The following is a 288,358-nucleotide window of genomic DNA, read 5'->3' as shown; positions in this document are numbered from 1 at the left end:
AGGTTACCCAGATCTTTCAGGTAGGATCTAGGTTCTCATTCAGTCAGCTCTGCATGAGACCTTATGCTAACTTGGGAGACAGGACAGTGAATTAGTCCCTGACCTTAAGGAATTCAGGTAGGAAATATGTGCACTTCCTACAAGCCTACTAAAGACTATTCAATAGGCTCAAGATTAGATTAGTCTGGATCTTAACGCTAGGATCCCTTGGTAAAACAAGTGTTACCAGGAGTTGAACAGAGTATGTACAAAACTGCCCTTCCTGATTCTGGCTACATATGACTCAGTCCTGGGTTGTTTTCGAGATGAAGAAACCCCCTGGATGTTTCTGGCTACTCATGTGTATGACTCAGTATTGAGGTGGGCGTGGTACTTTGTCAAAGTGAAAGCCATCTCTTATTAGCGGTTAAGCTAGAAGAGCCAATGACTCAGTGGATCTTTAACCTATGACTCCACTTCTGCCACTATCCTCTTTCCAGCTGCAGATTGTTTCAAGACTGTCCAAGTTATATCTCATGAGGGTCAGGGGAAGGGCCAGTAGTTCTATCCCCAAGCTAACTACCATGTGGTCATGAGCACATAGCAGCTAAAGCCCATATTCTGCCTAGGTGAACCTGATCCTGGTACAGGGGGCTTCCTCTTCTGCATTTGTTCCTTCCTGATCTTAGGTGCAAAAGTACTAATCCTGCGATGAGCAGGATCCTAAGCTTGGAGACCACCTTGTAAGTTCAAAAGGTTTAGCGGTTGTGGTTCCGTTGGTTAGACCTGAATATCAACAAGGAAGCAAATAACCACTAATTAAAAGATGAGCCCAAGCAGTATCCCAACTTGCCAGAAAACATCTATTGTGACAGGAACAGCATAAAAATGAAATGAAATATAAAATTCCTACTCAGCAGATTCACAAAATGAGGCTATTCTGATAAGGCTTAAGGCTCAGCCTTCCAGCAGAGTATAATAATAGTTCTGTCACTTTTGTTTTTCTGTCACTGTATGCTTATGAGTATTTGGGGTTAAGCATTTCTTATGTCAGAAATAAATACTTGGACCATACTTGATTCGTTTTGTACAACGTATACTCTTTTACTTCTCCCTTTTGGGGAGACTAAAACCTAAGCTTAAAGATAATCATTCCTAGGACTCTGGGGTGGGAATGTAACCAAATATTGTGAGAAAGGGAAGCCTAACTCCACTGGTAAGTGTCCGGGCTCCCACAAATGTGCTGTGTTGTTTATATAAACACAAACATGTAAAGACTGTCCCTCCCTTAAGGAACTTGCATACTAATGGGGATTGGCCTCTCATAAAGGGGAATGCAGTAGGGAGGTGGGGATACATGTTACAGATGGTGACCAGTGGTTCCAGGAAAGACAAAGGACAAAAACTCACCAATTTGAGTCTATCAGGAGCAGAGAGTCCAACGTTTAGGTGCTGTGGGAATGACAGGATGACAGGAGCAACTTCAACATGGTTGGAGAACGTTGGCCTTGTGACCATGGAGGCCTGGTTCCAGGCAAGATGTCAAACACTCACCTATCAAAGAGGAGAGAGGGTGACTGCCCCAGGTGCCCCTTGACTCACTACGGGTTTATTATTTCTCAGACAGGAATGGTTGTGCCCCTCTAGCTTCAATTCTGTGTTCTAACATGAGTAAAAGCAGTCACCTCAACATGGCATACTAAAATTCGAGGTGTACTAACCTGCAGGTTTACAAGATTATATACCATTCCTGGGCAGCTCTAAGTGTTTGGCAGAGGGGAGAGAAGGTTAAGGACCTGCATTGTTTTCAAGATGGATTTTCAGAAGGGAAGAAGGAGATGTGAAGGAAGAAGGGAGCCAAAGAAAAGAATGAAATAGAGGGATCCTCAGCAAGGAAACACAACCCACTTGGGTAATCCTCCACGACTAGAAACTTGCACAGATTTAGAGCTGTCACCTTTAGTTAACTGATCATCTATCTGTTCAGAGGCATGAGGAGAACAGGACCCTGTGTTGGTCTGAAAAGATTGTCAGAGGAGGCATTAATAAGCTAGCTCATAACTGACACTGTGAAGCCCCCTAGTACAAGTGCCATGGGAAAGGAAAGGGAGAAAGGAGGGAGGAAAAGGAAGGGAGAAGGGGACAGCAGGGGGGGGGGGGGGGGAGATGGAATAACTTCAGTTGACTATTGTATGTACTCTGGCTTAAGAAAGTGATAAAACCTGGAATGCCCAGATAGTATCCTAATTTTCAGTTGTGTCTGACTCTTCATGGCCCCATTTGGGGTTTTCTTGATAAAGATACTGGAGTGGTTTGCCATTTCCTTCTCCAGCTCATTTTATACATAAGGAAACTGAGGCAAAAGGGTTAAGTACCAGGGTCACGCAGCTGGTAAGTATCTGAAGCCAGCTTTGAACTCAGGAAGATGATTCTTCCTGACTGCAGACCTGATACTCTATCCACTGCCCATCCTAATAGCTGACTTTTGTATAAATAGTTCATTAAGGTTGCAAAGTGCTTTTAAATGCCTCTTATCATTTCATGCTAATAACAATCCTGGAGGAGGTATTGCAGGTATTACTACCCCAATTTATAAGAAAAAAAAATCAGTTCAGAGAGCTTAAGTGACTTGCCTAGAGCTAATAAATGAGAGGTGAGATTCAAATCCAGTTCTCACCTAACTCCAATACTCTTTCCACAACACCAAGGGGCCTCACTTGCATGACCCATAATTGCCCCAACTAAGTGATGAATTACATTCTACAGCTGTATCTAGACGATACAAAATTGAAAAAAAAAAATTTACTTTTTTTTTAAAGCTCTTTTATAGTCTACAGGGGCACATCATATTTGTATGTTTTGTTTATTTTTATGGAGCTCTAACAACAAAGAACCCCTGCTGGGACCAAAGGGTTGGGACTGTGGGCTCCCTCCTTTCCCCAAGGGGCTCCTTTTCTCTGGACCCATGGATGAGGTTAGACTGGGTTGAGTCTTAGGCAAGACTGGCTTCTAATGAGAGGGCCTAGGCTCCCTTTTCTCACACTCATTGACTACTTAATTCCCCAACCCTGGGAAAATAATCACTCAAGGCTTAGATTTTGGACTGTGACTAGTCTAGCCAAAAAGAGAGGAGAAAGATTCCAAGAATACAATATGAATCAGGTATGGGACAGGAATTATTTCCTAGACAGAAAAGAAATTATTATAAAACACAAACAACTCACAGCATGTACTGACAATCTTAAAATAGGATTCAGTAGCAACTTGCAACTAGTTATATTTTCATTGGAGGTTGATACTTAAACCTCATCAAAGCATACAACAGTTTGGGGTATTGTTGAATAGCCATGTTGTTTTGTTGATCAGTCATTTTCAGTCATGTCCCACTCTTCTCAATACCATTTGAGGTTTTCTTGGCAAAGATGCTGGAGTGGTTTGCCATTTTCTTCTCTAGCTCATTTTACAGATGAGGAAACTCAGGCAAACAGGGTTAAGTAACTTGCCCAGGGTCACACAACTGGTACATGCCTGAGGCTGAACTTGAACTCGGAAAGATGAGTCTTCCTGACTCCAGACCTGGCACCTAGCTGCCCCTGCTGAATATGCATAGTAACACTTAACTTCAGTTCTTTACTGTCCAAACAACTCACAATTCATGTCTGCTTAAAAATGAGGCAGGCTTCGACCCATCCTCTTGTTGGTGGTCACAGCACTCTTGGGCTGGAGCAGTTGCTGGGGACTCCTCCCCTCCCCACAGTCCACTCTGACCCAAAGGAGCCATGGTCAGTAAACCTCTGGAACTCAGGGCTGCCTCCCGTCTTGATCATGGCCATTTTGGAATTGATATTTGTTCACCTAAGATCAGGAAATAAACACAGAAGTGGCAGGTCCAAACCCAAGATCAGCGAAAGGAGATAGCAGTCATTCCCTTTTAAATAAGCAGCTAAGGGAATTAGCTTTCCCTACTCAGTGACTAATGAGGGGACTGCCTCATCTTCTCAAAGCGCCATACCCTTTCAAGTATGAGCCAGAATACTTAGCCAGAAGCTGTCAGGAGATTCGAGGTTGGGGAGGGGCCCAAGTACTAAGCCATCGTGTTTCTGGAGTTGCCAGAAGTTTCCAGGGGATCTCCACATTCAATGGAAAGATCTTTAGAAGTCAATTTAAGGTCTGTCACATATGCAAGAGGTTAAAGCTATAGCTGATCTGATTCAAAATTTATGTTAGTTGTAGGGCAGCTCCATCTTAACGCCTCAGCTCAGAAGTTGCTGGGTTTGGGAATGAGGTTATTATAATCAATAAGCAACTTCGAAAATTTCATTGAAAGTGTTATATAAATTTTATTTCCTCACCCCTTCATAAAACAAAGATCCAAATCATCTTAATATCAACTTTCTTACTCCTACATGATCTCATTAATTCTTGAATTCATATAGAAATTGACATTATTTTCCTCGGTCACTATCTAATGGTTCAACATCAAAAAACAGTTATGGTTTTATTGGTAGAACTGACATTAAAGGGAAAAAGGCATTACTGTCTACCTTGCTTCTTTACCCTAAGGACCGCTGGACTTGCAGCTGAAGCCTTCCCTGGGTGTCATCTCTCCCTATTAGAATGTGAACTTCTTAAGAGCAGGGACTGTCTTGCTTCTCTATTTTGTGTCTCCGGTGTTTTACTCACAAGCACTTAATGCCTTTTGCCTCTCTCCCCCTTCCAAACTTCCCTGTTATTGTCTAGGGCACCACCATACTAGTTACACTGGCCGTCCTCAACTTCCCACTCACCACATACATCCAATCCATTGATAAACCTTGGCATTTGCTTTCACAAAATCTCTTAAATATGGCGCATTCTCTCCATTCATACAGCCACCACTCTAGTCTAAGCCTTAGATACAGAGTTATAGTGGGAGGGACATGAGGAAGATGCCGCTGATGTAGAAGGCTTGGTATAGAAATGGCCTGGAAAATAAGTGAAGAAATGTTCTTAGTGCATTAAAGAGACTGTTTAAGACTATTAAAAGTGTTCTTTTTAACAGAGATCTAGGACCAAGCAGCTTTGTGAGCTTGGTTGTCACTTGGTCTCTATCTGTAAAATTAGGGTGTTGGATCTTGAAGATCCTTTCTACTCCAATATTGACACTTGGTTCTGTGTTACTGTATGATGCAGGACATAGAAAGAGCTCACTCACAGTCCCTGGGCTACATTAGAGACCATTACTGTACTCCCCAAATCGTACAATGTTAGACCTTAGAGATCACCTACTAGTGATTTAGTCCAACCTTTTTTTTTAAAAGGGAGAGGGGAAAAAAAGGAGGATATTTCAACTAACAGAGAAGAAATGACGTTCCCAAAGTCACACAGGTAGTTGCAAAGTCAGGTTTGCAATTGAGATCCTCTGGAAACACTTACAGAGCTCTTTTCCTATTTTTTATTGTTCAGTTGGTTAGTCCTGTCTGACTCTACATGACTCCATGGACACTGTTGATGAGGTTTTCTTGATAAAGATACTGTATCAATTTGCCATCTCCTCCTGTGTGTCCTCCTTTTACTTTTGAGCAACTGAGGCAAAGAAGAGTGAAGTGACTTGCCCAAGATCACACAACCAAGGCTGTGGATAGCCACCAGGTCCCGGAGTCTTTCACAGTTTAGAGATTATCTAATATTCCAGTCCCTTGGCCGCATTTGTAAAGAACCTGTGGCCCAGAGTCTAGTGACACAGTAAGGAGAGTACTGGACCGGCTGTCAAGACGACCCCAATTCGAATCAGGCTTCAGCTACTTCCACTGAGATAGCACCAGTAAAACACTATATAATTATTAGCTGTAATTATTAGCCATTGCTGCTGGAGGGATTTGCCCGACTTTCCCGTTTCCCGGGTTCTAGCCTCAGGCTCCTTTTCTCCCCACACTCGCTGCCTCTCCCCTCTCCGGCCCTGGCCCTCAGCTCAGGCTGGCAGCTTTTTGGATCTCTGGTGCTGATTTCGTCGGCTCGGCTGTCCATGCCCAGGGCGGGCCACTCAGGAGCATCTGCTCTGCAGTTGTATGGTCTTCAAACGCGCGGTCAGAGCGGTGTGGGTGCATGCACACACACAGATACACACACGCACACGCACACAGACGCACACAGACACACGCGCACACGCACACACACAGACACGCACACAGACACACGCGCACACACGCAGACACGCAGACACACACACACAGACACACGCACACAGACGCACACAGACACACGCGCACACACACAGACACGCACACACAGACACACACACACACAGAGACACGCACACACACAGACACACACACAGACACACACAGACACACACAGACACGCACACACAGACACACGCACACACGCACACAGACACACTCGCACACGCGAGACTGCACTAGGTAGGAGGGGAAGGCACTACGCAGCCAAACGCATTTCCCAGGAGTGAGCTGGGGGTGGGGGAGGAGGGAGGGGAGGCTGGGGGGCGGCCGCTCGCTGCGGAGGGCGGGCCAACCCTGAGCAGCAGCAGCGGCGGCAGTGGCCCCGGCGCGGAGGCTTGGCACAGACCACCCCTGCCCCGCCGGGCCAGTTCCTCCCCTCCTCTTCTCCTCTACCCCCCGCAGAGCAGCAGGAGGCTCCCGGGCCGCTGAGGGCTTCGCAGGACCGACGGCGGCGGGCGCAGCTCCCTCCGCGTCTCTCCCTCTCCGCCGGGTCTCTGCCGCCTGGGAAGGCGGTCCCCCAACTGGTCAGCCGGCTCCCCGGGTAAGACGTGCCCCCCAGGGCCCCTTCTCTGCAGCCCGGGGTTCCCCCCTGGCGCTCCTGGGGCGCTGGGGGGGCCAGGGTTCCCAGTTGCAGCGCGGGAGCGCGGGCCATATCTGGTCAAAATATTCAGCTGTCACCCACTGGGACGGAGCCGCTCCTCTCTATAAATAGCCGGCGGTGCCTCCTCCTCCAGCTGCTGCCGCCTGGGGCCGAGAGAGGCAAGGAGCTGGCGGCTGGAGCCCGCAGACAGGCAGCGCCGTGCTGTGCCCACGCCTGGAGGGCAGTGCGCGCCCGCCCCCCGCCTGGCACCCCTCTCCTCACGTCCATGGGCTCCCTCCCCCAGCTTCCCCACTTCGTCTCCCGCCTAGCACCCTCCTAACCCCCACGCTCCCTTCCTCTGCACAGCATCCTGCTCCCCAGTTTCCCCACTCAGCCTCCCCCGCAGGACCCAGCTCTGAAATCCACGGACCTCCTCCTCTGCAGCCTAGCACCCCACTCGCGAAGTCCCCCGACTCCGGAAAGCTGGGCTCTGGGGTCTGGCTCCAGCACAGGTGTCCGAGGTACCAGCTGCGGGGGCCCGAGCTCTGCTTCCTGCAGCTCAGTAGTCCACCTTGTCTCGTGGTCCGCACTAGCCCCCATTCTCGAACTGGGAAGGAGGGAGTTGAGGAAGGAAACTGGGTAAACGCCTAATTGAAGGGGACTCCCTAAGTGTGTTTCATGGGGTAAGGGTCTGAGCCAGGCGGGGGAGGGGAGGACCCAGTGCATTTCGATACGGATCGGACCGAACAAGTTTCCAAAACAGAAGGGCAAAGCGAGAGGTTTAAGACGCACAAGGAGAATGAATCAGGGCATTTGCTAATGTCCGTTAATTAAGCGGCTCAAGCCCTCCGGGAGCAGCCCCCTGAGGTCCCATGTCAACTGTCTTGCCCTCGTCCTCTTCGCTTCTTTCCCAGAGAACCTAAGAGGGGCCCCACGCCTGCTTCTTTTCCCTTGGAAGAACCGATGACAACTGCTTCTCCTTCGCCTCTTTAATGAGGCAGCTGGGTGGGGGCGAATAAACATCTGCACCTGCCTATTGTCTTCATCAATCCCATCCCATGCCCTGAGCTCTCTGCTTAGCAAGCCTTGGGCTTCCCGTTATTTTTCTTTTAATACTGTGCTATTTAATCAAGTGCATAAGATCATAGATCCTCAAGCTGCAAGGGATATCTTGATATCTATGAAGATATCCATATGGCCACCTAGTCCAAACTCCTTTTACTGGGGGCGACACTGAGGCCCTGAGAGATTAAGTGAATTGTCCAAGTTTACTCAGTGAATATGCAAGGATCTTTTTTAGACCTCAGTACTTGCTTTGTGCAGAAAAAGATTACTGTCGAGCTAGCTGTTGGTATACATTACTTGGGGAAAGAACAGTTCCTTGACGGAAGGTGAACTTGCAATTGACAAGCAGAGTATTGGGGATATATTGATGTTAACAATATTGAATGGCTATATTCTGTAACTCTTTGGGGGTAAAAATTCAGAGCCTGAGGAGGAGGGCCTTGATTTTTGTTTATTAGAAGAGAAATATGGATGACTAGGTTAACTGAAAAATAGTTATTATTAGATTGACATGACTTGAAAAACTTCATATTTTTATGTTTCTGTCTGCACCTCTAAAACAAACAATGTCAGTTTCAGTGAAGATATTTGCACTTTGGGCCAGGTGAGAGTTTGTTTACTAGAGTGTAAAACCCAAAGTACATCTTTCTTACTAGGGAAGCTGTTTTGTGGCCCCCAAAGCTTCCCTGAAGTACGAGATTAAAATGCTGGAATTGATGGAATACAATCCAAAATTAGGAGGGTGAATGTGAATTGTTCACCAAATACAGGAAAGGTCATTTGATGGAAGTAATTTTAGGACAAAACTAAAGAAACATTATGGTAACTTATACAGTGGGCATGTTATTCATTATAGGATTTTCATTACTGAGAGTGAGAGATCAATGATAACTTGCTGAATGGAGATGTACAATTTTAGGATTTGCAACCCTAAGTTTTCAAAGTTAATGTCAGAAAGGCAGCTATGCCCTCATACAAAAACACTCTTCCATTTAAAGTCTGGCAAACTGGAACAGTGGTAGTAAAAAAGACAAACAGGGAAGTCAGGGTGGGAAGAAGATTGGGGATGAAGGCAGCAGAGAAGATGGTGAGTTTGATTTTTAAACAATTTGAGTTTAAGGTTCATACAAGTGGAAATATCCACCAGGCAATTGGAAATATGAGACCCGGGCTGGGAAACAGGGCTGGCCAGAGATGTAGAGTAGGAAGTCATCTGCAGAGAGGTGATAGTTGAAGCCATGAGAGTGAATGAGATCTAGAAGGCAGAAAACCAAATTCACAATACCATTTTTAGACTTTTTGTGATGGACATGTCCTCATCAAACTCCTATGTCTAATTAATTTGGCCTTCTTCTCTGAATATTTTAGTTAAAGAATTGTCAATAACACTTTGGTAACAGGAAGAAGCTCCAAACTCAATCTTATGCTCTATTAGAATCCAATAGGACGTGTTGGCTGTGTTGATGCAGGATACAAAATCATTTTATCCCCTTTTCAAGCTCATTTCTCTCATCCTTGTTGTCTACCTTTTGTATCTTGCCTGGAAAGTTATCTGATTTCTCTTAGTATTTATTTGCAAATAATGGTCACTTAATAAATGTTTGTTGAATTATTTATAACTTATGCTGTATCCTTCATCTGCATAAGATCCAGCAGGAGTCTGGGAAGAACAACTGGGCTAAGTATCATATGAGTTCATGTCTCCAACCTGCTCTGGCACTGGCCCACCTGGTCCCCAAAAGTTCTGCTGCTATTACTTCCAAGGTTCTAAGGATAAGCCTGGGGCTACCTGTCCTGCTCCTGGTACAGTTCAAGAACTCACACCTGAGTTCTTTACCCTAACAATCAGCCAATAGATTCAGTTAGTTCTTAGTAAAGGAATTTATTCAAATGACAGTGAGATAGTTACAAAGCATCCCCCCCCCCCCCCAAATCTCATTCACAAATATAAAGAATCTGTTGAGGGAGAGAGTGAGATTAAGGGAGAAGTGGATACGTACTTAAAGTACAGTAGTAGTGAGGTACAAATGAAGGGAACGCAAGTGGCCAAGGCAACTCACAACTCCAGAACTACACAATCTTGATACCTTTTCTTGCTCTGGAAAGTCATCTTGAAGTTCATTTGGGGGGAGGCATTTCTGATTGATTAATTAGCTCCTTAGTTTAGCTGCACTAGATCCTTGCAGAACGTGGTGTCTCAGCTGGATAGATCAACCCATAGCCAGGCTTGGTCAAACAGATAACTCTATTGCTGCTGGGCTAGACTTGGTGAAGCATCATAATTGAAGATGAGATCCCTCAGAACCCTCGCTCTGAGATGTGGTGAGAAGAGGTCTAGCCTCTTCTGTCTGACATGCCTTCGTGGTTCAAAGATGTGGTCTCTCAATGAGAGACTCCATACTTATTTATGATGCTTAGCCCAGTTACTCTTCCCTGACTCCTGTTGGATCTTGTGCAAATGAATAACTGAGGATGAAGGTACTGAAGTGGTCCCTACCTAGTGTACGTTTATATATAATTGAGATATTCAAGCCTCAGATCCTTTCTAAGATTTGGAATGTTTTATTTGCATATGAAAGGTTTTCCTTTACATTGTAATATATCTTTTCCAAACTTTCTGACTTTGGGCTTTCTAAGTTTTAGTGAGGAAGAAGATTACATGTATACACACATATATTTATATATGTACTGGGGATGAATATGAATATGTGTGTGTTGATGGAGAGGACTTTTCTCTGCACAAAGGTCTGGTATCTGGATCTTGAGTTTGTGAGGAGAGAGAAGTAAGCATATTTGTGTCTTTCAAATACACAGGAGATTTAACAGTAAAATAGATACCAATTTATTAACATATTAAGGAGACCCTTACCTGACTGTATGCTAATCTTTCTGTTATTTAATAGGACTCCTCCCACAGGAAAACAATTTGTAGTTGGATCAGGTTTTTTAATGGTCTACTCCTCAGCTGGAAACAAATTGTTTCTGGAGACTGCTTGGAAAGTAAAGGCATCAGAAAAACAAAAAAAGGATTATAGTCTTAGGGAAGCTTCCTGTCTAGACTAGAGACCAGGGGTTGACAACCTACAGCATATATGTACCGCTAATCATTTTTTATGTGTTAGATGATTAGACTTAAAACATTATCCTTCCCCCCATTATAAAACAAACTTGAAAATATAAATCTTTAGAGACAAAAAAAAAAAAAATGGAGGCATAATGGTGCCATAACAAGGGGTGGGGTTAGAATATACAAGTTACCTGGATATAGAAGTAAGACAAGTAGAAGGAGGCAGCTGGAAAGCTTCCTCCCTGCCACTTCCCAATATCTTTTGGGTCTGCTTGGGAAACCCAAGACTTAAAAGCATTCTCCTAGAGTGTGCCTGACCATGGTTCTGCTCACTGTTTCCCTTGAGTCATCTCAAGATGGCATCTTTAGGGGCGACTAGGTGGCAACCACAGCTCAAGTGTTAGCTTGAAGTCAGGAAGACCTGAGTTCCAATCTGGCCTCAAACATTTACTAGCTGTGTGACCCTTGGCAAGTCACTTAACCCTCTGCGTCAGTTTCCTGATATATAAAATGGACAGGATAATAGCAACCACCCTGCAAAGTTAAGGATCAAAGGAGCTAACAGCTGTAAAGCTCTTAGCACAGTGCTTTGTGCATAGGAAGTGTTACGTATAGATTAGCTATCATTACTATTAGATTTACAAAGAGCTGGGGTGGCAGATTTGGGAATAGAAATCGAGGGCTTCTGGCTCTGTGTTCAAAGCCGTTGCATGGTGTTGTTTGAGTTGTCTCATGCTGTTCTTTGCCTGTTTCATCAATATATGTACTCTGATCCAAGTCGATTGCAAACTTTTTGAGGACATCTTCTTCCACATCTTTGGTGACGCGGTGACTCGCAGGAGCTGGGGACATTAGCTGAAGCCCAATAAGTACTGTTTATGTCACTCATGCCATTAAATCCTCTATTTTCCAAACATACCAGCTTTGCCTCTAAAGTAAAAATTTGCCTAACAAAAAAATCAGATCACAAATCTTAAGTTAGCCCTAGTCTTCTCACTGGTGCCTTTTCCACAGTACCATAAGAACACTGACATAGGATCATAGATTTAGACCTAGAAGGATCTTTAAAAATATCATCTAACCCAACCCCCTCATTTTGTAGATAAGGAAGTTGAGGCTGAGAAAAATAGTGACCTGTTCAGAGCCAGGATCCAAATTCTGGTACTAGAGGTAGCTATGTGGCATGGTAGATAGAATATTGGGCCTTGAATCAGGAAGACCTGAGTTTAAATACTTCCTAGCTATATGACCCTGGGCAAGTCACTTAATCTCTGCCTCAACTATAAAATGGGGATCATAATAGCTCCTACCTTCCTGAGTTGCTGTGAAAATCAAATTAGATAGTATTTGTAAAACACTTAGCACAATGCCTGGCACGTAATGGGCACTTCCTTCCTCTGCCCTTAAGTCCCAAGATTTTTTCATGACACCACACTGCCTCACGAAGGGGATTAGAAATTTAGGTAAAGAAGAGAATATAAAACAGTCAAAAGTAAAGCAAGACATTTCTCCAAATATCTACTTGATCTCATTTTTTCACACAATCCCTGTTTTATATTGACACATCATTGTTCCAGCTTTCTCCTTGACTTCCTTCTGGCACGTCATAGGTAATCATTACTGTAGTTTCTGTTTTTGCATCCATTGTATCCTTTCTCTAGGTCATCAGACTGTAATTCTCAACCTTTGAGGAGATAAAAATAAGACTACACATAAATAAAGTTATAGACTCACTATGAGAGAAAATTATTTTAGCAACAGCAGCTAAAAACTTCAGAGACACGCTGTGATTGGCAGTAATAGAGGAAATACCCATACCAATTATTTAATAGATCTTTTAAAGAAGACAACCAGGAAAATAGGGTGGTCATCCTAGGATCTTACAGGTTGAAACCCTGTCATCCTACAATCATTGACTGACTGGTGTCCTTTTCTTACCTTACCTAAATGGGCTGTATATTCTATGTCATTTTCCTTTTCCAAGTAAAACAAATTTAATCACTTTTTAGGAAGACTTTCGTGACACCTCTTGAAATAACTGCACATGTCCTGGGGAATCTACAAAATGACTGAGTGTAGGGACCTAAGAGGAGACGGGTTCGAGGTAAACTATTTGCTGCTTCACAACAGTGAAAATGTTCATTCTCTCTCCAGCCTTTAACCTGCTCCTTTCAGTTTATGTACCCAGTCATTAAACCAGTTCCTACTTTTGTACATATTAAGTTATATGATCTTGAATTTTTTGAGGGCTGGGAAGATTATTACTGGGAGGATTATTATCTCACCAAGGGATAGGATCACAGCCAGAAAGGGAGGAAGAGATAGCGTAGATGCTGTGAAGAAAGGGTGAAGTTGACTCAGCAAGGCAAGAATCCATGCCTAAAATTTTGAGAGGTATCCTAGGGAAGAGAATATTAAGTGAAACTTGAGCATTTTTTGACTATATTACCAATTCCTTGAAGGCAGGGACAGTATCCCTCACAGTTCCTTACAGAAGACCTTACACACATTAAACAGTTGACTATTTGATATGGGTATCTGTATACACATACCCATATACACATGCATATATATGCAGATATATACATGCATATGTGATGAATAAATTAATTGTGGACTTTCTATTAAACTTTATTAAATGAATCAAAATTGGAGGAATTCTATTATTTCCATGTTCAGTTTGAGGTAGTGGAAGAATTAGGCTAAAGGAAGAATCTGTATGACGAAAAGAGAGATCTGGGAATTATGCCAATTATCAAAATTGTGGGTAGGCTAACAGATTTTTCCAGGAAAATTTTTCTCTTCTGGCTTCTCTATCACCCCAGGTATTCTTCAGAACTGGCCTTGGTTTAGGGGAACAGCTTGGGAAAAATATATTCATCTATTCCAGTGGCCCTGATTATTGGATTTGAAAATATTTTCTGTAGTTTACCCTAGCACTAAAACATTTTATGGATTTGGCATTTAAGGATATTTCTTGTTAAAAATAAATCTATGTGAGCTAATATGCAAATTGATGCAAAACCAGGAGCAAGCACCCTAGCTTCCTAGAGAATAGCCTACATATTTTACAGATTAAAATGAATGTGATTTCTCAGGCACAATGTGGAAGGAGAAGAGCTAGGACAGGTGCCCAGTGACAGTGGGAGGGATGAGGGGAGGATGCCATTAAAAGAAGCTGAGGAGTCAGAGTGGTAGAAATAGAGCCAAGAGGGAACCATGTGTCACCAGAGCCTAATCTGGGAAGGGATTGAAGGAGGAGAGGGATTGATGGTCACAAGCTCTGAGAAAGCAGGCTAGGAAATAGGTTTGAGGAGAGGGAGGAGTGGATTTCAGAGTTGAGAAGTAATTAAAAGAAGAACTGCTTGATATGAACTAGAGCATTCTGAATCCTATAGACAATAAGTAAGTGTAAATTGACTAATTAGGCTACAAATCAGCTTTCTGAGGTTCAGGATCAGATACTATGCTTCCCCCTTTGCTTTATGCTTTTAAAAATTCCTCACAGGGCCTGATAGTGCAGGACATAAAATATGCTTATAATAAACATTTGGTAACTAATGAAACTTATATTTTTCAGTGTGCCACAGTGCTTAAATACCATAGTTCACATTTTGCTACATTTATGGTTACAAAAGAACTTTCACACACATTGTCTCCACTGAACCTCACAATTAGATGCAGTAGGTAGCATTATTCCCATTTTGTAGATGATGAAAATGAGGGTGAAAAAGATTAAATGTCTTGTCCAGGGTTATACAGTGGGAGCGAGGACACTTGACTCAAGTTTTCTGACAAATCCATCGTCCTTCATATCACAAAGTGAAGCCTCTCATTTGTTGACACAATGTTCCAAAAAAAGGTGCAGTTTTAAGCTCTAATAGCTAATTAGCTATTAAGTTAATAAGTAAATAAATGGTCATTAATCAATAATCCACCAAAAGCTAATTAAAACTGCACTAAGACTTGGGACACTCTGTCCATTCCTTTGGATGGTTCAATGTTCATGATGTTGGTGACAATATAAGCTAAGTATAGAAAAAGTTGGGGAATGTTTTGTGTGTGTTGACATACTTTTTATGATCTAATTGTATGGTTGTTTTACTTTTATCTCTTGCTTTATTCTGATAAAAATCTAGATTTTGGATACATGAAAAGTTAGCTTTTGAGATTTATGATGAGGTCTTCTGGGAAGTAAATTTTGTAATTTGTAAAAATTTGTATTTAGAAACAAAATGCCAAGAGAGGCAACACCCATCTTTTTTCACTTTGCTGTTTGTTTAGCTGGTGGGTCACAGTCTTCTACAGTTTTTGTTTTGTTTTGTTCTTTGCCATTAACGTTAGTCATCTTTCCAAAAGTCCTTCCATAGGCTCTTAGTTATTTTTCTTCTTTTTTTTTCTGATGGGAAAAGCTTTAGTATCTGAGCAAATCAGTGACAATGCTTCCTGCCGTCTTTTCAATCTCATAGTAGCTATTCATTTTTTTAAAAAAATACATAAATGTTACTTTTTAATGTCAATTTTGGTCCATCTGATAGAAGTTTTGCTTCCTGTATATAATAATGAAAGATCAAAACCACTTATTGCTGGGGAGAACTGAGAAGAAATGGATCAAAACCAGGGACATTTGCTTTTTAAAAGAGGAGTCTTGTAAAGCTGGTGACATATTTTAAGCAGCCATTGATTATTAAGTTGCCTGTGTCCTTGGAAAGATGAATTCTTTGACCCCTCCCATTCTCTCTAAAAATACCTCGCTTTATCTGAGGCTTACACTTCTTTCTAGGGTGTGCCAATTTTGAGTATTAAAGTTGATTCCAATGTTCAGTGAAAATGCTGATATTTCAATCAACTTGAATGCTGTATTTCCTAATAACATGTAATTGAGGTTGAACTGGCTTCTCTTTCTTTGTCTTCTTTACTGGATCTTCTCTCAGATCACTCTCAAATCTACCTTTCTTGCCCCAGTCTCTCTGCTGATCTTCAATCTCACATATCCAGCTGCCTTTCGGATATCTAAAACTAGATATCCAGTAGACATCTGAAATTCAATATGTTCAAAATGGAACTCATTATCTTTCTCCTTAAACCCTCTCTGGCTCCTAGCTTCCCTATTACCGTAGAGGGCAACACCCTCAGGCTCACAACCTAGGAATCATCCTGGATTTCTCACCGTCTCTCACCTCACACAGCCAAGCTATTGCCAAGGCCTATTAAAAAAAAAGGTTTTCAAACTTATTTTAAATTGAAATACAAAATAAGAAAAAAAATTGCCATGTACACAGCAAAACCTGAGAGGATTCAATTTAAAGTAATGAATTTCCATTTCAAGAAAACCTATATAATAAATACTGTGTTTTGTTTTCAAAGCTGCCCAATTTTTCTCTGCTTCCTTGTAGGTTTTCTTTTGTTCTGTGCTGCACACTTTTAATTCTATTTTTCCCCTCCCCACCTCCAGAAGGCTACAATTAAGTATGGAGATACACATACACACATATGCACCTATGTACACATGGATGTCTATAAACATACCCGTGTAAACAATATAAGATGATACGTGCTTATTTCCACTTGTTATCTGCTTTTCTGAAGGTGGGCATCTTCCTTCATATGTCCAAGTCTTTCCATGTTTTTCTAAATCAACAAGCTCATCATTTCCTAATCACATTCTATCTGAGAGGTTGTCTATGAAAGTTTTTTTCCCCAGTTTTCTGCATTCTTTCTATTCTTGGTTGCATAGTTTTTATTTACACAAGAAAATTTTAATTGAAAATAATTTAAATTATTCATTTTATACTTCAATAATGGTCTCATCTTGTAATATGGTCTAAGGTCTGATACGACTAAATCTGGTTCCTTCATATCTTTTTCCCTGGTTTCTTTGAAGTTCCTGCGCCTCTGCTCTTCTAGATCAACCCTGTTATGCTTTCTAACTCAGTAAGATTTTTTTTAGTTATTAATTGGAATGGCATTGCATATATAGATTAGCTAGGTAATTTGTTGGGTTTTTTTTTATTATATTGGCTTTACCTAGCCATGAACAATAAATATTACTTCAATTATTTAGATCTGACTATTTGTATAAAAATTATTTTGTGTTTATATTCATATAGCTCTTGTGTCTGTTTTGGCAGGCACACTCCCAGGTTTTTTATACTGACTAGTTATTTTAACTAGTCTAAAACAATATGGAATAATATGGCTGACGCATAGTGTAGTTTCCCTATTTTTTTCTTTTGATTAAATCTATTTTAGTTTTAATTTTGTCTGAGATCATGATTACTACCCCTGCTTGTTTTCATAATAAATTCTACTCCTGAACTTTATTTTATGTTTGTGTGTCTCTCTCATTTTTAAAGCATTTCCTGAAAGCAACATATTGTTGAATTAAAATTTTTAATCTGCTATCAGTTTCCATTTTTTGGGTAAATTCATCCCATTCACATTCTAAGTTATAATAACTGTTGTATATTTCCCTTCTTCCTATTTTTCCTCATTATCCTTCTTATCCTATTCCTATCCCTCCTCACTCCTCTGCTTTACTTCCTCCTGCCACCTTGCCCTTCTATTCCTTAACCTACCCTCCTCCAAGAATCTTCTTATCTTCTTCCTCCACCCTATCCCCTTGTCCTCTTGTTTTTTTCTGAATTTAGAAGACTTTTATACTCTTCTAGATACAGGTGTTGTTTCCTTTTTTAAGCCATTCCTATTAAGCTACACACCCTCTATATCCCTCTTTATCCTGTTCCCTCACCCTCTTATTTCTTTATACATTTAGAAGATGCTTATACCCTTCTAAAAATGTATGTGCTATTCTCTCTTCAACCCAGATCTGATGTGAATAGGTTTCCAGCACTCTAAGTCCTCCTCCCCAATCTGATTCCTCTGTATCAGCTCTTCCTATCGTACCTCGTCTGTATGAGATAATTGCTCTTTTTATCTTTGCCTACACCATTTTACTTTTTAGAATCACGTCATACTCAGCTCTACCCCAGTCTTTCTTTTGCATTACCCAATTACCAATCTTTGGCATATGATTTAAATTTCCACATGTAAAAAGTAAATAATTTGTTCTTATTGAGTCCCTTGTAATTGGTCTTGGATGTTTACTTTACATTTCTCTTGAATCTTGTATATCCAATTTTGTATTAAGTTCTGAACTTTTAATGACAAAGTCCTGAAAGTGTGTCAATTAATTGAATATACTTTTTTTCTGTGCAGGATTATACATAACTTTCGTGGGTGTGGTATTTTTGGTCATAACCCCAGTTCTTTTGCTCTTCAGTATATAGTATTCTAAGACCTGCAGTCTTTTAGTGTAGCTGCTGCTGGGTCTTGTATAATTCTAAATGTTCTTGACGATATTTGGATTTTTTTCCTTGTTGCTCATAATATTTTCTCCTTAACCTAGAGGTTTCAGAATTTGGCTATGGTATTTCCGTAGGTTTTCATCCTGGGATTTCTTTCGGGTGGTGATTGGTGGATTTTCTTTTCCTATTTCTACTTTCCCCTCTTGTTCTAAAAGTTTGGGGCAATTTTCTTTCCCTTATTGTAATTGGTACTTCTTCCCCCGCCACCCAACACACACACATGTTGTTTTCTGTTTCTTCAGAGCTAGCCTGAAGATGTTTACACTCCACTCAGGTCAAACCTTAGTCCTGGGGTCTTTCTTTGGATCTCCTCCAGTTATAACAGGAGAGTCATTCTTCTGCCTCAACTCTTGAATTTTTGTTTTTGTTTTTGCTGCTCTACTTCCACAATGAGACTCTGTTTTATCTTGTTTATGGAGGAAATCTGGAGAGCTTGGAATTTTCTGACTTACTCCACCATCTTCCTGACAACATCTATTCATCTCACCTTTGCAACATCTCTTTGAATATACACCCCTTCTTTCCTCTGACACTGCCACCACTCCAGTGCAGGCCCTCTTCACCTCATATCTTTATCACTACAATAGGCAATTGCCTGACTCAAGTCTTTACCCACCAAATCATTCCATTCAGCCATTAAAATGATTCTTCCCAATCATGTCATCCTCCTACTCAATAAATTTCCTGTTACCCCCAGGAGCAAATACAAATGTTCTGCTTGGCAATCAATGACCTTTGTAACCTGTCCCCCTCCTACCTTTCCAGTCTTCTTATATCTTATTCCCTAATATATACTCTTCCATCCTGTGATATTGGCCTCCTGGCTGTCCTACAAGCGAGACATTCCATCTCAGCTCTGGGCATTCTCTCCGGCTGTCCTTCATGCATGGATTGCTCTCCCCCTTCTACTCCAACACCTGGCTTCCCTGGCTTCCTTTAAGGCCCAGTTAAAATCCCACTTTTCACATGAAATCTCAACTCCTCTTAATTGCTTTTCCTATTTTATTAATCCCTATTTCCAATTTAGCCTGTAAATGCCTTGCTTTGCATAGAATTTGTTTACAAGAAGTGTGCCTCATTAGATCACAAACTCCTTGAAGAGGAGGACTGTCTTTGGCCTCTTTTTGTATCCCCTGTGCTTTGCACAGTGCCTGGCACGGAGTAAGCACTTAATAAACGCTGAATTGAATGGAATTGCAATTACTAGGCAGTACAACTATTATTATCCCTATATTTATATGAGGAAGCTATTGTGAGGGGAAGTTAAATGATTTGCTCATACTTCATCTTCCAACTCTCCACCTTTTCATGGGTCATTCCTGATGCTTGGAATGCTCCCCCTCTTCTCCTCTCCTCCTGTCTTGTATCAAGTCATCTCAAATCCCAGTTTTTGCAGAAGATGATTCTCTGCTGGTTCCCTCCCTTCTACTCTGAATAAATCATCCATATACACAATTATTTGCATGTGGTTGCTTTTGTCTGAATGTAAGCTTCTTGAGGGCAGTCAAGTTATAAAAGGAGAACCAGAAAAAAGAGAAAAACCAGGAGAAAGAAAAAACAACAAAAAAAGAGAAAATAATATACTTTGATCTGTATTCAGACTCCATGGGTTTTTTTTCTGGATGTGGATGGCATTTTCCATCATCCATCTTTTGGAATTGTCTTAGATCATGGCACGGCAGAGAAGAGCTAAGTCTCTCCTAGCTGATCATTGTTACAATGTTGCTGTTACTGTATACAATGTTCTCCTGGTTCTATTCACTTCACTCATGTAAGTTCATGTAAGTTTCTCCAGGGTTTTTTTTAAAAATCCACCTGCTCATTTTATACTGTTCCATCATAATCCTATACCTCAATTTGTTGAGCCATTCCCCAATTGATGGGCATCCCCGCAATTTCTGATTCTTTGCCACCACAAAAAGAGCTACTATAAATATTTTTGTACACATGGGTCCCTTTCTCTTTTTTATGATCTTTTTGGAATACCTAATAATGGATCAAAAATTATGCACAGTTGTATAGCCCTTTGGCCATAGTTCCAAATTGCTTTCTAGAATGGTGGGATCAATTCACAACTCCATCAACGATGCATTAGAGTTCCAATTTTCCCACATCATCTGTAAGAGGGTTTCTGCTATGCCCTCTTTCAGCCTTGCAGTTGGATACAGTCACAATAACCAACCTGAAAATTGTTTTCTACTTCTAAAACCTTTTCCAGCCCTTCTTGTACTGCTCTAGTGATACCATCAGATCAGAGAATCTTAAATCTAGACCTTGAAGGATCTTCAGAGACCATCTAATCCAACTCCACATTTTATAGATGAAGACGCCGAGGCTCTGGTAAATTAAGTGGTTTTCCCATGGTCACTCAGGTGGTAACTAGAAGAGGCAAGAATTGAAGAGCAGGTCCTTTGATGACAGCAGATGCCTGAAACTCAAGGAGTGGGACAGCATGATGTATCAGAAAGGAGGCTGGATTTGGCAACAAATGACTAAGACACAAATCCTGGCTTCCATATTTATTAGCTGTGTGACTAGGGGCAAATCACTTCACATCTCTGAACCTCCATTTTTTTTTCCATTGGCAAAATGGGAATAATAATTTTTGTCCTGCCTGCTTCACAAAGTCATTATAAGGACAGGCTATGTATCTATGAGCTACACCAAGATGGTTCAGTATTGCTGATTTGGTTTTGCAGTATAAACCCATTGATAACAAAAATCCATTAAATAACTTGGACATTCTAAAGGTCAGATCACATTCCCCTCAATTAAAGTCATTTCTTGCAATGGAAGTCTGGCAAAGCAAAGTCTCTGGGTAGGAAATCTGATGCCTAGCACAAGCTTTTTAACAGTAGCAGTGATTCCTTATATTCCCATAGCATTTAACGGTTTTCAAATCAGTTATATATCCATTTCCTTACTTAATCTTCACGTAAACCCAGCAAAACAAGTAGGGCAGGCATTGTCAGCTCCATTTGATATATGAGCCTAGATTTAGAGACCTTAGAGATCATCTGGTCCAACACCCTCCTTATATAAATGAGCCCAGATCCCAGAGAAGGGAAGTAATTTGTCCAAGGATATACGGAGTAAAAGTGAATTCAAACCTGGATCCTTTAATCCAAATCCAGTGCCTTTTCTACTGCATCACCTGACATCCTAAAACAGAGAAAGATTACATGATTTGCTCACGGTTATAGAACCAGTAAGTCGTAGGACTAAACATAAACCTAGGTCTTTAGATTCCATATCCGAGGATCATTCCATTCTACCATGTCTTCCCTGACATTGGCAAAGGCTTCACAATTTGATTGTGTGCTTGTATGTATATGTACATATACATATGTAATGTGTGTATGCACGTGTATATGTGTGTGTGTCAAAAGCCTAGTGACACATGAACAAGTAAAAAAATAAAGGAAACTTTGATGTTACATGAACTCATCCTTGATGGGATATGGTTTTCATTATAAATGTCAGTTGTTATGCTATTTTATTCTTGAGGGGATCCTAAGGTGGTTGGATCAGCTTCTGTGTTACTCAACTTTTCTCTGTGATTTCTCTGCCTTTGTGACCCAGGAATGCTGCTCTAAGGAGGCTTCTGTGATATGTAGGGATAGTCAGAGGGATATTAGTGACTTTGTGTTGGTATTGGTTTTGTTTTCTGTTTCTTTGTACCAGTTTGGTTTTTTTGGGGGGGAGGGGTACCTGATTAGAAGGATACTTGTTACTCGTTTCCCTGTTCCTACTTTAAACACAAACCTCCGTTTCATCTATATCCCATTCTCTTCCCTCATCTTCTCTCCACTTCTCATTTTTCTTTCTTATCACTTCAGTCTCCTTTTCCAGGTTTCTCCTCTTCTCAGCTTTCACTCCCAGAAACTTGGCTTTTGTAACCATAGACAGCCAATGAAAGTGCTGTTTTCCCTCTGGTTGGCAGAATTACCAATCACATCACATCTGGTATGATATTTCATTCTAATGACATTGTCCATTCATTGCTTTGTAAACACTGGTGAGAAACTCTGATTACCCATTTTCATCAGTGTTCATGGGTTTTTTCTTTCCTACCAGTCACCCCTTCTCTTCTTTTGTACTTTTCCTTTCTCCCTTTTGTCTGTTCTCTTTTCCCTGTTTTCCCTTTTTGCCCTTTTTCTTTTTTCATTTCCTCCTGATTTTGGAATTATTTTGGATGTTTATAGTTACTAAAAGGCTCACTTGAGTATATATACATATATATATATGTATATATACATACATACATACATATATGTATATATATATATATACATACATACACACACACACACACACGGGTCAGTGAATACGATCAATTTTCCAAAGACATTATTTGCCTAATGTACACATAACTAAGAACCAACTCAGTTTAGTGGAAAACATTCTATATTTTGAGCCAGGTGACCCTTATTCTAGTCCTGTCTGTCACTAACTAGCCACATGACCTGCTTCTCTGGGAATCTTGGTTTCTTTATCCACAAAAAGGAGTTCAACTACATGACTTCAAAGATCCCTTTAAATGCCACCATTCTCTGAACTGTGATACCCTCATTACTGTGTCTGAATATGTAGTGCCCATCATTTCAGCAATACCGAATTGAAAGGCAGTCTGAATCTCACCAGGCTTCCTGGCTGGACTCAAAACCTTTCAGCTTAATAGGACCTGGCCGCACTTTCATTCCACTTAGCAGCATAGTCTTTTCACTTTGTTGTTGATGTCTCTGAAGTAAACTAATTTGAAGAGATTCTTCAATTTACTCTACTTGTTATCCTTACAAAAATCTTATAATCCTATCTGCCTTAGGTTCTGAATCATTTTAAATTCAATGTGTGACAGCTCAAAGAAACATACTTTGTAAATATCAGTGAGAATTTAAGAAACTGAGTTTTTGATCAATGAGTTGGGCTAGAACTGACTCAGTTAAGTGTCCGTGACCAACTCAGAACAGTTACTGTAATCTTATAAACAGGAGAACAGTTCTGTGTTATGAAATTTGGAGGAAGAGAAGGGCAGTTACAGTTCAGCTACTGTTGTAACTTTTTATTTCAAGGAAAAGGCAGGAAGATTGCCAGTACAGTAAATCCTTATTTAATCTAGAACAGCTTCTGATGAATGGAATGTTCTAGGTAATTGCTTATTTCTTCTTTAGAGTTTTCTCATATACCACTTAAGGGTAACCTATTTTCAAAGAACCTGGGATATTAAAAAAAGCATTCTGTTCAAATTAAATGAAACATAATTTAATCTTGGATGATTCACATGGCTAGTCATGATCTGATGCTTAGGACTGTTACAGTGAACATCAGTTATTATTGTTGACTACTATTTTAAAACCAAGTAAAAATTTCATTGTTTTTGGTCTTTGGTAGAAATTTCTGTGCCAATGGAATACATTTCAGATTTTTTTGGTAACTCTAAGCTTTGTGGAAGGAAGCAGACTATAAAAGTTTTGGATTGTAGCAGTTACAAAAGGAATAGTAGAAACTGAGGGCAAAAGCATACAAAGACATGTGTTGACACAGATACTCTCTGGATGGAGACAGGGCCTAAGCATCATGTTCTAAGTCCAGTACAAACTTGAGCCACAGGCCTGACCAAGGCTCCATCATTTTTTTCTTGGTCATTTACCCTGTACAGACTTTTAAAGTGATTTTCTCTTGCCCCATTCCCTGCCACATATGTAATTTCATTGCTTCCTTTGTGCGATCTCTTTGATTCCCTTTGCACATTATAGTCCACTGATGCTTTTTCATCCTGTGTGATTCTTGTCTGTATCCAGATTCAGTGTTAAGGATCTAACCAATGTCTCAATGACCTTCCTTGGGGACTTGTTCATTTCTTCTGGCAGTATATTAACTCGCTGGTTGTTAGATATAAGTTTCACATTTAGAGTATGAGTAATTGAATTAATGGTTATAGATGGTCTAAAACTGATTCTAAGCATTCTTTGCTGCTTTTTTTGCTGTCACTTTGGAAGACAAAAGGAGCCGCAGAGATGGAGGAATGTTTTGTATTTTCTATTTGTTTTATGTTTGTCAAGGCTAAAGAATTGATCAGCCTTTGACCAACCTGCTGATAGTGACCCTGTCTACAAAAAGTTAGGTTGGTCCTCAGACCACAGAATCAGCCTGCTACTGGGCAAAACAAGAACCCTTCCCAGAATCATAGAACCTGCCAAAGTTTGTGGTGTAACGCTGTTGCTGTTCAGTTGTTTCAGTCGTGTCCAACTTTTTGTGACCCCGTTTGGGGTTTTCTTGGCAAAGAGTAGTTTGGCATTTCCTTCTCTAGTTCATTTTACAGATGAGGAAACCGAGGTAAACATGGTTAAATGACTTGCCCATGGTCACCCATCCAGTAAGTGTCTGAGGCTAGAGTTGATGTGGGGGAGACAAATCTCTCTAACTCCACACCCAGTGCTCTTTCCACTATGCCACCTAGCTACCCTGTTTTGGTGTAATAGCCTTTAAGAACTCAGGGTTATTACTTTCATGCCATGATAGAGTACAAATGGAGATTCATGAACCATAAAATAATGGTTTCTATTTTATTCCAAAATTGCATTCTTTATTCCTTTGATTAGTTCAAAGCATGGTATCATCCACTGAATACCCTGGATTTATAGAACACATCATAGTGGATAGAGCGTCATTGGATTCCCTTAATTTCTCAGTGCCTCAGGTTCTCCCCAAGTCTATAAATTATAAAGCAGCTGATGAGGAGCATTGGTAGAGACCATTTCCTCACGGGGAGTTTCTTGCCCAAATGAAATAAGGAAATCATAGATCTGACCTCCAGACCCATCCGCAAAGTTTTTGTTCTAACGGGTCAGCATGTGAATATTTTGTAGTTCAAATTGGTTCTCAGTTTAGGCCGTGTAAGAAGACTTTTGTCAAAGCTCAGATCAGATAATAGAATATCCTTGCTACTATTCTTCTATTTTCTTAGCTTTTTTCTGCTAATGGTAATCTTTATAGTATCTAGCTTTTGAGCTAGAAAGGATCTTAGAAATCATTTAGTCCAAACTCTTCATTTAACAGATGAAAGAACAGAGGCCTAGCAAGTTTGACCTGCCAGGGAGCAGCAAGCAGTAAAGCTGGATTTAAATCCAGGTCATCCTACTCTAAATCCAGTGTTCCTTCCTCCACACCACACAACCATATCTTCATTGTCTATCTTTTCATGATGAGAGAATTAGATAATTTGAAGCTATAAAGTGATACCTTTGGCAGCAGCTTTTCTGATTCTGATACTTATTCTTTCCTTCAACCCATAAAATGGGATTTTTCTCTCTGTCCAAGAAAACAAACTCCATTGAAAATTTTTTTCCAACCTCACCATTTACCTCTGAATTTTCCAGTCCATCAACCTTTCTTCAGCTTTTATCATCCTTGACTTCTCTGTTGATTTTGATAGGACTGGTCTGTCCCCCTAGTGCATTCTCTCTTCTCTGCTGACTTTAGATGTAGCATTCTTTGGCTGTCTCTTACTCCTCTCAGTACTTGTTCTCTGTCTGCTTTCTGGATTCCTCATCTTCTTCCTGAACTCTTAATGTGTATTTCTCCAAAGGTAAGCCCTGGACCCTCTTCTCTCACCCTATGTTCTATCCCATGGCAAGCTTGTTCAATATTATGAATGACTTCAACTGCTGCCTCAACGTGGATAAATCCCAACCCTTTATCTAACCCCTCTCCTGAGCATTGATATTTCCAACTGTCTTTCCAGTACAACCTGGATTCCAATCAATATCTCATTCAATATGTCTTATTATCATGTCAATATGAATTTGTTTTCTCTTCCCACAACCCTATTCCTTCTTCTAAATTCATTATTTGCATTTAAGGAACCAAGTCTTCCATGCATGCATCTTTAAAGTTATCCTTTACTCTTCCCTGTTCTTTATTTCTTATACCTGATCAATTAACCAAGTCCTGCTTAATTCCTCTCCTGGTTATTGAGTCATTTCAGCAAAAGTGTTCTGGAATGATTTGCCATTTCCTTCTCCAGATCATTTTATAGATGAGGAAATTGAGGCAAACAGGGTTAAGTGACTTGCCCAGGGTCACACAGCTAGTAAGTGTCTGAGGCTGGATTTGAACTCAAGAAGATGAGTCTTTATAGTTCTAAGCCCAGAACTCTATCCATTGCACCACCTACAGCTCCCTATTTCCTACTGAGTAAAGTTCTAATACCTTTGATTGGTAGTTAAGGCTATTCCCATTATATCACCCTGCTACCCTTTTTAACCTTATGTCCTATCACTATTTTCATGTACTTTATGAAACTCTGTCCTGCAAATTCCTCTTGTGTCCTGCTACCTCTATCCATTTGTTCAGGCTGTGTTCTGCTCTTGGAATGCCCCTTCACTTGTTGTATAGCCACTGATCCTTTAAAGTCCAACTAAAATATTCTCCCATAAATTTTTCTCTGATCTTCTTGGTGGGTAATGACCTTCTTGTGGTCCTCACAGAGTATTGTTTTGTGCCTTTCTATTTTAGCAAATAATATTCTGACCTCATAGTGTATAATATTCTGATCTTAGAGTTAAAATTGGGACCTGGAAGAGATCATAAAATCCTAGATTTAAAACTGGAGGAGCTCTCAGTAGTTATCTAGTCCAACACCCTCAGTATATAGATGAGGGAACTGAAGTTCAAGTTTAAGTAATTTTTTAAGTTGCTGTTCATTTCAGTCATATCTAACTTTTTGTGATGCCATTTAGAGTTTTCTTGGCAAAGATACTGGAATGATTTGCCAATTCCTTCTCTGGCTCATTTTACAGATGAGGAAACTGAGGCAAACAGGGTTAAATGACTTGCCAAGGGGCACCTAGCTAAGAAGTGTCTGAGGTCAGATTTAAACTCAGGTCTTCCTAACTCCAGGCCCAGCAATCTATCCATTGAGCTACCTTAAATAATTTGCCTAAGGTTATCTAACTAATAAGTGATAGAGATGGGATTTGCACTCAGTGACTGAGTGCATGTTTTTTCCTTTGGGTATTATCCTCCTATTGGACTGAAAGCTCAAGAGGATAAAGACACACTTTTATCTGAACTTTGCATCTCCCCCAGTGCCTGGAATGGTGGACATACTAAATGTTGAATAACCCAGTGAACGAATGACTTCAAAAACTAGATGATTCATTTGTCTCCCATTGCTTCTTTGAATTCCTTTCATGTTTCTGGCTGCCTGATTTGTACTTGGAGCCAAACATCATGAATAGCATCAGCTTGTGTGTTTAAATGTGTGTGTTTATGACAGAGAAAACGTAAATCTTTTCTTTCCCGTAGACAGCAATCCTATTCCCCCATCCCCATCTTCTTTCAGGTCTTCTCTGTAATATGGAAAGCATTAGGTTCAAGTCATCATTTACATATGGACCTGTCAATTCTCCAGTAGAAACAGCATTAAGGCTTTCAGTGTCCTACCAGGGGAAGTTTCTAACAATTTGTTGCTTTGTCTCTTCCCCACTCCATGCACAAGAGACTCTGGGACTTTGAAGTGTGAAAGCATGTACCTTAGGGAGTCTGTCAGGCATTAAGTCCTATATTTGAATAAAATAAACCAGTCCTTATCAAGGACCTACTATGCTCCAAGCACCAGCTGTCCAGCAAGAAGAATACTCTGTGCTCTCAGTCTATAGAAGGCAGGGGCTCACCATCCAGAATATTGCTTGGTCTATTTCTGAATAGCCCCAGGTTCACACATCCCATCAAGGTTGTAGATATCTTTCCATAAGTATCCTCAAATGTGAGCTGCAGTTGAAGCTTATTTGTGTTGTTGCGGTGATGATGTTTTCCTCTCTCATGGCAGTAGCTGGGTTAGACTCTCCCAGATCTCTAGGCCCCCCAAACTCCTGGATTTTGACTGGACAGGACTTAGTTTCTCAATGGTACTTTTGTTGCTCTGAACGTTGAGACATAGGACTTTCAGTCATCCCTTCTTCTGCTGATCAGAGGAATGAATAAGGGATCCAGAGGACACAGATGTTCCTAGCTGATGAGGAGGCTAAAAGGGCAAACTAAAGGCCTTTACTTTTTGTAGTAGATAAAAGTGATGAAGGGAGGCATGGTGGTGGTCACAGAGCTGACCTCTGAGAGAAGAGGACCTAGAGTCAGGTCATGTCTCTGACATATATTGTGTGACTCTGGGCAAGTCACTTAACCTCTCAGTGTCCCAGGCAACTTTCCAAGACTATAAATTTGGGGGTTCCCCAGATCAATGAAATCACAGGGCCAGTCCCTCCTTTCCTCTCCCCCTCTAAAGATTAAACAGAGAGAATAGATTGCTTATGATTGAAGTGAAAAAACTTGTTCCCTCTTGTTAGGGAGCTATCTAGCTCTTTTCCCCTCTTATATCTCTGTACTCTAGTCAGATATATGTACAGTTATTCCTTCTACATCATGACTTTCCCCATCATGGTTTCCACATATCATGGATCAGCATAAAAATTTTAATGGGAATTTTTGGGAGTTTTGTAGAAGCCTCAGATGACACATGAAGGCCAGCAGACAACACAGAAAAGGTTTAGAAACTCAGAAATGCATAAAATATGTGTATCATATTGTATCATATCAGCTCAAATTTTACAATGCAGAGGTACCTCGATCTGGAAGGGATAACTGTTTTTGTCTCAGTCCTTGAATTTGAGTCTGCTTGCACTCTGAGGCCATAGATATAGAAGATAATAGGTTTGTCCTTATTCTTTCTTGGACTGTTGAAATAGCCCTCTAAGTCGTCATTGCACTTTCAGTTTCTCCCCTCTCCTACCCATTCTTTTCAACAGTGCCTTGACTCTGATTATACCACTACTCTAATCAAATATCTTCAATGTCTCCCCATTGTCCTCCTAATAAAGAGTATAAACCATAGTTTTGGCATCCAAGGCCCTCCATGATATGGCTTCAGTCTTTCAAGACTCATCTTCACATACTATCTATCTTACCCAAATTGGATTACTCTCTGTCCCCTGTACTTGTCTTTCCCCTCTCATCAGCCTGCGTTTGTTCATTCCTTGTGTACCTAAAATGGAATCTCTCTATTCCTTCCTTCAGAACACAATCAGGCTCTTTCCTTCATAAAACTTTTCTTCTAGTTGTAAAGGATCTCACCCTTTTCAGATTTTCTTTTTTTTTAACCTGACATAAAATGTATTTTCTTTTTTAACTTTTTCTTTTTCCCCAATTGCATGCAAAAACAATTTCTATTATTTTTTTTAATTTTGAGTTCCAAATTCTCTCCCTATCCCCCCCAACAACACACACTGATAAGGTAAGAAATTTGTTGGGTTATATACGTGCATTCATGCAAAACGTATTTTTATATTAGTCATGTTGTAAAAGAAAACATAGATCAAAAAAACTGCACAAAAAATAAAGTTTAAAATACTATACTTCAGTCTGCATTCAGACTTCATTAGTTCTTTCTCTGGAGGTGGATAGCATTTTTCATCAAGAGTCCTTTGGAATTGCCCTAGATCATTGTGTTGCCGAGAGCATCTAAGTCATTCATAGTTGATCATCATATGATACTGCTGTTACCATGTAAAATGTTCTCCTGGTTCTGCTCATTTCACTTTGCATCAGTTCCTGGAAGTCCAGGTTTTTCTGAGAATATTCTACTCATCATTTCTTATGGTACAATAGTATTCTATCACAGTCATAGACCACAACTTGTTTAGCCATTCCCCAACTGAGGGACATTTCCTCAATTTCCAATTCTTCTAAAAGAGCTGCTATAAATATTTTTGTACATATAGATTCTTTTTCCTTTTTTTATCTCTTTGGGCTCCAGACCTAGTAGTGGCATTGCTGGATCAAATGGTTTGCATGGTTTTGTAGCCCTTTAGGCATAGTTCCAAAATGCTCTCCAGAATGGTTGAATCAGTTCACAACTCTACCAACAGTGCAATTAATCTGTCAATTTTCCAACATCTCCTCCAACATTTGCCATTTTCTTTTTCTGTCATATTAGCCAATCTGATATGTGTGGTATATCAGAGTTGTTTTAATTTGCATTTCTGTAATTAATAGTGGTTTAGAGTATTTTTGAAAATATGGCTGTAGATAGCTTTGATTATTTCATCTGAAAACATCCTGTTCATATCCTTTGACCATTTATCAATTGGGGAATAACTTGCATTCTTATAAATTTGACTCTGTTCTCCATATATTTGAGAAATGAGACCTTTATCAGAGAAACTTGCTTCAAAATTTTTTCACAGTTATGATTACTGTGCATTTTTTCTCTGTCCAGTTCCATCCTCATAAGAGTTTTGTTTCTGATGACTGTCTCCTTCTATCAGCTCCCCACTTCTTTTATCCCCTTCCTTCCTACTTTCCTGTAGGGCAAGATAGATTTCTTTACCCAACGAAGTGTGTATGTTGTTCTCTCTTTGAGTCAATTCTGAAGAGAAAAAGGTTCAAGTTCAACCCCTCTCCCCCGCCACCTCCTCCATCTTCCCTTCCACTGCAAAAGCTCTTTCACATCTCTTTTATGCGAGATAATTTACCCCATTATACCTTTCCCTTTCACCTTCTCCCTGTGTATTCCTCTTTCTCATCCCTTAATTTTATTTTTTAGATACTCTTCCATCATATTCAACTCACACCCATGCCCTCTGTCTATGAATACTCCTAATTGCCCCAGTAATGAGAAAGTTTTTAGGAGTTACAACTATCATCTTCCCATGTGGAATGTAAACAATTTAACATTATTGAGTTCTTTATGATTTCTATTTTTTCTTTACCTTTTTGTGCTTTTATTGGGTTTTGTATTTGAAAGTCAAATTTTCTGTTCAGCTCTGGTCTTTTCATCAGGAATATTTGAAAGTCCTCTATTGAATTGAATATCCATTTTCCCCCTGAAGGGTGATTCTCAGTTTTCCTGGGTGAGTGATTCTTGGTTGTAATCCTAGCTCCTTTGCCCTTCAGAACATCATATTCTAAGCCCTCCAGTCCTTTAAAGTAGAAGCTGCTAAATCTTGTATTATCCTTACTGTATGACATTTGAATTGTTTTTTCTAGGCTGTTTACAATATTTTCTCCTTAACCTGGGAGTTCTGGAATTTGGCTATAATGTTCCTGGGAGTTTTTTATGTTGGGATCTCTTTTAGGAGGTGATCTGTGGATTCTAAATTGAAAGAATCCACCAATCATTTCCTGAAAGAGATCCCAACATGAAAACTTCTCTTCATATTTTCAATAATACTTTTTCTTGTTTGGTCCTTTATACTTATGCCACGTAGCATTAAAATTGTCAACTGTATGAAATTGGAAGTGGTAGTTAATATGAGGGAATTGGGACTTAAAAAAATCACAATAACGGAATAAGACTGAAAATGAAATCTACAAGAATCAATGTAAATGCTAATACTTGAATTTTAAAAACTCAAATATGTAAGTACCAGAAGGTTGTTGTGAGTCTTTTCAGTCATGTTCAACTCTTCATGATCCTATTTGGGGTTTTCTTGGCAAAGATATTGGAGTGGTTTGCTATTTCCCCCTCCAGGTCATTTTATAGATGAAGAAACTGAGGCAAACAGAGCTAAGTGACTTGCCCATGGTCACACAACTAGTAAGTGTCTGAGGCCACATTTGAACACAGGTCTTCCTGATTCCAAGCACTGCACTCTACTGAATTAGATTTTAGATTAAAAAAAATTTTCACTGTATATACTTAGGATCTATAATTTCTCTGGTGTAGGTATTCACTCTACTATAGTACATTATAATCTTTTCATGCTTTCTTCTCTTATACAAGGTTTATGATTTCATTGGTGTAGGGAACCCCATGGCTGAGAAAACTCCTTCTCCCAATGGAGACTATCTCCCTTTCCACAATTTAGAGTCTTAGAGAGCTGCCCAGTGCACTGAGAGGTTAAGTGATTGCCAAAGGTCCTTAACTAGCATGTATTGGAGGTGGTACTCTAATGAGATCAACTGTCCATCCACTTGCCAAAATGACTTTAATATGAACTCTTTTGACTCCCCTCTTCTCCTGGTTATTAGCACATGGATATCCTAGCTCTTACCTTTCACTTGGGATTATCCAGAATTGACAGCATTCTCTTGGAGAAATGGAAATGTTAATTTTCTCTAAAATGCTTCCTATCATCACCACCCTGCCTGTATTTCTCTCAGTCCAGCACAATAGGTTTTTCAATCAACTGTTCAAAGGTCTTGTCTGAGTAACCAACCTTTACTCTTTTCTTCTGCTGCTAGTACATAGGAAATCTGTATCTAATCTGAGCTCAAGGTTGGGCTCTGGAGCAGGAAGGGCTAACCAAGGCAACTCTGTGTTTCCTACTATGTAGGAAATACAACCCAGTCCCTTTGGATGAAATCTCCATAGAGAAGTATCTGATTTGTTCCTTAGGTTCCCTATGGCTAAACAAGAATAGTATTTACACTCCCTGTTTTATAGGGTTGTTGTGGGCACCAAGTTAAGTAATATATGCAAAGTGTTACATTAATGTCAGTTTTCTGATCTGCAAAATCTGATCTGATAATAGGGTTGTTGTGAGGATTAAATGAGATAGCGTATGTAAGGATGTTTTAAACTGTAAAACCCCTTATAAATATGACCTATAGTTAGTACAGTATATCAGTTACATTATCATGTAGTCATTTTGTCTTTTGGATTTGAAAGGTCTGTGGAGTGACCATGTTCTCCATACTATAGAGTCTGGTCAAGATGGAACCTGAGGCTAGGCAGCTCTGGGTAGCTGCAGATCTTGTGGCTTCATCTGGATCATCAAAGGGTGGCATAACAACTAGGATGATGATAATGATGATGATGATGGTGATAACTGGAAGTTATGTGGTGCCAACTATGTGTCAGACTCTGTACTGAGCATTTTACAAATATTTCATTGGAACATCACAACAACCATGGGAGGGAGGTGCTATCATTATCCCCATTTTACAGCTGAGGAAACTGAGACAGAGGTAAGGTGATTTGCCTAGGGCCACACAGCTAGCAAGTGACTGGGGACAGATTTGAATTCAAATCTTCCTAATTCCAGGTCCAATGCACTATCCATTATCCAGTTGAGTAGTTAATGGACTAGCTATGGCTTGCAATTTGGATTTGAATAATCCCCCCTAGGATTCAGAGAGTCCACAGTTCACAGGCTCAAGTCATTTATCAAGGAGTCCCTCTGAAGAGAGCAGCAAGGGGCCTGAGGTGCCAAGCAGCATAGCTGGGAGAGAAGCCAGGAATCAAGGGAACCTGGTGGGTAGCCATAGTAGAGTCAACGAAGCCAAGTGGGAGTAAACGGTATCACTGACAGAGCAGCCAGGGCAGAAACAGCCAACTAGTGATGGAAAAACAGAAAGTAAACTGCATACTGATGGCCCTGGCAAGAACAGATGCCTCTCCATAGGCCATGGAGGTCTGCTGCCCACACTTCTCCTCACTTCTTTAAGGGGTCAGTGGTCCATCCAATGTAAGATCTGAAAGTTTCCTTAAAAAGTACTTGATTTCTGCATCTGGCTTTTGGAGACTCAGATATGTGAGTCCTCAAATGAGTTAATGCTTCCTATCATCACCACCCTGCCTGTATTTCTCTCAGTCCAGCACAATAGGTTTTTCAGTCGACTGTACAAAGGTCTTGTTTGAGTAACCAACATTATCTCTTTTCTTCTGCCGCTTGTGCATAGGAAATTTGTATCTAATCTGAGCTCAAGGTTGGGCTCTGGAGCAGAAAAGGGGTACAAGAGAATAGGAAACATTCTTTGTCCTTAAGGCATTAACAATTTGGTGAAAGGGGCAAGATTTGCTCCTAGAAATCCTCTAGATGCTCATGCCAATAGGCAATGACTATTCCTGATGTTACAGAAGAAAAAAGAAAGTGGAGTTCAACATAGGTTTCCCTTCCCACAAAACCAGAGAAATTTGGAAAATAACTGGTGGTAAGTCAGTGTTTGTAGAACAGACTCTGCCTGGTAGATTCTACACTGTATAAGAACAGTAAATCACAAAAACCTAAAAGCCCTTTTTTTAAACAGATTTATATAACTTTAATTACCTCAGGCAAGGACAGCTATACATATGAACAAGAACATAAGGAAATACAATTTAAAAAATGAGTAAATGAAGGGATTATAAATGATTGTATATGTCTGTAAATTTGATTTTCAACCTTAACCCAAAATGTGAGTGTCTTGCTTTTATTTTGTTTTATATGATTCTGTTTTGTTGTATTTTGTTTCTTTCTTTCTTTCGTTTATTTGTTTGTTTGTTTATCCATTCATTGATTTATTTGAAATTGAGTCTCCTTGTCTTTCTCTGGATGAAAATGCAGTGACCACTTATGCGCCCCAGATCATTACTGACTGACATAGGAATTTTGTCCTTCCCTATTTCTTACCTAGGCTGGTGCTTGGCTTCCTAGGAAGTCTTATGGCCCCCTGCTCCCAGTGGTGTAGCTAGCTGATCTATGAGCTGCTGCTCAGAATTATCAAGCTGAAACAATCCACCAGCCTCAGTCTCTCCAGGGATTATAGGATGCAACATAATGCACCACTGGCTTTTTTTATGGATACATTTTGTTTTGATACTACAGACATAGCACCAAGGACACACTTAACTGCCTCACAAAGTACGTCCCCCAAAATAATTAAGGAGAAGTACCTCATGTAGTCATGATGGCGTCACTTTAAGCTTTCGCAGTTTATCGTTTGCAAACAGAAAGGAAAGAGGTGAGCTATAACTTTAATAATTTAGTACCAATACTGTCCATTGTTCTTGACATGAGCTTTATTGTCTTTTAGTGCCATCTTCATTTTACGTTTTTCTTGTCATCGGATCTTTATTTATTTTTGGCTCTACTTTATTCATTCTAAATTACTTCATACAAGTCTTTTGTGCTTCTCCGGCTTCTTTCTATTTGTACTTTCTTATAATCTGGAAAAAATAGGTCAGATAAAACATTACTCAGGGAGCTTACATTCTAGTTGGGAAAGGTAACACAAAAAAAGGAAGTCAGAACAGGGACAGGGTGGAGAGCAAGGTGGAAAAATGGTCCAGAGAATTAAGGACTGAGCCAGATTAGAAGTGAGTTTGGCTAGTGATTTTTCCTTCCATGAAAATTCTGGGGAAAGAATCATCAATCAGAAAAGGGGAGGAGGCCTTAAGAGTTGAAGACATTGATGTTTTGAAAGGGATGCTGGCGTGGAGATGGAAAAGTAGTCTAGGGAGTCCAGAGCTGAGCTTCATCAGAAGTTATTATGTATTCCATTATGTTTACATACCAGAGTTATCCATCCTCAGCTGGTGGCCACCTATTTTGTTTCAGGGTTTTTCTTACTTCAAAAAGTGCTTCAGTGAATATCTTGAGATATGGCCTTTCTTTCTGTTTTTGAACTCCTTGAGGTCTATGCCCAACAATGCGATCTATAACAGAGTCCATAACTGAGGTTATACACTACTTTTTAGCATAATTCCAAAAATGGTTGGACCAGTTCACAGCTTTACCAACAGTATGGTAATATGCCTATCTTCCCATAGCCTACCCAAAGTAGCCTGTTGCCTTATTTTACCATCTTTGCCAATTTTCTGGGGTGGGGGAACCTCAAAGATGTTTTAAATTGCACAAGTATTATTATTATCATTATTACTGATTCAGAGTAATAATGGCTATGGTGCTCAATAAGCTTTGAGTCTTCTTTTGAGAATTGTTTATTCATTTCTTTTGACCACTTGTCTCCTAGAGAATTGCTGTTGGTCGTATAGTTATGTTAATTCCTGGTAATATCTTATAACACAATATGCCTGATGAATCCAAGTCATTTCAATGCTAAGTTTGTGATCTTTTATTGTCTTTTCCAGTTTGATGGAAGGTAGGTCAAATCTCGATGGTTTTGTTACCTTTCAATGATTATTAGACATTGAACACCTCTCGTGATTGTTGTAGGTCCTTCTCCTTTTGAGCAGTGCCAGTTAGTAATCTTTGACCACTTATCTACAGTTAGATGACTCTTCTATAAAGTTGTATCGGTTCCTTACAAATTTAGTACTTTTATCAAAAATATTTGGCTCAAAGATTTTTGCCTTTGTTTCTTGCTTTCGTTATTAGTCTGTATTAATTGCCGATTTGATGGACAAAACTCTCTCCCACCCATGATGCTCACTTCTGGCTGTTGAAGCCAATGAAAATCACAGAGAAAAACGCCACAAAAAATATATCCAAATAATGAGATGAACTTAGTAATTTTTCCTGGAAAATATTGTTGCCTGGGATGCCCTCCATGAGGTGATTTTGACTCTGGTGCCAAATTGGAGAGATTAAAGACACAAAGGTAAAACAAAACCAAAAACAAAGCATCTTCCCTAAATGACAATTTTCTATTAGGGCATCTTGACATATGACCTTCTGTGTGTGCTCTGTGTTGTTGGGAAATGTTACAGCAAATATGCAAGGTAGTAGGACATGTTTAGCCTCCATGCTTTTTAAAAGGTATTTCCTCATATGAACTAGGAAAAAGAAATATAACTATGTCGCAAAACAGCTCTTAAAAAAAGAATTCTATTCTTTGCTCAGATAAAACACTTGAATGGTTTCAAAATCTGTTCTACTTACTTTCTTTTTTCTCTTAAAATTTTTTTTGGCTATCTTTTGTTTTGGCATCACCTTTGTTTGCGAATTTATTTCCCTCCTCTTCACAAAGACCCATCCTGTATAACAATAAAAACAGGAGAAAAATCAGTTTTGCTAAACTAACCATCACACCAAAGAGGGCTCTTCAAAAATAGATGGCATATGTAATGTTCCATGCCCACAGTCCTGTCTCTTTCACCCTCAGGTCTTCAGTACTCTTCCCTAGAGTATTGCAGTATCGCTCTCCCCACCCTCAATCTCTGCTCTTCTTCATCCTGCACACCAATAGTAGATTAATCTTTCCGAGGTGTTGCTCTGACCATTTCTTTCCTTAGCTCAGAAATCTTTTAGTCTTGGAGTAAAAGCATCTGAGCTCTAGACTCAGTATTTTTCACTCTCTAGCTGTGTGACTTGGAACAAATCATTCTGGAATAGTGATGCTACCCCATGCCATTTAGCCTTGGTACCTTAGCTAACTGAGAATGTGGCAAAATGAAAGGTGTTGACCTCATAACAATTGTAAAAAAAATATTCTGTACACATTAAAATGATAGGCAAAAGTATTATCATTTTATTAAATAATCTTAATTTTATTAAGATAATTTAATCAAGTTAAATGGTATGCAGAAAGTCAAAGCTAAATCTATAGGTTTAGAAGTGATTTGCAAAGAGAAGGCAACTGAAAATACTGAAATAGGTGGGAGAGCATGTGGAGAAGAGAGGAATACCAAGGACACAGCCTTGGAGGCCACTTTATAGGAGGGAGTGATTACAGAAGAAGAGACAGAAAAAAATAATCAAATATAGGAGAACTATGCAGGAAGTTCTCATGTCATGGAAGCTAAGAGATAAGAAAGTGTCAAAAAGACAGAGGTAGCCAATGGCGTCAAAGGTAGTTTCATTGAGGAAGATGAAGATTGAGAAGAGATCATTAGATTTGGTGATTGCAAAGTCTACTGGCTTTGATGGAGGTGCTCCAGATGAGTGGTGGATACAGGAGCCAGATTACAAGAGATGGAAGAAAATGAGTAGAAAGAAAAGGGAAACAAAAAAAAAAGAAAGAAAAAAAGCACACACACTACTCTTCCAGCACATTCACCAAAGGAAAGGAAAGAGAGAGAGGTGTGTCCACAATCTTTGTGGAAGATTTTTATGAGATTCAGGAAACCTGAGCCTATTTGTAGGAGAGGAAGCAAAGGTAGAGGCAGAGATGAAAAAGATGGGAAGATCGATGATGTAAGGCCCTGGAACAGGCTGGAGAGGATGGGGTGTGTTTTCCTAGTTTCCAATCCTGTGAGCCAAGTGTCTAAGTGCAACTTGAAATGGAGAGCTTTACAGTTTACCTTGAGAATTTATTGTTCCTCTTAGTTTGTTTTATTGACTATCCTGTTACTCCACAATATTGGAAGAAATTCTGGTGATTAAAAAGTAGCTCTTAAGTATGAAATAGGATTTATCATTAAAATGTCACTTTCAAGTGTGCAGAGTGAGGGTAAGTGTATATTAATTTACTAGCACGTGTTCAATGAAAGAAATCCTGGAAAATTTTTGGAATACCAAAGTATCAGCAGGTGGCTGGGTTTTCTCTTGGTATAAATAGAAGTGAGTGTAGAATGACTTGCACCTTATTTTATGATCCAGTTGTTGCCTTTCTGAGTCCCGGTTATAGAAAAGAAAAAGCAATGTTGCTTCATCCTGTTTACAAGGTGACAAAGGTGTTTCTCTGCTGTGATGAGCTCAGTCAGGCTTTTTAAATCCATCCATTTAAATTGCCAAAGCATTCTCATTGGTTTTATCACTCAACACAAGTTTATTTCAGCTTTCAATTAAGAAAATCTATACTGTGCTGGATTTAACAAGTCCTAGAAAAATGAAAAAACAGAGTGCTAGGGGAGATAAGGAGCAGCTAGGTAGCGCAGTGCCAGGTCTGAAGTCCTGAGTTCAGATTTGACCTCAGATACTTGCTGGGTGACCTTGAGCAAGTCACTTAACTTTGTTTACCTCAGTTTCTCCATCTGTAAAATGAGTTAGAGAAGGAAATGGCCAACCACTCCAGTATCTTTGCCAAGAAAAGCCCAAATGGGATCATGAAGAGTCAGAAACAACCAATCAACAATGGGAGTTAAGAGGAGGGAGCTGTGAAAATCAGGTAAAGCTTCATGAAAGAGGTGGCTCTGACATGAATTCAAAATATACCAAGTATCTTAGCTCATCGTTGTGGTTATTTGTATTTTTCTCCTCATCCCCTAGAATCTTTCACTAGTCATAGACTTATAGATTTAAAGCTGATGGGACCTGAGAGGCCATTGATTTTATTTATTTGTTTGTTTGTTTTATTGATGAGAAAACTGAAGAAGAGGAAGTTAATTCATTTCAAGTACGGCTTCCTTCAAGAGACCTTTCCCGATTTCCTCAGTTTTTAGTGCGCCGCTTCTCCTATCAATTTGTATACATCCTGTATTTAATTTACATTAAATGTAATTTTACATCTATCTAGAATATAAGTTCTTCTCTATCAGGACTATCTCATTTTTATATTTATGTCCGCAGTGCCTAGCATGGAGTAGGCATTTAATAAAATCCTGTTGATTAATACTGAAAGTTCATGAAGATAACCAATTACAGTCAAAGCCCTGTCAACTTTTTCACATTTCATAAATTGCTTGTGGACCTCCTGGACAAATTTGTTGTGGCAAACCTGCACAATAGTCAGTATTTACCCATTAGGTACAAGAACCTAGCATGTACATGAGGCATTGGCCCAGCTCTTCCAGAAAAGACCCTCCCTTATAACAATGAAAAGTAGGCAAAAGCATCCATTTAGAGTGACCACTTCTGATAAATAATTCCACAGTTGGTGGGCCCCCATTTTTATTTTTAGTTCTTTGCTACCATCATGACTGTTACTATGATCAAACCTTTGAACTTCCTTGGGTATTTGACTTCTATGAATGAGAATGATGAGTCAACGGGCACAGACAGTTTAGTCAGTTTTCTTGCTTAATTCTAAATTGAAATCCAGAATGTTCAGATCACTGTAAATATTCAACAACAATGGATTGGTGAGAGATATCCTTTCTTTCACAAGACTTGTTCTACTTAAGGAAACTCAACTAAATGGCAGCCAACATGCACACTGGGCCATATTTTCCCCATAGTATTTCAGTCAATCAACAAGAATTCGTTAAACACCTACCATGTGCTAGGCACTGTTACATAATAGGGTTAAAAAGAAAAAAAATAAAAGTCTCTCCTCTATGGTGTACCCCGCAGTACACCATAACATAGTATATAAGAACATAGTAACTGACACAGACCTTGTTCAATAGCTAAGGACCTACATAAGGAAATTAAATTAAGCCATTGAATGATATGATCTTATTAGAAAATAAATTAGAACCCGCATGAAAAATGTTAGCTAATATTTATAAAGCACTTGGAAATTTGCAAACCTCTTTACATATATTATCTCATTTGAATGCAGTGGTATATGTAAGTAGGGAAGAGATCAAGGGAATTGAGAGTTGAAGTCTCCTTTCTTGAGTAAACAGATCATGTCTGAATGAAAGACATGTATTTGCTGATAAACTGGACATTCTAGAGTAGGAGTGGGTAACCTGTAGCCTTGAAGCCACATGTGGTCCTCTAGGTCCAAGTTCCCCACCCCTGTAGACTCTGATTAGTCTTTGTGATGTGTGCAGTGCCAGAAAGACCAAGTAAAATCCATTTCCATTATCATGAATAACATGTGGCTATGCCTCTATCTTGCTGAGAGGAAATTATTCTGGCATGTTGTTCTGCCCTGATAGCAAGGTACTTTGGGCTAGTCAGGGTGAAAGAACTCATCAGAAGGCATTTTACTGTAGATGATGGGACTGGGCCCAAAATGTTTGACATTATAAAAGATGATCTGAACAGTGCCAGAGAACAAAGAGGCCTTGGAAGAAGCCATGGGGCACTCAGCAGCAGCTGCTGCCTATTCCAGCTTGACCCTGGTACCGAATAAGTTGGAATTTTATCACAACCCTCCTGCCATCCTGAAAAGTACATCATAATAGGTTCACTACTCTGTACTCCTACACACCCCATAGTTGGTGTGGTGCTTTCTAAAGGAAGTAAGTAGTATGTTTTAAGGGACTACTCACATCGATTATTTCTAACCAGGATGTATACATGCATGTGTGCAAAATTTATTGTCAGACTTAAAAAGGAGTTGGAGAACAAACTGGGCATGCAGTTGCTGCTTGTAATAATTTACTATCCACAAATGAGACAGCAGAGCAAGTAAATCAAGATACCAAACTGCTGATCAATATCTTTTATATGGAAGATAAATGCATTATCTTCCTTTGCCCAAATGTGCAGACATAGTTCTGTCCACTTAGCATTGAGAAATTGGTCTTTTGTGATTCAGTGAATGTGCCAAAGAAGCAGATGTCTTCTTTAGCTGACTGAGAAATGCTGATACATATTAAGGAGATATGGTAGGTTTTGACTTTGGAATGTGTGTAGCAATACATTGATTTTATCCCTCCCCAAGCCTACCCATCTACATCTCCTCATCAAAGTTCAAAGGGTATCCTCAAGAGCCAGATTAATTCTTCTCTAATGCTATTGACTTAAGCCCCCGTTTCAGTGAGTTCTTTCTTCTGTTCACCATCAGCGATTAGTGCCCCAGTTCCATCTCACCAATTAACATAAATTTGCTTTTACAAAGAGATATTTACTGGAAAGATGTAGCAAGAACAGAAACACAAATAATTTCCCTCAGTATTTGGGTACATACTCTCTCCTCTCTGCTACCTTGGTCCCTAGGGAGATTGGGCTCAACCTTAACACAGGTTCTACATAGCATTTACCCCACCATGTTTACTTCTAAGTACTGCATAACTGATTGAGATAGATGAATTCATCTCTACTATTGCTAGATTGGCCAGGACAGGTCGCTTGGTACTCTTCTCATCACCATTTGACTTCCAGCAAATTCCAAGATGGACTCTTCTCCAAGATTTCTGGAAACTCACTTTGCTGGCTTCTCAAACTCACAATGTCAAAGCTCACAAAGTCACAGCCATCACAGAATCACATCAGAGAAGTAATGGCAAGGCCATATTTTCTCAGCTTCATGCTGGCTCTTGGTGAGATAGGTCCCAAAGATGCTTCCCTTCCTCTGAAGGGTCGTAGCAGCTCATCCTCATCCTACAAGGCCAACCAGACTAGGAAGAGACAGAGTCAAAAGATTAGCCCTGGAAGGCTGAATGCACACCTGTTCAGTCTCCACTGCCCATCAGAAAGGCTACTTTTCACACATGGTTAGCAGACCAGAAGTACTTACAAAATGACTGCAAGTATTCCTAAGTCAACATGGGAATTGTATCACCCAAGTACTTTCTGCATGCTTATAAAGACTGGGCTTTTTGGCCAGTCCCACCTTACACATACATAATAATAATAGCTAATATTTATATAGCATTTAAAGATTTGCAAAGCATTTTACCTATAATCTCATCTGGAGGCAATATAATATTTCTAGTTTGTAAGAGCATGAAAATAAGGAAGAGATAAAGAAAGTTGATGAAGAACTAAGGCTTCTTTACTTGAGTCAGAAAGTCAAGTTTGGAGAAAAAACATTTTTACTGGTACATGAGCAATTCTGGACCCCGGGTAATCACTATTTGTATCTCTTTATGATAACATGGTGGCTCAGTCTATTCACATACAAGACAGGCTTATCCACAGAATTCATATTTCTTATCTGAAACACATGTACACAGCAGAGTTCCAATAACAATGATCAAAGCATGACTGCCATCCACCAAAGTTTGGATACAAGAGGAGTATGAGGAACAAGAGATATTAGCTTATAAAAGGATATGACTGAGCTACTACCTTTCAATAGAAATTCTCCCCAAATTAGAAATGGAAAAAAAATCCCAGAACAGGAAGGTCAAAAAGGAAAATTGAGCATCTTAGAGGTTACAGAGGGGGTGAGGTTTCTCCAAAAAAGCCCATGTCCACAAAGCTTAGTAACCAGTTATCTTTGATTCAGTGCCTTCAAGTTACTGGGAACCAATCATGAGCTGCCTCAATCATTCCACCAAGGTACAAGGGTTTATCTCTCTCAGCAAGGACTAGCATTTCCATGGGAGGTACCAATTTTTGTGTGAGTAAGGTGAGAGGAAGTGTGGGTCAAAATTCAAATTTATCAGCTCTCCTGAAAAACCCTCTTCCCTATTATGATTAAGAGATTAGACCTAGGAGAAAACCAAGGATATCCTTGATTTTAAACTAGTTAAATACTTCCATCAGAAGCGTCCAGATAGGTCATGTCCATTTCTCAAAAGAGAGAATGGTCAATAGCTTACAGGGTACACACAGGGTATGCACACAGAATTGATAGATTGTGGATGTACCTACAAGTAATTCTACCTCACAGGGAATGGGGATTGTTCTCTAGGTATATAACAGGGGATTCATCAGCAGAGAGAGGGCCGCTGGTGAATGTGCAACTCTTCCCTGGTCAGTCTGCAGAAACAAAGCACAGAGTTGAGCAAATTGAACACAAGATAGATTGGGAAACAGGTTTCCACGTGCTGTACAAAAGTGGTGACAATATCATGGAGAGTTCTGGTTTCCCGTTCTCTGAGACTCTCCTCCATGTACCTTTTGAGAGAGAAGGGTTTGAAGTGGACAGGTCATAATTGGCTTGATCAGATATAAGAAGCATATCTATATTCCCCTTTGGAAAATGGCATCTAGGGGTTGTCACTGTATGTCTATCTGAGGCCAGGGAAATGATCATCTTTGACGCTAGTGTCACCAAAGGGAATGTGACAATGAAGAAGGAATTGCCTGCAGATTTTGCTGCCTACTGCTTTTGTGATATGACCTGACCTAACCATTTTCTTTTTCCTGGGGCCCCTTGCAGCTGCAGCTGCAGCTGAGGCTTCAAGGCCTTGCACACTAGGGGACCCAGTTTCTAACTTAGATAGGCTCTACACCTGAGGGTGTAGAAACACCTGGGCTGAAACTACCCTTCTCCTGAAGAATGAGTGAGTCTGGGCTTCCTCTAGCTGTTAAAGGAACAGAAATAAAAGATACGATCACTGCCGGTAATAATAGTTATTATCATAGTAGCTAACGTTTATGTAGCACTTTAAAGTTTATTGGCATTTTATGTACGTTATCTCATTGGATCAAGGAGTTTATAGTCTAGTTGGAGAGATAAAGCACAAATTCATGAAGTGATGAGAATAATTGAGTGCTACACTGTATGGTCCTGACTTTAATAGAGGTATACAGAAAAGGCAGAGAGCCATGGGCTGAAGCAGTTGGAGAAAATGAAACTTGAACTAGGGCTTGAGTAAGGCAAAGAGCTTCGATAGTTGTAGAGGAGGACAAAGGGTCTTCTATTTGAGTTAACAACATCGACAAAGAGAGTGTGGAACAGTGGGGAGACCAATGTAACTAGAACAAAGGAGGTTTGTCAGTGTAGCTGGGAAAAGGCTAGCTTTATACGAGTAGTGTCTGAAACAGATGGAGCTCACCACCCTGGAATAATCATGGGTTAGAAAAGCAGACAACTCTCCAAACTCCTTAAGCCAAGGAGGCATAACTCTGCTGCTCAGTTTTGACAAAATTGATTAGGATTCTGATGAATTTTTCTCAGTTCTTGGACTCAGATTGACTAACTGGCTCCTAGGATGTTACTATGTTAAAGCCTTATACCTATATTCACCTACCCTTCTTAGTACTCTGAATGAAGGCCCTGGTTATATCACTTAACCCTGATAATCTCAGTTTCCTCATCTGTAAAATGAGTGGGAGAATGAATTGCCAGATTACTCCAGTATCTGTGACAAGAAAACCCCAAATGGAGACATGAAAAGTCAGACATAATTGAAAAACTGATTAAACATTTTAGAGACAAGCATTAATGATCTATTTTACCTTTCTTTTCTCTGTGGATGGGGCTCAGTTTCTCTACATGGAATATTTTTCTTCTACCCATTCTGTCCATACCAAGACAACTGAATGTTCATTTCATAACTAAACAGAAATAGTGAAAAACATATTAACATGGCTGCATTGGGAATATTCCATGACAATTTCATTCTGATTAAGGAAAATGTTCCTTATGGCAAATACTCCCTGGTTCCTCCTTTGCAGTTCCCTATGTGCGTACATGAACAGAATGACTTAAAATGACTCTCTTGTTAATTTGTCTAGCTTCTAAAATTTTTGCAATGTGACTTTCTGTTGATTAAAACAGCTTTGCTTAAATGAAAGGGCTCTGCCACTCTTTCCAAGAACCTTTCAAAACACAATGTTAAATCAAAGTCTTGCTTTATCTGTTCTAAACCTATTTTTCATTCTTACCATTAGCTTCAGTCCTGCTTTGACTTCACTTTTCTCCATTTCCAGTAACGACCCTGTATTTAGTCAACTCAGCTCGAAATCCCTTGTAGAGAGAATAATCTCCAATTTAATAATTCCTTGACCTTTCATGATGACAAACTCCAATTCTGGATTACTCCTACTATCTTCCTCTTCTGTTCCTAATCAAATGCTGATGAATGAAGATAAAGGAAATAACTGAATAGTGGACTGGGTTCATGACAAATTTTTGCTATCTAATCTTAGTAGGCAGCTAGGTGAGACAGTGGAAAGGGTATGGGACCTGAATTCTGTCTAGCCTCGGACACTTACTAGCAGTGTGACCCTAAGCAAGGCACTTAACCCTGTTTGCCTGAGTTTCCTCATCTGTAAAACGATCTGGAGAAGGAAATGGCAAACCACTCCAGTACCTTTGCTAAGAAAACACCAAATGGGGTCACAGAGTCAGATACAATGGAAACAACTGAATAACCACAATCTCCATGGATCCTTATTGTAACAAGGCAATCCATTTTTCTCCCATCATTAATTTTCTATTCTGCTCCTCACAGAGCCTGCTTCAAACCTTGTTTTCTCTCCTTAAGCCTCTCCCACACCTCTTCCCTCCCTAAGTTGCAGACCTTGCTTTAGACTTTAGTGAGACCCTTCATCATGAACTCTGGCTTCTCCCTGTTTCTTCATCTTAAAACTCTCTCACATCATTTCCCTCCTTTCCTCCAGTCTCTGATGAAACAATGACTTTTCTCCTCACCAAGGACAATGCCTCTGTGTGTACCCTTTATCTCAGTGGTTCTTAACCTGGATTCCATGGAAAATTTTCTTTAAAAGCATTTTGATAATTGTATTTTGGGGGGGTGTGTGGTGATGGTAATTATGGTTAAGTTAAAACATTATTCTGAGATGGGATCACGATATTGTCATTGATAACAACAATGTTAAGAACTACTTGATCTTGAGCTCACCTGTCTCCTCTAGCATACTGTCCCCTCAAATACCTCTCTATTTTCAATATTTCCAAATCTATTGGCTCCTTCTCTGCTGCCTACAAATGTGTCTAATTCCCTCTGCTCTTCTATCCCTTCAAGCAAAAGTTCTATATTCTATTTCCCTTTCTTAGCCAAAGGCCTACAAAAAGTCTATATCCACTGCCTCTACTTCCTTTCCCTTCATTGACTTTTTGTCCTTTGCAATCCAACTTCTGACCTCATTACCCAAAATGTATAAAAAATATTCTTTCCAGTTACCAAAGATGTCCCAGATGTAAGATATGATGGTTTTATTTTCAGTCCTAATCCTCTTGACCTTTTTGTACCATTTGACACTATTGACTGCCCTCTACTACCTATTTGCTTCTTTCTGAAGTTTTGTGGTGCTGTTCTCTCCTGATTCTTTATCTCTTTGGCTACTTCTTTTCAGTCTGTTTTGTTGTTTCATCATCTATTCAGAGGTTCCTGAAGTGGGCAATCCTGCCACCTGTGGGGGGAGGCGCTAGACCCATCCGGGAGGGTGGTTGTAGCCTCAGTTATACTTAATATAACTTTAGTTATAATTGGCGTTGAATAAAAATAAGGGGTGATAGAAGCATGAAGAAAGAAGAGATGATAAGAAAATTTTGAAAAACCGTTTGAACATATTTTATCTGTTGTATAACAGAGTTAAAGTTGTATTGATTACATTATTTTCCAAATAAACACACAAAATGCAGGTTATAACTGATCAGTGGTCAAGTCCACAGACAAGTCTTAACAAGTATTGACAGGTGAGTGTCTGGCACATTGTGGAGAAGTTCAGAATGCAGGGGCAGGAATACTTGTTGACAATACGATACTGTAGGATTACATGACACAATACCGTGTCATCAAAATTTAAATGCAGGAAAATAACCCCACAAATACACAGTAAATTATTAAATTTAAGGTGTGTCATTTAAAATATATTTTATATTTTTTGAAGTGATGCAAACTTTAAAAAACCATTAAAGGCTTAAAGAAAGTAGATCGGGGAGGCAGGGGGGCTCCGAATAATTTTTTTAACAGGGGGTGATAGGCCAAACAAGTTTGGGAACCTCTCATCTGTATCATCAGGTGCCTACTATGTGCCAGACCTCTGTGAGGCACCGGGAACACAAAGACAAATTCCTCGCTCTTAAGAAGCTTGTGGTCTCAATGGGGAAACTATCTGGACATTCCTCCAATCTGATGAAAATCCATTTTTTTTTTCCCCAAGGAAGTTTATATCACTATTCTTAGAATATGTTATTTTGTGGTACAAATCAAATACCTGGACTTTTCATAATATCATATCCTAAGCTTTTCTTTCACTCTCCTAATCACTGAGTTGCATTGCATGAGTCAGGCTTTTTCTCCTTGATTTTGTGATAGGTTTCCTCTTGAAAGATCCTGTGTATCCATTGAAACTTTGTGATTTGGCGACAAGATTTCCCAGAGAGTTAAACTTAGGGCTCCTTTCTAACAGAAACCTGTGAATTCTATTGGCCTTATTTTGTCCTCAGTACTTTTTTCAGTACTTCTGAGCAATATTTTTAACATATTTTCGTAAAATATACTGTGCTGGCTTTGCTTTATCATGCTCACATGGGAAGCCAATGGTTCCCAGATTCTTTTGCTGAATTCTGTTTTCAAGAGTTTTGGTTTGTTGAAACTAAAAGGTTCTTTCATTTTTGCTGTGCTCTGATGTTGTCCTAAAATTTCTTGTCCTTCCTTTGCATTTTTAATTTCCAAATATGCCAATTTATCTTGAGTGACCACTGCTGAAGTGAGATTTCCCACCATTTGTTTTAAATACTCAACTGCCTTATATTTCTTTTTGGATTCTTCTTTCCAGTAGAAAGTAAACTCCTTACCAGCATGGACTACCTTCTTTTTGTCTTTTTAGCCTCAAGGCCAAGGACAATGTCTAGCACATAGTAGGTACTTGACAGATGTCTTTGTGATTGAATAAATGCTCTACCTTCTATTTATTCTGATTCTTTTATGGAGCTGCTAAGTCACATTGGAGGTTCTTTCAGTTGATCTAATATAATTTGTAGTGTTCTGGTTGTCGTTACTAAAATATTGTCCTTCTCTTTGGGGTGTTTCTTCTCATTTTCTTTTATCACATAACATTTATTCATTGTTTCAAATCTTTTTCGTTATTCCTAATCTTTTTCATTCTCTCTGCTGGGTTTTTCTGTGAAGTTTTCCAGGTGGTGAATTCTTTCCTTTTTATTTTTTGTTGTATTTCTGCTATTTTTCTTTATTTGAGATATTTCTTACTGTTTTGAGATAACAAAGAGGAAATAGATTTAGACATGGCCCCTTACCTTACTTAGCCACTTTGCCAGAAGCAAAAAAAAAAAAAAAAAATCCTAATTTCTTTAACAATTCATTCTCAATTTTTTCCAGGAATTGGTGTCAACATCTGTGGTCAATATTTTATAGAATTTATCTCCTACCATTTTTGAAAAGCAAAGCATTTGCTCATCTTCAGTCCCATGGCAGTTGTTTATAACTGTTTATTAAAAAACTGCCAACAACTCAGGAATCATGTCCGTGAGACATTTCAGTACCCTCAGATGTAAATTCTCCAGGTCTATTGACTTGAGCTCCTTAGAGAAGGATATGGTTCTTGCCATTCTGAAGATCATTCTTAGTAAAGAAAACAGAAAAAAAAGAGCAATTGAAAAGTTTTGATATCTTGCTTACTGGAAGAAAGGATCCTTTGAGCAAGGAAGAATTTGTTGCAATTCTATGAGTGGTTGCTTTAGTCACGTCAGTAAGCTTCTATTGAACACCTATTAATTTCCAGGCACTATGCTAACCCTGGGGACACACAAAAAAATTATTATGTTCAAGAAACTCATAGTCTAATAGAGGAGACAATGTGCCAACAACTATGTACAAAGAAGATATGTACAGAATAAATTGGAGATAATTTACAGAAGGAAGACTCTGGCATTGAGAAAATGGGAAAAGCTTCTTATGGAAAGTGGGACCTGAAGAAATCCAGAAAACTAGGAGAAGATAGGGAGCAAGAGAATTCCAGGCATGGGTGCAGCTAGTTAGAAAGCGTGGAGTCAGGAGATGGAGGATCATGTGCAAGAAACAGAAAAGAGGCCAGCGTCACTGGACCACAAAGTGAGATAATGAGGTTCTGCCAGAGTGGTAGCAGTGTAAGAGAAGAAAAGGGGTGGTGTATATGAGATGTTATGAAGATAGAATCCACAGACCTTGGTAACAAATTGAATTTTGGGGTGGAATTGTGGGGGTTGTTAGAGAGAGTAAGGAGTCAAGGATAATGCCTGTATGACTGGGAAGGTGGTGATTCCTTCTGTGGTAAAAAGGAAATTAAGAAGAGGGCCAGGTTGAAGGGGTCATGTAGATCATGAGTTCAATTTTGCACATGATGAGTTTAAGACGTCTGTGGGATGTTAAGTTCAAGAAGTTCATTAGACAGCTGAAAATGAGAGTCCAGAGGTCAAAAGAAAGGTTAGTACTAGATAAATAGATATGAGAATAATCTGCACAGAAGTAGCTACTGAATCCATGGCAGCTGATGAGATCACCAAGTAAAATGGTACAGAGGGAGAAAAGAAGACCCAGGAAAGGAGAATGAAGTACCATTCAGCCAAGCCAGTGGCTAAAGGTTGCAGATACCCTTTGAAGAGCAAGCCTGGTTTGTCTCATAGAGATGCTAGGAAGCCAGTGGCAGAGTAAACTTCCTGGCCTAGATTGTATCAGCAAAGCTTGGTATAAAGCTAGAATAGACACTGAGCAACCTGCCTGGCCCAGTCCAGCAACAGTGAGGCCTGGCAAAGAGCCAGCACAGCCGCTGAATGACTTGCTTGACCTGACTGGCCTGTAGAGCTGACATACCACACTCTAGCAGGATCAAGCTCACTCAGTGGAACCACTTGTCCAGTGTGTCCTAAACCACTGTGTCCTAAAAACAGTCAGCCCCTTAAAGGTTTAGCTCAGCTGAACAAGAAGGATTTATAATAAATTTTGCCAAGACCTTTAGGGGAGAGGAATGACATGGAAACCCTGAAATCCCGAAGTTGTGAGTTGCCTTGGCTACATGTGTTTCTTATACAGGGGCCTCAGTACCCTTTTGCTTTAAATTCATGTCTACTCTTCCTCTCTCCTGGACTTCTACAGTGTTTGTGGGAGCATTTGCCCCTGATGTTTGGGGAAATGTTATGTAACTGTTGTCCTAGTTATACCAATTGGAAAAATGCCTTTGCTAAAAAGCTGAGTCTACTGGTTGATTAAGGGGAAGCACACTGGTAGGGGCTCATAAGCTAGTGTTGAACATGACAGCAATTCACAGGATTATCCCTAGAACCCTGTGAATGTTAACAGAAACCCTCTAGTGACCATATGAGTGAAGCAAATGAACTGAGCTAGGTGGCATGAAGATATAAAATACACACATATATACACATGCGTATCATATGTGATATACATATATATTTATTTTGATTTACTTTGGTTATTGTTCCCTATTTTGAGTATTTGTACCTAGACATCTTCCCCTTTCCTTCCTCTTTGAGATTATTTGTATTTGTGTTATCAGAGGTGATTCTTGAAAGTATCACAAAGTTGTTGTCCCATGTAGGATTTTAGATCATGGAATCCTATGTTTTATTTGAAGGCTTTGGAATCTGCTCTCTCCAAATCTAGGATATGTGTCATGCAGTCCAGAATGAAGAGCTATTAAGAAGATTTGGAAGGAACTGTGCATAATTCTTTCATCTTAAGTCCTGGTTCAAAAAAAATCAAATCTATTCTTTAAAACCATCAAAATGTCTATTTCTTTTTCTTTTCTTACTGTTGTTTTCCAAATTGTTGATATATTTTGTCTTGATGTACTAGATACCTTTCAACAAATGCCCAAATAAATCCTTTACCGAGTAGATTCCCACTAAAGCACAGTCAGATTTTCAGTTATTTAGTAAAAGGGTATATTCTTTAAATTCAGCAGTATGGCATTGTATGTGGCTAGAATTTGATCACCTTTCCATTTGGACTTTTTATATTGCTCTTTGGGTTTTGTTTTGTATACCACATCATTTACTCATCTTCTTATGTTTCTATTAATTATTAATATTTTTATTATGCAGTAATATTCCATTATAATCATGCTCCATAATATATTCAGCCTTTCCCTGATGGGTAGAGTATACACTTGGTTTCTAGTTTTTTTCATTATAGATAAGATAGCCACGAAAATATTTATGTATATGGATGTTTTCTTGCTGTCTGACACTGTATTTTTATCTAGCTCTTTACTTACTAAAACTCCCTTTCTCTTCTGAAATCCCTGCCTTTAACCAGAAACGTTGATGAAAATGCCGTATGTATATGGATATAACATTTTTCACATGAAACAAAATGTGGAGAAGAACTTGATGGGAGATGGAATTAAAACCTTCCTACTCACTTTGAATCATATTACTTAATCAATCAACTACTTTGGCATACCTGTCATCGCATGCACAATCTGCAAGATTTCATTTATTTTGAATTTTTATGACTAACATTAATATCCTGCCTATTATACCATGATTAATAATTATAAGAAGATTACCATCCTAGCCAAAATCTAATAACAATGATAAAATATCTGGATTTAGCTCTAGATTCTAGTTCTTTTGTTTTGTTTTGTTTTTATGTTAAGTCATTTAACCTCTTTGCTCTATCACTGTTGAGTCATTTCAGTCCAGCTCTCAGTGACAAATTGGCAAAGATACTGGAGTGATTTGCCATTTCCTTCTCCGGCTCATTTTACAGGGGAGGAAACTAAGGCAAATAAGGTTCAGTGACTTCCCCAGGATCCCACAGTTAGTAAATGCTGAGGGTAAATCTGAATTCAGGAAGATGAATCTGTAGGCTCGACACTCCCCATCTATTTTGCTGTCCCTTTGATCTATAAGACTCAGATCTATCTCCAAAATTGCTGCACTACCTACTTATACAAGAGTCATATGAAGAAGCTACTTTATAAATCTTTAAGTGCTGTACAAGTATGAGTTATTATTATACCTTGTATACCTAAGTATTCTGTGAAGTTGTCAAAAAGTGGCTTCCTCTGAAGGGTGTCTGTCTTCAATGGGAAGGGGAAGACCTCAGTAGGAAATTTCAGACAAGTAACAGTTTCCTGTCTATGAGGATCTGAGCATATATTGGTTTCCTCTGGTATCTGTTTTGGGGAATTCTTGCCCTGGTTCCTTCTTGGCTCTGCCAAATAAGGGAAGCAGTAAATGTACACCTATACTTCAGGGAACACCCAGTCACACATGGGACAGAACCCCTGAGGATGCCTCCAGCAGAGGAACATCCCAAGCAGGCAGAAAGAACACATAGGGAGAGAGGAGCCTCAGATGCCCCGAGATCTTTATGACTGTCACAGCCTACTTTTGTCAGGGCCCACTCTCTCACAATCGCCATCCTCTTCATCCTGTCACTGCAGAATGACACAGGCCAGTTTGGAGAATACTGGCAGCTTATCATCTACCTACACTTTCCTTATATAGACCATGACAGGAACAGCAGCCGAACATTACTTGCTTCTGTTCCTCATAGGATACCATACCTCTTTCTTTTTTTTTTTTTTTCTGACTGCTGATATCAGAAATTCTTTTTTCCAAATTTATTTTTATTTTGATTTGAAAAACAATAAAGAAAATTAATATTTCTGTATGTATAGTAGAAGAGAAAGAGAAGATTGTGCACAAAATTGCTTGTTCATCTTATAAAACACATAATAAAAGTTCAACCTGTAACTTCCAAAGATGTCTTGCTTCTCTGTAATTTTTGGCAGAAGTCTCTTTTTTAGGAATTCTTTTGGAGAACACCTTCTTTCTGACAGAACAGTTGCTTTACTTATTGTTCTTTCTCCCCTTCTCTCCCCTCCCCTCTCCTTTCTTCTTCTCTCCTCCTTTCCCCTCCCTTCCCATCCCCTCTCATTCTTCTCCCCTCCCCTCTTTTCTCCTCTCCTCCTCTCCCCTCTTTTCTCCTCTCCTCCTTTCCCCTCCTTTTCTCTCCTCTCCTCTTCTCTCCCTTCCCTTTTTTTCTCTTCCCTCCTCCTCTCCCTCCCCCTTTTCTCATTTGGAGCTTGGAGACTGTATGACCTCATGCCAAGTAAGCAAACCCAACACAGGGCCCAGGGAAAAGATTCCAGTATGTAACATCATTCCATTATCTTCAGGAACATTTGTGCATTTGGTGTTGTTTTTTTAAATTATGATTAAGAAATTTATCCCCTGCCAAAGGAGCTAGGTGGTTCAGTGGAAGGCTTAGAGGAGGAGGATCTAATTTCAGATCCTGACTCAGATCCTTACTAGCTGTGTGACTTGGGCAACTGAAGTCACACAAATTCCCCCAGTCTTAGTTTTTTCACATGTAAAGTAAGGGAGCTCCACTTTATGCTCTAAGGGCCCTTCTCATTCTAAGTCTCTGACCCCACTAAAGCCCTATCCTATTTCAATTTCTGTACAAATTAACTTCCACGTAATAGACACAGGGTTTGCTTAACTAAAAAAAATTAAAAATTAATTTAAATAGAAAAGTGTAAAAATTTAAATAAAATTTCAAATTAAAATTAAATAACATTTATAGAGGTTATTATATATTTATCTTTTCTACATCATGGGGTTGAGGGGGCCTGGCCCTCCCTTCTTACCTGAGAGAAAGTCTGAATTTTTTCTTTTTCTATTAAGAACTGTTTACAGTATCTTATTGTAAAATTTGGGTTGATATTTTACTATATGATAATATAGTGGATGCATTTCTGAGTCTAAACTGTTTCTGTGTCATCTGCTAACCTTTGCATGTAGTTTGTGGCATCTGCCAAACCCCCCCCAAATTCCCATTTACTTTCTTATGCTGACTCACAAGATAGCATGGGTAAAGTCACAGTGTGGAAGGGATCACTATATTATGCACACACACACACACACACATTTTGCAGTTTTAGTGAACTTTAAATTTTCTCACAGATCCATGGGTTTGTTGATATTCATTAAGAACCTCTTTGTTTTCTCTAGCAAAACGGTCTTATTTCATGGATTGAAATTCAGTACGCTGCAGCATCCTGTAGGCCATCCCCCTCCATCCCCTTACCTGTTACAGCCTTCCCCTCTAAGGTTACTTTCCATTTATTCTGCATGTATCTTGTACCTACCTCTTGATATATGTACAGTCTCCCTTATTAGAATGGGAGTTCCATTGGGACTGATCTTGTCTTTATATCCCTAGTGCATGTAAAATGCCTGGCACATAATAAGCCCTTAATAAATACTTATGGACTGACAGATCAAAGCTCCTGAGAAAGAATGATGAGGAAGGGGAGTTGCATACTCCAATGAATTGCCAGAGAAGTCAAGCATCCAGCTTGGAGGCAGAAAGATTCATCTTCACGAATTCAAATACTTACTAGCAGGATAACCCTGGGCAAGTCACTTAACCCTACTGGCCTCAGTCTCCTCATCTGTAAAATGATCTTGAGAAGGAAATGGTGAACCATTTCAGTATCTCTGCCAAGAAAACCCAAATGGAGTCACGAAGAATCAGATATAACTGAAATGACTAAACAATAACCTCCCTATTTCAGTCATTGATATTACTGACTTTTACTACATTTCTAATTTACTTTGGCAGTTCCTTGGACTTGAGATGGTCACACGTTAAACTTAAGTCATTGTGAGTTGTTTTCTCAAGAAGGTACAATCCAGAGTTCAATATTGTTTTTCCTAATGCAGCTCATAATGCTTCAATGGACATAAAAATATTATATCAATAATATATAAAATATTATATATACTTTATATAACTCTAAATAAATGTATAGTTTAGCATTGTAATAATGTGTTACGTATACTCCACAAGGACATCTAATGAATTCATAATTTACAACAATTTTGAAAGCGGTTGGGATGAAGTTTACCTTAGCCTTATCTATGAAGGAAGGATTTGCTAAGAGCTCAAAAGTGGAAACTAGATAGTATTGGAGTAGTATGTTTAATGTAGTTAGGAGATCAAACTGTTTTCAGGTTCCTACAAGCTGGTAGAAGTCTTTAAAAGTAGTACAGCAGAGAGAGTGTGGGATCTGCTGTTAGAAAAACTAGATTCAAATCCCCATCCTGGGTCACCCCCAGTCATCCTGATGAATATCTGGTCACTGGATTCACATGGCTCTGGAGGAGAAGTGAGGCTGGCGATCTTGCACAGCCCTCCCTCACTCAAAACAAAGTCAAGGGCAAGTCGTGTCATCATTTCTCTGATGGCATGGTCTTCTTCAACAATGAAGGACAAACACAACAACAAAATATTATTACCTGTGGGATATCAAACAAATTAATTTACTTCTCTGGGCCTCAGTTCCTCATCTATAAAGTGAAATTAATGGTCCTTTTCCAGTTCTAAATCTGTGATCCTATGAGTGCTTGGGTGGGCAGCTAGGTGATGCAACGGAGAGTGCTGGGTCTGGAGTCAGGAAGACCCTGTGTTCAGCTGTGACCTTCAACACTTACTAGTTGTCTAACCCTGGGCTAGTCGCTTAACCTTGTTTATGAGCTGGAGAAGGAAATGGCAAACCACTCCAGTATCTTGCCAAGAAAAAGCACAAAATCAGGCCGTGGAGAGTCAGACATGGCTGAACCACATAAGTATGCCCTTATAAACAATTGACAATTGTAAACTTATCTAGTCATTAGAGCAAATTCCCTAAGAAATTCTACAAGATAACTCTGCTAGTTCTAGTGACAGCATGAGTAATAAAACTCTGTCAGTCTTGGCTGTAGTGAGCTATCACTGATCAGTATACTTGTAAAAATATGTCCAGATGCTATTGAACGACCACAGCAAACATTTTCATTTCTAAAAGGATAACAACGTAGTCAGGGGAGCCGTTATCTCTTATTTATCCTTTTAAAGCTTGTATTGGCCTGACCTGGGAAATAGAAGCTTCTGGAGGGTAAAAGCTGTTTGTTTTTTGTCCTTGTATCCTAAGGTGCTTTGCATGTGATTTATTGTTGAATTAAATCTCATTGCCTTTTCATTATAGGTCATAATTCAGCACAGACCACAAGAAAGCTTACAAAATGTCGTACAGACGAGAACTAGAAAAATACCGGGATCTGGATGAAGATAAAATCCTAGGAGCGCTAACAGAAGAGGAGCTTAGGACGCTAGAAAATGAGTTGGAAGAATTAGACCCTGATGTGAGTAATCTGTTAATAAGTTAGTTTTGTGTTGTGTGTGTATGGCTTTTTTAAGCAAAACTGTCAGATCGAAGCAACTAAAACATTTGTTGTTGGGGAATGAGAAGAACATGTGTATTTTCCAGTTGTTTTCAACTATGAAAATTTCAGTTTTCTATAAATTTCAAAGATTTTGACTGGTAGTGTTTTTCTTTTTCACTCTTTAGTCAGTTAGCAACAAAGGTACACACAAAAAAGTCCTATATGCTGTATTTATATCTAAATCCACTTTATTTATAGCTATTAAATCTACTTTAAGATTTTGGAAATTCTGTGAACTTTTAATGATAAATCATTAGGATGACTGGCTTTATAGATATAACTAGGTGGGGCGATTGGGGCTTTGTGCTAGGCTACTAAAGTTGATGGTGTAGTGGAAAAATGCCAGACTTGCAGTCATGAAGACTCTGAGTTCAAATCTAACCTCAGACACTTCTAGCTGTATGACCCTGGGCAGATCACTTAACCCTGTGTGCCTCAGTTTCCCTCATCTTTAAAATGCTGGAGAAGGAAATGGCAAACCACTTCCAGTATCTTTGCCAAGAAAAACCCAAAAGGGGGCTTGAAGAGTGAGACAGGACTGAAAATAATGGAAGAACAATGCTAAAGTTTAAAATAAGCAAAGATGTCATATAATGTATTTGAAAGCTTGTGCGCTTTTACAATGATACCAGTACATGTTGACAGGATGTACACTCCCTCACTAACTTAGAATCAGTTGAGCGTAGCCTCTTGTTAGAAATAGTAATTCACCAAAATAGGAAACTAATAGATATTTTTCATTATTAACATCATCCATTTGTAGGGCAGCTGTAGCTAATTCCCTCTCCTGTTCAAGTGAATTTGTCTTAATTACTTCTTATGTGATTTTTAAGGTTGCTGCTGTGCTGTCCACTCCATGAAGGTTGTTTGCCCTGACGTTAAAATTTCAAGTTAGAGGATCTGAGAGGATCAAATGATTTTTTTTTCCTGGAGGGGAACTTAGAAATCATCTCATTTTAATTCCTTTGTATTACAGATGAGGAAACAAAGTCCTAGAGAGGCCAAATGACTTGCCAAACATGAAGCAGGGATGTACTAGTAAATGTTTAACAACTGACTCAGGGTGGAGAGTGGTCAGGGGACATATGACACACTTTTAAGTTTAATCTTGGCATTATTTGCATTATTGGCATTTTCTCCATCACTTTCTTAAGTCTAGAAATTAATAACAAAGTAAAAGCCCTGATTTTTAGCGTTTGTGGATTTGTGAGATAGAAATGCTTATTCTGAAATTTTAACAATCAGCTCTCATGAACTTGTTTGCACTGGCTCCATCACACCCTGGTTGGATAAGCAGCTGAGTCAGGATTCAAACCCAAGTTACAATCCAGTGCTCCTTCTACCATCCCATGCTTACAACAACAAAGCGCCAAGCTCAGTGATAATATATACTATTCAAAGTGAGTTTTGGAAAAAACCAAAATCTTTGGTAAAATTCAGTCCCTTTCTCACTGATCCTTAAGGCACCATCATTTAATCCAAGCCTGTTCAGATCACCAGCTTTCTTTCGGACTCACACTGCAACATTATTTTAGAGTCAGGCTCTTGAACTCAGGCCAGCTATGAATTCACATCCTGGCTTGGAAACTGGTCCTCTGCTTTCAATGTGATGGGGTTTTTGTTTTTTGTTTTTGCCCTAGCCAGAGGTATATTATTTCCTTGCTTAGCCTAATTAAATTAATTAAAGAGGTTGTTGTGGTTTGTCCTTGTTTGCCTCTGGACCAGCTACAGAATGTTCTGCTCACTGGTGGCGCTATCTGTCATCTCCCTACAAGTGGAGAGAGGAGTCCTGGGAGCCTCTCTGTAGGCTGAGACTCAGCTCTGTAGCACTCATTATGTCTAGATCTCTCTCTCTAGCTGGAAATACTCACCCTCAGCTACGAGTTTGTGTTTTAAATTTTAGACTTCCTCTAAATTCCTCCTCTCCCCATCTGTTCACTCTCTCACTCTCCGTGTCCCATCAGTTGTCAAGCCTTGTCGTTCCTCTGCCTTTGTGACATCTCTCCTTTATTCTATTACTGTTACCCAGTGCACCGGGAAGCCCATGGACTGAACACCAATGGGTCCCTGCCCAACCTTCACTCAGTGGCTGTTTTTGGACCCTCCTGGCTTAGAGTGAATGTCGATAGGAGCAGTTTCTCTTCCAAACAACAACCCTGAGGCTCCTGCCCCTCCCCGTGTTATCTGTTTATTTCTTTTCTATTAAAGGGGCTCTCCCTCTGACTACTTTTTAAAGAGGCCTATTCACTGAATGGGCATTACCTCACTAGAAGTGAGTACCTGAAAAGGCCTTTGCCAAAAAGGCCAGGGTCTCCCACTGCATCCTGGGCCATCTCCAGTCATCCTGATAAATATCTGGTCACTGGATCCAGATGACTCAGGAGGAGTAAGTTAGGCTGGTGACCTTGCACAGCACTCCTTCACTCAAAACAAAGTCAAGTGCAAGTCATGTCATCATTTCCCTGATGTCGTGGTCTTCTTTGAAAATGAAGGATGAACATAACAACCATCCTGGTACAGGCTCTTATGTCCTCATGCCTGGACTATGGCAATAGCCTGCTGGCTGATGTCTCTGTCTTTTCCTGTCCCAGTTCTTTCTCCATTAAGCTGTCAAAATTATCTCCTTAAGCACAGATCTAACCATCTTATACTTCTATTCAATAAATGCTAGTGACTCCTGTCACCTCCAAGATCAAATATCAAATCTTCTGTTTGACCTTTAAAGTTCCTTATAACATGGCCCCTTCCTGCTTTTTCAGTCTTCTTATATCTTATTCTCCTTCAAGTACTCTGTGCAGTTTTCCCTTCCATATCACAACTTTCCCCATCATGGTTTCAATATGTTACCAGCCTACATCATGAGATATGGAAGAAATAATTGTACATTAGCCTCCTTACTCTTCCTCACACCAGACACATCTGACTTTGTAAATTTTTGCTGTCTGTCCTCAATGCCTAGAGCTCTCACCATCCTCATCACCACCTCCTAGTTTTCCTGGCTTTTTTCAAGTCTCAAAGTCTCATCTTTTGCAAGAAACCATCCTCTGTGCCCCTTATTGCTACTGCCTTCCCTCTGAGATTATCTCCAGTTTATCCTGTGTATGTCTTGTTTGTCCTTGGTTATTTACATATTGTCCCCTTATTAGATTTGAACTTCTTAGGAGCAGAGACTGTTTTCTGCCTTTCTTTCTGGTGCTTTGCACAGTGCCTGGCATGTAGCAGCTGCTTAATAGATGCTTTTGACTGACTGATTGGCCTCTTCCACAAATAATGACTTAATTGATCATTTCATATTACCTTTTTAAAGGAATAGGTTAGCTAGGTGGTACAGTGGATAGCGTCTTGGACTTAGAATCAGGAAGACTCATCTTTCTGCGTTCAAATCTAGTCCAAGACACCTACTACCTGTGTGACCCAGAGCAAGTCACTTAATCCTGTTTGCCTCAGTTCTCCATCTGTAAAATGAGCTAGAGAAGGAAATGGCAAACCACTCCAGAGTCTTTGCCAAGAAAACCCCAAAATGGGGCCAAGAAGAGTCAGACATGATTGAACAACAGAAGGAACTATCTCTTTTTTTCAAATAAACTTAAAAAAAAATTTTTTAAAGAAAGCTCAACCAGATTTTTAAACAGATTTAACGTAGTTTCATCACATCCAAGTATGAATATTGTGACATAATTGGAAACCTATCAAAGTTGTTAGACACTGGTATAGGTTGAAGAATATTGCTCCCAAGAGATTGAAGACAGGAAATGAACCCACCTTTGAGATGGGAGTATGATTAAATGACTTCTTAATTTTAATTTAACCTTATAATTTTATCTTTGTCCAAGTCTGTCATTTAAGTACATTTAAGAGTGCTGGCCCTGGAGTCAGGAGGATCTGAGTTACAATCTGACCTCAGACACTTATTAGATGGGTGACTCTGAGCAAGTCACTTCACCCTGTTTGCCTCAGTTTTCTCATCTGTAAAATGAACTGGAAAAGAAAATGACAAACCACTCCAGTATCTTTGCTGGCAAAAAACCCAAACGGGATCATGGGGAGTTGGACATAATTGAAATGACTCAACCGCAAACCATAAACATATGGTGGCTTATCTTTGTTAGGTTTCTTCTCTTTAATATATTTTGCTTCTAAAGTTGACATGAGACTTATGGAATATTTGTGATGGTCCAGGAAGGAATAATTGGTCCCTGAGAGGAAACATACTAGTGTGTACAAGCATGTCTAGGTACATATATGTGTACCTACGTATGTGAAAATGTGGTAAAGATAGGTCCAGATTGGAAAAAGGGAGAGGCAGTATGGTAAAGTCAAACAAACAAGCAAACAAAAACCCTAGCAATACTGAAATCAGAAGACCTCCGTTCTAATTCCACTTGAAATGTAAATTCATTGTTTCGTTTTAGGTGAAAAACTCACTTCATCTCTCTAAACATCAGTTAATCAGTTAATTAGATTACTGCTAAAGCTCCATCTAGCTCTTATCTTTTATGATTCAATGCAGAATAAATAATTCCAGGATGAAAATAATAACTGTGATGGAATTGACAATGTTTAAGAACAGAGAAGAATCAAAGAAACGTAATCTACAAGTACAGTACTCTGAGACCTCCCTCTGAACTCCTCATTTTCAAGGGAGAAGCGAGGGGTAAGGTAATGTTTCAAACAGAGGGAGATAGAAGAATTGGCCTTAAGAAAATCAGGACAAACTTTCTCTGCAGTGCATCTTTGACTTTTACCTCTGAAACAGGAAGCACCAATATCAACATTTGGTCCAAGTGGAGTTTGCACATTTAAGTAGAATGGAGAAAATGTTGGGAGAAATGTTGGATAGTTGGGGACAAAAACAGGTCAGTAAAAGAGAAAAGGACTGGGATCAGGGGACCGTTGGGAATGTGACTCTTCTTTCCTAGGAACCAACAAAGGGCTATAGAAAAGGGAAAGTGGACCATTTTGTTATCTTTGGGAAGGGAGAGTTTGGACTTGCCTCCCATCTGCAGCAATTCTAGCTACCAAGGGTATATCCTATGCTCCTCTCAAGGCAAATGGTAGCAATGAGGATTTGAGGCTTAATAAAAATAGGAAATATAGGGGACATGCATTTACAGGCATTGGTTTGGAAAACCGTGTGTCTGCTGTGTGAGTATCATTTGTTGCGTAGGACAGCCATAGACGGAGACCAAGAATAGGCAGTTAGATACCTTGTGAGAAGCAGACAATGAGCCTGGGCAATTCTTCCCAAGTATTTGAAGCCCCAGTATCAAAAAAGGGAAATGAGGGAGCTACAATGAATTTGCTTCTTTTGTTTCGAAAACGATATTCCAAATGTTCTTGGTTAATAAAAGCTCAAGGAAAGTGGAGAGTTTGAAGTGGAAAGAAAAGCTGATTTGCTTCACAGCTAATCGGAAAGAATAAACAGGATTCTCACTAACTTCTTCTTTTCTATCAATTTGCAAGATGATAGAGGAGCTTATCTAGTCTGACCCAGCTCATTTTACAGAAGTGGAAGGAGACTGAGGCCAAGAGGATGAACAGCTGGCCCGGAATCAGCATGGCACAGTTAGTGACTGGCAGAGCTAATAGTGAGTAGTAATTAAGTCTCTAGGCTAGGCTTCTTTCTACCGCTTTACCATAACTGCAGTAACACCTACTATAGGTATAGAGAGCCACCAGTGAGGAGGTAGCCCTAGCTAGACCTAAGCATCACTGATCTCATCTCCTTCATATAAAATTTCTCATTGAAGGTGGGGGGAAAAGTTACATTAGTCAATCTGATAGTGAATTGACAAGCATTTATTAAGAGCTTACCATGTGCCAGGTACACAGCAAGGCAGCTAAGTGATTCAGTGGTTAGAGTGCTGGGCCCAGGCCCAATCAGAGAGACCTGAGTTCAAATCTGGTCTCAGACACTTACTAGCTATGTGACCCTGGATAAATCACTTAACTTCTGTTTGGTTTAACCCACTGGAGAAGATATGGCAGACTACTCTAGTATCTTTGCCAAAAAAACCCATGGACAGTATGGGGTCACAAAGAGTCAGATGCAACTGAATGACTAAGCTACACATAGTAGGCACTGTGCTAAGTTTGGGGATATAAATGCAAGGAAGAAGACAGCCCTTACTCTTGAGAAGTTTAAATTCTAATTGAGGAAGTAAACACATAAAAGGGGAGGTGAAAAGGAGAGGAGAAGGAAGTAAGAGGAAGAATCTATAAGGGGGGAATGGTGATTAAGGACACAGAATGAGGGATGGCTGGTCATGAAAATTCCAAGTACTCAATGGAGAATGAAGAGAAGGGTTCCCACCAGAGTAATATGAGGAATCATAGAAAACATGGTATTTCTGAGAAGTTGATACTTAAAACACTTTTTGGACCTGTTGGACAAGCCCTTCATCTTTACCATGCTCCTTCACTGTCTGAGTAAATCACTCGAGATTGCTGTCTTCTGGCAAGCCTGAGCTCAGCCTCCCGGCAATGGTCATCTTCTACTTCATTATGGTAATGGGAAACATCTCCCACTGAGCAACCAGGCCCCAAACCAGAAAGCCTCCCACCTCTTGAGCATACATCCATCATAGATTCTCAAATCTCCACCTCACTTGTACCCATTCTGGCCAATGTTAGAGCTGCCATCGTGCTGAGGCTGTGTCTTGCTCTTAGAGTCTGGTTCAAAGGTCTTCTCTTGTGCTTTAAAGTGGCAACAACCCCAAGTCTTCTGCTGCTAGGATCTGGCTCCACAGTCCCTACACATCCCCATTCCACACACAGTTCTGTTCTAGTTGCCTGCCTGCAGGCCAAATTTGTGGTATTTTGCTGGAAGGGTGACCCACTGTGGTTTTTGTTTAGATTTGAAATCACTCCTTGGTCTGGCACTCATCATTGCTGGGGTAGTCAAGGGATCTGGGCAGTACTGCTTGCCCCAGTGCTGCTTGCTATCTGGGCTGTTCTCCTCCGACAGCAACTCTGCACAAGTATTATTCTGCCAAAATTGTAAATGAAGAAAGTTACACTAAGTGATAGTGAGAGATATACCTAAGGTTGAAACTTGTAGTAAGTATTGGAGGCTGGTCTTGAACCAGGTTTTCTGATGGTTTTCTAAATCAGTTACACTGATAGTACGCTGGTACTATGCCAAATGATACTGCATTTTTTAATCGTGTCACTTTTTCTAAACCTGAAATCTTTTATTCTTCAGGAGAAGAGAAACTGAATGTTATGAAATTATAAAGAACAAGCTGGCATTCAGTTATTTATGTCCAAAGTGTTCATTTCACATGTATATTTTCATTAAATGGGACAAAATTCATGTTAAAAAAAGATTCCACTTGGGTGACAAATATTAGAGGAATTGCTGTATAGGTGAAAGTAACATACAGGATTTATGAGGTTTAGGAGATAGGTATTTTTTTTTTCATTTAGAGCCTATGTGAAAAAAATAGGCAAAAGTAAAAATGAAAAACATAATAATTGTAAAATGCAATTGGAAGAAATGGGTATGTACTGTACTTTCCTATTATTCATCTTTTTCCTTTGTAAAATCTATGCTATTAAGGACTATTAACAGTTTTCTAGTCTATAAGGCTTATTCTAAGCAGGAAACAATAATGAACTTTTCTACCTCTATCTAGAATAAAATTCCACTTTAGTGTGATGTTTTCCTATTCTGAAATTTTAAAATATATTTTGATTGATACATTTGTTTTTATGTCCCCTAAACATCCCTCATATCAATTCCCTTCACCTGAGAGCTTATCTCTTATGAAAAAGAATTACTTAAAAGGAAGAAAAAGGGCAAAAGAAGGGGTGGGGAAATCAGTAAAATTAATCAGACTTGGAAAAATTCTGATATTACATGCACAAGAATGAAGGAAGTATTTTCTTAGATCTCTTCTTTGAGGTTAAGCTTGTTCTTTATAATTTCACAACATAAAATTTTGATATGTGTTTTTTTTCCTCTTATATTGTTATAATCATCATGGTTCTTTTTACTTCACTTTGCATTAGTTCATATGTATCTTTCCATACTTCTCTGTATCTATCAGATTTGTCATTTTCTTACAGCACGGTAATATTCCATTGTATTCATACACCACAATTTGTTTGACCATGTCCCCAATTGATGGGCATCTACTTTGCTTCCAGTTCTTTGCTACCACAAAAAAGTGCTCCTAGAAATATTTTGGTGTCAATAGAGCTCCTCTTTCTGTCAGTGACTTCCTTGGGGTGTACGCTTACTGGTGACATCTCTGAGACAAACGGGTATCAACGCTTTATTTGCATGATTCCAAACTGCTCTCCAGAATGACTATACTAGTTCCAAGCTCCACTAACAATTTACAGTCCTTCCAACCCTGGCTATGCTTGCCTTATGTCATCTTCACCAATTTGAGACTATAATGTAAAACCTCAGGGTTATTTTGACAAGGATTTTTTCTTATTTTTAGTGATTTGAAATTTTCTTTCATATGACGATTAAAATGTGCAGTTCTCCTTTTCAGGGTTCTGTGAAGTAAAACACAAAATAATTGTGTATTTTTCAATGTGCTAACTCACTTTTGAGAGAACTGTTATCTTATAATCATACCAGCCGTACTTACCAAATTCTTATAGCGCCTTATTCCAGAATATCCAGATATAAATGATAGGATTGAATGAATTATCAAAGGACGTAGCCTCCTATTGTTTGCCAAAAAATTCTCTTTTCAGTATGATGTTCATAATACATTTAATGGTAGTGAAGATAAATCTGTACATTGTGACCAAGCAGGTAGAAATCGTTTGATCTTAAGTATGGAATTAACTTGAAAATGGCAGTTTGTGAAATCTTACCCTCTCTTAATTATCTTTTGAATGAACAGCAAAGCAAACATTAGGAAAAAGAATGTGACAGTGGCAAAAGGATACTTAATTCTTAATACAAGGAATTCATAATAGATTTCTTTTTCATATTGTTGATTTTTTTTTTATCAGATCTATTATTTCATTGGGGTAGCTAAGGAGTGCAGTGAGTAGAATGCTGGACCTGGAGTAAGGAAGCCTCATCTTTCTGAGTTCAAGTGTGACCTCAGACACTTACTAGCTGTGTGACCCTGGGCAAGTCACTTTACCCAGTTTGCCTCAGTTTCCTCATCTGTAAAATAAGCTGTATTTTTGTCAAGAAAACCCCAAATGGGGTCTCAAAGAGTCAGACATGACTGAAAACCAACATTGTCATAAGGAACTCCCAATGAAGAAATTCCCTCTACCAGTACAGATTGGTACCTGTTCTAGAAATCAATAATCTTAGAGCAGGGGTTCTTAACCTTAGGTCCATGGATCCCCAAGGAGTTCATGAATAGATTTCAGAGAGTCCATGAGCTTGAAAGGTAAACAAATTATATCTTTATTTTCACCAATGTTCAATGGATATTCAGTATTTAAGGATGGCGAAGATAGGTAGGTATACTATGTGGCAAGCACTATAATAAATATTTTACAAATATTATCTCATTTGATCTTCACAACAATCCTGAGAGGCAGGTGATATTATTATCCTCATTCTACAGCTGAGGAAACTGAGGCGAACAGAGATTTTTTTTTTAATTGACTTGCCCAAGGTCATATAACTAGCTAGGGCAGATTTGAACTCAGGTTTTCCTAACTCCAGGTATGGGAGCTCTATCTACTGTATCACCTAGCTGCCCTCTAAAGCATGGTACCGCATGTTAATTTTTTTTTAAGCTTTATGTAATGGGAAAAGATCTTTGGATCTAGGACTTTGTGACTGGGTCTTAAAGGATCATGTTCGTCTAAAAGTTGACCTCTGGCATCACTTTCCACCCTAACAGTTGGAATTCCTTTTTCAAGTTCACTTAAAGAATAAAATAGTAGATTGCCCATTTGTCACATATAGCTAACACTTTGCAATCTTGGAATGTGATTTATTTCGGTTATGCAAAAGTTTCTATTATATAAAAATATTACAAAGTAGTGCTTGGCATGGAGCCTGACATATTAAGCATGTAATAAATGCTTTTTGACTGGATAGCTATCATATGATAAATATAGTACTAGGATATATTTTCATCTTATTTTATTTTCAAATGAAGATCTCTCTTTTCTCCTGCCTCCCTCTCTTTCTCCCTCACTCATTAAGAAAGCCAGAAAAAGGGGAAACCCCTTTCCAAAATATATATGTTGCTGTTCAGTCATTTTTCAATTTTCAGTTATGTTCAACTCTTCATGACCCCTTTTGGAATTTCCTTGGCAAAGATATTGGAGTGGTTTGCCCTTTCCTCCTTTGACTCATTTTACAGATGAGGAAACTGAGGCCAACAGGCTTAAGTGACCTTCCAGAGTGTCTGAGGCTAAATTTGAACTCAGGTCTTTCTGAGTGCCAGGCTTGGCACACCAGCCACTGTGTCACCTAGCTGCCCTCTAAAATATATATAGTCAAGCATTTGTGCAAATTCTAAGTACGGGAAAAAATGTCTCTAACCATACTCTGAGTCCTTCACTAATCTTTCAAAAAGTATTCAATAAGTTTCATCATGAATCCTGTGGAACTGTGATTTGTCATTGTGTTAATCAGGTTCCCAAGCCTTTCAAGGTCTTTGTATTTACGATTTTCCTGTTATAGCATAAATTGGTCCCTGGCTCACTCGTTTCACTCCACATAGGTTCCCTGCATAGACTTCAGAGACCACACAAGTTTTTCCAGATTTCTTTGAACTCATCCCCTTAATTATCTCTTACAGTACAATAATAATCCATCACATTTATATATCATAGCTTTTTTACCATTGCCCAATTGAAAGGCACCTCCTTTGTTTCCAGTTCTTTGCCACCACAAAAAGGGGTGCTATATTTTTTGTAATGAGTCCCTTTTCCCCTTTTTTATTTCTTTCGGGATATAGATACCCTTTAGGGTATTTAAGGATGCCCAGCTATTACCTACCAAAGAAACAGAATGCCAAGGCATTTCTCTTGCCTTTGGGACCTGAAAAAAAAGTGAACTGTGTGTTTACGTTCTGGAGCAGAGGAGACTATGTGACTGAAATATCCAGTGGCACTGTCATGTCTCATTCTCCCTGAATGTTTACTTCATGCATTTCTGGCATCCTATTGGCTCATTTCAGAAGGACTTCCAGATCTAACAAAAGCTAAGAAAGAAAAAAACAATTCTGTTATACGAGATCAATCTGAAAGAAAATAGTTCAAGGAGTCCCTGCGTTATGAGCAAACTGTGTTGCAAAAAGTTGTTTTCCAGGCATTTGTTTGGAACTCAGTGCATTTTCCCATAGAAATAATGTTCTGCATTGGGCAGCTAGATGATGCCGTGGATAGAGCCCAGGGCCTGGAGTCATGAAGATCCAAGTTCAAATCTGGCCTCAGACACTTAACCAGCTCTGTGACCCTGGGCAAAGGAACCTCAGTTTGCCTCAGTTTCCTCATTTCTAAAATGAGAATAATAATAATAGCACTTGACTCACAGGATTTCTGTCAGTTCAGATGAGATAAGAACTGTAAAGCACTCAGCACAGTGCCAGGCACATGACAAGCACTATTATAAACGTTAGTTATTATTGTTTCTGTTGTTTTTAGGCGTGTTGTACTTTGATCCACTTCAAACAATAAGAGTGACGCCTTTCATTTACACTTTACATGTGAACCGTATGTAGTTCCCCTATTACTTTTCCATGTACTGTTTTATTTGATCTTCACTGCAACTCAGTGAGGTAGGCCAGAGTACTATTATTATTCACATTGGACAGAAGAACAATTCAGGCCCAGAGAGACGGTGATTGTCCTGGCATCACGTAGGTAGCAAATAGCACAGCTGGCATTCAAACATAGGTCCTCTCCCTCAACATGCATTAAAATGCAGAGCCTGCTATTCAAACCCAGTAATTAGACTTGTAAGTGCGGTGGGTTTTTTTTTCCTAGATTACATCTGGAACCACTCTCAAGTTTATTCTCGTTTTGCTGCAGGAGCTATGTATGAAAAAGAAAAAAAAAACTTAAAGCAATTCTTAAAAGCCCATTTTATTTCTCAAAATAATAATTAAATGCACTGGCCTTCCTGTTTAATGCGTGTGCCACGCCCCCCCCCCCCCCCAAATGTACACTTCAAATATTATGTCTATTATGATTTTAAGACATTGAAGTGAAGGAAATACAGTAGCAATTTTCTACTTTTTATAGAATCAGAGATTTAGAGCTAAAAGAGAGCTCGGAGATCATTTTGTCTAACCCTGCTCCTTTTGTGGATGAGAAGCTCAGGCCCAAGGTCACAGAGGGTATGGACGGAAGAGACAGCGTTGGAACCCAAGTTCCCTAGTTTCAAGGTTCATCACTCATTCCATTATCCCTCAGTTGAAAAGCAGAGTACTGTCTTACAGAACACAGAGAAGCAAAAGTTCAAGGGGAGTAAGTAGTTGAAATGGAAAGAAATATCTTATCTAAAAATAGGCATGTATCCTTAGAAAAAATGTGAGAATGTAAGTAGAGAACAACAAGTGCCCCCGTGACTGAAGGTCATAAGGAAAAAGTCACTAACTAGTTAAAGGAAGGCCACGGTCAAATCCCTGAATCAAGAAGGGAGGTTGCACAGTCTTAGAAGAAAAGCTTGCCATAAATTTGGTAATAAATCTATCCCTCACACTTCTGTTCTGATGGCGTATTTTCAAGGACCTAAGGTAGGATTATTTGGTCGCTTAAAAGAATTTGTGATTTTTTTAATGTGATTTTATCACCCTCTCCACTGACAGACAGGGAGAGAGGGAGAGATAGAGAGGAGACATGGAGGGAGGGAGAGAGACAGAGAGAGAGATGAAGATAGAGGGCGGGAGGGAGAGAGAGCAGCTCGAAATGGTTTCTTGTTTTACTGAAACCAGCTCCCCTAAAAAAATTAATCACTCCTGGGGCCAGCCTCCTGGTGTTTGACTCAGAGTGGTTAACAAATCCTTATTGATGGCCTGCCTGATTGATCAGCTATTGATGAAGCTGTCTGGTAACTAGACCCCACTGCTAGGCCCCAATTTGGGGGTAATTTGGGGGTAATTTGTGCTGAAGAGGTCAAGGGGCACCTTCGTGCCACATTGAGACACCAGGCTAGGGCATTAGTGGCAACAACAGGGTTACAATATCAAAATCATTGCATTTAGTACAGAAAGCATTTCCAGATCTGGGCACAATGAGACATAGATCTTTCGGACATGGCTTCACTAAACCTATTTGTTACATGGGTTTTGTTTTTCTCTTTTTGCCCTCTGGTAGAGGAGTGGAAGTGAGAGAAAATCAGTTTTTTTGTTCATTGAAAAACTTAAAAAGAAAAAAAAAAGCCTCCCCAGAAAGTATCATTTTTATCCCTATGAAAGTGCTGCTTTGACACCGTGGCATTCCTGACCGTGTCCTGACTGACTCTGCAACTGATGGTCGCTTAAAGTCTCAGGGCTTGAGTTTCTCCATCTAATAAGATGTGGGCAGTGATACAAAATCAAAAAATCCAGCCACAAAAATGGAGATTTTACTGACTAATGTAGTTATGACTATGGTCCACAAGCTGATGAGGCAAACAATGGTTAAGTGACTAGGAAGTATCTGAGGCTGGATTTGAACTCAGATGAACTCTAGACCCAGCATTCTATCCACAGTGCCATACCTTGCTGCCTCAACAGCTTCTCAGATAGGTGAAATAAATTAACATAGAGGGCACCTATGGCACTGCAAATGGTAACATCAGGTAACATCAACACTCCTAGATAAGGGAGAGTTAAGGTTAGGGAGGCGGGATGGTAGTAGGGACAATCATCTGAAGAAGATGGGAGAGGATGGGCTTAGTAGCATGGAAGAATTATCCTTTACAGGGAGAAGGGTCAAGTCTTTCACCAGAGATTGGATAAAAGAATAATGGAAGATACTGGTCAAGGGAGACTGGAAAGGAAGGAAAAAGCATTTATATTGGTGCCTACTATGTACCAATCAAGTGCTTTCACAACTATTATGTCATTGGATCCTTGGGACAACTCTGGGAAGTTGGTGCTATTATGACCTCCATTTTATAGTTGAGGAAATTGAGGCAAACAGAGGTTAAGTGACTTGCCCAAGGTCATGTAGTAACTGTACTCAGGTCTTCTTGACCCTAGACTCATCACTCTATGCATTATGCCACCTAATACTTGTGGTCAAATAAAACTTATGGTCAAAGAATCATAGATATAGAACTAAAAGGGACCTCAGAGACCACCTGGTCTGACCACCATGTTTTATAGATGAAGAAACTGGGACCTCTGGAAATGAGTTGACTTGTCCAAAATCACACAGCTAGTGACAGAGCTGGCAAGAAAGCCCACAGCAAGACATGTGACTTCTGTTGGAATCCACATGATCCCAACTCTATAATCAGAGCAACCAACCTTTTACAGCATCTCTATTTCCCTTTCAGTGAAGTTGATAATAAGGTATCCTTAGGACACCTTGGAGTCCCTACAAATCTTACCTCTACGGTTAAAAAAAAAAAAACAAATACTCTCCTCCAATGATGAAAGAGGAATTCTAGGAACACTTTCTGTTTTAAATTATTTGCATGAAGATTTTGAAAATATTTTTCTTTCAAAGAAAGAGGAAAAGGACCTACATATATAAAAACATAGCAGTCCTTTTCTTAGTGGCAAAACGCTGAAAACTAAGACAATGCCAACCTGTTGGGGAAATAGCTAACCAAATTATGGTATATGAATGAAATGGAATATTGTTGTGCCATAAGAAATGATGAAATGGCAATTTTAGAGGAATCAAGGAAGAATTCTACGACCAGAGTGAAGTGAGAACTAGAATGGCAACTTTTGCAATGACAAGATTATGAAGAAAAACAACTTTGAAAGACTTCAGAACACTGCTCAGTGCAGTAATAAGCCATGAGTCCAAAATCCTGAGCATTAAATACACTACACACTTCCTACTAGAGAACTGGGGGATTTGAAATGCAAAATCATACATCTTCAAGAACAGCCAATGGAGGAATTTGTTTTGTTGGACTGTGAATGTTTGTGACAAGGACTTTATTTTTCATTATTTTTGTTCTGCTTTTGTTTAATAAGGAGGTAGGAAGAGGGACAGATCATAAAAGCATGTAAAATTATTTTTAAGAAATTTTTAAATGAAAAATTTTTAGAAGAGAAAAAATAGAAAACATTTTTCTTCATTTTTCCTACTTTTCCTCTTTAAAGATGACAGTGAATTTAAATATGCTGCTTACCTCAAGTTATGTCCCCCATCCTGGTCCCCTGTATGAGTGGCATAATCATTCAATTACTGTGCATCAACTGCTTGGTTAGACTTCATTTCCTTTATTTTTAATAGGTAATATTGATATAATTGCTCTTTCTTTCTAATGTCCTTTTCCTTCTCCTTTTCCTCTAGAAGGATTTAGTGCATTGCTTTTTCTGTTAGAAGCAAAACGTTCTTTCCTTCTTCATCAGTCAGTCACAGGTCCCATGACAACTTTGAAAACAGTGCCAAACATAATACTGGTTAACCCATCAGAACACTGGAGCATCTTGTTGACTGTGGCTAGTGAAAAAGTAATGATTTGTTTGAAAAGTTTATAAGCCTCACAAATTGAGGACAAAGTTACCATCATTTCTGGTGACAATGAAAAGCTTAAAAAAACCTGAGCCTTGGCACCTTGACATCATAATAATAATGCTGTGCCATCTGTTTCAAAAATAGCATCCTGCGTGTAAAGGATCTATAATATTTAAAAGTCAGTTTAGAGATTGGTGATGGTGTACACATGCAATCCCTACTAGTGAATATCTTGAGTTCTGGAGCTCTGAACTAGGGCTAAAGCTGATTTCATGAATACACTAAGTCTGGCACCAATGTGGTAAACCCTGGAAGGGCTGATTAGGGAGGAGTAAAGTAGTCTGGGTCAGAAATGGCGGACATCAAACCTCCTGTGCCAATCAGCTGTAGCATTGGGCCTTTGAGGGCATGCTGCAATTGTAGATTAGGAGAGATCAAGAAAAAGGAGGGAAGGAAGGAAGGAAGGAAGGGAGGGAGGGAGGGAGGGAGGGAGGGAGGAAGGAAGGAAAAGGGAGGGAGGGAGGAAGGAAGGAAGAAAAAGAAAGAAAAAAGGAAAAGAAAGAAAAAAGTGTAATAACCCTAATTTTCTATTAATCTTCATTCTGTTTCTGGGCATCAGCTGCTCATTGTTATCAATAAATTCCCTATCTGGAGGTCAGTGTATTTATTCACTGACTTTATTAAGCAATACTTTCTTGTATAAAATGTAGAAAACCTTATTCAAAGAACCTAGAAAAAGTCCCCATTCACTCAAACCTTTAGTCAACAGTGCAAGTATAAAACAGTGCAAGTATAAAAGGAATGAAGGAATTATAAAAACGGTACAGCAGCAATCCTCTACAGAACCAGCTACTTTCTCACCATGTTTTGTTCTTTTAGATTTCCCTGAGAAGACTGAGATTGTAGTTTACATAATGTAGTCTGAACACACTGCTGTCAGGGGCGAAATGAAATATCAACCAACTTCTGCCACTCAGTTTTATAGGGCATAAACTCTGAAGCCTAATTATCACTTCTTAAATGACTAGTTGGTTAGCTATTTCTGGGCAGCCTGGTATTTTTCTGCACTGACAGTCCCCTTGTACTCTCTGGACTAGACCTCTAGGGTTCATTCAGTTTTGAAACCCCCATCCTATGGCCATGATGGGTAAGATCCCAATAGCCATCTCCCAGACCTGACCATCCTTCTTCCCGGCAATTTTCTTGCCATCTGCCCTGCTGCTATACCTCTCTTCCATCCCACCCAATCAGCTCTTGCTCTGGAAATAGTAATTAAATCAATACCATCATGGCTTCTGGAGAAGGCCTATTAATTGACTTTCCTATGGCTCCACTCATTACCTTAATAACTTCCTAGTATAAAGTCAAACGTCTTTGACTACCACTATCTTTTGTCTCTCTTTTAGAAGTAAGCTCCATGAGGGAAGGGACTTTTTCTTTTCTGTTTGTATTCCCAGGATTTAACACTGGGCTGACCCTTAGTAGGTACTGAATAAATGCATTTTCATTCATCCATTCCTAATGAAAGGTGCCAGACAAATGTAGACTAGGCAAATGTGGTCCTAATTTTTCACAAAAGAGAAGAAATTGGATTCTGCAAACTACAAAGGGGTAAATTTAATGTGGATTCTTGTAAAATGGATAATGAAGAATGTGTGGACAGTTAAATATATTCAAGATGGACTTACTAAGAAAAACTCATGTCAGACTAATCTCATTTCCTTTTTTGACAGGATCACAACACTACTGTATTGAGGGAATGCTGTGGGCTGAATACAGCTGAATTTAAGCAAGGCATTTGACTAACTCGTGGTTTTTTCGTGGACAAGATGGCCACATGTGGACTGTATGCTAGTGAGCTAGATTTGAAACTAGATGAAAGTTCCTAACACGTTATTCTGGATACAGAAATAACTTACTAAATATTTCTTGAATTAAGTTTAATTGAATTGAACTTTTGAATGAATTTTGGCTATTTATCCTGGAAAAGAAAACACTTGGAAGAAACATGATAGCAACCTTCAAATATCTGAAGAACTATATATGGGTTAAGAAGGGAAAGCAGGGACTCATAGGTAAAAGGATAAAAAAAAGGCTTAAATCAACATAAGGAAGAACTTCACTGCAACTAATCCTCAATTGATCCTCAAAGATATTGAGGTTCTTTGAGAGGATAGCAAGTTATTGTGTTCATCCTTCACTGCCAAAGACCATGCCATCAGAGAAATGATGACATGACTTGCACTTGCCTTTGTTTTGAGTGAGGGAGGGCCGTGCAGGTCACCAGCCTCACTTTCTCCTCCTGAGTCATCTAGGTCCAATGGACAGATGTAGATCAGGAAGACAGGAGATAACCCTGGATACAGCTTTTTAAGCTAAGATCTTTAACAGGTCTCAGTTTGAGTGATGAAATGCCCAATTAGGGATTAAGGCTAGGTAAGAAATGAGACAGAGAATGGTCTATTTTACCAGTCAAAAAAAATTAATCTGAGAGGTTAAGACCCTCAAGATTTCTGAGCAAAACAGAAGCAATTGCTATTTATGTTCCCTTTGAGCCAAGGAGGGCCCAAACAATGACCAAATGAGGCTTGGCCTGGGACCTGCGGGGTTTTAAATAGCAAATAGAGTTAGTGTTTATCTTCATTTTGTCCATGTTGTATGCCCCTAGTAGTAGTCGGCTCTTCAGGTCAAGGGCTGTATCATTTTTGTCTCTGTATTCCCAGTACCTAATACTGTGCTTGGAATATAAATGATAATTAATAAATATTTGCAGAATTGATTGAGATCTTTAATTCAATTTGAATTAATTCTATTCAATAAGTAGTTATAAGTGTCTCCTTACAGCCCTACTCTACTATGTCCTGGGAATATAAAGATTAAGTCAGTCCTTTCCCTCAAGGAGATTATTATAGTCTACTGAAGGCATTTGAAATATGGCCAACATAGAATTGATAAGACTTGGACTGGATGAGTAGGTGAAAGAGAGGAAAGATTTAAGGATGATTTTTAAGATTTTTGAACCTCCAAGAATGGGGATGGTGTCACCAAAAAAAAAAAAAAATAGAAGTCAGGAGGAACATCAGGTTCTTGAATGGTAGTCTTCTCTGGTAATATGTATGACCCTGGGCATGTCACTTGACCTCCACTTGCCTTGATTTCTCTATTTATGAAATTAGAATAATAATAGCACCTGTCTTTCGGGATGGTCATGAGGTTCAAATGAGGTAGCTGTGCTTGGCACACAGCAAGTGCTATTTAAATGTTAGTTATTATTGTGAAGAGTAAAAAAAGAATAATAACTTAGATCCATCCACCATGCACTTTCCCATTCTTTTTTAGATTACCTGAAATTTTAATTGGGGAGTGGCAGATCATGATGCACCATAGACATGAATACTCAGATAATCAACAGTTGATTCCTGGGTCTATAAATCAGTGTAAAACCTACCATAGAAACTCAGAGAATGGGAAGCTCAGTGCAGGCTAGAGCGACTGGATCACGTTGTGATTGCATCACAGACCAGATGAAATGGAGCTGGGCCTTGAAGGATGCCTAAGTTTTGATTAGGTGAAGGAGAGAGTCTAAAAATCATGAGCTGATGTAGCAATGGGCCTTGCAGGCAAGATAACGAGGCATCTTCATTTAGCCTTAGTGAAGACGCTGGGGATGAGCCATGTCTTTCCGGGACATTAAAAGCCATTTAAGACAGGTGCCATAATGGATAGAGGGCCTAATTTGGAATCAGAAAGACCTGAATTCAAAATCCTTACTAGATCTGTGGCCCTGGACAGGTCATTTAAACCTCTTTTTATCTCAGTTTCCTCATCTGTAACATGAAGATCATAACACCTACCTCAAAGGATAGTTGGGAGCATCATATGAGATTAACATATAAAATACTCTTCTGAAACATTATGTAAATGCTAATTATTAACATTATTATTGCTGTTATTTTTATTATTAGATTGCACACATTCTCCCAGGGATACCTACATTCTCTTCCAGAACTTTAGACAAAAAAAACCAAACCTGCTTCCCACATTCCCTAGCAGTGCTAGCCTTGTAAACCTAGAGATTTTGTATAATTTGTAATAGCTCATCCTGACAGGTGGCACCCAATAAATCACACTCAAATTTCCCTTTAAAAACAGGAGTGTTTATTGAGCACAAAGGACTGCAATAGGCACAGATTACTTTGGGGAAATTTTAGTTCAGAAACAAAAAGGGATGAGTGGGGCAGCAGGGAGCATGAGGTATTTGACTTTAACGAAATTCTAATTCATTTACTAATCTAATCTTGGGACATGCAATAGAAAATGGAGACTATAAGACGGTTATACTTTTTCACAGTTATAGTACCTTGGAAAGGGTTAGCATGAAAAGCCTTGGCTGCAGAAAGCCATAAAAATAAATAATTGTATAATATAGTCAGTCAGTACTAAGAAGGTTCCTAATCTCTTTGAAAAAAGGGATTGTTTTCATTCTTTGTATTGGTAACTCCAGGACCAAAAACAGTGCTTAGCATGTAGTAGTAGGAGGAGGAGAAGGAGGAGGAAGAGGAGGCACTGAATAATTGCTTGTTGATTGATCCTTAGAGATACAATGATCAGTCAATAACTATTTCTTTTTTCCTCTATAAACTTTTTACCCTTCTTAGTATTTTTTCCCAATTACATGGAAAGATAGTTTTCAACATTCATTTTTGTAAAATCTTGATTTCCAAATTTTTCTCCCTCCTCCCCCTTCCCCAAAACACCACGCTATCTGATATAGGTTTTACATGTACAATCATGTTAAACATAGTTCACATTAGACATGTTGTGAAAAAAGAATCAGAACAAAAGGGGAAAACTACAAGAAAGAAAAAAAGTGAAAATAGTATGTTTCAATCTGTATTCAGACGCTACAGTTCTTTCTCTGGACATGGATAGCATTTTCCATTATGAGTCTTTTGGAATTGTCTTGTATCGTATGGCTGAGCAGAGCTAGGTCTGCCATTAACTATTTCTTAAGCGTCTACTGTTGCCAACCACTGTGGATTGAGGATACTCCCCAAATAATAATAATAAGGCAAAAGACAGTCCTTGCCCTCAAGGAGCCCACAGCCTAATGGGGGAGACAGCACTCCAGTGATTACGTACAAACCAGCAATATGCGGGATAAACTGCTAATAATCAGTAGAAGCAAGGCACTAGAAGTAAGGGAGACTGAAAATGGCTTTCTGTAGAAGGTGAGATTTTAATTGGGTTTTGAAGGAAGCCATTCATTAAAGGTAGAGATGAAGAGGGAGAACATTCCAGGCATAGGGTACAGCCAACAAAAATGCTCAGAATCCGAGAAAGGGTGTCTTACTCCAGGAATAGCAAGGATGTCAGTGTATTGAATTGCAGAGTGTGTTGTGGGATTAAGATATATAAAACTGGAAAGATGGGAGAGAGGGGAAGGACAAATTATGAAAGAGCCATCCAAAGAAAGCCATAGCCCCACTCCTAATCTCTAGCTTTATACCTATCGCTCTTTCCGCTGTGTTCTGGACCAAAGCACTTTGGGTTCAGAAATAAAAGTCACACCTTCTATCATCTTGTGATATGACTGTAAGGAAAGCAGGAGGAAGAGGAAATACTATTCTTGCTCCTTTTGCCTCAACTCTTCCTACCATGGTTCACGTTTCCTGAGGCCATCTTACTCCTTTCTTTGGTTTCTGGCATCTTCTGGTGACTGGGGGTGCATTTGTACTTCTCCCACATTTTGCCCATCAGGAATTTAGGGGTGGTCTGCTGCTTGAAGGAACAAGGTCCAGTGGAAACTGAGAAATCCTGCTCAATTTTAATGGAAAGCAGTCCAGTCAACCAAGCAAGTCAACAATGTATTTATTAAACACTTTACTACATGTCAGGCCCTTGCTAAATCACATGGTTCCAAGGCCCATGTTCTAAGGTCTTTATTCTGGCTTTGTCACCTCACTAAGCAGCTAGAATAACACACTTAATTTATAACCAGACTATGTATTAAAGAGACAGACAAGGTAGGAGATTGTTATTACTGGTGCACTCCTTTTCTTTTTTTTCAGTTGCTTCAGTCATGTCTGACTCTTTGTGACCCTGTTTGGGGTTTTCTTGGCAAAGATATTGGAGTGGTTCACCATTTCCTTCTCCAACTCATTTAACAGATGAGGAAACTAAGGCAAACAGGGTTAAGTGATTTGCTCAGGGTCACGCAGCCAGTAAGTGTCTGAGGTAAAATTTGAACTCAGGTCTTCTTGACTTGAGGCTTAGTGCTCTATCTACTCTACCACCTAGCTACCCCCATATGCTCCTACTTCAGAGGAAGTCCCTAAGTGGAAATAAAACACGAGGTTTTCCTTTGGGGTAGACACAAGAGAAATTAATTGGCAAATCTGTAAAATAATTTTTAAAAATAAATAATAATATCTTACATTGACACAGTGTATTTTAAGGTTTACAAAGCAAATTTATTCAATGATCTTGTGTGGTGTTATATGATTATTATTATCCTCATTTTTACAAATAAGGAAACTGAGCCTTAGTATGGTAAAGGGATTTATTCAAGAACACACAACTATTAAGTGCTTAGGACCAGTTCTCAAGCAGGAGTTTCCTGACTTTCAGCTAAGACTGCTTAGTTAAATAGATCAAATTGAACATATTTTTTTCCTTAAATAAATGAGAATTTGGAAATCCAACCACGGTGTTTGATATATGTCACTGAAAAGCACCAATGATTGAGACCCTTGTTTATGGCAAAATACTTCGTATCAGAGAATTCGTGTGGATCCCTAAGTATTTTAAATATATACACAAATCATGCATATGTAAATCTATATATATAATATATATAAGTATTTTTAAGGCAAAAAATCTGACTTGATCCATACTTGGATAAAATTTCATGTTACTTTATGGATAATGATAATAATTGTACAATTGTTAGGTGTTTTATTACAATGTCTCCTATTAGCAAAACTCTTAATAGTATATTTACAAATCTATCCATTTTTCACTTTATTTAAGACAACGGGACTTCTTAACATCTGTGTAAAAAATTAGACTAATATTTTGACATTTCAAAATAAAAGTCCTAACTTTAGTTTTACTTAATTTTTTAAAAATGTATTTTAAACAATAAGTGGAAGCTTCAGGAAAAAGTCCTGTTGATTTCTGTTCTTCATTTCCAAGGCAGCATTAGAGCTGGAGAGGACCATAGAGATCATCTAGTTCAATTATTTCACTTGATACACAGTAAGACCAAGAACAAAGAGGTTAATTGACTTATCCAATGTCACTTGTTAGTGGCAAGCTGAGACCAACCCCAGATCTCCTGATTGATTTCCAGTCCTTCCCTAACCATTGCCGTATTGTTCTCATGAAGATTTGTGTGTGGGATCTGGGCAGCTGCTGAGATGTTTTGGCAGAAATACTCTCCGAGTCTCTGGAGAGAAGAAGCCCTACATTTTCCTGTCTCTTTCTTCTGGTCCCATTCGAAGGTCATAAAAGATTCATTGTTCCTCTTGCAATGGTCAAGAGACCATTTCCCATCCTTTATTTTTTCTCCTGTATCCAAAACAAAGAAAGATAAATGTTCGTAGATTTTATGTTGAAGAGATTCATCATAGAGGATTCCCTTTCCCAGGTAATAGCACTTCCTCCTATGTCTCCTTTATAGGAAATGAAAAAAGATATGGCTCTGATGGCAGTAAAGATTTCTGATGTATGAACTGTGGCTGGATTTAGAATCCTCAGAGAGAACTAGGTGCCTTAAAACTTACTAATTGTACAGTTTTGGGAAAATCTTTTACCCTCTCTCAGTCTTAGTCTCTTGATCTGTAAACTGGATATAATATGGCCTCAAGTACCAGAATGAGGATCATGATGGTAGTGAGTCAGGAAGTTGTTGAGTCACAATCATTTCAGTTGTGCCTGACTCTTTGTGATCATATTTTGGGGTTTTCTTGGCAAAGACACTAGAGTGATTTGCCATTTCCAATCACTTGAGTTCAAATTCAATCTCAGACACTTACTAGCTGCGTGAACCTGGGCAAGTCACTTAACCTCTGTAAATTGGGGATAAAGATAGCACTACCTCCCTCAGCTATTGTGAAGATCAAATGAGATATTAATTCTAAAGTACGTAACTTAGTGCCTGATACTTAATGTTATATAAATGCTAACTATTTTTATTATTATTGTGATAAATTCTATATGTGAAGTGCTTTGGCAACCTCAAAGTGCTATTTAAAATGTGGGTGAGGTACAGCTGTTGGTTGTTGACCAAAATGACGTCACTATGCTAGAGTCAAGTTTCAATAAGTCCAACTGTGACTGATCAGACCAATACCAATGTTCTACCGCAGGTCCGGCATAAACAGTCAGTGTGAACATTTGAGGTGGATACTCTAAATTTGCTCATTCTGTGTTTTCTTTGAGCTGTTTCAATCTGCTTTGCTCACAGAGCACACACAGCACTTTCTCTGATGTGGACACACCATGCTGAGTGGTCCTGTGCTAGTGTCTCCCATATCGCACAATCAATTCCAAAGTTCTTAAGTGAGACCTTGAGAGTGTTTTGTATCACTTCTTCTGGCTACCCTATGAACACTCACCCTGTGTGAGTTCTCCATAAAATAGTCTTTTTGGCAAGCGTACAAATGGGGTACAGATAGGTCCCAGAAATAATGATCTGGGGATGTCATAGATAAAATGCATACAAATGCACATATCCAATAAAGAAGTTCTTAAATCTGAGGTCTGTGAACTTTTTAAAAAAATTAATTATATTTCAATATAAAAAGTTTCCTATACAATTTTATATAGTTTATGAGTTTAAAAACATTCTTCTAAGAAGGAGTCCACAGGCTTCACCAGACTCCCAAGGGTTCCATGACACAAAAAAGGGAAGCCCTAATCTACAACTTTAGACTAGGACATTCTATTATCAGTACTTCCCACCTTAAAGTGGAACAAAGGTGTCCCTCACATATAGCCACATATAGCATGGGGTTGTTGTGTGACTCCAAAAGAGGAATAATAGATATCTCTCTGCCTTCTTCTCCCCCAACCTTTCTCCCAGGGAGACTTTACTTCCTGACAGGAGGAGAAGCAGGAAGCTGGGGTCCAAAGCCTGTCCACTCTGCTCTCCTCAGAGAGGAGGAGTACCAACTGGGCTAGAATTATATCTATCCATTCCCCTAAATATCATTAATCCAGATTATCAGATTCAAGCTAAACTTCATTAATTAGGAAAAAAAGATCTAGTCTTTATCTCCAAAGCTTGACCCTTTCCCTACTACACATCAAACACCAATTCAACAATGAAAACACCTAGTAAGTAGCAAAGAAACTCATTTGTCCAAGTCAATGGCAAAACGGAAATCAGAGAGAGTACATATAGAAGAATATTTACCAGACAATACAGAGTGAAGGAGCTTTCCCATTAGAAATGAGATAATTCAGCAAAACCAAGAGGGTCCCTGATCTTACCCAAGGGGAAAAACTCTGAAGCCTCTAGTATAGCAAGCTGGGGATAGGGACATAGTGGAGACTGCCAATCCTCTCATGTCAGCTTCTTCCCAGAGTCTTATTCTCCCTTCAGCAACCTGAAGTGAGGTGGACATCATCCACCTTCTCTCTCTAATCTGGAAGCCAAGAAGCACCTGAAACAACTGCACAGACCCCCGCTGCCAATAGTCAGGAGTGGGTCCACCAAGCTCTATGCAAATGTCAATTTGGGCAACAGATCATGGAATTATCTTTTTAGTTCACTATTGTTATTTTTAAGTAACAATTTTTAAAAAGTAATCTGTTCTTCTCACTACCTCCTCTTCCTTATTGAGTAAATTTTTAAAAAAATCAAGTCCCTTGCTACATATCTATATATCCTGAAAAACAAATTCCCCCATTAATGATGCCTAAGAAATTTCTTTTTCTGCATTTAGGAGTATTTTAAGTTCATCACCTCTCTATCAGAAGTTGAATGGTATATTTTATCTTCAGTTTTTGGACTTACGTATTAATTAGAGTTCCAAAGTCTTTCAGAATTATTTTTCTCTATAATTTTGTCATTGTACAGATTGTTTTCCCGGTTTTGCTCAGTTTGTTCTGCATCTGTTCATTGAACAGTCTCCCAGACCCCAATTTCCCTTTTGTGTTTCCTGACTGCTTGGTGAAGGGAGAGAGGAGGGATGGGAAGGGGCTAGCATTTCCAAGGGCTGCTTTTCAGGGAAAAGCCTAGAATAGGCTTCTCAGGGTAAATAGGTACATTTAAGCATATTTGATAATAGTATATGAAGCTTATCAAGAACTATGTTACACACAGAGACCCTGTGTTGTCCTGTAGGGATCTAAGTCAAAGATTAGGCACCAGAGTGCTTCCTGTTTTCCCAAGGAACAGTGGGAAAATCCAAGGGGATTGGAACTCAGGGAAAGAAATGTTGAAGTTTCTTCATTTTAGCATAAAACCGTATGGCTGAGAACCTCATGTCCCACAATGGTTTTTGCAAAAAATCATCAAACAAATTTTGTCCTAAAGGATCCATTGATTTGAAATAATTTCTGTAATGTGCACTTTGTGACTGTGTTGTAGATATGAATTTATTAATTAAGACACAGCTCATGAAAAATTTGTGGAAATTTGAGCAGGGGCTAGGTTGGAGTCTCATTTTTCAGGATCTGTAAAAAAAATTTGTTGTTGTTCTGTGGTGTCTGACTCCATTTAGGGTTTTCTTGGCAAAGATACTGGAGTGGCTTGCCTTTTTCTTCTCCAGGTCATTTTACAGATGAGAAAACTGAGGCAAAGAGGGTAAAGTGACTTGCCCAGGGTCACACAGCTAGGAAGTATCTGAGGCTAGATTTGAATTCACATGATGAGTCTTCCTGACTCTAGGCCCAGCACCCTATCCACTGCACCACCTAGCAGCCCATGAAAAGAACTCTGGCTAACCAAACTGACGACATCTGATCAGTATACAGTATAGCAGATTAGTCAGAGGACTTGGATTAAAATCTCAGCTCTTCGACTTTGTATTGCATTACTTTCAACAAGTCACTTTAGACCCAAGTTTCTTTCTCTATAAAATGAGAGAGTTAGACTAGACATTTTTCTGATGGCTTCCAGCTTTAAATTCTGGTTTTGAGTATAGGCAGGAGGATGGTGCTTGTTTGTAAGTATCCTCGAGCACTTCACAAGAATATATTTCTTGATAAATTATGCATATGCTAATTACAAATTCATTTATTAAAGGAGAGTTCTTAAATACCTTTGTTAGCCTCTTTCTCTTTACTTAATTACCAGAAAAGTAGAAAAAAATTGCATTTCTTTTTCAGCGTTTTACTGCATGTTTGAAATGTTTCTCCAGATCAGCTGGCCTCCTCCCCACCCAACATGAAGCAAATTAGTGGGTTTTAAAGACATATCGTATATTTACTATGCATGGTTACTACCAGAAATCAAGAGAAAATGGGTGTGGGAGATATTTTTCTCAGTTATCTTATTGGTTAGGAACTAGTCACATATTGCAACAGTTAGCAATTCAAGATAACATTTTAAACATTATATTTAGTTTAAGTATGATTGACTTATTGTAGTATATGATATTATAATAAGAAGCCTTTTTATCCTATATGACCTTGGTGATTTACATTAAATCAATTATGGGTTTATATTTATATATCATGTTTTAATATTTATAGTTTTCAAAATTTCTGTATAACCTTGGAAAAATCATTTAACTTCTCTGGGCATCTATAAAATCCTCATAATGAAGAGATTAGACTAGATCAGGGGTGGGCAAACTCTGACCTGTGGGCTGAATCTGACTTGCTACCTATTTTTGTACAGACCTTGATCTAAAACTGGTTCTTATATCTTTAAATGCAATAAAACTTTATTTAAAGAATATAAAAATTATTCTTAGTTCACAGTGTCATACAAAATAATCTGTGAGCAGGTCAGATTGGCCCATGGGCCATAGTTCACTGACCCTGGATTTGATGACCTCTGAGGAACAATCATATTCTAGATCTGTGATCCCTATTATCCATCATGTGGCCCTGGATACCTTGAAGGCAAACATTTTCCTGAAGAAGAATACCTTTTATAAAGGGGAACTGCTACCTCTACTTTGGGACCATTCTGGGTATTCGAAGTTTTTTCTTGTATCAAACCTGAAATTTGCCTCTAACATCTAAACAAAACAAATCTAATTCCTCTTTCTCATGACAGGCATTCAGATAGCTATCATGGCTTCTCCCAAGTGTTCTGGTTTGTAGTCTTGATATCCCCAATCTTTTCAGCCATCTTCATATGGCATGATCTCAAGGCTCTTCATCATTCTTCATAGTCTTCTGGATGTGCAGTCTTCTGTTAGAGACTTCCTTCCAAGTCAACAGCAAGCCACTAAACTCTAGAGCAGCGGTCACTAGGCTGAGGCCCTAGGGACAGATGACATTAGCCAATCCTTCCTCTTTACTTGCCCTCAAGGCAATGAATGGTAATTCTCAGGAACTCCTGAATAGGAAAAAGGAAACAGACCTTAGTCAGGAATCTGAAGTCTAGGAACCTTAGGCCACCAGGACAGGTGCATACTGATTACCACGGGCTTCTCATGTAAGTAGTCATGATCTGTTAGGAGGTGGAGTGCGGAATAAAGCTGGAAGGGAGAGGAACTCTCCTGCCTTACTACACTCCACAGTGGAAGTTCAAGGGAAAGGGAGAACTAAGCCGTTTCACATCTTGTTTTTTTATAAATCACAGTGAATGGTGTATATCTTCCAACATGACTCTGCTGGGCTCTTAGCTCTGAGTTACCAGTCTTGGAAGCAGCCCAAGTCAATGGGAATCAATTAAAGGAGCACCTTTTGTACCTCAGCAAGGAGTTTTCTAGGGCCCAATTACCTGTAATTTCAAATTGATTGGGAGTATTCATTAAATTGATCAGGAGGTTCTCATCCTCCCACGTTCACAAATGAAAGTTTTCGTCTAATACTTTGCAGTTCCATCTTTGGCTTTTCAACTTTTCAACACAACAATAGGAAGAAACTTAAAAATAGCCTGGGTTTGGGTAACAACAGCAACTGTGTCTCATCACATGCTCCAAGTGAGACCTGAATGTAAGTTAACCTATCTTACACTTAGGGAATTTCTTGGCACTCTTCCAAAATCCTTTTGAGTTTGACTTCCCTGTCTGCTTGTTATTCCCCTCAGAAACCTCTCAAACTCCAAGATTTTTTTGTTTAATCTGTAGTTTAAATCCATTTACAGATCATATCAAAGTTTAATGGCATAGGAAATAAATCCTTCATAATATTTTTATCATATGTTAGACTGTAGCTATCTGTCATGAGTATAAGCTCCATTTTGCTTAAAGTGAATACTCCCATAAATAAACCTGTTTTTTTCTTAGTCAAGCATCTGTAGCCTTTCACTGAAGGATAGATTTGAAAATAAAAACGTTGATTAACTCTATATCTCTTTCATCTTCTCTGAGTCCTACTGATTACTTGGAAATGTTTCTCTGAGCTGCTCCTTCCTATTTTTCCAACCGCCACGTAATTCAGGCCTTCATATCTTGTACATGGATTACTGAAAATAATGGTCCCTATGACTCCGGTTTGTTTTGGTATCCCTCCATGCAGTACACAGCTGCTGAGATAATCGTCTCTAAAATACCAATTTAATCAATCAGTTAACATCTACTCTTTGTCTAGGAGTGTGCCTGATGCTCCATAAAATCCCAGCCTCTCATTTTGTCTTCAAAGCTCTCCAGTTACCACCCTGCCCTGCCACTCACTTTAATACCATTTTCAGTTCCTTTTAATCTCTTAAACTTTGATCAAAATAATCTGCTGACTGTCCCCTATATATGACTTATACATTCTCATACTTTTGTCCATTTTCTTCTCCCTGGTCCTCCCAAGTCTATCCTACACGTTCTTCAAAACCTAATTCAAGATCATCTTCTCAGTATGTACTATATTAATTTCTACTTGCTGATATGTTGAATTGTAAATGGATTTAAACACTTATATTTCCTTAATGAGATGGCAAATTTCTTTCGGGAAGGGGTCATTTCTGCCATTTCTTTTGAAGTACTGTTCCTCCTTGCTCCTTTCTCGCCATTAGCTCATTAGTGCATTGGACAATCAGTAAATATCGTTGACCCCTTGACAGCGTTGACTGACTCTTGCCTCAGATATATTTTTCTGAAATTCTAGTTTTCATTGATGAAATCATCTGTATTAAGATGAGTTTCCTGGAAAACATAACTTTTTAGCTGTTAATCATTCTCTCCTCTCTCCTCTCCTCCCTATCCTTTTCCCTCTTCTCCTTCTCCCCTCCTCCTCTCTTTCCTCTCTCTCTTCTCTTTTTCCTCTCCCTCTCTTCTCTTTCCTCCTCTTCTCTCCTTCCTCTCTTCCTTTTTCTTTTCCCTCTCTCTTTTCTTCCCCTTTTTTCCTTTCTCATTCCCTTTTTCCTTCCCCATTCCCTTTTTTCCTTCCCCACTCTCTTTCCTCTCCCTTTCTTTTTATTCCTCCCTTCATTCTTTCTCTCCCTTCCTCTCTCTTTTTCTCCAATTTAGAATGCACTATTGCCAGCAGGACTGAGACAGAAGGATCAGACCACAAAACCACCTACAGGCCCATTTAAAAGAGATGACCTTCTGGATCACTTGGAAAAGCAAGCTAAAGAATTTAAGGACCGAGAAGATCTGGTCCCCTACACAGGAGAAAAAAGAGGTATCATCAAATATTTCTCCAAGTGGGCCATGGCCCTGCTGATTGAGTTCATAAGATAATTCTAGGTCCTATGTTTTGCCATCTCTTTTCAACATTTTGCTATGAGGTATGATTTTTATGCTGCAAAAGATGTTCTAAAGGCATAGGTCATGCTGTTATTTGACAGAACAGCATATTAATAATCAGTATTTATAGGAAGCTTTAAACCACAAAGCAGTTTTCATACATCATCTCATTTGGTCCTCATGGCAACCCTGCAAGTATTATTGTCCCCATTTTACAGATAAGGAAATTAAGACTAAAAGAGGGTTCTTTATGTGACTTGTTTGTGGTCATACGGCCAGTGAGTATGAGAGTTAGGATTGGAATCCAGGTCTTCCTGAGGTAGAATAATACAATGAAAGAACTCTAGCTCTGAAATAAGAACCCAGTAATCTGAGTTCAAGCTCTGCCATTGGACACATTGACTGTATGACCTATGGCAAGCCACTTAAGTTCTCTGGGTCTCACTTTCCTCACTTGTAAAAGGAGGGGATTGGGCTGGATGACCTTTGGGGTCCTTTCTAGTTCTACATGTATGATCCACCCCTATGCTGTGTTGATGTAACTCTACATGTTATGAAAAGGGACAATATCGGTTTTGTTGTAGAAACTTTCATATTGTAAAAGGGAGATTTGTTCTGCTTGGTACATGTCCTCACCAGACGTTTACTGACAATAGCTAGCATCCTTTATAGTCCTTGACAGATAATGATCCATTTTACATGGACTTTCTCATTTGATCTTCATGGTAAACCTTTGAGGAAACTATAACACTCCTCTCTTTTGTAATTGAGAAGGCCCTTGCTCGCAAAGGTTGTGACTTGCCCAAGGTCACGCTGCTATTTTGTAGTAGAGAGGGATCCAGACTCAAGTGGATCATCCCTTCTGCCATGTTTCCTCTCCTTTGTTGAGCATATGACATTAAATTTCATTCAACAAATGGTGTTACCATATATCATTCCTATATAGGTGAAGAGATCTCCCATGAAGGATTTCTAGGAGTGTCTCAGACTCCATTGATGTTCAGTCTTCGCTAGAAAACTAATGTTGGCCTAAGAGGAGTGGCAATTTTCTAATTGCTTTCTACTTATGTGTGTGTCTCTGAGGGAGTGGAGCTAGTGGTCTTGAGCCAGTGTTTGCATTCTCATGGGAGCCTCTAAGGGTGTCATAACTTATTTTTTACTTCTAGTCATAGAGGGATTCCTGGGGCATTGAGAACTTATATGACTTACCTTGGATGTGGCAGGAATTAAATCTGAGACATCATTACTTTAATGACAGCTTTCTCTCTACTAGGCGAAACCACTTTCAAGAAAGCAAATGATCAAAAAGTTTTTTTAACACAAACATTTCAGTGTTAGTGTTGAGTAAGTGATATGTGTGCTATAATAGATGGTTAAGTTGGGAATATTTGTACATTATATGTTATCCATCTTTTTGGTGCTCTCTTATTTCCATCGCAATCTTTCCTTGGACAATACACATTCCGGGAATGCTTTCTTTTCCCAATCACCCCAAAAAGTCCATTGTAGGATGATTTCTCTGATGAGTTATTATTACTGGAGTGCCCCAGGACTCCTCTGACCCTGGTGTTTGCCTTTTGTTGTTCGATCTTATGCTAGTCACGTAACCTTGGTCATGACAACAGAAAGAGCAGTAGGCAGTGACTTCCTGACAGTGTTCCCTAATGTTTGGAGCTTACAACAACCTGGTATTTATCAGAATGTCAAGTTTGCTTTGCTAAAATTGTCACAGAAAGGGGGAGAGTATTGTGAGATCATAGATCTAGGAAGCACCTCAGAGGCCAGCTAGTCCAACCTCATCACTTTGGAGAGGAGAAAACCGAGGCCCAAGCAAGAAAAATGACAAACACAATTTATTTGCCTCTCCATAGTCTTATTACCTCATGAGAAGAAATCCATCAGAGAACACTTAGAGGGGAGATAGAAAAGGGAGCAGAGGAAAGTGGAGAGATTAAATACCAAAGCTCTGGCTGCTCTGATTTGACCTTGGTATGTCCAATGCTCAGATACTGCTTTGACGGCAAGGAAATTCCCGGTATGGATTGTTTGCTACTGGGATTTATTCATGCTATGACAAGCAGTAGAAAATTGGCTACCCATATTGTTGGCACTTCTTGTCAGTATTCTCATGCTACCATGAATTCTAATCAAGAAGAATAAGTTATGTGTATGTTTGGACCCAAGCATGGCATAGGGGATGGTATGTGGGACTTGGAGTCCAGGAGGCTCAGATCAATCACAAACTCACTTCAAATACTTGATAGCTGGGGTACCCCGGACAAGTCACTTAAAATCTTTTATCTTGGATCCTTCTTTTAGAGTGAATAATATCTTCTAGAGGGGTAATTTAATACCTGTAGCGCTTGCCCCATGAGAATCACTGGGAGGATCAAATTGGATAATACATTTAGAGTGTTTCACAGACTTTAAAGTACACATAAATGGCAGTGATGGTGGTGATGATGACGACGTTTGCTTGTGTTAGGGGTCTCCCACTTCTCCCCTCCCCCACTATGAGGTACAGCTACATAAAACACAGCCAGTGCAATAATAGTAGTAATAACAGCTATTATCGTCATAGTAATAAGCATATTATTATGAGTAAGTGGTACTGGCCTACTAGGAGCCCTCTTCAGAGGAGAGGTTTCCAGGTAGAGAATAGACAGGAAGGAAAAGAAGCCTTGTAAAAAGCTCTGGATATGGAAGTAGAGGTGGCAGGGGTGGGGGGGACTGGATTCAGATCCAACCTTTGGTATTTACTACATGGATAACTCTGGACAAGTTACTTAACCTCAGTTTCCTTATCTGTATAACAAAGGGATTAGAGTAGATGCCCCCAAGGTCCCCTCCTGTTTTCAATCTATGACTTCATGAATTCCCAGACTGCTCCTCTCTCTCTGCCTTTCCCCGTTAGGACCTACCCAAACGCTTGTCTTGCTGCCAAACGATCACTTTACTTCGCAACCCCGCAGAATTATGGGGCCAGACTCAAGATCAAAGGCTCTAATATCAGCAATGTCAATTGCTCCCTGTGGCTTAAATATGAGAGCTGATTACAGACCCATTAAGGAGAAACGCTGGAGAGTTTCCTGGCACACGTCCTAGCTCCTTTCTGCCCTCCCATTTCTGTCATCCTGATTCTCCATTGTGCTCACAATGTGTGTGTCGAGTAAATAAAACTAGAATTTGTTTTGGATTTGTCCCGTAATTCATAAAAAACAAAAATATCCCCAAAACCAAAAACTGGGGTGTTATAAGATAACAAGCTGCTGAAAGAGTGTGGACCATTCTGCAGCATTCATTTATGTTACAAGGGAGAGCTGGTTTTTGTCAGTCTGACAGTGCCTAGCAGATATTTTCTTCTCAAATTATTTAAAAGAAGCAAAGACCCATGGCTTCCAACAATTATGAAATAATTTGTCTCTCTAACTCAGGGCAATTAGCTCAATTCTAGCAACTCAGAGAACGTCTTTTGCATGACAGCATGCTTATACTCAGGAAAGTAAAGGAAAATTGGAGACACACTGTCTAAAGCCTTTCCTTCATCATTCTGTCTCAAGAGACACTGATAGTGAAGGGCAGCCTCAGTTCTAGCTGTTGGTTTTGGATTGGCAGGAATACTTTATGAGCTAAATGGATATTACATGAACTAATGTTCACTTTATGCCCTGTGTTTTGAGGGGGTGACTGTTCTCATGCTGACTCGATTCAGAAGAGGGAAGAGTCACTAGGAGCTATTTTGTGGAAGATTTACTTCTTAAATGATGGATAGGTGGGTGGGGTGGTGGGACATTTCAGGCAAATGGAACAGCTTGAGAAAAATCACAATGGAGGAATGAGCCCAGTGTGGCTGTAAGGCAAGGAGGAAACTAACCTTTCTACTAGGATTAGTGTTGGAAATTAGGGAAGAGATAAGGTTGGAAAAACGTAAGGTTCTAAAATCTCCATTAAGGAAGGTAGGACTCTATCCAGAGGACAATAGAGAATAAGGCATATTATAATCATCTTAATTTTATATAGAATTTCATAGTTCCAAATTGCTTTTTGTCCCCCAACATTCCTCCATCTGTCTGACATTGTCTCTTCAGAGCAGTTATCACCTAAAAGATACCCAGACACCCATAGCAGTAGCTATGAAGATGCCGCTGGAAAATTCTTCCTCCTCCTCTAGATATTCAACTCACTCTGCTAGGTCCCCTTGTTTCTCTGTGCTCTAGATGAGCAACCACTTAGAGCCCTGCCTCCCTGTTCTTCATTTTGGTTGAGACTTAGTGACGCCACACCTACAGATAACGTAATTATGGTGCAGATCTGGTTTGGTTCCTTGTCCCTCTGTGCCAGCTAGATGGTTATAGTGTCTGACTAGATTGGACGTTACTGGTCTTTAAGTGTTCTTATACACAGATACCCACAGCGTCATCAGGATCACTAAAGCTATTTACAAGATGAAGGTGGGGAAGAGCGGAGAACCATAGAGAATTAACGATCTGTGATCATCACTGGGCGCTTCATGACTAGTGCTGCTTACCGCTAAACCCAGTCCCCTAGGTCAAGTGGGACATGCAGCGATCTCTGCCAAAGTCAAAGGGCTTTGTTCAAACAAACAAACTTCATTCACGTCGCAGAAGGCTGTGAATGCAAGATAGACATCCAGATATACTTGGGTCGATTTAAACTCTGAGTCATGCCCTTAAGGTTGTGTATTGCCCCTGCATTTTTTCAATGCCCCTTGAATTCTTTCCTTTCCCCTAAGAATCGATAAATTATAAGGTACTTGCCTATCTGGATGTTTTCTCTTATTCTTACAATCCACAGAGTTCACCTTGTTCAAATCCAGGTTCATTGCTTGTTTTAGCTTTAGAAGGAGGAAATGGAATTCCTGGGACTGGTAGGTAGACCCATGCAAAGTGGAGGTAGTGGGCTCCTGAATCCCAAGCCCCTCAGACCAATCAGCCCATTTTATGAACCTTCTGAAGTACCCAAAGGCATTCCACTAAATCAATAGTCCCTACGTGTTCAGTTGTGTATTGAGAAGGTTATTGCAGTGATCAGGTAGAGAGGTCGTGAGGCCTTTGAACTAGAATGGAAGCTGTTTGCTCAGAGAAGAGACAGATGCAACGGATGTTATGGCAATAAAAACAATAAGATTTGGCAACTAATCGGATATTTGGGGGAGAGTAAGGAGTTGAAAATGATACTATGAACTTTGGTGACTGGAAAGATTGTGGTATCATCAGCAATAATGGGGAAGTTTAGAAAAGGATGAGTTTTTTGGGGAAAAGATAGAGAAATATGTTCTCATCCATGCCTACTCATTCTCTGTGACTTACTAAGTCTCAACCAAAATGAAGAGCAGGGAGGCAGGGCTCTAAGTGATGGCTTATCTAGAACACAGAGAAACAAGGGGACCTGGCAGGGTAAGGTGAGTATCTGGAAGGGGGAGAAGAATTTTCCAGTGGCATCTTCTGCTCTGGGTGTCTGCATGTCTTTTAGGTGATAACTGCTTTGAAAAGAAGATGTCAGACTCAGAAGGAGGAATGTTGGGGGGAAAGGTAGATATAGTTGTGTTGGAGACAAGCTCCACGATGACTATTCTGGAGAGGGTGGAGCGCTACCCATGTTGTCACCCTCTGTTTGGTTGATCATATGCTCCCTGGGACATGCCTCTGATCTCACTTTGTGGACCACGACACTAGACCTAAACTGAAGCAGAAGCAGGCTTCAGCAAACCTAAACAGCAGGTTTTTTTCATCCCTAGGCTAGACTCAAAAACTTGCAACAGATATGACAGTGAAAGTTGTTATCTCATAAAATAACACCTCCTTCAATATATTCTATCCTTTTTTTAAATTTTATTTTTAAATTAATTTATTTATTTTTAGTTTTCCACATTCATTTCCACAAGATTTTGAGTTCCATCTCTCCCCTCCCTACCTCAAAACACCATGCATTCTGATTACCCCTTCCCCCAATCTTCCCTCCTTTCTATATCACACCTCTCCCCTCCCTTAACCCCATCTTCTCTCTTTTCTTGTAGAGCAAGATAGATTTCTATACCACCTTACCTATATTTCTTGTTTCCCAGGTGCATGCAAAAACAATTCTCCACATTCATTCCCTAAAATTTAAGTTCCAACTTCTCTCCCTTCCTTCCTCCCCACCCATCCCCACTGAGAAGGAAATCAATTCAATATAGGCTATAAATGTGTAGTTTTGCTAGACTTCCATAATAGTCATGTTGCGAAAGACTAACTATTTCCCTCCATCCTATCCTGCCCCCTATTTATTTTATTTTCTCTTTAAACCTTGTCCCTCCCCTAAAGTGTTTATTTCTAATTACTCCCTCCTTCCATTTGCCCTCCCTTCTATCGTCCCCCAACCCACTTATCCCCTTCTCTCCTACTTGCCTGTTAGTGTAAGATGGATTTTCATACCAAATTCAGTGTGCATGTTATTCCCTCCTTAAGCCAAATGTGATGAGAGTAAGCTTCACCTTTTCCCTCTCACCTCCACCCTTTCCCCTCCACTGAAAAAGTTTTTCCTTGTCTCTTATGAGAGATAATTTGCTCCATTCATTTCTTCCTTTCTCCTCCCAATATATTCCTCTCTCATCCCTTAATCTTATTTTTTAGATATCATTCTTTTCTATTCAACTCACCCTGTGCTCTCTGTGCCCTATATGTGTGCATGCATGCGTGTGTGTGTGTGTGTGTGTGTGCGCGTAATCCCTCCAACTACCCTAATACTGAGAAAAGTTTCAAGAGTTACAAATATTATCTTTCCATGTAGGAATGTAAACAGTTCAACTTTAGTAAGTCCCTTATGATTTCTCTTTGTTGTCTACCTTTTCATGCTTCTCTTCATTCTTGTGTTTGAAAGTCAAATTTTTTATTCAGCTCTGGTCTTTTCATCAAGAGTCCTTGAAAGTCCTCTATTTCATTGAATGAGCATTTATTCCCTATAAGTCTTATACTCAGTTTTGCTAGGTAGGTGATTCTTGGTTTTAATCCTAGTTCCTTTGACTTCTGGAATATCACATTCCAAGCCCTTTACTCCCTTAATGTGTTATCCTGATTGTATTTCCATAATCCTCAAATTGTTTCTTTCTGGCTGCTTGCAATATTTTCTCCTTGATCTGGGAACTCTGGGATTTGACTGCAATATTTTTAGGAGGTTTTCTTTTTGGATCTCTTTCAAGAGGTGATTGGTAGATTCTTTCAATATTTATTTTAACTTCCAGTTCTAGGATATCAGGGCAGTTTTCCTTGATAATTTCATGAAAGATGATGTCTGGGCTCTTTTTTTGATCATGGCTTTCAGGTAGTCCCATAATTTTTAAATTGTCTCTCCTGGATCTATTTTCTAGATCAGTTGTTTTTCCAATGAGATATTTCACATTGTCTTCTACTTTTTCATTCTTTTGGCTTTGTTTTGTAATTTCTTGGTTTCTCATAAAGTCATTAGCTGGCATCTACTGCATTTTAATTTTTAAAGAACTATTTTCTTCAGTGAACTTTTGAACCTCCTTTTCCATTTGGCTAATTCTGCTTTTTAAAGCATTCTTCTCCTCATTGAATTTTTGGACCTCTTTTGCCAATTGAGTTAGCCTATTTTTAAAGATGTTATTTTCTTCAGCATTTTTTGGGTCTCCTTTAGCAAGCTGTTGACTCACTTTTCATGATTTTCTTGCATCACTCCCATTTTTCTTCCCAATTTTCCTCTACCTCTCTTACCTGATTTTCAAAATCCATTTTGAGCACTGTCATGGCCTGAGATCCTTGCATATTTATTTTGGAGGTTTTGGATGCAGAAGCCTTGACTTTTATGTCTTCCTCTGGTGGAATGCTTTGTTCTTCCTCATCTGAAAGGATGGAAGAAAATACCTGTTCATTTTTTCCCTTTTATGGGCATTTTCCCAGCCAGTTACTTGACTTTTGAGTCCTTTGTCAAGAGGAGGGTATACTCTGGGGACCTGTAAGTTCTCAGTTCCTCTAAGGTGGCACAATCAAGGAAGAGGAGTTTACTCCTCTCCTGGCCTGTGCTCTGGTCTAAGAGTTACTGCAAGCTTTTCTTCTCAGAATCTGCAAGTAGAATTCCCTCTCCAGAGCCCCCACTAGTTCCACCATGGCAGTGTTCCTCCTCACCCAAGGGCTGCCACTCAGAACTGAGACTCAAATCAGTGGCTCAATTCTCCCAGGGTCTTTAGGCCGAGGGCTCCAAAAATGGACGCTGCTGCTGCCTCTGCCTGGGGCCAGGACTAGGGGAGGACCCTACTCCCTTTTCACCCAGGTGAAAGAGCTTTCTCACTGATCTTTGAAGCTGTTTCTCGAATTTATGGGGTGAGGGATCTGGGAACTATAGCTGCTGCCTGTGATTCCGCACTCTGAAACCTGCTCCAGTCCTGTCCCTGCCACGTTGTGCAGCCAAAGCCATGCTGCACTCCACTCTAAACCTGGTGTGATAAAATTTTCCTGTTGGCCCTCCAGGTTGCCTTGGGCTGGAAATCTCTTTCACTCTGTTGTTCTGTGGCTTCTGCTGCTCTAGAATTTGTTTAGAATTATTTTATACGTATTTTATGGGCTGTGGGGAGAGAGCTCCTACAGGTCTTTCTTCTACTCCACTATCTTGGCTCTGCCCCTCAATACATTCTATCCTTGTTCAAACTTCTTAAGATTTTGCTTGACTGATATAGAACTCATGACTTGGGAGAAGGGTCTCTTTTGTTTGTAAACACTATTCTAGACCCAGAGGTTTTTGAAGGTGTGTGCATTCTACAATGGTTTGTTTATGTGGTCAACAAAAACCCAGGGCATGTTCAGATCACCCAAAAATTAAAGTAGAGATGGATCTTATGGCCTCTCTTCTTTTGTAAAAAAAAAACTCTTTCTTCCTTTCTCTCTCTTTTTTTCTTCCTTCCTTTCTTTTTTCTTTCTTTCTTGTAATTAACAAAAATGGATTTTCTTTCCTTTCTAACTCATTTCCCTCATAGGGGTAAAAAGTTTTCCAAAAGTCCCCTCCAATATTTGTCATTTTCTCTCGTTGTGCCAACTTCACCACTTTTCTTCTGCCAATTTGTCTTCTACACAGCTAATGTCCTCATAGAGAGCTAAAAAACTGAAATACAGACACATCACAGAACGTTCCCTGTGGCAGGTATTTCTATGTCCTTAATACCTTTTAGTAACTAAATCCTAGAGGTGATTCCTTAGCAGCAGGTTCAGGATCCCTAGACCCAGACCCAGTCTTTGTCCAGTCACTGAGCAGATACACCCTAAAGTTCCTTCTCTCTGTAGAAACTTTAGGGTGATATCCAGGTTGAAAGCATGCATTGTAATCATGTCAATAAACTTTTTCCTAATAAGTAAATCAGAGTCCTCCCTTTGTCACCCTGTTATTTTTAAATGATGGTTGGGCAGCTGGATTATAATTGACATTATTTTTTACATTTACAGGGAAAGTGTGGGTCCCCAAGCAAAAGCCAATTGATCCTGTTCTGGAAAGTGTAACACTAGAACCAGAGTTAGAGGAGGCTCTGGCCAATGCCTCTGATGCAGAACTATGTGACATCGCAGGTAAGAGACATCTCCAAAGCATTTTTAAAAATTCCAGTACCTGCTTATATTTACTCATTTGCTAAAAGCTTCACAAAAGTTTCCCTCCTTATTTAAACTAGACTATATTCCGGAAGTTAGGAAGTTTGAATTTTGCTATGGAAGTCATGCCATGGTGGAATTTTGCTTTGGTTGTTAAGTTCTACTTAGAAAAGAAACCACTGTTTACTTCATCTTCATAAAAAATTAATCTGTTTAGGTAGAAATGATCTTTTAGTTTCACATATATCTTAAAGACATCTAATAATTGATTGAAAGCTCCTAGAAGATGGGCTGTCTTTAGTCTCTCTTTCTCTATTCCCAGCACTTAGAGGACAGCTAGGTGTCACATTGGATGGAGTGCTGGGCCTGGAATCAGAAAGATTTCCTCTTCCTGAGTTCAAATCTGGCCTCAGACACTTATTAGCTGTGTGACCCTTGGCAAGTCACTTAACCCTGTTTGCCTCAATTTCCTCATCTGTAAAATGAGCTGGAGAAAGAAATGGCAACCCTCTCCAGTATCTTGCCAAGAAAACCCCAAATGAGGTCATGAAGCATCAGACATGATTAATTGATACAACAACAGAGCCAGGGGAATCTATTACCTGTACTACCTACAGATAGGTAGCAGACTAGGGTAGGGACTCTGATGGCAAAGCAAGCCACTACATCACACTGTCTTCTACTGCTAGAGAATCTCAGTATCTCAGAATGCAATTCTAGGCACTTGGGTGACACAGACCACCACTGAATGAATGCTAGCTTTTAGTTTGTGAAATTCTCTAAGTTTCTGGTTTGAATTTGCAGGAATTGAATTGTTCCCCACTTTAACAGTTCTGTAAGTTTAAAATTACATAAAACAAGTTCAATTAGCCCAGGAAACATTTGTGTTTGTTGCACATGCTTTGGGGCTACTGTCCCAATTCTCACTCACATCGGCATATTGGATCCCCAGAAAAAGGTTACTACTTCTTCTCTCTAGGTTCTAGGGCACTTCGAGGAGTTGGGGAATTGTTTTTATAATACTTTAGTTTATAAGCTTCCCCAAGTGTGCTTTACCAGTTGGTGATTCAATGGTATCAACTAACTGCTAGCCAGACAATTTACTAAAGGTTATGGAGTAAGAACAGTTGGTGCAAATCCTCTCTCCTTCCTTTTTCTCCTCCCCCCCAAACTGGGGCACAGTCTCCTATATATATATACATACACATACACACACATATGTGTATATGTATGTATATATGTATATGTATGTATATATGTATATACATACACACATACAGAGAGAGACAGAGAATCCAAGGGAAAGCTGGCTCAAGCTTAGAGAACATATGACTACTTGTGTGACTCATCACACCCCTACCAGGGCAGGGGAACCTGTGGCCTCAAGGCCACATGTGGCCCTCTAGGTCCTCAAATGTGGTCCTTGGCCCAAGAGGCCGCAGGTTCCCCACCCCTGCAGCCATAGGTACAATTCTTCTTCTTTCCAGAGCTTTAGATTTTCTTTCCACATCTATGGCCCTTCTCGTTCATACTCCATTTTTCCATCCTACCTTTTCCTCTCCTCCATCTCTCTTCACCTTCCTGTAACTTAGGCCCCACCTGGTACATAAGAAATGGGAAGAGAGAAAAAAGGATGGAGTGACACATTGTTATGTGGAGATCTAGAAAATGATGAGTACAGCAGGTCAAAGATGTCCTGATAACTCTGTCTTATAATAATAATCCATAATATATAATAATATAATATAATAATAATATAGAATATCAGAGCTCGCTTTTCACATTCAATAACTGCCTAAGAGTGACAGTTATTATTACTAATGTAATGCTGGTTTGCAAAGCGCTCTACGTATACCACTCATCTGATCCTCACAACAATCCTGTGAGGTCACAGACATCATCATTATCGTTATAGATGAGGACCCTGAGATTGAGAAAGTTCTGACTTACCCAGGGACGCAGAGAGAGTATGAAACTGAGGCAGAATTTGAACTTGGGTCTTTCTGCCTCCAAATCCAATGCTCTATCAACTGCGTCATCTACTTTCTTCAGCAGTAGTAATACTATGGCACCTAACTGTGCAGGGATGATGGTAAATCATTAGTACAGCAATCTTTACTTTTTCCTAGCACCTTCCTGGCTAGTATCTGTTTTCTTCTTTTGTTTCTTTCCATGACAGCGTGTGACAAAAGGTCTCTTCCTGTAATTCTGTGGATGAATTAAACCCTATAGGTGTTAGTTTCATGGAAGCAGAGTCATGGGGATAATTGATTTTAAAATGTGAGTTGAATGCTAAAGTTGAGAAATCCAGTGAAGGGAGCATTTTGCCAGAACCCAGATACATTAGTTAGCGTGTTTTAAGCTAATACACACTACAAGCACAGGTCAACATTCTTTTAGACCTGTCTCTTAAAAACAAATGACCGCTGCTCTCCTCTCCAACTCCCATTGTTGGCCCCAGATTAATTTATCTGTTGAAAGTGTATTGGTCTTGGAATCAGATAAACTGTATTCAAATCTAAACTCTTGCACACATGAGCTCAGTTCTGTAATTCTGAGAAAGCTGCTTGAACTGAGTCTGTTTCCTCCTCAATTTAATGGGGAAAATAGGGCTTAAGAGACCTATCTTAGAGATATGTGAATGCGTGAAAAGTGCTTTGAAAACTGCCAAATATTATATAACTGTGAGCTAATAGCAATACCAGCAAATTTACTGCAGCTGTCTAGTTAATATTTATCAAATTTATTTTGCCAGTAAATGTAATCAAAAACATTCTTACAGAATGCTTTTTTAAAAAATACCTACTTGTATTATTTGAGATTTTCATTATTACTCACTTAATCCATCTTAAAAATAAAAACATTAAAATATCTTTTAGCCTACAGATTGGCCAAATTGGATGAGAGTCATCGCAAAAAGGACTCTCACAGGTATTTCACATAGAGAACGTTCTGCTAGGACAGGAGAAAAGTGCTGTTTGGGTCACATGTTGAGTTTCCACTGAAGAATTTTTCAGTTTGTCAGAAGCAGTGTAATCTAGGGACTGAAGAGCAGTCTACAAGTGATGAAGAATCATATTCAAGACCTGCTTCTGACATAGTAACTGTGGGCAAGTCACTTCACATGTTTTAGAAAACTTTCTAAGATTCTAAGTTTCAGAGAAGCCATTAATCTAAAATCAAAGGTCCTGTTTAAAAAAAAAAACTGTGTAATAGATTGACATAATGTGTGCCTATTAACTTAAACCAAAGCTTTTCTTTTATTCTCAGTGAATGTTCTGTTTCTTTCACTCTGTGACATTGTCCTTCATATTAGTACCCAGCCTGTGGTAGAGCCTTCCGAGCTTGTACTGGTCCAGTCAGTCAGTCAGACAAAGCCATGTCATGTTGGCCATCTTCGAATGTGAAGGACAACAACCAAACAGACAGCTCAGAAGAATTACAAAATAACTCTGCCATTAAAGGAACTTGGCAGATTCACAGACCAGAGCAGGAACTGAGTAGGGACTGGGAGTCTCTCTCGTTTTTTTGAAAACGCTTGGCTTCACTTTCGTTGATGTAGCTAATTTCAGGGTTAATAATAAAAGCTAACTACCTTGACTTGGGCATTATTGTACAGGCTGTTAAATAATTGAGGATTTTTCTAGCGTCTTCTCTCTGTGTATAAATGTAACTCACGGTACAGTTAATCTTGGGACATGGAAGTGGCACATTTTTACTACATATTAAACTTCAGTGTTAATAAAAATATATATCTGTCTCTCTAACAAGTGCTTAATTACTTGTCATTGTTACAGAATTATTTTGTACTCTTTCTGTCGTTAAAGGGTTTCAGTCTTTAGAAACGAACCTGAATTTTTTTTATTTTTGTGCTTTCTCATTAAATGTTACCGGGCATTATGTTTAATATTTCATTTGTTGTCCATGTGGGGAAAACCAGAGAATTGTCATCGATCAGTCACTCAACAACCATTTACCAAACATCATCTATGTCTGAAGCTATTTGGGGTGGTCTCTGTTCTTCCAGGATGACCTTCAGTTCCTACAGCTTACGCTCAAATTGGGAAGACAAAATAAACAAACAGAAAATGAATACGGAAAAACTGAGGGCTTAACGTGTGATATTGAATATAAGGATATTAAAAGCAGAGAGAAGGAGCGGGGAGGGACAGAGCGGAGGAGGGAAATGGAGAGGGAAAGAGAGAGAAATTGAGAGAAAGACAGGGAAGGAGGGGGGAAAGGGAGGAAGGGGGGGAGGGAAGGAGGGAAGGAGGGAGGCATAAACAAACAGAGAGACAGAAAGACAGAGAGAGAGAGAGAGAGAGAGAGAGAGAGGAAGAGGGAGAGAGGGTATGGAAGAGAGAGAGAGAAGGAGGGCAAGGAAAGGGAGGGAGGGAGGGAGGGACAGACAGACAGAGAACAATGTGGGCTGGGGAACAACTTAGAGAAGTCTTGAGGAAGATGTGAGCAGATTTTTCAAGGATGGGTAGCATTGTGTAGGTAAGTGGGAGGAGTTATTTGGGGAATGAGGACTGCATGAACAAGGACACAGAAGGGAAGATCACAGAATCTCAGCCTTGGAAGGGATCCCAAAGGCCTATACGCACCTTATGTCCTTCTCTGTCTGCTTTTAGCTTAGTGCTGTCCTTCCTAAAATGAAAGGTCCAGAACAGAATCTAATAGTCCAGATGGGGTTTGACTAGGGCACAATAGAGCAAGTCTGTGACCTCTCTAATTCTGGGCACTGTCTCTCTTAACATAGCTTAAATTGCATTGGTCTCTTTGGCTGCCAACTCAGGTCTCCCTGACTATAGGGCAGCTCGATGGGGTAGTGGATAAAGCACCAGGCCTAGAGTTAGAAAGAGCTGAGTTCAAATCTGACCATAGATACTTATTAGCTATGTAATCCTGGGTAAGTCATTTAACCTTGTGTGCCTCAGTTTCCTCTTTTGTAAAAAGGGCAAGAGAAAGAAATGGCAAACTTCCAGTATCTTTGCCAAAAAAACCCTCAAAAGGGATTGTGACGAGTCAGATGGGACTGAAACAACTCAATAACAACTTCGTGACTCCAAGCCTGGCGCTCTATCCACTTCACCGCCTAGTTGCCCTGATACAAGTTATATTAATTATCCACATATGTTATCCTCAAAGATCTACACTGTCCTGAGTTCCTAATGCCTCACCATCTATATGTAACACAAAGAGCATGGCACTTAGAGTGAGGAGAGACTTGGGTTCTAATCCTGCCTCTCTGACACTTACTAGTTTTGTGAGCATAGGCAAGTCACTCAACCTCTTTGAAACTCAGTTTCCCCAAATGTAAAATGTGGATAAAAATGTATTTGCCCAACAGGATTATTGTGAGTATCAAATGAGGCAACGTATATAAAGGGCCTGGCAAATAGAAGACATACTATAAATACCATTTGTTATCATTCTTTAAAGTGAAAGTCAAATAAGAAATGAGACTAAATACAGGGAGCCTAGTTTAGGCCGACTGGCAGCAGAGAGGTGTATGTTCAACAAGCAGGGTTGGTTCCTCCCTTTTTCAGCAGTTGGTGGTCATTATTCACAAGCCTCTGGGCTGACAGCTGGAAAACATAGGGTTGTGTCTTATCTCCCTGAGTTCTAAGCAGAACAAGGAACAGAGGAAACTATGTCAAAACAAAAACAGAGAAGAGAACAAGATGTTCTTTTTCAGAGCTCAAAAATAGCCCTTTTTGAGTTTTAGATGAAGACTTGCTGTTTTGTTTTAAATCAAGTGGGCGCAGTTCACTGGGGCTAATTCATCTTGGCCATTAGCTACAAAACAGTGAAGCAAAATTGCAGAGATGATTTCTGGGAAGCTGGTGAGGTTGAGTTGTTGTTACTATTGTTTTATTCAAAAGCCATCTATTTTCATTCCCAGCTTGAAGAAATGTATGTAATAGAATATATATAATATGTATTATTTATATGTTAATATATCAATTAAAATTAATTTAATTAAAATTAAAATATTAAATGATATTAATTATATGTGAATATATATGATAGAAAAAGAAAATTTATCTTTGATATAGTGCCTCAGTTACACTTACTATTATATGTTAGGAACTGGAAGGAACCTTCTAGTTCAATTCTTTTCCCTACTCTATCTCCCATTTTATAGATAAGAAAACTGCCTGAAAGAGGTTAGTTGACTTACCCAAGATCACAAAGATAATTTACAGGGGTGCCAGGAGTAGAACATAGGTCTCCTGATTCTCAGGCCAGTATGCTTTCCATTGCATAGTTATTTTTACAAGGTCAATATAAGTATTTGCTATTTTTTCTCAAATATGATTCTCTCTGAGTAATAGAGTGGTCCGTTATGCTCACAGTGCTTGTTTCATGGGGTTCCATTAGCTCCTGGCATCTATATCATCATGTCCACCGCAGTCCTAATCAATTGTCTGCACCTTCAAAGACCATGCCAACAAGCCCTTCCACCTAGTTTTGTTGTTATTCAGTTGTTTCAGTCATGTCTGACTCTTCCTGTCCCCATTTGGGGTTTTCTTGACAAAATTACTGGAGTGGTTTGCCATTTCCTTCTCTAGCTCGTTTTACAGAGGCAGGACCTGAAGCAAACTATTAATTGACTTGTCCAGTCACACAGCTAGTAAGGGTCTGAGGCCAGAGTTGACCTCAAGAAGAGTCTTCCTGACTCCAGACCACTGCACCATCTACCTGCCTCTGACATCCGCCACCAGACGGGAAAGGATTTGAGTACAAGCCCAGTAAAGGACCGTACCTATATTCTCTGAGGACTGGCTTAGGTAGGTGCAGATGGAGGGGCTCATAACAAGAAACTTGCTGACCAGGTGATAACAAATATTTTGGTCCCATCAGTTCAAGAAACAAATAAGTGAGTAAGCATTACTTATTCTTATATAGACATGTATGTGTATATGATGTTATATGTTTTATTTATGTTATCATATGTTCAATTAAATATAATATAGTATAATACTTACTACTGTGTGCCAGGCATTGTGCCAAATACCTTACAATCGCTATCTCAGTTGACTCTCACAACAACCCAATAGCACCTGTTATGACCCCTACTTTGCAGACAAGGAAACTGAGGCTGACAGAAGTGAAGTGACTTGCCTAGGGTCACACAAGTTAGTAAGTGTCTGAGGAGGGATTTGAACTGGGTTCTTCCTGACTCCAGGCCTAGAGCTCTCCCCACTGCACCATCAAGCTGTAAGTAAAATTTGATAGAAGCTTCATGTAGTTTTGATTTTCTTGGTATGTGAGTTGGCCCCAGTCAGTGTAACTGTTATCATTGGAGAGAACTGTCACCAAGTTATTTTCCTGTGTTCTCTGCCTCTCTCTCCCTATAGCTATTCTTGGCATGCACACTCTGATGAGCAACCAGCAGTACTACGAGGCTCTTGGAAGCAGCTCCATAGTAAATAAAGAAGGCCTGAACAGTAAGTATAATTTAAAAGTGTTTAGATCTATAGCATCTTGTTAAAAATAGTTTAGTAACTTGTTAGGGATAGGATATGAATAGCTTCATTAATTTTTTTACATTTAATTCTTATTTTTTCTCAATTACATGTAAGCAAAAATTCATTCATATTTTTAATGTGACTTCCATCACTGGTAAAACAAAGAAAATTATGGTACTTTCTACCTTATACATGAAGGTGTTATGACACATAAAGCAGCCAGAGGTTGAGCAAAAATCGTTCTCAGTCCTAGGCTTCCGAGGAGACTTGGGTCTGTTGTTTCTTGGTCTAACATAAGAATGTGGAAGTAACCAAGCAGTGGGGTATGAGTTGGAAAGTATGGAAGAAACCCACCTTTCCCTAGTGTTTCCCTGTAACAGCAGGAGAAAATGTTGGCTGTCTCTGGCTATGTCTTATTATTATCTGATTCCAGAGGCCAGATCTATAATCTTACCCTGACTGTTTATAGCTGTCTTGAGGTTGATATTCAGCCACCCATATTTATGAAGAAACACAAAAAAGCAGAGGCAGCTAAGGGCTCTGAGATGCAGGCGTAGGATTGCCTAGGCAGGCATGGGCTTTAGCTTCCATGTGCTTATGGTTGCATAGTTGGTGAGACAGAGAGAAAGATGAACTGACCTTCCCACACTCATAATGGGAATTTCCAGTTACATAATACTACCTGGAGTCCTAAAGAAAGCAAACCATGGGAGGAATCAAATCCCTGCCTTCCACTGGAAGTTGTTTTCTGGTTGTCTTCTCCTCACCACATGCACATGCCTTCCCTCTGTATATATTTTGTACTTACAAAGTTGTCTGAATGTTGGTCCCTTCGTTGGGAGTCTCAAGGATGAGACCAGGGTCTGTTTTTGCCTTTGCTTGTATTCCAGTGCTTAGCATAATGCCTAACATATTAAGCATTTAATAAATGACTTCCTAAAAATCCACTGAGCCATTAACATTTTTTGCTCAGTAGCAAAGAAATTGCTTTGCCATCCCTGAAGAGCCCAAGCTCTGAACTAGCACACAGTGCCAGATGGAAGCAGGCAGGGCAGCTCTGTGCATCCTCTCTTAAACCTACGGATCACGGAGTATCCATGTGTCTAGGAAAATGTAATCCCTCAGACCTTGGGAGCAACAACTCAAACAAAAAAGACTATGTAAAACAATACTTAAAAAAAGTCTGGGTCAAAGAATAGATTATGGAAAATAAATAAATAAAAATTACAAATAATTTTACTGAAGAAAATGACAACAATGTGGAAACATACCAAATCCATACTTAAGGTAAAATCTGCATCTCTAAACACTCTCATTGAAAAAGAGAATAAGAATGGATCGAATCAGTTGGGCAGGAAACTAAGAAATAACAGAACAAGTCAAAAATTACAGTGACAAAAATATGAATTCTGAAAATCATGAAGTGAATGGATCGAAAGCCTTTGGGTACTCTTAGTGGGGACGTACAGCAGGAATAAGAAGTCAGCCCAACCTCCAATCAAGGAACCTGAAGGCTGAAAGTCAACATCCTAGGAAGGTTAGAAACCAGAACGAGATCAGATAATTAAAGCCTGAAACCAGTAAGATTTTGACACCTGGAAGAGAAATATGGAACAGGTTGTATAAGACAGCAGAATTCAACAATATGTCATTTATAAGAAACACACTTGAAGTACAGAGTTACACAGAGTTAAAATAAGGGACCAGAGCAGAATTTATTATGACTCAGGAAATTTTAAAAAGTAGAGAGGGTAATCATGATCTCACACAAGGCAACTTCAAAGACATTTGTAGTTAAAAGAGACTAGCAAGGAAATAACATTATGTTTAAAAGTACCAATGAAAACTAAATCATATCTGTACTTAAAATATATGTGCATACCCTTTGACCCAGGGATGCCATCACTAGTCATCAAAGAAAGAGTCCATATGTACAGAAATGTGTATAGTGAGTTTTTTTGTTGTAGCAAAGAATTAGAAAGAAAGAGGCTTCCCAGCAATTGAGGCATGGCCAAGCAAGATAACAGTATATTAATAATAATAATAGCTAATATTTATATAGTGCCTTGTAAATGTTATTTCATTTGATCCTCACAACAATCCTGGTATTTCATTGTCATCATTTTATAGTGATGAAACTGAGGCAGACAGAGATTAAGAGATTTATTTGCCCAGGGTCTCACAGTCAAATAAATCTGTTAAGTCAAATTTAAACTGAAATCTTGCTGATGTCACATCCAGTGCTTGATCCACCGGGCCACCTAGCTGATGTATTAATGTGATGGACTCTTAATGACTGGTAAGAAATATGAGGTTTCAAAGAAACATGGGAAGATTTGTATGAATGTATGTAGACTGAAATGAGCTGAACCAGGAAGACAGCTTATGTCATCACCATCATAATGTAAAGGAAAACCGCTTTAATCAGGGAAGCCACCAATGAGACCATTGATGACAAAACATGTTTGCCACCTCTTGGCAGACTAAAGAAGCAGAAAGAAACATAAATTTAGAGATATGACCTAAGGGTTGATCTGTTTTGCTTAGCTAGAGTTATTAGCTACTAGGATTCATTCTGGAAGGCAGAGGGAGTTGATGGACAGTAAGACTAATGCAAAAAAAGAAAAAAATAAAAGCATCAGTGACAGGTTTTAAAATATATAGATGAGAACAAAAGGCAGTTCAACAGAGGAACAGAGACAAGTGAGACAATTGTGTTGATAGCAGATTAAACTTCAAACGTACTTAAAACACGACCTAAAAAAGTCTACAGTTTCATATACTTTTCTATATTCTGATCATTGAAATGTTTGTTGCCGCTTGTTATGTTTACAATCAAAAAGACCTTAAAAAGAATAACCCTTTAAACGGATATGATTTTCAGAAAAACTTTTTTTCCGTTTCCTTAAAATGACATTTCCCTTTTTTGTTGAATACAATAGGTGTTATTAAGCCAACACAATATAAGCCAGTTCCTGATGAAGAACCAAATTCAACAGATGTAGAGGATACCTTGGAACGAATAAAGAATAATGATCCCAAACTTGAAGAAGTCAACCTCAATAATATCCGGGTACTTATTTCTCCTCTTTATTTCAGGTGGGGATCGGGGAAGAGGAGTCATTTAAACATATGCCTTCCCAGAGGAAATGGTCAGGATGTCATGGACAGAACAACAAGAGCTTATTTCAACAGTCTTAGGGAGAAGTACCAATTGTTTGCTTAGTCAGCTCTCAATTTGTTCAAGAAGGTTTTACACCATAAACTCTGTATGAACAGAGGCTCTGCTGTGGATTAACATTAGATGCAGTGTATACCACTGACAAAGCTGGCTCTTGACCTGGAAACCCGCCATATTATTTAAAACATGAGAGCTGTATGAGATAAAAAATCAAGTACTATAGGTAGCACTTTCTTGCATTAGGAATTTCAAATGTTATGGGGGCTAACCTTTAAAACCAGTGCCAATTAATTTTTTAAAACCCTGTTATGTAAACTCATTCACCAGCTGTGGCTTAAAGTCATCACCGTTTATCTGACCTTGACCTTCATGGCTAGATCAGCTCTCATTCTACCTTATCTTGCAATTCTAGTGCAATGAAGCTGCATAAATTACAAAGACCCTGAGGAGAGCATTCAGAACCAGACATCATTATTTTGTCCTGGTGCTTATATTTATGGGAGGAAATGGATAAGGGTTGCCCAGGCTTGGTAAGACACAAATGGGTTGTGTCCTGCCTCATTAGAGGGATGGCTATGCCACCATCACTGAGATTATAGATCTCACTAGGATACTGGAACTTAAATTGAACTTTTGCCTTATTCCCCCTCCATGAGCCCCAGGTTTCTAGTTTTAGATGGAAAATGGGATCAAGGAGGAAGCCCTAGAGCTACAGTGAACCATGCATGCATGTAGTTCTGCCGTCATCTGCCTTGCTCCTCTTCGAACTGGCGGAGTTCATTCTGGGAGGATATCTGATACTACTCTTTTCTCCTCTCTTTTCTTTTCCCATTTGTGTGGTTACCTACAATGATAAACAACTAGATTGGAAATGTCAGGCTCTGTGATGGTCTGAATTCTTTTTTTGTTCATTGTACCTGGCCCCCAGTGAAGAATTAGAATTATATTCTTAGGCAAGAGAGAATTTAAAAAAATTTAGTCTTATCTAATGTCCTTGAAGTGTTAGCATTGTAATAGATGGGTGCTATGGGCATATCCACAAAGGATAATTGTATGAATCATGGAGCTGGAAATATGTAACCCCTTAATAAAACGATTTGTTCTGTAAAATTTGGACTCAGTCAAAAGACCACATCCTAGGATCTAAAAGGTCACACGTGGCCTCGAGGCCTCAGGTTCCCCACACCTATCTTAGACATTTACTAGATATGTGACCCTGGGCAAGTCACTTAACCTTGTTTGCCTCAGTTTCCTCAACTGTAAGATGAGCTGGAGAAGGAAATGGCAAACCACCCTAGTATCTTTGCCAGGAAAACCCTAATGGGATCATGAAGAGTCAGACACAAAAGAAATAACTGAATAACAACGTTTTTTTCCCAAAGGTTCTGGCCAGTTTTCCCTGTCTTTGGTAAGGCTGCCAGCATGTTGAAAGGAAGACCCTATTTATTTGGGAGGAAGAGAGTAGTGGTGGCGATTTCATAATATAATGTGCTAGTTGAGTATTCTCCAGAATATCTGTTTAACAGCCTCTGCTCTATCTGGGTTTCCAATATATCTCTTACTTTTCTCCCCACAGAACATTCCCATACCGACTCTAAAGGCATATGCAGAAGCACTGAAGGAAAATACACATGTGAAGAAATTCAGCATTGTAGGAACGAGAAGTAATGATCCTGTCGCATATGTAGGTACCATTAAGCTATTAACTAATGAACAGAAATCTTTAGGCTAATGGAGGTTATTCACTGCCTGGGATCAGTTTTACTGTTCATTTACCAGGCCTCAATTGACTTCAAGATGTTGACAAAGGGATTCCCATCCCTTCCCATCATTCTGGGGAGTAGGAAGGGAGCCTTTGGTCCAGGTTCAACTTGTGCTGGTGATATACATTGATTCCACCCTTAGGAAATGGAGATAGGACTGATGTCTTAAAATATCTATCATAATCAGTAACTAACTAATCTCTCAGAGCCACTAAGTGGCCCAGGGCCTTGGAGTCAGGAAGAAATGAGTTCAGATCTGACCTCAGATGCTTACTGGCTGTGGGACCCTGCACAAGCCACTTAATCTCTGTCTCCCTCAGTTTGTTCACCTGTGAAATGAGTGCCATGATCACACTTCCGTTTCAGGGTAGGTATGCAGATTAAATGAGAAAAACTGTTACAAATTGTAAAGTGCTATATAGATGCTAGCTAGCTTATGATCCTAGTAATATGGGAATCCACCCCCAAATAATTATGAGAGATAGACGCAGCAATCACTGTTTCCAGGGGAGGTGCATTGGAATTATAAAAGTAATTAACACAGAACACATACTTTGGTTGGAGGTCTTTTGACAGTTTATAGAGCCACTTGTTAATGAAACCGTAAAAGGGATTCTTGTTTTTGGTTCAGGTTGAACTACATGACCTTTGGGACCCCTTCTAGCTCTGACATCCAGTGATTCCGAATTGCTGGATAATAGAGTGAAAAGTGGGTTTGGGAATGTGAGCTCTCCAAACTGGGTGGCTGTGCTAACATGAACCATTGCCTATTTCCTCTTTTTGGGGTATAGGCTCAGCCTATAAAAAATACTAGAATTTTAGCGATGAAATACATTCTTTCTTTTTGAAAATATTTTTTTTTTTTTTAGTTTTCAACATTCGTTTTATAAGATTTTGAGTTCTAAATTTTTCTCTCCTCCTTTCCCTCCTCCCTCCCCAAGATGGCATGCAATCTGATATAGGCTATACATGTATAATCGTATTAAATATATTTCCACATTAATCATGTTGTGAAAGAAGAATCAGAACAAAAGGGAAAAACTATGAGAAAAAAAGAGAAAATAGTATGCTTCAATCTGCATTCAGAGTCCATCTGGATATGGATAGCATTTTCCATCACGAATGGAATAATCTTAGATCACTGTATTCCTGAGAAGAGCTAAATCTGTCAAAGTTGATGTGAGAAAATATTTTCACTTGTGGGTTGATCTTGCTTTTATTTGCTACTTTTCTTAAAGAAGCATAGCAAATAAATGTAACCAATCTTATGCTAGATTTTCAAAACGAGCACCCAATTCTGCCAGCACTGACACAGCTAGAGAGCTACTTGTCCTGCACAGGGCATGCCAATCTGGGGGGACCTGCCATTTCAAACAGTAGGAAATCATCGATTTGGACTTGTGTTTGTCAGTTTCTGCCAAGAGTTTCTTACCCAATGAAACTTTACTTATAGTTTACTTATTTTACTTAAATTAAGTTTACTTACAGTTTCTAATTATTTCATTTCCTTGAAACCAACTGATTATCATCTCAGTAACCAACAGGTCAGATCCCTCAGAATGCTCTAACTGTGACCTCGGTTTTTACTACTTCTAGTCAGCAGCTTTGCTTTCTCCTCTGGAAAGGAATGGAAAAGTCCAGTGGAAAAAAGGAGGAAACATGTCCCCCACTTTCATTTCTTCTCTATTAAGATAAATAAAATAATAAATATAATAAAATAAAATAAATTAAAATCAGTCAAGAAGTTAACAAACATTTATTAATACTGCATTCAGGCATTGTGCCAAGAGCTACGACCAAAAGGAAAAACACATAAAACAAGAATTTCCCTGCCTTCTTCCCAATATGTAGCAGAGGAAAATTATTCTGTGAAATTCATCTCAACTGGAATGTGGAAGGGATAAGGGCTAAGAAAAATAGACTCTGTTCCTCAGCACGTTTATGCTATCAAGTCCTACTATTTGCAACATGTGTTCTACTTTTTAGGATTCTTGAGAGAAGTTTCCAGATCTTTGCAAAGGTAACTGATGTGGCTTAGTGTACATCCTTTCTCTTTTCTGGTTAAAGGCACTAGCTGAAATGCTAAAGGTTAATCCTGTATTGAAGAGCCTTAATGTGGAATCAAACTTTATTTCTGGATCTGGTATCTTGTCCATGGTAGAAGCCCTTCAGCATAATACTTCATTGATGGAACTGAAAATTGACAACCAGGTAAGATGGGCATCAACTTTTCTCTTCAGAATTTTGGAACTAGTTGGGACTTTAGAAACCATTTTACAAATAAGGAAACTGAGACCCAGTAAGTTAAGTGACTTCCCACAATTCTATAGCTAGCGAGTTACTTAGAAGACAGGTTTCCCTTTTTGGGTTCTTCACTTTGCCAGTACTTTCCAGTGTTTCCCAATTCAGTCCAACTGTTCCCCTACCCTTCTGTGCCTTTTTTCGGTTTTGTTTTCCTGTGAGTTGCTGGCTGAAATATTAATTTCTGGTTATCTATATTTCTATCTATCCATCCATTCATTCATTATTTATTTACAAGTTTATATATTTAGGTTTGAACCAATGCTTTCATTGATATAGGGAACTTCTGGTATGGGAACTCTTTTCACCAATGCATATAGGGAACTCATTTGCAATTTAGAGCCTTTGAGAATTTGCCTATAGACAAGAAAAGATAAAATGACTCATCCATTGTTCCATAGCTAGTATGTATGAGAAGCACCCCCGAGTTCTTTGCTCCATACGTGGTCTTCTACCCCATGTGCTAGGCTGCCTCTCAGGTTATTTTCTTGACTGCTTTAATTCTAGGATAACATTTAATCCAACCTGTTTTGCTCTTGTCACTCTGTTTTTCCTTTACTTCTGTTTTTCACACTCCTTAAAAGGTATTAATTATACTTTGACTCTCAAATATGGCTCTTTCTTACTGTAAGCGATGTCTTTTTTAACTGTAAAGCTCTTAGCCCAGTGCCTGGTGCATCTTAGGTACTATATAAATATCCTTATTTTTGTTTTTATTCTTTGTGCTTGGGGAATTTTTTTTTCATCAATGCCAACAGGTCTTTTATCTTCATTATCCTTCAAAGAGGCATCCTATACAGTCTAATTCCTCTGCTATATCATTCCATCAGTCATTCTTCTGCCTCTAGCCTTCCCCTCTGTTCTGAGCTGTTCTTTCAGAGGCATGAGTAGGAGAACAGATGGAAGGAAGAAAGTATCAGAATTCACCAGCAGTTGTGGGAATGGGCATTGGGACTGTGCTAAACAAATGTCCCCAAAGGGGTGCCTGGAGAGAGTATTGAATCCACATGGTGTTAGGTGAAACTTGATATCCACTACAGAAGAAGGACTGAGTATAGCACATGGCGTTTATGTCTCTTCTAGCCAGCCAATCTATTTGTTAGAAATTCATACCAGTTTAGCATTGGTCTAGAAGCTCATGTCCCTTCTTTGTCTTTATGTTGGGCTCCAAGTCAAGTACCTTGATTGATGACCAATCACCTTATCTTCTTTTCTTTATTGTTCCATGATCCTTTGGGTCTCTTGAGTGGAATTATAGGCATATTGACCAAATAAGTTTTCCATTACATTGGAGAATAGTGAAAAGAACCTGGCAAGGAAAGCTTAATAGAGGAAATAAGTGTTAAAGTTTATTATGATTATTCCTGCCTTCCTGCCTCTTTCCTTCCTTCCCTCTCCCTCTCCCTCTCCCTCTCCCTCTCCCTCCCTCCCTCCCTCCCTCCCTCCCTCCCTCCCTCTCTCTCTCTCTCTCTCTCTCTCTCTCTCTCTCTCTCTCTCTCTCTCTCTCTCTCTCTCTCTCCCTCTCTCCCTCTCTCCCTCTCTCCCTCTCCCTCTCCCTCTCCCTCTCCCTCTCCCTCTGCCTCTGCCTCTGCCTCTCCCTCTCCCTCTCCCTTTCCCTCTCCCTCCTTCCTTTCCTTATTCTGAACATAGAAAACAGTTGGGGAGTCCTACCCTTACAAGTGGATGTTCTGTCCAGAGGAATGTAAATTTTGATCACTTATACTTCTCAAGATATCTTGGAGTTTGGGGGTCAGAATTTTTTTCTTCCTTCCTTATTTATTCTATCATTATTTTCCCAAAAACATTGGTTCAATTAACTCTTTTGTCTCATGTAGTTTTCATTTATGATTTCTTGAAGCATAGCTCTGGAAAATGAGACTTTGATAGAGCCCATTGGGATTCAAATGTAGCTACTTAACTGTGCCTTTAAACCTAAATCACTCTGGTTCTCCCTGATTGACCAATAATAAGTCTCAACACAAAGCCTCACTTATTGTTTGGGTTTTAATGGCTCAGAGTGAGGATAAACAGCAGTTATTTCTGTTCTGGCCAGAAACTGAGGGTCTTCCCCAGCCAGACTGAATCTTTTGTGAAGGCAAACTAGGCCCTCTCTTGCCTCAGTTTTTACCTAGCCTTTACTCACTGAAGGGATGTTGCCGCAGACAGACTGAGACCTTAGCTTACACAGGCTAAGGTCCCTCACTGCCTTTGGGGCCATCACCAGTTGTCCTGACGTGACTCTGGAGGAGTCACTCTCCAGTGACTCAGTGCAACGACTCTGGAGGAGAGAGTGAGGCTGATGACTTGGCACGGCCTGTGCCTCACTTAAATCCAATTCACTTGCAAGTCAAGATGTCACCCTGCTGATGTCACTGGGGACAAATAACAGCTTAGAAAACAAAGTGCCAATCAATGCAGAAAAAGCCTATGCTGCAAGTTCCTTAAATACACAGTCATTAAATTAATAATTCCATTAAACTTCCTCTAGTGACTGGTCATTCAGACTCGATCTACAGTGATGGGAGAATCACACTAGCTCCAAAGGCAGCGCATGATAATGTTTTCCTTCCATGGAGCTTAAACCTACATTTCTCCAACATCTGTCTATTGTTTTTAGTTAATTCCTCTTCCCAATGATACACTTTTAACTACTTGGAGAGAAATCTCGTACTCTCAGCTAGGTTTCTTTTACTCTAGGCAAAGCAGGCATAGTTTCTTCATCTTACTCTCAAAAATATGGACTGAAAGCCACTCAACGTTAGGGCTGCTCTTGTCTGGATGTGTATCTGCTTATCAATGTTCTTCCCCAAAGAGGTATTTCTAGTGAACCCTGGCACTCTAGATATGGTGTGAGCAGGGCGTAGTTACAGTGGGATTGTGGAAGCTCTCTTAATGTAGCACAAGATCACTTTCTTGACTTCCATGCCATAATTTTTTTTTTTTTCATTTTTAACACAGTTCATATCACATAAAACGATTCCAACTTTTGGTCAAGTGATACTTCTTTTAAGGCATTTGCAATATAGACCATAAATGAATTTTTTTTTTAACATTAACCAACTGAGACACAAATAATAACTATGCATGCTAACTTCACAAGAAGAATTAAAGGACCCTAACTTATTGTTGTTGGTCTAAAGTCCTAAGCCTAAGAGCTTAATTTTAGACTTAACTTCAGATGTTCCCCTACCAACATAATTTAATAAATAATTTAATAAAACAGGTATTAAACTTACAAACCTTTTGACTATAGGAAATTGCCACTAAGAGTAGGGACATTGCAGGGAAACAATATCTCTCCAACTTCATGTCAATTCCAGGTAGGAGTAGATTGTCCACTTGTATTCAGTCAGGCTTAAAGTCTGCCAGGTGTCAGTGGGGAAATTGAGTCAGGAGAATCCTACCTCAGCCTGTGCTGAACAGCCGCTCTCCCACCCTTCCCATGAGATCACCTTTTGCAGTTCATACCAGCATCTCACAGGTTTACTGGCATCATGGATTGGAGGCTCAGACCACCTTTCTTGCTATCCACACCTGGAGTTAGACTCAGAAGAACAGTCAGTTAATAGTCCCATAGAATCTTAAAATAGCAAGTTCCAATAACCAGGTTTCAGATATGACTGTAATTTTGCAATGGCTAAGGAACATCTTTTAGGCAAGTCTTAAGTGGCTTACATGCCTTTCTATACATGTTCTAGTTCCTGATTAAATGGCAATCATAAAATCAAATTTACCATTAAAACCTTAACTTTTCCATGCCAAATTTTACCCAAGGCTACTTTTCTCTGGGAAATTTAGACTGAAATTCTTTTCCCCAAACTAAAGATGTCTCTAGTCTCAGTAATTAATTCAGTCAATTGTTTTAATACTAATTGCTTTTACATCACTTTGTAATAGTCCAATTTTCTCCCCATCTCTCCCCTCCCCCCACCACCTAATACTTTGCATTCTGTTTACCCCTTCCCTCAATGTACCCTCCCTTCTATCACACCCCACCCTTCCCTTATCCCCATCTTCTCTCTTTTCTTGTAGGGCAAGATAAATTTATATACCCCAGTATCTGTGTTTCTTATTTCCCAGTTATATGCAATAATAATTCTCAACATTTGTTTCTAATACTTTGAATTCCAACTTCTCTCCCTCCCTCCCTCCCCATCCCCACTGAGAAGGCAAGCAATTCGATACAGACTAAATACGTATCATTTTGCAAAAGACTTCTGTAATCATCCTTTTGTGTAATACTATATATATTGCCATCTCTCCTACTCTATCCCCCCTTGTTTTTATATTCCCTCATTTGACCTTGTCCCTTCCCAAAAGTGTTTATTTCTAGTTACTCCCTTCCCCTATTTGCCCTCCCTGCTATCATTCCTCCCACCCCACTTGTTGCTCCTCCCCTACTTTCCTGCAGTGTAAGATATTTTCTTATCAAATTTAGTGACCGTGTTATTCCTTCCTTAAACCATATGTGGAGAGAGTAGTTTCACTTTTCCCCTCTCCCCTTCTCCCTTTTTTCCTCCATTTAACAAGATTTTTCTTATCTCTTTTATGAGTTATAGCCATTCTATTTCTTCCTTTCTCCTCCCAGTATTTTCCTCCTTCACCCCTTAATTTTTATTTATTTTTTTGCGGATATCATCTGTTCTGATTCAATACAACCTGTGCTCTCTCTCTCTATGTGTGTGTGTGTGTGTGTGTGTGTGTGTGTGTGTGTGTGTGTGTGTGTAATCCCTCCACCTACCCAAATACTGAGAAAAGTCTCAAGAATTATAAATATTTTCCTTCCATATCGGAATGTAAACAGTTCAGTTTTAGAGAGTCTTTCATGATTTCTCTTTTCTTTTTACCTTTTTATGCTCCTCTTGATTCTTGTGTTTGAAAGTCAGATTTTCTCTTCAGTTCTGGTCTTTTCATCATTAATGCTTGAAAGTCCTCTATATCATTGAATGGCCATTTATTCCTTTGAAGTATTATACTCAGCTGAGTAGGTGATTCTTGGTTTTAATCCTAGTTCCTTTGACTTCTGGAATATCCTATTCCAAGCCCTTTGATCCCTTAATGTTAAAGCTGCCAGATCCTGTGTTATCCTGATTATATTTCCACAGTACTCAAATTGTTTCTTTCTAGTTGCTTGCAGTATTTTTTTCCTTGATCTGGGAACTCTGAAATTTGGCCACAATATTCCTAGAAGGTTCTCTCTTCGGGTCTCTTTCAGGAGGTGATTGGTGGATTCTTTCAATATTTATTTTGCCCTCTGGTTCTAGAATATCAGGACAGTTTTCCTTGACAATTTCATGAAAGATGATGTCTAGGCTCCTTTTTTGATCATGGCTTTCAGGTGGTCCCATAATTTTTAAATTGTCTCTCCTGGATCTATTTTCCAGGTCAGTTGTTTTTCCAGTGAGATGTTTCACATTATCTTCTATTTTTTCAAACTTTTGATTTTGTTTTTTAACTGCTTGGTTTATCTCATAGTCGTTCATTTCCCTGAACTCAATTCTCTCTCTCAAAGAACTATTTTGTTCACTGAGCTTTTGAACCTTCTCCTCCATTTGGCTAATTCTGTTTTTTAAAGCCTCCTTCTCCTCATTGCCTTTTTGGACCTCTTTTTCCAACTGAGTTAGCCTCTTTTTAAAGGTGTTATTTTCCTCAGCATTTTTTTGGTTCTCCTTTAGCAAGCTGTTAACTCACTTTTCAAGCTCTTCTATTGCTTGAGCTCAATTTAAGTTCCCTTTGGAGGCCCTGGAGGCAGGGGCCTTGACTTCCTGTGACAGTATGCCTTGTTCTTCCTTATCCAAAAGCATGGGAGGAGACATCTGTTCATAGAAGTAACCTTCTATGGTCTTATTTTTTTTCCCTTTTTTGGGCATTTTCCCAGCCAGTTACTTGACTTCTGAATCCTTTGTCAAAAGGAGGGTCCTATTACTCCTTCTCTCCCCAGTCTCATGTTCAAGGCTGAGATTCCCTTCAGCTGCTCAGTTCCCCAGGGCTTTGGGTAGGGGCAGGGCTGTCACTCAGGGCTGAGGTTTTCATCAGCTGCTCCCTACTGCCAGAGGCTTTAAGCTGAGCTGCCTGGACTATGGACCCAGGTTGCTTCCCAGCCATCATAGCTGCCTGCAGTCTGCTGCCATGGCCTCTGTCATCACCTGGGGCTATTGCTGAAGGAACCCTGGTTCCTCTCACCCAGCTGGGAAAGCCCTCCCACACTGACCTTTGGAGCTTTCTTTGTTCTTTGTGGGTTGAGGTATCTGGCACCCTTCCTGCTGGGAACTCTGCCCCAGAGGTCTGTTCAGGTCCTGTTCCTCCCAGTGCCACATGGCCAGGGCTGGGCTCCGCTCTGCTCAGCGTCCCATGAGATAGACCTTTCCTGTCAGCCTTCTAGGTTACCTTTGGCTGGAAACCTATTTCACTCTGTTGATCTGTGGCTTCTGCTGCTCTAAAATGTGTTGAGAGTCATTTTTTACAGGTATTTTGTGGGCTTTAGGGGAAGCACTAGAGTATATGCGTCTTTCTACTCCGCCATCTTGGTTCCACCCTCTCCATGTTATAATTTTGACAAACTTAAGTTTGCGGTCTATTAAAATCCCATTTCCCCCCCCCCCCCCCCATAAATTGTTGCTTACCAAACTTCCTCCATTTTGTAGTTGTAAATTTAATTTATTTGGAACTTTGTGTAGTGCATTCATCCCCATTTGGCCCATTGTTCTGGGTTGTCAAGCTCATTTTGGATCCTGTTTGACATAAAACACATTGTTTATCTCTTCCAGATCCCTCATTTACAGGTTCATAATAGTACCACGAATGCTTTAATTCAAGTCATCGATAAAATTGTTGAACAGCACAGGGCCAAGGACAGATCACATGAGAGACTCTTTTCAGTGAAAATTCTTTGCTGCATACTTAGTGAATTCAGGGAGTTCTACCACTTCTCAGTTTACCTATTTGTACTCTATTGCACATCTCTCTATTTTGTTCATTAGGGTAGCATAAGAGATTTTGCTAAATGCTTGCTGAACTCTAAGTAAATTGTATTCAAAGAACTCTTGGCACAATAACCCTGTCAAAAATTGATAGGATTGATTCTTGGTAAAGCCAGGCTGATTCTTAATGATCACCACTTTCATTTCTTGATGCTCACAAGATATCCCTTTAATAATTTATTCTTAAATTTCGCCAGGAATCAAAGTCAAGGCTACTTGCTGATGTTTGAAAGCAAACTTTTATTTTTCTAAAATTTTCTTTACTTTTGCACATGATTCAATACAATAAACATTTATTGTGACTATTATGTGCAAGGTACCACATTGGTATCCTATGACTACAAAGACAAAAGAAAATAAAGTAGTTCCTAACATTCCACTAGTATTTGCACATACAGAGATACACAAATAAAGAACATTTTAGGATAGAATGAGTACTAACAACAGGATGAGAAGAAATCGATCAAGAAAGATTTCACAGAGGAGGCTGCCTCTGAACTGAGCTAAGAATCCTCAAGGGTCAAGATGTAGAGGGATTGAATTCCAGGCATGGTACATTGACTATTCAAAGGATTGGAGGTGGTTGGTGAAATGCTGAACTTGGGGATCAGTTAATAGACTAAGTTGGCTTGGAATGCTGAGTATGTGGAAGGGAGTCCTGCAAGAACAACAAGAAGTCTGAAGAGGAGGTAGGTAGAAGTAGGTAGTTAGCAGCCAGACTTTGTATGGAATTAAATGCTAGACTTGAAGAGTTGGTATTTTGTCCTAGGGGCAATAGGGAACCCTAGGAGATTTTTGAATGAAGAACAACAGGGTCAGATTTGTACCTAAAGAATATTATTTTGAAAACATTGTGAATGATGCATTAGAGAGGCACAGTCTGGAAGTGGGGAGACCAATTAGGAAGCTATTAATAGTACAGAGGAGAGGTGATGAAAGCCTTTCACTAAGATTTTGGTCATGCAAGAGGCCAAAGAGAAAAGAATGGTATGCATGTAAACCAAGGTGCAGAGATAGACAAGACCTGTCAACTGATTGGCTATGGGATGCCAGGGAGAAAGGAGAGTCAAGGACAACTTCAAGGTTTTGAACATGGATAGCTGAAAAGGTCAGTAATGCCTTCAACATAAATAGGAAACTTTGTTGGAGGAAGGAGTTCAGGACAGGGAGAAGAGGAAGTAAGATTGGTTCCATTTTGGAAATGGTGAGTTCGTGATGCTTATAGGACATCTAGAGACAATAAGTAGTTGGAATTTAGGACATAGAGTTCATGAGCAAATTTAGGGCTGTCATCTGCTGGGAGTCATCTGCTGATAAGGAATCCATGGGAGATAGTGAGGTCACTGAAAGAATTTATAGAGACTAGAGGCAAGGACCTTGGGGGGACATCCATGCTCAAGGGCCTTGGGAGATACCCATGCTCAAGGGACAACAGGTGACTGAGGTTAGAAGCAGATGACTTAGTAAACAAAACTAAGAAGGATCAGAAAAGTAGGAAAAGAATCAGGAGGAGGTAGTGTGAGAGAAGCTAAAGGAGGAGAAAATTTCTAGAAGGAGGCGCAATGGTTGAGGACAACATCAAACTCTACAGAGGGGTAACATAGGATGTTTACCAAGAAAAGACTATCCCAAACAGCAGTCCTATTCCTTCTTTCAGCTTACTCTCTTTTGCATTTTGCTTAAAAAACACTTTTTGTTGTTCTTAGCATTCATTACTGGCTTTTGTTGTTCAGTCTTTCAGTTGTGTGCAACTGTTTGAGAACCTATGGACCAGAGCAAGCCAAACTCTTTTATCCTTTGCTATCCTAGAAGTCTGTCCAAATTCTTGTTCCTTGTTTCCATGACACTGTCCATCCATCTCATTCTCTGCTGTCCCCTTTTCCTTTTGCCTTCAATCATTCCCAGCATCAGGGTCTTTCCTGATGAGTCCCATTTTCTCATCATGTAGCCAAAGATCACTGACTTAACTCACTCTTATTTTTAGCACTCTGACAGTCCTACAGGACAATTTGATGCATTTGTATTCATATTCCATTATCTGGTCTTGTGTTCACCTCCTATAAAAGTGTTTAAAAAAACAAAACTTCCACTTTGCAAAGTGAAAAGAATGAGTACATTGAGACCCCAGTCAATTCTGAGGGGTGACATACTATTCCAAATTTCATATCTGGAGGTTTGAAAAAGAAGAGGATATGACAAAGAGCTCCATTCTGTGTGTTTTTTCTTCTTTAGTATATTATATGTGTAGGATAAGGTCAAGAGCAAGTCATCCACATCTGTCTGACACCTGGAGGGGAAAAAAAAATCTCTAATTGAAATTTCCAAAATTATAAAATAAACTCCAACTTTGATTCAGCATGTGTCAGGGAAGCCACCAAGTCAGGGAAGAACTATAGATAAAAGCTCAATTCTGTGTAAATTTGTTTTAAATGTTAGGAATATATTAAGTGAAATTTCCCCTTGGCCAGCTTCTTCCTGAAGCAAACTTCTTTGTTTCATATTTGACACTCAAGCCCTAACCATGCCATCCCACCTTCAATGTGATTATCACGTGGTGGGAAAGGGGGAAGGTGTAGAATTTTTTTTTTTAATGGTCAGCTCCTCTTTTAATGTAACATTAGCTTTCCTGAACAGAACATTCCTAGGAGTGGCTGGGACATTTCTGAGATAATGACACAGAGAGGGGTGCCATATTTCCTAGCTAATAATGGGGCTCTCAGTCCCGTCCCAGACTGATGGGAAACATGCATTGCCTGCCAGGGCAGCACAGTCCAGTGTCTAGTTTTATGGCATATTAAAGGCTTACAGCATTCTCTCTAGATATGCAGCATTCTGTGGACAGGTTTTTGCCATTACAAATTCTTTAAAGGTCCTCATCAGTGATGCTCATAAATGGCACTAGAGAGGTTTGAGTGAATATAAACTATTGTTGGTTTCCCTCCTATACCTGCAGCACCGCAAGGAATCTAGGTGAACACATAACACTTGAAAGCAGGTCTTAATTCTTAGATTATCTAATGTAAAAAGGTTCTTAACTTTTTTAATGGAGCCACTCACCCCAAAAGTCATCTGCTGTTGCGTATGAACTTCTCAGAATAGTATTTTTAAATGTATAAAATAAAATACACAGGATTATGAAGAAAACCAAAGATTAGTGAAAATAAAGATGTAATTTTTTTTCCTATCCACAGACCCACTGAAATCTACCCTGATCGAAAGTCTTGGGAAATTTCATTTGACACCAGACCATTAGGAAAAAGAACATTCCAGAGGAGCCTTTTTAAATGACTTACTTACTATATTTCTGTCTGTATCTAAGAAAGCTTCAAATTTCAGTAAGGCCAGATTTACTTGGCTCTCTTATCTCCCACCGTTCCAGTTTCTAATTGGCTCCTGTGCAGAAGAGAGTGGGATACCTAGCTTCCTTTGTCTATTTTCCTCATTCACCTTTGTTGGGATAACTTTTGGCGTCTTAATACTGTTCCGTTGAGAAAGAGGGTACTTACTACATAGCTTGCATCAGGGAATCAGATGGGAGATACTCGGTTCTCACACAATTCTTGCTTTTTTTTCTCTTTTATCAAAGAGCCAGCCCCTGGGAAACAAGGTGGAAATGGAGATTGTGAGCATGTTGGAACAAAATACAACTCTTTTAAAATTTGGATATCACTTTACACAGCAAGGCCCTCGGCTGCGGGCTTCTAACGCCATGATGAATAATAATGACCTTGGTAAGTTAGCCAGCCCTGTTCCATATTTTGAAGCACTAAAGAAAGTTGCCTCTAAATTTCAAAAAAAGGCATCAATTTCCCTTATGCGTCTAGGAGAAAGTGAGGGAGTGATAAGCAGTGATACTAGTAAAAATGCTTTCTTTCAGTTCCAGAATTAATTATTTTTAAAGGGCACCTTCTCTAGCCAATTCCTGAGTTGAGAGATACGTAGGGATACAACAGTTTATCAAACAGCCTCCCCCAATTCAACCCATAGTCTGAACGTATGTATACAGGTCATATTTCCTTCATGGAGCTTCTCTAAATATCTTAACCTACTCTGACTTTTCCCTTTTATGAACTGTCATAACACCTACAATTCCTAGCAGGTTTTTTCATGTATACTGTCTTATCTCACCATTTTGATTTTAGGCTTGGTAAGGGAAAACCTAGTTGGGGCACTGAGCATACCACCACAGGCAACAAATGGTGTAATTAACCTGAATTGACTGTCCAGTAGAAGCACCCAAAGGTCTTTTTTTTCTCCCAGAATCATCTAGATTCATGGGGCATGAGGACATGGAGTTCTTAAATACAAATCATCTTCTTAGATTAGTCTTGTATCAGTCATCCAAGGGATGACTAGTATGTTAGAACCATAGATATAACAGGAGCCTAACAGTTGATTGAGGCCAGATTCCTCATTTTATAGATACATTAAGGCCCAGAGAGGTTAATGATGATTTCTGCTCTGTTCTTCTGGACCCCAGAGGTTCTTAACCTTTCTGTGAATGTCATGTACTATTTTGGCAGTCTGGGGGAGCCTTTATCTAGATTCCTTCTCATGCTAATGTTTTTATGTACATAAAATAACAAACCAATTATGCTAAAATAAAGATTATGATTTTTTTCCCCATGTAAGTTTATGAAACCTGTGAAATCCATTCACGGATCCCCTGGTTTTCTGTCGAGTTCTGTGGACACCAGGTTAACAAGCCTTACCCTAGATGATAGGAAATAATAATTTATAGGCTAGGAAGTGCTTTACTCATAACAACACTATGAAGTGTATAGTCCAAGTTTTATTATTCTCATTTACAGATGAAGAAATTTAGGATTCAACTGTTTTCTTGCTTTACTTTATGGAATTTTTCTTCAAGAAAAATTAATGCTCTGCCATAAGCAGAACCTCAGTGGCTTCTTGTAGTTGTTGTATTATTTCAATTGTAATATTGGAGTGGCTTACCATTTCCTTCTCTAGCTCATTTTGACAGATGAGAGGACTGAGGCAAAAAGGGGTTAAGTGACTTGCCTGGGGTCATACAGCTAGTAAGTGTCTGAGGCCAGATTTGAACTGAAGATGAATCTTCCTGACTCTAGCATCACCTAGCTGCCCTCTGCCCTATTCCTTATAAAAACATTAAGTTGGCAACTTAAGTGAAGTTAATGCGAAAGCGTAAGATACCAGCATGATTTTGAGAGACTTCACGTCTCTGATGGGCCCCAATTTTCTCTTCTATAATAATAACTAACAATTTTCTAGTATTATACAACTAACATTTGTATAGCATTTATTCATATAACATCTCTATAGCATTATAATGAATATAATTATACATTTACATAGCATTTACTATGTGTCAGACATACAGTTATCCTGTTTGATCCTCAGAACAACCCTGGGAGGTAGGTACTATTATTATCATTCTCATTTTACACGAGGAAACTGAGACAAAATGGTTAAGTGACTTGCCTAGGGTCATACAGCTAGTAAGTGTCTGAGGCTAGATTTGAACTCAGGTCTTTCTGACTCCAGGTGCAACATTCTTTTGCCCTATGGCACCATCTAACTACCCCAGGCAGCTATGTGCAAAGCACTTGGGATGTGTTATCTAGTTTGAACTTCAAATAGCAGTGATTTGAGAAAGTACTGTTAATCCCATTTTGCAAATGAGCATCTGGAGGCGCAGATACATTAAGTGACTTATCCATAGTCACACAGCTAGTAAGGGTGAAAGGTAGGATTTGAACTCAGGGCTTCCTGACTTCAAGTCTAGCACAACATCTGCAGACTCTCTTGGTTGATATCCTCTCACACAGCTAGGTGAATAAAAGATCAAAACCTGCGATGTAAAGTTTGCCTCAGGATCATCAGTCTGTTTTAGAAGCATTTTTGTTTTGTTTTGTTTGGGACAGGGGTGGGGAGGGTGGAACAGGGTGGAGGTAAAAGCTACTGCACTAAAGAGACTTTTGATTGTATTAGGTGATAAGGAGTAGAATTAGGTCCTGTGAATAGAAACCATCTGTGTGTCTGGAAAACTTTCACAAGTGACAAATAGAGCTGTAGCTTTTTGACTACTCTGTCAGTTAAACCCATCATCTTGCTGGGTCAGCTCTGAATAGTAATGAATGTGGAAGAGGCTAAGGTTTTGAATCTCTTAACAAAACTGCTTATCCCATGATTACTACACAGGAAGACAACATGCTGGAGAGATGGTTCCCAGCCAGCCTCAGAATGCAGGAGCACGAAGAATACAAAGGCTAGATTTAGCACTTATTAAGGATGTACTCTCTATCCTAGCTAGGTGGTACAATGAATAAAGTACCAGGCCTGGAGTCAGGAAGACTCCTTTTTCTGAGTTTAAATCCAGCCTTAGACCCTTTCTAGCTATGTGACCCTGGGCAAGTCACTTAACCCTGTTTGCCTGTTTTCTCATCTGTAAAATGAGTTTGAGAAGGAAATGGCAAGCCTCTCCAATATCTCTGCCAAGAAAACCCCAAATGGGGACATGAAGAATTGGACACAACTGAACAATAAAAATAAATCCACCCAACACTTTGTGCTAGGTACCACAGGGGATATGAAGATGTAGAAAACAAAAGGTCCTGAGGAAGTTATAATTTTCTTATGGAGACATGACACACATAAAACAGTATTAGTGGATTACAGATGTCAATTTTCAAACCATGTGTACAGTATGTCTGTAAATTGTAAAGAAATGGAATAGTTGGTGTAAAATGAAATTAGTTAAGGAAAGTTTTAGGAAGGTGAGCTTTTAGCTAGATCTTAAAAGAAGTGATGGATTGGCAGGTAAGTGATCAGAAGGCATTTCAGGTGGGGGGAAGTCTTTGAATAGTAACCCAGAGGGAAAAGTGAACTAGGCATTTATTTGAGAACAGGAAAGAGATTGACCTGACTGGATTGGAAAGGGTATCATCATCATCATCATTGAGGAGGAACAGAAACCAAGGACAGGCAAGGACTTAAATTTGATCTTCAAAATTGGAAGGAGCTTCAGAGGTTATCCAGCCTAACATCCTCGTCTTAAAGATGAGGAAACTGAAGCCCTGAAAGTGTAAGAGATCTGCTCAGTGTCACACAGGTTCTGAGTAGTAGAGCTAGAGCTGGTGTCAGACCAAGTCCTCTGATTCCAGATCATGGCAGAGACCACACAAGTCTTTGAGTCCAACCGACAAATGGAAGGAGTTTCCTCCATACCCAACAAGTGGTTGTCTGGCACATGGAATAACTAACAATTAATTATTAATTAAGTAGGAACTTAATAAATGTTTTTTTCCTTCCCAAAAGCTACAATAAAATCTAAGCATACTCTGTCTACAGCTTTACCTTCATCTACTAGCAATAATTTTAACAAAAGGAAATGAGGTTAGTCTGGTTTGATTTATTGTTTTTTGTAATCATCATTTCCCTTTCTAGTTTTTCACCAACCATCTCCTTAATTAAAATTTTTCTAGATATATAGAATTTCCCTTGGAATCTCAGGACCATCCAGGGCCTATAGTCTTCAGAGGCTGTTCTCGTCCCTTTTTTTTAAACTGAGACATTGTCCATCTCCGAGCTTGAGTGCTTGCATGCGTTCTCTGTGTGTCTATCTCTTTCTTTCTGTCTCCCTGTCTCTCTCTGTCTCCATCTTTCTCTTCTCTCTATTTCTCTCATTTTTCATGTTCTTTCAGATATCACTGAATATTCAGCAATCACATCTTCTAGTTCTTTCTGTGCTGGATCACCTGACTTGAGTTCAACAAGGGCAGTTAGTAGTTCTTTTACTTCTCTCTCTGATAACTGTTTACCTTCTATCATTTCCAGTGTAAAAGTCATTCTCCTTGGCAGAGAAAATAGAAGCCAAAAAAGAAACTGAAAGTTTTACTTTCTCTTGGTTGTCATTTCATGGGGGCAGCTAGGTGGCACAATGGCACAACTGGGCTTGGAATTAGGAACACTCATCTTTCTGAGTTTGAATCTGGCGTCAGACACTAGCTGTGTGACCTTGGGCAAGTCACTTAACCCTGTTTGCCTCAGTTTTCTCATCTATAAAATGAGCTGGAGAAGGAAGTGGCAAACCATTCCAGTATCTCTGCCAAGAAAATCCCACATGGGGTCACAAAGAGTCAGACATGACTGAACAACATCCCACATAAGCCAAGGTCCTATCCTTATTCTTTGATCATCCCCCTTTTGCTCCCAGTATAGCTAATGTAAACACACACACAGAAGACCCATTTCCTGTTTTGTTGCCCTTATTTCTCTCCCTCTCCCCACATGTCCCACCCCAGCCTCGGTTCATTCTGAACTTTGAAATTTCTGGCATTATTTTTACAGTAGGGCACCACACTCATGTTCATCTTCTGCTAACCTGGCCTTGCATCCATTTTCTGTAATTACTTTTTAAAATTTAACTTGACTTGTGAGTTCCCTGCAGAACTGCATCAGTTTCTTTTGACAAATTGCAATTTTTCCCCATGGGAATTGTTTTGTGTCCTCATAATTTTATTTTTCAGCATCTCTCATCTGTCCCGCACGCATCTGGATGGTTGAAATTCTCCCTTTCTATGACATCAAGCTTCAGGGTCAGTTTTTTTTAAACTGCTTCCCAAGCTCCTTCTCTATTTTTTTCTTAATGTTCAGGTGGTCTGTAGAATACACCAGTGATTAAATCACTTGTTTCTCCTCCACTGGCCTTCACCTAAATATGATCAGTACCATCATACTTTCCCACTCTGGTTCCTCAATCTACTTCATTAACATGCTACCACTCCCCCTGCCATTTTTCCTATATTATTTCTTTTAAATATGGTATGCCCACCTATAGCCACCAAGCCTCAGTAATATCTGTGAAATCTAATAGTCCCCCCTTCTACCTCTTGTTTATTGCCTAAACTTTGGGCTTTTATAGAGAGACATTTGAGATGGGGCTTTTTTTTTGTTTATTTCTTTTGTTTTTTACTGGCTCCATTTTTTAGGACTTTGTATCCTATGTATTTCTGGGTATTTGAACCAACATTCTTCTTCCTCCTTTATAGTTACTTTCTATGTCATCTTCCTTAGGGAATATACATAAACAGCCTTAACCCTCTACTACCCTTTTTAGCGCAAATCCCTTTTGATTAGATTTGAAAGCCACTAGGCAAACACATCATTACTCTTCTCTGTTAGCTTTACCTCGTCTTAGGCCAGGAATATGTCCTTAAGTTTTTAAGCTATTGTTCGTTGACCATATATCATTGTCAAAAATGATTTTTTTCACCAGCCATTTGTTTCCTGTTTCTCTTCTGAATCCCTCTCCTTTGATGTACCATAGTGAAGAAAATATAATATGCTTGTGTCTGTGATCTTTCCTTTCTAACCCAACACTTCCTAGCAATGGGCAATAGTTGCTCCTTTGGTGGTTACCATTTTGCTCATGTGAATCACCAGATATGGGTAGTTGTTATTCATTTACATAAGTCTTGGGAGATTCTCCAAAGTGTCTTGGATATCTACCCTAGGTAGACAAAAGAGTTCTCTGTGGTTGTTAGCAGGCAAATCAATAACTGCCTCAGTTCCTCTGAGAAGCAAAACATCTACCACTACTAATGTTCTTGTCCTTTGACCTTTAATGATGTTACCTTACAGCTTTGGTGGTCCTGCTGTACCATTTTCAAGAGGACAAGCTGTTTCTTCCTTCTAAGAGCGCATAACTTCCTCTTGATAAAGATCCTCCAATCTCCTATAGAATTCTAGTTGTGCAGCTGTCCCTTTTTCTTCCCTTTCTGCTCTGTGTAACACTTTTTAAAAAAACCTTTACAGCTTTTAAATTTTTTTTTGTTTTAAATAATATTTTATTTTTTACAATTACATGTAAAGATAATTTTTAACATTCATTTTTTAAAAATAAAACTTTGAGTTCCAAATTTCCTTCCCTAAGATGGGAAGCAATTTCATATAGGTTTCATGTGTGCTTACAGTTCCAGATAAGTCATGTTGTGAAAGAAGAAACAAAACAAAGGTAAAAAAAAAACCATGAAAAAAGTAAAGTGAAAGGAGTATGCTTTGATCTGCATTCAGACTACATCAGTTCTTTCTCTGGATGTGGATAGCATTTTTCACCATGGAATTGTCTTTCACCTTTGGAATTGTCTTGGATCATTGCATTGCTGAGAATAGTTAAGTCAATAATAGTGAATCATCTCTTTGTAACACTCATCAACATTCTGACATGAGTTTTCAAGTCCTGCACCTCAAATGTCCTCCTTTTTCTTCCTACCAAAATCTCACTTCGGTTTTCATTAGGGGAATGCCTTTCTTCCTAACAACTTGGAATGTGGAGAAGCTTTCATGAGATCTTTCGCCTCTTGGAGGGAGATCAGTTTACACTAGGAACACAGATAATAGTCCCTCATCTATGACAGAAATAGAAATATTACATATTTTATGCAAGCCCCTGAATAATTTCCCTTGCTCTTTTAATACTAGTTGAAATTTTCAGCCACAATTGTTTTAACTTTATGGGTATCTTCGCCTTAACCTTAACTTTATCCATCTCCCCTTTAGCCCTGCACAAACTTCTATATTTAGTTCATCAATTTGCTAAAGCCACTAGCCCCTCTATTAACTTGCTTTACCCTTCAGCTTTGGATATTTGGGTATGGATAGTTGAGATTACGAGTTTTACTAATGGCTCTTTTCTTGGATTTTGTCATTTTTTTTTTAACTTACCCCAACTTATATTGCCAGTTCCCTCTACTTTTTCTTCCAGAATCTTGCTTCAGGTTGTGTTCCCTAATCTGCCTGTCCTTACATCCTCCACTTATGTCCTCCTTAATTCTTTTATATGCTTCTTAAAATACTTCTCTTTCAATCTGAAAGTAGAATTTGGACCAGAATATGGACCTGGAGAATTTTTATTTTAATTTCACAAAATTTTCCCCAAATTTCACACTTTTTTTCTCCCTAAATTCAAACTCTGACTTATTTCATCAGTCCAAAGCCATCTGTCAGTCATCAACACAATTTCCTTCCCTCTCTTCTTCTGTTCCTTCTCTTGCAAACATAAGAGGTAGAGAACTGAGAGCAATTCAGTGCTCTTTGCACTAGACCATAATGGCTGATGTGAAATTTAATTAGGGGAATAGCATCCTGAAAACGATGTTGGAAATATACACAGTTCCACATTGTGGTCTTCAATGTTTCATTGATAAAACAAAACTTTAAAAATTCCTAAATAAATAGATTTCAAATTCACAGTAGGTGTCAGATGATGTGGGAACCATGGCTTTAAAAGTAAACATTTGTGTCATCCACTAAACTACTTAAAAATATTTTGCTGTGAGAGGGGGAAATTCTAGATCTAATAGACTATAAATTTCTTCCTTGAAAAGTGGAATTTAACTAGAAAATATTCATTTTATTCTCATGATGAAAACTAAAATTAGGTGCAAATGCTGGTTTAAAGAAAAGGAAAAGTACTTAAATAGGTTCTTTGGAAATTTATGGGACTTAGTCCAATGGCTCAGCTCAGCTGGAGGGTTCCCAAATGTAGGCATGTTTATTGCCATTCTCTTCAGCATGTGACCCCTGGCAAGAGAGATGAGATTGTGGAGTTAAATTTTTTCTGAGCCTGAAGTAGCAATAGATGTGTCACAGTAGAGAGGCTTTGCAAAAACAGATTCAGAATAACATTTTCATGAATCAAATATGGATATCACTAATAACCACGATTCAAATTTATATTACATTTTTATCCCCAAACACAGCTAGTGTTTTAGAATCTATATCGAACCTAGATCTTCTGATTCCAAGTCTAGTCGTATTTAAAAAACTGTATAGTACACAGCAGCACCACAATTCTTAGGTTGTGGGATTCCAATTTTCAAAAAATCAGTGTGTCTAAAAGATCTTGGAGAGTTTAATTTTCATTCTTTATTAAATGATGAACAACTTAGGGGTGTTTGAATCTGATCATTTGCTCCATAAGCACATTTGTCAAGTTGTCTAGTAGCACGGTATGTTTTTAGGCAAGAACTACACCACAATTGTTTACTCACACAGTTTCAATTTGAGGAAGACATAAAAATGGAGTCCCTGAAAATTAGGTAGTGAAAAAGTGAATCTCAGGAATATTCCTGAGTTGAGGGTCTTTGTATGTTTTGAAAATATGATCGATTGGTTGCATATTACTATCCCTTATGTGAATAAAGCATAAAAAGTTGATGGGCAAATGATACTTTTCCCACTCTTTCTAGTGTTTCATAAGGCAATGAAATTAGCATTACTATGAATTCCCATATTTTCCTCACTACTAACACCAATGATAATATTATGTCTGACAGTAAGGAATATCATCGATATAAAGAAGTCACCATCCAAACCTTATATTCAATATTCATTTAAATTCTTATTTGTTTCGAGTTTGCCCTTTCTCCCTCCTCCTCCTTCTCCCTGTCTTCCTCCCTCCCTTCTTCTTTCCCCCTCCCTCCCTGCTCCTTTCTTCCTCTCCTTTCTCCCTCTCCCCTTCCCCTTTCCCTAGCTAAGCAGATGAAATAAGGTCTGTACTTCCCTCACAAAGGACATTTCCCTTGGGAGACATGAAATCAACAAGTAGAGCTACCAGTAAGATGATCGCCCTGCCGTATTTCAGCCTTTAAAAGCTGCTGCTCCCTGAGGAAGGACTTGGAGCACTGCAATATCATTCTTCCTTTTCGTATTTCTTTTTACTTTTAACCTTTTGGTTGACCTAGAAGATTTGGCACAAGTGTTTGTCCCCAAAAAGCAGTCACACACTTTTAACTACTCTGTGTTCAAGGGCTGACAGGGAGCCACCAGGCACTGTCCTGATGGACTATTTCCAACAGTGATACTTCAGCTGCCTCTTGGGTTGTAACTATTTATAGCTACATGAACTATGTTCCTTATTCCTTAAAAATCTATCAGCAAAGAACTCCCCACTAGAAAAAAATCAGTTACAGTTACAAATCTGATTGTGGAAAGGAAAGTAACAAGTTTAGGGTTGAGAAATGTCCTTTTCTATGAAGGTCATTAGTTCCCTCCAAAGGACACAAAGAGTGTCCAGTGGTGACATCTTGCTCAGAATCCAGTTCTGCCATGTGTATCCTTCCATGATCTTTAAAAAAAAAAAAAAGATGGAGAGGGGGCGTAGGATAAGACTTATGAGTCATTGGAATGCACTACCAAGATAAAAGTATGACAGTTCTGCTAGAGAATTCTAAGTAAAGGGAAGTCAATTCTTTTTTGCTTTCTTTCTGGGATGATAAAAAAGCTGGGTGATGCTCTAAAGTATTCTATGAATGTAGAAAATTCTTTGGTTTTTTTGGAAAAGGTAGTTCTTAGTTCCTGACCACCTTCCTCCCATTCACCCACTCTTTAGTCTTGGAAAGGGGGAGATTTTAAGTCATTCACTGAATTATAGCTACACATTTGAGACAAAAGATGGCCTAATTTACCATCACAAAAATATTGGTCTTAAAGGGGAAGAGCCTCAAAGTTTCTGACCAGAACAGAAAATAAACAGAAAACATTCTAAACCACCATTCTAAGTCATCAAAACCCTTTGAAAATGAAGCCTGAACAACATCTATAAATTTACAATGCACTTCTAAGTGGCATATTAGGTGTACATATTTCAATATTTAAAGCTAGAAGGGGTGTTGTATTAGTACATCATGAAAATTGCTGACATGTGATTACTTAGCTGATAATACAACTACTGTAGTGTTTGTCATCTGGCACTTATCAGAAATCCTGAAGCCTGAATGGCTTAGGTCACATTAACTGAAGCAGTGTCCAGAAGGAGCAAAGTTATACTTTTGTGCTGGTTCAACCGCATCTGAAATGTGGTGCTTAGTACTAGACATTACATATCAGGAAGGACGATGACAAACTGGATTGTAATTCAGAGGAAGAAAATAGGCATGTTGACAGGGCTTGATTGGTATATCAGAGAAGAACTAGGAATGTTCAGTCTGAAACAGGGAGTACTGAGCTAGGGAGATGAGACTTATCTTTAAGTATCTGAAAGGCATGATTGGTTGCTTGGCCTCAGAAAGCAAAATTTTCAACCTATATGTTGAAATGCAGAGGCATATTTTAGTTTTAATTGGGAAAAGTTTTGTCCTAATAATGGGGGTTCCCCAAAAGTTGAATCCGTTCCTCATCATTGGAGGCCTTCAAATGTAATAAGCTGGATGATCACTTGGCTAGGATTCAGGGATGGGTTGGACTAGATGATTTCTCAGGTCCTTTCCAATTCTGAGATCCTATGATCCTATTTAAATATTAGTCTGAAAGACTTTCTCATGGACAGTACTATTCATGTGGGATGTGTATTTCAAAAGATTTGTAAACTCATGAATGTCGGTACTCCCTATTCAATCCCTTCACATTTTGGAAGACAGTTTTTTTGTGATAGTTGATGAACCTCTCAGCACTTAGGCTAGGCCAATCATTGGGTGACAAGGTCCATTTCCAGGCCTTTCTACTTACGTAGGACCTGTCCAGCTTATATTTTACTGGTATGGTCTTGGAGACAGCAGAGCTATCTGTATGTCACAAAAATCTAACAGGAAGTATCATGACAATCTGTATCTATTTGTCAGCCTTCAACTTAGAAACCACATCTGTAATGTCCTTAGGGTGACACCTTGTTCTCTTGCTTTATGAGTTAAAAATCTGATCGTGTGGCCTGGCTTGAAAGAGTTCCCTATTTCCCTGAACATTATAAAAAGTATAGTGAAAATTTGCTCAAATGACATCCTTGTACAGATCATTATAAAAACATCCTTTGGATGAAGTCCAATATCAAATTTATTTTTATGAATGAGCAGGTGATGTTTTTTGTGTGTGGATATGTAATCACCATGAAGGCAGAACCATGGAACTCCAGAAAACAGAATCATTCAGTTGCTGTTTCCATCTTTGCCCTAAGAACTAGACCATACTTGAGTAGATGTCTGACATAATTCACCTCTGTTGCTCTGAGTACTAGTAGCTCATATCTGTATGGCAAAATGCATGAAAAGGAGATTTCACTGGCATAGAAAAAGAATTCATGTTATACCACTTCTCCCAGTCAAGGTTTTTATGGGGCTCCTTGTTCTTGCAGAACAGGGATGGCCAAAAGTTCTGTATCCTCACCTTTGATTATAAATCATTAGAGATTAAAGAAATGGAATTCCTACCTTCTGTTGTTCCATGGTGATTCTTGGGGATGAATGTATGGCAACTGATGGAAGGTTTCCTGTCAGGAGACCAGTATCCACCCATGAAAGCAGAATTGGATTAAATATTATGTCTCATAGTCTTTAAAGACCAAATGAGGGATAAATTAAAATTCTGAACCACATCTTCTTGTAGTCATAAAAGAAGAAAACTAAATAACAAAACACAAGTCCAACCCACTCTCATGCTAGGAAAGGTCAACATTTTTTTAGAAATCTACAAACGCTATTAGTGGGCGCTATCTACTACAAATTCCTCCACCTTGATATAACCTAGAATCAGTTTCCTTAAGGAGAGAACTACATATGAGATTTTTAAGCAATCTCATCAGCAGGTTATTTTACATGTAGTAAAATCCTATGCACAGGCCTATGAATTGAGAATGAGAACTTCTTGGCATGGTGGTACATGCAGAACTTTTATGCTGTGCTCAATTTACTATTGCTTTGCCATCCTCATCACTAAACCCTTTTCATTAAGACAATCTCAGCCAAATGTACTTGCAGTACCCCATGCGTATGGACGAGGTCTACACTGCAGTTTACCACACCTGTGTGGTTTTTGCCTTTGGTACTTACTGTTTGAAACACTGAGTAGCAGCTGCCTCATTCGGTTTTTGTTGCAGCTCGTATGAATCAATCTGGTGCTCTCTGACTTAGCCTCCCAACTCTGGAACGGGAAGGTGTCTAAGTAGAGACGTTATTCTCCCCGTTTGGCAATAGCTTCAAATCTATGCTACACAGGCGGTGCCTTCTGCTGCCACTATCGGTTCTACACGGATCTGTTTCTATTGCTTTTCTTGTGGCTTTATCTATCCTGCTCCTCACTCATTTGCAGACACTTGGGTACTTAAATATACTTTTATCTTATCAGGTCTGTTACAACCAAAGCTTTTACAGTCATTCCATGAGCTCATGTCTTGGTTCTGCGCCCTCTGGCTACTGTCCTCCTATTCATGGCATTTGTCTTCTTTAAATAATATGAACGATGTTTGAGCTTGTTTGTAGAAACTGTGAAGTTAAACAGTATGGAGGAATACATGGTGCTGCTTAGTTTTTGTCCTAAAAACCATTTTGTGTATACATACACACACTGCATTTATATATGTATGCTACCTATGTATGTATACATATACAAATAAATATATTAGAAATTCCTTGATATTTACTACAATAAAGATATATTCAAGCTCAGCTGATTTAATAGCTTCAATAGGTTAGAAAGAAGTAGTGAAGTGGGCCACGTCATACACTGGCTGTTCACACACTGTAGGCCACGTTACAGACACTGTTTACACACCATAGGCCACATTACAGACACTGTTCACACATCACTGGCCATGTCATACACTGGCTGTTCACACGCTATAGGCCATGTTACACTGTTCACACACCACAGGCCATGTCATACACCGGTTGTTCACACACCACAGGCCATGTCATACACTGGTTGTTCACACACCATAGGCCACGTTACAGACACTGTTCACACATCACTGGCCATGTCATACACTGGCTGTTCACACACTGTAGGCCATGTTACACTGTTCACACACCACAGGCCATGTCATACACCGGTTGTTCACACACCACAGGCCATGTCATACACCGGTTGTTCACACACCACAGGCCATGTCATACACTGGTTGTTCACACACCATAGGCTATGTCATACACTGACTTCACACACTGTAGGCCATGTTACAGACACTGTTCACACATCACTGGCCATGTCATACACTGGCTGTTCACATACCACTGGCCATGTCATACACTGACTGTTCACACACTGTAGGCCATGTTACACTGTTCACATACCGCTGGCCATGTCATATACTGACTGTTCACACACTGTAGGCCACGTTACAGACACTGTTTACACACCATAGGCCACATTACAGACACTGTTCACACATCACTGGCCATGTCATACACTGGCTGTTCACACGCTATAGGCCATGTTACACTGTTCACACACCACAGGCCATGTCATACACCGGTTGTTCACACACCACAGGCCATGTCATACACCGGTTGTTCACACACCATTGGCCATGTCATACACTGACTGTTCACACACTGTAGGCCATGTTACAGACAGGCTGTTCATATGCATCTGTTTGGGAGTCACTTGTAACTGCATCTCCACTTCACAAGTGCTCTATCTGAGCCAACTTTACAAAATCTGAGAGATGCTTAGGCCACTAAGCATCATTAAAAAAAAAGAAAACCTTTGGCCTTTAATGTAAAAGAAAGTACCTTTCTTTTGCTTGTCAGAATTAAATACACTGAGGGTTAAAGTGATTAGTTGCTGACTACATAGTACGTGTGTATGTATATTGACTACTGTGGCTTATTCATGTCTAATTTCTGATCCTTTTCAGTGAGGAAGAGGAGGCTGGCGGACTTGACTGGGCCCATTATTCCCAAGTGCCGCAGTGGTGTGTAGTTTGTGGAGCTGGAGACTATGCCTTCAAACAGGACATGGGCTGAGAGTTGTGCTGTATGGGAGAACCGAAGAAACAAAACACCTTCACAGTGTATTTTTTTGTGGTTCAGTTCTGTATTGCATCTTTATGCACTAAATGTTTTTAAGTTAACTAGTGGTTGTAGTTGAAGATTATACAAAATGTGGTTAATGTGAAGTTTTCTTTAGTCATAGAAATTCAAGATGGCTATTTTTTAAAAACCTGCTGATTTCATGGAAGAACACATAATAGTACCAAAGCAACTGAACCCCACAATAATGTTTATGTTCTTTTCCTGGGTGGTGTTAGGGGTACGTTTAAGTTGTGTTATGCATGAACAAACAGCAAACTGCCCCACTGGTTTTAGAAGCATTATAAAATACTTTATTTTAAAACTTGATCTCAAATCTTTAGCAAATATAAGTTTGATAGCCATTGTTATGATTCTTTTTAATTTTAAGAATTTCATTTCAGAATTGCACTCAATAAGCTGAAGAGCTCAAAAACATGGAGAGTTTCTAATTCCTACAGAAAGGCAGGAGCGATAAGGCCACAGATTCTTAATAGCAGTCACAGTTATTGAAAAACACAAAACAAAATAAAGGGGTTTTTTGAGTGTTTGGAAGAGATTTTAAAAATCCAGATTATAAGGTTCAGTTTCCAAATCTGTCCCTTTCTTTCTCAATCCCAATTCCTCTTTAATTTTTCTTTAATAAAAACAACTTTTATGCATTTAATATGAACATTTTAAGTTAGAAAGGATGATGAGAGGAAAACCTGTAGACAAATAAAGTACTATTTGAAAATTCCCTTTACATTACGTAACACTAAAGGATTGATGGATGGACAAAAAGTGGACTGATACAACCAGGACAACCCTAGGGATAGACATCCATGGATTTTATAGATTTGTTATTATTGTGGGAAAGTTTATAGACAACCCATCTAAGCTGTCCTTTATCTAAACAACGAACACTTGATCTGATTCCAGGTATAAAGTAACATTCTAAAGGCTAACACCAACCTTTAGGTCCAGATATACTGAAAAATGGAAAATGCAAAGAACCTGACTAAACTATATGACAAGATGTGGGCTAACTGGGAACAACATTTCTGAATGTCTGCTGGTTTGTCACATTGTGCCTCTCTAGGGATCAAGCAAAAATGGTTCTTAAATCTCCTAGTCCCGATACAAATAATGCAAAGCCCAAAAGACCCTGTGCCTTTTAACATGCCACAGTGCCAACTAAGTAATATTTTTGTCTTTGGAAAGACATTTAATTTGCGATTTAGCAACTTTTAAGATAAGAGCGTGCCGAAAAAGCCGAAGAGTTCAGAATGGCTTACAGAATTCTGAGAAAAAGGAGGGGTTATTTTTATTTCAGTGGCTTTTGAAGAAAAATACTTTATATTTATATGTATTTGTATTAATTTATCTATAGTACAAGGTCATAACAGATGGAGCCAGAGTATTATCATTATGGGAAGAATGTATATTGAGCCTCAACATATGGCCCAGAAAAAGCACCATTCTTCAAGGAATTGTTGAAACCACTCTGAATCACTGTAAGCTACAACGTGACATTAAATCAGTTGGTCTTATCATTTTGCGTGTTGTGGAGGACTCTGTCCATGAAAAAGTCTTGCCATTTGTCTTTTGCAACAAAATTTAAGCAAAAGAACATATGGCCAAAGCAATATTTCTCAACAAAATCCCTTAAAATTCAAGTTGTTGTATTTCCATACTCTGCAAAGATACCCAATTTCTTGAGCTCGGACAGTTCATGCAACATGGTACCACAGAACTAAAATCGTGCGAAGGCTGCCATCTTCATAGCCTGCAGAGCACCAAAGCAGGAAGGGACCGACAGAGATTATTTAGTCCAATCCTCTCATTTTACAGCAGGGGAGACCAAGGTCTAGGAAAGGGAAATAGCTTGTTCACGATTACGCAGCTAATAAACTGAAAGACTGGAATCTGAATCCCAGCATATGGGAACCCTGTCCAGTGATTTTTCCACTACAATATAGAGCTTTTTTGAGACATCAGCTGTAACAAGAGCTGTCCTCATGTACCTTCAAATTTCACAGAATGATGAGGTCTGTAGTCGACTTGAAAGCTACACCTTTACTATTCTTTATATTCTAAGATGTTAACGTGGCACCCATTATGACTTCCCAGGTCATAGTGAACAGGGAATAGTTGAGAAGACCAGAGTTTGACCTATGTGTTGTCCCTTCCACAGGAAGGTGCAGAGGTCAAAGAAAGAACACTGGTTTAGGACTCCGAAGACCCAAGGTGCTGCTACTAATTTATTGGGTAACCCTGGGCAAATGTTTTACTTGTGTGCCTCTGTTTCCTCACCTACAAAATGAGGATAAAAAGAAACGTCCTACTCACCTCAGGTTGGCTTTGAGGTTCAAAAGACATATAAAATGCTCTGAAAGTGCACACCACCAGAAAAATACCAATTATTACTATCAATACCAAGCATGTATTGCTTTGTTGACAAGTCAGAGAAGTACCTTAAGATCTTGAACTTACTTATAAGGTTTTTCTACCTCCAATTAGAGACAATGGTTGTTTTGGTTAATAAAGAGGCACATCTCACTTTTGGAGTCTCATAACAGCAAAAAAAAATCATACATTTATAAAACAGATGCACTTGGGGGTGATTTTTAATCTTACAGAATGACTCTTTGCTTTACTAAATGATTCACTACAGTTTGTTTATATAAGAAGCTCCCCAACTGTATTAAAACAGAATTTGGCTTACACAAATTTGATTCATATACCTTCAGTCCAGCAGAGTTCTGGGTTTTTTTGGGCCTAGCTATTATCCCCATGGCTGCTTCTGCTTTAGACCTGTTCCTCCTGCCTGGATTCCCTAGCCCACCCTGATACCCCCACGTCCAGAACCTTCCATGCTGGACACATCTAGCTCCCTTTCCTGCCTGTGACATCCAAGGTGGAAAGCTCATAAGGTAAGACCCTGCTGTATCTTTAAAACACCTTCCTCACATCAGTAACCCCAATGTGTGAAGTGATAGCAGCCAGGAGGAGTGGTGATGCCATCACTAATTCCCCTTTGCTGCCATGGCCTGAAGACCCATTGCCTCTAAGGATTTAGTGACATCTCTAGCTACGTCACCTGTTTTGGAGGGGCCATTTGCTCCTATGATTTAGAGGTGGGCACCACCCTAGTGTTGCTTCAGCTTCTAGTCTTGAGGGTCTCCACGGGGTCAAAGAAAGGCCAACTACTTTCTGCAATAGATAGGTCTAATTCCACTGTAAGGTCTCCTTTAAGTCCCCAAAGAGACTAGAAGAGGAACATAAAAATATGTAAAGTATATCAATAATGAAAACTAGCTATTAAAATCATTTTCTCACTAATTAATAAAGTCTTCCATGTGTGATTATGGATTTATGACTCTCTAGACTCATTTTCATCTGTGGAATTCTGGTGTAACAACTACCACAAAAGGACTGCTATATATAAAGCAAAAAACCTGGATACTTTTAGTTAACTTTATAGGTTAACAAGGGCAGAAAATGCCAGTTTGGTTCTACTCCTACAACTTGCTAAGCATTTTTAAAATTTTGAACCAGCCTCCTTCTATGAAGGACATGTGCCAATCAGGATGGCATTTCATTAAATTGGCCAAATGATATCCCTAAGTCTATTTCTTATCTCAGTCCTTTGTATTCTTGCTGGAGACAATGAGTTCCAAATGCTTAATTCCTTCTGTTACCCACTATCAATTCATTTACTGAGTATCAACAATGTGCATGCCATGGTTTGAGATTCTAAGGTAATACTTAACTTGATAGTAGTTCAAATGATTTAGTTTTATACCATTTAGGCTTATTGCAGCAGAGCTAATAGAATGGAAATTAATCCCTCAAGGTGTTGCTTGGGCATGAAAAGATTTAGTCAAATGGGCAATTTTCCTGTTACAGCAGAAGAGGGCACTTATGCCTTTTGTTACCTATAAATTTCCCAAAATTTACAGTAATGAAAAAGCCAGGAATTACTAAGCGATGATTTTGCAAGTGCATTTCAATAGCAATTAAAGTTAATATAATGGATATGTTCCTGAAAATACTATGAAATAATGTAAGTCAAATCTTATATGCCCAGGGATGTATATTCATTAGGGTGGAGTATTCTAAGAATTGCTGAGGAGAAAGAGTTAAATATCAAAGTCATAATGCCAGTATAAGTGATTTGAACCCGGGCTTCTTTTCCAGGTACAAAATAGTCATGCCAACCTCTTTCAGCACAGGAACTGCCCTCAGGCTGCAGAGATTACACAGTACGCTACAGTTTGAGGAACACTTTATGTGGTCAGAGAACTTTCCCTTTCTCTCCCATCTCATGCTACAGTAGTTCTACCGTGACCTTCTATCTGGAGATGTTTCTACAAAGTAGAGGAAACACTTGGGAGCTTACAACAGAAGAAGAAATGACCAAGAAGAATGGAATCTGCAGGCCAAATCCTAAAGGCTAACAGCAGCGATGACAGCAACGTCAGCAGAATTACGCACATCTTACCTTCTCTCTTTTCCTTACTACCAAGCTATCAGTTTAGCAAGGAGACAACGTAAAAAGTCAAAGCTGCTGTACCCCAAATTGCACATGAAGGGAACAACATTTTTCAGTCTAGGCCCGCCTCCACATGCTGACGTATTCGTAAGGATGTTCTCCCAGCTCTAGTTTGTGACACCTAAAATGGCAACCATGTCTAAAACTTCTTAGACCTCTTTAAGTATTTATTGCTCATTACTCTCTTAAGACTGAAGTTACACAGTGACTTTGCTATGGTTCTGAATACCAACAGAGGCCTGTACGTTGTGCGCCTTCAGTTCCTCTGCTGCAGGATCGTCAGGCATGTTCCTGATGGGCTTCATCTCAAAGTGGCCAAGGGATGTCGCTGTGTTTCCCATGTATCAATTCCAGTTCTGTCTCCAAATGATCAGATAAGAACTTAGCCTGATTACATCAGCACCACTGCCTCATTCCCACCAGTCTTAAATCCAGCCTAAAGATGGTGTGATACAAATGGCAAGTAGGACACAGCTCTCTTGCTGGTGAGCACCAACAGCGTACTGTCACTGTCAGGACCTCCTCCTTGAAGCAGGGCTATGACCCTGACCCTCATAACTGGCTCTGTGACCCCAGAGGGAAAATGGTGACGATGTGCTCAACATGAGCAGCGGCATACTCGCACGGAAGTGGGCAGCTTGCCTATTTACACCATCCAGGAAGTCCTGATTACTGGGAAAGTTCAACTGGAACACGGGGCCTCTTCAGGGTGCAATCACATTCTTCTTTAAAACCCTTCTCAGTGGCACTTGACGTCAGCTTGGCTCCTTTATCCTGGCAAGCGAGGCAACAAGCTGTAAGCCCTTTCTTTCGGCATTCTGAACAGGACAGGACGAGTTGGCGGCAATGGGAGGTGGAACACAGTTTATACTGGTCCCACCGGGTTCCACAATATGTACAGTCTGGGGAAGGGAGAAAAGCAGGTGTTACACAGAAGCAAAGCAGCACCCTTTATTTCTCTCAAAAACTACACAAAATACAACCTAATGAATAGACTGTGGGTGTCCACTGAATGCTGAAGTCTCTTATCACTCAACAGAGATATTGTTTCTGGGTTTTTTCCTTCTGCTTCTTGAATTCTAACCCCCTTCCAAAAGATAACACAGAAAAGAAACAGGTCTTGGGTCACTTCCCTTTTATATCCATATTTCTCTGATGGGTATGCTATATGTTACTATCTTTTTTTTTTTTTTTTTACCACTTTTTGTCTAAATCTTTAATTATTTCATTTTAGGCCTCATCACTCCATGACTACTTTTTTCCCCCTGAAACAACCAAGAACCACTCCCCCAATCAGTGACCTGCATATGGGTCTTAACCTTCTGAATCTGCCACCTCCCTTTCATACTGGTGGCCTGACTATTCCTTTCGTTTTAAAAGGCTTTTAAAATCGGTCAATAAACAGCACCTACCATGTTCCAGGCACTGTGCTAAGTGCCAAGGATACAAAAAGAGGCAAAAGGTAGTCCTCTCTCAAGAAGTTCACAATTTAACGAGGGAGACAAGGAAACAATTATGTACAAACAAGCTATATACAGGATAAAAAAGAAATAACTAAGGGGTTGGGAAAGTCTTCCTGTAAAAGACAGGATTTTAGCTGGAACTTAAAGGAAGCCAGGGAGGTCAGAAGTTGGATCAGAGGAGAGAAATTCCATGCAAGGGGGAAGATGCCTCGAGTCAAGAGATAAAGTGTCTTTTTCATGAAATAGCAAGCAGGGCAGGTGTCACTGTATCAAAGAGCACGTAGCACAGCATACAGAGTAAGAGGAATGGAAAGGCAGGAGGGGGCTAGGTTATGAAGGGTTCTGAATGCCAGCAGAATGGAAAGGCAGGAGGGGGCTAGGTTATGAAGGGTTCTGAATGCCAGGCAGAGCATTCTGAATTTGCTCCTGGAGGCCACAGGGAGTCACTGGGGTTTACTGAGTAGCCCAGCCTTGGGATACACAATACCCTTTGGGTTTGTCCCATGCTTTTCTCACTTTCTTGGTGATCACCTTTTCTCTTTTGGTCACTTCACTGACACAGAGACAGAAGCGGCCTCACAGGTGATTTAGATGAGCTCATACCTGAACAGGAACCAAGCCCCTTGAGGACATAGTTAACAAGTGGCCATGCAGTCTCTCTGAACCTGAGGCCAGTCTTCTTTCTACCTGTATATACAAGGACAAGAACTAGTCTTTTCTGGGGCTCTCTCGTGGACATGTAAATATTCACTGCTCCCTGCTTTTAGGCTTATACCCTTCCCTTCAAAGCCACTGCTCTGTCTAAATATCACTGTGAAGATCAATCTAATTATTCTTTCTCAGTCGTCCAGACTGGCCATCTTTGGTGCCTTCTGCTCCTTACCACCCTGTCCAAATGTTCTGCCATATCCTACCAATATTTCCTCTGCAGCGTGACTTGGATTCATCCCCTCTAATTTACTTCCCTTAAATGCACATTCATGCCCTAAATATCCATTCATATTCCATATAACTTGAAGGAGTCACATAGACTCCTGTTCCAACCTTCCTAAACTGAATGCCTTTAACATATCCCTTCCTAAGCAGTGCTACAGAAAAAGACAAGAACTACATTCCCTAAGCATTCTTTGTGTCATATCACCAGCTCCACCAGAAACTTACAGTGGCTCCTTTTACCTCTTGAGTGAAATCCATAATTATCATATATTTTTAAAGCCTGCTTATTGACTACCCTTCTCTACCTCCCACTCCAGTCTGAATGTCACTGTTGCCAAAACGATGGTTTCTTGCATGTGATTTATTCATCCTTATCCCTGAGCCCTTGCACTTTTCACTTAATCCAATCTGGAATGCCCTTCAACACTGTCCCCCGAGTGAGAGCCTACAAAGCATGAGCTGTGCCACTGCTTTCTTTGTCTTCTCCCACAGAATGAGGACTCTGCAGCATACGGTGAGCACTCAATAAATACTGGGTTTGTTCAATAAGGCTTTATCTTCCATGACTTAAGAATTTTTGTTAAATGAGGTTACCGGTAAATGGAGAAAATTCTACCTTTGGACAACAAAAAGTTTTCCTGAGTCAAAAATTCATATCTATTAAAATGGACAGACTACCCAAAAGGTTATATTTCCAGGCTTGAAAATGTGTCCTTTGAATTAAATGAAGATTAACATCAGAAATTCACCTCCTGAAAGGCAGAATTTTAGAGCTGCCACAAGCTTTGCACAGTTTCCAGGACTGTGTTATTACAGAGGTTAACCGCAGGGCTTAAAGATGATCGAGTCCAATTCTTTCATTTTAGTGATGAGGAAATTAAAGCCTACAGAGGATAAATGACTTGTCCAAGCCCTTCCACACAAAAGCAGAAGTCATTAGAACCCGAGTCTCCTGACTCCCCATCCTGGGTATCAGACCACACTGCTTCTATCCGTCTTCCTCTTCTTCACGCTGACTAGTGGAAAGAAAGTACATACCACCCAAACTTGGAACTCTGGGGAGAAGTGAATGACCTACCTGAAACGATGTCATTGTTGTAAGAGAGAGCATAGCGTTCGTCAAAAACAAATAATTTCCCTCTATAAAAACCATCAGGAAACTCTTCCAGGTATTTGTGGATGCCACCCTTCAGCTGGTATACTTCCTTGCATATTCCCTGTATTTTAAAAATTAACTCGAGATCAGAAAATGTCAGTAAAAGTCTTGTTAGGTAGTTTAAATCCGAAGCCAAGGCCCAGGGTGGCCAAGTCATTTGCTTACAGTCAAAGAGCTAGTTATCAGAAAAGCTTGGACAAGAATCTAGTGCTTCTAAATCTCAGTCCTCTGCTCCTTCCACTAGATACTTCTCTCCCAATATTCCTTCATGGCATTCTTCTGTTAGCAAGACTTAAGCTGTCCTATTTACTAGTCATTTTAAAGGGACATCTGACATTATGACGTTACAGAAAGTCATTTTCCTCTGGTACAGCCTTATGTGAATATTCTATACTTAGCACACTCGTTCCCAGATCAAGGAAGATAGTGTCTTAGAGCCACAGAATGTTAATTAGAAGGGACCTCAAAGAATATTTAATCCAGTCACTTGTTTATATTGGTCTAGAGAAATTAAGTATCTGGAACAAGGCCACTCTGTTTAATTAATTCTCGAACTAGGACTGAGTATCTTGGCTTACAGGTTCCTTCCATTTCACTATACTCCTCCCTCCTTGGATAAGGAAAGGGTTAATTTCCCATCTTTTATTTTTGATGTCACTGCTGAAGACTCAGGGTTTCTTACAAATTTTCAGGAACCTCAGATTTCATCTCACATGAGAAACCCATAGCTCATACAGGAAACTCACAGAAGCCTTTATGAACTCATTAACCCTGCAGAGAAGACTGCACATTTTGCTCCCAAGGTCCTCTCTGTTCCTTCCTGATCCATGTTCTATGAAGCACAGCTTACCTTAGCTCTGAGGTAGGCTGAACCTCTTTCACAACGAATGCCCCCCGTACAGTACATCAGCACACGCTTGTCCTTAAAAAGTTTTAGATTTTTGTCCACATAACTGGGAAAATAACTGAATTTCCTGATGTCTGGTGCCAGGCATTTCTGGAAACGTCCCTGAAATATTGAATGATTGTCATGCGATTACAATACAGTTGTTGAAAGCAGTGAACATGTGGCAGGGAAATGGGAGTTATCAGAACATGGCTTCATTCCTTGAACAAACTCAGCTTTGGCAAAGAAGCATTTGTATCTGACAATGCATCTTTCTTAAAATTGCAGGCTTTGATTTACCACCTACTGCTTAGAAAACACTCATTTCAAAGACTGAGTTGATAAATGAAGGTAGGGGAGTCCAAACATTCCCGTTTTTCTGAAAGGAGACAAGAACTGTGGAGTTTTCACAAAGAAAAATCTGAGATCCTAAGTCTGCCATAAATTACAAGAGTATGCTTACAAGAGAAACAACTCTAATAGGAGTTAAGATGTTTTAAAGTCACATGCTTTTTTCTACTTCTTGACAAATCCTGAGTTCAAGATTTAAAATTTTTTTGAAACTGCAAATACTGTCAGGATATTGACTTTGTTAGAAATCAGTTGCCAAGAAAAATAAATAGTGATTCTCACATGTGGTTAATACAAGTGGATCTAACCCAAAATGAACTTACTATTTTACTTTCATAAAAGTTCCTGCAGTCCAGCAGAATAGTGTCATTTTGCTCTTGATTACCCTGATATAAATAATTTTCAACTTCTTTATGAAATTCACCAGGGGATAAATGGATTCCTAAAATCAAACCAAAAGTACTTTAAAGACATTTTACAAGAACCTCGGAGAGCCAGGACAAAACTCTTTTAAGTGGTCCTCTCCACCCAAATCTCTTATATGCACAAATTACAATTAAGTTGGTAAAATAGCTTTTATAATGAAAATTTCACTGTAGTAGACTGCAAGGTATCTTTAACCTCTCTACTCTGAGTCTCTTTTTGTGGAATCCTCATGGAGAATCTGGCCCACCAAATGAAAGGAAATTCAGGAGTCAGTATATTCAGAATTTTGCCAATTTATATTTGGCTTAATATTAAGGAATCTAGGACAGCAAAGCACAAAGTAAACTTGCATCTGATCATAAACTTCCATTCTAACCATGTACCTTACCCACTAGTCCTAACACGATACTGCCATTGCCATGAGAGTGAGAAGGCAAACAAAGGTCATGCTTGGTGAAAAGCTTTGTTCCACCTGGTTCGACTCTGAATGGTCCAATTCTAAGTCACAGCTAGAGTATGGGCACATTTCACAAAATGAGAGTTTGCCTGAAAATGAGTGTGCAGAAAGGACTCAACTATACTGAGTCCTCATAAGCAAGATCATCATACCCCAAAGGGCATCGCTGAGCTCAGTGGAGTCTAATGCACAGAAACAGAGCTGTGCGGGAACAAAGAGAAGTCTGGAAAGCCTGAAAGCTAAATTAGTAACCAGGACTCCCAAGCACACGTTAAGGTGCCCTAATAGGGTAACTTGGAGTAAGGGGTGAGAAAGTATTCTTTGTCCCTTGCAGAATATGCTGTCTCTTTACAGCAATGGAGGCTACAAATGTCAGCCAAAGTGTGAGAGAACATTCACTCTGGAACCCAGGAATATCTACCCAGGGATCAAAATTTCCTGCTATATATAGCACATCATATAGAACAAAATAAATGAAGCAGAGATCAGTGTAAACTCTAAAGCATTAGTAAGTTCACTGTTTTTGCTCAGGGTCCCACCTAATGAGAGTAAGTTTCTTCTACTGTTCCTCTGACCTTGACTGTGAGACTGAGCAGACAGCGAATATTCAGAATTCTTTAAGAGGGACTAATTTACCTAAAATTGTCCCAGATTAAGATGGTGTGTTGACTGTGATCTGCTTTATATAGTCCGAATCAAAAAATTTTAGTGTGGAAAGTCCCTTGAACCTTGAAGATCGTCTAATCCAATTTCCTCTTTGCACATGTGAGAAAACTGAGGCCCAGAGAGATGAAATGATTGGCCCAAGACTCCTAAGGTAATAAGAAGTACAACTGCAATAGGCACTAAGGTGCTTTCACTATAATCCAGTAAGGTTTCTACTAGGCCATACTGCCTCAGTCACACTATGATAAATCTCTTTTTAGCATTGTTGTACATGTATTAATAACACTGGGCTGAAAACATGCTTGGATAATAAATTACTTTCTTTTTCTTGACATGCATAATTTAATTCCTATTTTCCTCTTTTTTTTTCTCTGTAGGTGATATTTTGAATAGCTATACACTACTGTACTATATTATGTGTTATAATACATCATAATACATATTAATATATAGATATTAGGTTATCTATAATGGAAAAATACTGTACGTAACCGCAGTCTTGACTGAATCTGTAGGACAGCACTGCTGTCCAGTGGACATGAATTATTCCACTCTAGAAAGCTAGTAACTTAACTTGTGAGAATGAAATAACCAGGTGAAAAGGTTATGGGACATTTTTCAAATGCCAAAGCTTTAAAACACCAAGTAGTCCTGCTCAGGTTTCTGATGTGCTCACCCTATGACCATTCCATATCTAAGACAGAGAAATGCTTGCTTTATTCACAATCACTATAAATCTTACTGATCTGAGTTTTACTTTCTACTTTGCTTCTCTATACAGTTTTGAACCCTAATGAAGAAATGCATTTTAATTTTTCCTAAAATAAGCATACCAGGTTTTTTGTAGGAGATCACACTGGGACTGATTCCCATCGGAACGATTTCTTCAAATACACCAACACGAAGTCCTGGAAAACAGTAAGCTCCTCCTTTGCTGGTCTAGCCAATAAAAAACAAAGAATACAAAGTCTTTCCTTCCTCACAGTCAAACCTCCCGGCCCTCCACTCCTTCCCCATTCTGGTCCTAAGACAAGCATTTTAACGTACAGTACAACATGACATAAATTTTTAAGTTGCTTGCATATTCCACAGTCATTTCAAACAGATAGAAAACAACCTTTTCATGAAGCTAAACACAAAAATGAAAGTCTGAAATAAAAACTATAAAACAAGGAAACAAACAGACTTCCCTGTAGAACAGCCTATGGAAACTAGACAGCACTAATATATCAGTATTCTCTTTCTTCTTAGATTATTACTATAGCGAAACTTGTTACAATATCACAGGTCTCCCTGCACTAAATACTTTCCTTAAATTGCCTGAGGACCTTGGAAAGTGTTAGAAATGTTCTGCTTCTGATGAACACTACTTGAATATGATGGGACTGAGGTGTGTCACACGCAAAAGAAAATGGACCATTAAAAAAAAGAGAGTATTATAGTTTCAGGGCTGGAACAGGCCAAAGAGGTCATCCAGCATGAACGGAAGCAAGCCCTGCCATGTAAGGGGTTTGATCATGTTAACTCAAAATCTGTAACCATACTACACTCTTCTTATGTTACCGCATTATCTCAGAGGATCAATAAGATTTAGAGCTACTAGGAAGTTTAACTGAAACTGAGACAAAGGAATGTTACCAATATCTAATAAGTGAATGGAAAGTTTAGAATCACAGAATGTTAAGAGCTGGCAAGCACCTTTAGAGCGAGGAAGAGAGAGATAGAGAGACAGGGTGGGGGGAGGGGTTCCAGATAAGGAAGCCGAGTCCCAGAAAGGCAAAATGACTTGCTCAAGTTAAGAAAATCACACAATCTCAAGAGTTAAAAGGAGTCATAAAAATCATTGCTGGGCAAAAGCAGAACTGGGACTAGAACTGGGTTCCTTTAATATTTTCAAAGCTCTATTACACCACCCTGTCTTATTTGTTATTTAATGTTTATCAGATTTATACTGACTTCTTCTCATTTCAGGGTCATACAGCTAGTATGCATCTGCGAGTAGTAGTGGTTTACATGAAAACAAAAATACAGCCCTGAGATTTTTAGTGGATTGTAAGGTAGATAAGAATCAATAATAAGACATGTCAAACAATTATGCTGATTTTGGGCTCCATGATGAGAATGCTTAGATTGAGGAAGAGATGATCCTACTGTACCATGGTCAGACCACATCTGAAATACTGTGTTCAGCTCTGGGTGCTCCATATTAGGAATACATTGGTAAATAGTAATACATCCAGAAGAAGACAACCAAGATGGGGATAGAAATTGACACCATGTAATTCAAGCATGGATTTAAGAAAATAAGGATTCTTAGGCTAGGAAAGAGAAGACTTAAGAGATTCAAGATAATTGTTGAAATACAGAAACAATGTAAGGGGAATTAGAATTATTATGGTTTCCCCCAAGTAGCCTAACTGTGTCAGTAACTTGAAAAGAAATTTTAGCTCAATCTAAAGAAAATTTTAAAAAGTTGAACAATCATATTTCTTCATATTTTTCTTCAAATAATCTGCAGAGGATGAAAATGAGAAAAGTGGTTACTTGTGCTGTAGCCCAGGGCTTCTTAAACTTTTTCCACTGGACCTCTTTTCGAATTTTGGCAGCGTTCCTTGGAGTTGTGTGGACTGAAGGCATGCACAGTGCAACATGCACATGCTTTGTGTTCAGAACCAAGGCCACAGTGAAGTTGTGCAACAAAACATGGGCAAGCGCTGCCAGAAACTTCTCTGATTCACTACCTTTGATTTTTAATTAATTTTTGTACATCCAGAAACCTTTTACTGTTGCCAAATTTTTTGTGACCTCATATGGGGTTGTGACCTACACTTTAAGAAGCGCTGCTCTAGCCTACCCCAAGAGAAGAAAAATTTGTCAGCTTTTCAAATTTATACCCTTGTGTTGAAGAAAGCAATAATACAAATCAAAAACAAAACAAATGAACAACACTTTTGGAGAAAAATCTTAGCTGACTTCAACTACGGAAAGAAAAGATGGGAAATGGCCCTACAATTAGACATATAATAGATCATCCCCAAATCTCTCTTCTCAAAATGTTTCTGTCCCTATCATCTCCTCAATGAAAGGCTTCTGCTTTTGTTCATTAATGTACTTAAATTTCATCCACCTCAACCTACTAAGTAAAGTTAGTTTGTATCCTATTATAGAAGAAATTGGTATTTGGATATTAAAGAATTTCAGAAGAAAAATGAAGTGGATAGAATCTGAGAGGACCAGAGGTAACAAAAGTAGTTCATAAATCTGAAGAATAACAAAAATTAGTAAAAAATTCAGTTAACTGGAATATTCTTGTAATAAAAGCATTATGTAGTAAAATAAAGTGTGCAATTAAAGCATGAAAACTTTTGAAAAATCTTGTTAAAATACATCATGATACTTTTCTGACTTAATAATTGTAGTACAGTGAACACAACTGTATTTGGAGGATTTTACTGCCTTTCAGGATCATCATTTTGACCCTGAGGAAACTAATTTTCCTTAACACTACAAATATAAAAGGTAGTAGATTTTGACTGAATCTGTCTTCACACCAGAAAGTCTGTTAAAAAAAAACAACTATTATTTTGTTTCCTTAGAATGTGCCTTTTTTTTTTTCTCTCTAAAAGTAAAATGCCCCAAAGACTCTGATTATTTCCAACTTCCTGAGAGGTACAGCAAGGCTTAGTGGTTACAGAGTCAGGAAGGGTTCACATCTCACCTATGAAATACACTGGCTGCATGATCTGCAAACGTCACTGAGCACTGTGGATAACTCTAAAGACCATAAACTGCAGAGAAGGTGCTGGCTCGTGCAGAAGGAGCTTCCTCACCAGACAGCTCCTTTTTCAGGTGAAATCACAGGTCCAGTCCCTCATCTTCTGGGCTCTTGTTAACTGAAGTTTTAATGTTACTTATCAGTATGAAATTGACCATTTATAGAAAACAAGAAGCCAGCCTGAAGTGATTTTTATTCCCACTGCTCTTACCTTAAAGTCTTCCTTACATAAGATATTCTTAAACAAAGGATGAGAAAGCATTGCCTCCATATAAAGATCAGTTGCTAATCTGCTCCCACCCACCGTTCCATTGATTCCTTCTGTAGCAATTCGAACCTAAAATATTAAAAAATGACAAAGTTAAAAATCAGGGCTCACCACGTTTTCTGCACCAGACCCACTAAACCATTAACTCCATCAAGACAGAACACAGACAGCTGGGTTACCATATGTTCTGTTATGGGACATCTAACAGTGTTCTGTGGCTAGGGAAGAAATATTTATATTTCCACTGAAAATCCTGGGCAGACAAATATTTTAACAAGCCTGAGTGGATGTTTTGCATCAGAAGTAAATTCCACTTCAAACGGCATAAAAGGGAGATCCTTTCTACATGCAGTGTTTCTAGAAATTCAAGATTTGAAAGTCCTATAAATAAATGCATTTTTTGGATATAATTCCAAACCTTGCTTCTCTCTAAGATGATTCTATGTTCCCTGCATTCTTTTGGTCCTTTTCTTTCTTTTCCCTGATTCAAGGCTAGAGTTTCACTGAAATAGTACCTTACATGTGAGACTGCCTTATAACCAGGTCCATTAGGGACTCAGTTATGAAATTTTTTGAAAGGGTTCTAAGATAGTCATCTGATTACTGAATTCCATCCAATAGCAGCTATTCAAGTCTAATCTGAATTATCATTGCTATTATTAAAGTTAATGCTATAATATCCCAATTCATGAGAATATGAAATCAGTTTTATAGATTTACAGTTTAAAACTGTAAACAGTTTACAGTTTAATAGTACATACAGGCATACACACACACACACACACACAATGCACATATAAAGCATTTCATTTAATTCTGGAACTTAAGGGGTGTCATTCTCTGACATTTTAATGTGATTATATACACAATTAGATAAAACAGATAGTTCTACAAAATGAAGATAAAGAAGTCAATCTGATATTACTTCTGTTAAGTGATATACATTCCTCTATACACTGGAGAAAGGTAACAGTTATGATACTAAATTAATCTGTTATCAGAACGAAGCAAAAAATTAAGCTCAGTTCTCCTTTCCACAAAATCAGAGTGCAGCAGAACAGTGAACAAAATCATAAATCCAGTCATAATGGAGGGCCTTAAACATAAGAGGGTAATGACCTGGCTAACATCAGAGAAAGTCCTTGAGCAGAGGCATAGAATAAAGCTAAGAACAAGGCTTCACTTATCTGGAGGCCACTCTCTACCTTCAGCTATTAAGGGTTCAGTTATGAATCTGGAAGTAAAGAAAAAAGGCTTCACTGGCAAGGAAAACAATGAGATGTAACTGCCCTCAGGTGCACTGACTTAGAATTGTGTACAAAACAACACAATATCAATAGTTAAATAGAAGACAGAAATACTGCAAAAGTCAATTACTGAATGGCACCTTAGTCACCTCAATATCCTCAAAAGGAACCGTGTTAGAGCATGTTACAATAACTGATTTTCATAATTATGACTCAATTACACAAGAAAGGCTGAAGTACATTCAGCATATTCTATATCAAACAAAGTCAGGAATTAGGTAAGGCACTATGGGAATTTCACCATGGAAAATGACAAATATCACAGAAGCCGTGACTCCAAAAAGAACAGGAAAGTTCTCTGGAACATTCCTTTCTGAGGAATTTTTTTTTTTTAAACAATAATAGAAAAATGAGATGAATTCGTGCAGAATTCTGCTCTGTGGTTTCAACCCAGAAAAGCTTCAAATTTGATATGAAAAGGAAAAAAACCCAAACTGATTTGGCTTTTACTCTAAATCTAGAAAGGTGAAACTTATATGTGTATTACTGCCTCTTCGAATCAGATGTTTTAATATATATTTTGCAACTGCCTCATTGATTTTTTAAAAATTCTAGATTTTTGAAAACATTTTCAACTAAAATTTCTTTTAAAAATATTCCTGTCATTTCATATAGATTTCTAAAGCATCCTGCTTTTTACTTATGTGAAATTTTGGAGAAAGATTTAATTTTGCCCTTAGAAACACTTTCTTTTGAGAACTATTTCAATCCATGTGGGTGCTTTTTCAGCTGTGTACAGACATACTGGTTCATCTCCCAATTTTATGTATTTTTAGGTGAAACAGTTTGTTCCTACATTAATTGGTTTTTATATTTTTCTGTTTGTGTTTGATAAAGCACTTCTTAATTTAAAAACGTTACACTTCTAAAAATTCATAGCTGAGCATTGAATATGTATAGCTAAAAAAAATTTTTTTTAAAGTTTAGTAGGGCAACTTCAGGGTAGAGGGCTTGACCAATAGCTGGAAAAATTCTAGAATGTGTTTTTAAAGGAATGCTTTGTAAGCATGTAGAAGGAGGAGCCACTAGAGATTTTTCAGGAAGAAGTCATGCCTGTCTAAACTAATTTCCTTTACTGACAGTTATGAGACAGGCAAAGCAGGGGAATGCCAAAAATATAGTTAACTTAGATTTTAGCAGAAAATATGACAAGATCTTTATATTATTCTGTCCTTCTGGACAAAATTAAGAGATGTGGGGTACAGCTGGATGGATCTGAAAGCTGAAAAATGAATACACCAAAGGACAGTCAGTCCCTGTCTCCTTGGAGGGAAATCCCCAGTGAAGGATCCCAGGGATCTATGCTTAGCTCTGTGCAGTTCACCACTCGTATCAACAGAGGGCTGAGTGAACACAGCAATGAGCTTAATAAATGATTTAGTTACTTCATTCTGATGAGCTAAATTTTCCAGTAACTGAAGTTTAACTTTCTAGCACAATCTCAGATTTGGGAGGAACTTTGGAGATCATCCAGTTCAACCTATACCTTAACAGGAATCTCCTCTAACATCTCTATTACAGAGATTATATATAGCCATAACCAGGCCGCTGCACGGTGCTGCCTGAGTTCACCTAGTACACTTTGGAACAGCTCAAATTTTTAGCAAGTCTTCCCCATATTTAATCTAAATCTGGTTTCTATCCCTTGCTCCTAATTTTTATCTTTGGGGCCAAGAAGACAAAGTTTAATCCCTTTCCTGTAATAGCTTTTAATTCCTCAGAGAGATAGCTATCATGTTCTTCCGCCCAAGTCTTCTTTTCTCTAGCCCACACACATCCCAATTTCTTCATATCACATGTCTTGGACCACCACTTCACCCTGTCTGCCCTCTTCTGAATGGGCTGCTCTTTGTCTATATCCTTCCTAAACCACAGTATTCAGAACAGTACACAATATTCCACAGGTGGTTCATCTAGAGCACAGTAGTACAACAGCAGAACTGTCACCTCCCCCAGTCTGCATACTATGTTTCTCTTTTAAAAAAAAAAAAAGTTTATTTTGTTTTTAAAAAGACTATACTACCTCCCTGCCTTGCCCAGATTAGAGGTTCAGATGCCACTCACAGATTCGACCTGCTCTGATTGATACAGAAGCTTTAATGTACTTCATTTTCATCCTGGGCCAGTTCGTGGTCCTTGGGCATTCTGCGAGCTCAGCATATTGGTGTCTGTCTTGGTCTGAACACCAGCCTCCCTCAGAGCAGGGATTATAGGGGTATGCCAACATGCCCTAGAAATCCAGCACTCCTTCCCCTGCATCACACCGCTTCTAGGGTATATTCATACAATAACAGCTCACATTTATGCAGTTCTTTATAATTAACAAGTAGTTTCCTCACAAAAACCCTATGGAGGCATAAAGTGAAGAGAAACTTTACCAGCTGCTTGAAGGCAATGGCCACGAGAGACAAAGCTCGCAGCCTTAGATACAGAGCTCTACTCATCTACCCCATGTACCACAGAGGTCATCTAGTTCAAATCCCTCATTGTAGGATATCTTGGTCCAGAGGGGTCAAGTAACTTGTTCAATGTCATACAGGTAGGAGGTAGTAGAGACGGTTTTAGAACCCAGTCCTTCAGACTCCAAATCCAACAGTCTTCCAACATGCTTCCCTGCTTGTCTGGGGAGAAATTAAGTAATGGACTCGTTTCTTAAAAAACAAAACAAAACAACAAACCATCTTTTTTCTTTAAAAAAAAAAAAGGCCATTAGTTTCATTAGATAGAAAAGATGAGCTGAAACTCCCTACCATTAGTGTTATGGGGGCCTCATTTTCCATAGTAGGTATTCTTGAAAAGCTGTACATAAACCAAAGTTTTATAAGCTGTGCTTTAAATGAACACTAGAATTTCAATAGTTAACAAATTTGATAATGAATCCTTTTGCACTAATGAATAATATTTACCTGTTAAACTTTGTCCACAAGATTTTCTTTCAGGGGGACTTGCCCTTATAATGATTGCACGAAAGTAAAATATGTAAGAAAATGTCAGCTGGATAAAACCTTACCTTTCCTGTGAGGTGCAGGTGTTGGCATAAAGCTTTCTGCCAAGCACAAAGCCATTCTGGATCCTCTACGTCACAGTAACAATAATATAACAGTACTACTCCCTGATTGCTATCCTGTGCACTGCAAAAGATCAAACAAAACAAACAGGAAAAATGGTAGCCAAAGGCAGAAAGTCCCAATTAGTACCACACCTCCGGTCAGAATCTGACTAAGGTCAGAAACTAACCAGTAACTAGCACAGCTTCTGCTTTTGTCTTCCCTTCCCTTTCTCATCTGGACCCGGATCAAATCCTGTCTTCTATAATGCCTTCTTACAACTATCCTTTTCTCTATAGCACACAACCTAGCACTTACTTACTGTATGTCCTCTCTTACGTTATTGGGCTGATTTTTTTCCTTCTATCTCCCCAACTAGATTTAAATTTCTACAGGGAAATGTATCTTCTACAGCTACATTTCTCATGACAAAGATAGTATATTACAAAGACACTTTTTTTAAAAGGTCGGAAACTTCATTATCACAGGTAGGAATAATATAGAAGGAAAGTGGGTATCATATATGGGGGACTATGGGATGAAAGCATTTGCTATTAACAAACATAACATTGACTGTGCTGGAATACATAGCTGGGAGTCTTGGGGAGAAGATGCTGCCACGGTATCTTTTCTAGAACTGAGTGAATTCCAGACCCTAGATGAAACCAGAGATAAGAGACAGATTCCTTTGATCCACAGCAGACAGACTGCCTAAGCCACGTTTGTCCACCTCAGGGAAGGTGGGGAAGGAGATAACTAAAGAGAATAATACCACAGATGATTTCTGAGGCGTCTGTTCCACAAATTTTCTTCCCACCTGCTTACCAATTTTGAAACTTTCTCTTAGTTAAAGAAACCAAGCTTCTACCAGTGGAAGAATTACCTAAGTCTATTCATACTTAATGACTGACACCATATCCTTCCCTGTTTTGATAGCAAGGATGGAGTAAGCATAAAGAACTAAAATTGGAAGAGATTCCAGACGTAGGGGTTACCACTATGGGAACAATAGGGGAGGTTTCACAACTTTATCTGGAGTTAACAGAGAATCAGTTTACTGAGGAACTGTTTTCATATACACATAAGAATGCTTGCTCTGCCTCAAATGAATTCATGATAAAGGAGCTTCTGTATCCCAAAGAGAGATAATTTACTCTTTTTATTTATTCACTAAGAACTTGGTGACTAACTAAAGTCAATGACAGTGAAGCTAAACAAAGAGCGTTTTAAATGACATTTCTTGAAATCCATTAGACCTGGAGGGAAAAAAAAACCAGTTGCTTACTGTTTTCACTATAAAGCAGTCTTGAAAAGCCTTGTGATAGAAATGAAATTTGGTAACAAGGATCAGAACCCGGCTATCCAGACTTGAATAACTGCAGAATTTATTTAGTTGAAAGGTCTCTTTTTCAGGAAAAAGGTTCTACAGAAATCATCTTGTTCAATCCATTGCATTAGTCCTTTCCACAGCATTCCAGACAGTTATCCAGAGCCTGCCTGAACATAAAGTCTTCACCTAATACAAAGATTGTCTTCTAAAAGCCTGTTGATTGAGTAGTTGGGGGCATTTTCCCACAGAAACAGTAAAAGGATGGCGAGGTTCCCAGACCAGCCAACAGAAGTCTACTTAACTGAAAATGTCCTTGCAGTGTACTGCATTTACAATACTACAGAACCTCATATAACCAAATATGATAATGCTTTATAACTGTACTGCCTCTGGGCAATGTATACTTCTCTGCTTAGCTTCTTAAAGCCTTTCACAACCTGGTTCCAGCCTACCTTTTCAGCCTCACTGTATATTACTCCCCTTTCCCTACTCTGTGATCCAGTCACACTGGCTTTCTCCTCCGCCTCTTCTGGCTCCATCTCCTGTCTGTTCCTCTGCACTTACTATTCCCCATGTCTAGAACATCTTCCCTTCTCACTTCGACCTCATCAAAACCCTTTCTTCCTTCAAGATACATCTCAAGCACTAATATCATAAAGGATTTTTGTGTCTCCCATCTTTTTTTTTTTATTTATCTTTTAACATTCATTTTCACAAAATTTTGGGTTACAAATTTTCTCCCCTTTTATCCCCTCCCCCCCCAAACACCAAGCATTCTAACTGCCCCTATGACCAATCTGCTCTCTCTTTTATCATCCCTCTCTGTCCTTGTCTCCATCTTCTCTTTTGTCCTGTAGGGCCAGATAGCTTTCTATACCCCTTTACCTGTATTTCTTATTTCCTAGTGGCAAGAACATTACTCGACAGTTGATCCTAACACTTTGAGTTCCAACTTCTTTACCTCCCTCCCTCTCCACCCCTTCCCTTTAGAAGGCAAGCAATTCAATATAGGCCAAATCTGTGTAGTTTTGCAAATGACTTCCATAATAGTTGTGTTGTATAGGACTAACTATATTTCCCTCCATCCTATCCTGTCCCCCATTACTTCTATTCTCTTTTGATCCTATCCCTCCCCATGAGTGTCGACCTCAAATTGCACTCTCCCCCCCATGCCCTCCCTTCTATCATCCCCCCCACCCTGCTTATCCCCTTATCCCCCACTTTCCTGTATTGTAAGATAGGTTTTCATACCAAAATGAGTGTGCATTTTATTCTTTCCTTTAGTGGAATGTAATGAGAGTAGACTTCATGTTTTTCTCTCACCTCCCCTCTTTATCCCTCCACTAATGAGTCTTTTGCTTGCCTCTTTTATGAGAGATAATTTGCCCCATTCAATATCTCCCTTTCTCCTCCCAATATATTTCTCTCTCACTGCTTGATTTCATTTTTTTTTTAAGATATGATCCCATCCTCTTCAATTCACTCTGTCTCTATGTATGTGTGCGTGTGTGCATGTGTGTGTGTGTAATCCCACCCAGTACCCAGATACTGAAATGTTCCAAGAGTTACAAATATTGTCTTTCCATGTAGGAATGTAAACAGTTCAACTTTAGTAAGTCCCTTATGACTTCTCCTTGCTGTTCACCTTTTCATGGTTCTCTTCATTCTTGTGTTTGGAAGACAAATTTTCTTTTCAGCTCTGGTCTTTTCATCAAGAATGCTTGAAAGTCCTCTATTTCATTGAAAGACCAATTTTTACCCTGAAGTATTATACTCAGTTTTGCTGGGTAGGTGATTCTTGGTTTTAGTCCTAGTTCCTTTGACTTCTGGAATATCCTGTTCCATGCCCTTTGATCCCTTAATGTAGAAGCTGCTAGATCTTGTGTTATCCTGATTGTATTTCCACAATACTTGAATTGTTTCTTTCTAGCTGCTTGCAATATTTTCTCCTTGACCTGGGAACTCTGGAATTTGGCCACAATGTTCCTAGGAGTTTCTCTTTTTGGATCTCTTTCATGCGGTGTTCTGCGGATTCCTTGAATATTTATTTTGCCTTCTGGTTCTAGAATCTCAGGGCAGTTTTCCTTGATAATTTCATGGAAGATGATGTCTAGGCTCTTCTTTTGATCATGGCTTTCAGGTAGTCCCATAATTTTTAAATTGTCTCTCCTGGATCTATTTTCCAGGTCAGTTGTTTTTCCAATGAGATATTTCACATTATCTTCCATTTTTCCATTCTTCTCGCTTTGTTCTGTGATTTCTTGCTTTCTCATAAAGTCCTTAGCCTCCATCTGTGCCATTCTAATTTTGAAAGAACTATTTTCTTCAATGAGCTTTTGAATCTCCTTTTCCATTTGGCTAATTCTGCTTTTGAAAGCATTCTTCTCCTCATTGGCTTTTTGAACCTCTTTTGCCAATTGAGTTAGGCTAGTTTTCAAGGTGTTATTTTCTTCAACATTTTTTTGGGTCTCCTTTAGCAGGGAGCTGATCTGCTTTTCATGCTTCTCTTTCATCCCTCTCATTTCTCTTCCCAGCTTTTCCTCCACCTCTCTTAACTTGATTTTCAAAATTCTTTTTGAGCTCTTCCATGGCCTGAGCCCATTGGGTGGGCTGGGACACAGAAGCCTTGATTTCTGTGTCTTTGCCTGATGGTAAGCATTGTTCTTCCTCATCAGAAAGGAAGGGAGGAAATGCTTGTTCACCAAGAAAGTAACCTTCTATAGTCTTATTTCTTTTCCCTTTTCTGGGCATTTTCCCTGCCAGTGACTTGACCTCTGAATATTTTCCTCACACCCACCTCGCCTCCTGATCCTCCCAGCCAGCGTTTGGGGTCTGAGATTTAAATGCTGCTTCCAGCCTCAGGGCTTTGGGCGGGGGCAGGGCTGCTATTCAGTGTGAGATTAAGTTCAGATGCTCAGGTTGGGGCAGTGCCGCCTCTCAGGCTCAGTTCCCTCAGGGAGTTTATGCACAGACCTTCCACAATGGATCCAGGCTCCTGCCTGCTTGGGGAGCCCCGGTCTGCCGCCGCCCCTCAGCTTCTGTCTCCCGAGGGGGCCCGAGCCATGGGGGCACCCCACTCCCCCCTCGACCCGCCAAAGAGACTCTTTCACCGACCCCCGTCACCTGTGGGTGGAGGGACTTGTGCGGCCGCTGGAGATCCCATCCCTGAAGCCCACTCAGATCTGTTCCTCTTGGTGCCGCGGCCGCGGCAGGGCTGTACTCAGCTCCCAGTCCCGGCACCCAGTCCGCAGCGCCAAGGACCTTTTGCGAGAGGTTTGCAGGTCTCTCTGGAACAGAAATCTCCCTCGCTCCAATGTTTTGTGGCCTCTGGGTGCAGAATTCACCATGAGTTACTTCTTTGTAGTTGCTCTATGGGTTGTGGGTTCGGAGCTATGTGTATGTGCGTCTTTCTACTCCACCATCTTGGCTCCGCCCCCTGTGTCTCCCATCTTAAACTCTCTTCTATTTCATTATCTTCTCTTTATCCTGTATATACTTATTTATGTACATGTCTCTCCTGTTAGAATATAAACTCTTTGAGAGTCAGTACTGTTTTGTTATTTATATTTGTATACCTAGCATCTTGTCAGGCACATAGAGAGCATTTAATAAATGTTTGTTATTGACTGAGACTAGGGGGAACTGTGTTTAGAATTCCAGTTCGGGAAGTCAGAAAAACTTTTACCCTTACTGTTCCCTTAACAGTGAGATCAAAAATTCCTCCAACTCCAATCTATTAATAGTGATTTAGCTTAGGGCAGGAGATCCAAACAAGGCATGGGATTAGGGGAGAGGTGAAGTGGGAATGGGTACAGAATGGGAAGGAGACTAGAACACAAAGAGGGTTATGTGTAAGATTCAGATGGTCAATAGGAAAGAAATAGCTAGAAGGGGATGAGGGTGGGAATAGTTAGGGAGGAACAGCCCATTCTCCCAGTCCAAATGACAGTTCTCCTTCCTGAACAGGTCCTCCAGTCATTTTCTTTTTTTCTGGGAGACCCAGGAATTGACCTATCACTTTTCTTTTTCACTGGCCCTGGCTCTTGATTCTCAAGATTGGTCTTCCTTGGCCCTCTGTGAAAAGAGAGGAGTCTCCAAGGTTGTTCTAATGACCAAAAGATTATTATTCTAACCCAACATTTGGCCCAGTGGAGACAGAAGGTGTAGTAGAGTGTTGCTGGAATAGGAATCAGGAAGAAACAGGCTCAGATCTCTGCATCAACACTTGTTCTCTGTGTAACTCTCTAGGCCTCAGTCTTCACCTACCTGATGATCTCTGAGACTTTCTAATGCTTCCACCTCATACTTAGAACACAAAGACGATGATAACAAATCTTCAAGGTCACAAAAAACATCTACATCTGTCAGTGTCAAATTACCTCTGACTGACTGTCTTAGTTATCAAATATTTGCCTACTCTGGATTCACAACTATACCAGTCTATGGATTTCCATCCTGTCTGATTAGTTGGTGCTGCTTAATCTAATTAGTTCCCTCTTCTTTGCTTCTCTGAATCATCTAGGCACCACTTGGGTATAGACGCTGTCTCAGGTAAGGCACTCTGCTGCCCCTTGCTGTCACAGGATAAAACAAGTGGTCTCTTACCCTTCGGCTAGATTCCCTGCTAAGTCCATTAGTCATTACTAAGTGCCTGCTACACGCAGAACACGGTGTTAAGGGCTGGGGAAACCTCCCAGAGTAAGTAATACACAGTTTTAGTCTACCCAGAGCTGAGGACTTATTAGTCTTGGATTCCCTTGGGCTGGTACACATGGGCTGCCTCATGCCTTGGACATATCAAGTGCTCAATAGATACTTGTTCTATTGAACTGAAAACTGAACTGAGGTACCTGAAAGGCTGGCTGACCTGTGAGTTGGCAGCCTGAGAACCTGTGCTGCCTACCTCCTCATCACTAACTCTCTTCTCCAAAAAGAAAGTGTCTGTTGTTTGACACTTGCACTGCCACACTCCTCCTCCTCAGTACCACTGCCGCCTCTAATCTCTGCTGTTCCTTTTCTTCATCTCCTCTTGGATCCTAGTACATGTCCTGTGCTTTTTGGCTGTCTGGAAAGAATGCTAGAAGACACCAGGCAACCAGAATCCTTTTCTCACTTCTAGGAGACAAAGAGACCAGTCCATCAGGCATGATGGACATTTATCCTTTTTCACTGTCTTCTCATTTTGTTGGGAGAAGAATAAGACAGGGAATACTTCTGAGTTTGGAGCAGCTCGGGAAAACCATGAGAAAAGGTTAGAAGGGCGGTAAAACTGTGAGTAAGATGATACAATATCAATTCTATACATCTCAATGCACAGTGATTATCTGTGTGCATAATGATAACCTAACAGAAAAAAGTTAAATTATGTTCAGTATGCTCTGAGAACCATATGTTTCATATGTAGTACATGTGAGAAATAATTCCATCAAATATGACTGTTTGAAAAGAGTTTTATGCTTAAAAGAATAAGCAACAGTATCTACTGTATGTGACAACAATGCCAGATGTTGTATGTAAGTATACCTGAAAATACCTGAAAGATCTACTATTTTAAGTAGGAGACAATTACTAAGATGATTGGATAGATTAAAAAATTCAAAACAAATAAGGAAATCTAACCTTATCAATTCATCAAGCGTAAAACAGCTTGTGTCTGGGAAGTCAGCAGACACCTGATGGTTGGAGGTGGGGGGCACATTTAATCCATCAGTCTTGTCTGCAGATACACAAGGCTTGGGTGTGCCAGCCTCAGCAGCTAGTTGTTTTAAAACAGAAGAGGTCTGGTGATAAATATCTCCTGCATGCTGGGCCGCTATATGTCTGTGGATGCCAATTTGGTCTCTGAAGATCTGCTGGCAGCAAGTCCACCACACTCCTTTGCAGAGAGATGAAGAGCAGCTGGTGGGTTCTGGAATTTCCTTTGTTTTGACCAAAAGGGCAAATGCCTGTAACACATCAGAAACAGCATCAGTTAGGGTTCTTATTACTAGGACAAAGTTGTGAAGAACGTAAGGTTTTAATATGAAGGGTTAATTTCTATGAAGTCCTTGGCCAAATTACTGAACTTCTCAGGGCCTCAGTTTCTCTAACTATAGACTATATGATCTCTAAAGTTCTTCTTAGTTTTAAAATTCAATAGGAATGCTTCATGTAGCTTGGAATAATTTCTCTATTAATTACCAGGCTTCCCTTACCTAAAAAAAAAAAACAAAACACCAAACAAACACTCTACAATATGAATAAAAGTGTGTAATAACAAAATTCATTTGGAAAAACAAATGGTCAAGAATATCTAAGGAATTAATAAGATAAAAAATAAAGAAGAGAGGTTTAACAGTAGCAGATCTTAAACTATAAGGCAATAATTATCAAATCCACCTGGTACTGGCTAAGAAATAGAAAGGTGGCCCAGTGGAACAGAGTAGACATCAAATACACAGTAGTAAATAACTATCATAATTTTGTGTTTGGTAAACATAAAGATTTAAGCTTCAGGGATAAGAATTCACTATTTGGTGAAGGCTGTTGAGAAAACTTGAAAGCAGTGCGACAGAAACTGGGTATAGAACTATATCTTACACCATTGACCAAGATAAGGTCAAGAAGGATATGTGACCTAGATATAAAGTGAGCTATCACAAGAAAACTAGAAGAGCATGGTACATATTACCTATCAGACTTATGGATAGGAGAACAATTTATGAATAAACAAGAGACAGAGAGCATTGTGAGATATAAAATGGATAATCTGATTACAATAAATTAAAAAGTTTTTTACAAATAAAAACAATATGTCCAAGATTAGAAGGAAAATCAAAAATTGTGGGAAAATTTTTACAGTTTCTTGGATAAAGGTCTCATAGCTCAAATACATAGACAACTTTGTCAAATTTATAATGATATGAGTTATTTCCCAATTGATGATAAATGGTCAAAGAACATGAATAGGTAGATTTTTGATGAAGAAATCAAAGCTACATATAGTTGTATGAAAAAATGCTCTAAACAGTTTATCAGAGAAATGAAAATTAGATTGCCTAAAATGAGAGAAATGGAAAATAACAAATGTTGTAGGGAATGTGAAAACAATTGAGACACTAATACTCTATTCATAGAACTGTGAATTGATCCAGCCATTTTGGAGAGCAAACTGGAATTATGCCCAAACTGTGTATACCTTCTGACTCAGTGATATTACTAGGAGATCTGTTTCCCAAGGTGATCAAGGAAAAAGGAAAAGAACGTATATGTTCTAAAATACTAATGGCAGCTCTCTTTGTGGCAGTAAAGAGCTGGAAACTGAGTGGATGTCCATCAATTGGAGAATGGCTAAACAAGCTGTGTTATATGACTGTGATGGAACGAATGTAAGAAATGATGTAAGAAATGATCTGCTGCTTGATTTTAGAAAAACAGGGAAAGACTTACATGAAATAACAAAGAACGAAATGAAAAGAACCAAAAGAATGTTGTATACAGTAACAGCAATATTGTTTGAAAAGCAACTGTGAATGACTAAGTTATTCTGTGTATTATAAATACTCAAATCAAGTATAAAGGGCCTATGAAGGAAGATGTAATCTACTTCCAGACAAAGAAATGATACACAGAAGTATGGATAGTGTAGTTTTACAAACCACACTGCCTATCCTGCCCGTGTGTGTATGTTTGTGTGTGTGCGTGTGTTTATTTTTTGTATGTGTGTGTGAAATGGTGGCTTTCTTTAGTGCAGGAGGAAGAGGAACTTAACATATAACAAAAAAAATAATAAATTAAATTAAATTTTAAAAACAGAGTCAGTGTGGTATAATGGAAAGAGCAATGGACTTGATTTCTGTCACATAGTAAGTGACAAAGCCAGAAATCGAAAACAGTGATTCTGTCCCTTAATGCATGATTTTCGACAAGTCTAAACAGTTTAATAATCTCTAGACAAATCCAAATAGCCTGAGTCTCAGTCTCCTCATCTGTAAAGTGCTGATAAGAACTGTTACGCTCTCTTGTAGGATTGTGAAAATCAAATTATGTAACATAATCACGAAGTACTACACAAAAGTAAGCTATTCCTACCCAAGAAAATAAGTACTGGTTTATATTCCCAGGAGTAAAAAGGATTTACTGCGGTTTAAATTAAAATCAAGTCTTAGCCTACATTAAATTTAACCTGTTGCTTCTTCTTTTAAATCCCTCTGAGTATGACTTTCATGGAAATCACTATGCAGGAAAACTGTTACTACAACAGATAAAATTATTTCTCAGTCTAGGATATGGAGATAGTAGAAGAACAATATGTGCACGACAAAAAAGGACATTATTAAATTAACAAGCAACATCAATTTGAAGCTGTAAAATATATTGGATAGAGCCCATTTCAGAGTCAGGAATATCCTGGTAAAAGTTCTGCCTCTGACATGCCAGCTGTGTGACCCTGCACAAGTCATTATCTATATCCCAATGCTCCCAGGTACTTAAGACTTTTATCTAAAAACTTTTAGATGAAATTTGGTGCTGATCCGCATTGGGAGAGAGAGTTTTCTCACCAGGAGAGTCAATGAAATCACAAATCTGGTTCTGCAAACCCCAAAATATTTACCAAGCATTATGTTCCAGGTTATGTACTAAAGATCAGGGAAAAAGAGTCAAAAACAGAAAACAACAGAAGTCCCCATTCTTAAGACACTTACCTTTTGTTTTTAACTGAATTAAAAGATGAAGTCAATGAAAATTTTTAGACTCAAACAACTACTGTCCCTTGACGATTTCTGAAATAGGCTGAGTGTGATTTCATGAGTATTTGAGAAGAACACTAGAGGCTGACTGAAACCGCAGAAGAGCTGCGACTAAACTTATTTTGGGTAATCATACATAACAGTGAGAACATTATTACCTTCTTCTTCGCATGCGCGTACTTCTTCCTCAAATTAGCATCTAATTCTGCTCTGAGAACGCTACTAGGAGAAACAAGGCTTGTATCTTTCAAATCCAGGTCTGGAAATCTTAATATACAGGAATCCAGGTCATCTCCTTGAGCTGGTGGCACAGAAGAAGGCACCATTGTTTTACTGCAGTTGTGAGCCTTATATTTTTTGGAGTATATTACTACCTGTTAAATAAGGAAAGGAGAAGGACCAATATTAAAGATCTTTGGCAAAATCCAATAATAATCAGCTATGCAAATTAGCAATGACCTAGGACCCTGAGAGGAACTGAGGAGAGCTTTTGAAAAAAAAAATTCAGGGATGAGTAAGTAAAAGTTTATTGATGAATTCATGTTGCTAAACATACATCAGGCACTTACTATGTCCAAGACATCGTGCCAGGCCGCTTTCTTTAGTTCCCTACTGTCAGCTTCTTACATTCACTTCCATTGAGGGATAACAGTAACTAACATTTATGCATACCTCTCTCTCTCTCACACACACACACACACACACACACACACACACGCATACACACACACACACATGCACACACACAGAGACACACAATGCTGAAAGAGAATTTAAGTGCTTTCCCCACGGTCACAAAGGTAATAAATGTCTGAGGAAGGATCTGAATTCAGTTGTTCCTGATTCCCAGTCCAGTGCCCTTTCCACTATGTCACCAAGGTAACACAAAGAATGGGCATCAACACTGAATGCGCTATCCAGACAAAATAGCCAAGGAAATTGTAGGTTGAATTGCACTTTAATGAGCTCAAAGAGAACATCAGAATTGTTAAGTTGTACAAAACCTTTGTGGAATAGCATGATTATTATGTCACACAGCATTCTTTTAAAACTTTAAAATACAAAGCAACTTTTGTGTGAACACAGTAATAAATTAGGGGATAAATTTTATCTTTTTTTCCATTACCTGCATTGAAATATGATAACCAATAAAATTAGATGTTTTTTAAAATGTTGCACTAGTGGCATGGGTTACTTGGTGAATTACTGTATCTACCCAAACTATGGAACTTTAGTACAGTTTAGATTAGATCTATAACATTAGACAATTCTGTCTTAATTACAGATTCTGTGAAAAATGACAAGTAATCATCCTCTGACTAGAAGAGGGGAAGAGAAGAAAATTTCCTATGCCTTTCTATGCTATTTAAAGATCATTTTTTAAATCATATCTGGGGTTCAAAAATTTGCATGTACATCCATTCCACATGAGAGGGGAGGGGTTGAGGCCCTCCCTTTGTACCAGAGAATTCTGAATTACTACAGTATTAAAAGATAAAATGTGTTGATGTTATACAATACTATGCATATATTTTATGAATTTCTGAGTTTCTAAACTTTTTCTGTGTCATTTGCCAGCCTTCATGTGTCATATGCAGACTCTACAAAACTCCCCAAAAATCCCATTTAAAATTTCTCATGCTGAACTACAATATATTAAAACTGCAATGGGGAAAGTCATGATATGGAAGGGATTACTGTATATATGGCAGAGTAAAAACCTTCCTGGCTGGTGATATTTAGATGGGTGGGGATCATGAGTTCAAGATAATAACAAACTGAAGTTCCATAAATCTCATATCTTGTATGTTAACCAAGTACTTTAAAGCAAGAGAAATTACTTTTTGAATGACTATGACAGGCTAGCTTAATTTGTACAGGTACAAAAATTTACAAAGCATCATATCCACCAACCCAGCATTTTAAAAACCAGTCAAATTTTAATGACAGAAGGAAGGAAAAGCAGAATTTACCCTCTCAGGCACATTACTCTAGAAACATATTTTGTAATTTCTGCATTTACAAATACAATTTACAATAACATTTGTTTTAAATTTAAAAGTTATTTTAAAAAGACTACAACTCTTCCTTTTATACAGTGTTTTGAACAAAGTTTGGATAAAAAGTAATAGTTTTTTAGTCTAACCTCACTTGAAAACTTGATATAATACTTGTAGGATGTGTGTAAAGCATTTTGCAATTTAAAACTCTGTCAACGTGAGCTACTTAAGCTTAGTAAGCAATCCAACCTGTAACTTTACTATGCAATGCAGCATTCTATGTTTTCTAAAACACATCCAACTTTACTACTATATAGGTATTCAAGTACTAGTAATCTGCATGAATACTGTATCAGACAAATATCATTTTCAGAAGACTGAATGCTAAATAAACATACACTTTAAATAGATTTGTTAAATGGTGGGGGAAAAACAAAACCCATAGCTTTCCTTTACCACACTTCATAATTTATAAAGTGCTTTTTCTCACAACAATCCTGTAAAGTAGGTTGAGAAAGTATCTTCATCTAACAGTTAAGAAAACTGAGGTCCAAAGAGGTTAAATGTTCAAGGTCATAGAACCAGGATGGCGATGTCAAGATCTGAACCTAGGTCTTGTTTCTAATCTCATGCTTCTCCCCTCTCCCGATTCCCCAATTATAACACTGTCTCCATTAATAAAACAAATACCTTCCAATGACATAATCTGTCACAAACTGTTACCATCATCAAAACAGCGACTGAGTAGGACATTATTCTAGGAATAGGAGTCAATGTATTTCAAAAAATTAATCTGAAAAGTCAATGTATGTGAATAAATGAAAATGGTGAGGATCATTCAGACCCTACTAATTATCAATGCCATTATGTCAGATTGACTGTTCTGCACACGTTCGGCCCAACTTGTTCTTTTCTCCTACGTTGTAACTAAATGTGTGTGGCTCTATTTACATGCATGCATATACAAACACACACGCATACCCATATACACACATGCACATATACACGTATTTATGGAGCAAGAGGCAGAGTGAAGAGCAGAAAGAACCACGCTCTCACGTACCTGCTGTGACACTGACGGGTGTATAGAATGGCAAAGACATAGGGTGAGCATAACACTAAACACGTGTTGTGCTTGTGATGATATACATATGTGTTACGTGCTCACATACATAAACAAGGGAGTCCGTGTAGTGTTATGGGAAGACCAGAGTCTGAATACTATGTGAGCTGCCTGCCACCTTCATGAACCTGAGAAGTACTAACTTCTACCAGACTCAACGACCAAAGGGTTATACAATGAGAGCTGTAAGTGACTTCTGCTGCTCAGTCGTGTCAGTTGTGTCTGACTCTCCATGACCCCATTTGGGGTTTTCTCAGCAAAGATACTGGAATGCTTTGTCATTTCCTTCTCTAGTTCATTTTACAGATGAGAAAACTGAGGCAAACAGCGTGAAGTGACTCGTCCAGGGTCACATGGTAATTATCTGAGGCTGAATTTGAACTCACATTTTTCTGACTCTGGACCCAGAACTCTGTGCCACTGGGCCACCTACTTGCCCATAAGTGCCTTAGGGGCCATACAGTCCAACCCCCTAATTTCAGAGATGAGGACACTTTAGAACAGACAACTTAAGTGGTTTGCCCATAGTTACAGAGATAATAAGTGGCAGGGCTGACATCTGAACACAGGTCCTCTGACTGCAAATTCAGCCCTCCTTCAGTTAAATCTAGATCTCCAAGGTCTTTTCTAGTTCCAATGACTATGATTCTGTAGGATGTATAAGAATAAAGGAAGAAAATGTTTATTACCTCCTTATAAATGCACTTAATACACATTTAAAATACTTACCAATATCTTACTTATCAAATACTTATACAAGAATGATATTTGCATATTATTAGTTAGAATGTGGACTGTATCTACAAGCTTATCACACTTTCCTTTCTAGCCCTGTACCTTTTTAATTCCCTACGTCCAGAATGTTCTCCAGTCCCTGGCCCCTCTTCTCCCATGACTTTCCTATCCCTCCTTCAAGGTCCAGCTCAAATACCACCTCCTCCATAAGGCCTTATTTCCCAAGCAAGGAGTCTCCCCCTTTCCTGAGTTCTCAGTCTTTTGTATTCCTCTTATATACTAGCCATGTTTAATTTTTAAAAAATAATTTTACATGAAAGAGTGCTGACCTTGACTCAAAGGACTTGGTTTCAAATCTTAATAACCTATTTGGCCTCTATAAAAGTCCCTTCTACTTTTAAATCTATGATCCCATGATTCCTAAAATTATATTATTTCTTTTTTTTTTAATTAATTTTTAACATTTATTTTCACACAATTTTGGGTTACAAATTTTCTCCCCTTTTATCACCTCCCCCCCCCCAAACCCGAGCTTTCTAATTGCCCCTGTGACCTATCTGCTCTCTCCTCTATCCTCCCTCCCTGCCCTTGTCTCCGTCTTCTCTTTTGTCCTGTAGGACCAGATAGCTTTCTTGACCCCTTAACCTGTATTTCTTGTTACCCAGTGGTAAGAACATTACATTTGGTCCTAACACATTGAGTTCTAACCTCCTTAGCTCCCTCCCTCTCTACCCCTTCCCCTTGAAAGACAGGCAATTCAATATAGGCCATATGTTTAGTTTTGCAAATGATTTCCATACTAGTTGTGTTGTATAGGACTAATGATATTTCCCTCCATCCTATCCTGTCCCCCTTTACTTCTATTTTCTTATGGTCCTTTCCCTCCCAATGAGTGTCGACCGCGTAATGCATTCTCCTCCCCATGCCCTCCCCTCCATCCTCCCCCCCACCCTGCTTGTGCCCCTGTCCCCCACTCTCCTGTATTATGAGATAGGTTTTCCTATCAAAATGAGTGTGCATTATATTCTTTCCTTTAGTGGAATGTGATGAGAGTAGACCTCATGTTTTTCTCTTGCCTCCCCTCTTTATCCCACCACTAATAAGTCTTTTGCTTGCTTGCCTCTTTTATGAGAGATAATTTGCCCCATATAACTTCTCCCTTTCTCCTCCCAATATTTCTCTCTCACTGCTTGATTTCATTTTTTTTTTTAATATATGATCCCATCCTCTTCAATTCACTCTGTGCACTCTGTCTCTATGTATGTGTGCGTGTGTGCATGTGTGTGTGTGTGTACTCCCACCCAGTGCCCAGATACTGAAATGTTTCAAGAGTTATAAATATTGTCTTTCCATGTAGGAATGTAAACAGTTCAACTTTAGTAAGTCCCTTATGATTTCTCTTTGCTGTTCGCCTTTTCATGGTTCTCTTCATTCTTGTGTTAGAAAGTCAAATTTTCTTTCCAGCTCTGGTCTTTTCATCAGGAAAATTTGAAAGTCTTCTATTTCATTGAAAGACCATTTTTTTCTCCTGAAGTATTATACTCAGTTTTGCTGGGTAGGTGATTCTTGGCTTCAGTCCTAGTTCCTTTGACTTCTGGAATATCCTATTCCATTCCCTTCTATCCCTCAATGTAGAGGGTGCCAGATCTTGTGCTATCCTGATTGTATTTCCACAATACTTGAATTGTTTCTTTCTAGCTGCTTGCAATATTTTCTCTTTCACCTGGGAATTCTGGAGTTTGGCCACAATGCTCCTAGGAGTTTCTCTTTTTGGATCTCTTTCATGCGGTGTTCTGCGGATTCCTTGAATATTTATTTTGCCTTCTGGTTCTAGAATCTCAGGGCAGTTTTCCTTGATAATTTCATGGAAGATGATGTCTAGGCTCTTCTTTTGATCATGGTTTTCAGGTAGTCCCAGAATTTTTACATTGTCTCTCCTGATTCTATTTTCCAGGTCAGTTGTTTTTCCAATAAGATATTTCACATTATCTTCCATTTTTCGAATCTGCGCGGTATGTTCTGAGATATCTGTCTTTCTCGAAAAGTCCTTAGCGTCCATCCGTACCATTCCAGTTTTGAAAGATCTATTTTCTTCAGTGAGCTTTTGAATCTCCTTTTCCATTTGGTTAATTCTGCTTTTGAAAGCATTCTTCTCCTCGTTGGCCCTTTGCACCTCCCTTGCCAGCTGAGTTAGGCTAGTTCTCAAGGTGCCAATTTCTTCAAGATTTTTTTGGTTCTCCTTTAGCAGGCAGCTGATCTGCTTTTCATGCTTCTCCCTCATCCCTCTCATTTCCCTTCCCAGTCTTTCCTCCACCTCTCTAACTTGATTTTCAAAATTCCTCTTGAGCTCTTCCATGGCCCGAGCCCATTGGGTGGGCTGGGACACAGAATCCTTGATTTCTGTGTCTTTGCCTGATGGCAAGCATTGTTCCTCCCCATCAGAAAGGAAGGGAGGAAGTGTCTTTTCTCTGATAAAGTACCCTTCAATAGTTTTATTTCTTTTCCCTTTTCTTGGCATTTTCTCCAACCAGTGGCCTGACCTCTGAATGTTCTCCTCACACCCACCTTGCCTCCTGGTCCTCCCAGCCAGCGTTTGGGGACTGAGATTCAAATGCTGCTTCCCGCCTTAGGATTTTTGGCGGGGGCAGGGCTGCTATTCAGTGTGAGAATTAAGTTCAGGTGGTCAGGGGCAGGGCCGCCTCTCAGGCATAGTTCCCTCTGGGGGTTTATGCACAGACCTTCCACAATGGATCCAGGCTCCTGCCCATTTGGGGAGCCCCCGTCCGCAGCTGCCTCTCAGCCCCCACCTCCCGGGGGGGGGGCCGAGCCTTGGGGGCACCCCACTCCCCTCTCAACCCGCCAACGAGACTCTCTCACCCACCCCCTTCAGTCACCTGTTGGTGGGGGGGGGCCCGTGCCGCCGCTGAAGATCCCGCCTCTGGAGCCCTCTCAGATCTGTGCGTCTTGGAGCCGTGGCCGCCGATGCCGCCGCCGCAGGTCCGGGCTGGGCTCTGCATCTGCAGTGCAACGGACCTTTTGCGAGAGGTTTGCAGGTCCCTCTGTGGGGACCCGCGTGGCCGCTGGAGATCCCATCCCCGTAGCCCTCTCGGATCTCCTCCCCTCAGTGTCGTGGCCGCGGCAGGGCCATACTCTGGTCCTCGTCCCAGAGCCCAGTCCGCGGCGTGAAGGACCCCCCCCGCGAGAGGTCCGCAGGTCTCTCCGGAGCAGGAATCTCCCTCGCTCCAATACTCTGTGGTCTCTGGGTGCAGAATTCGCCCTGGCTTGGTCCCCTCTAGCCATTCTGTGGTTTGTGTGTTCGGAGCTATGTGTATGTGCGTCTTTCTACTTCGCCATCTTGGCTCCGCCCCCTATATTATTTCTTTTACAGAAAAAAAAATCTACTTACATAAAGACACGTATTTATACACACACTGAAAGGAAGTTACTCCTCATCACTATCCTGTTTTGGAGAAGCGAGCACCTGGGCCTCAGGATGTCGATGAGCTTCTCAGGGCTTAGAATCATGCCCTCCTGTCAGCCTGTTCACACACTCTTATTCTATGGGCAGCACTGGGTTCAGCTAGGAGGCTAGGAAACCTCCCTAATTCATAGACTCCACCGCCTGTGGTTCCGTTGAATCGTTCACCACCAGCTCTTAGTCCATTCTTCGTTCTTCGCTCGGCTGACCCGGGCTAAAGCCAGATGGGTCACAGACTCTGGTGGGCGAGGGAAAGGGGAGAATCACGGACTCTAAAAGGGGGAAGGGTCCTCTACGCTAGCTGGCAAGTGAAAGGGTAACTTAACGAATCCAGAAGGAGAGCCAAGGCACAAAAACCACCTCTCCTCCAAGCCTGGCAGAGGCAGCGCAGGACCCTGGGCCTGAGGACCTCTGGCACAGCTGGCATGTACCACCTCCAGCTGGTGTTAGTTTGGCTTCTAGGCCAGTCCACCATCACAAGGGGGGGAGCGGACCGGACAGCTGCCTCTGTGGGTGCTGCCACCCTGCCTCTTCTGAAGACCCAGAAAAGAAGGTGCATGCCACCCACAGGCCTTGGCATCTTTACTTCAAACACAGAAGCTCGGTGACACAGGGGGGATGCAGGCCTTACACTGAAGCTGAAGTCTGACAGCAGGAAGGGCAGACAGACTGCCGGACACACAGGTCTGGAGGCCGTCACACCAAGAGGGCTGGCCACTCAGCAGGACAGCTCGGCCATGGCCCCCCGGGGCTTCTCCAGCGGGTGAGTGACCTGCTCTGGCCCGGCGCTCCAGCCTCTGAGCCACTACCTGCAGCCTTCCCCCCCTCCAGACTGCCAGAGAGTGCCAGCAGAGGGCCCTCGGGCTGCCAGTGTCTTCTCTTCACCCCGGTGTTCCAGGCTCACCGTCCTGTGCACACACCGTGTGACTTTCCATTCCTCTTTTGTTCACACTCGTTTTCAGTTCTTCAGAGTTGCCTCAGTTTCCCCCTCCGTAAAACAGAACTGAACAACCCCCACCTTAGAGAGGAAGGCCTTAACGAGGCCTGCCGGTCTCCAGGCCGGCCATCAACGTCAGTTATGGCTCTCAGGGGTAGGACTGCCGGCCCACCCCCCCGGGGGCCCCCGTGCCACGCGCACTGACCCGGGGGGAGGGGAGGGGTCCGAAGCGTCAACAGAACACCCGGGAGGTCGCAGGAAGTACCTACCTGGCCGGCTCCCGTCTTTGGGGGGCTTCCACCCGCGGGCCCGTCTATCCTAGCAACCACCGGAACACGCAGTCCCCCGAGAGCCCTTCGCGGGCACGTTTCTCCTCCCGACCGGTACTTTACAGACGGCCCCTCAGCCCAGACGTCGCCTACGTCCGGCAGGCGCAAGGGCAGTCGGGAGAACCATCGAGTGGCACAGAAGGCCCAGAGCGTCACCACCTCGGCTCCGCGCGGCCTAGCGTCTGGCCGAGACTCCTTCCTCCTCCCTTCCCCCCGCCCTTTCCCTAAGACGCGCGCCTGCCCAGCCGGGACCGACGCTCTAGGAACTGGCTCTCCCCGCTCCCTGTTCTCCCGGAAGAAGATTAAGCGCGAGGAGCGGGAGGAGGGGAGGGGAGAGAGAAGGCGGCGGAAGTTCGCTCCGCGGCCTTGTTGGGCCGCTCCCTTGGGCTCTCCCGCTTCAGGCTCCCTCACACGCGACGCCTCCCGCCCGGCCTCCCGAGACCCTGACGGGACGTCCTCGGGACGGTGGAGACGGGAGGTGCCCTCTTTCCCCTCCCCCAGCCTCCACGCCCGCCTCGCTCGCGCGAGCTCTAGCGTGCGTGTGCGTCAGCGCCGCAGGCCGGCCCGCAGCTCCCCGCGCCGCCTCGCCACCCCCTCCCCTCGCCGCTTCCGCCCTTTCCCGCTGCCGTGAAGCGAAAGGCGCGGGTTTCCCGCGATCTCCGGCGGCCGCGGAGGCGGAGGGGCGCGCGGCGGGCAGGATGTCGCGGCGGCGGCACAGCGACGAGAACGACGGTAAGTGAGCGGGCGGCGGCGGCCCGGGCCGGGCGGGCGGCCGGGAGGTCGGGCCGGGCGCGGGGCTGCGGAGCCGGCCCGCTCCCGGGATCCCGCTGCAGGCCTCTGGTCCGGGAGCCCCGGCTTCCAGCGCGGCCTCCGCCGCTCCCAGCCGTGACGTAGGGCCGCTGGGGCCTCAGTGTCCCCGTCTGTAAGTGGGCGTGATAACTTAGGATGTACTCAGCATTGTTGTGAAGATCAAGGGCGAATATACGTAAAGCCTTTGTAAGTAGTAAAGTCTTGTGCTAACGTTAGCCATTATTGATAAACGCAGATCTATCCGAGACCCCCCGGGGTTCACGCCCCGTCACCTCCCAGCACTGGCTGCCCGAGCCAGGACCTCGGTCCGCATCAGGAGATGGAGCAGGAGGGGCCTGTTTGACTTTCACCCACGTCTTGTTCTTATTTCGAGCATTAACCAAAAAATATGAAACTGGCATCACTCATTAGATGAAGGTTCTTCACCTTCTCGTGCGCGTCGTGGGCTCCTTCGGGGCCTGTGGACCTTTTTTCAGATAACGTCTTTGAGTGCATGAAGGAGGATTTCCGAGGAAACCAGTGATCTGAAAATGTGGTTATCGAAGGATTTAAAAGGACAACAGCATTACTGACTGGCTTTAAGAGCCCCTGCTGTGGACAGAGCTGTCTGTCTTCAGGGGCGTTCTCTTGTGGACACTTAGAAAGGATGGGCAACAGGTTCACCGTGTGACACCTATCATAGCTGCGCTCTTTAAACAGAATTCTGTAACTTTATTGGTAGTCTCTAGAGGGAAAGGACAAGACCCTGAGTGATTCTTCAGAGCAGGATTCCAAATTCATGTTCAGGGAAATACATATTATGGAGACTTGTTGAAGCTGCAGTAACATAACTAGGCAGGTATCAGAAGTTTCTCATAAAAATGTAAAAATCTCAGAAAATGTTCTATGTGACTGTAACAACAGTAATAGTATTAATCTAACAACTAAGATTTATTTTAAAATATGCATTTTGAAATGCAATATGATTCTGGAAGGGACTAGTGTTTTACATTTCATTTGTTTTGGTTCAGGTGAAAGAGCTAATAGCTTCGGATCCAGACAACCTGGGTTAAATCTGCTGCTTAATACCTTTGTCACATTTGGCAGTTCATCTTACTATGTAAAGTTAGGTGGCTGTGCCTGTGAATCTGAATATTTATTAAGGGTTGTTTCTTACCACACCTCCAGGATAAAGATCTGGTCTCAGAGTCTGGGAAGACCTGAGTTCAAATCCTGTGTGTGACTGGTATTGGTTTTGTGACTCTGGGTAAGTTGTGCCAGGCAACCTTCTAAGACTTTTAAAGTAGCTGAAATAATTACCTGTTAGTTTTGGTTCAAGGAGAGAATTTTTGCTATTGGAATCTCCCTGCAGGGATGAAATCTTAGATCTGGATTTGATTGGTGCTAACTGTTGTGCTAGATGCCTAGAAGTAGAAAGATGAAGTATGATCATCTGATCTCCAACAGTTTAAAATCTTTTTTGCCATACCTTTCCTCTGTAGTGCTCTGAAATAAATATGTGATTGTTCTCTTTATCAGAGAGGTTGACAATGAACTTAGGTAACATTTTTTATTCATTTGAACTAGAGATCTTGTCAGAATGAGCAAATTTAGAGGTGATCTGCAAATCTGTATTTTGCTAAAGTCCATCTCCTTGGATTTTCAAAAGTTGTGTCAGTGGATGCCAGGCTTTATCGTACCCTGTCAAACTGGAAAGATTTTGAATGTAGTCCCAGAGATGAGGACAAGCATAGGTAAATGAGGAGTCACTCAGGTTGAGCACTCCAATGATGATTTTTCTGGCTACAATTGATTGAAACTGTCTGCTAAGTATATTTATCCACTGAAGTATATTTCATGTCTTTTACAAGTAATTAAATACACTAAATATGTGGTTTTTAAAAAATATGTAACATGCACAGTAATTAAATTACATTGGCATAAGAGTAATCCCTATTTTTGTCTCTGGAGGGAACTTTAGTTTTTTACACCTTTTTCAAGTTGATACTTTTCACTACCACTTTTTTTTAAAAAAAGGAGATTCCCACAGAGATGTGAACATGAAAAAAATATGTCTTAAATGGAAATATACAACTATAAACCTATCATCACTTAACATAGCAAATATATATTGTAAATCATTCTCATTTTAATTTAAAAAAAACATTTCAAGTGCCTACTAAGTGTAGGAAACTGCCCTTAACTGGGGATACATGGTTGAAAAATGACATAGCCCCTGTCTTAAATGAACTTTTTCTGCTGGAGGAAAAGATATTGTTTATATAGATACAGATAATACAAGGTAGAGCATAATAGGAATAAAGGAAAGATGAATTCAAAATACTCTAGGAAAAATTGAGGAGGAACAGAACAGTTTCATCTGGGGGGATCAGGGAACTCTTCATGAAGAGGGTGATACCTCAGTTGATTCTTAAAGAGAGAGATTGTCCCACTTTTGCCTTTGCATGCACTGTGTCTCAGATAGATATAGATTGGGATTAAGGGACAGGCTGTCATAAGCAGAATGAAAAAAGTTCGGGAAATGTGGGGAGAGATGAATGACTGAAGTTCATAGAAAAAAACAGAAACATATTTAGAAAATACTTGGCTCATACTCCTAATTTCTGCCTAATTAATACTAAATAGATTTCATCCACCTTGAGTTAAATGTTTTTTGACTTTATAGCTTAACTTTATGAAGACTAGAGACTAGAGTCCATTCAGTTAGTGTGAGGGAGAGCATAATTTGAAAAAGATGATTAGTTTTGTTAAAGCCTTACACAATCAAAGGCATCTTTCTCTTCTCTTGAAACTTTTGTTTTCCAATTTTCTCATAAATTTTTATTTATATCTTAGTAAATCTTGACTCATGATGAAGTTTTTAAGAATCGTTGCAAGATGTATTTAGTAGGATTCTTCCATAGACAACCTTTACATTGTAACACTGTTTATTATACAAGTTACAGCTTTGGGAGCTACCACAACTTCCCTAGTGTTCTTAAAATGTATCATCTCTACCATTGCTCTTAAGATAGTTTATTGATACTTCTTTCTGCCTCAACTTGTAAGGCCAAGGTATTATTTGCTTCATTTCCCCTACCAGTTTTTCATTTTACCTCAGAGTTCCCTAGAATTGGGAGGTAAAGATACCTCTACCTTTCAGTTCTGCTTTATCCTACAGTTTAGCTGTAGGATACAGAAACGAGGATTACTTTTCACAAACTGGTCCCAATCTACCTTTCCATTCTTATGACATTACTCTTTTCTATAAACCCTGCCATGTTGGCCTGCTTGTTCTACATACATGACATGCCATCTCCTACCATTCATTATACTAGTGCTTTATTTTCAGAACTCAAAGAAAATGAGATATTTGTAGAACATGTAGCAGTTAACAAAAGGATATCCAGCAAGGAGACAGAATTTATTCACTTGGGTTCAGTTTCCTGGTCTCTGTTTTAGTCATGTTATTTTGTTGGTTCAGATCATGGGTGAGGAGGGGCTGACTGCTTGAATTTTGGTTTATTGTGTTTAGGCCACAAAGAAACTATAGAAATACCCTTAACCAATTAGGTCTTGAGGATGGTCTCAAAACCTTTTCAAGAAAACTAGCTTGTGTGGCAGATGCTGCTCCTAGAATACTCCTATAGTATACATGTACTCCTTGGGGGTAGCAGAGTACAGGGTACATAGGTGTCTCATATGTGCTGATTGATTGAACATGAGTATGAGGTGTCATATGATACTGTTGGTATTATCCTTTGTGTTTGTAACTTATGTGTACATGAGATGATTATGAGCCTTTCTCATGAGTGTATCTGATTCTGTAAGCGTACTGCTTCCTTTTTCTGTAGAGTCTCAAGAGGATTACTTTATGCCCTAACGCTCAGCACAGCTTTTCTTCTGGGCACCAAATCAATGGGATGATATACTTTTTTTCCTGGATTAGCCAGCTTATTGTGTGTTCGTCCTTCGATGCCAAAGAAGACCATGCCATCAGAGAAACAGTGATATGACTTGCACTTGACTTTGTTTTGATTGAGGGAGGGCTGTGCAGGTCACCAGCCTCACTTCTCCTCCAGAGCCATCTGAATCCAGTGACCAGATATTCATCAGGATGGCTGGAGATGACTCAGGATGAGGCAGTTGGGGTTAAGTGACTTGCCCAAGGTCCCACAACTACTGAGTGTCCAGTGTCTGAGGTGAGATTTGAACTCAGGTCCTCCTGACTCCTGCACTGGTGCTCTATCCACTGCACCACTTAGCTGCCCGGCCAGCTTGGTAGTGGCTTAGGGAAGCAACCAATAGGAGGAGAGAATATGTAGGCAGGTAAGAGGGAGGTGGAATGCATGGTGTGATTTGCTCAATACTATAGTACTTTAGAGATGGCCCTGGTTATAGCTAGAATTTATTAGCATATTCCTTTAAAGTTTAGCAAGTGCTTTACATGTATTACTTTATTTGCTCCTCATAACAACCCTGGGGAGAAAGTGCTATTATTATCTGCATTTACAGGTGAAGAAACTGAGGCACAGATAGTTTAAGTGACATTCCCAATGTCACACTGCTACTAAATGTCTGAGGGAGGATTTCAACTAAGGTCTTCATGACTCTAAGCACAGTACTCTATCTTCTGTGTCACCTAGAAATAGATGAATTTGATTTTATCCTTATTAATGATCTGCCTGAAAGTTGATTTTAGACTATAAATTATTAGGAAAAATTCTTTAAATAATTTGGCTAATGCTTTGCATGTACTGTTGTAGTTGGGGAACTGTACTCTCCAAATACCCCACATACACACAAATACATGTAATTAGTTTCTGTTTAGAGAGGCCCTCTGCATGGGTGTACTGACAGGGTCTAGAGAAAATGGTTTTATACCTCTAGGTTAGTTGGCTACCTCAGTGGAAGCAAGTATCTCAACTCCTAATCTATTCCAGCAAAAAAAAATTATTATAGCACCACACTAAATAATGATAAAGAAATCCAATGAGAAACTAAAGTAATTTAATCCTCTCCAGAACTATATAAAAAAGAGAGTCAATAGCCATTTGGAAAGGGCATATCAAAAAATACAACACTATCACAGGCAAAGAAGAAAGAAATCTCTCAGCATGATCAGAAAGCGGCCAAAGAGACCTGTAATCTTTATGGTTTGTTATCTAGAAGCAGGAAGAAAAGAGGGCTCCCATGAGAAGGCCCTGAAGTGGTCCATCACTCACAGTGTGCACCTTGGAGTGACAAAGAAATCCATAACATTCTGTCCTGAGATTCCACAGAGGATCCTGAGGCTTTAGGTCAGCACTAGAGCTGACTACCCCAATAAAAAGCACAACAGGGGCCAAGCCTAGCCCAGGCACAAAACACCAATTCTGGAACTAAAGCTAGAGTTGAGAGCAAGCAGAAGCAGAAACCAACTGCTATAAAGAGTAGCTATTCTAGTTTAAGATATCAAAAAATCCCAACTAGAAAGTAGGTCAGCTATACACAGACTCAAAAGAAACAAACATCCACAAGTTCTACATGAATAACTAGAAGAAATAAATAGGTAAAAATGTTATGAAAGCACTGATGGAAAGAATTAATAGAATAATTAGAACAGAAAGTAATAAAACTTGCTGAAGTAAAGAATTCTCTCAAAATTATAGTAGACCAAACAAAAATCAGTGACTCCTTGAGACAGTGTATGCCATTGGCTGTGAAAAATAGCTTAAGGAAATAAGATTTAATAATTATAAGAGTCATTGAAAACCACAGTGGTAGAAGAGGAAGCCTGGACACTATATTTCAAGAAGTTATAAATGAAAACTGTTCAGGTCTATTAGAATCAGAGGGCAAAGTGCAAAAAGGAAGGAGGCACTGATTACATCATGAAATAAATCCAAAAAAGAAAATTGTCAGGAATGTCATGGGCAAAATCCAGAGCTTCCTGGTCAGAGAAAAAAAAAAAAAGACTGCAAGTAACCAGAAAGAGTTCAAGTATCAAGAGACCAAAGTTAAAAACACATAAGACCTGACAGTTTCTACTGTAATGAGTACTTTCCTGATGAAAAGACCAAAGCTGAGTAGAAACTTTGAAATAAGACATGAGTCCACAGTAACCTAGGAAATTAAATTTATTCTTGTAATTAAAAAGGCTGTATGATGATAAAGTGCTGACATTCCAGTGTGAGGAAAAGAAACAAATTTGTCTCCTAGACCTTAGTATCTTCAAAATATTGAGGGAGTGGCATAAGATAAACAGACGAAATAGGAGTCATTCATTCTGTTCAGGTGGTTTCTGGAGAAGAAAGATAAGGAGAGTAAAAATATTACTGTAGAAAAGGAGTGGATGGAACTTATTGTTTCATAATTGGATATATAAGAATAGTAAACAAACATGGAAGAAGGGGTAGAAAGCAGCATCAAATGAACCATATTCTTGTGTATACCAATGGAAAAAACATATTCATAGGCAGAGCCATGGTGGTGGAGTAAAATCAGGGACTGCTCCCTCAGCTCTCTCAAATTACCCTCCAGACAACTTTAAAATAATCCCATAAATAGAATTCTGGAGTGGCAGAACCAACAAAAGATAGGGGTAAAACAGTTTTCCAGCCCAGGACAACTTAGGAGGTCATCAGGAAAGATCTGTCTCAGCAAAGTAGTGGTCAGACCTGGTGGACAGTGCAGGCCTTGGAGGCAGTTCAGCAGCAACAGTAGCAGCAACTTCAGGAGCACTCAGCCCACAGATGGTAAGGGGAAATGAACAATTTCAGATGGAGATAACAGGGCCCCTTTGCTGAAACTGGTTTCAGACTCTGTCATGTTGCCTGTACACAGTTCTGGGTTGTAGTACCGGAGTTTAAAAGAGTACTAGTTCATTAGTACTTCTAGCAAAAGGGGTGCCAGGACCCTATACACAAGGACCTTGCTTCCAGGGTAAATGAGTATTTGTGGTTGCTTATAGGCCAGGAGATCTCTCCTGAGATCATATCACCTTGAAAGAACCAAAAATCTACATGTCTCCAGAGCTAGCTCTGAAAATAGTCGTAAGAAAGGCCTGAAGCTTGGAACAGTTCTTGCCCCTCCCACCCCCCCAGCAGAGCCCAATACTAACATAAAGCTATAAGTCATGAAATAGCTAAGAAAATGAGCAAATAACAAGAGAAGAACCTGACCATAGAAGGTGACAAGTGAGATCAAGACACAAATCCAGAAAAGACAACCAAGTCAAAACAAGCTGCATGCAGGAGTTCAAAGGAAAATATCAGTTGGTCACAGGCCCAAGAGTTCTTGAAAGTGCTCAAAAAGGATTTTAAAAATTAAGAGAGGTAGAAGAACAATTGGAGAAAGAAATGAGAGTGATAAAGAAAATTATGAAAAAAAAAGTTAATAGTTTGGTAAACAAAGACCAAAAAAAAAAAAATTGAAGAAAAATAACAGCTTAAGAAAAGAATTGGACAGTGCACAGTGCAGCGCATCCAGCGCAGCATAGTGGGAGGGCCCCAGGGAGGCCAGAGGCAGCAGCAGGCGGGACCAGCAGAACAGCAGCCCAGGGTGAGAGACCAGCAGGTCCGAACCAGTGACAGCCGATGAGCCCCAGATATCAGCCACTGAGCCCCAGATATCAGCCACAGCAGCTCCTGAGACTTTTAGCCCGCAGATCAAATGTTTGTAAGTCACCTACTAGAACTTCTGGGAGCTAAAATGGCAGAGTGACTGGTGAATGCTCTCTCCTCCCCCCTTGTTGACCTCAAAAAAACCATAAAATATTTCCCCAGAAAAATCCCGGATCAGCGGGCACAGTGAAGGGGCAAACAGTCTCATAACACCTGAGGCTAGGAAAATAGCTAAGGGGGATTCCTCTTACTGTGGGAGAGGTGAACTGGTAGGAGAGGGGCCCCAGGGCGGTGGAAACTTGCACTAGGTCCCAGGCATGCCTCAGCTCTCCAGAGGAAACGGGAAGACAATAGGACAGCCAGGATCACCAACCCCTGAGCTTGCCTTTGCCTCAGCCTAGCTGAGGAGACCACCCCTCCCCCACACTTAATAAGCTAGCCCCAGGGCTGGTTGGGGAAACACAAAACAAAAAGATAAAAAGGCATCTGCCCTTAGCTTTTTTACAGCAGTCAGCTCAACACCCAGTTCTGCAGCTTCTAACTGAAAGAACCAGAAGCCACAACACAAATCATCATCATGAGCAAGAAAAAGCAAAACAAGGGTGAAAAAACCATAGAATCTTTCTGTGGGGACAAGGACCAAAAGAAGAATACCAAAGAGGTCAGTGGTGAGACTGTACTCCCATCTGAAACTTCAGAAGGGACTATGAACTGCTTACAAGCACAAACAGCTCTCCTGGAACAGCTGAAGAAGGAAATAGAAGAAAAACTGGCCAATGATTTTAAAGGTATGAAAAAAGAATTCACTGATGAGAACATCTCTTTAAAAAGGAAAATTGAACAAATGGAAAAGAACACACAAAACCTAACTGGGAAAATTGGACAAATGGAAAAGGAAGTACAAAAACTAACTGGAGAAAATAACTCCTTAAAGGGAACAATTAGACAGATGGAAAAGGAGATGGAAAAGTTAACTGAAGAAAACAATTTGATAAAAATTAGAATTGGGCAAGTAGAAACTAATGACTCTATGAGACATCAAGAATCAGTCAAACAAAATCTAAAGAATGAAAAGGTAGAAGAAAATGTAAAATATCTAATTGGAAAAACAACTGACCTGGAAAATAGATCCAGTAGAGAAAATTTAAGAATTATTGACCTACCAGAAAGCCACGATGAAAAAAAGAGTCTGGATAATATCTTCCAAGAAATCATCAAGGAAAACTGCCCACAAGTGCTAGGTCCAGAGGGCAAAATAGTCATCGAAAGAATCCACTGTTCACCTCCTGAAAGGGATCCCAAACTAAAAACCCCAAGAAATATTGTTGCAAAATTCCAGAACTGTCAAGTGAAGGAGAAAATACTCCAGGCAGCCAGAAAGAAATCATTCAGATATTGAGGAGCAACAGTCAGGATCGCATAGGACCTTACAGCTTCTACATTAAAAGATCTAAGGAATTGGAATACGATATCCTGTAAGGCAAAGGAGCTGGGACTACAACCAAGGATTAATTACCCAGCAAAGTTCAGCAGAACATTTCAAGCAAAGAGATGGACATTCGACGAAATGAGGGATTTCCAGACCTTCCTGACAAAAAGGCAATAGAAAATTTGATCTTCAAATGCAGGTCTCAAGAGAGGCATAAAAAGGTAAACAAGGGAAATGAAAAGCTTGTTACTCAAATTTGGTTCACGGAGGGAACAATAAACTTAATTGAGTATATAAATCTAACTACCTCTATAGGCAGTAGGAGGAGAAGGGGGAAGAATGGGAGGGGAAGCTAAAAGGGAGGGAAGAAGTAGTAAAGGTAAAGGGGAGTAAAAGGGAGGGGGGCTGAAAGAAGGAAGGGAAGACTGCAGGAGGTGGTAGTGAAAAGTAAAAACTGTTAAGGAGGGGAAGGAAGATGGGAAAACTAAAAACTCAAACAGTAGGAAAGAGGATGGTAGGGAAGTCACAGATTGTAATTATAACTGTGAATGTGAATGGAATGAACTCTCATAAAATGGAGACGGATAGCAGAATGGATTAAAAGCCATAATCCAACAATATGTTGTTTACAAGAAACACATTTGAAATGGGGGGATGCACACAGGGTAAAGGTAAAAGGTTGGAGCAGAATATATTGTGCCTTAGCAGATGTAAGAAAAGCAGAGGTAGCAATTCTAATCTCAGACAAAGCAAAAGCAGAAATAGATCTAATCAAAAGAGATAAGGAAGGAAACTATATCCTGCTAAAAGGCACAATAAACAATGAAGCAATATCATTACTAAACATGTATTCTCCAAGTGGTATAGCATCCACATTCTTAGAGGAGAGGTTGGGGGAGTTGAAGAAAGAAATAGACAGCAAAACTATACTAGTAGGGGACATCAACCTCCCCCTCTCTGAACTGAATAAATCTAACCTCAGAATAAACAAGAAAGAGGTTAAGGAGGTAAATAAAACTCTGGATAAGGTAGATATGATAGATCTCTGGAGAAAATAGAAAGGAATATGCCTTTTTCTCAGTGGTACATGGCTCATATACAAAAATTGACCGTGTTCCAGGGGCATAAAAACGTCACAATCCAATGCAGAAAGGCAGAGATTGTCAATGCATCCTTCTCAGATCATAATGCAATAAAAATTACATGTAATAAAAGGCCATATAAAGATAAACCAAAAATTGGAAACTAAATAATCTAATCCTCAAGGAGTGGGTTACACAAGAAATCATAGAAACAAATAACAACTTCATTCGAGAGAATGATAGTAATGAGACAACCTACCAAATCTTGTGGGATACTGCAAAAGCAGTTCTTAGGGGAAGTCATATCATTGAATGCCTACATGAATAAAATAGAGAAAGAGGAGATCAATGGCTTGGGCATGCAGCTGAAAAAGCTAGAAAAAGAACAAATTGAAAATCCCCAAGTAAATACTAAATTAGAAATACTGAAAAGCAAAGGAGAAGTTAATAAAATTGAAATTAAGAAAACTATTGAATTAATAAATAAAACCAATAGTTGATTTTATGAAAAAAACTAATAAAATTGATAAACCTTTGGTCAATCTTATTTAAAAAAAAGAAAGGAGAAAACCAAATTACTAAAATCAAAAATGAAAGGGGTGAACTCACCTCCAATGAGGAAGAAATTAAAACAATAATTAGAAATTGCTTTGCCCAAGTTTATGCCCATAAATTTGACAATCTAAATGAGATGGATGAGTATTTTAAAAAATACAAATTGCCCAGATTAACAGAAGAGGAAGTTGAATACTTAAACAACCCCATCTCAGAAAAAGAAAGTGAACAAGCCATCAGTGAACTCCCTAGGAAAAAATCTCCAGGGCCGGATGAATTTACAAGTGAATTCTATCAAACATTTAAAGAACAGTTTATTCCAGTACTTATATAGACTATTTTTGAAACTTGGGGAAGGAGTCCTCCCAAATTTTTTTTTATGATACAAATATGGTTTGGGTTTTGATACCTAAACCAGGAAGAGACAAAAGAGAAAGAAAATTTTTAATAAGATTTTAGCAAAACAAATACAACAACTTATGACAAGAATAATACATTATGATCAGGTAGGATTCATACCAGGAATGCAGGGCTCGTTCAATATTAGGAAAACTATTAGCATTATCGACCATATCAGCAACAAAACTAACAGAAATCTCATGATTGTCTCAGTAGACGCAGAAAAAGCTTTTGACAAAATACAACACCCATTCCTCTTAAAAACATTGGAGAGCATAGGAATAAAGGGAACTTTCTACAAAATAATAAGCAGTATCTACCTAAAACCTTCTACAAGCATTACATGTAATGGTGATAAGATCAGGGATGAAGCAAGGATATCCATTATCACCATTATTATTCAATATGGTACTAGAAATTTTAGCTGTAGCAATCAGACAATATAAAGAAATTGAAGGAATTAGAATAGGCAAAGAAGAAACTAAGTTATCACTCTTTGCAGATGATATGATGATATACTTAGAAAATCCCAGAGATTCAAGTAAAAAACTTCTTGAAACAATGAACAACTTTGACAGAGTTGCAGGTTATAAAATAAACTCACACAAATCTTCTGCATTTCTCTATATTAGTAACAAAGCCCAACAGCAAGAGATAGAAAAAGAAATCCCTTTTAAAGCTAGGGTAGACCCTGTAAAGTATTTGGGAGTTTACCTGCCGAAACAAACCTAGGGACTGTATGAACACAACTACAAGACACTTTTCACACAAATAAAGTCAGATCTAAGTAAGTGGAAAAACATCAGTTACTCGTGGGTAGGTTGAGCCAATGTAATGAAAACGACAATTCTGTCTAAGTTAATTTACTTATTTAGTGCCATGCCAATTAAACTATTAGATAATTACTTTCTTGAACTGGAAAAAAATAGTACCAAATTCATCTGGATGAACAAAAGGTCCAGAATATCAAGGGGACTAATGAAAAGAAATGCTAGGGAAGGTGGCCTAGTGCTACCAGATCTCAGATTATATTATAAAGCAGCAATTATCAAAACCACTTGGTACTGGCTAAGATACAGAACGGTAGACAAGTGGAATAGGCTAGGTACCCAAGACACAGTAGACAATGAATATAGCAATCTACTGTTTGATAAACCCCAGAACCCCAGCTTCTGGGATAAGAGTTCACTGTTTGACAAAAATTACTGGGAAAACTGGATAAAAGTGTGGTGAAAACTAGACATAGACCAGTGCCTGACACCTTACACAAGAATAAAATCCAAATGGGTACACGATCTAGGTATAAAGATTGATACTATGGACAAATTAGTGGAGCAAGGAATAATGTATTTATCGGATTTATAGAGAAGGGAAGAATTTTTGACTAAAGAAGAGATAGAAAGCATTATGAAGTACAAGGTGGTTAATTTTGGTTACATTAAACTGAAAAGTTTTTGCACAACCAAACCCAATGCATCCAGAATTTGGAGGGATGTAGAAAACTGGGAAAGAATTTTTACAGCTAATCTCGGGGATAAAGGCCTCATTTCTAGAATATATAGAGAACTGAGTCAAATATACAAAAATACAAGTCATTTCCCAGTTGATAAATGGTCAAAGGATATGCATAGGCAATTTTCAGAGGAAGAAATTAAAGATATCTATAGTCATATGAAAAAATGCTCTAACTCACTATTGATTAGAGAGATGCAAACCAAAACAACTCTGAGGTACCACATCACACCTATCAGATTGGCAAACATGACAGAGCAGGAAAATGATAAATGTTGGAGAGAATGTGGGAAAGTTAGAACACTGATACACTGTTGGTGGAACTGTGAGCTGATCCAACCATTTTGGAGAGCAATTTGGAACTATGCCCAAAGGGCTACAAAAATAGGCATACCCTTTGACCCAGCAATAGCTCTTCTAGGACTGTATTCCCAAGAGATCATAAAAATGGGAAAGGGTCCCACATGTACAAAAATATTTATAGCAGCACTCTTTGTGGTGGAAAACTGGAAATCCAAGGGGATGCCCATCAATTGAGGAATGACTGAATAAATTATGGTATGTGAATGTAATGGAATACTGTTGTGCTATAAGAAGTGAGGAACAGGAAGACTTCAGAGAGGCCTGCAAGACTTATATGACCTGATGCTGAGCGAAAGGAGCAGAACCAGGAGAACTTTGTGCACATCAACGACCACAGTGTGTGAGAGTTTTTTTATGGTAGACTTGGAGCTTCATTGCAATGCAAGAACTTAAAAAAAAATTCCCAATGATCTTCTAAGGCAAAATGCCTTCCACATCCAGAGAAAGAACTACAGAATTCAATTGCAGATTGTAGCAGATCATTTGTGTGTGTGTGTGTGTGCGCGTGTGTGTATTTGTGTATTGTGTTTTGGTTTGTTAGATGATTTCTCCCACTTATTGTAATTTTTCAATGCAGCATGAGTATGGTGAAAATGTATTTAATAGGCATGTATGTGTAGAACCTATACAAATTTGTATGCTGTCTCGGGGAGGGAGGGGAAAATAATAATCTAAGTTATATGGTAGTTATTGTGAAACACTGAAAATAAATAAAGTTAATTAATTAAAAAAAAAAAGAATTCAGCATGAAAAAATTCAGCACAAAAAAAAAAAAAATTGACCAAATGATAAAAGATCACAAAAATCCACTGAAGAAAACTCCCTAAAAAAGAAAGTCAGCTAAATGAAAAAAGAGATAACAAAAACTCATTGAAGGAAAGAGCTCAAGAAGTAGAATTGGCCAAATTAGGGGATGGGGGTGGGAAAGGTACAAAATCTCCCCAAAGAAAATAATTGCTTAGAAATTAGAATTGGGCAATTGGAAGCTAATGACCTTTTGAGACATCAAAAAACAATAAAATAAAGTCAAAGGAATGAAAAAAATAGAAGAAAATATGAACTATCTCATTTAAAAAAACTGACCTGGAAGATAAATTGAGGAGATATAATTTAAGAATTATGGTACTACACCTACCTGAAAGCCATGATCAAAAATTAAAAAAACAGCCTACATATCATATTTCAAGAAATTATCAAGGAAAACTGCTTTGATATCCTAGAACCAAGAGAGTAAAGTAAATTGAAAGAATCTTCCAGTTAACCTCCAGAAAGAGATACCAGAATGAAAACTTCCAGGAATATTATATAACCAAATTCCAGAGCTCCCAGGTCAGGAGAAAATATTGCAAGCAGCCACAAAGAAACAATTGAAATATCATGGAATCACGGTTAGAATCACATAAGATTTAGTAGCTTCTCCATTAAATAGTTGGAGGACTTGGAATGTGCTATTTCAGAGGGCAAAGGAGCTGGAAGTACTACCAGAAATAACCTACCCAGCAAAACTGAATATAGTCCCTTGGGGGGGAAAGTGAATATTCGATAAAATAGAAAACTTTAAAGCATTCCTAGTGAAAAGACCAGAGCTGAATAGAAAAATTGATTTTCAAATACAAGACTCAATAGAAGCATTAAAGAAGATGAACAGGAAAGGAAAATAATCAGGAATTAAATAAGGTTATGAAGTGTTTACATTCTTACACAGAAAGATTATACTTGTAACTCCCGATAACTTTATTATTATTAGGATAGAAAGAAGGTGAATACATAAATAGAAGAGTTGAATATAATAGGACGATTTCAAAAAAATAAAATTAAGGGCAGGGGAGAAGGAGGGATGCACTGGGAAAAGGGGGAAGAGAAAACAAAGATGGCAAAAATTATCTTACATAAAAGAGGTGCAGAAGGAGAAAAAAACTTTACAGTGGAAGGCAAGATGGGGGGGTGGCAGGTAACACTCTCTCTCTCTCATCAGAATTGACTCAGAGAGAATAACATACGCACTCAATTGAGTGTAGAAATCTATCTTGCCCTCCAGGGAAGGAGAAGGGGAAGAAGATTAAAAGAGAGGGGAGGTGATAGAAGGGAAGACAGATTTGGGGAGGTGAAGGCCAGAAGCAAAATAGACTTTTGAGAAGGGACAGAGTAAAAGGAGAGAGAATGATAAATAGCAGGGTAGAGGAAATAGGATGGAGAGAAATAGTTATTAATCATAACTGTGAATGGGATGAACTCACCCATAAAATGGAAGTGGGATTGCAGAGTGGATTGAAAACCAGAATCTGACAATATATTATTAGCGAGAAACGAACTTGAAGCTGAGACACGAGGGTCAAAAAAAGGCTGTAGCAGAATCTATTATGCTTCAGCTGATGTTAAAAAAAAAAAAAAGCAGGTGTAGCAGTCATGCTCACAGACAAAATAAAAGTTAAAAATGGATCTAGTTAAAAGATAAGCAGGGAAACTACATGTTGCTGAAAGGTACCAGACAATGTAATAATACTATTGATACTAAACATAAATGTATCAAATGGTATAGCACTAAATTCTTAAAGGAAAGGTTAAATGATTTACAGAATTGTAAGAACTTAACCATAAAATAAGAACTGAAGGAGATAAATAAAATTTTAGAAAAGTTAGATATGATAGACCTCTGGAAAAAATGGAATGAGGATAGAAAAGAATATACCTTTTTTGGTTAGCAATACATGTCACCTACACAAAAATTGACCATGTATTGGGGCATAGAAGCCTAACAAAATGTAGAAAGGTGGAAATATTAAATGCATACTTTTCAGATCATGATTTAATAAAAATTACAACTAATAAAAGTAATAGAAACAGAAATTAATTGGAAACTTTAAATAATTCTAATTCTAAAGAATGAGTGGGTCAAAGAACAAATCATAGGAAAAAAAATTAATAATTTCATCAAAGAGAATGACACCAGTGAGACAAAATACTAAAATTATGGAATGTAGCCAAAGCAGTACTTAGAAGAAAATTTATATTTTTATCCTCTTACAGTAATAAAATAAAAAGCAGTTCAGTGAATTGGGCATTCAGCTTTAAAAAAAACTAGAAAAATAACAAATTAAAAAACCTCAATTAAGCACCAAATTGGAAATACTGAAAAATCAAAAGAGAGATTAATAAAATTGAAAGTAAGAAAACCATTGAATTAATAAATAAAAGTAGGACCTGGTTTGGCGGGGGAGGAGGGGGAATAAAATAGACAAAACACTCGTTAATTTTATTTTTTTAAGAAGAGGAAAACCAAATTATCGATATTAAAAAATGAGAAGAGTGAAATCACCATGAATGAAGAGGAAATTAAAGCAATTATTAGGGGCTATTTTGCCCAGTTATATGCAATAAATCTAACAGTGTAAGTGAAATGAATGTTTATAAACATAAATTGTCCAGGTTAACAGAAAAAGAAATAGAGTACTTAAATAACCTCATCTTAGAAAAAGAAATTGGATAAGCCATCAGTGAACTCCTTTAGAAAAATCCCCAAGGTCAGATGGATTCAGAAATGATTTACACCAAACATTTAAAGATTAATTCCACTATGATGTAATCTGTTTGGAAAAATAGCAAATAAGGAATTCTATTAAATTTCTTTTATTACACAAATATGTGCTGATGCTTAAGCCAAGAAGAGTCAAAGCAGAGAAAGAAAACTATGGACCAATTTCCCTAATGAATATTGATGCAAAATTTTTAAATAAAATATTAGGAGGTTACAACAGTATATCCATCACAAAGATGTCAGTATGAAAAAATTTTATGCCAGGAATGCAGGACTGGTTTGGTATTAGGAAAATTATTAGCATAATTGACCATATCAATAACAAAAACAAAAAAAAAATCATGATTATCTCAATATACGCAGAAAAACCTTTCCCAAAATACAACACTCATTCTTATTAAAAACTCTGGAAAGCAGAGGAATAAATGGAGCTTTCCTTGAAATGGTAAGTAGTATCTATCTAAAACTATCAGTAAACATCATCTGTAATGATGATAGACTAGAAGCCTTCCCAGTAAAATCAGGGGTGAAGCAAGGATGCCCATTATCACCACTGTTATTCAGTATTGTACTAGAAATTCTGGCTATGGCAATAAGAGAAGGAAAGCAATTAAAGGAATTAGAGTAGGCCTAGAAAAAATAAAACTATCATTCCTTGCAGATGATATGATGGTATACTTAGAGAAGCCTAGAGAACCGATTTAAAAACTAGATGAAATAATTCACTTCAGAAAAGTTGCACGATATAAAATAAACCCCCATTAAATCATCAGCTAAGTCTAGTAGCAAGAGATTGAAAGATAAATTCCATTTAAAATAACAGAAAACAATATAAAATGCTACAGAAACAAACCCAGTAATTATATGAACACAATTACAAGGCACTTCATACAAATAAGGTCAGATCTGAATGGTTGGAGAAATATTAATTGTTCATGGGTAGGCCAAGCCAATATAATAAAACTGACAATTAATTTACTTATTTAGTGCCATTTCAACCAAACTACCAAAAGATTATTTCATAGAGCTAGGAAAATAATAACAATTCATCTGGAAGAACAAAAAGTCAAGAATATCAAGGGTATCAATGAAAAATAAAAGAAGAACATGGTTTAGTTGTAGCAGATCTCAAACTATTACAGAGTGGTAATCATTAAAACAGTCTGGTACTGGGGAAAAAAGAGTGGTAGACTGGTGGAATATGTTAGATACATAACATATAGTCGTAAATGACCATAATAATCTAGTGCCAAGATTAGAAGGAAAGTAGATAACTGGGGAATAAATTTTATAGCAAGTTTCTCCGATAAAGGCCGCTTTTCTCAAGTATATAGAGCAAGTCAAATCTATCTACAAGAATGCAACTCAGTCCCCAATTAATAAACAGTCAAACGATGTGAACAACAATTTTCAGAGGAAATCAGAGTTATCTATAGATGTGAAAAAATTCTCTGAATCACTATTGATTAGAGAAATGCACATTAAAACACTTCTGAGACACCACTTCACCCCTGTTGGATTGCCTAATATGACAAATGTTGAAGGAGATGTGGAAAAATTGGGACGCTAATACATTATTGCTGGAGTTGTGAACTGATCCAACCATTCTGGAGAGGAATTTGTAACTATGGTCAAAGGGCAGTCGAAGTGTACATACCCTTTGACCTAGCAATACCACTACCAGGTTTATATTCCAGAGATTAAAAAAGAAAGGAAAAGGACTTATTTATACAAAAATATGTATAGCAGCTTTTTGTGGTGGTGAAGAACTGGAAATTGGGAGGATGCCTATCAACTGAGCAGTGACTAAACAGGTTGTGATCTGTATTGTGATGGAATACTATCATGCTCTAAGAAATGATGAGCAGGGTCCTTTCAGAAAAACCTGAAATGAGCAGAGCCAGGAGAATATTGTACATAGTAATAGCAATATTACATGATAATCAGTTGCGAATGATTTAGCCATTCTCAGCAATACAGTGATCCAAGGCAGTTCTGTAGGACTTATGATGAAAAATACTATCCACCATCAGAGAAAGAACGGAGTCTGAATGCAAATCAGAACATTTTTAAAAAATTTTTCTTGGTTTTTTTTGCGTGTGTGTGTCTGTGTTTTCTTTTGCAACATGGTTAATAGGGAAACATTTTGCATGACTGCACATGTATAATCTTTATTAAATTTCTTGCTTTCTCAAGGGAAAGGGGTAGGGAGAGAATTGAGAACTCAAATTTTTTTAAATGAATGTTAATTGTTTTTATTAGAAAAAAATGAAATTAAAATAAAAACATTCACAATTTAGTATAGAAATGGTTCCAATTCAACAGCGAAAGAGAATAGGAATATAAAAGGGGAGGTTAATAAAAGCAGGAATTTAGTGTAGAAATACTTCAACCTCAGCAGGGAGAAAGATAAGGAAAGGAAAGGAGATCAGATAGTTAAGAAAGGATAATACTGGAAGGGGAATAGTGGCCAGGAAAACAAACTTTATCCTGTTCAGGGAGGACTGAAAGGAAAAGAAAAGAAGTGGAAGGTAAAGGAATGTCCCTCAATTGGAGAATGGCTGAACAAATTAGGATCTATAAATGTATTGCATATATATTTTCAGAGAATCTTGGGAAAACTTGTGTGAAATGAAGCAGTGAAGTGACCAGAATCAAGAGAACAATTTATATAATAACAAGAATATTATAAAGAAAAATAACTGAAAAATATGTAAACTCTGACAATAACAAGAATGAACCAGGGCTTCAGAAGACCTAAGATAAAACATTTACCCCTCTCCTTACACAGAGATGAAATCAAGGTGTAGAAAGACATATACATACATGGTTGGTTGGTTGGTTGGTTGGTGTCCTTCCTTCTGGAAGAGGACCAAAATGACATCACCATGATAAAGTGAAGTTTCAGTGTGTATGACTGTGGCGATCAGAGCAGTACGAGCTCAGAATGCCCTACCATAGATTGGGCATAGATAATTCGTGTAAACATTTGGAGTGGTTACTCCAAATTTGCACATCCTATGTTTACTTTGTGCTGTCTCAATTCTGCTTTGCTCATAGAGCACAGCACCTTTTCCAATGAGGGCACACCATGCTGAGCAGTCCTGTGCCAGTGTCTCCTATGTCCCACAATCAAATCCAGAGTTCTTGAGAGTGTCCTTAATATCGCTCCTTCCAACCACCATGTGATCACCTGCCCCATTTGAATTCTCCATAAAATAGTCTTTTTTGGCAAGCATGCTTACATACATATATACATTACATATATGTAGTATTTATACACACACACACACACACACACACACACACACACATAGCAACTGTGTGGATTTGTTTTGCTGAACTTTGCTGATTTGTTGCAAGGGGTTTTATTTTGTTTTGTAATGAGGAAAAGGAATCAGCAATGGCGATGCAAAAAAGTTATGAAAAAATCATTGAAACTTTTTTTTTAATACATACATCAAGTTCAGAAGGAAGTACAGACAAGCAGGGCAGTTCTGAAAGTAACATGTTAAATATATTCCATAATTTTTTTTAAAGGAAGTTGTACGAAATAGAGATTGTTTCATATACAGGCCTTTTTATGTTCTGCTTTTTATGTGGAAATGCTTACCTTTTTTTGGTTTTAAGTCTTCAAAATAAAAAAATAAAGATTAACTGGTATACATACATACATATATATGTATATATATATACATATATATGTATATATATATACATATATATGAGAATGTATAACAGGTAGTTCATGGATCCTACTGAAGATTTTCATTGTTACATTACATTACTTTTAATGGCTTTATAGGATCACCATCAGTATGTGCTTGGGTTGTAGATAGTTAACCACTATTTGTATTATATTCATTGTAGCATAGTTTGCCACAAATTATGTAAACTTCCTTAGGCAGCAGAATATCTACACCCTATCTTGACAGTTGGTATACAGGATTGGGCAACTAAAAGCTGAGTGATTGATAATCAGAAATACTTTGGCCACACATTGGAATGAATCATGAATCAGTGCAACATAGCTGTAAGCTAATGGGGAATTGAAATAGCACCTGAAGGATAGAGTTGGCTTGCAAGACAGCAAACTAAGTCTAGGAAGCAGAGGCACATTATTACTAGGTTTTACAGTTGCTAACTAAAGGACGGATTACTTTGTGAGTGATGTGGGATTGATTTCATCTTTCTAGCCTTGCTGAAAATAGCAATCATCGTCAGCAGCATTATCTTAAAAGACAAAGTTCAGTGATACTAGCTTAAGAAAGATAGTAGCCATTCAAATTTTGCCATTATTTTGCGAAGTCAAAGAAAAGTTATGGCTACAGTTGCTTAGAAAATCAGAGCAATGGTACAAATTTAAGCCTACGAAACATGTTTGTTTTTTTAAATTGCCAATTTAGCACGTCACATGCTAACCTTGATTTTTCTTTATATTGTTGGAACAGAGCAACCCCACAAAAGGAAGAAGACCTTGCAATCGATTGAAATTGAAGATCGGATAGAATCTCTAATATGCAGAGTAGGAGAAAAGGTATGAACTATCATAGATAAATATCAAGTTTTTTCTAGTGACCATATACTGAATAGTCTGAATCTTAAGAACTTGATCATTATGTACCTGCATTTTTTAGAAAAAGCTGTTGTAGCATCATTTCTTTTTTTAAAAATAAATCTTTTTTTATAAATTGATTAATTTTTAGTTTTCAACATTCACTTTCATAAGTTTTAAATTTTCTCCACCTCTTTCCTCTCCTCCCTCCCCAAGATGGTGTGCAATCTGATATAGGCCCTACATATACATTCTTATTAAACATATTTTCACTTTAGTCATGTTGTATAGAAGAATTTTAATGAATTGGGGAACTATGAGAAAGAAAAAACAAAACAAAGAAGAGCAAATAGTATGCTTCAGTGTGCATTCACACTCCATAGTTCTTTCTCTAGATGTAGACAGTATTTTCCATTATGAGTCTTTTGTAGTTGTTTCAAGTCCTTGCATTGCTGAGAAGAGCTAAGCCTGTCAAAGTCAATGTAATGCCAGTGCCATACCCATAGAAGCTGCTATGAATATGCATGTGTATTTCCAGGGTAAATTCGCAAAATATAATAAACTCTATTCCCCAAAGGCAAAACTGAAATATTTATTTGGGACTTTATTAGGATACCAGGAGGTAAGATTTAGCAGGATACTTATCACTAATCCAGGGAGTGGCCTACATGTTATATCTTCTTTCTGTCATGCCTACCACAAAAACAAGTTCCCCCAGATAAACTCTTCCATCCTCCCACTCCCAGCTTGCTGCTCTCTCTCTGGTCTGCCTGTTCTCACTCTCTGCTCCTGCACTCACTCTCATCCCTCTCACTCTCTCTCTCCTCTCCTCGCCTTGGGCAAGCTCCTCCCACTCTGAGCTCCATGTGACCACAGGCTCCATGTGATCATAGGCTTCATTCATAGGCCTATTAATGAGTAGGGAAGATCTTCCTTTTCTCTTAACATTATAATAAGTCATCATACAATATGACTGTTTACTGTGTATAGTGTTCTCCTGGTTCTGCTCATTTTGGTCTGCATTATTTCATATAAGTCTTTCCAGGTTTTTCTGAAGTCTTCTTGCTCATCATTTCTTATATTCCATTACGTTCGTATACCACAGCTTGTTTAGTCATTCCCTAGTTGATGGGCATCCCCTCAATTTCCAGTTCTTCCTAAATATTTTTGTAATGGGGGTCCTTTTCCTATTTTTAAAATAAATCTATTATTAATTTAGTACTGTGTTTTTATAAAGATTGTTTCATATATTGAAATGCCTTATCTGGGATGCACATAAAAGAGAGCTGAATGTATTTATTGTTTTTGTTTTGTTTTTTGTTGTTGCTGTTCTTAGTTAAAAAGCATTCAGATATTATGTACAAAGCACTGTGCAAAATGCTTGTAGATACAAAACCAAATAAGCTATAGTACTTGTCATTGAAGAGTTTATAATCTGGTAGAGGGGAATATAACATAAACAAATAAGCAATAATTGTGTAATATGTAATAACAGCAAGAGAACAGAATATAATAAAAAGGGTAAGAGAAATACAAAGTGCACTCAGGCAAGCAAGGCGTCACTGAAGGACTTTGGTAAAAGGATAGAGAAGAGCTAGCAGAGGTGGATGGAGAGAGAAAAGGTGACCAGATGTAGGTAACAGTTTGAGTAAAGGAATGAAGGTAGTGGATTATACGAGGGACAACAAATAGTACAGCTGGAACATAACATTTATCGAGAAGAAGAATGTGAGATAAGGCAGGAAAAGTAGGGGGGCACCAGATTGTCAAGTGCCTTGAATCCCAAGTTAGAGTCTCAGTTTAATTCAGTAAAGTAGCAGAGAACCATTAAAGAGTTTTAATCACCAAAGAGCTGAATCAGATTTTTTTTCTTCTGAAAAGTTCTTCTGATTGTTGTGTTAACAGTGGATGGAAATGGGAAAAACTATAAGGCAAGAGATAAGCTAGGTGTCTTTTGCAGTGTTCAAGGCTGTAGTGGTAATGAGAGCCTGCACTGAAGTGGGGACAGTTAGAGTAGAAAAGAAGAAAGTCATTGCAGAGGTAAATATAAGCAATCTAGAATGAAGAACGCAGGATAACAAGTTTTGAATGCAGTATAGTGAATAGTTAAGGAAGTCGGCAAAATCTTGTATAAAGTTATACTACTAGTGAATATCCAAGCCAAGCTTTCCTGGACTTCCAATTGATTGTTTTTCTGCACTTTATTCTACTGCCTCTCCTCTGTTACTTATGTCTGTGGTTCCACTAGTTCATTTGTGGCTAAAGAATAAGGATTATCTTTCTTTTCCTATTTTTTTGGGCAAGGGTTTAATTAAATTTACTAAATACCTACTACATTCAAAGAGCTAAGAATACAAATATAAAAGTAACTTGGTGCAATAAAAATACTTGCTAAATTGTTAGTCTTAGCGTATAAGCTTGAGTCCTAGCTCTGCTATTTAAGTCATCAATAAGTCAAGTTAACAAACATTTCTTAAGTGCCTGAGTATTTGCCTGGCACTGCTAAATGCTGGGGATACAAAGAAAGGCAAAAACATACATAACAAAACAAAGCAAAGCCCAAAAGAAAACCAAACCAAAAAAAAACAAAAAACGGTGCTTGTTCTCAAGGAACTCATAGTCTACCTGCATGCACAGAGACAAGTCACTTAAACTCTAGGCCTTGATTTCCTGCTTTCGTAACCCATAAAAAATTGAGATTGAATTAGATGACCTCTGTGATCATCTCCCTCTCTAGATCTCTGATGCAATGGCTTGTGTTCAAAGAGCTGTATTTTACTGGAGATATACAACACCCACACCTTTCCCCCGTTCCTCCCCAGAGATGTAAAAATAAAGGACACGAAAGATTAGAACTGGAACTGTGAATTCACTGGTATTTATATCAGAGCTTTCTGTATAGCTTAAGTCTGGATTATGGAGAAGGTTGTGTGATTTGACCAGGGTCATCCAGCCAGTATGTATAAATAGGGAGAAATGGTACCAGTTCTGCCTGGCCCTGTACGCTCTGCCATGGTGCCTCAGAAAAGAAAAATTTTTTTTTGCAAAACAAATGAAAAGCAGCTTTAGGTTGGAAAGAGCACAAAAGACTACTTGAGGTGCTTCTGTGCAGGTATTGGTTGCTTGGAGACAATCCTGAAGTTGCGGTGTCAGGTTAAATGGCTCTATATCAGAATCATCTGATCATAGAATCACAAATTTAGATCTGGAATAGATCTTAGAGGCCATCTGGTATAGTCGTGGAAGTCATCTGTTTCTTCCCATTGCAAATATAAAGTTGTCTTCAAGCAACCACTTGCCTGCACCTTAGGATTTAGTAATCACTCACTTCTGAGCAGAAACCTGGAAAAATTAACTGACTAGACATCACATAGAAAAGGACTATCTTCTTTACATTTATTCTGTACAAAGCCTGCCATGCTACTCTCTACTTTGAAAAACGTTTCATGGTTATTGTGAAGAAAATCATTATCATTGATTTACTAAATGGAATTATACAAAAAACAGTGCTTAAAATGTCCATATCCTTTCACCCAGTGCTAGCTATATACTTCAAGAATGTCAGCGTTAAAAAGAAAGCCTCTGTATACATCCAGGTATTTATAGTGACACTTTCTGTAGTAGCCAAGCATTGGAAACAAAGTAGACTTTCATCAGCTAGAGGATATGCCTAAACAAACTGTAGTACATGAATGTCCTAGAATATTATTGTGCTGTGAGAGGTGACAAGTATGATAAAGTCAGAGCCTTCATGGGAAGACACACAGATGGACACAAAGTCAAGTAGAAAAACATTATATACAATAATTACAACAACATAAAAAGAGTTGAAACTGCATGCTATGAAATTGTAATGACCAAGATTGGCCCAAAGAAGAGATGAGACTGTGCCTTCTGTTTTTTAGGGAGTTAGGTGATTATGGGTGTGGAACATTGTAGATGATGGCAGACTTTGTTGATATGTTTATTTTTGGAGGTATTGGAATTTGTTGTTTGGGGTTTTTTTTCTCTTTATTATAAGAAGGTGGAAGAGAGAAGGAATGGGATACATTGGAAACTTTGGTAATATAAAAACAAGTGATATCAATAAATATTTTTCAAAATTGATTTATCATTGAGGCATAATACTGCCTTTTCTTAACATAATTTTAATTTGGTCTCCCTTTAGAGTACTTTCTCATTGGAAAGCAACCTAGAAGGCTTAGCTGGTGTTTTGGAGGCTGATCTTCCCAACTACAAAAGCAAGATCCTAAGAATTCTTTGTACAGTGTATGTATGCAAAGGATGTATTTTTGAATAATAACATTTTACCTACCATGAAAATGCTTTTTAAGCACTTTTGTAATTCATGGTTAACTTTCTATAATATTTTAGTTGTAAAATATGGAGCACATTTTATTAATAACAAAATCATAATTTTCTGAGTGTAAAATATAAAAACCTTATAAGCCAAACTGTTTTTTTCAAAGAATTTTTTAAAACACTTAGAATTAATCTCTTACATGTTTTGTATGTCAGATCATGAATGTAAACATGTGTTTGGTTTTTACCTCAGTGCACGTCTGTTTCCTTTGAAATTGACGGTTTATACGACGTTGGTTGGACTACTTAATGCCCGAAATTACAACTTTGGTGGGGAATTTGTGGAAGCCATGATTCGTCAACTTAAAGAATCTTTGAAAGCAAACAACTATGATGAAGCTGTGATTTTGGTAAGTCTGGTTTTGGTTTGGTTGTACTTTTTCAGAATTTGGGTGGTAGAGGAGAAAGGATGAGAAGTGTAGTGTACAAAGGTAATTTTATTTCTTTTAATTTTCTTTTTTTACTTATCCTTCATTTCATATTAAACCTCACATTTGCCATGATTACAGTTGTAGTGAATAGCTTTCTCCTGGAAGTATTATTGTAATTCCCAAAACAAATTAAGAACTTTCTCTTAAAAGTAATAAGATTTCAAAGAAATTGTTGAGAAGAAATTCTTCCTTATAACTGAAGTTATTTTCTTCATTGACTGAAATATACCTAGAAAATATTTCAATCCTATGCTCTCTCTTAAGCCTCCTGGAAAATGTAATCTTTTTAATGGGAAAGTACTTTAATGGATCTGAGATCACATCTATATGGGTATTGCCAGTGTTGGAGATTATAGCTTATCCATACTATCTGAGACTCCCCTTTGATCAAATTATTTTTGATGTCCTTTGTAATCCAGCCCTACTGTTTTTACAAATGAAGAAACTTAGACTCAGAGTGTTTAAGTAATTTGCCTAAGATCCATGTGTGGTAAATTGGCAGAGCCACTTACTTCAAATCCAGTACTCTTTCTAATTCCTCATATTACCTTTTGTCTGGGCCTTCTTCAGAGGTTGTGCATCCAGTGTGCTGAACTGTTGTTTCAAAATTGATTTGTATATGGCTTTGTAATATGTTTTCCCCAGGCCACTCTTTTATTTCTCCCTCCCTCCCTCTTTCATCTCTTTTCAACAGCAACAACAAAACTTAACATAAATGTGCATAGATCACCAAACAAATTCTGACGCTGGCCATGACTAAAAATGTATGTCTCTCTATTTACATTCTTCACTGGCTGATGAGTCATATGTTTCATCTTCAATGTATTTGTCTTGTGGTTTATCATTAAATTAATGTTCTAAATTCACTTGGTTGTTTTTCTTTATAATGTTGTTATCAGTATATAAATCGTTCCCCTTGTTTGCTCTGCTTTCCATGAGTTCATAGATGTCTTCCTAATATAGCAAAATGGCATTTCATTATGTTAATATACCATAGTTTATTTAGATATCCCTGATAAGAAGACACCCGCTTGCTTTCTAGTTTGGGGCTACTATGAAAAGAACTGCTATAAACATTTTTGTACATATTGATACTTTTCCTCTTACTTTAATCTCATGAGGTTTACACCTGGTAATGGTACAGCCATGTCAAAGAGTACATATAGTTTAGTAATTTGGGGGACTTTTGGAACTTCCAGATCATGTTCAGAATACCTGGACCAGTTTACAGCTCCACTAGTGTGCCTGTTTTCTTGTTGTTCCTCCAATAGTTGTCATTTTCCTCTTTGCCAGTCTTATGACTGTGAGGTGGAATCTTAAAGTTGTTTTAGTTTGCATTTCTGTAATTATCAGTGATTTAGAGCTTTTTTTTTGTATGGTTGATAATTTGGATTTCCTACTTTCAAAACCACCTGTTCACATTCTTTGGCTATTAATCTATTGTGGAATTGTTCTTAGTCTTATAAATTTGTGTCACTTCCACTTATATCTTGGCTATAAAACCTTTAACAAAGAAACATACTGCCAAGATTTTCCCATTTACCAGTTTTCTTTTTTGTTTTTACTCCATTAAATTTGAGTGTGCAAGAACTTATTATTTTATATAAGCAAAATTGTCCATTTTATCTTGCATAATCCTCTCTGTCACTTGTTTAATTATGAACTCTTCCCATATTTATATTTCTGTAAAACAATTTCTTTCTTGTATCCATTTGGACTTATCTTGGTATATGGTGTGACATATTGATCTAAATCTAATTTCTGCCAGACTGCTAATAGTTTGCCATAATAGTGAGCTCTTATTCAACTAATTGGGGTCTTTAGGATCATCAGATGCTACACTGCTTTGTTTGTTTGCTTGCTTGTTGTATAAACAGTATGTTTCACCAAATGATTACTGCTTTGTAATTTAATTTGATGTCTTATACTGATAGATTGTCCCTTACTAACCACTTTTTTTTTTCATATCACTCTTGAGGTTCTTGACCTTTTGTTCCTCCATGGGACCTTATTTTTTCTAGTTCCATAAAATATTTCTTTGGTATTTTGGTGCAGAGCTGTATAAGTAAATTAAATATTATAATTTTTATTGTAATAGCTTCACCTACTCATAAGCAATTAATATTTCTCTACTTATTTAAATGTCTCTATCTCTACATAATGTTTTACACTTGGATTCATATAATTCTTGGGTGCATCTTAAAAAATAGACTCACAAATATTTCAGAGTTTCTATAATCATCTTGAATGGATTTACTTTTCTAGCTCTGACTGCTTGCTTTTGTTTGTTGCTGATGTGTTACGTGGATTCATTTTGTATCTTACAACGTTGTTTAGCTTGTTTCATTTTTTTTTGTCTAGGGTTTTCTAAGTAAATCACACTATCTGCAAAAAGTGTGGTTATGCTGATTCCTTCAAATTTCTCTTTCTTGTCTTTATTACTGCAAGTAGCATTTCTGTTTAAATAGTAGTGGTCATAGGTGTCCATGTTGGTCTTATTGGAAAGGCCTCTAGTTTTTCTTCGTTGTATATAATGTTTCATTGGATTTAGATAGATTTTATTTGTTACCGTAAGGTCTGTTATACTTTATAGGGTGAAGAGACAAGTGCTGATTTTGTCAAAAATCCTTTTCAGCATCTGTGTTTTTTATAATATTTTTAACAGAATTTATTTTATTTATTATCTTTATATTGAACCAACTATGTATTTCTGGTATAAACCCAATGAGATCATATTGTATAATCTTTCTAATATATTGTTGTAAACTATTTGTTAATATATACATGTATATTTTTTGCCTTGCAGGTCCATTTTTTGTCAGACCTTGTGAATTGTCATGTAATAGCTGCTCCATCAATGGTAGCCATGTTTGAAAATTTTGTAAGCGTAACTCAGGAAGAAGATGTACCTCAGGTAGGAGGAGTACTTAATACTTCAGTGTTATAAAACTTTTCTTATATTCTTATTTTCTTCTTGCCGTAAACCATAGTGGGTAGAAAAACTGCTGAAATTAGAGTCATAAGAAGTAGATTTTAGCTGGGACAGGAATCCTAGATTCTGATTCCAACTCAAATTCTCTGTTCTGTCGCAGCATGAACATTTGTAATACACTGAAGTTTTATCCTGTGTACCTTAATAACTGAATATTATAGCATTGTATAGAAAAATAGCTCATATTTTCTGATTTTTGTGCTTATTTCCTCCTAGTGCTATATTAGCTCCTTGAGAGCAACAACTCTTTTGTGGACTTTTGTCTCCCCACCACATGTCACGTAGTAAATACTTTTTGAAATGAAGTTGAGAAATCTTTATGTAATTTTAGGGCTTGATTTAAATGACAAATCAAAAATGTACAACTGGTGTTTCCAAAAATCCTCTGGATTGGCCACATTTCCTTCTTGGGCCCTAGGCAGTCTCCATTTGGGATTCTTTTATAAGAAAAATGAAAAGAAGATTTTTTTTAAGTTACTTGTATTTTTTAGATTTATTTATTTATTTTTAGTTTTCAGTAGACAGTCCCACAAGATATTGAGTTGCAAATTTTCTCCCTTCCCCCTACCCCAAGACAGCATGCATTCTGATTACCACTTCCCCCAATCTGCCCTCCCTTCTGCCACACTCCTCCCTTCTCTCATCTCCTGCCCCTCTATTTTCTTGTAGGGCAAGATAGATTTCTGTACCCCATTGCCTGTGTATCTTATTTCCTAGTTACATGTAAAAGCACTTTTTAACATTTGTTTTTAAAACTTTGAGTTCTAACTACTCTCTCTCCCTTCCTCTCTCCCCACCCAACCCCACCGAGAAGGCAAGCAGTTCAGTAGAGGCTGTACCTCTGTAGTTATGCAAAACACTTCCATAACAGTCATATTGTGAAAGACTAACATATTTCCCTTCATCCTATTCTGCCCCCCTCCCCCATTTATTCTACTTTCTTTTGACCCTCTCCCTCCTCAAAAGTGTTTACTTCTGATTACCCCTGAAAAGAAGATTTTAGAAGCACATTGTTAAACACCTTTTTTTTCTTTACTATAGGTACGACGTGATTGGTATGTGTTTGCATTTCTGTCATCTTTGCCCTGGGTTGGAAAAGAGTTGTATGAAAAAAAAGATGCAGAGATGGATCGCATATTTTCCACCGTTGAAAACTATCTTAAGTAAGAATGCAGCCAAAACTAGTCTTTCTTGTAAAGGAAAAAGGTTTTGGTTTTGGGGGGTTTTTTTGGTTTTCTTTTTTGTTTGGGTTTGGTTTTTTTTTTTTTTGGCTAATTTTCTGATGTGATATGCTGCCATTTTAATTTAATATCCTTTAATTTTATGACTTGTTTGGTTTCTCAAAAGCAGAGGTTCAGTTAAAAAAAGGTACAAAGTAGACAAAGTGCTGCCTTCTCACTCCTTTTGAAGTGTCTTACTAGAATGAAAGTGGTTTTAACTAAAATTTTTCATTTTTCCAAGCATTTTTTTTTAAACTTTACCTTTTTCAACTTCACACATCTTCCGTAGAATCACAGAATATTAAAACATTGCCCTAGAGGTCACATAGTCCAGCCTTTTTTCACAGATATAACTCAAGTTCAAAAATATGAAATGAGTTACCCAAAGTCATACAGTAGTGAGTGGCAGAGCTGGCATTTAAACCCACGTTTCTGGTCCATGTCTAGTCATCTTTCAAGGCTGACTTTCTTAAGGTTGTATCATGACCCATGTCTTACAATCCTTACTAAAGCACAAATGACTGTGATTTAATTCCTTAGATCTCAAAATTGTAGATGAGATCTGAAACCCAAGATCTGAAATTGTAGACTTTCCTAGGGAAAATTTTTTGCTATGGGTTAGGCTTTTTCATTTTTCTTTTAAACTATAGCATTAGGAGGGAGGAAGAAAATGGAGTATTCATGTTATTTTGTACTTCCTCTTGGGATGGTGAGTGGGTTAGAAAGACTGGGAGGATCTGAGGAAGCAAGAAGCACCTGTGAGGTTCTTCAGAGTTGTATTCAACAGTGTGACAAATGATATATTGAGTATCAATTATGTACAAGACCTTTCTATGAGATGCAGAAATTAATAAGATACAATCTGAAGAACACTAGATTCATAACCTTGGGATGAACCTATAACCTTGTTATTTTGGGAGCCCCTGGCTTATGACAGGTTTTTCCTTTTCTGTAGGTATTGGAAGCAGGAATAGAGTTGGATAAATGCTGGAGGCTTGGGACCAACTTGATTTTAGACAGGAGTAAGCTTGGCCCAAGATTGTACAGGAAGGTGGTGGTGGAAGGATGTACAACTTCCCTTTTTTCTTCCCTCTCAGGGCTATTTCTCCCAATGTGCTTGATCTAAGCCAAATAAAAGTCATACTAGTTTGTCAGTTATGAAGTACTTCTTTATACTTAATTGCCAGGAAGAAAAATAACATATTGAACTTTCAGTTGGTTTGAAATTTAACTTTTTGTTTTATTTAATTTTGACATAAAATTCTTTTTTTTTTTTTCATAAAATTCTGAGTATGGCTAGTTGACTGTTGCACAGCATTTTGCTAATAAGCTTAAAATTTGCTATATATCAAATATATATGTATATATTTGACATATATTTGATGATATCAGAAGGATGTTCTTAAATTGCTTGTTTAATATTTTCTGGTACTAGTAGCCATGGACAAATTGTAATAGATACTTTATGTTTTCCCAATATCTGGTCATAATTATCCATTTTTTGTTTGTACTTCTAGAAGACGTCAAAAAACTCATGTTCCATTATTACAAGTATGGACTGCTGATAAACCACATCCACAAGAAGAGGTAAATTTAATTTCATTCACTTTTAATAAAAGAATGGTCAGTTAAATTAGCTTTGTGTATCAGGAAAAGTACTATGCTGGGATTCAAGATTTGGTTCTGGTGCTAACCTTGCCACTTCATAGTAGTGTGACCTTTAGCAAGTCATTGAAGCTTTGAGCCATTTATAAAATGGGGGGGTCAGATTAGATGATTTCTAAGATCCCATCCAGCTGGTCAGTCTTTAGCATGATATATCGGATATGTGGGACAGAATACTATCTTGGATTCAAGATGACTTGTTTTGAATCCTGCCTTTGAGACTGTTTCCTCTATATCTATAAAATGGGAATTGTTGTGCCTCTCAGGATTGTTGTAAAACTGAACTTAGATAATACATGATTAGATTTTTAGGTTCAAATTAGATAATAAAAATTAATACCTCCTTTAGACCAACTCCAGAAGCCTGTAACTTAAATTGTAGAGGAGTCACAATTTTATCCATGTATGGAGTTCCCACAGCAGTGAAATTCCAGATCCCCTCCCTTTTCCCCTCCCCTCCAGATGACATCAGATTGCAAAGCCTCCATTGAAGGCCTCTGCCTTGCATGGTATTTATCCATTAGTTGTTTCTCAAAGGCTGTGACCATAGCACAGGCTCTGATAGGCTTACCAAACTGGTAAGTCTTCAAAGTATGAGCCAATGATAAACACCTCACCCTCTTTTTGCATCCACCTGACTATTTGAGAACTAGAAAGGATCTCAGGCTAATTGCATTCAACCCCTAATTTACATAGGAGGAAGTTCTTAAAGTGGCTTCACATTATTTATTGGACCATATCCAACTGCTTAGCTTGATGTTCAAGGTCCCCCATTAATGATATGAAATCTTAGACCCTTAGAACTGGAAGGGACCTTAGAGATCATCTCGTTCCACTCACATTTCACACATGAACAAATAGGCATCAGTAGTGATATGGATGTGGGCAAGTAGCTGTTGGCAGCCAAGCCCACACAAAAACTTGCTGTGGTAACTCTTTGCTCAGTGTACGCTAGTCCAGAGTCCATCTTGCTTACTAGAGGCTTTTTTCACTGTTGCTTTGAAATACCCTCACTAAAACAGACCAGTAGATGTCCTATTCACTCCCACTTCCATATATTCATTGTTTTTATTTCTCTCCACTGATTTAAAATGTACTTTAAGCAAGGCAGGGCCTTGAGGCACCGTGGTTTAGTCATGTCTAGTGGATGTAGCAGTGCGTTTGTATTTAGAAGACCTCTGAGTTTTAGTCCCAGCTGTGTTGTAGCTGTGTGACGTTGGGTAAGTTATTCGTGAAATGGGGTCAAGATGAGGGTCAAATGAAATAATAACATTTTAGTAGTATATATTAAAGTTCTTTATAAATTACAAAGCATTGTAGAAATATGGCATTATTAATTCCCATCTCAGTTTCTGCCTCTTTCATGATGAGCTATGAAATTACTGGTCATTTAATGCACACATTGCTTTGTGTACTTTTCTTAAGTATTTCATATTTGTCTCTTTGGTTTCTGAAAGAAACTAAGTTCCTCAATGGATGGTGTTGGTATGTTCTACATCTGTATACTCCCTCAGGGCTCAGCCTAGTTATAGACACAGACACATATGTACTTATGTAATTGAAATAGACATTTTGTGTTGGAGATGTGGGAAAATTGGAACATTAATGCATTGTTGGTGGAGTTGTAAAGTGATCCAACTATTCTGGAGAGCGATTTGGAACTATGTCCAAATCCTATAAAACTATGCCTATCCTTTGATTCAGCATTGGCACTACTAGATCTATATCTGAAAGAGATCATATAATAGGGAAAAGAACCCAAATGTACAAAAATGTTTATAGCAGCTCTTTTTGTGGTGACAAAGAATTGGAAAGTGAGAGGATGCCCGTCAATTGGGGAATGGCTGAACAAGTTGTGATATGTGAATGTAATGAAATACTGTTCTTCTATAAGAAATGATGAGTAGTCAGATTTCAGAAAAACCTGAAAAGACTTACATGAACTAATGCTGAGTGAAGTGAGTGGAACCAGAACATTGTACACAGTAACAGCAACATTGTGTGATGACTAACTTTGATAGACTTAGCTCTTCTCAGCAGTGTAATGATTTAAGACAGTTCCAAAAGACTCATTATGGAAAATGCTATCCACATCCAGAGAAAGAGCTATGGAGTCTGAATGTAGAATGAAACATGCTATTTTCTCTTTTCTTTTTTGCTTTTTCTTTCTCATGGTTTTTTCCTTTTTTTTTTTTTTTTTTTTACTGATTCTTCTTTCATAACATGACTAATGTGGAAATATGTTTAATAAGATTGTACATGTACAGCCTATATCAGATTGCATGCTGTTTTGGGTAGGGAAGGGAAAAAATTTAGAACTCAAAATCTTATAAAAGTGAATGTTGAAAACTGGAAATAAATTTATTAATCTAAAAAATGAGGAGAGATCATCTTTAAGGCTCTTTCCCACTCTGAATATGAATTATGACTAGTTATCCCATAATTGACTAACAGAGGTCCAGGAGATTGCCTTTAGTAATAGGGCATTGCTTTCATTACTTTAAACCTTCTCATTTTGAGCTGTCTAAGACTAGGGAAGGTGCCATCATTAAACAACTACAAGGAAAGCCAAAAAAAAGAAAGAAACAAACATTTTGCTGTCCAGCAGTTCATGTGTAAGAGAATTTGCATTCTACTTTAGATTTCAGTTAGTGAAACTAAAGCGTTTTTTATGTGTAACTATTAAAATTGAGTTAAATGTAAGAATTAGATCATGTAAAAGCCATATTATCAACACATTCATAGAGGTCCTGGGTTAGTTTTTTCAAAGTGAATTTTTGATATCTTTTGGGATTAAGAAAAGTTTCTTTCTGTATTAGCAATTTTCCCTAGTATTCCTCTCCCTCCCACCTCCCAGAGAGCCATCCCATATTACAAATTACATTTTTTAAAGAAAAAGGAGGGGAAAAAAATCAGCAAAAGTAATTAATCCTTTAAAAACGTCTGAAAATATGTGCACTGTACCACACCTGTGGACCTTTTTTCTACCCCTACAAAGGAATGGGATGGAGTGTGTTCTCATATCTCTTCTTTGAAGCCCTACCTGTTCTTTGTAATTTTGTAATGTTCATTTTGATTATTTTGTGGTGGTTCTTTTCATTCAAATTATTGTAATTACCTGAGGTTAATTTTTTAATTATCTTTTATCTTTAGTATTTAGACTGCCTTTGGGCCCAGATTCAGAAATTAAAAAAAGATCGCTGGCAGGAACGGCACATCCTGAGACCATACCTTGCCTTTGATAGCATCCTTTGTGAAGCCTTGCAGCACAATCTGCCTCCTTTTACTCCACCCCCTCACACGGAGGACTCAGTGTACCCGATGCCAAGGGTCATCTTTAGGATGTTTGATTACACAGATGATCCTGAGGTATGTGACAGATCATAACTAACTTAGAGCATTTCTGAAGTGATGCATATCATATCACTTGTCTACTTGAGTTCTGTGTAAAGTTTCTTTCTTTAGAAAAAAAACAGATCTATGTGTTATATAGCAGTTATATCCATCAAGTTCAGGAGAGGAAATGTGGCCTAATCAGTGGGGAGCCTCAAAATTTGGAAGAGCTGCCTCTTACTGTGTTCTGGCTGTGTGATCCTGGGCAAGTCCCTCCATTTTTCAGGACTCCAGGAAACTGTAAGAGAAGGGACTAGTTTGTACTGGCAGAGGGAGGTTCCTCATTTGGAAGTGTAAACAAATTGTTAAGTCTGGTCCCTGTCCCTATGAAATTCATATTTTGTACAAGTTCACCAAAGGAGAGGAAGGGAAGTATTTTGAATTTTTATATTGATGAGGAAAATAGTTCTTTCTTTTCCAGCATGTAGATTCAGAAGTGTATTTTTTTATAATCAAGCTTTTCTATAGCTTATGACTTTAAAAAAATACATTCATTTTCATTGTTGTTGGGTGTTACTTTTTTTTTACTTTGTCCTCTGTCAGATTGTAATAACATGATTGGTTGGGGGGAAAAAATAGTGAACAACTTAGCTCTAGCATGACAAGATCTTTTTTATGTTCTGATTGTATTATGTAACATATTAGCTTACATCATCCATGCCCCCTCAAATAATAATAATTATTCAGCCAGACTTTTTAACTAATATATTAAATCAGCATTCATTACTTTGATCCATTAGTAGTTATTGATTCAGTAAAGCATTTATTTAGAAGTCTACTTTACAATTAGGGAAATTACATTCTTTTTGATCAGATAATCAAGAGTGAATATTTTTTAAAGCATGTGAACTTTTGGGAAACTGGAATTTAGTTTTTTGTTATATACTACTAAGTTTCTGAGGCTTAGGTTTCTATAAATTCGTGCTTGATAAGTAAAACTTGGAATAAATTCAGTGGAATTAAAATGACCTTTAGTTTGTGTTAATTGGAAAAAGTGGATATAAAACAATGATGGTAGTAATGAGGTATGGAATCTCACAAAGCTTAGTAGACATGAAATAGACTCTGGTGTGTATAGTGGATACAAGTAGACAATAAAGCTTCATAAAATTAACTATTCTAATATATGAAACTTTTACCATGAAAATACTTTGTCTAGTGGTAAAAAAAAAATTGTGCATCATGATTTTGTTTTAGGGTCCTGTTATGCCAGGCAGTCATTCTGTGGAGAGATTTGTAATAGAAGAACATCTTCACTTCATCATTAAATCCCACTGGAAGGAAAGGAAGACATGGTAAGAAACAAGCTTTATAGGTCATAGAAGAGAAAAATAAGAGGAGGCTAGAAGCAAGAAGATTGAAATTTTGAAAGAAAAGTTTGTTTACACATTAACTCCCTGTTTGACTAGAGACAAATTCTCTTTGCTTCCTTTTGCTATGTGGTATGCTTTATGGTATGTACACAGGTTTTGCCTCTTATTTTCTAGGTATTGCTACCTATTCCTTAATAGAACAAATTAACTCAAATGTTTCATTTTTAAGCAGGACTTTGTAGGAAGAACGCTTGTGATTTCTTTCCGTTTTTTCTTGCTTCCATTGTTGCAGGCTTCTTGGAAAGCATTATTTCTACAAAGTATTTAAAGAAATTTGACTTAATTTTTTCAGTGTAGGTATAAGGTGAAAAGGATACATAAAAGAAAAATAGTTGCTTGATATTTTCAAGCTCTATTTTAAAAAATCTCTGGACCACTTGTCTGATCCATGTTCATCTTGTACATATAAGTTTCCTGATCTCCCAGAGACTTTTGGATGGTATGATGATTTTCCTTGTGGGCTTATATTCAGTAAAACTCAGTCATGTTCTTGGTAAATGATTGAGACTGGGGACACTTTTCTTAAAGTGATTGAGGTAAGTGATTGAGACTGGGGGCACATATTTTCTTTTTTGAGTTATCATTGTTGATTTCTATACTTGATTCTTTTCTTAGATTTGGATGGTTTTGATGTATTCTAATAAACTTGTATGCTTTTTTAAAATAGTGCTGCACAACTAGTGAGCTATCCAGGAAAGAACAAGATCCCCTTGAATTATCATATAGTCGAGGTATGCATTTTATGTGAAGCATCTTATTAATTTTAATAATCTGGTTTTTGGCATTCACAATACAGTCTACTCTTTGCTATGCAAGCCTTTCACTTCTCCTTTTTCTCACTACTTTTCATACATTGCAGACTAGCAGAGAAAGAAGAGAAGAGTATTAGATCAGTTGTGCTTTTTTATTAGTCACCTTGACAAAAAGATTGAGAGCCCAGCAGCTATAATAGAATTTGAATTCCTTTATTAATTATGTGTAAACATACTTTCCTTTTGTTATCACAGGTAACTAAAGTAACTAATTCCTTTTATGATCTTCAGATGTTTTAGTGATTTAATTATCTATAGAATTTCATTGTAGGCAGATAACCTGTCATTACTAAGTTTATCTGTTATTTATTAATTTGGCAGAGACCAATATTTTAATACAATTAACTGAGCATTTGCTGCATTCTTGTCAGGGATAGGCACTAATAGGGTAAAAAAATTTTTAAATCTAATAATTTGTAAAGAGGAAAATTTACTTAATAAATAGTACATTAAAATGTCCTTTGATTATAGATTAGCCTATAGGAAAGAGAGATATTTTTGCAGAGTGTTTGTGCACATTATTGTAATTTGTTTTGTGTAATCATTTATCACCCCAAAACACTTTTTGCAGTTAACACAAAGCGTCAATTATTGAAGTCTTTTCTCTACACTTTTTAAGTATGTTTAGCCACATTTGAATGAGAACCTTTTTTTTGTGGCATATTGCCTCATATTTGTAACTGTGTACTTTTATAAAAATTATTTCTGAAATAGTAACGCATCAGTTTTATCTGTCTTCAAGGAATGGGTCTGGAGATCATACTAAAGATGAAGTTTGAACCTGTCTCATTGAGAGCTGATCAGACTACAAATTATAAAACACATCATTCTCCAAAACATATAAAAGGCATTAGTAATCAGATGGGGTGGGTGGGTCTTAGAGAAAAATAATGCTACTAAAGGAATTGGGTGGTAATCAAGGATAAGTACAGAAGAGTGTAAAATAAGTTAGCAGGAATAAAATATCTTGAGGCAAGAAAGACTTGGACCATATTGAGGAATTTTGAAATATTTTAAGAAGTAAAGTATGTCTAACAGTGTGGACTGACAGTAAGAATAAAGTTTTAGTTAAACAAAGTTCAACCTGAATCTCCCTCACCGGAAGCTGTCCTAGTCCTGGACCCAGAAAGTCTTAAACTGGATGAGAGTTTGTGTATTTCAGTGGGACTTGGGTGATTCCCGCAGTAAGTAGATTTATATGCTACTTGAAAGCCCTTTGTCATGGCTCTGTGAGATAGGTAGTATAAATATTTTTCTAACTCATTTTATAGATAATGAAACTTGAGGAACAGAGAGTTCAGCCTGCCCATTGTTGCATAGCTAAGATCAGAGCTGAGATTTAAGCCCAGATCTTCTCACTTCAAGTTCTTTGCCCTTCTGTGGGTTTCTGGTTGAGATGTGGGTCAGATGATCATTCACCTGTCTGATTTCAGAGTTTTCTTTACCGTGGTAGGGGGTGGAGAAGATATTTTCAAAAATGTCAGTCTATGGATATGGATTTGAAACAGCAGCAACTTTTTTTTAAGGACTTTAGATTTTTGGAAACTTTCTTGAAATGGAAATGTCTGCATACTTATCTTGGCCTTAGGTTCTGATTCATTTAAACTATTTCCTAGGTGATCTTTGCAGAACTGTTTCAGCTTCCTGTGCCCCCTCATATTGATGTTATGTACACAACACTTCTCATTGAACTGTGTAAACTTCAGCCTGGGTCTTTACCCCAAGTTGTATCCTTTTTATTGGTAGTTTGACCTGACTTTTTCCCTTTGCTTCAAGAAGGATTGTATATTTGCTCAGGTACAAAGTAAAACTATGATGATCTCTGAAATCTTATTTGGTTATTGACTATGGTCATTATCTAAAAATGAAAACAATTTTTAGTGAACTAAAGCAATTTTTAAGTTTTTTTAGTTCCTAGATGTTAGCATTCCATTTTCTTAGATCATAATTCAAAAAAGGACACTGACATACATGTCAGTGTTTAGGCTAAACAGTTTTTAAAAAGAACAGTAAAATAGAATGAAATTTTCAAGGAAACAAATTTTCAGAAGCCACACATGACGTACTGTTATCTATCCTGGCCACTTTGGGTCATTGTTATTTGCTTCCTTGAAATGAAGAGGCTGGCCAGATTTACTTTTCACTCTCCTAACTTGTAATAAAATTCTAAGTCAGCAAATGTGAAAATGTGTTTAATAAAAATGTATGTGTAGAACCCATATAAGGTTGCATGCCATCTCGAGGAGGGAGGAGGGGGGAGAAAATTTAAAACTTATGGAAGTGATTGTTGAAAACAAAACAAATTAATTGAATTTTAAAAAAGAAAACAAGTCAGAAACAACACGTGTATGACTTAAGATACATTAAAATGTTTTATAACTTCTGAATGTTTACTCTTAATTTAGACTGAGGTATATATTGAAGGGACTTTACTTAGAATTTAAGATTCTCACTGTTTCTTATAATTTGGTCATTGACTTTTACTATTAAACACTGGGACACTATTATTTAAAAGATAAGGTCACAATATTCTCTGGATTTTTTAGTTGGATTGAAAACTACTTTTTCATTTAATGGAGTGGTGGACTTCCCAAATTGGTGATAATTTGTAGGTGGGTAGAGACAGCATGACATTGTAACTAAAGGAAGAGCTGCCCTCAAATCCAAGATGACCAAGTCCAAGTCATGCCTCTGACACGTACTTGTGTGACATTGCTCAGGTCACTAAACCTCTGAGTGCTCAAGGCAGCTCTGAGTCTAGAAGCTGCAGCCAAGGTCTTCTGAGGGTTTCCTGGACCAATGAAATCATAGGTCTAGCCCTTCTTTGCGGATAGACTATGAAGGAGGTCTGGCTTCAGTCTCGAAACAGAATTTTAAACTAATCATAGTGTCATAGTATCATTCAAAGTATTCTAGAATTTGCTCACTTTTCTCTAATACTTTTAAAATTTAAAGGAGCTTTAAAATCCTTATCTGTGAAATCAAGCTTGCACAGGCAACTGAAATGTTGTACATGCGTTTGGATACAATGAATACTACATGTATAGACAGGTAATTGCTTGTATTTTAACAGATTCTCTCCGATTTTGTTCCATATACTTCATGGTGGAATATTAAACTATAGCATTTATGGGATGATATATTTGTGTAAATGTATGTAATATGAATTGTAAAGGCAAAAAGACAGTTGGTTCTATTTTATTTATTATATCTTGTGCCATTATCAGATGTGCCCTCTCTAAACTATTGTCAATCCAGTTTCTCTAATACTTACTACTCAGGCAGAAATCCTAAAAAAAAGAAGAGGAGGAAGAAGTGAATATAAAAATATTGGCAGAATTCTGATATTTGACATAATACCTATTTTTGTTTAATAGGAAGTATGAAGTCGTTGCAGCCAAATAACACTAGTTTAACAAATATTCATTAATTTGATTTTGATCAGCCATTGCTAAGAAATGTATAATATGTTCAGTATACTTATAATGGGCAATGATATTATATTCATACTCAGCCCTTCAACAAATATGTATTCAGTAGCTGCTGTATAGTAAGGAACTTAGCTAGGTACTTCATATAAGAAAATGTTAATAGTGAGACATTTAAATATCAGTTCCTTGAGGGAACAGGAGAATTTATGTAGATTCATTCATGAAAAAGAGGTACAGTAGAGATTGTGATTAAATGAAAGGGATTTGGCTATAAAGAACATTCTATATCAGAATTTTACCTGTCTCATGCATGATTTTGGTTTCACATGTATTATTTCTAGGAATGTTGACCATATTTCCTGTTTCTTCAAAGGTTCATTAATTGGTTTTCCCATCACCTAAGTAACTTCCAATTCCGTTGGAGCTGGGAAGATTGGTGAGTATGCTTCAGACACTTTTTTTGAGTTTCATCATAGCAGAATTCTCTTAGTACTTTAAAAGTAATATATGACAGCATAATACAGAAACAGTCCTCTAAAATAGTTTATTATTTTAATGTATTTTACCTGGAGTTAGCCTCATTAGAAAAAAGTCTTAACTAGGTGGAAATCTGAAATTTGCTTAACTATTCATTAAAATTTTACATTTTCTCATCAGGTCAGATTGTCTTACCCAGGATTTTGAAAATCCCAAGCCAAAATTTGTAAGAGAAGTACTGGAAAAATGTATGCGGTGAGTAGTTTGTTCTTTTCTCTCACCTCTTTTTGTATACTATTAGAGCAGTGGTTGTCTGCTCTGTGTATATGTGATTTATATACAGACTATAAAAGATGGGTTTAATAGGCAGAGAGGTATACTGGAAAACTTAGGTTCTAGTTCTGACTTGAATATTAACTGGTTGTGTGACCTTGTTGGGCAAGTCACAATTTCTGTGGGGCTCATCTATAAAGTGGAAGGATTGAACTAGATGACCTTTAGGAACCCTTCCAGCTCTGAAATTCTATCATGTTAAGTATTGTGGTCAGCATTTATAATATAAAGTTTTATTGAGAATTCTGTTAAATTCCTGATAATTTTTTATCTTGTGTGTTTGTTGGTCACAGAGGAGGACAAGTGATTGAGTATGGATGTGTCAGCTCAAAATCATCACCATTTTTGCAACAACAACTCAAAGAATATGTTCTACTGATAGTGAGTCAGTAGTGTTGTCTTTATATGTGAGAGACAACATTATATTTACTACATATGCAAGGACATATTAAAGCTTTGACTTATGAAAATTCACATATTCACAAATGGGTCTTTACGTCAACATATTACCATATCATCACTTTACTCTTTTAACGTTTTTGTGGATTGACCTTATTAGAGAACATCTTGAACAAAAGTGAATTTTCCAGATAACTAAAGTTTTTTTCTTTTATCATTTGAAAGCTCTTTCTGAAATAGTGCATAAATTTCCTTGTTTTCTTAAACAAAATGTACTTAACCTCATTTAACATTTTTTTAGTGATTTAGGGGTCTTAAATATGATGATCAATTATAATATCAGGCCGTGTGATACTGTATGTTTTTTGGCTCTTGATTGTTTTTAAACTGTTGGATTTTATTCTTTCTGTTATCATGCCTGCCTTTTTCAGCTGTTCTTTAATATGTTATGAAATGAGAAATCAGTTAATCTTAAGTTTATTAGATTTATGTGTAAATTTGTCACTAAACTCTGAATGTTGGTTTGTAGACTTCTCCTCTAAAGTATATGAAATTTAGTACACTTGCTTTTTGGCTAGCTCTTTTCAGGCCCTGTGCCTTATTTCTTCCCAGAACGAGATGTATTTCAAGAGGTTGAGGTTGTCTTACTTCTGTGGAATGGTGTAGTTTTAGAGCTGGAAGGGAGCTTAGAGAGCATGTAGTCAGTCTCATTAGTTATTGTACAGTAAATGTTCTAACACTAAAATCTTTGTGTTATAGGCTTTCATACCATCAGCGCATATTAGATATTGTTCCTCCAGCTTTTGCTCCTCTGTGTCCAGCCAATCCAACATGCATTTACAAGTATGGAGATGAAAGTAGCAGTAAGTAATGCTTTGTCCCACATCTCCCTTCTCCCATTTAAATAAAGTTTTACTATATGCCTAATCTTATGTTAATTATAACAGGCAGAGAAACTGACCCCAGAAATTCCCCTCTTTCTGCTTGAAAGTTTTCTCCCTTTTTTTACTTAAGGATGCCCTATTCTTGTTGTTTTAACTGTGACCAGCTGTCATAATTATGAGGGTGCTTTTCTTCCTTGTGCTAAAATAAAATGTATCTTCTTGACTGGCTTATAAATTATCCGTGTCTATATTATTAATTGTAATGTTTCCATGGCAAATATACTATTGGTTACAAAGTTTATGGATTTTTAGCATCTTTAAGGAGGTATGTGGGGAAGCTTGGAGGAATGAGAGAGGCCATCTTTTTGTAGGCTACGCAGAAACCTCAAAAACCTTTATAACCTGAACACCGTTTTCAAAAAAAGAATTGGTAGGCACAGAGCATCACAAGCATCAATATATCACTATCAAAAAAGCCCATATATATCATCCAAACAGTAAAAGGCTGTCATTGATGTAAGAGTTACCCCTGAGTCAGCTCTTTGTATGCAGATGATTGACTCAAGAGATAAGATCAGATTTGGTAAAAGGAAAAAGGAAGAACAATAAGGAAAAGGTGTCATATAGTTGAAACAGCTTAATCCTGATCAATTTAAACAAGTAATGAAAATAAAAGGTGGATAACAAAAATGAAGTTGACACTGATAATAAATTTATGAAGAAATTCAACCAACATTTTGTACTCAGAGAACATGCATACCACCTCTTCTCTTAGACTAGCCCTCACAACCATCATCTGGGGAAGCAATTCCTGTGAGGGGACCAGCCATCCCCACCAACTGCCAGCTAACTATCACATTCAGGGCAAACAAGGCAGTCAAATCATTAATACCAGTCTCCCTGACCACCATCTCCCCTCAGATCCTGTTGGAGATAGCCCCAGCACAGTAAACCCAAGAGCCCTGGGAATATTGGTGCTTCTAGTCTAAGGCTCTCAAGCACCATTCTGGGAAGTAACCCTCATGGAACTGCAGCCTCTCAGTTCCTGCTTCACATATTAGAGCCACTGAAGACCCAGAAAAGGAAGCTCTGAAGCTCTTGGCACCAAAGTCCTTGGCTTGTCAAATTGTTCAACATCAGAAATTGATAAGATTTTATCAGTGGAAATGGCATTAAAGAAGAGATATTCCATCAATTGGGGAATAGCTGAACAAATTTTGGTATAAGATTGATGGAATACTATCTTGCTATAAGAAATAACAAGCAGGCAGATTTCAGAAAAACCTAAAAAGATTTACATAAACTGAAACAGAGTGAAGTGAGCAGAACTAGAACATAGTACACAGTAAAAGCAGTATTCTTAGCAATACAGTGATCCAAGACAATTCCAAAGGACTTATGATAAAAAAAAAGAAATGCTGTCTATCTCCAGGAGTCTGAGTGCAGGTCAAAATATACTTTTTTTTTGTCTGTTTTCTTTCACAACATGACTAATATGGAAATGTGTTTTGCATAATTACACATGTATAACCTATATCAAATTGCTTGCATCTCAATGAGGAGAGGAAGGAAGGAGAGAATTTGGAACTTAGATTTTAAATTTTCAAAAAGAAGAATGTTAAAAACTGTTTTTACATGTAATTAAGGAAAAAATATTAAATAGATAATGCAAAAATGAAATGTAAAAAGAAAAAAGAGGTTTATTAGCATCTGTTTTGCTGCTGCACCCTGAGCGATGAGAACTTTTCTATCTAACTTACAGCTGAAACCTTCTGTATGTATTGTCTTTCCCAAAAGAATGTGAGTTCCATGAGAGCAGGGACTGTCCTACTTTTTTATTTGACAGCACTATGCTTTGTTTATATGTATTTAATATTTTATTCATTCGTATGATTGTTAGTATTTTGTAATTCTTCTCAAAACTATTGGTTTATATCCTTTGCTCATATGTACATATATGTGTGTAATGTGTTTGTATGATGTGTATATGGTATTCTGTGCAAGCCATTAAGAAATTTGATACATTTTTTTTTCTCATTTTACTTCTCATTTACTTACTCATTTTCCTTCTCATCCAAGATGCGTTAATTTTGTTTTTTCAGAAACTTTTTGATTTCATGTAATCACAGTTACAAACTCTTTTTCAACAAGATATCTCACATGTATACATCAAGATGGTTTAAGATTTCTTAGAACATATGATAGGAATAACCTCATTCCATGTTTTTCTGATGGTAAACATCAGTCATGGCATAAAACAGGATGATATGTGTTCACAAAAGGTGTTCCCACTGTGATGGAGGAAACTCACTTGGAATCCAAGTTGAAGAGTGATTCTTCGTGTCCAAGTACTCTTGTTCCTTGCTGACATTATGCTGACTGCATTTGTACTTCAGAATATTACACCTCTTCCATAGTCATTCAGAGGAGTTTGACCTGACTATCTACACACAAAAGACAAACGTGGGTGAAAAAAAACAGTGAGTTGGTCCCAGAGTAGACCTGGAGGACAAAGAGTTGGTTATGTTGCCTTTGGGAAATTGCAGGCTTCCCATGAAAGCAAAGACCCATCTTTGTAATACCAGCATTCTCCTAGTCTTTTATGATGGCAAGTCTTGGAATACAACAGTCCCTAAAGAACTGAAAAATGAATATTATGCCGAGAGCAATTGCACTTGTTAGATGCAATATATAACCAATGAGGAACTTGGAATAAGAACAGGAATAAATGATGTTATCAAGGAATTATGTGACAGGAAGAGAATGTGAATACTTCCCTCATTTATGGTGGTTCTAAACTCTGACCTCTGTGAAACCCTGTTAACTCTTGGACTGAATATGAAAATATAAATAGCTCCTCCTTCTTTAAAGTTTTTGTTCCCTTGGCTTCTTTTAGACTATGCCCTTATTTCTCTACTTAGCTTACTCAATACTTTGCCTTCTTTGACTTCTATTCCTTAGCCTGCCACTAAATTTATCCCCCAGACTTATGTCATGATTTAAGTCAGTATCTCTATACTAGTATTTTGAAATCTAAAACTTTGCCCTTGGTCTTACCCAAATCCATCCCATAATTTTAGCCATCTGTAGTCCACATAAATGTCTCCTTTCTTCACCCCAAACTCAGCATATTTAAAATTGGCATCTTATCTTCTCCCTTCTTTCCTGTTTCTAAAGGGTGGTATCATTCTTTTGAGAACTTAAAATTGAAAGCTTAGGTTCAACTTCCAGTCCCTCTTTCTTGTGCCCCATATTCAAGCAGCTTCTAAGTCAAACTGATTTTTTTTCCTGTGCCACACCATTGTAGTTCAGACATTATTCTGTGATTGGTGTATTCATTAGCTTACTAATTTAACACCCGTATTTTAGGCCTCTCCTTTTTTCAGTGTTGTCTAATTATTCTTGCTAAATTTAATTAAAACTTTTATCATACAAAGTTGCAGGTTACAAAATAAACCCACATAAATCATCTGCATCTCTATGTATTACTAATAAAGCCCAACAGCAAGAGATAGAAGGAGAAATCCCATTTAAAGCTGGGTAGACACTATAAAATATCTGGGAGCCTACCTGCTGAAACAAACTCAGGGACTATATGAACACAATTACAAAACACTTTTCACACAAATAAAGTCAGATCTAAGTAAGTGGAAAAACATCAGTTACTCGTGGCTAGGCCAATCTAATATAATAAAAATGACAATCCTACCTAAATTAATTTGCCTATTCAGTGCCATACCAATCAAACTACCTGAAAATTATTTTCTAGAGCTAGAAGAAATAATAACAAAATTTATCTGGAAGAATAAAAGGTCCAGAATATCAAGGGAACTAATGAAAAGAAATGGTAGGGAAGGTGGCCTAGCCCTACCAGATCTCAAATTGTATTATAAAGCAGCAATCATCCAAACCACTTGGTACTGGCTAAGAAATAGAGGGTTAGACCAGTGGAATAGATTAGGTACTCAAGACACAGTAGTCAATGAATTTAGCAATCTACTGTTCGATAAACCCAAAGATCCCAACTTCTGGGATAAGAAGTCACTGTTTGACAGAAATTTCTGGAAAAACTGGATGACAGTGTGGCAGAAACTAAGCATAGACCATTGCCTGACATCGTACACAAGAATAAATAAAGTCCAAATGGATAGATGATCTAGGTATAAAGACTAATACTATAAATAAATTAGGGGAGCAAGGAATAGTGTATTTGTCAGATTTATGGAGAATGGAAAATTTTTTGAGTAAACAAAAGATAGAGAAGATTATGAAGTGCAAAATGGATAATTTTGATTACATTAAATTGAAAAGTTTTTGCACAAACAAACCCAGTGCAACCAAGATTAGGAGGGAAGCAGAAAACTGGGAAAGAATTTTTGCAAGTAGTGTCTAAAACATATAGAGAACTGAATCAAATGTACAAGAATACAAGTCATTCTCCAATTGATAAATGGTCAAAGAATATGAACAAGGGGTTTTCAGAGGAAGAAGTTAAAGCTATCTATAGTCATACGAAAAATGCTCTAAATCACTTGATTAGAGAGATGCAAATCAAAACAACTCTGAGGTACCACATCACACCTATCAGATTGGCTAACATGACAAAACAGGAAGATGATAAATGTTGAAGAAGATGTGGGAGAGTTGGAACACTAATTCATTGTTGGTGGAGCTGTGAGCTACTCCAGTCATTCTGGAGAGCACTTTAGAACTATGCCCACAAAAATGTTTCATAGCAAAAAATGCTGCAAAAATGTGCATACTCTTTGACCCAACAATATTGCTCCTCGGACTGTATCCCAAAGAGATCATTAAAATGGGAAAAGGTCCCACATGTACAAAAATGTTTATAGCAGCTCTCTTTATGGTGGCCAAGAACTGGAAATCGAGGGGATGCCCATAAATTGGGAAATGGCTGAACAAGCTGTGGTATATGAATGTAGTGGAATACTATTGTGCTATAAGAAATGATGAACAGGAAGACTGCAGAGTGGCCTGGAAGGACCTATATGAACTGATGCTGAGTGAAGGGAGCAGAACCAGGAGAACTTTGTACACAGTAACAACCACTGTGTGCAAGAAATTTTTCTGGTAGACTTAACCCTTCACAGCAATGCAAGGACTTAAAAAATTCCCAAGGAACTCTTGAGGCAAAATGCCATCCACATCCAGAGAAAGAACTATGGAATTGGATCTCAGAATAAAGCAGACCATTTTCTCTTGTGTTAAGTTTTGTTTTGTTTTCATGGTTTCTCCCATTCATTTTAATTCTTCTATGCAACATGATTAAGGTGAAAATGTATTTAACAAGAATGTGTGTGTGTGCTGTCTTGGGGAGGAAGTGAGTAGGGAGGGGGGAAAATCTAAGATATATGGAAGTGGTTGTAGAAAACTGAAAACAAATTAATAAAAAGGAAAAAAAAACTTTTATCATGCTACTACTCCTTGAAAAATTTTTTTATTTATGAATTGTAATTTTTCTTTTTAAGATTAAAACATTTAAGCCCAATACTTTATTAGAAAAATGATTGCTTTTAAAAGAAATTAAGTAAGTGTGTGTTTGGGCCATTTAATCATAAATCATCCAAAAGCAGCCTTCTTGCTGTTTTCTAACAGTATTCCATTTTCTGGGCAGCCATGTTCAGTTCCTGGAACACGTTGCCTTCTCTTCTCTACTCCTTAGAATCCTTTTTGTTTTTTAATTTAATTTTCTTTATATTTTGCTTACATAAAGTTTTGGTCTGTCTCCTCCTTCCCCCTTCCCCCCCCCCCCCCCAGTACACACATATACTAGAGAAAGCCATCATTTGACACAGATCTCAATCAAGTATTTGTTGAGCAACTTCTCCATGGTACAGCCACAGGATCTAAAGCAGAGTTTGTTTGGAAAGAGATGACACACTGTTGCCTATGGAAAGCCTCAGTCAAACTTTGGGAGCCCTCTAACGATTAGACTGTAGAGCATCACAGTCTGGCTACCACCTATCACACCAGGCTGAGTTCAAAATATCCCTCATTTACTCTGTTTCAGACAAACCTTGCTGCTCCCCACACACAGCACTCTATCTAGCCCTCTCTCTCCCTTTAACAGCATACTTTTTAAAAATTAATTTAATTTTTTCCAGTTAACAGGCCTTTATTTCTTTCCCTCCTGTTATTTTCTGCTCCTCCTCCACACCCCAATTGAACAGTAACCAAAACTGAAAAATAAAATCCTCAAAATAAATATATAGTAGTCAAGTTATGCAAATTCATATGCCAAAATGTATTTCTCATTCTGCATTTTGAATCCATCCTCTCTTTATCAGGAGGTGGATCCATCTGTGATGTTCTCATTTGTGGTCATTTGTCATTGCACTGATCAGCATTCTAAGGTCTTCAAAGATGTTTTCTTATAATATTGCCATTGTATAGATTGCCGTCCTATAAATTATTCTTCTGCTTTGTTCACCTCACTCTGGATTTCTTTGTACAGGTCTTCCCAGCTTCCGCCTCTTTGCCTTCTCATAGACTTTCTCCAGATAAATAATATACTCTCTTACCTCTTAGAATATGTAGTGTCCTTTACAGGTCAACTCAAGTGCCATCTTCTGTATAAGACCTTTCTGGATTTTCCTTCAGTTGTTAGTGCTTTCCTTTTACTTATCTATAACTTATATAGAGATTTATCATGTATATGTTGTTCTTCTCAGTAGAATTTAGGAGGGCTGATTCGTTTTGGGGTTTGTATCCATAGCACCCAGTATAGCTTAATAAATGACTATTGAATCAATAGCTTAGAAAGAGTTTGTGGGTTTGACTTTAGCTATTTAGCTATTTTTAAGTTAATTCTTTTAACCTTAACGACTTTTTTCTCCGGTGTTTTAGATTCTCTTCCAGGGCATTCTGTAGCCCTCTGTTTAGCTGTTGCCTTTAAAAGTAAGGCAAGTAATGATGAAATCTTCAGCATTTTGAAAGATGTGCCGAATCCTAACCAAGATGATGATGATGGTAAGGGAAAAAGGATGTTCCTGGAATGAGACTGTAGGGCCATTAAACAGACTAAATACTGGTATAAATAGGGAGTGTACTGTTCCTCTTAAAAGGTTCTCAAGCAGTGATCTTAGGTAGTTCTGAAAATCAGGAGTTCTTTTTGTACTTGCTCTACCTCTGACTTGTTTCTTTGCACTGTCAGAGTATTTACCCTCTTGTGAAAAGGGAGGGACAAACAATAGCTTGTATTTTTGTAACATTGAAAAAAAAGTATTGTAAATATGTCACATTGTATCTTTTTGCCATCATTTATCTTCATTTGACTAACGGGATAAAGAAGGAAAAGAACCACTTTATTAGAAGCCCATTATATATCATGGGCCCATTAAAAAATGAATGGTATTGAAGGACTTCAGTGGTCAGGGTACAGGAATCTAATAATTATGCTTTTGAGTCAGTTTCATTCATAGAGTAAAGATTTGGATAATTGTCAGTTGAAATCAAATATTCACTTTTTCATAGAATATAATCTTAATCTATTTTAAGAAACTTCATGAAAATTGGACCCAGTATTTTTTATGTGGAGCAGACCTCTTTAATTGGATTCTTATTGAAGCACCATTCAATTCCTAAGACTTTGTAGAGAGCTGATACTTCCATGGGAGAAGATTGTAGGAGGAGCTGGAGAAAAGAGAAGACCTTGAGCATGAGGACTTGAGGAAAGGAAGTTACATAGGAGGGATCTGAATTAGTTATGTAGGTCAGATATTGAATATAGGAAGGAGAAATTTGGGGAGAAATGTAGGGAAATTTGGAGAATAATCTTCAGGCTCAGATACTACTCCAGATTCTACTTCCAGATTCTATTCTGTTGAAAGAAGCAAGGTCAAGGACAATTTAAGAGGATCAAGCAGGATTAAAGAGGAGAACCCTAAAAGCATTCAAAAAGAAGAAGGTAGTTGAAAAGACAGGACAAGATAGATAAGTCAAAAATATGTAGAGTGATTTGATGGTAAACTGAAAGAGTAGTTTGGTGAGTGGGGCAAATTGATGAAAATAGGAAGTTGGTAGAATCATAAGGTAATTTGAGACCAAGAAAAGGAAGTCTCATGAGTTTCTCAGGTTATTAAGAGATGATTATTGATTATAAAAGTCCTCAGTGGATAAAAAGACAGAGAGAGAGAGATCTGAGGTAGAGAGGGAATGTCCTGACTTGTCAGAATGTTGGAGAATGGAAGAATGTTACACAGAAAAGAAAGGGAAGAAAAAGTACAGCTATCCAATTAGACTGTAAAAAGTCAATGAGACACTTTCTGATCAGTTAAGGAAACATCCAGTAGCAGTTATTGTTCAGGGGTACTTAAGCAACTATTTTTTGAACTGATAGCAGCAATACAGAGGTATAGTGGCTTCTCTGGGGTATGCATCCAAGAAATAACAAAAAACCTCCCAAGCTTTATAAAAACAAGTGATAACCTTTCACTCCTGGTGATTCTCGTGGGCATAAATAATACTGTCGGAAAGAACCTAAAATGTAATGCCAATGATTGTGAAATCTTGGGTAAGAAACTGAAGACAAAAGAGAAGTAGGTTGTTTTATTTTTTTGTTGACCATTTAATATACGAGGTATAGAGGAAAAGAACTAATTGGGAAAGTGAATAACTGGATAAGAAGATAATATGTAAAAAAAGGATTTAGATTTCCGGGTCATTGCTTAAAACATGAGAATCACAGATTCCTGGGCAAAGATGGGATATAACTAATAAAGGGCAGAAAGAATGTATTTGTCAAGTGTCTCACAAACCAAATGAACTCTAAAAAGGATTGGAGGAGGGATGAAATCTCCTACTATAGACTCTAGAAACCCAGCAATCCATAAAAGATAAATTCAGGAAAGGAGCCAGTAAAACTAGATGTTCATACATAAATGTCGTAAGTTAAACAACAAGGAGAGTGCAAGTATTGAGAAGACTGGAAAGGTAGGAAGGAGCTAGGTTTTGTAATGCTTTAAAACGCAAACAAGATCTTATAAACGATCCTAGTGATAGAGGGTCCCTGAAGTTTATTGAGTAGGGAGATGACATGATTATACCGGCACATTAGGAAGATCACCTTGGCAGCTGATTGGAGGATGAACTGAGTGAGAATAACCTTGACACCAGTCAGAATATAATTATAACTGGTTAAGTGTGAGGTGATGCCTTAACCAGGATAGTGACAGTGTCAGAGGAGAGAAGGGGGCACAGCTGAGAAATACTGTTTAGGTAGGATCAGCTAGACTTAGGAACAGCTGGGATATGGGGGTGCTAAGAGAGACTAAGAATTTAAGGGTGACATCTGGGTTTGTGCATCTGGGTGATTGAGAGGGTAGTGATGCCCTCAGCAGTTATAGGAAAGTTAGGAAGAAGTGAAGTTTTGGGGGGAAAAGTAATGAGTTCAGTTTCTGAGATGTTGACTTTTAAGAAGTCTAAAAACCATTTAGTTCAAGATGTCCAGTAGACAGCTGGAGATTTGAGGCTGCAATTAGCTATAAATTGATCTGCATAGAGATAGTAATTAAATCCATGGGAGCTATTGAGACCATTGTGTGAAATAGTATATGATAGAAAGAAAAGAGAGTCTAAGATGAAGCCTTAAGGGACAGTCAAGTTTAGAGAATATGACCTAAACGAAGATCCAGCAAAGGAACCTGAGGAGTGGTCAATAGGTAGGAGGAGAGCTAGGAGAGAGAAGCATCACAGAAACAGAGAGTTGTGTATCAAGTTGAAGAAGGTGAATGATTGTTTCAAAAGCTGCAGAGAGGTCAAGAAGGATGAAGGTCAAGAAAAGGTCATAAGATTTGGTGATTAAGGGATCGTTGGTAACTTTGAAAAGAGCAATTTCAGTTGAATGATGAAATCCAAAGCCAGACTGCAGAACAGAATGGAATGAAAGGAAATAGAGACATTGATTCTATAATCAACTGCTTTCTCAAGGAGTTTGGCCACAAAATGAAGAAATGCAGAACAATAGCATGAATGGACTGATCAAGAGAAATTTTTTTTGTTTTTAGGTTGAGAAAGGCTTGGATATGTTTTTAAGTGTCAGAGACGCAGCCAGTAGGCAATGAAAGAATAAAGATTATACAGTGAAAATGATAGAGGGTACATTCTGCTGCACAAGATGGGTTGGAATAGGATCACATAAGCATGTGGGAAGGTTTGCCTTGACAAGGACCACCTCTACATGTAAGATGGGGTGAAGAATGATATGGTAGAGGAACGCGTCTGAGTGATGTGAGAGAGGAGGATGAGAAAAGAGGGAGCTTTCAGCAAATGGCCTCAGTTTTTTTTTCAGTAGAAGTCCAGGCTTTTAACTGAGAATTAGGGAAAAGCAGTCACAGGAGATTAGAAGGGGCACTAAAAGGCTTGGGAAAATGCTGTAGTATGTGGGATAGTAAATCATTTAGGGAGGAATAAAATATCCTTGCTGTGGTAAGGGCCCATTTGACAGTATGTACCATAAATTTGCAGTGAATCCAGTTAGCACGGTTTCATGATTTTCTCCACCTCTGTTTAGGAGCATGAGAAATGAAAGCAGCAAATGTGGAAATAATTCAGATAAGATAATTCAGATCAATAGGATAATGGGTAAGGTTCTTGAAAGTAAAAGGTAATGTACAATTGAATGAGTTCGCCAAGGCATCAATATTTTAGAAAAAGGAGAGTGTAGCCATTGTGAGGGTGATGGCCTGGGAAAAAACAAAAGGATAGAGGAATCAGAGGTCGTGGTGAGGATGAAGATGGAGTTAGGGGTCATGAGGCAAAGGAAAAGATGGAATGATAAAAGATTTTCGTCAGAGAAGGGAATTTCAGAAGTCATAAATTAGTGATTAGTGCATTTGTGAGTGGTGGCAAGATCAAGGATATGACTCTCTGGGTGTAACAGTAATAGGTTATGGGAAGTGAGTGAACCTCAAAGGAAGAGAAATTATTTAGTGATGACAGTAGAGGAAGGGCCTGGAAGTGGCAGTGGGAACCATGGAATATTGCAACCACAACCAGTGAGTCAGGGATATATGAGTGAAAGTGCACCCGGTGCTAGAGAGGGTAGCCAAGGTGCCGTGTCATCAAGAAGGAGCTGGGTCTTACTGAGTACAAGTTAAAAGAGGAAGGGAGAAAGAAAAGGTTTGAGATAAAAGCAAGTTTATTACCTTTGGAGCAGAAGAGCACAGTAGAAGGGATGGGTAGAATAGTGGAGCATTGGGAGTATTGAGGGGGATGGGAGTAAGGGTACAAGAAGTAGGAAATGGAGAACAGGGTTTGTACAGTGAGCCAGGGTTTTAGAATTACTGCGATTGGGATAGTATGATGGGGTGGGGAATGCTACCTATTGAATGAGTTCACTTTGTTTATCAATGACTTTAAAGAATTTCATTAAGAGAGGGAAATAATTAGACTGTTCAGGCCCCTCACTACATGCCCACCTTTGTAGCAAGTGGTGATGTTTCCTGTGAGGACCACCTTACAACAGGTAGGAGTAAAAGAAAGTACAGCCCAGGGGAGGCAAGAATTTGCAAGTTGAAATGGTTCTGGTCTATGAACAGCCTCTGGAGCCCTGGAGAGGGCCCTGGGGTTGAAGACAGAAGCCAGAACCCTGAGCATGGATCCATAGCTGATGCAGGGATGAAGGTATAGGGCACAGACAGGTCAGGTGAATGTGTAGGGATCTCTGGGAGGTCCCAGGGGTGAAGTTAGAGGTCACAGGCAAATCTCTGCAAAGCAATGCTTCCTGGGAAATCCCATAGCAACAAACAGGCTATAGCCAGCTAGATTAGAAAAAAGTAGCACTCATAGGGAAGTCCCAGAGGCAGCCTTTTATGGGGGATTTTGGGGAGGACATGGATAAGAGTTACACAAGGTAAGCTGGTATGAATGGGTTGTGATCTGAACTGCTGAGATCACAGATCTATCTAAGTATTTGAATATATGTGGTATTCTATATGTGAGTACAAAAAAAAAAAATAAGCTTCACAAATGCAGTGTCAGAGAGGCATTGTTGGATAGCACATGTTCTGAAAAATCTGTCGGTTTTAGTGGACTGAAAGTTCTGAATCAACAGTGTGATGTGATAGCCAAAAAGGTAGTGGCATCTTGAGCTGCTTTTCAGAGGTAAAATTTTCCATGAATAAATAGGTGATAGGGCCACTGAACTTGTCAGGTTTCATCTGTAGTATTTTTTTTTCAGTTCTAGGCATACAATTTAAGGATGACCTTTATTAGCTGATGCGTGTGGAGAGGATTCCCCCAGGATGGTGAAAACTTGAGGCCTTAGCTTACGAGAATCAGTTAGAGGAACAAGGGAGATTTAGACTTGGAAGAAGGAAGGAATGGACACCACTTAGTCTATTTGGCTCGAGGGGGCAGATCAGGAGGAAGGGGTGGAAATCTGTGAGTCAGTTTAGGCTTTATTCAGGAGAAACTCCCTAACATTTTGAGCTCTGTACAAGTTGAATTGCCATGAGAATTGGTGGTTTTCCATCCTAGAAAGTCTTTAATCAGAGGTTGGATGGCTGCTTGTAGGATATGTTATAATGGAGAGAAGGTCTATATTCCTAATGAGATCAAGTCCAGCTTTCTAGTTCTGTGATGATGAGTCCTTTTTAAAAGCATTCTAATTTTCTCACTCTAAAACATTTTTCAGATGAAGGATTCAGCTTTAACCCATTGAAAATAGAAGTCTTTGTGCAGACTCTGCTTCACCTCGCTTCCAAGTCGTTTAGCCACTCTTTCAGTGCTCTTGCAAAGTAAGTTCAAGTAGTTTTTCTTGGGGACATATTTCAACTCTTTTCATGTATTGTTTTTGAGTTGGTGACAAAAAATGCCAGGGTGGAGAGAGAAGGAGGCTTAGTAATACCATAGATTATGTAGTCTGCAGTGTTAAAGGTTCATTAGTCCATTGCTTCCATACATGCATACATACTCTCTTTGTGTCTGTCTCTCTGTCTCTGTCCTCTCTCTCTCTCTCTCTCTCTCTCTCTCTCTCTCTCTCTCTCTCTCTCTCTCTCTCTCTCTCTCATGTAATTGCTACTTTAATGGCATCAGGAGGGAGCAAGGGAGACATGTATTGAACAGTCTTACCTCAGAGATTCTTGTCACCAAAACATTGACTGTTAGTTGAATACTTTTTTAGTCATTGCATCAAAATTGTCTCTTACGGCAAATTGGCTACCAGGTGATGATTTATGAAGGCTTAGAGGAATTTCCCTCTGTGCTAGTAGATGGGGCCCCCACAGCTAATAAATGACAATTTTTTTTTGAAGTAGAAATGTATCCATACTTTAAAAATACTTAACTAAGTGAAGGAATAGGGATTTAAGGGAAGAATACTAAACACCTTATGAGAAACTATTTTTTACAAGGAAGGTCTGCTGAAATCTGCTAAAGTAAGCAATAGTCCAAAGTAAGTCAGAGAAACTAGAATTCTCTAACAGAAATTCAGTTCTTCCTCAGTTTGTATTTCTAGACTCTTTTCTACTTTGATAATCCTTTCAAAAGGTGAGAAGAGTTAATCCTCTATATACTAAGTAGATGTTGCTTCAATAGCTTTTTTTTAGCTCGCTTTATAAACTAAATTTTAGGCCTTGAAATAGTCACATTTGTCTTCTAATGCATATGTAACTTTAGGAACACAGATTTTTCTGTAATACATAGCATTACCCCTAATAAAGTCCTCCAATATTTCCCTAAGTTACTAAAACAAAAGAAAATTCAATATTTGTTAGGGGCCTCTGTGCTCTTAAATTTGCTTGTGTTGTACAGCATAGCTTAGGTAACCTTAAAAAGATGCTTAAAGATATTACAGTACTTGCTTTTTTGTTTTACGTTAAGGTTTCATGAAGTCTTCAAAACACTTGCAGAAAGTGATGAGGGAAAGTTACATGTTCTGAGGGTCATGTTTGAAGTCTGGAGGAATCATCCCCAGGTAAGAGTCATTTTAAGGGTCCTGGACTTCAGATTGTGACATTTCACAGCTGCTTCACAATCTTTATTCATTCTTGTATGAACTCATAGGTTCACCTTAAAGAAGCCAGAAAAATTGGTTTCATCAGGTGCCCAAACGCAATAAAAAGGATGATTCAGTTCAATTAATTCAATGTTTATTACGTGCCAACTGTGTGTGGTGCTCAAAATACCAACATAAAAATGATAAGATTTATGCCCTCAAAGAGCTTACAGTTTCTTTTGTGGATAAAATATGTGCATCTGTAAATAAATATTAAGTTTAGATAAAGTTATTTCAGGAAGAAGAGAGCATTGACAGCTTGGTAAATGAGGAAAAGCCTGTAAAAGGTATCACCTAATCTGTGACTTAAAAGCATCTAGGGATTTTCCAAGACATAGGTGAGGAAGGAGTACATTTCAGACATGGTGGACTACCTTTGTAAAGGCACAAGGGGGATAAGTGGAATGTTGTGTTAAGGGAATAAGTAGCATATCATTTACACTGAAAACACTGAAAAAGGCACAATTTAAAATAAGACTAGAAAGGTAGTTAGGAGCCATTTTGTGAAGGGCATTGAACGACAGACAAGATTTTTTTTAAACCTAGAAGCTAAATAGGGAGTTAATGAAGTGGAGTGGTAGCATGATCAGGTCTGTGTTTTAGGAATGTGGCAGCTTGTTTGGAGAATAGATGGAAGTAGGGAGAGACTAGAAGTAGTGGAGATGAGGGGGCTTGGAGGCCTAAGGTAGAGACTGTGAGTGTAGAAAAGGGCAGAGGCAAGTTGTGGAGGTAGAATAAATTAAATGTGGGGGCTGAAAGATTTTGAAGGAGTGGGAAGAGTCAAATGTGACCCAAAGGTTTCATACCTGGGGGACTAGATAGCTGATCATGTCCTTTACCATAAGAGGGAAATTCAAAGAAGGAATGAATTGAAGGAAAGAGGATGGGGGGAGGAGTTACATTTGAATTTTTGAAGTTTGCTGTGTCTACAGGGAGCATCCACTTAGAGATGGCCAGAAGTTAAAAGGCATGTTTTCTGGGTCTTTGCAGAATTGTGCCTTCTTGGCTAACCTTTCAGGATCATTGGATTTAGCAATAGAGAGCAGTTTCCTTGGAGAGAGCAGTTTTAACTGAGTTATATGTAGGGTTGGAAGACAAATACTAGGGCATTGAGAATAGTTTGAGAATTGAGGAAATGGAGGGAATGCTTATAGAAGACTTTCAGCTTGATGTGATGTCAGGGTTGAGTGAAGTTTTGTTTTTTTTTAAATAGGGGATTATCAGTGCATGTTTATAGATGGAAGGAAAAAAATCTTTGAATAAGGCAGTATTGAAGATGAGAGAATGAAGAAGATACTTACAGTGTGTGCACTAACTTCTTGCAGAGGATTAAGGGTTCAAGGGTTGTTGGAGAGCTGAAGATCTTCCAACCAAGTCAGCATGAATACATTAATATTCTGTGACTTCATTGGGAAAATAGATATAGGCCGGCAAAAAATGTTAGAAAAGTGTTCTAGGATTAGTTTATTCAAGAGAGCATTGGCTTTAAAAGGACTATGCAAAATAGCAATACCTGTATGTTACTAATAATTCTTTAATAATTCTAATAATTTTTTATGAAGAGAGAAAAGCCATAGGACATTGTAAACACCAAACATAAAAAACAGAAACTGTCTACATTGTCAAGAAATAAGTGGAAGTTTCTTGGGGTTAACTGGGATATGGGAATACTTCATTAATCAGTTGACCATGTGCAGTTGAGTGATGAACTGATTGTTTTCTTCTAGATGATTGCTGTATTAGTTGATAAAATGATTCGAACACAGATTGTGGACTGTGCTGCTGTAGCAAATTGGATCTTCTCTTCAGAGCTCTCTCGTGATTTTACTAGGTAAGCAAAGACTCTAATCCCTTGTACTTTTTTTTTTATAACCAGAATTCTTACTGTACTCATTCAGAATTGGTTGGAATCTTTTTTCCTCTTTGCTTTTCTGGGAAATCCAAATATATATTTGTTTTCACAACATAGGGAAAATGTACTTTTGCTGCCAGGTCATTTTAATTGCATTTTATTTAACCTATATACAATTCTGACCTTCAGTTTACTCTTGAATATGCACCCATCCTGGTTTTAAGTGTGTAGCTTATAATAATTGCTACTCTATTTTTAGGTTGTTTATCTGGGAAATTTTACACTCCACAATTCGAAAGATGAACAAACATGTTGTGAAAATCCAGAAAGAATTGGAGGAAACTAAAGAAAAACTTGCAAGACAGCACAAACGGGTACATTATTGTTCTTTTTTTGACAAATATCCAAAGCAGTCTCATAACTAATTGAATTACACCAAATAACCTTATCTACTCTAATGCTGTTTCATTTAAGTAGCTCTTACTACAAGGGGTATGGAGTGGCAGAAAGTAGGAATACTTCATGCCTGCATGCAGTTTTACCTTGTAGTAGGCTAGACTAATTAACAACGGCAGTTTGTTTAGAATAGAGATTCATAATCTGGGGTCTGTGGACTTGTTTTTTTTAATACATCAATATGTGTCAGCAGAGCTAGAGAACAGATGTTTGTCATTTTCTGTACAGTTCAATGAAGCTGGAGATAATCTTAGGGCTCCTGAAACTTTCTTAATTATTCCTGTTCCCCCAACTCTCTTTATTAGTTATTTTCAGTTTTCCTTTTCTGTATCTTCTTCAGATAGTCACTTATGGGGTAAGAATGGAGCCTAGTGATGACCTTGACCAAACTACGTTGCCTCCATGTTGCTTAATGTATGCATCCTAGCACGCCATGCTTTCTTCATAAAGTCCTGTAATTTTTTTTCTTTATAGTCTTAGGCATTCTCTATTCATTTATCCCAGTTGAACCTCATTCTTTTTGTTTCTGATGTCTCATATTTCTCACTTACTTAGAATCCCAATCCTGCAGAGGGAGGCAATAGTCACTCTAACCTTACCCCACGGTAACCCACTTAGCGATCACAGAATCCTAGAATCTCAGAGTTGGAGGGCGAGTCAGAGATCGTCTGGTCTGACCTGCCTCAGAACAGGAAATACAGTTTTATGTTCTTATTTGTACTTTTTACTTTCCGTCATTTTTCAGTTGTATCCGAATTTGTGATCACATTTGAAGTTTTCTTGGCAAAGATACTTGAGTGGTTTGCTGTTTCCTTCTTACTTATTTGTAGTTTATTTATGTACTATTTCACTTCACCCTTCAGACAAATCACCTTACGATAGTAAGTGGAACAAACTTATCAAAGAAATAAGGGTTAACATAGTTTCTTGTGACTTACTGTCTCAGCATTTAGACCTGGACGGACCTTAACAGCCAAATTCATACCAGTAGTAAAGAGCCACAAGGATTCAGACCAGGGCTTCTGGTTCCAAATCCAGTGCTCTTTCCACTACAAAGCACTGCCAGTTATAAAGGATTTTTGTCTCACAGGCAGTATCTGAATTTTTTTCTTTTCATTTTATGGACTTTCTATAAGTTAGTGAGAAGCAATTATCTTTTCTTTTCCCATAATTATAATAGCTGGCATTTGTACAATGTTTTAGGGATACCCATGGGCTCTCTGTTTTCATTTGCTCCACACGTTATCTCATTGCTCTTATGAATTACTTTACAGATGAGGAAACTAAAAGTTCAGAGAGAAGTGACTTGACCAAGGTCACAAGAATTCATGGCAAAACCAGGTCTAGAAGTAAAAGTTCTGCCACACCATGCCCCTTCCTTCTGTTGTTTCACCAGAGGGCTTGAGGATAGTTTTTAGTCATTGTTCCTTTCTTTGTTTGTAACTTTTTATCCTATATAATTATGGAGAGGAAATATTACATTGCAGGCATTCCCAAGTCTCTTTAAGAACTGTGCAGCGTTTTTCTTTTCCTCCAGGTTTACTTGCTCAGGTGTAATCTTAGATCACTCTTCCCTAGTAAAGTCAAGAATCTATCTGAGAGAGCCTAGCATTTTTATTGCCAGCATTCTAAGTAGGTTGGGGCAAAGGTGGAGTCCCTTAAATTAAGCTTTATTCTTTCCCCATAATTGGCTAAAGAAATATTCCCACGAGAACCATCTGGCAAAATGTTATTGAGTTTCAAGTATGAGATCTGTACCTTAAACTGCTTAAGTTTATTTTATCAACAGCTCATTTTTCATTATAAGACTGGCTATTTTAGGTACAATGAATAAAAAGTTTTTTTTATTTTTTTTTCACAACTGCTACTTAGCAATACCTCTCCCTAGACTCCCTCCCCCCAAAAATCTCTCCCTTTTGAAAAAAATAAAAAATTAAAACGATACAGTACAACAACCCCTTCTGACAGCGTGTAAAGCAGCCCCTCACCTCTCTGTGGAGGGGGGGAGTGGACTAAATGTAATGACCAGTCTGAATTCTGATGTCTTTATTGTACTTTTCATTTACAGTATTGTGATCAAATTTACAAATTGTTCTCATTCTTTTTTTTTTTTTTGCTTTTCATCAAATATATTTGCCCATGTTTCTCAGAAATTTTTTAACAGTGCAGTAATACTGTAGTATTTTCATATTATCTCAGTTTCCTCAGCCATCCTATAGTCAAAAAGGACTCTTTTTTCCAGTTTGTTTTGTTTTGGTTTTTTGTTACTACAAAAGATGTTTTGGATTTGGGTCCCATCCATTTGTCCTCTGGGGAATATGCTTAGTTGGGAGACTGGATAAAAAGAGTGAAGCAGTTAATAACTTTTCTTGAGTAATTCTAAATTGTTTTTCTAGGTTAGACTAATTTATAATTATGGCAATAGTGTATTTGTGTGTCTTGCTTCCTGTATTCCCTCCATCGTGGACTATTTCTGTCCTTTTTATCCTTAAAAATGTACTAGATACAAAGTAAAACCTCAGTTTTAATTTACAGTCTCGTATTAGTGATTTGGAGGTTTTCATATGGTTGCTTATAATATGCATTTCTTCTTTTGGGAAACTTTGTTTCTGTCTCATACTGTCTTGTCTTCTGCTGTATCTTTTATCCCTTACTTGGTTATGAAATCCCCTCTTCCTATCCCATTGTCATAGTTATAAAAAATATCTCTTGTTTTCTATTTTTTATGATGTGACTTTTTTTTTAAAGTTCATATTATATACAAACTTTTCCTTTTTAAACCACTAGTACCACTAGCAATGAAGATAGGTTATAAAAGCTTTCACTGCTCTTTATTTAGTATTGGAAATTCTAACAGTTGCATTAAGACAGAAAAAAAGATGTTGGATTAACATTGGAAAAGAAAAGTTTAAAATATTACTTGCATCTCAACAGGTTAAAGACAACATAAAGTTTAGAATGACTAAAATACAAGAAAACCTATTAGTGTTAATAGGGATTGTATGCTCATCCATTGCTGCTTGATTGGAACCTTAAAGACTCTTTTTGTAGAACCATTTTGAAGTATCTAGTTTAAATAATCCTACCCATTCTCCATTGTAGAGAATAGGCCCTGAAAGCTATCTGTTTAGAGATTTTTCTAGAACAATTTGTAGTTATAAAATGTATTATCTAATAATGGAAGATTGGTTAAATTGAGGTGCATTAACATAAATGAATATTATAATACAATTAATATGGATAAATATGGGGGATAGAAATAACTCTAGAAAGGCCTTTATATGAAGTACTGCAAAGCAGAACCAAAGAGAGGAGGGCCCACTAACCATGCCGGTATTGAAAGAAACATGAATAAGAAGGAATAAATAATGAATCCAGAGAGAAACCAAAGGAGGGACTGATTTTATTTCTTCCACTGAAATTAATTACAGTGTAAATCCTTACTAAGAAGTTTAATTGGTTGTATTAATGTTCAAAACGTTAGAGTCATTTTTTAAAAAGTGATCACAATCATTTATTCTCCCTGGTTTTTGTTTCCTAAGCTCAGACAAGCCTCCAAACCATATCCACTATATATTTCCAATAAAGACACCAACAGGGTTCCCTGATCTTAGTGAACCTGCATCTGTGGAGAGCTAGAGGATCTTCCACATTATCTTTTAATATCTCCCATGTATCTGGAGTCATGCCAGGTATTTCTTGGGATTTTAACTAGTAGCCATGCAAGAATAGTGCCCTGAAGGTAAGTTAGTAAATGTCTGACACCCATGTAAATACTTACATCTCACTTCACTGGGCATTTTAGAAACCAAAGCTAAAGCCAGTCAGTGTCAGCCGTGTAAGTGGCATGTGGATCTGTGTGTGTGTTTTTAGGAGTACAACTTAAAAACTTAGCCATTCTCACAATCACAAACTCAGTCATCAATGTTATGATTTTTAGAATTTAAAATCACACTTTTTTTCTGTAATTCATCAGTGACCTTTGTTCCAAAGCAGTAAATCCTGACCTGTCTTGATTGATTTTAATATATTCTACTTCTGACTTGTTTCTTTTGTTTCCTCTTTTTTGTGATTTATAGCGTGATGATAGAAGCAGTGACAGGGATGATGGGGCATTAGAGGAACAAATAGAACGTCTACAGGAGAAAGTTGAGTCAGCTCAGAGTGAGCAAAAGAATCTTTTCCTTGTCATATTTCAGGTAACTTGATTTTAAATTTTTAGAAACATAAGAAAACTACAGTTTTAGATTTCTAATTTTAGCCATCTTTTATTGAAAGGAAATGCATGTAATCATTAAAATTGCTATCTTGCTTATTTGCTGGAGACCAAGTCATTTGGTCTTTTTTAAAGATAAACATTTCTCAGATGCTGGAATTGTTCATCTAATTGATCAGATACAGATTGCCAATATTGTTCATTTTGTTTCTTCCTTTCCAGCGCTTTATCATGATACTGACAGAACATTTGGTACGATGTGAGACTGATGGGACCAATATATTAACACCTTGGTATAAGAACTGTATAGAAAGGTTACAGCAGATCTTCTTGCAGGTTAGTGGGTTGTTGTTATTCTGAACAATTGCTGTTCACTTGTTTCAGCTGTGTCTGACTCTGTGATCCTATTTGGGGTTTTCTTGGCAAAGATCCTGGAGTGGTTTGCCATTTTCTTCTCATTTTATAGATGAGGAAACCGAGGCAGACAGAGTTAAGTGACTTGCCCACGATCACATAGCTAGTAAGTGTCTGAGGCTGGATTTGAACTCAAATCTTTATGATTCCAGGTCTGCTGCTCTGTCTACTGTGCCATCTAGTTGCTCTTTCTAAACTGTAGTCTCCTTTAAAAACTTTCCTCTTCTCCTGTTAGCCAAAAACTGATATTTGCCTTTGGAACCTACAACTTATCTATATTCTCTCCCTCCCGTTTCCCCTTCTTCTTTCTGCCCCTACATCAGCCCACCAAAAGAATTGAACACTAACTTGTATAGTAGGTGTCACTGCTGTGGAAGAAACTGAGCCCCAGTGATTTGTCCCTCCCTCCCGATCTTTTCTTAACTACCTTGGATATTTATTATTTTGTATATACTTATATGTTAATGTTATTTCCCCTGATGGAATATAAACTCCTTAGGAGCAGTGATTTGTTTCATTTTTTTCTTTCTGTCTTTATTATAGTAGATGCATCATAAACTAGAAAGCTAGAAGTGTACACACAAAGTCTGATACCCTCTGGAGAGCTTCACTAAGCAGTTGCATATTTGCTTGATTAAATTTAGGAACCTGTGAAAGTACATACAAGCAACACCAAGTTATGGGACTTTGTTCCTGGCATAATCTTGCATCCTCTAAGGCCTATTCCATGAAGTCTTTTTGACTTTCCCTGTGAAATCCTATAGCATTTACTCTGTCTTCTACTCCTTTGGTTATATCATTAACATTTTAGTGGTTTTTTCATATATGTAGCTTTTCCTAACTACACTGGAAGCTCTGAGTTCAGGGGATTGTCCTTTATATTTCTCTTGTATCTCTCATAACAGCAGTGTTACTAGGTACATGACAGATTTATAATAAACATTTGTTGGATTAATGTAGGGGAAATAAAGCTTAGTCATAACACCTCCTCCCCTTTCTTTTAAATTTATTTTATTTTAAGTTTTCAACATTCATTTCCACAAAATTTTGAATTCCAAATTTTCTCCCCATCTCTCCCCTCCCCCACTTCAAAACGCCCAGCATTCTGATAACCCCTACCACCAATTTGCCCTCTCTTCTAACACCCCCCCCTTCCCTTATCCCCATCTTTTTGTCCTGTAGGGCAAGATAAATTTCTATACCTCATTACCAGTATTTATTTCCCAGTTGTATGCAAGAATAATACTCAACAGTTGTTCCTAAAACTTTGAGTTCCAACTTCTCTTCCTTCCTCCCTCCCCACCCATGCCCACTGCAAGCAAATCAATATAGACTATGTATGTGTTAGTTTTGCAAATGACTTCCACAACACTCATCTTGTGTAAGACTACCTATATTTCCCTCCATCCTATCCTGCTCCCCCATTTCTTCTATTCTCTTTGACCTTGTCTCTCCCCAAGAGTGTTGACTTCTAACTGCTCCCTCCTCCCATTGCTCTCCCTTCCATCATCCCCCCCACCTTGCTTATCCCCTTCTCTACTTTCCTGTATTATAAGATAGGTTTTCATACCAAAATGAGTGTGCATTTTATTCCTTCCTTGAGTCAAAAAACTTCACGTTTTCCCTCCCACCTCCCTCCTTTTTCCATCCATTGAAAAGTCTTTTTCTTGCCTCTTTTATGAGAGATAATTTGCCCCATTTCATTTTTCCCTTTCTCTTCCCGATATATTCCTCTCTCACCCCTTAATTTTATTTTTTTAGATATGTCCTCTTCCTATTCAACTCACCCTGTGCTCTGTGTGTGTGGGCTTATAATCCCACCAACTACCCAGATACTGAAAAAAGTTTCCAGAGTTACAAATACAGTCTTTCCATGTAGGAATGTAAACAGTTCAACTTATGATTTCTCTTTCCCATTTACCTTTCCATGCTTCTCTTGATTCTTGTGTTTGAAAGTCAAATTTTCTTTTCAGCTCTGGTCTTTTCATCAAGAATGCTTGAAAGTCCTCTATTTCATTGAAAGATCTTTTTTCCCCTTAAGTATTATACTCAGTTTTGCTGGGTAGGTGATTCTTGGTTTTTAGTCCTAATTCCTTTGACTTCTGGAATATCATATTCCACACCCTTCAGTCCCTTAACGTAGAAGCTGCTAGATCTTGTGTTATCCTGATTGTATTAACACAATACTCAAATTGTTTCTTTCTAGCTGCTTGCAATATTTTCTCCTTGACCTGGGAACTCTGGAATTTGCCTACAGTGTTCCTAGGAGTTTCTCTTTTCGGATCTCTTTCAGGAGGTGATCGGTGAATTCTTTCAATATTTATTTTGCCCTCTGGTTCTAGAATATCAAGGCAGTTTTCTTTGATAATTTCATGAAAGATGATGTCTAGGCTCTTTTTTTGGTCATGGCTTTCAGGTAGTCCCATAATTTTCAGATTGTCTCTCCTGGATCTGTTTTCCAGGTCAGTTGTTTTTCCAATGAGATATTTCACATTATCTTCCATTTTTTCATTCTTCTGGTTTTGTTTTGTGATTTCCTGGTTTCTCATAAAGTCATTGGCCTCCCTCTGTTCCATTCTAATTTTGAAAGAACTATTTTCTTCAGTGAGCTTTTGAACCTCCTTTTCCATTTGGTTAATTCTGCTTTTGAAAGCATTCTTCTCCTCATTCGCTTTTTGAACCTCATTTGTCAATTGGGTTAGCCTGTTTTTAAAGGTGTTATTTTATTCAGCATTTTTTGGGGTCTTAGCAAGTTGCTGACTTGCTTTTCATGATTTTCTTGCATCTCTCTCATTTCTCTTCCTAATTTTTCCTCCACCTCTCTTACTTGATTTTCAAAATCCTTTTTGAGCTCTTCCATAGCCGAGCCCACTGAATATTTATTTTGGATGTTTGGGATACAGAAGCCTTGATTTTTTTATGTCTTTCCCTGATGGTAAGCATTGTTCTTTGCCAAGCCTAGAGGCCTGTATTGGGCTACCCGAGTCTTTCCTACCTCACCTCCCGAGGTCTTCGGCTGGCCACGCCGGATGCACGTATGAGAGAAAGGACGTTCCAGAGTCGAACAGGGGTTGAGCTTTATTTCAGGGTTTCGGTTACAAGTGCAGGGGGGTCTTCCTTAGGAGGAAGAGGGGGAGATTTCCTAAGGAGGCTAAGCTTAAGGGATTGGAAATAGAAGTACAAGCGGGGAGAGAGGGGGAGGGGAGAGAGGAAAGAAAAGAAGCGGAGCCCTACTTTTCTCTTTGGCTCCACACGTGCTAAGAGAGCTTTTAGGCTTCCTCAATCCTACTTAACCTTTAGCCACACAGTTTGCATCTCAATACCGTGCTGTTAGGTAACTAGGTGTGCTCCAATCCGGGACGACCTCGAGGGCAGGGAGACTCCACCCATCAGGTATCTCCGGGGGAGAGGCGGAAATACCCGAGCTAGCCGAGCTAGCTCAGTCTGACCTTCTCGAACCCCCGCTGTTCATGGAGGGCCTCGTAAGACTCTAAGATTTAGAAGTCCCACTTTTACCTGCCCGAGACTGTCCACACGGAATTGAGCTTCCAGTCCCAACAGTTCTTCCTCATCTGAAAAGATGGGAGAAGATATGTGTTCACCAAGAAAGTAACCTTCTATAGTCTTATTTTTTTTTTCCCTTTTTTGGGCATTTTCCCAACCAGTTACTTGACTTTTGGGTCAAGAGTAGGCTATACTCTGGGGATCTGTAAGATCTCAGTTCCTCCAAGGTGGCACAATCAAGTGTGTACACTGGTCTGGGAGCAACAAGAAACTTTTGTGCCCAGAATCTGTGAGTAGTAGAGTTTCCTCTCCACAACTACCTGGCCTCCAGTTCCACCAAGCCAGCACTGGGGGCTGAGATTCAGATAAACTGCTCAATTCCCCCAGGGGCTTTTGGTGGGGGCAGGGCTACTGTTCAGTGTGAGGTAAAGATCAGCTGCTCAGTTCCCCTAGGGGCTTTACAATGGATATAGGGTGCTATGGGAGCTGCTATTGCCAGATGCAGCCTCTGCCACAGCTGCCTGAGGCTGGAGCTACGGGAAGACCCTGCTCCCTTCTTGGCCAGCTGAAAAAACCCTCACTGACCTTTGGCACCTGTGAGTTGAGGGATTTGCAAACTGCTGCTGCTGGGGATTCTGTCCCCGAGGCCTGCCTAGGTCTTCATCTGGGCACTGTGCCAAGCAGCCAAGGCAAGGCTGGGCTCTGCTCCACATCTGGTGGGACAGACCTTTCCCATTGGCCTTTCAGGTTACCCTGGGCTGGAAATCTCCTCTGCTCCATTGTTCTGTAGCTTCTGTTGCTCTAGAATTTGCTGAGAGTTTTTATTTACAGGTATTTTATGGGCTATGGGGGAAGAGCTAGTGTATGTGCCTCTTTCTACTCTGCCATCTTGACCCTCCCCTTTTCTCATGAACAACTTTAAGAAATGATTGTGTACTTTAGTCAACACTTAAAAAGTCAACTTTAGACAAACCAATTTCATTGTCACAGCAAAGTATTTTCAGTCAACATTTAGCCATTTTTCTTCAGTTCCTTCCCTTAGCCTTTTTTTCCCCATGTTTTCCTTCTTTCCTTTAGTTGGGTTGGAAAGCTTAAAGCCCTACTAACAATCAGCAGTACTAAGTACACATCTTCCTTTGCCCAGGTTTTATACTTAGAATTCTCACCCCCAGCAGCAGGCTGAGAAATTTGGTTCCACTCTACCAAGTTGTTTTTGTGGTTGTTTCTATCCTTCACTTAATTTTTCCTCTTTTTACTTTTACAGCATCATCAGATAATCCAACAGTACATGGTGACCTTGGAAAACCTTCTCTTTACTGCTGAATTGGACCATCATATTTTAGCTGTATTCCAACAGTTCTGTGCTCTGCAGGCCTGCGGATTTTTTCCTCCTTCAAGTTGAGACTTTAACAAAACATATATTTTTTAATATGTCATTTATTTTGGATTGTTTTACTGAATGTTGGCTTCCTGGTAGCATTTTTGTTTACTTCCCTTCTTTCATTTATTAAGGGAGAAAAAAGTAAAAATTGGTAAGCAGCTCTGCTTAAAACTAAAACCCAAATGATTTCCTAAATACAATAATGTGAAGCTGACCATAGGACGTCATGGAAATGTGACAGAAATGCAACTTTTTTGTGATCAATTTGATATATTTTCTCTAGTAAGGCACAAGAAAAGTACTTTCACTTGAGGCATGTCAAACACTAGAAAAAGAGCTCATGAAGTAGAAAAGTTGGATTTCTTTTATTTACCAAGCAGCATAGATTTTCATGGTTCCTGGATAATTTGACAAAATATGGTTGAATAAAATTGAAATATGTTTTTTAACATTGGTCTGTTGTGTATAATTGACCCTGAAAAATCCTGTGTCACTCCTGAGTAGTTTTCTTACCCAGAAGCCTTTCTATTGTAAGGGAGTCTTGTCAGTTCTCATTCATAAAATACACAGCATTGTACAACAGTACTTAAATGCATGTGGTAAAATCAGGCTGTCATTTGAAGGAAGCTTACCGCATACAAAGAATGATTTACTTGTACTTATTCATTATGGTTTAAATAATATGCAACATAACAGAGTAATGACCGCATAAACATGACCCAAATTACTATTCTGTTCAGTCTGTTTTCCTGCTTCGATACAATTTAAAATACCACAGAGTACCACTTTCTCAGCACAGTCCTTGGCACAACATCGCACAGAATTCAGAGCTAGGTATGCCACTGGAATAAGCCAGTATGGTAAAACACTTGGATATGTTTCCATTAGACAAGCTTTATGGCAACTCCAAAAATACAGGCAATACTAAACTTAGAATGACTGGAGAATTAAAGAGAACAATGGAGCTGAGGCTAAAAGTATAGCAAGAGGGGGCGGAGCCAAGATGGTGGAGTAGAAAGACGCACATACACATAGCTCCGAACCCATAACCCACAGAACGGCTAGAGGGGACCAACTCACGGTGAATTCTGCACCCAGAGGCCACGGAATATTGGAGCGAGGGAGATTTCTGTTCCTGAGAGACCTGCAAACCTCTCGCGGGGGGTCCTTCGCGCTGCGGACTGGGCGCCGGGACTGGGAGCAGAGGGCAGCCCTGCAGCGGCCACGACACCGTGAGGAAAAGATCCAAGCGGGCTACAGGGACGGGATCTCCAGCGGCCACGCGGGTCCCTCCACCCACAGAGGGACCTGCAAACCTCTCGCAAAAGGTCCGTCGCGCTGCAGACGCGGAGCCCAGCCCAGACCTGCGGCGGCCGCAGCTCCGAGAGGTACAGATCCGAGCAGGCTTCAGGGACGGGATCTCCAGCGGCGGCACAAGACCCTCCACCCACAGGTGACGGGGGTCGGTGAAAGAGTCTCTTTGGCAGGTCGAGAGGGGAGTGGGGTGCCCCCATGGCTCAGGCCCCCCCGGGAGATAGCAGCTGAGAGGCGGCTGCAGACAGGGGCTCCCCAAGCGGGCGGGAACCTGGATCCATTGTGGAAGGTCTGTGCATAAACCCCCTGAGGGAACTGAGCCTGAGAGGCAGCCGTGCCCCGACCTGACCACCTGAACTTAATTCTCAGACTGAATAGCAGCCCTGCCCCCGCCAAAAGCCCTAAGGCGGGAAGCAGCATTTGAATCTCAGTCCCCAAACGCTGGCTGGGAGGACCAGGAGGCGAGGTGGGTGTGAGGAGAATATTCAGAGGTCAAGTCACTGGCTGGGGAGAATGCCCAGAAAAGGGAAAAGAAATAAAACTATTGAAGGCTACTTTCTTGGAGAACAGACATTTCCTCCCTTCCTTTCTGATGAGGAAGAACAATGCTTACCATCAGGCAAAGACACAGAAATCGAGGATTCTGTGTCCCAGTCCACCCAATGGGCTCAGGCCATGGAAGAGCTCAAAAAGAATTTTGAAAATCAAGTTAGAGAGGTGGAGGAAAAACTGGGAAGAGAAATGAGAGGGATGAAAGAGAAGCATGAAAAGCAGATCAGCTCCCTGCTAAAGGAGAACCAAAAAAATGTTGAAGAAATTAACACCTTGAAAACTGGCCTAACTCAATTGGCAAAAGAGGTTCAAAAAGCCAATGAGAAGAAGAATGCTTTCAAAAGCAGAATTAGCCAAATGGAAAAGGAGATTCAAAAGCTCACTGAAGAAAATAGTTCTTTCAAAACTAGAATGGCACAGATGGACGCTAAGGACTTTGTGAGAAAGACAGATATCACAGAACATAGCGAGAAGATTGGAAAAATGGAAGATAATGTGAAATATCTTATTGGAAAAACAACTGACCTGGAAAATAGATTCAGGAGAGACAATGTAAAAATTCTGGGACTACCTGAAAACCATGATCAAAAGAAGAGCCTAGACATCATCTTCCATGAAATTATCAAGGAAAACTGCCCTGAGATTCTAGAACCAGAGGGCAAAATAAATATTCAAGGAATCCACAGAACACCGCATGAAAGAGATCCAAAAAGAGAAACTCCTAGGAACATTGTGGCCAAATTCCAGAATTCCCAGGTGAAAGAGAAAATATTGCAAGCAGCTAGAAAGAAACAATTCAAGTATTGTGGAAATACAATCAGGATAACACAAGATCTAGCACCCTCTACATTAAGGGATTAAAGGGAATGGAATAGGATATTCCAGAAGTCAAAGGAACTAGGACTAAAACCAAGAATCACCTACCCAGCAAAACTGAGTATAATACTTCAGGAGAAAAAATGGTCTTTCAATGAAATAGAGGATTTTCAAATTTTCTTGATGAAAAGACCAGAGCTGAAAAGAAAATTTGACTTTCAAACACAAGAATGAAGAGAACCATGAAAAGGTGAACAGCAAAGAGAAGTCATAAGGGACTTACTAAAGTTGAACTGTTTACACTCCTACATGGAAAGACAATATTTGTAACTCTTGAAACATTTCAGTATCTGGGTACTGGGTGGGAGTACACACACACACATGCACACACGCACACATACATAGAGACAGAGTGCACAGAGTGAATTGAAGAGGATGGGATCATATCTTAAAAAAAAAATGAAATCAAGCAGTGAGAGAGAAATATTGGGAGGAGAAAGGGAGAAATTGAATGGGGCAAATTATCTCTCATAAAAGAGGCAAGCAAAAGACTTATTAGTGGAGGGATAAAGAGGGGAGGCAAGAGAAAAACATGAGGTCTACTCTCATCACATTCCACTAAAGGAAAGAATAAAATGCACACTCATTTTGATAGGAAAACCTATCTCACAATACAGGAGAGTGGGGGACAAGGGCACAAGCAGGGTGGGGGGGAGGATAGAGGGGAGGGCATGGGGAGGAGAATGCAATCCGAGGTCGACACTCATGGGGAGGGAAAGGATCATAGGAGAACAGAAGTAATGGGGGACAGGATAGGAGGGAGGGAAATATAGTTAGTCCTATACAACACAACTAGTATGGAAATCATTTGCAAAACTACACAGATTTGGCCTATATTGAATTGCTTGTCTTCCAAAGGGAAGGGGTGGAGAGGGAGGGAGGTAAAGAAGTTGGAACGCAAAGTGTTAGGATCAACTGTAATGTTCTTACCACTAGGAAATAAGAAATACAGGTTAAGGGGTAAAGAAAGCTATCTGGCCCTACAGGACAAAAGAGAAGACGGAGACAAGGGCAGAGAGGGAGGATAGAAGAGAGAGCAGATTGGTCACAGGGGCAATTAGAATGCTTGGGGTTGGGGGGGGAGGGGATAAAAGGGGAGAAAATTTGGAACCCAAAATTTTGTGAAAATAAATGTTAAAAGTTAAATAAAAAAAAAAAAATATAGCAAGAACTGCTGACCTGAAGATTTTGTGTCTTTACTCCACTATATGATGAAAACAAGTTAACTTGCCTTTAATCATAAGTGTCTAGTAAATAACTGCCCATATGTACAAATTGCCAGCGCTTGCTAACAAAAGAGAATGGAAACCACTTCAGGTTAACAATTTGGCATAATTTCATGATTTGTCATTAAAATTTTCTTTATTTAAATACAAAATATTTCATAATGGTTAAGTCTAAAAACTCAGGTTACATTTTTTCATATGTGAGTTGGTGGCCACAAATTGTACAGGTCTTCCGGTACATGTCATCTTCAATGCCTTCTTCTGGTCCATACTCATGCTGGTGAATAGCGGTTTCCTTTTTCCATACGCTGCTTCTCACAGCTCTGCGTAATTCTAAGATAACAAAACGTAGTATGACCTGCAAATGCTAATTTATACTTAAGATTTAAATGATTTTACTATTTAAAACAGTTAAAGTTGGTATAAAATTAACACAGATCTGAAGCAGCTGTTACTACTGCCCATTAATGAGAACGGTTAGGGTCTGAAATGTAAAAATGGGGTGGGGATGAAACAAGACTAAAATGGTCTCAGTAGGAGTGGGCATCCCTTGATGGATTCACAGTTATAAAATCTCAACGCTGGCAAGAACCTTAGAAATCCTCTCATCTCAAATCAGTTTACGAATGCTTTGTTCATGAGTACTAGCTATGTCTATAAAGAGAATGTGATCTACTACAGACAGGAGCAGCTGTGGAGGGGACACCCTTAGTCCAAGTGTGGCCTCAGAAACTGACTGACTTACAAAGCACTTTCACTTCTGTCTTTGCATACGACCCTCACAGCCCTCATTTAAGGTGAGAAAAAGGCAGGCATTCCCATTTTACAGATAAGGAAATGGAAGATGACAATGGGTTAAATGAATCATCAGTAAAAGGGAGACTTAAATTGGGTCTCTAGTGGCTTTTCCACTGTATCAGGACTTCAGCCTTTATTGTGTCTGGCAATCTGATGAAGTCTGTGGACCCAACCTCAGAGGAATGTTATTAAATGCATAAAATACAATACACAGAATTATAAATAAAACCAACAATACTGAAATAATTATCAAAACCTTTTTTTTAATTCGCATACCCCCAGGTTAAAAATGCCTGCACTATATATCATGTTGCCTGCTATTCTGAAGCAACACATTTTAAGCTTTATCTTTGAGCTTGGATTTGTCTTTGAGATTAGTTTTAGGGACAAGGATTGTACCTACAGTTTCACTGGTACAGGTAACCAAGGCAGGGAAACTTCCTTTACTAATTCAGGTTGACACCTTCTCTGCAACTTACAATCTTAAAAAGCTGCCTAGTCACAGAGACAATTTGTGTCAGAGGTGAGACTTGGATCCAGATTTTTCCAGCATTGAGGCTGCCTCTCTATCCAGAGATGTTTCTTCCCACAGAAGTCTATTTTAAAACACTGTTCTATTCATATGTGTCCTAAAATCCAATCTCTGAAAAAGGCATGCCTTCGGTGGAACTCAGGTCTTATCAATGTGGGTACTCCGTCCACTGGTGCAGATCCTAATCCCTCCACACTTGACTCCTCAGTGATTTCTGCCCTTGTCTTCTCATAAATACTCTAGAGGAGGATAAACTGTTTATTTGCCTTGTTAACTGACTATGCAAGAATATTAGGCAATATGAGAGCTCATACATAGATAACTAGCTTCATATTAGTATCACAGAATGAAAAGCAACGAACTAACTTGCTTTTCGATAACACTGTGAAGTGGAACTCTAGAAAAGAACAAGGCAAGAAGAGTTCCCCAAAGTCTTTTGCATCTTGCACCCTGACTGCTTACAAAAATCTCAAAATCAGTAATATAATTAATGTTTTATTTTAAAAGTACATAATTCAAAATTTCACAATGCTTCCAATCAAGAATTTAAATTTTTCTTCCTCATTGTTCCCCCCAAACCTTTACAACTATTGACAAATATCATGCCTTGGCTGTGAAGGAAGTCTTTCAAGACTGTGGTTTCACCAAGAGAAATCAAAGCATACTTATACACACCTTGGGATTTCAATGTGCCAAAAAACAAGAGGGGATACAAAATTTGGAGAAAACAGTAAAGACTTTAGATGAATAATACCCTCGTGTTTAACCTATCACTGACAGGTACTAAATCCAATAAAGACTCAGAGTAAGCTCGCAGAAAAGTCATGGTAGGCTAAACAATGATTTGATGTTTTCAGTCATGTCTGACTCCTCTGTGACCCACATGGGGTTTTACTGGCAAAGATACTGGAGTAGTTTGCCATTTCCTGAGGCAAAAAGGGTGAAGATACCCAGGGGCACGCAGCTTTGTAAGCATCTGAGGTTGAATTCGAACTCAGGTCTTCCTGACTCTAGGCCTGGCACTCGATCTACTGTGCCACCTCAGTGCCCAAAACAGTGATTGTTAACAGATAAACATTTAATAGGTATTGCTCCCAGAAAGTATATTCAACTTAAACCAGAAACTTCCATTTGAATTCAGGCTCTGCCATTTACTAGCTATGTTTTCTCAGACCAATCACATAATCACTCTGACCATAATTTTCTCATCTGAACAGAGCTGATATATTTGCACTACCTATTTCACAGGTGTGAGATAAGTATTTTGTAAAGGGGCTAAACTACTATATTAGTGTGTTATTGTTACCCAGATATTTATATTTCTTCAAATCTGGCTCTAAAAACTATAACTTATTTAAAATATCTTTTAATGTTTATAAACATTCATTAAACTACGAAGGAAGACAATGTTTCTGCTCATTTTAAAACTATTTTTGGGTGTTTACTTTTTATTGCAAAAGCACAAAGAGAAGGAAAAAGGACCTCTAAGGGAAGTCTAATCAAACTAAGAAAGTCTATTGGGTTACAGAATCCAGCATGATAGCAACTTATTAAATTACAGCAGGAGTATTTTAGACAAAAACAGGCCCCTTCTCAGCAACGTGCATTTCACCACCTTTGTTCATTCAACTCTCAAAGTAATAGCTCTACAGCAAAGCAACTTGACTTCTCGTTGCCTGTACTCGGTGTCTGCCTCTGGGCTCAACCTGAAGAGGGGCACGGAGCAGGGAGCAGAGCAAGGGGAAGAAGGCAAGTCTGCCAGTGTGCTAAAAAAAATCCAAGGCTTAGAAATACGTCTCAGCAAGGAGCGTAACAGTTTATCCGACCTCCCTTCTAAATATCCTCCTAAGGCTTCCTTTTTTTTTCTTATTTCTTTTACCGTTTATCAACTGTCTTGTGGAGTGGGGAAAAGCAAATAAAGGACAATTTAATTCAAATCAGACTTTTCCAAACTCTCACAACTAAAGTATTCTGGAAAACCTTTTAATATCTAGGGTGCTTTCCTCATAACATGTGAGACAGTTATCCTATTTTACAAATGAAGTAATTGAGGCTCTGAGGAATTACATAACTTCCCTAAAATCACACAGCTAACATCTAAAATGAGAGTCAAAGCTGGGTATCCGAAGTCCAGATCATGTTCCCTTCTAGAATATTATTAAAATATATATATATATATGTACATATATATATATTTTTTTTTTCAAAGATCATAAAATGATTCTGAATGTCTCTGGACATTAAAGGGAATATCCAGAGAGGAAGCAAAAAGACATTCCCTGGACCACAAGAACACAATCCAGAACCAGATGATATGGGTTCAATCCCATACCTGCCACTCCCTCCCCTATGTGACACTTAACCTCTCTGGGTTTTAAACATCCAGGTTAACTACAAAATTTCTAAATTCTACAAGTGAGCAAAATTATTAATTAAATGGTTAACTTTGAATAAGCTTCTATACCTCAGTTTCTTCATTTGTTAAGATGAGGGACAGACTAAATGACTCCTGAAGTTCCATTTTAGCTCTAAAATCCTATGCCTAATTTAGAGATAGAATAGTTAGTATCTTTGCTTTCCTGGCATACTGCTGGTCTCAGGAACACAATCATGTAACTATAACATTGTTCCAATGAAAAAACAGGATCTCATCTGCTTTTAGGTGGTTTCCAAAAACAGAATGTCAAGATACTAAGAGATACCCTGTTTTCCAGGGCTAAGGCTAAGGCTCAGCTGTGCCCCAGGACCTAGGCATAACAACAGTCCTTTGCACTCACCCTCTGGTTGATCCCACCCTCTGGCAAAATCACAGTTATCGTATTGCTTGGATCATCACCAGGTGTTCTCCGAGCTGGGACAAACACAAGTACTCATGTTCTGGTCATGAAGCCCTGCTATGGCTCACACTGTCTCATTGTTGCTGTCACCCCTCATTGGTCAGGGCTGCAGCTCACTGTGCCGTCACTGGTATAAGTATTAAGGATCTCCCCCAACTACAGGCAACACTCCGACATGGGTCTAGATCCCCTCCTTGCTTGCAAGCCATTTAGCTCACTTTGAAATCAAGCTTCTCTTTGATTCCGGACTTCCTGTCTCTAGTCTGCTCTGTTCAGCTCCAACCACCCACAGGTTAGAGGCCAGTTCAGTTCGGCTGACAAAAGCCAAAAGCAGCAATACCAACCCATTAACCGCAGTAAATGCTACTTGAGACCATTTCTCTGATACGGACAGAGTCATATCCCCAATACCGTTTCTTCTCTCTCTTTTAAACAGCAGTGAGAAGCTTGGCAAAGCCCTTAGAGAGCTGGAGTCTTTCATGGGCTGAACGCCAATACCTCACCTTTTACTTTTTTATCAAATTTTTTCTGTTTCATTTTCTCCCGGTTTTCCTGTCGAACTTCCTTTGCTTCTTCCAGGGCTTCTTCACTACCCCAGACTTCAAGAGCTCTCTTTATAATCTGCAGGACACAGAAGCAAGGGACTTTTTGTTAAGTTATTACAAAATAAACTTTATGAGTAACAGAGATGGGTGTAATGTTCTAGGTCTCTTGCATAAGAAAATGGGGCTTTTACTGAAATTGAACAAAACGAAAATTATTCAAAGCCTTTCAGAAACATAAGCAATATTAACTTTAAGAACAGCTTTAAAATAATATGGTACAAAGGAAAAGTGCCCTGCATTTGAAACATGGGTTCCAATTCTGCTTATGCTACACTATAGCTGTGTGACTATTAGCAAATCACTTAGCTTTTCTGGGCTGAAATTTCCTCATCTGTAAAATGAGGGAATTGAATCTTGGTCCCAGAGGATAGATAATGAAATACACTTTCCTCTTCTGGGGAGGATGCTGAGGGCAAGAAACCACTGAAGCAGAATGGTGTATACATTGCCAAAACGTATGCCAGTGTCAACCTTATGTAACTATTTTTCTTTGTTTAAAGGGAGGAGGCAGAGGGCAATATTTTGGCCAGTGACTAGAGTTAGAAATACAGTTATTCCCTCCCACATTGTGGGGATTAGGGACATAGCACCCCTGCTATCCGGAAAATCCACATGAAGTTTTTTGGCTCTCTCTACCAGAGAAGTCTGAATTATTATGGTATTAAAAGATAAAATATGTTGCTAATATACAATATTATACATATATTTTATGCATTGCTGAGTTTCTAAACTTTTTCTTTGTCTGCTATTCTCATGCCATCTATGGCTTCCACAAAACTCCCCCAAAATTCCCATATTAGATATATTGAACCTGAAACTATGATGGAGAAAGTCTCAATGTAGAAGGAATAACTGTAAAAAGCTTTAATAAAATTATCAGGAAATTAACAAAATAGGGGGATTGAGCTAGATGATATGTGATGTCCCTTCCACCTCTAAAGATATACTATGAAAAACGGGGGGATGGGGATCATACCACACCAACCATCACACATTCTGTGCCTACCCTTGCCATTATTAAAAAAAAAAAAAAAAAAAAGCCCTGAGCTCCTTTAAAGAATTTTTAGTTTCTTGGTACAGAACAAGTTAAGAAAAAGCTGATCCTTGGCAGGGCACACTTACTGAACTTCATTTTCTGTGAGCAACACAATTTTTTCATACTGCTAGGTGGCTTTTCTTTGTACATAAACTTAAAATTCCACCAACTGGAAGATTTTTCTGGATTAAAACTCTTTTAAAAATGAAAATTAATTTCTGGTTGTCAGTCATCTACAGTTTATTACTAAATCAGACTGCTTTCTTAACTGAGAATAATTGTAGTTAGGAATCATAAACTTTGGGCTGGGTCTGGGTGTGACATTCAAACACAGAGAGCAAAAAAGAAATTTTAGAACATGGAGCATTTGGGTAAACAGAGCAAGGGTACACTTCAAAGTATTCAATGCACCCAAGTTAATCATCTTCTTGATGGAATTCTGGGAGGTGGAATAGCCCTGAAATTATGTGAAAGACACACCAGGACCTGAGAGAGAGGTGCAGAAAGCGAGGTGGGAAGTTGCCAAAAGCAAATCATCTATTTCAAAATTTTACTTAGGACCAGCTTGTCACTAGAAAAGGGTTGCTGCTATCTTCCTTCTCCCTCCTGCACCAACATGGTACCTTCTTCCTAGAACCTAGAACTCCGGATAGTAATATTACCACTGGTTTTCAACTGGTATGGAGCATTGTGGTAGGCAACAGCAATTTTTCAGATGTAACTATTTCAAAATATTTCAGAATACTGGCAGGATTGAGATCAGTGACAAAGACAAGGTACCTATTCACCTTCCCAGTAAGGAGGCTGAGACCGCCCACAGGCAGTCCAACAATATCTCCTCTGACTCCGCCATGCTCAGTGGGGGAATAAAGCTACCAAATGCTTTCCATTTTCTGAGGATTCCAGCTATTCTGCATCCCCAACTTTTCAGTGCCAAGAAGAGAGTTAACACTTCCCACAAGATATCACAAAAAACTGTCAGATGTCTCAATGGAATTAAAATATTTTAAATGTATTCAGTTAATGTTTAGAAAACAAATACCCAACCATCAGCACATCACACTGATTCCAAACAGAAATTTCCTTCTGAATAGATAGTAGTAACAATATAGGATAAATAACAAACTTAAAATCTATGTACAAAACGTCAGTATCTGTCCACGATATAAAAGCAACAAGATCAATATTTACAGTGACCCTGCACAGTTAAAAGAGGAGACTGAACTAATTATGCCTGCTAAAAACGTGAAAGAAGGCATCCACTTATAGTCACACTATATTTACTATCTCTATCGGTGGCAGGCTTGATGACATCTCTCTTCCACCGGACAGCAACCTGTACCATTAATTTTCTCTTAAGACTGCTGCAGCTCTGGCTGAGTTTTAGTTTGGATAAAGAGTTACTGCTTAGGTCCTCACCTCCCAGAGCCCTCACAGCCATGGCATTGTTATGTACCAGCTTCCTGACTCAGTTTCTGGCACTCTATTTGTATTTTGCACTTTTGCCAACTGGCTGATTCAAAAGCTGAGTATCTGCTTCCAAAAGCCACAGCGACATTGAGGCCCTTTCAGTTGGGAATTAGAGATCTGGCTGAAGTGTCTTTTCTAACCCTATAACAATAAGATTCACTTCAGCCTTGGCGGTCTCTGGCACTCATAGCCTTCACTAATTTACGTATGATGGTGCTGTGCCATCAGGTGATAACCTGGCTCAAAAGATGGCTACAGGGGCAGAGGACTTGGGGGAAGCACTTCATGACAACAGTGCTTGTCTCCAGAGCCAAATGCTCTGCCCCCATTCAAAGGGACAGAGTCGAACCAGGTTCTATTTCTAAAATGCCAGGCTGCCCACTAGGTAAAGAATTCCTCCATCATAAAAAAGTTCAAGGCCATAATGGTGACAGAACACATCTTACCTGATCCAGTCTGTCAACTAGTCATGGCTTACAAAATTGCCTAAGCAACTGTTTTATCTTTAAGGCATACAGTTCAAACACCACCAGTCACCCTGTGCTCCACTTGGATCTTTACACACAACTGAGGAGAGGTTAGCCATAGCTGGGACCAAATATGTGATACGTTTGTGCTCTTGATGGCAAATAGAAAGCCATTCAAATCAATGGCAAGGTCCTCTAACACTAAGGAGATGGCGTTTAAATAAGATTTTATGCAATATTAATCATTCTCTTTCAGGTGACACGTGACTTTTCCTCTAAAAAAGCTAAAACAATTTTGTTAAACTTTTATAGGTAGCTAGATTGGTGTAATCCAAAACTGAACCACAGAGTATTAATTATATGAACATAATCTTTCCATACCTGCAGTTTTAAGTAAAGTTTCATGTCACCCCACTTGGAATGATGAGGATTCTTCTTCACAATAAATTTAAGCACTGGTTCTCTCTTCTCTAAATCACAGTCTTTCAAGAGGTACTGTTGCTTTGCTTCTGTTTTGGTTATAAGCTTATGTTTACCATCAGCATCTCTGAAAAAGACATGAGAAAGCTTGCCATATCGAACATCATCCTAACCTCACTATTCAAGTAGCTACAGCAAGACTCAGCACCCTGCAGCAAAGAATAAGAAAGAGGAGGTCACGCTAAGCGCTATTTACCTTATCAGTCCAATTTAAAACATTGAAATTTTGGAAGCAAAAAATACTGTGCAATTTTCATGTCCTAAAACAATCACACTACACTGACAAGAGAAGCGCGTCAGTCAGCCTCTCAAAGCTAGGAGTTGAAGCAAGGACCTTCTGATGGACAAAAGAGTCTCATTACGTAACACTGCCACATACATACAAAAAAACCATACACCTCTAAAATTAAAAAGCCAAAGTCACTAGCCAAAAGAAGCAGTTAAAAACTAAAGGCCAAACTCTCCATATCACAGAATTTAGAATGGGGAGGCACCTTAGGAAGTACCTATTTTATTATCCTGCCTCAAAAACGTTTCTACCAAAATGTGATCGTTCCAGGAGACACAAAGACTCAGACCAAAACTCCCTAGACTCCTTCTTAGGTTTAAAGAATAAGAACAGTTGGCACTTACATCAGACTAGAAGTTGGCAGTGTCGCCTTCATGCGTTAAAGCATCTGATTCTCACTACAAGCCTCCAAGCAGACACCTTGGCAGGGTACCTTCCAGGTGCATTGTCAGAGCCAGTTCAGCATCCAAACTGAAGGTCTACAGAGCTGTTGTGCTGACCTCATTGTTGTGTGCCTGTGACACCTGGGCAGCACCCTAGCACTGTGCCAGGAAACGAAATCACTTCCATCTGAACTGTCTTAGGAAGATTCTGAGGATCACCTGGCAGGATAAAGTACCAGACACCGAGGTCCTTTATAGAAGTGAACTGCCAAGCGGTCAGTCTACAGCAGAGAGCACAATGCTGATGGACAGGCCACACCTATGCCAAACATACATTTGCCTAAGAGACTATTTTACAGAGAACTCACACAAGGCAAGCGCTTACATGGAGGTCATAAGTGATACAAGGACACTCTCAAGGTCTCTCTGAAGAATTTTGGTATCAACTGTAAGAAATGGGAGATACTGGCACCACCCAGCATGGCATGACCACATCAAAAAAGGTGCTGTGCTCTATGAGCACAGCAGAACTACAGTAGCTCAAAAGAAAATGAGAAGCACAAATTTAGAGATGTTTCTTTCCCACGGAACATAACACTGTGATATCGTTTTGGTCTTCCTCGATTACGAAGGACAACAACGAAGGAGGTGCTATCATCAGCCCCACTTTACAGATGAGGAAAGTGAGGCAAACGGAGGTTAACCTCCATTCAACCTGTAAGACTTGGCCAGGGTCACAGAGCTAGTCAAGTGTTTGAGGCAACAAGATTCAAACTAAGATAGGCCTGACACCAAGCGTACCACCTTCTGAGACTTAAAAAAAGGAAAGATTGAAAAACAAATCCTCCTAAAGTGATTTTAAGTAGCCTTGGAAACAAAACAAACAATAAAAACAACAAAAATCTGTCAGGTATTATTTAGGATATATTCATAAATAAAGGTGATGTAAAACCCAAAGGGAGCAAGAATAATTCAGAATCAATGTTACAAGAAACATATATGCTTTTAAAAGATTTTCGAAAGAACATTTATCAGTGAAATTTCCTCATCTGGAGTGAAAAACTTGTAATTAGATTCAATGGAAAAGTTTTAAAATTTCTTTCCTTAAATATTTTTTAAAATAAGATTAAATGCCTATCTGCCTGATATAATTCTAAGCAAGGGAAACAAAACATGGACGGTACCTGCAGTTATCACAAGTTGCCAAATCAAAGTGGTTGATGAGGTAAGAATCCATAAATTCTTTCCCACATTCTTCACAAATTGCATAATCAAACTCTAAAACAGGCCCTAAGGAGGAATAAATCTTTTAGTTAGATTTTCTTTGGATGATCTGTGGCATATATCTATGCATTTTCCAATATTTTCATAGCTTTTCATCACGTTTCACAGAGCCTGGAGATCTTTACAGTATTCTATTTCAGCAAAATCCCTGAGAATATATATTTCTTTTTATCTGAATTAAACAGTATAAGAAATTTGGTACAAGCAAAAAAAAAAGTGTACTTTGATCTGCAAGGATACCATCTGCATCAAAACAGATCTTGACTCTTTAAGGATTGCAAAAAAAAAAAAAAATTCAGGTAGTCAGCCTCTCCCCATTTAGTTTATCTGTTCCTCAGTCCAGTAGTCAAAACTTGTCAGTCCCAAGGCACACCAAAGTTTGCAGTCTCCTAGCTAGCCTTTAAGAGGCCAGGGTTACCTCTAAGCCATAAGACAGCGGGATAAGACTTAAAATGCCCAACTACAACACCCTCCCCCCCAACCTCCTGTGATATATCCCTTGCTTCTCATCCTGATATGAAACTCATAGAACTGTCTTATATCCTGTTCCCTTAGAGATCCCAGCTAAATGATCTACTTAAACGAGGTAGGTACACAACTGGCAATGACCTCTCTCCTGAACTCAGATAAGGATCAAGACTGTCAGCACCTTCCTCTGAACCCTTCCATCCCTCCTACTTCACTATTTCTATACTCTAAACCTATAATCTCAAAACTCTGGGGAAATGAATTCTATCTTTTCAGGAAAAGAGTGGGGACCCTCGTTGAAATAAAAATTACAGAAAAGGAGAAGCAGTATGGCATGGTGGATAAAGTGCTGGCTTCACAATCCGTGAGAACTGGGTAAGAATTCGCCTTGGATACTTCCCAGTTGTGTGACCAAGAACGAGTCTCCATCCAACTTCAGTTTTCCCACCTACAGAATGGATAGATGAGTGGGAAAGAAACAGAGTCTGACTCCTTCTAGCCCTAAATCTATGTTCTTAGGAAGATTCTGGAGCAGGGTGTGGGCATGATCAAGGTTTTCACAAGAACAGACTAGAAGAATCCTGGAGACAGAAACTCAAACAGAAGGGATTTGGTGCAGTGCAGCCTAAGAATGATATAGATCTTTAAAAAATGAAATGAAAGGGACCAACAAAAGATAAGATTTTATCCACCAAGACAGACTTCAGCTATTTTCTAAAGGGTACAGTGAACCTAACTTTCTAAGGAAGAAAATGCTTTAAGGGGAGTCAGGACTTTGAGACATGCTACTTTTCATCTGAACTCTGCCCAGATTTATTGAGAAAGGTTAAAAAACCCTAACAAGGTGTTTCTACTATTCCCAAATTGTAGAAAACATCAAAACCTTCCCACATCTTCCCCCCACCCCCAACTATGCATGGGATCCAGTGCTGCATCATATATAGTCAGGAACTGCATAGGGGAAATACTGTAAGCAAAGTTAAGGAGGAAGCAATTCTGCCTGTAAGATGATAAAATCAGGGTGGAAAGGACTGCTAGAAATTATCCAATCCAACTTCCTGTCCAAAGCAGGAAATCCATCCAGTCACAGGTGACCACTGCTTGACCCTAGAACACTGGCCATCTGGGCGCTAACAATATCACTGATTGGTTTAGCACCCGTCCCAGTGGGAAGAAACTACTTCTGTGAACGTAACATCTCTCACATATACCCCCTTCTTTCAACCCAACACTTACTTCAAGGGAGATGACTGAAACTCTATCCTCTGCAAAAGTGGAAAGCAGCAGGCAGCAGGGCAGGACAAGATCCATAACTTTTGGCTCAAATGCTCTAGTGCTGCATCAATTACTAGCAGGGCACTTTACCAGCTTCCTCTCGAGGATGTTAGCCTGATCCCATCTTTCTTAACAGAAGGTATCACATATCTATTACCAAAGGATGAGAACACTAGTGATGCCTCTAAATCTGGGTCAAATACGTGTTTATTTATGTACTTTCTATAAAGCATTCACAACTTGTAGCACACACACAAAAATCATGAACACAAAACAACGTATTAGTTAAAGCACAAAGGAGGTGTGCCAAGAAATTCCTGGAATATAAAAAACTACTTATTATTGATGCAGCAGTTAATTGAAAAAGCTACCCGAAGGTATTGTAACATACACACTGCCTTTGATGGTTAATGCAAGATCTCTAAATTAAGTCCCACGCTGGTACCTTATTCATGCGCTGCACATACAGACAACTATACTGAGAAGGCTTAGAGTATTTGATGTCCACAACGCAAACTGTTCTCTAGCTAACCATACCTCCAACACAAAATCAATTAATAATCATTTTAATAAAATATGACATTTTTCAGGAAGACAATTTAAGCCAATTATAATTCTGCTTGGCCTTAAATTCATTATGATCTTTACTAAACAAAACTAAGTATGGTTTCCATATGAAAAGAATTGAACAAAACATTTTATTAACCTCCCAAAGTGTATGGATGACATCGAGCTTTTGGTTCCACCAAAAAAATGATTAAACAAGCTCCTTCAAATTGTAGAATCTTTTCCCAAATATAAAGTACACCATGTAAAAAAGTAGAGACTGAAGGCTTCAAGCCTGAATTCAGAGGTTACACACTGAACCAATGGATGAAGGCAACACCTAGGCCTCCTCCAGGGAAGTTACACTGAACATGAAAATACCAAAGAGGAAGTCGTAGCTGAACTCATAAAAATATTTACAGGTATTCTGAAATCAAAGCTGAATGGGAAAAACACATTTAAATCAATTAACAGCTATGCCAAGACCAGTCTCGATGTACACTTTTAAAACTGTAAAACAGACTGTATAAAAGTTCAGAAAACACTCTCACAATACCCATGCAATATTAACAAAACACTGCAGGTTTAACATTTCCACACCGTAAAAAGGAGGAGGACAAACGACACACAGTTTGCTAAAGGCCTGCAGAGATATTTCTGAAATAAGAAAACATCACTTCATTGAGTGGCAGTAAACACTGATATCACACACCCACAACTGAATGTGTCACAAGAAACTACGACCGTGACTTAGATACGAGTGTAATCAAAAACCCTCTGCAGGCGACTGCCATGACATCCACATGACCACAGGCCACGGCACGTTGACAAAACAGCGTCTAATCCGTGTGTGGATGTCACGTGGACATTTTGTGACAAGAATGAAGATGATTACTGCCACCAAAAACTAACAAAAGGTTATCCTCAAGGATTTAGATTAATGTAGACTACGTAAGTAAAAAGTAGAAAGAGTGCAACACCTCACTGCAGGCTGTAGAAATTGAGACCCTACCAAATACCTAGCAAGACGTGATCAGTGGCCACAGTTATTTATCCGGAGTTCACTATTTTTTATGAAATGACAGATGACAAATCCTTGAACCAGAAATACAGATCTCAAAAGAACCTGGAAAGCTCAACCAATATAACATCATTATCACCCACTGAATTGTTACCCACAATTGTCTGAACATAAAAGTGATTTATAACAACTTAAAACAGTTTTAATAGTCACCATTACAAATTTTCAATCTCCAAGCTATGTGGAACAAAAAAAAGCTTTCAAAGTACAGAGTTTGGGCCAAGGAGACCAAAATCATGCAGGAACAGGAGAAGGCATGTATTTTCCTGTTTGTGACTGAATTTATACCAAGAATGCTTGAATGAGGAGGTAGGAGGAAGAAGAATACAAGGGTACAAAGAAGAGAAGGATTTATTAGGACCCTGAATGGATTTACGAACAACAAATCATACCAAACTAACCTCATTTCATTTGCCTGTTAATCAAATGATTAGCGAAATGTTGCATATCTGGAATTTTAGTAAGGAATCTCACAAATTCTCACAATATCTTCGTGAATGAGATGGAACGATACGGACTAGAAGACAGTACAATTAGATAGTACTGGGTTTCTCTCACTTCCGAGGATCTTGGAGCAGCAACTGATACAGAAGCTAGCAAGGGTAATCTGTTAACTTCAGGAACCAGGAAAACTACAGTGAAATACCACCATCCCTCAGCAGAAAGGCATGAGACAGGGAATTCATCTTTAGTGTTCTTTCCCTCCAGACTTGATCTAATACAGATATGAATGACAATCTGCAATAGTCCTTATCTTTAGTTCTCAGGCCTTGGTTTGGTATAAAGAACATTCTTCTACAAACCCCACTTGGATATGTCAGTACTACATGAATTTTTTCTTTTTCTAGTATCACTGGAAATTTACTATAAAAATCACTCATTTAGAGTTAATACATGTTAATAAATAATGTGGCCAAGAGAAATTGATCACTTCCCCTTTTTCCTTTTCAGAAAAATCCAAAGTACTTAGCACATAAATTCAGATGGCTTCTGAGGTCCATCTGTCATCTGGAAAAGGAATTAATATTTATTCTGTCTGGTCCTAAAATGTGAAAATAAAACCAGTGGGAGAAAGATGCAACATCAAGAACTTCACAATGACTAGAGGTATCAAAAAATGGAACGGGTTGCATCATGAGGCAGACATACTCCCTTCACTGGAGGTAGTCAGATAGAAGCTGGACAACTTTGTTGAGGTTATCGTAGAAGGGATTCATCCTTTGGAGAGGAGCTGTACTAGATGACTTCAGAGGTTCCTTCTAACTCTGTAAATCTATGATTCTAGGACAGCTATCATATATTCAGATATTAGACTCAGTTTCTTCGTCTGTAAAATGAGGGGTTAAATTAGATGCTCTTTCACTTCTTCAGGCTCTAAAATTCTAGGAGAAGGAATATGGATCAATATACACGGCCCACTATAAAGCACACAGTGGCTCAATGGCCCTAGCTATACTGAGTACTCCAGCAGCAGAAGCCTGCAGAGTACTGAAGGCTGTGTTGTATTTTTTTACTAGGGTCAAAGAATTCATCACCAAGTAGCCAATCAACTGGTGAGAAGCTCCTCTGGACTTGGCTAATCTTTAGCTAATATTTTACATAGTTTTAGTCCCCTATAACAGTAACAGTTTTACATATGAATTACTTCCAAATAACTAAGACACCCATTTTATTAAAAACTCAAATTTTACCTGGTTTATGTACAACTTTGTCAATTTTGTGCTCCTCTTCTTCTTCCTCTTCTAAAAAGAAACCTCCTCCTGTGTCAATTATTTTTGGTGCTGATTTCACATTAATAATGGCTGAAAAATGAAAATAAGATGTTAGTGTAGTTAAACTGCAAAGTAAACCTACAGATTGGCTGTCCACCAGACCAAAACAGCCTCTAACCTGTGGATGTCTGGAGTTGAACAGAGCAGGCTAGAGATAGGAGTGTGAGGAATGAAACAGAAATTGAATTAATTTCAAAGTGAGGGGAAAGGCTTACAAGCGAGGACACATGTGCCGCAGACCTTCCCCTAGTGGGGGTACTCAAAGCAGTGTGGGGAGATCTCAATACTTACACACCTATGTGTGTGTATACACATATATACACTTACATAATGCTTACAGTGAGCTGCAGCCCTGACAAATGAGGGGTAACCGCAACAATGAGACAAGTCTGAGCCATAGCAGAGCTTCATGACCACAACACAGGTACTTGTGTTTGTCTGAGCTCAGAGAACACCTGGCACTGGTCAAAGCAATACAACAGCTATGTGATTTTGCCAGAGGGTGAGCACAAAGGATTGCTGTTATGCCAAGCTCAGGGCATAGCTTGCCTGCTGAGCCTTAGCTCTGGAAAACAGGGTGCCTCCTAGTATCTTGACACTAGTTTACAACAAATGAAAAGTTACTTCCAATCTACATCGGACTTCATTTTAACTCCTCTTCCAGCAGCTGCATTCTATACTGTAACACCAGACACTGCCTTTAGTTTCTTCACCTATAAAATAATGGGATTAGGACTAGATAAGAGTCCCTTGGACAGCAGGGAGATCAAATCAATCAATACTTTAAAAAACTAATTCAGGCTATTCACTGAAAGGTCAGATACTAAAGCTTAAATACTTTGGCTATATGAGAAGACTGGACTCTGGAAAAGATCCTGATTCTGGGAAAGATGGAAGGCAGAAAGAAAAGGGGACAGCAGAGGCAAGGTGGATAAATAGTAATATGGAAACAAAAAACATGAACTTTGACACTGATAGTGGAGGACAGAAGGTTCTAGTGTGCTATGGCTGATGGGGTCACGAAGAGTCCAACATTACTGAATGACTGAACAACAGACCTAGATGAGTTCTATGGTCCCTTCTAACTAACATACGGATCTAATCAAATCAGCATTAAGGGTTATCTTTTGAAAGTACCTTTAATTCTATCTTTTCCACAATTTCTTATTATGAAGTGGGGAAAAAAAGAAAGGAAAAGAAAGTAGACCAAATACCCTGAAGCTGGGGTTGCTTCTTCACTCCCTCTTTCAACAAACACCAATTTGATGTCATTCAGTAGTTTTTCAGTCATGCCCAATGCTTCGTGACCCCATTTGGGGATTTCCTGACAAAACTACTAGGCAGACAACGCATGAGCGGAGCTGCTAGCTGTCTTACGTTATGAATGTATTTCAACATCTTGTCCCATTTGATTATCTGTTATTTTGAGTCAAAGATCTGGGTTTGAATTCTGAATCTACCACTTATTACCCGTGTAAGCTTGGACAAGTCAATTCCCTTCTCTGAGGCTCAGTTTCCTCATATGTAAAATGAGGGTTGGGTTAGAGTATCTCCAAGGTTCCTTTCATTTCAAAATCTGTGTGCCTGCACTGTGTCTGTGTTAGGTCATATACATAAGTATCACAAAGGGCAATAGGATGTTCCAAGCCTCCTCCCACCCCCTGGGAATGTATTCCAGTAGAATAAAGTAGTGTATACCCATCAGAAAATCAGTCCCATCGTTCACTAGCTGTGTGACTTTCAGGCAATGTGTTCAATCTTTGGAACCCCACTTTTACTATCTTGAAAATGTAGGAAATACCTGCCCCGCCAACCTCACAGAATTGTTCTGAAGTTTAAATGGGAAGGTGAACTTGAAAATACGTAAGAGTGCAAAAGATGGAAGAGAGTCTGAAACCTAATCTCTTCATCTGAGAGATGAAGAAACGGGCCAAGAGGTCACTAGCAGGTTGGACACAGACTAGGACCACGCTCTGAGAACCATGTAGATGACCTTTAAGGTCCTTTTCCCTTCCAAGTCCTATCATCCTGTGATTTTTCTCCTAGGATCTGTGATTCCATCACCGTGGGTACTCTCACCACTGGCAAAGATTACCACCCTTCTCCAACTCAATAGTCCAAGTTACTTTGGTCAAAATTCATTATCAGACTCCGTCCAACATGGCAATGAGTCCCTTCCAATTTCTTTAGGCCTATCCACCAAAACTGACATTCAGCGGGTCGGTCTATACTTAAAATACTTCCAGTGTAGAGGAAAAATGACAAGCACAGCCTTCAAGAACAAAGGTACCACCCTCTTTACCGTGGTAGGGCATACCAGTAGAACTGGAATGGATTAAAATAACCAACTTCCACTAAAGAGCTAAATCTCTGTGAGGCAACATATAGTCAGCGTCAGATGTGGTCTAAAAACTTGTACACGTATTTTACAGAAAGCTTTGTAAGACACCTTTACGTTCCCAGGTTCAAGACATTATACTAATTTTTCTTAAAGAGGGTCGTTGGTCTATAAACATTAAAGAAGGGGCAGAATGCCTCGGGAGGGTCTGCATTTCAACAAGAGTACCCTTTTAACAAAGGTTTGTAAAATAACCTTTGTCTCAACGTGCCCTGGTTTCTGCCTTAGAAAAAATGACACCACATGTGATGAGCACCAGTGCTACATCAGCTTATCTTCCAGTAACATTTGTAACATTTACAAACATTATGCACTGAGAGGGCTACATAGTATCACTTCCATAATAAGTATAAAGAAACAGGGCCCAGACGTGGGGGAAACGCCTGAGGAGCCTCCCTCCACCAACAGGGGTCAGCGAGTCCTTGGCCACAGAGAGGATAAAGGGCTTTCCCCGGGTCGCAGAAGGAGCGTGCGTCAGAGGCAGAACCCGAACCCAACTCTTCCCGGCCTTGGGGTCAGTTCTCCACCCACACGACCTCCTGCTCGGGCAGAGCAGCTCGGAGGAGGCTCCGCGGGCCGCGGGTGGGGGCGGGGCGGGGCCACCGCCTGCGCACACCTGCACTTCCGGCGCTCCCGGGCGCCGGGTACGGCCTGGCCGCCAGCCGGGCTTGGCGGAGCATCAGCGCTCTCTGCCGATTTCGCTCGATCTTGGCGCGCACCGACGCGGGGAGCTCCGCCGGCTTCCCCGATTCCCCCGCCTCCATGGCTGCCTCAGACGGGCAGGGGGTTCCGCTGTCCCGGGAGGCCCCAGCTTGGGAAGTGAACGTCGCTGTTTTTCAGACTCAGCTACCAGACCGTCTCCAAACCTCTGCCGGAAAGAGGCAAAATGGCTGCAGGGGCAGGGAGGGAATGGAGCACCGGACGCAGTGCGCCTGCGCTCCTTGAGCCCGGGGCGGGGAGTGCGCTGGCGTTCATGTCACGTGGGACGAAGCACGGCCAGCCTAGTGCGCTTGCGCTCATTCTGTTCTTTGTTCTGGAAGAGGATCGTGACGTCATGGAGGTCATGCCCTGACATATTAGTGAATGGGATATAAGTGAGGGGGCGCACAGTCCCCAGGCTCACTTTCTTCCTGGAGCCATCCGTGTCCAGGGGCCAGATATAGATCAGGATGACGGGGGACGGACCCTACGCTCCTGCAGGGCTGGCTGGGAAATCCTGAGTGGCCTCGTGCCGGGCCCCCAGCGCACTTGTGCCCATTTCCTGCAGGGGGCAGTACAAAGGTTCAGTGCTGGTGGGAGGGGCGGGGCCTGAAACTGGACCGAGCTATGTGAGCCTCGACTGCCCGGAGTCGTGGTGGGCAGCAGGCTCTCTGTCCTCTTCTTCCTTCCTGGAGGAAAACGTAGAAAGGCGAGACTTAAAATAACAAGGACAAAGTTCTTGTTTTCACAAATGTATCCCTCCTCTATCTGCCGTATCCAGCAAGCTATTCTTGTACCCAAAAATAAAGGTTTTTTAATATTTAATAAAAATAAAGGGAGGGGTCTGGGGGGCAGTTGAGCAAAAGGAACCAGTACAGTGTTTCATACCTCCGGTCTTCCACCACAACAAGGAAGAGATCGCAGATTTAGAGTTGGAAGGGACCTAGGTCCAGTACTAACTCAGCCCCCTTATTCTACCGATAATGTAACTGAGGGCGGAAGAGGTGATGACGTGCCTAAAGCCACAGAATTCAAAGAGCAAACCTGGGATTTGATCCCAGGTTTTTCTGGCAAGAAATTGCCCTTCCTGTTGCTGGAGGCCTCTCAAAAGGAAATCAATTTCTCACTTTTTCTCTGGGGCCAAAAACTTGGTCATTATAACCAGATGGCCACCAATTTTATCTTTGTTGTTCTCGTTTACATTGTTGCAGCTATCATGTATCCTTTCCCTGATTCTTCATCAGTTCATGTAAATATCTCTACACTTCTTTTATCTGGAAGTTTTTAAAAGTTTGATTTCCTAGATAAAAAGATATCTAACAATTGGTTTTTTTTTCTTTTTTTTAAATTAATTTATTTATTTAACTTTTAACATTCATTTTAACAAAATTTTGGGTTCCAAATTTTCTCCCCTTTTGTCCCCTCCCCCCCAAACACCAAGCATTCTAATTGCCCCTATGACCAATCTACTCTCTCTTCTATCATCCCTCTCTGCCCTTGTCTCCAACTTCTCTTTTGTCCTGTAGGGCCAGATAACTTTCTATACCCCTTTACCTGTATCTCTTATTTCCTAGTGGCAAGAACATTACTCGACAGTTGTTCCTAAAACTTTGAGTTCCACCTTCTTTACCTCCCTCCCTCTCCACCCCTTCCCTTTGGAAAGCAAGCAATTCAATATAGGCCAAATCTGTGTAGTTTTGCAAATGACTTCCATAATAGTTGTGTTGTATAAGACTAACTATATTTCCCTCCATCCTATCCTGTCCCCCATTACTTCTATTCTCTTTTGATCCTGTCCCTCCCCATGAGTGTCAACCTCATATTGCTCCCTCCTCCCCATGCCCTCCCTTCCATCATCCCCCCCACCCTGCTTATCCCCTTATCCCCCACTTTCCTGTATTGTAAGATAGGTTTTCATACCAAAATGAGTGTGCATTTTATTCCTTCCTTTAGTGGAATGTGATGAGAGTAAACTTCATGTTTTTCTCTCACCTCCCTTCTTTATCCCTCCACTAAAAAGTCTTTTGCTTGCCTCTTTTATGAGAGATAATTTGCCCCATTCCATTTCTCCCTTTCTCCTCCCATATATTTCTCTGTCACTGCTTGATTTCATTTTTTTAAGATATGATCCCATCCTCTTCAATTCACTCTGTGCACTCTGTCTCTATGTGTGTGTGCATGTGCGTGTGCATGTGTGTGTATGTGTAATCCCACCCAGTACCCAGATATTGAAAAGTTTCAAGAGTCACAAATATTGTCTTTCCATGTAGGAATGTAAACAGTTCAACTTTAGTAAGTCCCTTATGACTTCTCTTTGCTGTTTACCTTTTCATGGTTCTCTTCATTCTTGTGTTTGAAAGTCAAATTTTCTTTTCAGCTCTGGTCTTTTCATCAAGAATGCTTGAAAGTCCTCTATTTCATTGAAAGACAAATTTTTCCCCTGAAGTATTATACTCAGTTTTGCTAGGTAGGTGATTCTTGGTTTTAGTCCTAGTTCCTTTGACTTCTGGAATATCCTGTTCCGTGCCCTTCGATCCCTTAATGTAGAAGCTGCTAGGTCTTGTGTTATCCTGATTGTATTTCCACAATACTTGAATTGTTTCTTTCTAGCTGCTTGCAATATTTTCTCCTTGACCTGGGAATTCTGGAATTTGGCCACAATGTTCCTAGGAGTTTCTCTTTTTGGATCTCTTTCATGCGGTGTTCTGTGGATTCCTTGAATATTTATTTTGCCCTCTGGTTCTAGAATCTCAGGGCAGTTTTCCTTAATAATTTCATGAAAGATGATGTCTAGGCTCTTTTTTTGATCATGGCTTTCAGGTAGTCCCATAATTTTTAAATTGTCTCTCCTGCATCTATTTTCCAGGTCAGTTGTTTTTCCAATGAGATATTTCACATTATCTTCCATTTTTTCATTCTTCTGGTTTTGTTTTGTGATTTCTTGGTTTCTCATAAAGTCATTAGCCTCCATCTGTTCCATTCTAATTTTGAAAGAACTATTTTCTTCAGTGAGCTTTTGAATCTCCTTTTCCATTTGGCTAATTCTGCTTTTGAAAGCATTCTTCTCCTCATTGGCTTCTTGAACCTCCTTTGCCAATTGAGTTAGCCTATTTTTCAAGGTGTTATTTTCTTCAGCATTTTTTTGGGTCTCCTTTAGGAGGGTGCTGATCTGCTGTTCATACTTTGCTTGCATGTCTTTGGTTACTCTTTCCAGTTTTTCCTCCGGTCCTCTAACATAATTTTCAAAATTTTCTGAGCTCTTTTTGAGCTTTTCCATGGTCTGATCCCATTGAGTGGGCTGGGATACAGAAGCACTGACTTCCATGTCTTTCCCTGATGGTGAGCACTGCTCTTCCTCATCAGAAAGGAGGGGAGGAGAAACCTGTTCACCAAGAAAGTAACCCTCTATAGTCTTGGTTTTTTTCCCTTTTCTGGGCATTTTCCCAGCCAGTGACTTGACCTCTGAATATTCTCCTCACACCCACCTTGCCTCCTGGTCCTCCCAGCCAGCGCTTGGGGTCTGAGACTCAAATGCTGCTTCCCACCCTCAGGGCTTTGGGCTGGGGCAGGGCTGCTATTCAGTGTGATATCAAGTTCAGCTGCCTGGGTGGGGGCAGAGCTGCCTCACAGGCTCAGTTCCCTCAGGGGGTTTATGCAGCGACCTTCAACAATGGATCTGGGCTCCTGCCTGTTTGGGGAGCCTCGGTCTGCTCCCGCCTCCACTGTTGCCTCCCGAGGGGGCCTGAGTTATGGGGGCACCCCACTCCCCTCTCGACCCACCAAAGAGACCTTCTCACCGACCCTTGTCACCTGTGCGTGGAGGGACCCACTGGGCTGCTGGAGATCCTGTCCCTGAGGCCCACTCGGATCTGCTCCTCTGGGCACTGGGCGGCCGCGGCAGGGCTGTGCTCAGCTCTGCGTCCGCAGCACGATGGACCTTTTGCAAGAGGTTTGCAGGTCCCTCTGGAACAGAAATCTCCTTCGCTCCACTGTTCTGTGGCCTCTGCTGCTCCAGAATTCGCCGTGAGTTACTTTATACAGATGTTCTATGGGTTGTGGGTTCGGAGCTATGTGTATGTACGTCTTTCTACTCTGCCATCTTGGCTCCGCCCCCAACAATTGTTATAAGCAAGTTAACACAATACTTGGCAGAGTGCCTATTCACTCAAAAAAGCAAAATTTGAAGTATGGTAGACAATCTCAATTTGTCACCCAATAGTCATCCCACAGAGTCTCTTCAGATTATGAAATAAAGTATAAGTAAAGAGTCAATGATTTCTTCCTCATGGAGAGTTTTAACTTAAAAACTCCTTAATGGTGATGCAGATTAAAACACGTCTATGTCAGCCCCTCAAATGTTACCTGTTATAAGAGGCATTTCCTGATGTCTTGAGTTATTTGTGCTTTCCCCAACAACAGCTGGATGTATTTTATGTAGACAGTTTTCACCTTACAGTAAATTTGCATTACGCAAATTTGACTCCCTGGCAGGAGGACCCTGAACTAGTCTTGACTTTGGCTCCTGCTTCCAGCAGGTTGCAGTGAATGCCTTTGCCAACAGTCCTGGTTGGGGGTGGGGAGAGGAGTGGCTGGCTACTAAAGCAGGCCTTCTAGGAGAGGGGTGCTAGGACAACATGGAGCCATTTGAGAGGAAGGAATGCTCTTTGGGACTGTCCACTTATGTTAATTTAAGGAATTCAGATTTTATCCAGTATATAATGGAGGGATACTAAAAGTCTTTAGCAAAGCTAGAAATAAGAATTTGCTTTTCTTCTTGTATTTAACCCTTCTTCTAGCTAACAATGTTTACTTGCTGACTCAAGGTAGCCCACATTCTGATACCAATTCTAGCCCTAGACCTATCTTGATGTCCAAAGGACCACTCCTCCTTTAACAACTTTGGGTTCAGGAGTATCAGGTTCCATTATGGCTGCTTGTACTCCAAACCTGCGATCAAAACTCTACTAATTTTTTGACTTCTTGTGATCCAGATTCTTTTTTTTTTTTTTTAAATTTTACTACCTCAAGGAGCTTACATTCTTTTTTAAAAAATTTATTTATTTTAAGTTTTCAACATTCATTTCCACAAAATTTTGAGTTCCAAATTTTCTCCCCATCTCTCCCCTCCCCCACCCCAAAGTGCCCAGCATTCTAATTACCCTACCACCAATTTGCCCTCCCTTCTAACATCACTCCCTTCCCTTATCCCCATCTTCTCTTTTATCCTGTAGGACAAGATGAATTTCTATACCCCATTACCTGTATTTCTTGTTTCCCAGTTGTATGCAAGAACAATACTCAACAGTTGTTCCTAAAACTTTGAGTTCCAACTTCTCCTCACTTCCTCCCTCCCCACCCATGCCCATTGGGAAGGCAAGCCATTCAATATAGGCTATATATGTGTTGTTTTGCAAATGACTTCCATAATAGTCATGTTGTGTAAGACTAACTATATTTCCCTCCATCCTATCCTGCCCCCCATTTCTTCCATTCTCTCTTTTGAGCTTGTCCCTGCCCAAGAGTGCTGACTTCTAATTGCTCCCTCCTCCCATTGCCCTCCCTTCCATCACCCCCACCACCACCCTGCTTATCCCCTTCTCTCCACTTTCCTGTATTGTAAGGTAGGTTTTCATACCAAAATGAGTGTGCATTTTATTCCTTCCTTGAGTCAAAAAGCTTCACGTTTTCCCTCCCACCTCCCTCCTTTTTCCATCCATTGAAAAGTCTTTTTCTTGCCTCTTTTAGGAGAGATAATTTGCCCTATTCCATTTCTCCCTTTCTCCTCCCAATATATTCCTCTCTCACCCCTTAATTTCATTTTTTTAGATATGATCCCTTCCTATTCAACTCACCCTGAAGAGTTCTCTCACCTCTCTCTCTCTCTCTCTCTCTCTCTCTCTCTCTCTCTCTCTCTCTCTCTCTCTCTCTCTCTGTCTCTCTCTCTCTCTCTCTCTCTCTCTGTATTGTATAATCCCACCAACTACCCAGATACTGAAAAAAGTTTCCAGAGTTACAAATACAGTCTTTCCATGTAGGAATGCAAACAGTTCAACTTTAGTAAGCCCCTTATGAATTCTCTTTCCTGTTTACCTTTCCATGCTTCTCTTGATTCTTGTGTTTGAAAGTCAGATTTTCTTTTCAGCTCTGGTCTTTTCATCAAGAATGCTTGAAAGTCCTCTATTTCATTGAAAGACCTTTTTTCCCCTGAAGTATTATACTCAGTTTTGCTGGGTAGGTGATTCTTGGTTTTAGTCCTAGTTCCTTTGACTTCTGGAATATCCTATTCCATGCCCTTCAATCCCTTAATGTAGAAGCTGCTAGATCTTGTGTAATCCTGATTGTATTTCCACAATACTTGAATTGTTTCTTTCTAGCTGCTTGCAATATTTTCTCCTTGACCTGGGAACTCTGGAATTTGGCCACAATGTTCCTATTAGTTTCTCTTTTTGGATGTCTGTCAGGAAGTGATTGGTGGATTCTTTCAATATTTATTTTGCCCTCTGGTTCTAGAATCTCAGGGCAGTTTTCCTTAATAATTTCATGAAAGATGATGTCTAGGCTCTTTTTTTGGTCATGGCTTTCAGGTAGTCCCATAATTTTCAAATTGTCTCTCCTGGATCTGTTTTCCGGGTCAGTTGTTTTTCCAATGAGATATTTCACATTATCTTTCATTTTTTCATTCTTCTGGTGTTGTTTTGTGATTTCCTGGTTTCTCATAAAGTCATTAGCCTCAATCTGTTTCATTCTAATTTTGAAAGAACTATTTTCTTCAGTGAGCTTTTGAACCTCCCTTTCCACGTAGCTAATTCTGCTTTTTAAAGCATTCTTCTCCTCATTGACATTTTGAACCTCTTTTATCAATTGAGTTAGCCTATTTTTAAAGGTGTTATTTTCTTCAGCACTTTTTGGGGTCTCCTTTACCAAGTTGTTGACTTGTTTTTCATGATTTTCTTGCATCTCTCTCATTTCTCTTCCCAATTTTTCCTCCACCTCTTTACTTGATTTTCAAAATCTTTTTTGAGCTCTTCCATGGCCTGAGACCACTGAATATTTATTTTGGATGTTTGGGATACAGAAGCCTTGACTTCTATGTCTTTCCCTGATGGTAAGCATTGTTCTTCCTCATCTGAAAGGATGGGAGAATATATCTGTTCACCAAGAAAGTAACCTTCTGTAGTCTTATTCTTTTCCCTTTTTTGGACATTTTCCCAACTAGTTACTTGACTTTTGGGTCCTTTGTGAACAGTAGGATGTACTCTGGGGGTCTGTAAGATCTCAGTTCCTCCAAGGGGGCACAATCAAGCATGTACAGTGGTCTGGGAGCAACAAGAAACTTTTGTGACCAGAATCTGTGAGTGGTAGAGTTTCCTCTCCACAGCCACCTGGCCTCTAGTTCCACCAAGCCAGCGCTGGGGGCTGAGATTCAGAGAAGCTGCTCAATTCCCCCGGGGCTTTTGGTGAGGGCAGGGGTGCCATTCATTGCAAGATAAAGATCAGCTGCTCAAATCCCCAAGGAACATTTAGTGGGGACAGGCCAGCTACATTAGGCTGAGGTAAGGATCAGCTGCTCAGTTCCCTCAGGGGTTTTACAGTCCAAAAGTGGATGGGGGCTGCTGTGGGAGCTGCTGTCACCTGATAAGGTTTCTGTCACCTCTGCCTGAGACCAGAGCTATGGAAAGACCTTGCTCCCTTCTTGGCCAGCTGATTAAACCCTCTCACTGACCTTGGCACCTGTGGGTTGAGGGATCTGCCACTATTACTGCTGAGGATTCTGCCCCTGAGCCCTGCTCGGGTCCTCCTCTTGGAGCCATGCAGATTGGTCAAGGCTGCACTGGGCTCTGCTCCGTGTCCCATGCAACATACCTCTCCTGTCAGCCTTTCAGATCACCCTGGGTGGGAAATCTCTTCCACTCTGTTGTTCTGTGGCTTCTGCTGCTCTAGAATTTGTTGAGAGTCTTTCTTTACAGGTATTTTATGGGCTGTGGGGGAAAAGCTAGTGTATGTGCATCTTTCTACTCCACCGTCCTGACTCTGCTCCCCACTTCACCCCCCCCATCTAGATTCTTTGACCTGGGCCACCAAACCTTTGTTCCTCAGTTCTGTTTGTTAGATCTTTGATTGCTGACTTAGCCAGAGTTCTAAAGCTGACCTCTTGCTTACCTGAAATTCCCTTTTCTTTCCTGCCTCTGCTGGTTTCTTTGGATATAATAACCAGTCTGGCTGACTTAATATACCTACTGGATTTCCTCCTGCCTAGCTTAAGTCCTGGTCCTTGTCCATCCATGACCTGCCCTATTCTGGTGCGTCCTGAGTTCCGGTTCATTTTGAGAAGGTTAGCCTAGTGGAGATGGGCTGTTTGGATTGGTGGTATGGCCATTGGAGTAGGAGGACTAGTTTAATAGTTGTTTAATTATTCCCAAGTGTGAGGAAATAAAGGTCTAAATATAATGCCTGTGAATGTAAAGGAATTGATAAAAGTGAAAGGCATTATGATAGAAAATTAAGAAGGATTTAGTGATTAATGGGATATAGAAAACAAGAAAGGGGTTGATATAGAAGATGATTTACCAGGTTGTAGATTTAAGCCTTTGAAATTAGGAAAATGGTGGTATGAGAAACAAATAAGGGAGTCAGGAAGAAGAGGAGATTTGAGAGGAAAATTGATTTTAGACTTGTGGACTTTAAAGTGATGGAGGTGAGGTGATAGAGACACTGGGAAGTGGGATTATGGAATTTTGATGGGATGGGGCTTTAGAAAATTATCTAGGGTCTGGCTGACTCTTGTGGTCTACCTATTATATTCTGCTAAACTCACCGACATTCTACTCACCAACCCAGACTTCTCCCTATTACACACAATTATGGCCTTGTTGGATCTTCTTTAAAGAACTCAGCCTAATGAATATTTATTAAGCTCCTACTACATGAAAAGTACAAGAGATACAAAGACAAACCAGTCCATATCCACAAGAAGCTTGCTTTCTATTGGTGTGGTATAATATGTACAAAGCTATGTATATAAGAAGATGAGCATATGGATATGGATATGAAAATGGATATGGACTTGGTAATCTTAGTCTCCAGGTCTGACTGAGGTCCTCAACACCAAAGTCTTCAGGTTTTAGATGATCAAATGTACGTGTGTATGCATACCATGTATGAATATTATATTGTTTGTCCTTTGTTCTTGAAGAGAACCAATGACATCGTGAAGGTGATGACGACTCACATTGAAGCCAAGGTACACAGAGTTGTCACCCTCACTCGTCCAGAGTCATCAGAGTCCAGTGGCAAGACAAAGGCCAAGAAGAGTGGTGATGGCCCAGGATGCAGTAGATGATCCTTGACTTTTCTAAATTAAGGTCTTTTCCAGATCTCACAATGTACATGTATATTTACATGTGTTTGTACACATATGGACACTAAGCTTTATATATGTATAACCAAGACAATTGCTTTTATAGTTTGTCCTTTGTTCTTGAAGAGGAACATGTCATCAGGGAGGTGATGCTATGACATGCCAGTGAATTGGATATGTGTGTGTGTGTGTGACTAAGACAAACTATGTATATGGCACATATATATGGCACTGTGCAATATATATATACACATATGTGTGTGTGTATATATACATACCTATATAGGTATACATACCTATATATATATATACATATACATATATATATAGGTATGTATGTATTCTCAAATAATCATACATATAATTCCTGGTTGTCTGAATAAAAGCAGCCATGAGGAACCTTTGCGAAAGATTAGTATCATTTTTTTATCTTGAAAATTTCATTTTATACTTATATTTCAAAGGATGCCCACTAAAATGTTTTTTCTCTTTGACCCAAAGATTCCACCTCTGGGACTATGTTCCAGGAAGGTTTTGACTGCAGAAAAACTGTATAGGTACAGAAATGTTCATAGTCACATAATTTATCATTTTAAAAAGGTGAAGAAAAATATGGGCCCAACAACTGGAGAATGATTTTATGAATCATAGTATATGAATGAAATAGACTATTACTGTACCAAAAGAAAAGATAAATAGGAATGTAGGAGAATCATGGGAATATTTGAATGAAGGGATGAAGAAAGAACCAAAAAAACAGTGGGTGCAATGACTCAGACAGCAAAAATGTGAAAAGTCAACATGGTTTTGTTTACAAGTAACAAAAACCTGAAATAATACAAAGATCGGTACTGGTACTTGACCGCCAAAGTCAAGGTACACATTCTTTCTGTTAATGATTGAGAATTTAACTTTTGGGGGTTTTTGGAAGAATGTACTTGGAAGGAGGTTCGTTTAGGATGTATTTATTGTGTCAAAACAAAATTGAGCAGTAAACATTTTTAAAGTTTTAATAAATATAATGGCAAAATGCTAAGATGAAAACATTAAGCTACAGAAAGTTCTCTTCAGTATATATGTGTTCAAACTTATCCTTTACCAAGCAATGTTGGAAGAGTACTGAAGAGAGAATAAAACTTGAAGTATAGAAGATTCTAGTTGAAGTTTTGCCTTTTATACCTGCTAACTGTGTAACCCTGTACACATCGTTTAACCTCTCAATGTCCCAGGCAACTCTTTAAGACTATAAGTTTAAAATGAGTTGCTGATCTGCATCAGTAAAGTTTTCTATTTTTAATGAAATATCATTGGATAGGTCACATGGACAGATGGGGGTGGGGTCATACTTAATGGGGCTGATTTGATTTTGATAGAAAAAAATACATATTATTTTCATTCACCTCTAATGGAAATTTAGCATTTCCTTCATTATGAATTTAAGTGACAGTATGTTGGAGTCCAAACTAGCATGATACACAAAAAAATTAAGAATCCTTGGTTTAGCTCTTTCTGTTTGGTTTTCTATCTTTTCTGGTCTTTGGAGTACTTAGAAGCCCAAATGTCAATGAAACAATGGCCAAGTGCAAGAACCACAAACCTGACAACCAGTTCCACAAATGACACCAAGAAACCCAAGTTGTAGAGATACAAATCTCTGAAAAGGCTTGACTTCCAGTTTCTGAGATTCATGAAATATAAGAAGATGTTAATACAGGCCAACAATGACAAAACAGTCAGTGCGAAGCAGAGGCCATTAGGCCCTTAACACCAAGGGTCCTGAAATCCAAGCTCCTCGGGCCTAATATTACCAACTCCAAAAACCCTTAAGGTCACTACCAGACGTATTAAGACCTGAGACTGCCACCAAACGTCCATGTTCCAGAGCTGGTACTAAATGTGCAAACCCAGGATTATCAATCCTGACTCCAAATTTAGCAGAACCATGGACTGTACGGTTACCATGTCCACTGACCCTAAAGGCTTGTCCCCTACACTAATGGTTACTAAGCCTACTGACCCTAAGGTCACCAAATCTGTCACCAAATCCAACACATCTGAAGTCAAAGCTACCAAGTTTGTTCACAAGGTTAACAAGTCTGAATCTAAGGTCACCAAACCTAGTGGATTCAAAGCCTAGCAATTCCAGAGATGTTAAGTCAGTGAGTCTGTCAGTAAACATTTATTAAGTGCTGGCTAGGTGGCAGGGACTGTGCTAACCTAACCGCTGGGTATGCAAAGAAAGGCAAACTATAGTCCTTGCTTTCAAGGAGCTCACAGTCTGATGGGGGAGATAATATGCAAAGAACTATGTGCTATATAGCCCATTGATCTCAAGTGCCATGTGCACTAACCCCTAAGGTGACCAAACCCAACGTTTCCAATGCAAAGCCCATTGGGGCTTAGGCTACTAGCTCCAAAACTCCAAATAGATGCTCCAGGGCAGGACTAGTTTAAACTCTAAACCACAGTTTTTCTAAACCAAGGAAACATCAGTCATGATTTTGTACAAATTAAGGAAATGATGAGTCAAAAGAAAAAAATTGGCTGGTCTAGACTAAAACAAACAAATCAACCCATGTTCAAAATCTTAAGTATAATGGCTTTATAACTACCAATGATGATCCAGAAAGAAAATCTAGGAACTATTTATTATAAATTCTTCTCCAATGACCCATGTTCACAGAGGTTCAGTACTTGAAAAGACTATCAAAATGCTGGATATTGGAATACCAGAAATAAAAAAATGTATTACCATTGTACAAATCAAAAGTGTTGCCACACTGGAAATACAAGTTGTAGTTCTGTAGGCCTAAGGAAAATCGTAATGGAATGGGAGGAAAGTCAAGAAAAGGGCAAGGAAAATGATCAAAAGATTGGAGGGTCTGTTGTATCACTTTTGAGTCTGGAAGGAATGTTAAGAGGGTACATAAGGTTGAGATCATGGAGGATAGTCATGCCTTTTTTTGCCACTGCTCTCAGATCCCAAATAGTACCATGGGTCAGACCCACTGTAGCAATTCTTAAGTTCTTATGTATAATTAGGGTTGATTTTTTTATACCTGATGACAACTTGTTTGCTATTCTTATGCCAGAGACAACAGACAACTCCCTCCTCTTTGTTGCATTGACCTTTGTTACTGAGTTTCATGTAAAATGAGTTTGAATTGTTTGAAGAAACTTCAACTCGGCTAAAATGACTTGACTTCTTAAAAGGAGTACACATGTCCTGATCTGTAAATCTCACATAGATATGGAGTCTGTGGGACCAACCCTAAGAATGGGCATGTGAGTCATCTCAGTAGGGGCACAAGGAGAAAGAGACAAATATAAAAGATTTGCTGGTATTTTCTTGTCTATCTCCCTCACTCCCAATTCCAACTTGTGGGAGTGGAGATATACAATAGGTGTTACCTGTGTTTTTGTTTGTCATCTCTCAGATCATGTGTGATCTAGGTTCAAAGGGATATGGAAGACACTGAAATCCCAACTTAGAACTGAAAAAGGAACGGTTACATAAGAATTGAGGAATAAACAAAAAATGAAAAAAATTGGCACACTCTACTAAAGAGTGAGCATCACAATGCACTTTTATTACTATTGTTATTGCATGAAATGACAGGATATGAATATATATGTCTTTATTACCTGATAAATAGCATTCATGTGTGGCATCCTTTATTATTCTTATTACTCATATCTATCAGAGCTTTACCCCATTAAATGTGGCCACTTTGAAAATCTGTTGAAATCTACGAGGCACAAAGGTCTTCAATGAGCAAAAATGCCAGGGGGCAACCCAAGTAGAACATGACTCATTGCTAATACCAAGGTAGCAGCTACACACAAATTATCATGCTTCTGTTGTCCTTGGCTTTTGTTTATGTTGTAATCCTGGAAATGGAATTTTTTAAAACTGTGATTTGTTAGTCAAATACTTTATCTAATGGAGCACAGTTTTCAATCTCCTTGTAGCAAAAAAGCAAAGCAAAGAGACAAAATGCTAACCGTCTCCAGCCATTGAGACCACAGGACAGAAAATGTATTAAAAATTTCTGTTCAATATGGAGTTATTACACCAATAGTTGATGTCTTCTAATTTATTGAGCACTTTGCTACAGAGTTTGTTTAGAGGCATGTTATAGTGTATAGAGCACTAGACCTAAAATTGGCACTCCCTGGATTCGAGTCTCACCTACAATATTTATTAACTGTAGGAAAGTTAATTAAATTCTCTGAACCCCAGTTTCCTTCCCTCTAAATTGGTAGTAATAATGGTACCTAATTCATAGGGTTGGTAAGTTCCAGTGAGTTGATACATGTGCATTTCTGACCTTACAGTACTATTTCAGTGTCAGCTCTTCTGGATATTGTTTAGCTAGTCTGTTCCATTGATCAAATTTTTTTTTTCTGATTAGAAACTAGTACTAAATAGTTTTTAATATTTAGTTTATAGTATTATTCAATTTTTGGTATTAGTAAGCCATCTTCATTCCTACTTTTTCCCATTATTTCCCTTGAGATTCTTGACCTCTTGTTCCTCCAAATCAATTTTGTTATTATTGTATGTTAGTTCTAGAAAATAGTCTCATGAAAGTTTTAGTGATATGACATTAAATATTTAAATTAATTTAGGTAGTAGATTATTTTTATTATATTACACAGTTCAACCCATTGCAATTAAGATCTCTCCAATAATTTAAGTTTTATTGTATTCTGTAAAGAATATTTTGCACTTGTATGCATATAATCCATGAGTGTGTGTCCTAATAGGCTTAGGCTAATTACCAATTATTTTGTACGTTATACAGTTATTTTGAAGGGAATTTTCTTTTTTTAATCTCCTACTGGATTTTGTTAGTCATATACAGAATGATGATTAATTTTGTGGATTTTATTATTATTCTAATGAAGTTAGTGGTTTCAATTAATTTTTAGTTGAATCATTAGGTTCTCTCCATGTGAGGTCACAACCTTTTAAGAGGCTCTAATGGAGTCTCGAGTGGAAAAAATGTAAGTTTTGCTCTAAGTAAAATGTCATATAATCTGCAAATAGTGATGGTTTTGACTATCCTTCTTACTTCAATTATTTTTATCTTGTCTTGTTTTAATAGCTAGCATTTTTATAACTATATCGAGTGATAGATGTGATCATGGATACCTGCGTTTTACCTCTGATACTATTGGCAAGGTGTACCATGTTTCTCTACTAAAAATTACATTTGTGGGAACTTTCTGCTAAGATAGGTACCTAAATGGGAGACAGACTGTCCAGCCCTCACACACCTACTCTAACAAAACTTTGAAGCTAAAGCAGATCAAATAATGACTGAGAAATGCAATGAGAAACTATGTGACATCCCTCATCCCAAATCTGTCAGCCAGAAGCCCATAAATAAGGAGAAGGGGGGGCCCTTCAAGCAGCATGAATGCCACTGTGACCACAGATGAAACACAGGTAGTCTGCAAGATAATGTATCCACAGAGAACAAAGACAGGAGGCTCTCCAAAGAAAAACTGAGGGTGGCCATAAAACCCAAGAGTGGGAACCTTGAAATTCCTGGAGAGCAGCAGCAATCTTTGTTGCCCAGCATGGTATGGACAAGACTGGTTTGGCAGTGCTGCAACTGGGACAGCCCAGGCCAGAGGTTCTGAAGTCCATAACAATTTGTCCTGAGTTGCCAGAGAAGACCCAAAAGATCCGGCATTTCAGCCCTCAAAAACCTAGGAATTGGAGATGAGCCTAAGAACTCAGGAGACCAAGGGAGAGACTAAGTAGTGCTAACCACCTCACTGAAAGCACTGCAGGGAGCAAAGCCTGATCCTCGCACAAAGGCCCAATTCAGGAATTGAAGCAGGAAGGATGATTAAATCAAATAAAACACTCACCAGCATCAAAAATTTTTGCTAACCCAGAGATGTTCCCAAAATGGAGAAACTAACTCCATACCAACTAAAAGCAGAGAGTTAGACTAAAACTGCTGGGAAAACTAGAAAATGACATGATAGAAACTAGGTATAGATCAACATCACATACCAAGACAAGGTCAAGATGGGTACACTTTTGGTCCATACAACCTGGCCCATATACAAAGTATGGCTTGGGTTGGGTGGAAATAATAGCTGGGCAGTATTCATGATATGAATGGAAATTTTTAAAGATTGGAAGCATAAAGCAATATGCCAGTACCAGGTCAGAGGTGGCAAGTTGTGTAGTACGCAAACCAGAGTCAAAGTGAGAGATTCCCAGTTAGAACCAACACAGAGTGATGAGTGGTGAGATCTTGTTTTCAGAAGCAACAAGCAATAGAGCTTTACAAAGAGTGTGAATATAATTTATATGATTCAGTCTGACTATACTGTCCCAGCGAACATGTCAAATTTTTGAGGAATCTATGAAATGGTAGCTTTGCTGTAGGACTTCCCTTGTCAATGCTACCTTCATTTAACCTCCATTCAATGTGTTGGAAAGCTGAGGTCAGAGCTTGGGAAGGCCTTTAATAAGTCTGTGTTGACAGTTGGTTTCTAGGTCCTTTTCTTTTTTCTGTAACTTTTCCAACTTGCCAAATTCTGGAGAGGACCCTTATACTTACAGTACTTGAATTCATTCCCTAGGAAATCATCTTGCTCTTTGACCAATACTAAAGATGGGCATGAATTTGGAAGGTGTTTGCAGAGCAGGGATCAATGACACATAAGATACATGGAGGGGAGGAGCTATGGTTGGTAGACCATGGAACTTCCCACTTGATTAGTGGAGAAGGGTTCCGTTGGTTGATTTTCCAGCTTCTTTAAAGGTTTGTTAGCTCAGGGGTTTTGAGTGTTCAGCCAAAACTCTAGCAAAAATTTCTAATGCTTGCCTGGGATGATATGTTCATTTATACATTTGTTTTGCTCACAGTTTACCTTTTAATTATTCTTTTACTGCCCCCCAAACCCTCCAGGTCTACTGCTGATGTTATTTGACAAGCAGTATGAGAGTGGAAGAGAAGCAAGGAGGGAAAACCAGAGCTTGAGTGGAATAGTAATGATGGGTGCAAGAGATATTCCAGCAATTGAACTGACCACACTTGGCAATATCCACTTAGAAGACAATAGGGTTAGGAAAGAAGAATACGTATGAGGAAGAATGAAGAATGAAGCACGATTCTCAGGTTTTGCAGCCTTTGTAACTGAGAATGTGGTGGTGTCATCAACAGAAGGGAAGTTAAGGAGGAGGAAAATACTTTGGCAGGAAAATGAGGGGTTTAGCATTAGATGTTCCTTTCATTCACCTAGGAAAAAGTCATCTCTAACCACAGGAAAATGACTTTTTTCAAGGTCAAAAATTATAGATTGGCTCTCAACAACTAGACATTTCAGTGTGTTTGTACCTTTCATTTGTTCAATAAGCGTTTATTAAGCATCTGCTACATGTCAGGGAATACAAATGAGAAAATCAAACTACGTCTGCCTTCCAGGGGCATTCTCCTGACTAGTTTTAGAGGAAGGTCAAAAGAGTTTTCATTCCTCAAATCCTATTCATTGTCTAAGGCTGAAATCAAATAACACCTTTTCCATTAATTCTTCCCAGACTTCTCCAGTCTACATTGACCTTTTCTTTTTTCTGAACTTCCATTATAACTTCATTAGATACATTTTTATTAGAGAGGTAGTATGGCTATTGGTAAAGTTCTAGACCTGGAATCAGGAAGATGTGGCTTCAGATTCAGCCTTTGGTAATGATTGGCTATGTGACTAGCAGTAAGTACTTAATCTCTCTATGAGTCTTGGTTTCATTTGTTAAATGGGAATAACACCTATACTTTATAGGGTTGTTGTGAGATAATGTATGCCAAATGTTTTATAAGTACTTTATATAAATGTATTATTAATATTATTACTAATATTTCTTATGTAAGTCTTGCCTCCCAGTTTAACTTAAATATTTAACTTCAACTGTCATATCTCATAGTTTTGGTTTGTTTTTTTAATTTCTGATATCCCAATACTAGTCATATATTAGGCACTATTAAGTACATGTTAATTAATTCAGATTGACTGTTTGGAAAGTGGAAAGCATACATTTTGCTAAAAACTCTCCTTAAAAACTCTAGAATTATCCTTTAATACACCTTGGTTTTGGTCACCTGAGATAATAAGAAAGGGTCATTCATGTTTTACTTTACTGACTTCTTCAATATTATGAATGGGTTTCTTTTTCTCTTTTCAAGTATTTTATTTGTTTAATTTAAGCTAAACATTTCAAATGAAGATCTACTTTCTCTCCCTCCTTTCCTCCCTTCTTCCCCCCAATCAAGAAAGCAAGAAAAATAAAACCCCATGTTACAGACATGTATAGGCAGGAAAAACAAATTCCTGCATTGGCCATGTCCAAAAAAGAAAAAAAGTCTCAATCAGCACTCTGAGTCAGAGCTGTATTTTGGGAATAATTGGTTTACTTAGTAATCTTATATATTTTATTTTAAACATTTAAAAACACTTTCCATATTTCCATGTTTCCAGATTACCAAGGGGATCCATGGTAGGAAAAAAAGATTAAGAACCCTTGTTTTAGAGACATATCTTGGGATCTCTGACATTACCTGCATTATTTGCAATAAGTTCTTAATTGTTTTCCCTGTCACCAGTGTTTCCCCTATCCATGAGGATACGTGGATATCCACATGCCACACAGTTGCCAAATTGAGCTTTCTAAAGCACAAGCCTAACCATGATAAAATGCAGACTGCTCCCGCTGACCTTTAAGAACCTTCACAATCTCATTCCAGTCGAATGTTTCACACCTATTTCAGTTTGCATGCACTTCACATTTCAACCAAGGTGGCCGACTTGATATTCCCCATATACTGCATTGTATTTCCCATCACCATGCCTTTACATAGGTTGCCTTCCCCATTTCAGAAATGTAACCCTCTTCTCACCACTGACCACAAAGTTCTGCTCAAATGTTACTTCCTACAAGAAAGTGATTCTGATCACCCCGAGTTGCTGGGCCCTTCCCTTCAAAATTTGCTTTGCATCTACTTTGTGTATATGTTACATTTAATTTTTTATGTACATGTACATATTATTTTCTCCCAATAGAACGTAAGCTTCTTACATGCAGAGAATGTTTCATTTTTTCTTTGTAACCCCACAGCCTAGCACACGTAAGTAGGTGCTTAATAAAAACTTTTTAAATAAATGCCACTTAACCTCTCTGGGCCTTGGTTTCTTCTTAAAATAAGAGGGTTTAATTAGATTAGGTATTACTAACATTTTTGTGGAAGTGTATGTGTCTTATGGACCCCTTCTAGAATGGTTTTTTAGTGTGTAAAATAACATACATAGGATTACAAAGGAAAAAATATTGAAATTTAGTTATTAGAACACACACACACACGCACACACGCACGCACACATGCTCACACGCAGGCATGTGCATTTATGGACTCCAAGTATTGAACTCCAGGGCCCAGTGATTTCTAAAGGCTCCTTTGCACTACATCCTATAAGCCAAAACTCCTGTTTCTGCAACTTCGAAGAGATAAAATAGTATGTGGGTGGTCCTAGCAGGGATGCAGGAGAAAGAGAAGCCCTCTCCTAAGTAAGGTATCTTGGCATCCTCTCTGAGGTCTTAGTAGCAGTAAATTTCAGTTACCTTCTGAGTGATCTGGATTGGGCTCTTGCTGAGGTTCATTCTGGGGCCATAGGGATTAGGTGAAAGGAGAGTGGATACAGTTTTCCAAGGCTTTTTGGTAAGTAAAATGTGCCTGGATTTAAGTTCGGGTTGTTTTAGAACCTGTTTGTTGATGTTGAGCATGGAAAGAATTAAAGGCATGTTGGCCAGTAGAGGGCACCCAAACTATTCTGTGACTCATCTCCCTTTTCCCACTGCTTTCTAACCACTGATCAAAACAAAAAATCAACGTAAAAGTTCAAATGGTGTGCACCACTTTGGGGGAAAAAATTATAAGAAAACCTTTGTGAAGTTGGAAAACTGTAGATTTCAATTTCCTGTTGGATCTTCTATGAACAAAATTATTTTTGTCTTTCCCAGCACCCCACGTTATAGTCTATTATTAGAATGATAAATGATCTTATACTCTAAATAAAAGTAAAAAACCCCAATAATAGTAATCGTAATCTAACCAAGCATCTTCTTAGAGAAATTAGATAAGTATTTCCAGCACTTTTTTTCAGGCTTAGTTTAAAACGACATATGTGAAACATGAAAAGCATAGGACAAGCATGTGGACTTTATGACAGCTGGACATGCTTTCCATCCCTGTGATGAGATGATACATATGCAGAGAAGATTATGTAATGTACAGATACACGATGGTTTCACAAAAGTCTGAGGGCATCCAAAGGTTTTTTGAGTTGTTTTTTTCCCCTCATCTGCACATGCTTTTATTACCTTTTGTTCAGACGGATGCTAAAACCATCCTTACTTCTGAGCAGACCACCCATGCTGAGAAAGAAAAGAATTCTTTTCCACAATTGACAACCTTTTCAGGCTGATATCTTTCCATTTGCCTTTAAGGCTGTCACTTGTAGAACAATGACTGCAAACAGTGGTGGCAAAGTTCATTTTTCTCCCCCTGAGAGAAAGCAACTAAAGAAGTCAAGTTTTTAGGTGTATGTGTGTGTGTGTGTGTGTGCATGTGCGCATGTGAGTGTGTGGTTCCTTTCTCCCTGGAGGACTTGAACGTGGTGAGATCACCCCTGTGGGCCATAGATATTCTCATCTTTTAAGCAGTGATTTTATAGGGATAAGAAATTTTTCCTAAGGAATGACAGGAGAAAATGCTTAAGTGAAAGTGTCTACCCTCTTTAAGAATATGCTCCCTTAAGTGCATTTTTCAATGACAGAGTTTTACCAGGGAGGGATAAATGAACAAAGGGACTCGAGCCGGTGTGACAGACCCTTCACAGCTGGTTTCTCATCTTTTGGTTGCTGTCACTACAACGGAAGGTTGTAAGAAGAATGAGATTAGCAGTTAGAAGCACCATGTATTTCAAGATGGAAGGGACCTTAGAAGTCATCTATAGTCCAATCCCCTCACTTTACAGATGAAGAAATTGAGGCCCAGAGAAGTTAAGTTATTTGCTCAATGGAAGTCAAACAATATGTACCAGAGCAGGGATCTGAAACCAGGCCTCCTGAATTAGTCAGGTAATTTCCACCACCTCCGACCCTCTGGGAACTTCATTTGATTCTTTTTTAAGGGGAACATTCATTGAATCACAAAGGACATTTTTATTCATAAAACATAAATTTAAACTTAATTTTAATAAATTAATAACTAAAATTTACTCCAAAATATTAACTTTAAAAGAGGACACAAAATATTCCCTTTTTTTGAGAGATTTGAGTGTGTCTAGGCACACTTCTATACCTACACTTATGCTACCTATGTGATCTTAGACAAATGACCTTCTCTAGGCCTTTGTTTTCCATAAATGTGTAAAATTAAAGAATTGGATTAGATGACCTCCAACCTCCCTTTCAGCTTTAATGTATGACCCTACATATGTGTCCTACAATGACCTGTAGGGGCTCTGTAGAATCATCCAGGTATCAGGAAGACACCCTTACTAGTTGTGTGACCCTGGGCCAAGTCTAACCTCTGTCTGCTTCAGTTTCCTCTTCTGTAAAAGGAGATCGTAGTAGTACCTACCACATGGAGTTGTGAGGATCAAATGAGAACATTTGTTAAGTACTTTGCAAACCTGAAAGCTTTATGTAAATTTTATTTATATAACATACAATAAAGCTGTTTTTATTGTCATTCTGCTACTCCATGGGAACATATAAGAGAGGCTAGGGAGGAAGTATAAATGAGAACCATTGCTGGGCCTGGGAAGCCAGACCCCTTTAACCTCTCCCTCTTCACTAAGGACTCCTCCTTGGCTCTGGACCCATGTACATGTGAACTGCGCTCAAATCTGGGGGAGACAGCTCTTCACAGAAAAGGCTCAGGCTCTTTTTTCTCATTATCTCTGGTTCTCAATGCTTCCACCCCGTTGGTTCCAGGACTTCCCCTCTGCGTTGTACACTGCACCAGGGTGATGAATTGTCATTAGAGGATCCCCCCCACCCCTCTCTGAGGCTTTTCTGTAAACAGGTAAGTCTTTTAACAGCTTGGTATGGAGAAGCTTTCCATCAGTTTAGTAACTTGCATGTTCCTTATATACACAAGTATACAAGATTTTTCAGCAAAACTTTGTGTCCTTATATAAGGTCTTGACATTTTGGGGGGCATTGTGCCATGGTTTTCTTTTGCCAGAGTCCTTCTGAACTGAAACTGATTTCTTTTGGGATCTTTCTCCACCAAGAGATGTACTAGTTATGAGTATTTGCATCCTTTCCATCTCCTGAGACTCCAAAGCCCAAGGGAATGACATGATTAGCCCAATGCTTTAGGAGTCTTATATTAGTGGTAGTACAAAGGATGGATTGGAAAGTGGAGGGACTTGAGGCAAACAGACCACTTAAGAGATTATAGTAATTGAGAGGCAAGGAGGAACTGAACCAGGACAGTTACTGTTGAGTGGAGACAAACGACCAGAATCGAGAGATGTTATGAGATAGAATTTGTCAGTTGGATCTCTAGGGTGAGTGAGAGTGAGAAGTCAAGAATTACACAGATTTCAAACCTGGGTAACTGGAAGTTTGGAAGAATGGTGGATTTGGGGAAAAATCTACTGAGTTGTTTTAAACATGTTGAATTAGAAATGCCCTTAAGACAGTTAGTTGAAAAAATTCAATAGGCAGTTTGTGATGTGAGATCACAAGAGATGCTCAAGAGATACTAGGGCTGAATATATGGATCTGAGAATTATCTTCCAGGTAATAGATAAATCATGATAGTTATATGGCATATAATCATATGTTATGATTATAGTAATATAAATATATGATTGCAATAATTATTCATTGATAATTGAACTTATAGTAGGTAATAAGATCACCAAGTGAGAGAGTATAAAGAAAAAAAGAGATGAGGATCCAGTACAGAGGCTAGGGTTAGGTAGGCAGTAAATAGATGAGGAATCTGCAGAGGGCACTGAGATATGAACAACCATAGAAGGAGAACCAAGAAACATCAGCATCAAAAAAAAGTCTAGAAAGGAGAGAATATAGGAAGAGAATGTGGTCAGTAGTATCAAATGCTATATACTACCAGAGAGGTCAAGAGAGATGAACACTG

General features: G+C 39.0%; 5 protein-coding genes across 14 annotated transcripts; 3 read left to right on the top strand and 2 right to left on the bottom strand.

The window, feature by feature from the left end:
• Positions 1 to 6,612: 6,612 nt before the first annotated feature.
• On the top strand, positions 6,613 to 137,580 carry TMOD1 (tropomodulin 1). Of its 4 annotated transcripts, none has more exons than XM_072596724.1 (10): positions 6,613 to 6,741; positions 56,361 to 56,517; positions 86,766 to 86,922; positions 96,440 to 96,559; positions 103,948 to 104,037; positions 107,001 to 107,131; positions 108,816 to 108,923; positions 111,070 to 111,213; positions 121,870 to 122,014; positions 135,892 to 137,580. In XM_072596724.1, the coding sequence occupies exons 2-10, from the start codon at positions 56,398 to 56,400 to the stop codon at positions 135,954 to 135,956; spliced, it is 1,080 nt and encodes a 359-aa protein (XP_072452825.1). In that variant the 5' UTR covers positions 6,613 to 6,741; positions 56,361 to 56,397; the 3' UTR covers positions 135,957 to 137,580. The 4 variants fall into 4 exon arrangements, with proteins under 4 accessions (XP_072452825.1, XP_072452828.1, XP_072452826.1 ...); XM_072596725.1 differs by lacking the exon at positions 6,613 to 6,741 and adding an exon at positions 7,402 to 7,419; XM_072596727.1 differs by lacking the exon at positions 121,870 to 122,014 and having other exon boundaries at positions 135,892 to 136,196.
• A 2,723-nt stretch (positions 137,581 to 140,303) lies between these two features.
• Positions 140,304 to 174,039, bottom strand: TSTD2 (thiosulfate sulfurtransferase like domain containing 2). 5 transcript variants are annotated; one of them, XM_072596719.1, is made up of 10 exons: positions 173,922 to 174,039; positions 165,538 to 165,753; positions 162,270 to 162,595; positions 155,284 to 155,404; positions 150,910 to 151,035; positions 147,757 to 147,862; positions 145,698 to 145,816; positions 144,988 to 145,146; positions 144,060 to 144,198; positions 140,304 to 141,484 (listed from the first exon to the last, which is right to left on the bottom strand). In XM_072596719.1, exons 2-10 carry the CDS (start codon positions 165,703 to 165,705, stop codon positions 141,252 to 141,254), a joined length of 1,497 nt encoding a protein of 498 aa, XP_072452820.1. In that variant the 5' UTR covers positions 165,706 to 165,753; positions 173,922 to 174,039; the 3' UTR covers positions 140,304 to 141,251. The 5 variants fall into 5 exon arrangements, with proteins under 5 accessions (XP_072452820.1, XP_072452821.1, XP_072452819.1 ...); XM_072596720.1 differs by lacking the exon at positions 173,922 to 174,039 and adding an exon at positions 173,734 to 173,885; XM_072596718.1 differs by lacking the exon at positions 173,922 to 174,039 and adding an exon at positions 173,636 to 173,795.
• Positions 174,040 to 174,526: 487 nt separating this feature from the next.
• Positions 174,527 to 243,865, top strand: NCBP1 (nuclear cap binding protein subunit 1). The gene is made up of 23 exons (XM_072596717.1): positions 174,527 to 174,713; positions 195,701 to 195,786; positions 199,973 to 200,073; positions 200,360 to 200,516; positions 203,404 to 203,511; positions 204,631 to 204,752; positions 206,327 to 206,396; positions 209,628 to 209,843; positions 211,065 to 211,162; positions 211,908 to 211,971; positions 213,669 to 213,779; positions 215,039 to 215,103; positions 215,857 to 215,919; positions 216,141 to 216,215; positions 217,452 to 217,555; positions 224,444 to 224,566; positions 230,232 to 230,334; positions 231,419 to 231,512; positions 233,321 to 233,424; positions 233,705 to 233,819; positions 237,981 to 238,100; positions 238,340 to 238,453; positions 243,300 to 243,865. Exons 1-23 carry the CDS (start codon positions 174,680 to 174,682, stop codon positions 243,435 to 243,437), a joined length of 2,385 nt encoding a protein of 794 aa, XP_072452818.1. The 5' UTR covers positions 174,527 to 174,679; the 3' UTR covers positions 243,438 to 243,865.
• A 3,636-nt stretch (positions 243,866 to 247,501) lies between these two features.
• XPA (XPA, DNA damage recognition and repair factor) lies at positions 247,502 to 267,119 on the bottom strand. The gene is made up of 6 exons (XM_072596728.1): positions 265,722 to 267,119; positions 262,627 to 262,737; positions 257,466 to 257,571; positions 255,511 to 255,676; positions 252,055 to 252,172; positions 247,502 to 247,717 (listed from the first exon to the last, which is right to left on the bottom strand). The coding sequence occupies exons 1-6, from the start codon at positions 265,867 to 265,869 to the stop codon at positions 247,569 to 247,571; spliced, it is 798 nt and encodes a 265-aa protein (XP_072452829.1). The 5' UTR covers positions 265,870 to 267,119; the 3' UTR covers positions 247,502 to 247,568.
• A 1,708-nt stretch (positions 267,120 to 268,827) lies between these two features.
• On the top strand, positions 268,828 to 276,293 carry LOC140496657 (uncharacterized). 3 transcript variants are annotated; one of them, XM_072596716.1, is made up of 2 exons: positions 268,828 to 269,827; positions 274,998 to 276,293. In XM_072596716.1, the coding sequence occupies exons 1-2, from the start codon at positions 269,336 to 269,338 to the stop codon at positions 275,142 to 275,144; spliced, it is 639 nt and encodes a 212-aa protein (XP_072452817.1). In that variant the 5' UTR covers positions 268,828 to 269,335; the 3' UTR covers positions 275,145 to 276,293. The 3 variants fall into 3 exon arrangements, 1 of the variants encoding a protein (XP_072452817.1); XR_011964363.1 differs by lacking the exon at positions 268,828 to 269,827 and adding an exon at positions 273,578 to 274,104; XR_011964362.1 differs by lacking the exon at positions 268,828 to 269,827 and adding an exon at positions 273,578 to 274,136.
• Positions 276,294 to 288,358: the final 12,065 nt, after the last annotated feature.

Source organism: Notamacropus eugenii, chromosome 3 (assembly GCF_028372415.1).
Source record: "Notamacropus eugenii isolate mMacEug1 chromosome 3, mMacEug1.pri_v2, whole genome shotgun sequence".
Lineage (NCBI taxonomy): Eukaryota > Metazoa > Chordata > Mammalia > Diprotodontia > Macropodidae > Notamacropus > Notamacropus eugenii.
The sequence above is the reverse complement of the archived record's forward strand: the minus strand, read 5'-3'. Positions and strand labels throughout refer to the sequence as shown.

Bases quoted from the DNA above. Each gene is read 5' to 3' on its own strand.
- XPA (XM_072596728.1), bottom strand. From the start codon at position 265,869: ATGGAGGCGGGGGAATCGGGGAAGCCGGCGGAGCTCCCCGCGTCGGTG. The intron at 262,738-265,721 runs GTGTGCGCAGGC...TTCATTTTTCAG, and splicing joins CGGGAGCGCCGGAAGTGCAG to CCATTATTAATGTGAAATCA. The intron at 252,173-255,510 runs GTATGGAAAGAT...TGTGTCCTGCAG, and splicing joins AACTTTACTTAAAACTGCAG to ATTATAAAGAGAGCTCTTGA.
- NCBP1 (XM_072596717.1), top strand. From the start codon at position 174,680: ATGTCGCGGCGGCGGCACAGCGACGAGAACGACG. The intron at 200,074-200,359 runs GTATGTATGCAA...TTTTTACCTCAG, and splicing joins CTAAGAATTCTTTGTACAGT to TGCACGTCTGTTTCCTTTGA. The intron at 230,335-231,418 runs GTAAGTTCAAGT...TTTTACGTTAAG, and splicing joins TCTTTCAGTGCTCTTGCAAA to GTTTCATGAAGTCTTCAAAA.
- LOC140496657 (XM_072596716.1), top strand. From the start codon at position 269,336: ATGCTGCTTCCCACCCTCAGGGCTTTGGGCTGGGGCAGGGCTGCTATT. The intron at 269,828-274,997 runs GTGAGTTACTTT...TTGTTCTTGAAG, and splicing joins CTGCTGCTCCAGAATTCGCC to AGAACCAATGACATCGTGAA.
- TMOD1 (XM_072596724.1), top strand. From the start codon at position 56,398: ATGTCGTACAGACGAGAACTAGAAAAATACCGGGATCTGGATGAAGAT. The intron at 96,560-103,947 runs GTAAGAGACATC...CTCTCCCTATAG, and splicing joins AGAACTATGTGACATCGCAG to CTATTCTTGGCATGCACACT. The intron at 107,132-108,815 runs GTACTTATTTCT...TTCTCCCCACAG, and splicing joins TCAACCTCAATAATATCCGG to AACATTCCCATACCGACTCT.
- TSTD2 (XM_072596718.1), bottom strand. The intron at 145,817-147,756 runs GTATGCTTATTT...GTTTGATTTTAG, and splicing joins GATCTCCTACAAAAAACCTG to GAATCCATTTATCCCCTGGT. The intron at 144,199-144,987 runs GTAAGCTGTGCT...TTTAAAATACAG, and splicing joins CAGCCTACCTCAGAGCTAAG to GGAATATGCAAGGAAGTATA.